General features: G+C 37.1%; 2 protein-coding genes and 1 long non-coding RNA gene across 4 annotated transcripts in view; 1 reads left to right on the plus strand and 2 right to left on the minus strand.

Annotated features, from left to right (window-relative positions):
• Positions 1-23,556: 23,556 nt before the first annotated feature.
• On the minus strand, positions 23,557-160,063 carry TTC27 (tetratricopeptide repeat domain 27). Its single transcript, XM_014950399.1, has 20 exons — positions 159,644-160,063; positions 156,557-156,734; positions 150,813-150,942; positions 143,039-143,179; positions 140,265-140,367; positions 135,102-135,266; positions 126,141-126,277; positions 121,656-121,768; positions 105,036-105,102; positions 78,183-78,296; positions 57,181-57,276; positions 54,887-55,009; positions 48,546-48,773; positions 43,637-43,735; positions 42,293-42,345; positions 37,653-37,818; positions 31,296-31,493; positions 27,792-27,903; positions 27,099-27,199; positions 23,557-23,801 (listed from the first exon to the last, which is right to left on the minus strand). The coding sequence occupies exons 1-20, from the start codon at positions 159,729-159,731 to the stop codon at positions 23,679-23,681; spliced, it is 2,535 nt and encodes an 844-aa protein (XP_014805885.1). The 5' UTR covers positions 159,732-160,063; the 3' UTR covers positions 23,557-23,678.
• A 20,291-nt stretch (positions 160,064-180,354) lies between these two features.
• Positions 180,355-288,358, minus strand: part of BIRC6 (baculoviral IAP repeat containing 6) — a 157,512-nt gene continuing 49,508 nt past the window's right edge. For both annotated transcript variants that reach the window (XM_014950697.1, XM_014950698.1), the window contains 43 exons: positions 287,771-287,908; positions 286,897-287,024; positions 286,163-286,294; positions 284,613-284,828; positions 284,052-284,235; positions 283,498-283,653; positions 283,035-283,168; positions 281,294-281,447; positions 280,451-280,567; positions 279,355-279,509; positions 278,053-278,179; positions 277,252-277,362; positions 271,423-271,556; positions 270,296-270,423; positions 268,018-268,580; positions 264,861-265,036; positions 264,214-264,310; positions 263,830-264,024; positions 261,833-262,033; positions 260,912-261,191; positions 259,310-259,566; positions 258,066-258,174; positions 257,335-257,556; positions 253,658-254,438; positions 252,955-253,098; positions 251,028-251,157; positions 247,000-247,131; positions 244,418-244,585; positions 242,340-242,513; positions 238,650-238,846; positions 236,853-237,153; positions 233,938-234,155; positions 231,444-231,608; positions 229,420-229,588; positions 200,630-200,840; positions 193,600-193,745; positions 192,611-192,721; positions 191,273-191,490; positions 190,455-190,616; positions 188,883-188,960; positions 184,278-184,466; positions 182,759-182,893; positions 180,355-181,739 (listed from right to left, as the gene is read on the minus strand). In XM_014950697.1, coding sequence (XP_014806183.1) covers positions 181,560-181,739; positions 182,759-182,893; positions 184,278-184,466; positions 188,883-188,960; positions 190,455-190,616; positions 191,273-191,490; positions 192,611-192,721; positions 193,600-193,745; positions 200,630-200,840; positions 229,420-229,588; positions 231,444-231,608; positions 233,938-234,155; positions 236,853-237,153; positions 238,650-238,846; positions 242,340-242,513; positions 244,418-244,585; positions 247,000-247,131; positions 251,028-251,157; positions 252,955-253,098; positions 253,658-254,438; positions 257,335-257,556; positions 258,066-258,174; positions 259,310-259,566; positions 260,912-261,191; positions 261,833-262,033; positions 263,830-264,024; positions 264,214-264,310; positions 264,861-265,036; positions 268,018-268,580; positions 270,296-270,423; positions 271,423-271,556; positions 277,252-277,362; positions 278,053-278,179; positions 279,355-279,509; positions 280,451-280,567; positions 281,294-281,447; positions 283,035-283,168; positions 283,498-283,653; positions 284,052-284,235; positions 284,613-284,828; positions 286,163-286,294; positions 286,897-287,024; positions 287,771-287,908 — 8,123 coding nt within the window. In that variant the 3' untranslated portion in view covers positions 180,355-181,559. The remainder of the gene's footprint in view (positions 181,740-182,758; positions 182,894-184,277; positions 184,467-188,882; positions 188,961-190,454; positions 190,617-191,272; positions 191,491-192,610; positions 192,722-193,599; positions 193,746-200,629; positions 200,841-229,419; positions 229,589-231,443; positions 231,609-233,937; positions 234,156-236,852; positions 237,154-238,649; positions 238,847-242,339; positions 242,514-244,417; positions 244,586-246,999; positions 247,132-251,027; positions 251,158-252,954; positions 253,099-253,657; positions 254,439-257,334; positions 257,557-258,065; positions 258,175-259,309; positions 259,567-260,911; positions 261,192-261,832; positions 262,034-263,829; positions 264,025-264,213; positions 264,311-264,860; positions 265,037-268,017; positions 268,581-270,295; positions 270,424-271,422; positions 271,557-277,251; positions 277,363-278,052; positions 278,180-279,354; positions 279,510-280,450; positions 280,568-281,293; positions 281,448-283,034; positions 283,169-283,497; positions 283,654-284,051; positions 284,236-284,612; positions 284,829-286,162; positions 286,295-286,896; positions 287,025-287,770; positions 287,909-288,358) is intronic.
• LOC106893087 lies at positions 219,508-224,234 on the plus strand. The gene is made up of 2 exons (XR_001412992.1): positions 219,508-220,370; positions 221,506-224,234. It is a non-coding gene; the product is annotated as an uncharacterized LOC106893087 (long non-coding RNA).

The following is a 288,358-nucleotide window of genomic DNA, read 5'->3' on the forward strand; positions in this document are numbered from 1 at the left end:
CATTTCACGACACTGTTATGGCTTTGGTTTTCTGTTGGAATTCTGTGTTTCTGTATTCTTTTTTGTAAGTGAAGTTCTCATCTGTAAGCTAAACAGTATAGAATTATGCCATATCTATAAGGAGAAAAAAGCGACTAAAAAAACACTGAATTGAAAAATGACCAAGCCTCTATTGTCAATATTTTTCCTGGAACTGATAAATACTAGATAGACTGCAAGAAAAATTGAAAATAAACTTTAAAATATGGCTGTAATAGCTAACCAATTTGGACAGTCCTATGGAAAATTAGAAAATCAAGTTCAAGCCACAAAGGCAGAAAGATCAGATTCTTTGACTCCCTCAACACATACGACAAAATACTTGTTTTGACTGAAAGATCTCCCAATATATTTTTTTACATGTTTACTTACATAATGCAAATTTGTATGTATAAAGAATAATGTACTCTTTATACCCTGACATCATCCATCCCATCTCGCTGATGAAAACCAATTGCAATATAGGCCTTAAATATTTTGTCACTGGAAGTTCAGCTAGAAAAACAAATGCCTAACAATTTTATTGTTCCGTTCCTGAAAGAATTCTGGTTTTCATTAAAGCTAAGACTAGTTACAAAAGCTGCTTTTCAAAGGCTGTGTACGGTATCACAGACTGACATTAGGTACCTAAATAAAGCCTATGATGAGAGTAAATCATGGCACATTTGTATCATCAGTCACTAGATATTTGCAACCAATTGCTATGGAATTAAAGCTTCTGATAGCATCCACAGCATGGACAGCAAAAAGCATGATGAAATCTCTTTGCCTGTGTTTTTAATTAGTTAGGATGACATAGGTGTGGCTACCTCTGGCATTGTAAAGCACCATGTATTGCCAAGCCACAGTTTTTCCAATTCTGAGCAGGACTGGGGCTTTTTGCTGAAACACTTTAAAGATAATCTTCTACAGCAAATAAACGTGATACTTCAGATGTAAAGATTTTTATCTTTTTTAAAAATAATTTAAAGAGCCTGGCCCTATGATAAATCAGTTTGTTACTTCAGGAGTTTTGCCATTGACTTAATTGGACACAGAGTCAGGACATGACAAATGATTCAAGGTAATAGCCGAGCACGTGCTTATGCTGGGCAAAAGTGTGCTGCTACTGTTTCTCTAGTCTTTGCTTTCGTGCTCTGTCTGAACTAATCTCTTTGTTCTACACATTATACCTTTCTTTTATCCTCCCTTTGCATGGAGACAATCCTGACAAGATAACATAGATCTCTTGCAACGCAGAGCATTAATTGTTCTGAATGATGTCCTCAAGTGTCTTTATCTTATTTTTGGAAAGCACAACCTACCAAGAGTAGTCAGGGTTGAGAACCCCAATATTTCCCCTGTCTGCTGCCTGAAAATTCTCTTTAAATTTTTCACGCTTATTCTCACCTGAAAGGTAGATTTTATTGAAAAGTTTGAAAGTAAATATATCCAGCTGTTCTTTTAGTTATGCAAGACTGGAAAAAAGTACACTTTTCCTACTGTATAAAGAAGAAAAAAACATCTTGCCTTTCTCTTCACAGTTAGCAAGTCCTGCTCTGTTAAATTTGGCATGTATGTTACTCTTATTCTGCAACGTATACACAATTGTGCTAGATGATAAAAAACCTCCACCACGAGTAACAGAGAAAAAATAACTTCTGATTGTATTCACTCTCCCCAAGCCCACATCCAAGTGTAACGAAACTTCTCCCACACACACTCTTCAGATTAAATTCTGAGTTTTCTTCTACTCTCTGGGTCAGTTTCATACAACTGGTTTTAATACAAGCAGGCAACCATGCCAGTCACTTACTGATTTCAGTTGGTTCTTGTCCTACTGGGTGGTAAGAACCTCCTATGAAATGTTTAGTGACTTTTAACTTCTGTTGACCTCCAGGCAGCTGAGTGCTCTCAGCATCTCAAAAGACCGAGCCCCTACATTCACAGCTTCAGACGTGATCACAATATAACTATGAGGTGCTTTTAAAGTAGTTTTCAGGACTGCCTGTTCCCTACTTCTGCCAGGGACATCAGTGAAGTAAAGCATCAACTTTCCGTTAAATAAAAAAAAGCAACAAAGCAGGGCTTAAGCTTCGTGTCAGTAAAGGGATGTGCCACACAGTTCTTCTGAACTTAAGGGGCATGTCTATTATTACCTGAGAGTGAAATAAGCACAGCCAACCCAGAAGATTTTATCTCCCTAAAATGCTAGAAAAAAGTCCAACATACTAAGGGAAGTGGGCCCCAGCCACACAGCATGAAACATACTGTAGGTCTGACCCTGCAGAATCCCTGCCTGCCTCAAGAAAAAAAAAGGAAAGTGGGCATGAGAAGAGACAGGAATTGTACCCTGCAAGCCTATGTGCCTCCCTGCACGTGCAGGCAGCTGAGCAGGATACTTCAGCTAGAAAGGGCAAAGCAGAGCCAGGGAAAGGGTGTGGTGGGGACCAGGCATGCTCAATAGTTCTTTATTTCTACAGCTGTATAGGAAATTTTAGCTGTTGGCAGTCTGCCTTGGCAAGCCACACCTTGTCACCCTTTCTGAGCAGAGAGGAAAGAAAGAAGACGGGGCGTTAAATAAGAGCCCTCTGTGGATTCAGCCACCAGCCCAGGGGTGTACCGAAACGGGGTGTTTGAGTACCTGCTTTGCTTTGGCTATAGGCTAGACATTTCTGCTTTACCCTTAAATTGAGGAATAGTCGTTTGCCTAAGTGCTGGAATAGCAAATGCTGGTAGGACTGTGAAACATATACAAAGGCTAGATGCTTTCCCCTTCTCAGCATGGGAAAGAGCTCAGCCGAAGTACTCTGCCCCATTTGGACTCTGCACTTCATGGATGCAGCCAAATGGAGATAGCCCTGAGGAGAGCAATGGAAACTAATCTGAGGTCCAGAAAACCTGACGTAGAAGGAAAGATTGAATAAACTGGAGTTGTTTAGAGAAAAGGATTGAGAGGAGACTTGATAACAATCTTCAGTGTGTAAAGCTGCAAAAAGAAAGAAAAAAAGGAACAAACTGTTTTCCAGGTCCAGTGTGGGCAGCATGAGGAGTAATATGCTTGATTTGCAGTACAAAAAATTTGGGCAAAAGAGTCCCCTAGCAAAGAAGAAAATAAAACACTGGATAGTTTGTCTGGAGAGGTGGTATTTAAGAACAGATCAGACAAATCTCTATGACAAGTGATGTTGGTTTAGCTGATCATTCCTTGGGACAGGGAGTGGACTTCATAACCTTCCTGAGATCATAGTTTGAGAAAATTGTAAATGAGATAAACTGTGTGTCATGGTCACATTTCAGACCCCTAGACAGCACATGCAAACGAAGGTCAGCAAGGACTCTGGAATAGTGACAGGCCAAATGGATTCCTTGGAACATCAGAGGAGGATCTTGAGTACGTATTTCAGGCCATATTGCGTGCGAAACATTACCTACTGACACTCACTCCCCTTTGCCATTTCCAAGTAATTGCTGCCTATCCAGGAGCTGATTCAGAGAAGACAGTCTTCCAGTCACTCACAGGGCCTCACTTGGCCTCCTTTCACACAAGGGAGGAAGGAGTCTGGGAAAAGAAGTCGTATCCTCACACCAGTTGTTAGAAATCACATCTTTTTTTTCAGGTCAACAGAATTCTCTTATATCTGCTTCCAAATTTGGATTAACAAGGAACTGAAGCATCTCTACAGCAACCAGAGCCCTGGGGTGGGAAAGAGCCTGCTTCTTGGATAAGTTAAAAAAGAGGACTAAGGCGAGCCACATCCTACATACCTCCAAATGTACAAAGGGGCCAAGAGCCTTTTGGCCACTGCCAGCTCAGGTGAATTCTCTCCTCCAACCAGCCCAAAACTAGCAGAAATCCTTCCAGGAAGGGTCACTATCTTATCTTCCTGCTGGCCAGACAGTACCCTCGACCTCATTCAGCTCTGCAGGAAGCACATTCTGGTGAGTGCTGCAGTTTAAAGAATGCAGGCATGTTAATTATTAGAGCTTCAAAAGATACAAGTTCCAGTGGGCTAGATTCCAGAGCTCTGAACGAAATGAAAACCTCATCTTGATCTCCCTTGGCCCACATTGTGGGTTGTTAGTGGGGAGGGAAAAAAAAAAAAAAGTACATACAGAAGATGGGTTACCAGTACAAAACAATAGTACACTGCTTCAGGAATATGGGCTCATTTTAAAGCAAAAGCTGTTGTTGTTGGGCAGCATTCCTTACACAACCTTACTCTTCACTGCTGTTAGGAAAATTCAACGGGAAAATTTACACTGCTCTCCTTTAAAACAGATGTAAGCACATCTTCTTCTCTACTGTTTGTTTGGAGTTCACAGGACCATGCTATGTAATGGGTGCCACTGAGATTCTGAAGACCATAAGCAAAAAGGATAATTTCAAAATATTTCAGAACTGAGTTCCTGTATCTGTACTTTCCCATCTTTCCTCACCATAGTTTCCTGCTGTTTCGGCACTTCTGCAGGATAGTATGTAAAGCTACTATTCTGCTGCTTGCCTCCCCCTCTGCCTGAGGAAGCCTATGAGAGAAGCAAGAAAAATATCAGATGTTTTCATCCTGTGGCTGCTGAAAAGCTGCAATTCTAGGCATTGGAGGTAAGAAGAGTAGGTAGCACAAGTATTTCTCCACCTCTAACTACTCAGGTAAGACAGCACAATGCAGGACAAAAGTTCAAAATTTGATCTGTCCTGCTCAGGTTCCTGCTGTGACACACATGGACAAAATAAGCTTGTTTAGATTACCATTAAGTATCAGATGGCTTATCTAGTAAAACATTAGATCAGATGGTATCTGAAGAAATATGAGGTGTCTGCACAGAAGGAAGGATATCTCTCATGAGAGCTTGAGAGCCCAGATACCATCACAGTTGAATACTCTAGTAAGTAGTAGAATCTCATTTTGTACCCAAAAAGTGTTTTTCCATTGAGTGAGAGAGGAAATCACGCGAAGATTGACTAAGCCATGAAGGCATACCTCCTCTCTGGTCCAGACAGAGGCACAAGCTACTCATGGCTAGCCCACTGGTGCAACCTATCTGAATGTCAGAAGGTGCAAATCTTCAGCTCTTTCTGCTCCTTAGATGCTCAGTTTGTTTTGTGAACCACGGAGGTTAAATGATTGCTATTTCTAAAAGTTAAAATCTCTACTATTCACTGCTAGCATGTGACATGGCTTCTCCTGTCATGATGGCTGCAGCATGTGTCCAAATGGATTTGGCACAACTTAGAAGTCAGAGCTCCTAAGTCTACTTGTTTCTTACTTGCTGGATGGTCTGGGGCAAGTCACTTCAAGCCTCTGTGCCTCAGTTTCCCTGCACGTGAAATGGAGCTAACGATACCTCTCTAAAGCCTCTGGAAATGGATGACTGAAAAGTTCTAGATACTATTATTAGCTTATTTCCACAGCAGTTCTTAAAATTACACAGGATCCTCTCATAAAAATACAGGTCATTTAAAAAAATGTCAGGAAATTTCCCACAGTTCAGACTCTAAGCAGAAGAAATAAGGTCCAAACCTAAGAATCCAGAGTTCTCATTTAATTAAAATATAGACAGCTTACTCAAACTCCACTTTTTACCTCACTGATGATGATTAATTCACAAGAGTTCCCCAGCACCCAAACAAGGCAGTGTCTGCTGAGAGCGAGCAAAAGAAAACGATCTATGGCATCTATGAAAGACATGGATATTATGCTCTCAACATGTTCCAAGAACATCAAGGATGAAAAATTGCATTTCAATATAGCCAAGAGTTCAACTACTATAAAAGCACCATTAAAATGTGCATTTGTATTGCATCACTGAGGCAGAACATCAAAGGATACACACTAGAGTTTTACTTCACTGACTCTGATATAGGCATTGCTATATCCTGGCTGTGCTAAGACTGTCTCTTTCTGACTTCACCTTTACTATCCAAACATATACATGAAATGCTAGAAGTTGTGCTACAAGGGCTGCACTGAAGAATAGCATTCTTATAAAAATAGCAGTGAATACTCTGTATTTGACAGAATAATTACCTACATAATTATGAATGAACGTGCAATTGTGAAAACTAAAAAATCAGGATTAACATTTACCAGTGCAGGCTTTTATAGTAGGGCCAAAATGGAAATCTTATGTTCCAAAGTGCAAATCTATGCAGTTTGGATTAAACAGCATAGTTAACCAACAGCTGATGGTGGTAGTTGTGTGAAGTCACCAAAAGAAAAGGACAAAAACACCATTTTGGAAACATACTACACATCTGCTGTTGTGCACATAACATTGAAAATCAGGAAATAAACCACCAAATCTGCCTTCTGTTTTGGGCAAAGGCTTGAACCAAGGTTTTCAAGCACTCAAATACCTCTGATATTCACTGCAGTACTCCATCCTGAAATGCCCAAGTTATTTTCAGTAAAATTTCCGACAAAATTAAATTCTTTTTGTGTTCACCTGTGTAGTCATTCCAACGATTTCTTAATGATATTTCCAATCAGCTTCCAGCTCTGGTAGAATTGTGAAAGATAGCTGAATTCCTCCTCCTTTTTTTCCTGAAAATAGACAGATGGGTAGAGATGCTATCAGAGACTTGGCTATGAGAAAACTTGCAGTTGTGAGTTCAAGATATGAGAGAAGCCTCATGGGAGAAAGTCCTTATATAAACACCCCAATGATGGGAAAAGCTTTGCCTGGGGCTCACATCCTCTTAGATAGTGAAAGTCAATCACCCATGAGACAAAAAACCATAGGAAACCAGGCTTCATTAGTCTGCTGACACAAAATTACTTGTTTAACAAAATGGCTATTCCAGGATTTTTGAAGAAAAACAGTGTACTGTGGGCATGTGCAAGTGTGGATTTTTTTTCCTTTTTCACTAAGTGCTCCTTTTCATTAAACTAGAAGTTGTGTACCTAACTCACCAAAAAACAGTCTCAATGCCATAAATCAGAGGACAAATGAAATAGCGACCCATGAAGCACATGAGAGTTGAGTGAATGTTTGCACAACCAAACCATGACACAAGTCTAGTCACTGAGAACAACAAAGAATGAACAATTTAAACTACTCGCCTGCTTTGCCAACAAATGGTGCCTGATTTTTAGCAACTAAGTCTTTAGCAGAACCTGGAGGAAAAAAAAAAAAAGCCCCAAATCAAGCTATTCAGAATTTTATTTTCAGCAGTTTATCGTGTCCTAAATTTTGAACAGTAGTTTTGCAGGCCAAAACATCTGAAACAAGATTATCAGAGAGTAAATTTTGAAAATACAGCTAAAGAACCCAAATCTATTTTGATGTCTCATAGCTAGTCAACTCAGAAATGTGGCATACAAAATCTTTACAAAATTTTATTTTTAATCATGTGTCGTGTGTATACTTTTTTGCTTCTTGGAGTTCTCACTCTCTTTGGGAGAGGGGGAAATTTAGTCACAGAAGCTCCTCTGTATTCTTGATAGGCACTTTTCAAACACTAAAGCAAGTTACAAAACTGTAATCCATCAAATTTTGGATTTCACACATACACAAAATACCCTCAACATCCTGGAAATCTTCTGCTATTGCGACTGCACCAGCATTCATAAAAACAACGTAGAGACTTTGGACAGGGTCAAGGAATTGAATCTTTTGGGTTCCCCAGTATCACCAGGCTGAAAAAGTTAGGTGCAGCAGCTTTCTTCCCTGGTGGTCTCTTAGTGTGGATTTATACTGGTTTACATTTTTCAGGTCTGCTTCAGGAAGCAGGCTACAGACTTTAAAAAAAGCCCCAAAAACCAAAGTTCACCTCAAACCAAGTGGCCAACAACCGAAAGCCTCACCGGGCTCTGGCTCAAAAGCCTCAGAAAACAGGGAGGGTGAAGGTGGCAGCAGTTCCATATGTGAAATATGCACATTAGTATGGACAGAGATCCATCCACTGTTCCAGACAGCAATTGCTTAAAGGACTTATTCATTCTCTCATGCCTCTCATTATTGCACTTTATCCTTTCTTACTTTTCCATCCCACCTTTGCAAAGAATGTATAGTTTGTAAAGGTTTGCAGTCACATAGGGCAAAACAAATTCCTTAGTTTAGTCCCTTGTCCGTATTGTTCCCAGTTAGTAGGAAGACAGGAAAACTCTTCTTAGATGCAGCCAGACCAAGACTTCTGTAAAATAAACTTTCCTTTATCCTTTTAAGTCTCATTTAAATGAACTTTTCCCCTTTACTGTTTTAATACTCCTTTTTTCCCCATCTTTTTCTTAAGTCCCCATAATCTTTCTCTTTGCACCTTAAAAGTTGATTCAGTTTGTTACACCCTTCCTTGACTTTCTGTGACATTGGAACCATTTCCAGTTTATCCCCCTACCATGGGACCCACTTCATATATTGTCACAACTTCTTCATATCTAATTTTCAGTTCTCTCCACTCAGGTTTTACATGACTGGAGCAAAACCAGAATGTAGCAGGTAACTGAGCATCAGACTGGGGCTAGGAGAAATAATGATATTGGGAAGACCATGAAAGAAAGAAAAGAAATGCCCGCTTATTTTTTCCAGCTTGGCATGCTATAACCATTATGTCTCACATAATGCTCTGCCCCTGGGGGCAAGTTTCCATGTCCTGGGCAGAACTGACTGGTGTCACTCCCATTAAATGCAATTTTGTATTTAATGGATGTGTTTAGATAGGGGATTTTAACCTGGGTCTCTTGAATCCCAGACAATTACTGATTCTTAGATGATATATACATACCTCTCTTCAGTGTTTATGGATCATTCATCAAACCATTTTGCAATTATTTGACTTTTTTTTTTTTATTATTTCAGTATCTTTGGTGAATTTCACTGATATGTTCCTTAATCAATCTTTGTAACTCAGTGGATGAGTCACCATCCCCGGAGGCACTTCAAACACATGCAGATGTGGTGCTTAGGGACATGGTTTAGAGGTGGACTTGGTAGTGTTAGGTTAACAGCTGGATTTTGTAAGGGTCTTTTCCAATCTAAATGATTCTTTGATCCTATGATTCTAATTAACACCAGAACCCCATACCAGAACCCCACACCAAACTCTGTGGCACCTAAGCATCATTACTCTAAGTCCCTCCGCTATTTTTTTAACCATGTTCATACGTTTAAGCTGATTCCAAAATTTGTATACTGCATACTCCATGGTTCTCCACTGATTTAGTCATTACGTAAAAATAACACAGTCAAATATGACGAGGCCTGTTAGTGACATCAACAAGGGCTGTGACTGGAATGGAAGTAGCTATATGTAGGCACATGTTCATTGAGAAGAGAAATGATCTGTAAGAGTCAGGCATCCTGGGAAACACAAATGAAGGGAATAAGTGCTCCAATGCAGATATCTGATCCTGCACATTCCAGGCTATCTGGGACCTTGATCCTCTGATTCCTGCTGCCACCCCCACCCCAGTCTTGTATCTCTGTAAATAACATTTCTGAACCACCCTGCTTGTGGCACTGGACTGCTTATGCCAAGCTGGCTACACCCTTCCCCTGGGCTGGCAGGTCATGAATCACGATAAACACAGCAGTATAGGAATTTCACACCTTATAAAATAATTGTTTACAAGTAATAGCAGTGATTACTCCAAAAACATTTCAGAAAAATAAAAGGGGAAAAAAGTTAATTAGATATGCAGACAGAGTAATTAGGCTGTAGCCACTACCAGTTATCTCTTTACCGCGCAGTCTGTCTTCCTTTATTCTTCTGCTTTTTCTCTTAGGAAGCTTAACCCCCTGCAATCTCACCGAGAGGAGAAACATATTTAAACACCCTGCCCCTCCAGCACAAACCCCTAATTCAGCTCCTTTCCTTACTCCCCAGAAAGAAACAAGCCAACAGGGTGCCTTGTGGGGTATATTCATTTTGCTTACTAGCTTGAGACTAGTCAGACTTGGAGACTATCCAAACTATTCAGTCTTGTAACCTTCCCTTATGCAATTGCTTCAAGCATAATCCCACTGGGAGCGGGCTGTCGGAAGACATCCAGCACTGATGAGCCTGTGTCCTTTCCATGTGTGGCACGGAGGGCCAGCCCCACAGAAACACCAGAGACACTATCTGGGAAGAGGTGAAGAGCAGCTTGCCCAGCCTCCCTGTTCCAGCTGAGTAGAGGTCAAGGGCAGATGACCTGCCGTGCACACAGCTAAGGCAGGGAAGCGGCTGCTCAGTCTCACTTCTAGCCTGGAGCTGTCACTTCTCAGCTGAGATGCAGGGACCCTGGTCTAACCAAAAACCTGCTTTAGCATGCCCAGGCTACAGTTTGTATTTCTTTCCACTCCAGTTTAGTTGCAAGTACCACCATACTTAAAATGGGAAGCCAACAGTTTTCTATCTATCTCCCCATGAAGCTGTTCACCCCCAGTATGTGGTCACAAATAACATGTGCAAATTCCTTGTAGCCCTGCAAGGTGGTGCCCCACACGCTGAAGTACAGCAATTCTCCCCATTGTCTCACCCCTCTGTGCAATCAGCCGTACACCATTGGACAGGCCAGGTTCTACATGCCACAAACAAATCTCTTTCCCTCACTCAGTCTTTTGGCAACAAGGATTACTTGCAGGCTCAGGCTTTCTACATTTAGAAAACTCTCTTTAAAGCTGAAAATTCCACACAGGGACTTTCCAGACCCTTCAGAGCTATTGGAAACAGCAACAACATGTGTCCTCCTCCACTCTCACCAGTGAGGTATTTAGGAGTTCCTCTGGGCTCATCTTAAAAATACCCAGAGCACAAAAATAAGTCATGCCTGAAGGTCAGTTAAAATGAAATCTTCCAAATGCTGTTGAAAGTGCCCCACTAGACGCAGCTGAGAGTAGGGGCTGGGATTTATTTCCCAACACCTTTCATACAGCTCAGTCAGTACTTATGTCGATGGCAAGGGGGAGCCAGGGAAAAATTCAGAGGGTCAAATATTGCAGATCTCTTCCTTTCTGTGTAGGGACGTGGACAGATGGACTGAAATGGTGGGAGTGTGCCTGGCACAACAAGGCCCTGCTCCATGACCAGGGACCCATAAAACAAGATTATAAAAACCATCAGCTACACCTTCCCTTGCCATTCAGCCATAGGAGAGATCCAGCTGCTGTTGAATGTAAAGGTTCCCTGTAAGGAAGACTGCTATGTGCTGGCTGCCCTACCAGTGCTGTCGTCTGTAGCTGGAATACAGCACATGGGGGACTGCAGGCATGCATGAATTTCAGATTTCTATTTCTTCCTACAAATTAAACCCTTTTACAGTTATATTTCTCCAAAGATATTCTGGGCACTAGTATTTGTTCTGCACAGCTGTGAGAGGCTTCTTTGACTTCATATAGAAGTTACATCTGCTATATTCACCATCTGCTATATTCACAGGAAAGTGCAATATATAAAAATAACATTAAGGTGGAGATAGGAGTTGACTAAATGAAAGCAGAAGATTAAAATCCTTGTTCTGGGGCAGAAGAAAGTCATTAATTTTAGGGGCTGCTGCTCACTAGCAGGTTTGATTATTTTATGGTTCCCATCTCTTTACCCTTTCCTGTTTAATTATTCTCCCTTATCAGTCATTGAGAGACTAAGGACCTTCTAGACTGGCTTAATTCCATTTTGTCCTCTTTTATGTTTTCTTGTCAAGACCACTGTTATCTACTACTTCTTCCATCTGTGGCTTATTTGTTCTGCCAAGGCAACAAGCTTCTATTTGTCAGCTCCCCAAGGTCACCCCTGGGACATAAGGTCACCTACAAAGCCCTTTGCCTTTTATAAGGCCTTACCTCATATCTTCTCTACCCCATGACAGAAAATCACAGTAACTCATACATAAACTCAATGTGCTAAAAACTGATGTTCTTATTCCTCTGACTATTTGGCAGTCCTTGGGCTGTGGTTTTCCTGGAGGAGGAACTGTATTCTGCAGCTATGTCTAGACTGGTCAAACTAATAGTGTCTGAGCACAGGCCCACCACAGTCACCCATCTTGCTGAATTGGTAGCACGGCCTCTGACATGGTTTTATCTTAGGCCAGTTGAGTCTCTTCCAAGTATTACATGGGCACAGTTGAAGTTTGGACATTAGGATGGGCCAGGGACCGTTTCCAATAGGCAGTCCAATGTTGTTTGGGAGAGAAAAGCATTTAGCTATATGGACGTGAGCTCTGTCGTGTCAGCATGGAGCACGCTGACATCCTACCAGACGCTACTGTAAATCACAGTCCTCGCAACAGGCACTGCGTAGGATGTGCGTGGTGCCCACTCCTCTGGGGATCTCAGCCATGACAGATTTCATCTTGGTGCCTGAACCTCGATAATTAAAAATGGCTGTATTTTGCCATTTCTAAGATTTTATGAATGCACAAGTGCGTAAGAAAATTCTTGCCTTCTTTTTGCTCATATTACTTGAAAGGTGTCCCTTTCTTTCACTACAGGGAGAAAAACCAATTCCAATGTCCCTTTTATTTGAGAGAAGCCAAAAGGAAGGATCAGAAGTCTCTGCACTCCCATTCCTCTCCTTGAGCCATCTGAATTACCTTTGCTGACTCGGGTGATAACAGAGAGTAGCCAAGTCTGCCAGGGGTTTTCTCTCCAAACCCTGCCTGTGAACCCTGTGGGTTCCTCTTAAGGGACCATGCGGGAGTAGCGGGAGCTGCTCCAGTCAGAGCCTGGCTCCAGAAGAACTGTGCTGCATGGGAAATGGGCGTCCTGGGGAGGCACAGAACTTCTCAAAGAGCATCCTGAAGACAAGGCAGTTGTAAACAAGATGCAGTAGGGAAATTTAATATGTGAGGTGGTGAATTAAGGCAAGAAAGAGGCAACAGAACCGGTGGCTGTGGAGCCTGCAGTGCTCATGGGCCTCATGGTTCCGGAGGAAGCAGGGTACCAAAGACAACCTTGGTGTGATTGCAGATAAAGCTGTTATTCCCTCCTATGAAGGCCCCTCTCTGAGTCCAGGGAGGAGAAGGAAAGATCAACAGGAACCTGGGACGTCATCATATGTCTCCTATGGGGGCTTAGAAAGGAGAATTTTGTGGCAAAAGCCACAAGTAAGAAAGGAGCAAATGAAAGCAAGAACACTTGTGCATGTCCTCTGCTGTCAACAACACACACAGCTTGATGCCATTCTCAGGAAATCATCAGGTGCTGGAAAGCAAAGGAAAAGCCTGGTAGAGTGGTCATCTTGTTTCTTGCATGACTCTGACAATACCACATGGAGGTTCTGCTGCTACTTTGTTTTAGGGGCAACAAAACCAAATAGGGACAAGGAGAGTGTGTGTATATTCTTATCTAGATTTTGGTTTTAAATGAGGAAAAAATAGAAGAGTAATTCAGATCTCTTTTAACTGGAACTCCTAGTCAAAGCGTTGCTACATCATCCTTCCCAATCCCTGGCACAGAGCTAAACTCTGAGATCTTCCAAACACCGTCTCTTAAACCCCCCCATCCCATGGCTGCAATACAGTCAATATTTTGGAGGAAGATTTACAAAACAATATTTATACCCATGCCCTCATTCTGCCACAATTAAACACCATTTCTAGAGTTGTGCTGAGATCACTGATGGTATCAAGTGCAAACAGGACAGTAAATTATAAAGCCCTATTAGCATCATTCGCCTTTAAAAGGCACGAAACTGCACACATACATGCACCCCCACACACGCAATTTTACCAAGCATTAAAGACAAAACTATTTTTAAACTTCTGTCAAATAGATGCATGACTGCTGTGAGGATATTTATATATTTTAAATGTTATTTCAGATATCTTCCTCTTAAACCTCTGCTTTTTATTTTTAATTATTTTTTCCAATAGATTTTGAAATATTCACAATGGTTAAACACATTCAGCTTGCAGAAAGGCAAATTAGGGTCTGATAACATTATACTCAGGTAAGTTTGAAGAGTCACTACTTTTTCAGGGACTTACTACTGTGCTGGGATCCACCCTGATAAATCAACACACACACGAGTACTTTCCTCCACTTCATCCAAGAAGAATATGCAAATAAGTCAGGTCTGCATGCAGAGTAAGTTGTGAGGGCTACTGTAGGGGCTCCAGTTTAGGAAGTATTCTTTATACTACCAGTACTGGAGTGAGTAGAAAGGCTGTTTCACTGGGTTTCTCAGGGGAAGTTCACGGCCTCTGCATTTGACAGATCAGAATAACACTGCTGCTCCATTCCTGAAGTGCTGATGCAATATTTTCACTAGAACTCTCACCGAGAAAGTCCAAAGGAAAAAAACTCCTGGATTAAATTTCAGTGACGATAAATCAAAACATGAATGCTTAAAACAACTCAAATGCAATTGCTTTTCTGCATAGATATTACCTTGCCATCCCATAATACAAAATCCATTTGTTTTCACTGATGCAGAACCTTGTAGAAATGTAAAGAAGCAGCATCAGGGAGGATGTCAGGTTTTCCTTTGGACTTATGCCTTGGAAAGTGGACATCTCTGCAGCGATCCAAAACACGCACAGGCAGTGTGTGACAACATATCCCAGTTGTGTTCACTGTTGTCACAGCCAGCTGCCTTCACTGCCTTGCCGGTGCTTTCACAAGGATAACAAGCCTGGTATGAAAAAACCCACATTTGCAATGCGCAAATAATTTCTAGTATGAATGTATGGGAAAATTTTCGGAATAGATTTGAACTCATGAAGGAATTATATATATATTTATGGTTTTAAGAAACTAATTTGTCATCTCCTTCCAAGGTTCCTTGGCCCAGCTCTCCAAGCCTTCACATGCAGCATCAAACTGACCACTCAGCTGAAGGCATTGCCAGCAAAACAACATAGGGTTCAACTGCCTTTAGAAAAAAAAAATGCAAACCTTTCCTCTTAAAAACCAACCAACCAGCCAACCTACCCACCCACCCCACTGTGATAAGAGTGACATTCACAAAACTGATATCTTTTTCACTCAGATAAACCTCAAGGAAACAATAAAACCTTAACCAGAAACTCAGAAATTTTACCTCAAGCAGAATGCTTGAAAGGGCAGAAATCCAAAGATCCCATGATATCCACAAGGGACTTGATTACAGTCAACGACGTTATGCTGCAGGCGCCTAAACACTGAAGTAATGGGTGAGAGCATTCACATGCAGGATGGATAAAACACTGAGAAACAAGAGTCCCAGACACATCACTGTGCACCAAAACATCCTATATTACTTTACTTTGCCTTGAGGTCGAGAGAGGGCCTCTACAAGCAAGAGAAGCGTGGTGTGTATTTGTGTATCCCTGCACACGTACACCAAAGAGTGGTCAGTGCCATCTGCAGTAAGTTAGGTAGTTGGTGTCACCCAATCAAAGCGCAAAACTCTTGGTATTATCCAAGACAGGGAGGCACTTTATAAGATGCCAAGGGAAGAGGACAAGCAAAGGCTTAACCTCAGTAGATTGAATCCTTCTCCAAGATGTTCAGGAAACTTGGAAAAATCCTACTGACCTCAGTGTCAATCCTCCTTAATTAATCATTTGCCTAAAGTTTGCTATAGTTCTGACTGGGAACATCTCAGAAACTGAATCATATTTGACAACTGCAGCAAAACATGTGCAGACGAAAGTGAGTATCTTGCTGTCTGTGCCATCTCTGAATGGTGACACAACACTGTGCCTTCTCACTGCTATCACTGTTTCATTTCATTTTATGGACCTTCTAAAATTGTTTCCACAGGTCATTTCCTTTTCTTTTCTCCCCCTATTAATTTATACAGGACTCAATTTGAAGTTCTATTTGAAATTGCATTAAGTTATTCTGCATCAATTCTTTTGAACTTGATTTGCTCACCTACCAGCTTTTTAAGAGATTACTATAGCAATAAAATCCCTTGCAGAGTACAGACCAAATGCAAGACATAGTTCAGCCACAAAAACCTTTCTGCTTAGCATGACAGTACGTTAGTTTTGCAGTTCCAGATTACAAAAATTACGTGGTTCCAGTAGCTTGCCAAGCTTAGGAACTACTTGCCTGTTTTTCACCTGCAAACAGAAAACGTCGACTGGCTGTGTTTACTGTACCTGGTTTCAGGACTGCACAGAATTTACACTCAAATTGGAAGCCTCGAAAAATAGCAGTGATAGCGTGGACAATAGCAAAACCTGAGCAGTGCAAGATGGACTGCCAGAACAAAACAAATCAAAAAATTGTAGGTATGGCTGGAGTGTTCCCAGACAGACACAATCCCTCAAGACTGTATGAGCTGCTAAAAGCCCTGTAGTACACTGGCATTTGTGCCTACAGTTTGGTTCCTTTAATTTTGCACTATTAAAAAAGCTGTGGCTTCCCTTTGCTCTCCAGCTGCATCTGTTACTTCTGGTTGGTCTATTATCTCCCTCTGGTAGTTTTGTCTGGTTATTTACTGCTCAATTCTCTGCCTAAGGAAAGACTTGCACCTTCCTGCCCAATGAATAGTGCTAATCTTTTTTCCCTTGTTTCAGCAGTTCCACAAGGACCATCATCACCGTTTCTGGGCTGCTGTTCCCCCTCCACAGTCTGTTTTCTGGCAAAGGCTCTTTACCTTTCCCTTAAAAATAAAGGTACCTGCTCTCTGTCTCATCCCCAAGGGGCTCAGCCAAGGCAGAGGAAAAATGTCCTTTTTCCACTCCTTGACAAAATACATTTTTGAGATTGCCGTTAGCTACTCTCTCCACTAATTGCAATCTTAAGGTCCCTCCTAGCATCTTTCCTACCAAGACCTCACAGAGAAACCTTAAAGAAGTGGGGAAGAGAGATTACAGGGAGGGGAGGAAGGGGCAATACTACTGAAAAAGGAAAAAATGAAATTGCTGTGGGGCAGAAGCACAGAAAGAACTATAAAAATCAGGGGTGCTTTTGCAGGGAACAAGGGTCATAAAACTGGCAGAGAGCTGAGAGAAAATCACATAAGATGTGCAAGCCAACTCTGTGCCAGAGAAGCTGGAGAGAGAAACACAAAGGCGGTTTCCACAATTGCAGGATTACAGCTCCAGCAAGGAGAAAGCCCTGTGGGGTTGCAGAAATTGAAAATTAAGCAGGAGAAGGGCCTTGGAGGTGGATGGAAAGATTGCACTGAACACAGAAAGAATACGATGCTCATTTAGACATGACAGCGGAAAAGAGCTGAATTGTAGGGGTTAACTTCTAAATGTGACTCGCACAATGCAGCTGCTTCACTTCAGCGGTGATGTCATTCCTAGTCTAACTTGTAGTTTTGAAGATTTTCATGCTGTTAATCCTGGTTTTCCATTGCATGGCTCTTGGCTGGTATTTCTTTGCCTGGTTCATTACACTGATTTTTGGCCAAGAACTGTTGTGGTTGACTCACAGGTCACTGAGGTTTAAAATAAATAGGAAAAAAAAAAAAAGAAGAAGAAAGGATATGTGACATCACTCGTGATTAAAAGGTTTTTGGTGCGTTCTGAGAAAATATTCAGGTCAGAGTAAACTGGAAACAGAATAATGGACTTTCATACTTAGGTCACCTTGGAAAACAGTTCTATACAGAGTTTAATAATCACAGATTTTTGATCCCAAAGCACCCTGTTTTGGAGAGACCAAATTCAGGTTTAGATCAGTATTAGCAGATCACATTTGTCATAGGTTTTTTATCTACCCCAGAACAGAACGGCAGTGACTCGCCTACTTGTCTTGCCGTACCCAGCATCCTTGTCTTGCTCAGTAAAGCCAGCCTGATTCGACAAACTTACTTTTCTTGCCTTAACAATGAAATCAAAAGTGTGAAAGAAGCGAGCAAAAGGGCAAATGCTATAAAAATAGTAAATCAAAACAAAAAAAAAAGCCAACAACAAAACTGCTGTTGATCTCTGGGTTCTGTTTGTTTAAAGAGCAGAGACAAATCTACTTAGGACACAGATATATTAAGGGCTGCTCCTAAGAGTAAGGGTGTCTCCATTTTCAGTAAGGAATTATAATTTAACATGCTTCCAGGGTTATCAATTTTCAACTCATTTGCTGAAAACCAAATACAGTCACTAATAATGATTAGATCTTGGTCTTTGAAGGATGTTAGTAGCTAAAAAAAGAACCCTCTGCTACTACATTCAGCCTATAAAGGATTACTCTTTTATTAGTGTAGCTGAGGGATTAGTAGAAATGTTTGTCTAATGAATGCAGCTACTATATTTGAGCACGTCTGAATAAGCTACTTGTCGATTGAAACCTATCTATTTATAAGTACTTCTGAACGGCGCAAAACCTATCTGTATTGCAGGATTGCAATGGCTTTTGCATAAGAGTAAATATTTTATTGCCATTCACATTGTGAAATTTACCTCATCTGTCAGTTTTATTTATAAAATCTATCATGTAAAATGCACAGGATGGACTTTCCTATATCTGGCCTGATCTGCTTACGACTTTTTAGATCAAAAGTGTTACTGGTTTGGCAGTTCACAACAGGGGATAGGCACATCTTTTATATGCACTTGTGTACATAAAATATCTGCAGAAATGCAAATTAAAGTACTTCTTAAAGCAAGTGCTATCCATGCCTGTCTTAATTCTAAGTAACCATCAAAATTGCCATAAAATGGCAAATATGTATCTAAAATTCCATTGTCCATACTTCAGCTCTAATACAAAGTCAATTCTATTGCTATTTTAACTTAAAATGCTTCATAATAGCAGATATCAAAGGAAATCTCTTAAGTGAATAAAGAAATGAAAACAACATACGTTAAAATATATCTGTTCACACCTTTTAAACCTAACCAGTAGATCAGCAGTAAAAAGCTTTCTGGAAAACAGAGTTGAAACAAAGAAAGGAGGAAGTTCAGTGTTAAGGCAGACAGTGTTTAAAGGTATTTAATTATGAAAATAAAGCTTTTTATTTCCTGAACTGCAGTGAACATTCACAAAATCTCTAGTTATTGCCTGAACTACACTGAACATTCACAAAATCTCTAGTTATTGCCTTTTAATAACAAATTTATATGATCTATGTTCAGGCTGATATTTAGGCCTAACTTTGTCAAATCTGAATAGGACTTTCAAAAATGGGGACTTTGAATGAGTAATGTGGGAGAGACGGAAAGGCTCTGGTTTTACAAGAGCACTTACCACATTCACTTCTAAAGTCAGGTGCCTTAAAAGATTTCTTCAACAGTACACCCAAAATAATTAGTCGTTTTTGAAAAGGAACACTATCAGTCCGATAGTCTGGACTTAGATTAGTGGCAAGCACACTAGAAACGCACAGATAAGAGGCTGACAATATATTCCAGTCTCTGTAATGCATGCTTCCTCTAAATGTACCTCTTACACCTTCAGAATTAACCTCTTTCTGTAACACAGACAATTATATACGCCTGTTTATACATGTATACATATAGCTATACATATGAGCTTACTTATACATACACCCACAACATAATAAAAAAATAATCAAATTCTTGAAATATTTCTTGAAATAATTTTTGAAATAGAAAGCACTTAGTTTGAATAATCACATCGAAAACAACTCCATACAGTTGATGGTAATTTTTTCTTCTTTAGAACAAGATTTTCCTATCAAATCCCAGTTTAAGTTCAGAGAACCCAAGTTGTACACTATCAGCTGTTACCTCGTACTTATTTTGTACACACTTCTGGTACAGAGATCTGCGTGAATGCAGATAAAGAGAAGTTAAATACTTATATATTATTTTAAATTGTATTACTCTTCAAATAGCATGACACTTTTAAGCTTCCTTTAGCTTCCTGAAATACATTATGTCCATCTGTACTGTCATTCATACAGTCACTGCTACTGAGACAGAAATACTGAACAGCTAAGTCAAAATAATTTCCAAGTGACTTTATGCCTTCTTGGGCAGCACTGCTCCAAAGTAGGATAAAATTAATACCTGTTTTTTTCTGCTTTATTTATTTTGAAAATAATTAGAGGTGTAGTTTTAGCCAATGTACATACATATCTGAAAGCTAAACTTGTAAATGTATCCTCTGTATTTGCATATAAGCCTTACATCATTTTTAGATCTGAAAAATTATTCCAAGCTTTATGGCTTCCCAAGGCACTTCCAGTACAGAGCTCTGCATGAATGGTGGGCTGAGAGCTGCCTGCATTTCTGAACGTACCAGTCAGTGTGGTGGAGGGAACATTGAGGACGATGTGATGTAGAACACAACATTTACTGGGATCTATTTGGGATGACCTGCCTGAGTCAGTGTGGCCTCTCCGCCCTAAGAACATTCACTTCTGCTCATGAGTAATGTCCCAACCCAAGAAAACCTTTTAGCACCACACCCGGCTGTGTACCCTTCCTCTGTGTAGACACAGCCCTCTGGGTGAATCAGGAGACCTTCCCTAGGTTCTAACCACCAGTGGCAGAAAATACATCATAGGTTGAACCATGCTGGGTCAAAGACATATAAACAAACCCTCTTAGGCCACAGAAATAAATTCTTTTTCATACATCATACTTTCTTTAAGGTTTACTGGCTTTATACTCATCTTCAAAAGCTTGAGAGAGTTGCAGAAGTTGAAAAATTCTATGCTCATCCTTTTTGCCTCCACACAAAATTAGCTCTAATTAAAGATAGATGACAAAAATGGGTAATCCCTAACATTTCTCAAGTCAAAAAGCAAAAAAGATTGGAAGTACCTAAGTTCTACTATGAACTGTAAGCCATTCCTGCAAAATATTGCTTAATCAAGTCCCTCCTACACTAAGTAATCATTATCATAGAGCTGCAGATAGAGCACTTGAAAATAATACAGATGTTATAGAGGTATTTGTAGGTGTGACAACCACAGCAGGAAAGGAGTGCCCAGTTTTGCTATGCCCTCAAGGATTCTGCAGTTGTCACGGGATCCATCTGAGCAGAAAACATCCCCTTGTTAGATGCTCCCCATAAGACGGAAAACTGGAAAGTCTGCAGCCTGTTTAGAAAAGTTTCTTCCTCTTTCCATACCAGCACACTAACAAGTTTTTTTGACAGCCAGAGCTTTTATAGGAACATTGTCTTCATGACAATGGTCTCCTAGAGCTATTCTGAACCAAATGCTGCTGGCACGACTAGAGAAAATGAGTACCATACAAAATCGAGGTGGCATTTGTGTCTGCAAAGTTTTAAGAGGCCCCTGTGATGAAGTCCAAAGAAACGGTATAGGCTCATCTTGTATCTGAGGAAGATGAAAATGCCATGAATACAAAGAAAGAGAAAGCAAGAACATACCTGGTATGAGATCTACATCAGGCGTTCAGTCTCATGGATGAAGTGGCTTCTCGGGTGGTTATCTGTTTTGAAAAGCCAGTGTCTCCTGAACAATAAGATAGCTCCTGCCTCTCCATCCTCCACACCGCGTATATCGTCTATACGTATTTAAATTGTGTATTTTTAAGTCTCTGCAGACATTTCCCCTCTGTTACATTAATCCTGACAGGAAGATTGGAGTGCTGTCGTAACACTAGCCATCCCACTCTTCAGGAACATGCTGTCTATGGATAGTAGGTTTTCCCTGTATTAGGTAAAAGTCAAAGGTGTTTATATTCCACACATCTGCTAAGAGAGGGAAGCTCTCTCAAACCAGGAAACCAAAAAAAAATCTTTTCCTCAAACAAGGAAAAAATATGTGCAGAGAAAAATATGGGAAGTACTGCAGGGGAGAAACATCGGAAGAGCAGAATGACATTTTCATGTGACCACCCTAGGCAAAGAAACAAAAATTATTTTCAAAAGAAAAAAAATCTAAAGAGAAAGGAAATAAAGGCCTTCTCACAGACCTCTCCACTATTCTGTATAAAATATTAACTTCCCACTTAGCTTTATTAAATGCTAGGCAGAAGCCATTTAAAAACAAATAAATGCAGCTTCATGTTCTGCACCTCCAAACTTCAGTTATAAAAGCATCTCAGGTAGATTAAATGGAAATTATTTATTTTTAAATCAAGACAACTGAATTCAAGTTTCATGTTTTCAAGTTGATAGTGGGGTATAATTCTGGTTTAAAATTTGCCTTAAGATCACAAGAAAAACGGAAGATTTTTCTGCCACCAAACAATTCCACAGTTAAACCTTTTATTCCCAAGAAAATTTAGTGCTGGGAACAAAATAATAGTTTTAAAGATTTATTTTCTTTTCCTTTGTGAATAAGGTAAATCATATCAAAATATAATTCTAAAAAGATAGTAGTGGTGGGAGCCTGTCACAAAACTCACAGCCTGTTCTCAATGCAGTGGGCCCCTCACTATACGTAGGAGCAAAATGGGAGCACCTACAGCAAGTTCACTTTGTACAATCTTTGATGCCTTTTCCCTTCCTGGACCATTTCCATGAAGAAGTATTTTGGAGACAGCTCACCTTCACTAGAAGGTAAACTCTTTGTTAAGGTAATAATTTTTGTGGGAACCTCATCTTAAAATACTGTCAGCAAACAATGTATTCTCCTTTCTCAGAAGCTTTACAAGGATAAGAAGCTTTACAAAGGTAGCAAGATGGTTTCCCCTTCTGCACACCAAAATAACATGCTTTTACTGCTGCTTCAAATCCAATTAATTGTTTTGTTTCCTTTTTCCTTTTGACTTTCCCTTCAGGGACAGTAATGCCATTTAGTAATAGTATAGTTTTAATGACCACACCACAGATGGTGTGTACCCAAAATACAGATAACCACATTTTTGGAAGCTGCATCATTCACATGTGGAAAAGCTAGCCAAAATCATGATCAGTGAGGTAACCATTTTGCTTAAGTTTCCGGAAAACCCTGAAAAAATCCTATGTTAAGAAGAGCTGCAGCTTAAAATGAAACAATGCAAAATAGTCCAGATGAAAATAACTTATTCAGGGCTTGTCAGCTATACGTATTTCAGATTAAATTGCAGTTTCATTGCTGCCTCAGTGGGGTAAATCCCCAAGCCTGTAAAAGACCCAGATTAAGTGCTAGTCTGTTGCCCGTGGGACACAGGTTATGCATTTTTGAATAAAAGAACACAGCTTTAAGTAATATCTGTTTGTAAATCCCAATGCAGCAACCATCCTGCTACTTTGATTGTATTACAAGAATAACAAAAAAGACTAAGTTCTTACTCTTGGGACCCCACTTCTACTCCCCTACAAGCAATTAGCACTGAATTAAAATTGGAAATTGCCTGATGCCGTAGTGAGCCCCCTCAGGCCTGCCGGCAGCTTCCAGGTGCCCACGGTGCTCCCCACCATGACAGCCTGCCCTCGCCTCAGCTCCCCAGCACTGACAGGCCAGCCGTACAGCTCCTCTGATTGGCCAGCGGTGGACAGACGCACCCTCCCATTGGCTGTGGGCCTGGCTGGTAGAGTGCGATAGGCTGGGCCCAGCCTTGCCTCTGGTGAGTACCCGCCCATCTCCTCCTGACATGGCGCCTCTCCTGTGCCCCGGCCTGCGAGAGGGCTGGGGCATCCCGCCCAGACCAGAACTAGTCCTCAGTAATCACCTTATAAATACAACTAGCTTTGTTCCAGAAAACCCGTGCCTGAAGAACCAAAACATGCAACTTCATAAGGCAATGAGAGCAGATACGATGCCTAAAAAGCAGCCTGAACTCTGAAGAAAGCTGACCACAGGAACAGCACTGTACAGAAAAATGTTTATTGAGAGTGTTGTTGCATTAGAATTGTTACCATCTCATCAGCAAAAGCTGTGGCAAAAGAAACATGTTATTATTGTCTTCCTGTCACGAAATCCAGTCCATATGTCAGCACTGGTCTCTCAGTTGGTTGCTCAGTTCCTGAAGTTCAGCAATCATGTTGTCCATAGTTGTCACCTCATCAGCTATCTCACTGTGAACCTCATTACTTGTTACATCTACAAAAAGTTGCTGCATGACAAAAAGAAATACGTTATTTTAAAATAGACATACAGTTTTAAAATAGACATACAGTTTAGACAGAAACCAGAAAGCAGAAAGCTCATCATCACTGTGCTGCCTTTCCTGTTTTTTGTACTTAAAATGGAAACTCTCTTTTAAAAAAGTCCATTTTGTAGCTAATAAACAAAAGGTGCATATACCTATATATACGTATATACACGCACATATATATATAGACATGTTGTCTGTGCCACACACTTGATATTTTGCCAAAGGGGCCGAATCTTCCTGTTGGGTTTCTGCTCTGACTTGACTGAGTACGCCAACTCCTGATCACATCAAAAGTGAAGGACTCTTCCATGAAATGAAAATTAGAAGAGGATATCACTGCCACTGCAGCTTGCAAACCCACCTGCTGATAAATTAGTAGCTGTGAATTTTTCCAATGTCATATTCTGTTGTCATTTTCTCCAAAACCCCAAATAAACATATTTTAACATGTGGTGTCAAGACATGTGTGGGTAGAGACATTAATCTGTGTGTAATTAAGTTATACAAGAGAAAACAAAACACTACAGAGTAATAAAAATAGTTTGTTCTTAAAGTACTTAAGACATTAACAAAACCACCAAGCAGCTAACTTATGAGCAATCATAATCTTCACGTATTTACAGGGAAACCAAGGGAGAGGAATGCTAAAAGACTTGTCTAAAGCCTTGAGATACACAAGCTCTGACTGGAGCTATGTACCTGCTGCACCAGAGCATGTTGCTATTGCAAGACCTGTCATTTGACTCAAGTAATATGAAGGCTGTGTGAGGTACCACTCCACAGAAATATGGTGGTGATGGTGGACCTAAACATATGCTTTTCCTTTATTATGTAAAGGAAGAGTGATTCACACTTCATTTTAAACAAACGAAAACCCTACATTTAGAGACAAAAACAAACCAAGAAAACAAAAGTTCCTCTGGAGTACATCTGTACATCATTATATCATCAAAACATAATGGGACAATACAGATACGTATACAAACAAAAATGTACTTAGACGGCCTGAACCAAGGTCTTCAATGTGCTTCAGAACAGTGCTGTCACTGAACAAAAGAACATCTTACACAAAAATAGGAACATGTTCCTGCTACAAGTACAGAAACTTTTCTGACTTTCCGCCCAAAAACCTCACACTAGGAATATGACAGAAAAGTTTGGTTCTTTCTGGCTAAGACAGCTAAATAAATCAGGATGATATAATTATTTGTTAATTTTTTTATTTTTTTTTTCACACAGTTAAAGAGGTCTTTTCAACTGGATGCAGCCTGGGGAAGTCTCACACACCATCATTCTTTGGGCTTTGTTCCCCATGTTGCCCCACAACAGTACAGACATTTCAAGCATTTACGATACAGCTCCATGACCTTTCTCCTTTTTGGAGACCCCACCTGTCAGATCCGAATGATGCATGGGGGCAAGGAGCAAAAGAGAGCCCACTATGCTATTTGCCAGAGCATACCACTGTAACATGGCTCTGTACAGAAAGGAGCCCATTAACAACACATGTTTGAGTTGCAGCCACCAGTAGAGTGTGGGTGCATCATGAGTCCAGCACAATGCAGGAGCTGGAATGTCAGAGATGGAGATTCCAGGAAAGGCAAGAAGTCTGAGAAGCGACGTTGTTTCACCTGTACAAAAACTACTGATTTGTTCCAATTGCATGTCCTGACTAGAACATTTTGGAATTTTATCTTTTAAAAGTTACTTTCACTGCTCCTTTTTTTCCTTCTGAAATCTTAACTACTGAGTCTGCTCTTAGTCCATTGTTTTAACTGCTTTTCTCTGTTAAAAGGAAAAAAATACCCCACACTAATACTTACTCACTAGGCAGCAAAAAGAGATCCTGCAGTCAAGCTTGGACAGGCATAAACAGTGCTAAACTGTTTGTGCATAGGATCTTACAGAAGATGGCTGAGTTTTTAAACCACTGGAAATTCAAAATGACTTCAAATTAAAAATAAGATGGTATCTTACTGGAAAGTATGCAAAAAGAGTTGAGGTCACACCAATAGCTTTATTTCTAACATGTCAGTCTTCTCAGAAGTTCCATAAGACTTAGAGGCACCATTATCTGCCAATAATAGTGATGTTCATTTAATTAGTGCCTTCAGGAATTAAGAATACAATTTACTAGACTCACCTATTCTTAATATTTCAGATACTGCATGATCTTGCATAATACAAACCACCTGTACTTGTATTTATATAATTTCTTTCAAGTACTTTTGCTTTCTCTTTACAGTCATGCTCAGTCTACACACTTTTTTTTTCAAAACCATTTTGTGAATCGCATCAAAACATACATGCTGTGTTTTTTTTCCACCCCGTTCCAAAGACTTATGTATGCCAGTATCTAAGAGCAGAGTTATACAGCTAGCTTGCGTCTGCTTATACAGCTTTCCTAGGCTTTTATCCTTAAAATTATAGGATTTAAAAGAGAGTGAGCCAATTTTAGCACACTGATGATGGATCAACACTTCGTAACACAAGCACGTGTTATAAAACTTAGGCTGTTTAATTCACATTTACTACACCCCACACACAGCCAACAAGAATACTTCTTTAAGACATTAAGTGTGTTTTGAATGAAAGCATATTCCAGATCAGTCCTCAGTTAAACAATGGCTGTCTCTCCTGTTGTAAGATGAAGGGTAAAATTAGGATAATAATGGTGCAGAAATAGACTTGGTTCTTTGGGTGCCTAGCTATGGAGGCACAACTCCAAAACCCAAACACGATGATATTTCCCAAAGAATTAACATCTGAATTGGTAGGGTATCCATGAAAACCTTATTAAAAATTGGTTCTCTCTTTTAATAAATAACTCTGTTTTTAAAACATTTCAAGTGATGCCTGACAAGTTTTGGTCCTTTCTGCAAGTTTACATCCATTCATTCTGAGACTGCCCTGCTTCCCCCCTGACTACTGACATAAGGAAGAGGTCTTTGAAATGACTGATTTCTTCCAAACATTCAAGTCTGTTTGCCCAACATTTTAAGTAAAATTCTAACCCAGTCTAAGAAATAGCATTGACATTTTAGAGTAGTAAGTTTATTTCGGTCAAAGTCTAGCAGGAAGAAGGGAAATAAAAGTCTACCTAAAACTCAAATCCTTAACTGTGTACAGGTGAATATCCAATCTGATGATGTACTGGGACAGGTAGGTATTATTTGATCTATAAATGACTTCAAACAGAGAAATGGTTTCTGGCAACAGAACAAATATTCCTAGCTGCCAAACAAACATTCCTACCTTTGCTTTGGATGACAAGCCACGTAAGTTGAGCCGAGCTGAAGAAAGTATCTGCAAAGCTTCCTGATGGTTAGATTTGTTCTTGCTGCATTTTATAGCCACTAGAATCCAAACATAGAAGAAAAGGACCCCAAAACACAAAAGTGTTACCTCTATAGCAATAATCTTTAAAAATCAACATTTAATTAAAAATCTTGATACCTTGCACAGACAATTTTTCAATGTAATATCCCCCAAGAGAAACACAAAGAAAAAGAATGCCAAGTAATTTTGAGATGATAACTCCAAACGCACCAGGTATATGTATCTTTCTAAAACTTAAATATCACAGCACAGTGAACAGCCTTATGGAGTCTAAGTTTTGTCCATCTCCTGAGCAGTCTATCCAACTTATGTGATGATTTGAAGACTGAGATGAACTATAGATGCATTTACACTTGCATTATGAAATTGCTAGACCATGAAATGAATTCATTCCATGTTTACCAGTCATATGTTTACTGACTCACACAACACAATTTCTGCCTCATTCCAATGATATTTTTGTATGCACTATCAGGATGATGCTCTCTGCTAGAGGACTCCCAATAGTAGGAATAAATCTAATGGGTAGATATTATTTTGTTACTAAGCTTAATAAATATTTTGTACACTCTTCATGAATAATAGAAGCTCTTTTCAGGTAGAACATACCGTGTGCAATCTCTATGGCTCCTTTCACCACTTCCTTAAAAGATGAAACATCTTTCTCCCAATCACTTGATTGAATTTCACATTTATGTGCCTTAGTGAGACACTGCAGTGACTGCAAGGAGGAAAAAATAAAGATCAGTATGTGAGAAAACAAACTTGGAGACTAATTTAATTTTAAGTGTCTATGAAATGAATGCTAATCCAGAAAATCAATGTATCTTTACTATGCTTGATTTCCTGTGAGTTGGAGTAGCGTCCTTCTCTGCAACGGTAAGCACCAGCTGTTACACAGATGTTCTTTACCAATATTGCTTCTCAAGTATGAGAGGCATATAAAGTAACATGTGTCTAATTTTTATCTTTTAAAAATCTGTCTAGACTGATGGATGTGACGCATGTTTGCCAAGTCATCATAATTAAATGCACATGAAAAAGGGAAAAATACTTGTACTCACACTTTGAACAGCAATTTTGTATCTAAAAAATTTGTAACTGAATACATCAAAGCTTTCTTTCTGTATATGTATTCTTGGTGAATAATGTATTTTACAGATGCAGCTATCAGCTGCTATACGGCTCTGGTTCACAGTGTGAACAGGAAAAATAAATGTAAACAATATGGAAGGAGGGTCCCATTAAGGAAAAAAAAACATGGAAAATTTAAGCAGACAAAATTAAGTTTTGCTTTTGAATTTTGTTTTATGTCTACAGGATCAGAAATATGAAAGAAATACGTGCCAGAAGTTACATGGCTTGGTTCAATGACAGCTCTTCAATTATCTTTTTGACAATTTAGATATCATATAAAGTTATAAAAAACTTTCAGTGCGGTACATGTATATGAGCACAATAAAGACTTCTAACTGCTGAACAAATACAGATTAAATTTGAGGGTCATCACCCCAGAAGCTTCTATGTTCTCTCTCTCACTGGATTTATGGCACAGGTGATTGAACTGCTCACGCTGGTGTAAGTTGTAGTAAAAGTGTATTAAGTCAAACCAGAGCAAATTATTTTTTTTTCATAATAACCTAGGTTATAATTGATAGTAGTTCTAGCCAGCAGATGGAAGAACTTCCAAGAGAAAGAAAACAGTTTTTACAGAGGTCTGATTTCAGTCTGCACGTGTCTGAGTTGGAGCAGCAAATTAGGGGGGTTTTGCTGACAGATGTCGGGGAAAGGAAAGAATTGTAAGTTTTGTGAGCTGTTTGTTTGCACTTCTGGAACCTGGATTTATCCTGGAAGGAAACAGTTATGAGCTCAGTAAAGTTCAAGGAACAGAAGGGTTTCATAGCCTGGGTATGAATCAGCAGGAAACTTGAAGGCTGGAAAGATCCCTCGGTGGGGAAGGGAAGGACTGTACTGTTCAGCAAAGAATGAAGTACTGAATGAGGTGGCAGGTTAGACATATAAAAGTATAAGAGTAAGTATATGCTAAGCTAAGGACAAAAAAAAGCACAAGCCCAACACTTGGATAGTTTTACCCTCCTAACTTGTAAACCCCGCCTGACTTTGATTCAATTTACAAAGCACTGTTGTGAATTGTAACTGTAGACTCTAGTGATTCATGGCATCAGAGAGAGCAGCAGAAGCAGAAAGGTAAAAAAAAACAAAAACAACCACCAATGCACTCTTTAAAACAGCCAGATATACAAGGTCATTCTTTCAAATGCAATGTTAGGAACAAAATTGGTTAAACATAATTAAATCTGCACTAAATAAGGCATTACATTATGGAACAAAGATCCAGCCCTTCCTATGTAAGGAGGTACATGACACTATGCTAGATCTGTTCCAATCTCTCTGTCCTACGATGCCACAACACGGTAAATAATGCCCTTTCAGAATTCATTGATCTGCATAATAAATGTGGATGGAAAACTGCAATGATACATCTGGAATTTTTCTACAGATACTTCACTCAATATCTGACTGACACATGACGGTAGTTGTGGCAGTGAAGCCAATAAATACTGTTTTTAACATTTTTAATTTATAATATGATATCAGTAAAGCTACCAGTGATTATCTAGTGTATTGTAAATTAATTTTTACACTGTAAATTAATATATATTGTGGCTGTAGGCAATTTTGCTCTTTCATGATCTATATCTACGGTACTGTCATACCAGGATACTTGGATACATACATAAGCACACCTTAAGTATTTATAAACATCATTCCATTTTGCAGGGCAAGCCAGACCCTAAGCATGTTCCATAACCAGCCTGATTAGGAAATGTAGTTAAAGTCCTGTCTACTCTCCAAATTGAAACCACGTTTTTAACTGGGTTAGTGAAAAAACCTGTGATGTAACCAGATTCTGAAATGATTACATTTATAGTATAGACAGGGCCTCTGCTACTTTGCATGTCTGAGTAAGAATTTGAGGATATATTACAGGAAATTGCAGTGTCTGTATTTCTGAATTCTAAATAGGCCAAATCCCTTTTATTGTTCAGCTGTAAAGAAAAACAGGGAAGGAAAAAAGGGAGAAATTTGAGGTATAACGGACACCAGCAATGAATAAACAAGGCATTTCACAGGGCAAAACGTAAAGAGGAAGACAGTGAGCAAGGCCCAAATAATTATAAGCTTAACCCCACAGGCATACAATTTGTAGGCTCAACCATCTGCATAATATGCTTGACACCAAGTGACAAGCAATCCTCCAGACTGACGTTTTTGCCCAGGCCAAAGGCATACTCCTGTTAGGAAATACATACTGAATGCTGACCTTGTGTATTTTCAGCTTCAGTGAAGATGTGATAAAACATAAATATTTTTGGAGTGTGCAAGGATATTTGAATTTTGGAAAGTCAATACCAAACGCAAAGCACACTTCAGCATACAACAAAGTAAACACTTCTAGCAGCACAGAGTGGTTATTTTGGAAATGCAATCAACTTGATTACCTGGGAAGTGACAGGAACAAGAGATGGAAGAATTAAATAGCATTTTTTAATTCCATTTTAAGCTAAGTAAGGACAAAGTGCTTTTAGTCTGGGAACTCTAATTGTGGTATCTTAAATGCATTTTCTCTGAGTGATTGCGAAAAAGAATATAGACGGCTTATGACGCCACTGGATCATACTATTAAGATCTACTTTCTTCCAGAAGCTGCAATATCCAGTCTTCAGAATCAAAGATTTCGATTTAAAAAAACAAAACACCACTACCATTAAATTATACCCATTAGATTGCTGCCAAGAGAAGTTTCAGAATATAAATCCAAGACAATGCACATATGCTGCAATAGAATGTTTTAAAATGAAATACCGATAAAAGATTTTTAAAAAAAAAAATCCACAAAAAGTCATGTACAACATATCGCTCCTGTTAGATAATAAAACGTGTGCTGTAGGAACATCAAAAGCACAAAATAAGCTTACAGAAATACATCTGTAATAATAGCATATCTTACTATAGCACTGTAGTTGAAGAACAGAAGATTTGTACCAGAACTGTGTATCCATAAACATGTATACTTCACAACACACTTACCTTTTCAATATCTTCACCGCTATCATTCTGTCCATTTCCATAAAGTTGTGCGTAAAGTCTCCAGATCTGCCCATCGTTTGTCACTCGTGAAGTCACTCTGCCCAAGAGCTCTTGCAATTTCCCCTTCAATCCACTGGCTACCTCTCCAGTGCGATCTGCCATACCATCCACGACCGCTCTGACCAGAATAGCCAGCACCTTAAAAAAGCAGCAGGCCAGGAGTTTTATTTCAGCTCAAATCAACATCCATATGGTATCTATAACTTACAGCCTCTATTAATGATTCGGTAAAATACAAATATAATAGCACAGAACAACTATAGAATTTACTAAAAATTACACTATTAAGGAAGTAATTAAACTAATTTAAACCTCATCTGTAAGATTCTATGGTTGGTGAAGATAAAGATGCCAATGAGCTAAGACAGCAATTTACTGGGACAGGCTAGCATGAAAGAGACTGGTACGGAAATTGTGACGGTATCCTAAAGATATTTTCACCTTATGCTATTGTTATAAAAAGATCAGTAAAGAGGCTGACAGTAAGTCAGGTAACGGAAGACACGATTGTTTACAAGACCTATATTTAACTACCTGCAGAAACTGGGAGATGTAGAGTGGATGAGATGGAACTGGAAGGCCACTGAACGCTACCTTGGGAAACTGTTTAATGCACTTCAGGTGAATGACTAGTCAAGTCAGTTCAATCAAACCTTTTACAAGTATTCATGTACTTTCTGAGTCACTGGCTTGAGAATGTGGGATCTGACCTGCAGAAAAGCTGAGCACATGCAGCTGCTGGTGAGCTCAATGGGAGCTGGCGTTTGCATGTAGGAAATGCTACACAATACCAAGTGTCCCAGAAAAAAACCCATGAGCCTTTGTGACCCAAACTGGATGCTGAAAATTAGAAAACAGTTTTGCTGTGCCTCAGTTCCTCCTCAATAAAATGAGAAACAGCAAATGTAAACTAAGAAATGGGATCATATGGTGAATTAGAAGAAAATAAAACCCCAAAACCTGTGGCTTATTAAGTGAGAACTACCTGTTCTGTGTAGTGCATGGGACACACAGTCTGGGGAAGAAATAATGGAAGTCTTCACAAGACTTTGCTTGCATTCAAGATAGGACAGTAAAGGGTATACACATTCATTCTGGTACTTCCTAACTTGTGAGGCCATCATTTGGCAACTTTAATGCTTCAACATTTTTGTCCATGTGATATTAATACTTACAATGAAATCATATTAATAGCCATATTAGTATCAAGACAGTAATAAATAATACTCTAGTAAAAGTAGGACAGAGATGCATCCTCACAAACCAAGAGGTAGTTCACTGGCAGAAAGTAATGCAAAAATTAAGTAAAGCTAAAATTAAAAAAATATGCAGTTTAGTATTTGTGATATGAGATTTTCCTAAAGCAACTTTGCTTCTATAGAATGACTCTATTGACATGCATCCCAAGAATTAATTACTGAGTCTTATCAGATATAAGAAATCTTTGGCAAAAACCCCCAAATTAATCAAAATGGCTGGTGATGGTATGAAATAAATATATGAAACAGAAAAAGTGACAAAAAAAATCATATATCTCCCTGGTACCTTTTCAGAATAAACATAAAATCATAATAGAATCTGAACATCAGCTAAACAGCTCCCCTCTCCCCCTCCCCAAACCGTAACAGTATAGCCTTTAAAAAATGACAAACTGGCCTTTCTTTTATTTTTCATCGAAGAGCTTAGATTTTCACTTAAAATAATAGAAAATATGACCAACTATTAGTATTCAAAAAGTTCTGAAATTCATATTGCATTCATGATTTGGAATCTAAGGGACTAAAACCCAGCATTAAATGATCCAGGTCTTCTATAATGATTAGCTAGAAAAATACCAGCAAGTATAGATATTTCCATTAATACAGCTTTGCAATAAAAACATAAAAGAGTTGTAACAAGAGAGGTTAAACTAAGTTCTCTTTTGAATCCTAAGGATTCATACATATGTGTATGACTTCACAATAAATTTCTCAGTTTAACGAAATTGCTACTCAAGTCCAAAAATTTAGTTGACAGGAAGATTATGTATAGTTATCAAGAGTTTTAAAGCCAATGATATTTTGCTTGCATATGAAAAAACCCAACAGTTTCCTCAGTCAGTAGGATTTAGTAACTGAAAAATTACCCACATTCCCATAGAGTTCAGGCTTTGCTTATACTTTCATCATAATAATCTATCTATTTTTTTGTAATTCATCATGTAAGCATCAGCACTACAGCAGTTAAAATAAAACTAGTGTGAAAGACCAGATTAAAGGGTCCATTAAACAGTAATGAATCATTAATGCTACTTGGCTGTGCCCAGTTGTTAAATAAAACTATTTCAAATTGCAAGTGAATTGTGCTAATCATCAAAAAGTATTAGCAGCGTAACAGAGTTTTCCATTTTAGATGGTTCTTTTAAGTGTTAAATTTTAATTTATATCTTTGAGAGATTTTAAACTGCCATACATACTATACTAAAGCAATGCTCTGTTGCCCAGGATCCCACACAAGCAGTAGAGCTATTATTTTTCCTTTTTTTTTTTTTTTTTTTAAATCAAACTGGGCTCCATATGACTGCTGTGCAGAGAGTTTGTGTTTAGTATGACATCGTACCGTCTGCATTCCTCCTCCTCCTTTGCTTCTGTGAATTATCTGTGTTTGCTACAAACTGAACAACAAACCACCATTGGATAACATTGGAAAAATCTTTAGAAACAAACCAAATCATTTTTAAATGCTGTGATTGCTATCACTTAATCTCATTCTACAATTGTTCTACAAACAGCTCCTTTCATATAAAAATTCACTTGGTCAAACCTTTTTTAGAAGCTTCTCTAATACTAATCAAACTTGACAGTGCTCAAGCAAGAAGAGAACCCTTAGATACCAGATCCAAAATGACAAATCTTCAGCCTGTGAACTCTCCCTATGCCCCTCCCAAATTAAAGTTTTATTATAAAGACAATTCTCATTAGCGAGCTACTTAAAAGAAACAGAGCTCCAGAAGTTATTCATTCCTACCCGTGGTCCTCAAAATCCCCTTGGAACATTCTCTTGCAGCCTTTTATTAGAAACAGTCCAGCAATATGAACCGCTGAAACCAGGGTGATATTTGATGGAAAGGGTAACAGAAAAACTTTGCTAAATTTTCAAGAACACAGAATTGCAGAGAGGAAGCATTTGTCCATACCTCAGAATTCAAATTCTTTGACAGCACAGGATAAAGATCTGGTTTCTGAAAGCAATGTAGCAGAACAGCTTTTCCACCCACAAAATAACTTTGTTAGTCACAGAACTGCAACTTTCCAAGTAAAAAAGACTACTTGCCTCCACAAACACGCGTGTGGTGCAAAGTAGCGTGATTAGCAGTTGCAGAAATCCTTCAGGTACAATTACCACCTCGGAGTAGTAATTCAGAGGCTAACTTGATGATTACAACAGGTAAGGCTGTATCCTCCAGTCCTTTTTATTGACTGATCTACTCTCCGAAATTAAGGATAATTCAGTGACCCTTTATCTTTTATTACATAACATCTATATTGAAATTTTGCAAGGTGTATTCCTCAGTAGGTTGATGAACATTAAAAGGAATATGGAAATTTGAAAAATTTTAAGAACCAGGAAGGAAGGAAGGAAAGCAAGCATGCTTATAACATTTAAGGGGACTACTAGAAAACTGAGACTTTTGAAAGTATGTCCTTTGCTGTAAACTTTTATTGCATTATTGCTCATTTTTAAAGACGCCTTCAGCTCTTCCTTGTTCAATTCTGTCTGCAGAATCTGTAGATGCGTATCTTCAAGCCTCATGATATCCTGATCTCAGAACCTTTGCCACAAGGATGACATCGTTAAATAACTAGAATAGCTTAGAAGCAAAATTTCCCAAAGCTACATTCCGTACTCGGAAGTCTGGCACAAAAAGACAGCAATGGCCTAACAGAAATCACAGATGGAGACATGAATGCCTTACTGTTACTAGAAGAAACCGGCAATTTACAAATATGACTTCATAATATGCTGAAATAAAAGAATCTGATGTAACTACACAAACCACGGACATTTCAAGTTATATATTCTATTGCACACTCTAAATTGATGCATTCAATGTCACAAGGGATACTCTGCAACAGCGACTATGCTAAAAGTGATTAGTGATTGACTTTCTGTTCTCACAAAGAACTGGAATCAATGACTCGACTTGTTTCTTCCAGTCCCATGCATATTTATATTTCTGGATTTTCAAATTCCTACCTTCTTTCTCACCACTATATCATCTAACTTAGTAGTTTATCAATTAAAATCTACGATGACTACAAATAGTAACTGTAACCTGAGAGAAGGCCGTACCATGCTGCATGGAACAGAGGTGTACGCTTCCATTTACTCATGTTCATGACTTGACTTTGTTAAAATACAATTGCACAAGAGGGTTATAGAGCATCTCTATTTAAAAGAGGCCAGCTGGCAAATGGGAGAGGCACAGAAATTAATGGTGAGCTTTGTAAACAATCTCAGCAGAAGCTTTTAGTTTTACGTGCCTATTTTTTGTTTTGCTGTGGGAATGCTCTTCTCTTCCTTGTCAGATTATTGACTAAAGCCTTTCTGAAATTCCTTAATCAGGCTCTAAGGTTTTTCTTGGCGAACTAGTAAAATCCTTCTAATTGAGGAAACTGTATTAGAGATTATGATGAAACCTATAAAGTGCTTTACATATCAGAAGCCAAAGTTAAAATTAGGATGCCAAAAAAAACCAACAACAAACCTTAGGATACATAGCATATATGCACTTCTGTAAAAATGATAATAGTTGTATGAGAACAAGATGAAAAAAGTTATACAATAAAAATAGAAATGTAGTGCAAGCAATAGTCTAAAATAGTTTTATAAAATAACCTACATAAAATTTAACAAAACACCATAATTGGAGTGTGTATAATCTCAAAATATCTAAAATGGACAAATACATGTAGAAAGTTCTATTCCTGGCCAGCTCAATCTGACTAAAAAAATACCGTAGCTTACCCCTAAAAATGTTATTTAAATTAACAATTGAGAAAAAAATTCATGAAAAAATCCAACCATCTATAAGATGTTCCATGAATAACCACACAAGCCCCACCAGTATCATAATATTGTACCTGCCAAACTCACTAATTTTTACCATAGACTATTTTCCATAGATATTTGCTAGTGCATAGAGAGTTTGAGACCCTTTAATGCTCAGCCATATCAACCCCAAAAGATTTTATTAATGTAGATGTTATCGTGTGGATGGCTGGCTTTATAGTAGTGAGCATTATAGTAATATAAAATTTGTTATTAAAAAGTAAACTGAAAAAAGTTTTTAACATCCCTGCCCCCATGAACAAATGAGATGTTTGCACAACCATAACTATTCTATCTGTTCTCTCTCGTCATCACTGGACTCAAACTCCCAAGATTCAGGAAAGGTACTTTTAATCATTTTATGGGATAAAAAAAGAAACATACTCCTGGAATCGATGACCAGCAGCATCTGGGTCCTTTTACCCTGGTACGACACATTAACTCCCTTAGAGTTCATGGACTGTTCAACCAGATCCATTAATTTTGCAAAGGCTTTTGAAGGTGTTTCACTACTCTGCTTAAGGGATTCCTTGGCTTGCCTTTCGGATTCACCTTGCTATTTTCACTGAGTGTACAGAACATTGCTTGGGTGAGGACCTGGTTTTACGCAAGGCAACATCCCAAGCTGAAGCTATTGAAATAAGCTCTCTGGATTTTATCCAGAGTGTACATTTACAAACACAGAAGGTAACTGAACTACAGTGGAAGATGACCAAAATACCTCATTTATTTTTCTTTGTTCTGATTATTAAGAATCAATGTTCCAACAGTAATGCATTCAATCTATGAAACATAATTCACTTTGCACGCTCATTTGTGGAATTTTCAAATGCATGTGAAAAACTTACTTTTCTTTAAACTAAATAATTTATATTCTTTCTGATACTAAGATAGGCAGGAACAATATAGAAAGATAGGGTCATGCATTGTGTTTTATTTAAGAACAGACCTTAATACTGCAAGGCTCATATTTCTCCTTCCACAATGTCTGAGGCAATCTGGATGCCGAAGTTTTCCTTTTGGTCCATTTTTACTTTAAATACTTAGTCTTACAGTCCAGATCTCAAAAAATTAAATGACTTGCCTACATAATTTCACTGGTATGTGTACTATCAATACTGATACCATTATCAGCAGAAATCTCTCTCTGTCTCAGAAGAAAAATTAATGAATGTATAGGATGACTTAACACGAAAACTTCCCCACCTGTGTATCCTTGTACTTTTCTCTTAAGTCCATGAGCCGGTGATAAGCTTTAATTGCTTCTGAAAACTCTCCAACATCTGTACTGGTGAGAAGATAGTTTTCCCATATTTGCCAGTGCTCATAGTTGCACTTGAGAGCTTCTTGGAGGGTTCGAAATGCTTTGATTCTAATCAATAATAAAATATAATAGAAAAGAAGATTCTATATTAAAGATTTAATATAGAAGATTTCTATATTAAAATCATCTGGCACTGTATCAACTAAAAAACTGCTTATTTAAAAAATCAGGTTTAGAAAAAAGTGCAATGTAAAAGTTACTGTTCATAATTTACAATACTGATAATTCCTTAATCTGTCTTGCCAATTACTTTCTATCAGCTGACTCCACAGTACCCTTCTAGAGTCTGAACTAGGCAGTTTCTATGTCAGCTCTCATAATTACAGTTTGACCAAAATTCATTATAATTATGCCATCTATGTCAATATTTTCTTTCCTGAATTTTTAACTGGAATCATGAGAAAACAATCTTACTCATGGTGCAGTTGTAACATACACTAAAAAATTAAAAAGCATTGATTTTTAATGGCAAATGCAGAATGATATTGACACATTTCATCATACAACAGAAGGTTACTTAACAATAACAGCTGTTTTGTGATTTATTTTGAACATTTGCTCTTAGCAAATGTGTATAATCATTGCACAGAAGCCCAGCATTTTCAACCATTTTTTTCTTATCTCAGCTGTAAACTTTATTATACTCTCTGTTCCCTGACACTAAACTGCTCAATACAATTGTGTCAGAGTGGCCCCAAACACTATTAGGGTCTTTCACCAAAGGTGCTGCCCAGTGAACCCTCTCATAGTGGCAGAAGGAAGTGTTGTGGAATAAAGGTGGACAGAATAATTCCTATAAAGTCACTGTCAAGTCAGGAAGCATCTTTATTTTTTCATATGGATCCACTGCAGGTAACTCTACCATTCCCTTACTCAACGAGAGAATTAATGGCATTCTCTGGTAAGGAACATAGAATCATCATAGAATCAGAGAATGGTTTAAGTTGAAAGGGACTTCAAAGATCATTCAGTTCCAACTCGCCTTCCGTGGGCAGGGACACCTCCCACTAGAGCAGGTTGCTCAAAGCCCCATCCAGCCTGGCCTTGAACACCTCCAGGGATGGGGCATCTGCACCTTCTCTGGGCAACCTGTTCCAGTGTCTCACCACCCTCACAGTAAAGAATTTATTCCTAATATCTAATCTAAATCTCCCCTCTTTTAGTTTAAAACTGTTACCTATTGTCCTATTGCTACACTCCCTGATAAAGAGTCCCTCTCTGCCTTTTCTGTAGACAGTTTGGCCAAATCAAGAATATGGGCTGAAAGCAGCTGACCAAAAGTTTACAAAGAGGTATGACCTCCTGCACCACATGCAATCAATGCTGCCAGGGAGGTAGAAGGATTAAGAAGTCTTAATGCAATCTGAAGCATGTGTTGGTAAGGTCTGGGTGCCTCTTGTTTAAAGCTTTAAAAGTACTGTCAAAAGTTTCAATAAATTTGAAACTTTAAAAAAAAGCTTTGCTAGAGAATCAGAAAGATACGGTTCTTAGGACTTTAAGAAACTGAAGCTTACTCTCAGCTGGACGCTCATGATATCCAGAAAAACACACTTTAAATGAAAGCTTGAAACAGAGTTTTCCCAGGCTGGTAAAAAGCTTCTTTGAGGAGGTATGACAATAAATCTTTTCATAATAAAGATCATATAAAGATGGCTTGTTATCAAAATTTGCAGTTCACTTGCTCTATTGCTTAAGTTGCTGAAAGTGCTGTCTCTAAAGAAAGACAGCTCAAAGAAATTGTTGGTTGAGTTTCAAAAAGAGGGTCCAGGAGAGTGTAAACATCCCAGCCAGGAAAAGGGAATATCTATCTAGTGGATCAGGCCATTAAAAGTTTGGAATGGCTGGGTCAGGGAAAAATGTCAGTTACTGCCAATCTAAGCCACAGTATTAAAGGAGTTACCAAATACACACAAAGAGAGCTGACTGATAGAGCAAAATTATTGAAGGAAACCAGGTCATTTGGCATAGCTACAGCAGAATAGTCCACTGGCAGGATTTTCCCATGTTCACTCCCCTTTTTCTCTCTCTTGATATTTGTAATGCTGCCGAGTAAATGTATTAACAGTTGGGTCTCCTCCACTGTTAACAATCCTAGTAAGGGATTTCAGACCTCGATTTTGATAGATTATATTAGAAAAGAATAGAGGCCTGCTCCTTCCACTGTGGATTTTGCCACTATGGAAGCTGGGATCTGCCACAGCTCTCTGACAGGTGCTCTTGGTGACTGAAGTACCCCTATCACCTTGAAAATCTGTTTTTGAAACTGGTCTTCAACATCTGCAGAATTAGCCCGTATGATCCCCCCATCTTCCCAGAAAAGAGTAAGTTATCAGGCGGGCAGATGCCAGTCAGGTGGAACTGTGAAATGGAGACAAGACACCAGAGGGATGGGATGGAAATCATATTCCTCAAATCATCATTCCTGCTACGCTAATAAAGCCCTCTTAATAAATCATATAATGATAGAGTATACTTAACCAGGGCAACAGTTAAACCAATGCATATCCAAACAGGAAATTAGTGCATCATCCTGTCTTGGAAACCAGGAATCTTTCACCCAAAGGACAGAGGGCCAGTCCCAGTTTGTTCTGAGAAATACGAGATCTAGATTTCAAAGGCCTCCTGGCACCCAGAGAAGTTTTTCTGGTAAACTGAAGAGCAGAGTCTGTTTTCATCACAATTAATTTTTCTGGAGGAAATTCAGAATACACAAAACTCGTGGACTCTTAAAAACAAACAACCCCCAAAACCAACAAAACTCCTTTCATTTGGGTGTCAGCAAGTTGTCTGCATACACTTTTCAAAAGGACTTACACATTTTATATTTGTCTCTTGTACGAGATTCCGCTAAGTCTTACCCAAATGCAAAATCCTTGGGTGGGACTGATTTAAAAGCCTAGTTGGAGTAAAGCTTGATTTTGATGAGAGAGCAAAAGAAAACAATTAACTTAAATATCTTATTATTGTTTTCTTTTTTTTAATCCTCCCCCATTTTACTTTTTTTCTAGACTGCTTGGCCTCCCAAAATAAATTACATGAAGTGTACTACTACAGATATCCTTCCTGTTTTGAGAGTTGGTTAAACTAACTCACACACCGTCTTGATCTATAAGTGACTACACAAATAATCCAAGAGGTTGCTATTGCACAGCAAATACAGTCCACACTCAGTAATCAGCATGTAATACAGACTTAAGATTTCCTGTACACAAATCCCTCTCCCACGTGATTCCTGTGGAAAAAAAAGCTGAGAAACATGCACGCCCCCCCCTTTACTGCTTTTCTTACAATATTCAATAGGTCACAAGTTTTGTATGTATTTAACGTGTTAAATCACAAAAGTAGATTGAAAATAATAAAATTAAATAAAATTTAACCCATGAAGTGAAACTAATCACTCAGTGATTAAAGCTACTCAGCCTTGTAGTAGATGAACAGACAGAAAATTCACTTTGATTAAAGATTCTTTTATGAAACAAGCATAAGTCAGGACACTGAGAATCTGGCACACTCTTCTGAACTTTATGCTAAAGAAGGAGCAACTATCACCCACAGCCTAAAACAATAAATTGGGGCATTCTGAAGGCACTGCTGTAGTTTAAATGAAGTACTGAAAAGTTAAAAGAAGCTCTTGATTTCTACTACTTTTTGGTCTTGACTAGTTATTCTAACCTTCATTTTCTCTTCCCTCCTGCTCCCATTAGAATATCAAACCACCTCTTGAATTCTTTTATGTTATAATTTCTCACATTTTCTTAATATGTTTATCAATTTACCCTTTTATGTAACTTTACTATTCTTTTCCTCTTTTTTAGTTTGACTGCATAACTGTATAAATTGATGTCAGATTTTGAGTAAGGTTTTTAAAAAATTATCTTATTCTTTTGTTTCATTCTTTGGGGACAAGTTATAATGTGAAAATTCTTCTTAAATATTAAGTTCTTTGTGGTATTCTTTGTCTGCAAGTAACTTTTATTACATTGAGTTGAAATACAGAACAAGGAAGGCAGTCCATTTAGGTCAAAGCTTCTTGTACTAAGGGCTAATTTGGAGGGAAAAGAACAAGTGAACTCTTATGTGTGTAGATCTCTATCTGCTTTCATAATATAAAAAATAAACTGCCTGGTTTTCCCTCAAATCTACTGAGATTAATGTACTATGAATTGACATAGGTCTGAACATATAGTTTGCTTGAAATGGACATATCTTTTTAACTTCAAATTCAATTTAGCCTCCAACTTTAATACGAATGTTTTGCACTGGTTCTACTTACTACATCATAAATACTTTTATCAAGAAAAAAACTTAGGGTGGGAGGTTACTACTTTTATAAAGCCTATGAAACTATTTCTGGCAAAGTGAAATAAGTTATCCATGGTCAAACTGGGAGAGAGAACTACAGTGATAAGACTTACCAAACATAAGGTAACCACTATAAGAATAAAAAACTCAATGTCAAAAAAAAGACATCCCAATTATTTATTTTGGAAGCAGTATCATCTAATCCTTTTGAAGCACTTACTTCTGTTTTAATCTGATATAAGCAGTTGATAAATTGTTCCAGGCCTCAGCGTTCTGTAATGATAAATGGAGAAATACCAAAAAATTATTAACTTATGTTGTGCTTAATTCATAAAAATATGTGAAATACCATCGATTTTGCTAATCATGCATATTAACACATATTTTCTACAAGGCAGTCAAAATATTACACTGAAATAGAAAATATTATATTCAAATAAAAACACATAAATAAATATTGCTGATTACAGCAACAATCAGGGATATAAATAACAATTAAGTGCTTTCTGGTTGGAATACACTGTCAGCTCTTGCCTTCAGTTTAAACTGTGAATAGGCATCCTCTTCTGGAACCAGCTGGGGTAGCTGGAGCCGTCAGTGCTCTCAGCAGCTCATCACTTCTCACTTGCTGGAAGCTACTTACCTGCACTGCACTGCTCGTGGTAAAAATTATCTGAATGTCCCCTAATGCACATCAGGCAGAACTAATAGGGTTAGTTCCAACAGTGCTTATCAACTGTTTTAGCTGAAAAGAATTACAGAGCGCTCAGAAAACCTTTCCTCTGGTAAAACCCGCAGAGCTGTGTACAGAGAGCCTTGCCCATCACCTTACACTGCTGTAGATTTGAAGCTGCACCACTGAATCAGCAAAGTGTCAAGAAAAAAGAATACTCTGTCACCTTTCATTGCTTTCTCATTCTTTTCCTCAAGAGAAAAGAATGAATGATAGTTTCTATCAAGTTGGTGGCATTAACTGTAAGCGAGCAACATGCTTTTTGACAAAAGTATTGCCGGTATGTTCCCGAGAGGTAATCCAGCTGATGCCTCTGCTGTCTCAATGCACAGTCACACTCAAACTGCAATATTGGACACATGCTTGCCCTGTGCATCCAGAAAAACTGCCTAAATTCTCCGTGTGCTTATGAAATATATAGTTACAAATTTACCTGTCATACAACCACTTATTTGACTTTTTCTTCAGTAGAATTTGATTACTTAGAAGACTAAGTATTTTAATTTAGTTTTCTTGTTTTATCTCTATCTTTAGCACTCCTCACAGTCTACTCATTCCCTTTTCTCTGTTTTAGCAATGTATGCAAGCATAAAGGAATTTCTGCTCATACATATTTTAGCATTCACACACACATACTTGGATGAAGCAAAGTATTGGGCCAGTGTTTTTACAATGTCTCATTACAAAAATATATCCTTCATGCACAAGTTTAATTTATTCAAAGGGCTAAGGCTTAAGCAAATTTTTCATTACTGCTTTGCTTGTTTATAATGAAAACATCCTTGTTGCTTTTTGATAAGCCATCTGAATCGCTCGTTGAAAAGTACATACATCTGGTTCCAAGGTCACACAGCGCTGAAAGGCTTTGGCAGCACCTTCGTAGCCTTCTAAAGCAATGTATGCGCAGCCCAAGGAAAACCATACACCTAGCTGGAGAGAAAAAAATGGGTGATTACATATATATGTACATACATATTTCTGCACAAAAGAAATAATTTTGCCTGGATGCTCAAAGACACACTACTCTTGTTGATTTTACCTGATTTTCGGTTATCATAATAGTATTACGTTGGAATAAATAATATCCTGTATGCAGAATACAGGAAAACTTTATGTTCAAAGCTTCAATAAATATGGATATAGAAAGATGTTCACTATATAAAGACCACTTAACCATACGTGAAGCCCTTTTTCTACTTGTCAGGATATCAATCTTCTCTAGTTTATAACGCAATGTTACGCAATGTTACCCATGCTATGATATGGAGGCAAGAAGCATACAGAAAATTGAACAGTTCATGCAGATGGAAGAATATCGCTATATGTTAAAGCAAACTTCAGCATCAGTCATATAGAAAATAACTGTGTAAACAAACAACAGAACTGCTATGGATTAAAATTTCAGCAGCATGAAGACTGTATCTCGGAATACTTGACTAAAATAGAGAAGTTAACATGGTGGGAGATATCAGAAGGCTGTGAAAATAGAAATCTCAGAAAATACAGAGAGATTTAAATCATTCAACATAGTTTAGTAAATACCATAGTGGACGCAATTCCAAGGCTAAATCTTTTAGATACAAAGAAGCTGGTCAGAAGACAGTACAGCCTTAATCCTGACCAGTATGAATGATCGGGTTAAAAATGTTACCACACAAAAGATACCCTGTAACGCATCTGGAGTCATTAGTCCTTCAAGAACAAAAGCTACCCATTTAATACAGAGAATGGGGAGGGACTCTTCATCAGGGAGTGTAGCAACAAGGCGAGGGGTCACAGTTTTAAACTGAAAGATATAGTAGATTTAGATTAGATACGAGGAAGAAATTCTTTACTGTGAGGGTGATGAGGCACTGGAACAGGTTGCCCAGAGAAGTTGTGGATGCCCCATCCCTGGAAGTGTTCAAGGCCAGGCTGGATGGGGCTCCCTGGTCTAGTGGGAGGTGTCCCTGCCCATGGCAGGGGGGTTGGAACTGGATGATTTTTAAGGTCCCTTCCAACTCTTAACCATTCTCTAATTCCATGATTCCATGTTAAATTTAAGAGCTACTTAAAATGGAAAAGCTGTGTTAAAAACTAAAAAGGGCAGCAAAAGAGTAAAGATCTGCAAAAGTCCTGAAACATTTAAAGACAGGATATTTCAAAGCTTGGAGAAACTGCGTATCATCTTTCAAAAATGCTCTAAAAAGATGAGAGAGTTTTAACAATTAACAAAAATATAAAGGGGATTATTAAAAATAAGAGGACATGGTTTAAAAACTGGTGTGCTACACAAATGAGAAAGCTGCAAAAGAACATGTCTGACAAGTTAACTGGAAAAACATGGTAGCTGTGTAAAAAAACACACAGAATCAAAAACCAAACAAGCAAAAAACCAAGGTTCATTGTCTTTGACCTACTACAGCAATGAAATGTTATTTTATCATCCCTTAGATATCTGGAAAGGAAGCATGAATTTCTTCCACAATATAAGAACGGCAGTGACTCTTTAATAATTTATTTAGGATACAGTTTAAGAATGGACTTGAGCTTTTTTTGTGGAAAGAATGGTAAGAATTCCCCTTTTATTGGGGAGGGCACAAAATCTGCTGATTCCACTGGCTGATGTAACAATTGCTCTGAGGAAAATGACGGACTGAAAGGTAATGTAAGGAAAACTTTGTCCAAAGTTAAAAAAAAAAACACTTTTGTCAAGGCTTGTGAAACTAGGTTCAAGTTATTTTTTGGAAATACAAAAAATGTGTTGCCTAGAGGTTCGAATGTCGCTACTGATTGGAAAAACACATGAGAATGAGCTGTAAATTTTATACTTTTCAAAACTGAAGACAGTGACCAGCAAAGGAAGATAATTTAAGCTTTGACTCTTTGTTAAAACTTGCCATCAGGAATTTCCAGGCAAGTCTTTAATAAGTCTCAATGATTATTAAATGCTTTAAAAAAAGTCTAAACAATTCTCTCATATTAATGGGAATACGGTTCCAAAATAACCTAGTTACAGAATAGCTGAATATTTAAAAAGAACAAAAGCCGAAATCATATACCTGGAGAAACTTCTTTACTGTTTTTTGTTTGTTTTGTGTTTTTTTTTTCCAGAATCTAGTAAACTCTTCGGTACAATATTCTTAGGAATACAGCAGTGTTCATTTAGAACCAATCTATACCTTGCAGAGCAAAATTAGTCTTTGAAGCTAGTAATTACTACAACATTTTAAGAGCTCTAGTTGAGTGAAATCCTAGCTGAGTACCTTTTTAATTACTCACTTTGGCATAATTTTTCTCCCTTATAATTCAGTTTCTTCTGAACACAACACACTGACAGAACATACTACAGTTTTAAGTAGGCAGAGAGACTTCTATTGTCATCTCCAGTGGGAAAGACTAGCTGAACTCTTAAATTACCTTTACTATTACAAAATGAATGAGGATTGTTGAGAATAAGGCCCTCATTGCATTGTCCAAAACTTTAAATTCCAGATGTAGTTGATGGCAAGCTGACTTCTAAAGCGTGACTGTTTTTCCAAATTAGAGAGAGATCACTTGTCTTGCTTCACACGAAGGAAAATTAGCCTGAGAAGTTATGAGCCAAATAACCAAGCACAAAAGAGGATTATTATTTTTTTGCAGACTGTGACATGTTGGAGACTGGTGTGGGCACAAAAAAGGTGCTATGAACACTCTGTTAAATTCAATTGTGAAGCAATTGGATATAGAGAACCATACACTGTTCAGTACAAGAAGTAACAAATCTGCTATTTAACTGTAAGTTTTGTAACACAGACTTCTTACCATGGGAGAACTGACTGCATGAGCTCTTTGATCTCTGGAATTGTCCCAGTCTACCCCTTGTAAGCTGTTTGCAGTGAAAGTGCAAGAGAAATGCATGTCTCCCACTAGGCGTGTACTAGAACAAGTAATTTCATAAGCAGCAGTGCTTATAGAAGACAAGTTTCAGATATACTTGAACTGTAAGACTTCCATTCCTCTGTGGATTCTCCAAAGTCTAATATGATGTTGGCTCATACTGCAAAGACCTACCCTCAGAGACCTGAACCAAACTTGACCAGTTGGCCAAAGAGTACGTAAGATTGAAGGATGGTTGACAGAGAATGGTTTTATCCATTAGATATTTTGGGGAATCACTTGCTGCAGCCTAAAAATCCCTTCTGTCAAGAAGGTTTCTGATAACCACAAAAAAAGGTAATTTCTTTGTAATAATGAGTCTTTCTTTACCTGATAAATTATTCACAATTCTGGGAACAGTTTCTCAATGAATATTTTCCTTGTATTAAAGCCCTTGCATCTAGAATCACCTTACTCTCTGCTCTTAGTCCACACAACATCCTGGCATAGGAAACAATTCATTTCTGTAGTGACAGAATACAGATAGACTTTAGAAGACAGAGATGTGTCAATCCACAGTATCCATCTTCTCAATCTATTTGCTTGAAACAATTAGTTTGAATCTTAAATAGAGCTTCCTGAACAACAAGAGGAGGAAATGTTCACTTTCCTATATGGACTGGCCTATTTTTCTTGGATTGCCTTTCATTTTAAGCTTCCTTTGGATAGATAGGACACAAAATAAAACAGCATCTCAACAGAATGTTTCTCAGCTTTGAGCCCTGTAGACCATTTTCTGCAGCCCTCTATTATCCAGGAGTCCTCTTGATTTCAATAAGGTTCCTATCTGAGTAAATATATATTTTGTTGGCATTTTGTAAGTCAGTAGGAGAACTGAAACACAAGGGAAGCATTTTTGTTCATTTTGCTTTCCATTCTAAAGGTTAAGTTAGCTGGTTAAGTTACCTGGAGTTCACTTGAATAAGAACAGGACTCTGATTCACTGGAATAAAATATATCATTGAAATACAAAGAATTTTTAGGATATTAGATTTGAAACATTGGAGGTCTTTAAAATTTTTCACAGCAGAAGTCCAGCTAGTTATGTGGAACTCAAACCAGCATCTTTAGTGGTATTCTTTGGAGGGCAAGAAGGAATATGCTAATTTCACATGGACTTTAAAATGGCTCAATTTATATACATAAACACTCCAAAAGCTGTTTTAAATTCTCAAGACCTTTCCACAGGGTGGACCTTATTGGGATGGGATATATAGTGGCTAAGAAACTGAAACAAGATTACAAAAACTGTCTGGAGAACAGCTTGCAAAGATTCTGTCAAAATACTCAGCTTCAACAAGAGAACTCTTTTAACTATGGTTTCAGTTTTGATGCATTATTGTACTAAAAGCTACTGTCAACACAAGTGTAACACAATGCTTCTCAGTGACTCCAGAACAGGACAGACTACAACACTTGAAAAAGACTCCTGTGAAATACAGAGATCAGAGTTCATAATTCAAAGCCAACAGACAAGGCAAAATAATTATTTCATTAAAATCTGTAGAGCATTCTGCTTATGATTATTTTGCTTGACACTTGTTCACAAATTAGTTGATGATAATTATTAATTTTCATTGGCTTGATCTCTTTGAAGTAGAAAAGCTGTACAGGTAAAGAGTCAGCTGCATGCAAGGGCCTGAATGAAAAAAGATGTTTTAATTTCAGCATGCTACCATTTTTAGCTAGGCTTCCAAGTTCCCGGTGGAAAAGTTGCTAAGAAGAGTAAGAACCTGTTACGTTGACAACTTTGCACAGAATTGCCTTTTAAAAAAGCATGTCACCATTCAAAACTGAACACATCAACTAAAACAAACCCGTATGTGTCTCATTTCCCAACCTGCATAGGGTTGATCTGCACTGAACGTTCAAAGCACTCCACACATTCCCTGAATTCCCGGTTGCGGAGATGGAGGAGGCCTTTGGAGCGTTGGGCACGGGCGCTGCGGTGCCTGGAGAGCTCCCAGGCTTTGTCATAGTACTGGTGGTCTTTAAGAACATCACCAAGCAAACAATATAATCCGGGTGTTTCCTTTTTCTCTAGCTCCCGCCTGAGTATTTCTTCTGCCTGTTAAAGAACAAAGAGAAATCAATACATAATGGGACAATTTATTTTCAGTGAATCGCCTACCAGAACAAATACCTCTTTAGAACATAGCAATCATCAGTTGAAGACTAAGAAGTAAAGATAGTAAGGAAACAGTATTTTGATCCAACACAGCATCAAAGATAAAGTCTAGAGAAAATCTGGTTCCAAACATTTCTTAAAAATGCCCACTTCAGCACCAACATAATAAGGTGTTTTTTGGTTTAATGCACCAAGGGAAACCTACCCATTAAAACAAGCAGCAGCTTGCTCCTCCTTTTATTTCTTAGGTGTGTATTCTGTCCAAGAACAAATATCAGTCCTGGACATCACACCTACACCTACGTGTATCAGCAATGCAGTATCAGCACCATTAAGGTATGTGCAATCCTAATAGTTTATAATTTGTGTTTTTTATAAATCCTAATAAGTACTCTTGCAATGACTGTCATTCCTTTTTCTCTAATTGTTCTTTTCTGAAAACATTTATTTCCATTCTGTTATGTCTGAAGAGACATCCACTTTCATACTGTTGGTTTTGGAAATGCTAGTCTTTTACATAAAATGCACAAGTTATAAATTTATCTAAATGTTTGAGATAAAATATACTCAGAATATACACAGCATTATGGAAAAGAAGACACGAGCTGGTGCTCCCAGATATGTTTTCTGAGCTGTAACCAGCTTTCAAAAGCTCTTTATCCCAGGGTCACTATCTTGTTCTAACAATAAAATTATTGTTTCTCTTTTAAACAAGAGATAGTGTGTTTTCTGTGGCATTTTGAAAAGATAAATACACTGGACAGATGATCTGTTGTTAAGACCGACCTCTTACCTCAGTCCCCTGCTGCAAAAAATGTAACAGACATAATTCAGCTTGTTATCATTTTTCAATTAGGTAAGATCTGTTTGAAGCATCTCAACCAAGAAAGATTCAATACAGCCTGAAAGATTCAATACAGAACTGAAGTTTGACATTGTAACAGTAGTCTTTCTTCTATCTTTATTGAAAAGGAAAGCTGACTTCATCTCTGCATTTAAATTATTGCTGCTTTTCTTGTTTCTATAAGAAATATTTTCTTTGCCCTTCAGATGTTCTCTAGAGAATCAGTCACTTACTCCTCTTCCTCCAATCAGTAAAATTCACTGGTCCTGTCTGAAAATCATCTTTAGAAAAATGACTTTGTTTTACTTTGTTTTGAAATATTTAATGTATTGTAATTTTAACAATTCTTACTATCATTTTTGTTAAATAAAGTAGCAGTAAAATTCTACAAATATTCGAAGTGCACAAATGTGAAAAAGGGACGCATTGTTTAGATTTCTAAAGGGATCTTAAACTAGCAAAAATGGTATCCCATTAAGAAGAAAATTAGCAGCAGAATATTAGGAAAATAACTTAATGGCAATTGTTTTTAATTGTGTATAGAACAGCTCTCCAAAGAAACTATTACTTAAAATCTAGAATTAGCCTAGTCAAAGCACTAGAAAACCTCACCTAACAAGAAGAACTGCACTTGCAGAGGGTTTGGTTAAAGGGCAGTTTAATTCCTCTTCCCGGCTCCATTAGTTGCTATGACAAGACTAAAGGAGCACATATTATTAATAGATCTTTAAGACGATTTTTTTTCTAGAGCAGAGAGATCTCGGTGCTTTTTTTGTTGCAGTAATCACATTAGGCACCAAAAGGTAAGGTGGTTTTTTTTCCCTTCAGATAAAGAAAAAAGACTGAAGTGTTGCTGTATGAACAGCAGCTCTGAGGTGAAAAGTGCATTGCAGGCTGCTGCTTTACCTCTTCCTCTGCAGGGCACTCCCACGTTCAGATTGCTTTTCTGTGGCAGTGCTTACTACTAATCCTACACTAGACCAGAAAGTCAACCGTTCACTAATTGCATCTCACATTTAAGAGCATAAAAACATCATGTTCTGGTCTAACCTTACAAGAATTCATTGCCAACATAAATATTTCAACGCACAGATAAAACAGAGAATTAAATAAGTCTGACTTTTTCTTCATCTGGTTAGCTATCTGATCACATTTCTGGCATGTCACAAACCTTTTTATTACTTAAATCTTTAAGCACTAATACAAAGGGGATCTTAAAAAAAATAATGGTATTCTCAAAGCATTTGCCATTTGTCTTCTACAAAACCAGATAATGTTTTAAAACAGGATTTCTAATTTTGCCTATGTTTTTGTCAAGAAAAATATTCCTGTCTCCTAACTTTGTACTAAACTATTTTCAAAAATGCATATTTAATCTTTGATAAGAAGCCTGCTTCTGCAAAAAGAAAATCTTCCTCTTAACAAAAAATATTATCAACGAACATTTTTTAGGCAGCTCAGGCAACGTATATAAAAGAAATACATCCACTAGAGGTTTATTCTTACTCATTAAACAGATATTAATGATTAACTCCCATGCTTTATAACTAAAAAATATATCTAAATTAAATAAGCTTTGATAATAAAATTATCAATCAAAAGTTACCTAAAAAGAAAAAAATGAAGCTGTATATGCTGAGTGAAACAAATTTAATTATAACAACACTGATTTTCACAGAACGGTCTGCACCAGCATGGATGGCATTCAATACTCAGTTCAAAAGCCAGTTGAACTAAATACGAGAAAGATTTAGGCTGTTATCAGCTTTCTGGGCTACTACAGTTGGTATGGGAATTAAACAGGCAATGCTTCACAAAAATCCACAACAAGTAAAAGGGGTTTGTTTTAAATAAAAGGTGGTGTCTTTTTATTATTCACTACAGAGACTTCTGGACACCAAGTTCAAGATTTGTCCTGCATTTGCCTTCCCAACCCTAAAATTCCGCTTGCCGACCCACCCACATGTGCCCATGCTTTTATTTATTTGTTTCCTAAAAGGCCCTATTAGCCCCAGTCCTCACAGATCTACCAGTTCTATTATTTGACAATTCATCCCCTTGCTAGTTCAAAGTATTTCCTAAAATGCTTTAATCTTCTCTGTTTGCCTGTTATTTGCCAGGCTACCAGAGAAGTTGCAGGAAGCAGCAGAACAGATGAGCGTGGAGCGAAGTAGTGAGAGAAAAAGAGAGCTCTGCAGTTTTCATTTCTCCTTCCCTGTAACTTCATGCATGACCTTGGCAAAGCATTTACTCCTCTTTCTCAATTTTGTAGCTACACATAGGAGTGCTTACCTGCCTTCTACGTCTCTTATGATACGTACTGGAACCTAATCAAGTTCTTGAACGGTCTCATGCACTAATCAGTATAGTACTACTTGACCTTGCATCTGGGAAGCATTTCCTGAATTTAAATAGGAGCTTCTGAGATCTTATCATAATTGTGTTTCCTTGCTCAACTGTTTTAGAGATACCTGTGCCATGTCATGACAAAAAATACAACTCTGTAGAACGTGGATTGCTGGGTGTGTTGGTCTAAAACCAGTGTGTTTTAGACCAACATACCCATGTGTACCATGCTGTTTACTCTGAGGAGATGATGAAATAGGGAGAGGGTTGACAACTTGGTTGTAAGACAGAATACCTGGCTAAAAGGTAGAGCTCATGAATTTATCAAAGGTCAGCAGCTACCATGCTCTAGAGCTCCTGCAAGCGAGAAAGGCCCCACTTCAATTGGAAGAATTGAAAATTCACATCTGTGGTTTAGCCTTCCTTTTTTTTTTTAGCAGAGAACTATAACCATTTTTAGTGTATTATCCATTTCCAGTGAGGTTGAAGAAGGCCTCGTAGACCTTAACCAAAAAAAAGTCTGATGCAAATAATACTCTCGAGATCTCTGGGTCCTCCTCACAGTTAAAAGAGAGGACAAGGACACTTTCAACACCAGTTCTCACTACACACATGGGGACTAGAGTCTGCTTTTGCAACAAGTCTGTTAAAGCAATATGAGTAGAAGACTGGAATGAGAAGACAGCAAAGTAAAAGACAGCAACTATCAACATACTGTGCAGATTTTGTAAGGTTTTTTTTGTTGTTCTGTGCCCTGTTTTGCTCATCGCTTGGCACTCTGTTACTCTTCTCTTCTTATGATACCACTTTCTACTAATTTTGTTCAGATTATGAAACAAGTGAGTATAGAGCCCTATCCAGCAACAATAAAAGACCCACCAAAAAAGTTTGCTAAATGTTACTCCGCAAAATTTGTACTGCTCTGTGGCCCTGTTATAACTGAGTATTTCCCAAGTGCATAATGTGGACCCGCACATAGCCTTATCTACATGTACTGTTGCTTTGTCAGTGCGTAATTCAAAAGTAGGAGGACGCAACATATTCCTCTGATGTGTAAGGACTCATCAAATACATTTATATTGCTGATATCTGGCTGTTTTACTAGATTTTCTCAGTATTTAAATTCAGGTCTTCTATATAAAAGCATTTGTGAGTGAAAAACATGCAGAAGTTTATTTAATAGTTAACTATTAATTTAATAATTAATATTTAATTATTTTGGGGCACATATATGCTAAGTTCTTTAATGACATGAATATCCACTGAACAACACACTGCTCTGGTAGATTCTCGTGCACTTCTAAAAGAATAACTACCATATGTGAAAACATACAAACATCTTTGACAAATACAGACAGTTCACACACTGAAAGCTTTTTGGAGTGAAGCACAAATAGTCACTCCCCTTGGCGTACAGCTAAATGTTTCTAATTTTCTGGCTTTTCTGATCTGAATCTAGCTTTTTTCCCAGCACTACTGTTACTTACTACTTATACAGCATTTTCTGTTTTTCAAAGCACAGCACAAACTCTCATTCTGAAAGCATTTCTGAGCAGCTTCCTGTGTCAGATATCCTGTCCTACTCTCCGAGTGCCATTTTCATAACTCCCTAAGGGCAGTTTGTGAATATAAGTAGGATAGAATGCATTTCCAGGAAATGGAAAATATTGACCTCTACTTCTCCACTGTACTGAAAAGATTGGGGTATTTGCATACTATCCCTGAGGCATGCATAATGTGACACAGAATTTGCCAGCAAAACTTATCTGTCAGTTTTAAAAGACCAAAACCTGGGCATTGGTGCAAAATAATTAGAAAAAATATGCAACTATGAGAAAATCTGCATTTTTTCTATTAATTGAAGTTTTAACTCTCTATTCTGTAAGTTTAAATTAGTGTAAGCACAGTCTTTGTAATTTTGTCTTTGTAAAGGCACACATACATTCATATATTTAATGCTATCACATACCAAACAGAGGGAGAGAACAGGGAAGAAAAGAAAACCCATTTTTATATGAAAGTGAGTATTTCTGGAAACTATATAAATTCTGAAAGCAATGCCTGACAGCATAAGTTCCTGTTATTGTCTTTATGTGTGAGATTGCACCAGAGAGAGAGCACAGCTGAAGTTACACCCAAGTAGGCATTGCTTCCAGATATCATTCTCTAAAATCTTCCTACCATTGCTCTTACTATTAACCACATAATCAACAATAGCAGGGCTGCTACAGCCTGCTAGCAGAATTTTCAAATAATTCTGTCACTGATACTTAGAGTTAGCTGATGGCTTTAAATTGTCTTTGTCTGGAGCTGATCACATGTAGCTGCAGCAGTGTTAAAGAAATCACGGGAGAAGTTCAGGAAAATATCAACACAGACTTAACAAAGTAAAGCCTTTTAATCTTATGCAGAATCTTGTCTGATTCTGCAACTACAGTTAATAGGTTGAAATCAAGTGGGAAAGAAAACTAATATCCCCTCCAGACAAAGCTCCAAGACCCCATCATGAATGGCTGCTACAGCCTTCTTGAAATCCCCACATTACACCTTGCTGTGCATCCATAGTTGTAAATTTTCTTTGAATATATTCAAGAACAACTGTCACAAGTGTCTTGCTTCCCAAGTTATTTCTCATTAACCAACTTCTATTTCATGTGGTCATTACCCTAAATTTTTTATTTTTTTTTTTAGCATTCACAGGTTATGACAGACTCATATGTCATGTGGCCATTTTCCCCAGGCTGACCTCATGATACGTCTGTAGAAGTGTTATTAGTGAATTGACAGCTCAAGGCAGATGGTCTTTCATACTTCAGATCCTATTTCAAGACAGGATCTCAATTGTAAAAAACATTTTTCTTACCTTCCCATGCTGTCCTGCTCTTTCATAGCAGATCACTGCATCTTCCCACATTTCCAGCTCCTCAAATATCTGTAAGGCAGAGCTGGTGCATCCCAGCTCAAAGAGCAAGCTCGCAAGCTGACGCTGGGAAGACAAGAAATTGCAGTTAACTGAAAATAGGTAAGTAAATACAATTTACATTTTTAAAAGATGTTAGAGGCATATTTGACATCACCAAGAAGCAGACAGAGAATAAGGAATTATCTTGAAATTTCAAGCTGGAGCCTCAAACAATGTATATACCTCAAAAAGCCCACCAAAAGAACAATAATTGTTTTGATTTGACTTTTGTTCATGTCAGGAGCTTAATTACTTTCAACTAGTAAATAATATAATGCAAAAATGGAAACAGACATGGCAAGGAAGAATTGACAGAGCTGAACTTCCAACCCTTAAAGAGGTACATGGCCCATACAGTTGGAGAGCAGCTGCAGCAGGACATGGGGAATGCTGAGAGTAGAAAAGAGAGGCTGAAGGAGGACATTAAAGCCTCTTTTCGCAATGCTTTGCCATAGTAATCTGTACATGTGCAAACACAGATGGAGAGAAAGGCTCTGATGCAATTTCGTTAGGTACTCATGAGAAATCACTGTCCCAAACAGCCACTGCCAAAGGCTGTTAGTTTTTAGTCACATCAATATTGCATTTGAGTTCAACTCCCTAGTTGAGTTTTCCTCACAGATAAGTCAGCCTCTTTGTTATTTCAAATTTAGCTATTATTTCAGTGTACTTATGAAAATAAATGAGTAATCTTTTTAATATAAACAAGGTATGTTTTCATGATTTTGAAAAGTTTACTTTGGTCTTTTGTTTATTTTTTTTTAAGAGGAGATTAAAATCGCATATAGGTTTTTATCTTTGAAGAAAGGATAACTTATTTACTATGTGTGACATATACTACTTGCTTTGCGAAAACAAATGGGAAATTTCTGTATAAGGACACCTAATTATGCTATGAGCTCCCATGCAGGGAACTTCTCCAGTGCTTTTGGTGGATTTCCTGAACGGATTCCCTTAAGTTCTCTGTAGATGTCATGGATCTCTCCATGGGTCCAGTGTAGGCTTGGGTTCAGTACATGTTACAAATCCAAGGAGTGGCCATATAGGAATTAAGAACTGGATACAGTTTTTTAACATAAATATGTAGCAAACTGAAAATCTGTAACAAAGTAGTTACTTGGTAGCTTGATATTAATTGCTATGGGAAAACCCTACGCTTTCCAGTATCTGGAATTATATCTTATTTATGTTTTATTAAATCTACTCAGAGTCAAATTTGGTAAAATCTATATATGCAATGCCTCTTTCATTACTATAACTAGAAGACAGCAGCCATCTTCCATTATAAATCCCTATTTTAGCATTTCTATCTTTGGCTTGGAAAATTGGCTTGGATTGAAAAGTGCCACTCTGACAACTGGAAATGAAAACTACATTTGCTAGTTTTATTGCAAGTACCTGTTGAAAGGTTGTGTGGAATAATTTGAGAATGCTAGAGGATATGATAGATGCATATTGCTTGGTTAAAGCAATATGCATTGAGGTTAGAAATCAAAAAGGAATAAACACCATTAAAAGTAAACAACATGAACGCTTTTGGAGCTAAGCAATGCAAAAAGTTTTCTTAAGCTTGTTAAATCAGATCAGTTTGTTAAATCATCTAATGTTTAGATTTCTGTTCTAGAAAGAGTGAAGATGAACACTGTATTTAAAAAAAAAAAAAAAAAATCCTGTCAGAAATAGTAAAAAGGAGCATGTCCTGAAAATAAACACTTTCTCAGCTCAAGGAGTTCTCCAGTGTACTTTTGACTCCAAATTTGGCTGCTTTGGCCATGATCTACTTCCTGAAAACAACTCAGAGCGATCACTAAAAGATGAGAAAGACACAACTAACTAGCATAAGTAAAACAGTAATAAATAGCAAGACAGTAGCAAGATTATTTTTACAGGACATATGTTGGAAGCTTGAAAGTTTTGGTCCATTTTTTACTGAATGAAAAGTGAAGGTAAAAAAGAATTGCACTACAAGCAATTACTTCTGCGCATTACAGAACATGAGATCTGAAAACAAAAGACTGTAGAACTTGATTTCTTTCCAGAAAAAAAACCTGCTGTCTTGTTAGGTTATGCCTTTATTTCTACAGTGTTACAACTCAAGATCATATCATACTCTCTTGACCTTGGAGTCACGCAGTATCAAAAATAATAAGAACCACAGACTTTTAAGTAAAGCTTTAGATGGAATTGCTTCACACCTGTATGGCCCAATGTGGAGGCACCTGACAACAGTAGAAAATCTTCATGCGTTCAGATACCGACGTATTTGCATCTTCAAATTGGTCTGCAAGTGCCTGTAAATGCAAAGTATACTCTGATTTATATTTAATTAGAATTAATCAATTAAAAAAAAAAATTCAAAGCATTCAGGATTTTAGGCATGCTTGACACAATGGAGAAATTATATTAAATATAACACTAAATGCCAGAAAGCCCCCATAATATGCTACAAGTCTTTTTACTATCCCATATAAGAAAATGTAATAAACATTTATGTAAAAGCTCTTTATTACAGCTAATAATAAATAAAAAGCTTTGAAGAAATTTAAATTTCGACGTGCATTTAAGAGGAATAAGAAGCACGTCTACAACACCCAAAAAAATGCTTGCAGAGTAAAACTATATCAAATATTAAAGTCACCTTGCCTAATGCATTTCAATCCTTTAGCTAGTTTTTCCCTGTCTAGGATAGTATTGATGGGCTTTAGGCATGAAATTTCTTATTAAAAAGAGAGAGAAAGACAAACATCTTTGTCCACAAAGTGGACAATCCTTTTGGAAGCAAAATTCTATTAATAAAGAATAATAATAAAAAATTGTTGTGACTTGAAATACAAATCTATTCAGGCATTTTTTTTTTCTTTTGATGGAGCTTTGAATTGTTGAAATGTTTTCTTCTGAAACTCTTTGAAAGGAAATGGTAACTTTCACATAGCAAAAGTGCAGCAGCTTCAGCATTAACTTCTTCTCTGAAAATCCACTATGAAGTTAATTCAATCAAAATTCAATAGCAATAAAAAGAAAATATTAAACATCACTATAGTCATAAAGTTGGTTAGAATTTTTAAGATAAGGGAGAAACTCTCTTCAAATGCCAGTCATCACTAAACTAGCAAATTTAAGGCCAGATGTATAAATAAGGGTACATTAAATTACTTGCCTTCACGTAATTCATCTATCCAAGTCTCACATACAACTCAGTCAAAAATTTATAGGAGGAGTTAGACAGGCTCTCAGACCTAATTTTAAATACTAATATTTAAAATATTCAATCTTATTCATGTTCTCTCTCATAAAATTATTGCCAGAGACCTGTTCCTATAGATTATCCAAAAACCTCCCCCAAGAAAACGGCTGAGGTATATTTGTAGTAAGGAAAGGGACAGACTAATAAAATTACATTCCTTTACACAGTTCCAAGCAATCCAAAAGGAGTCAGATTCAAATAAAACCTTTAAAGTAATGTGATTTAATTACAGAGTTTACTTGACTACAAACTATATAACAAATCATATTTCGCAGTTTTAGTTTTGCTCAGATCTTCTAACGCTACGCAGAATTACATTTTTCTATACTCTGTTGCAACAAAATTAAACTGAAAAATTGTTCAATTCCTTGGGTAATCATTTTACAAGACCAGACAAAGCAGTAACCTACAGTTGGAAAATTTAAAAATAATAATTGCTCTAAGCCTGAGCAAAGCCAGAAAATCCTGCAAAATAATTTTTTGAGAACAGGAGATGGATAGCAGAAAAAGTTTTAAGTCAATCAAAGTATTTTGTTCTTGTTTTAGCTTTTTTTTTTTTAATTATTTCTATAGTTCCAAAAGAAAAACTGGAATTCAAAGAAAAACAGTTTTTCAAAAGCAACAGATTTTATTGGAAAATTTGTGGCCATATTTTCTACACTTCCTAAGCAGAAAAGCCTAATGTAAATTACATGTTGTAGGAGAATATAACTATTAGAAAGTAGAATTCTCTCCCTTCCCAAAACAAACACTACTCTGTATGTAGATCCAAAACCTGAAAATGTAGGTAGACCTTACAAATATTACAGAGTTGCTAAAAAGTATAAATACTAATGAACTTAAAAGCTATTAAAACCCATAGTTTATGCACTCTCATATATTGAAAAAATAAGCTGTGATAGTTCTGCCTATTTGTGAGCAATAGAAAATAAGTTACTAAATAATTGCTGAATTCTATGTTTCTGAATTATGCTTGAAGAAATAAAATTTTGGTTGTATAATGGTGAGAAAATGAGAATCCTAATCATATTGCACAGCTATTATCTAATCATAGAACAATAAATCAATAAGATGAGCAAGATGATACCAAGAGAGCATTCTTTCTCATTAATAATCTTCAGGATAAATATTATGTATAAAAAAAAAAAAATCTATGCAAATTTAGAATATTTGCAACATAATCAAAGGACATATGACTTGGTGTCTTAGTTTAACCCAAACCTCAAATTCCTGCCTTGAAACTAGTTAAATAAAACTAGAGCAGAAACCAACGAAAATTCACAACTCTAAATGATACATGAGTTCTTCCTATGCAACATTTAAAAACAATAAGCTTAACAGATCATCTCTCCCATCATGTAACACACCCTCGCCCCCAAGGCTTGATCTGCCATAGATAACGAGTTCTGAAGTCAAAAAACACAGTACAGAGAGATACACTAATCTAGTCTGGAAACAACAAAAACACAGATGGTTTGGATGGACTTCTATATCATGAGCAAAGACTACTTTATTGCCACTTGAAAGCAGGAAAAGGCAGCTCTAGAAATCACAATTCATTCTCCCATTCTCCCCATCTCATCCTTAAATCTTTGGTAAGAGATTATGAAGTACAGTAAGTAGCCTGTGTTTGGGATAAGTACACCATGTCTATTTGAAATGATCACATTGGAGTTTTTCTCACTTTACTAATCAACCTCAGTCTAATCACTTTACTAATCAAACTCAGCTAGTAATTATCCATCACTTGAGTACATGAAGTTTGCAAAGGATTTCTTCCACCTTGGATATAATTTCCATACATTCATTCCCCTTACATATCCTTGCTTTGCCTCTATGTTCACCATACGTATAACATCACTAAGATCCTGATTATAAAGTATCAGCTTTGATATGGAGCCTAGCTAAATTTCAATCTCTTTATCCTCTCCACATTTTTAATGTCCTTTTCTTCTATGGCTGACACAGTCAATAGTTGCAGTCACAATTAATCCACCATATCTCTTTCATTTGCACAAAAGCTTTTTTCACAGGCTGTGTCAACATCCTGGTACACTTGATGTTCCTTTTTATTTATGATTTTGTGGTGACCATACACCCAGGAGTCCTTTCCACAAGAATGCACCCTACAGCCATAAACCACAATGTTCCTCTATCACCTAATCCAGATTTATGTGTTCACTGTGGCATTATCTTACCTTGCTTTTGCCTCCTTCTCTAACAACTCTAAGATGTCCCACTTCTTACAGGCTTTTAGCATATGTTTATCTTGATTTACGCCAAAGGAAACTGATACTGTCATATGTTCTGCTTTCTCACTATCGCCATGGTCCAGCATGTATCACCCAATTGGTAACCTTAGCTCTGGAGACAGAGGAGGATGAAAGACTTTCAGTCTTTTCTAACATGGAAACTCCAGACACACAACATTTTTGTGATGTTCTTGTGATTCTCGGGTCCTTTTTCTTCAATTTCTCCCAAGACTGAAGATTCCTTCTGAAAATCCCACACATCAGCCTGACCTCTCCACACTGTGCCTGACTACCTATTTCCATTTTCCTTGCCCCGCTTCTATTTCTTCCATTACCTCTGTATGATTTAGGATCAGCAAGTTGATATCACAACTCTACTGCTCTTGTATTATAGATGCTCCCATATGTCTGTAGTTCTTCCATTAATTCTCCTGCCAGCCGTGTGCTCTATGGGTAGGTTTATTTAGTGATATTGAAATACTTGTCTAACAGAAAACCTCCATAATTCTTGAAGCTTTAAAACTTTAAGTGAGTTGTTTATTTTTAAAACTACCCTCTGCCAAATTACATTTTCTAACAATAAAGCCTGAAAAATGCTGCCCAATAAAGAACTATAGTCCAAGTTAATTCAGGATATATTAGGACAGCAATTGCTGCAGCCTTGCTCTGCAACAGTGTACTTGGTAATACATAAATACAGAATTAATAAAAAAACCTGCACTCCCCCTGAAGAAAATATCTATTGCATAATCAATGCCTAAATTTCAGAAACACTATACACATTAGAAAACGGGTGACAAATACAGAAAATGAAATATACAGAATAATTTGAGTTTTCCAAATTTTCTTTCCCGTGAATTAGATAAGATATTCCAAGCTTTTCTAATGTACTGTAAGTATGTTAGTACCTTATGGATAGGCAATTAGATCTTGAGTTACACTCATTTGGTAAACTTACTTTAAAAAAAAAACAAACCAAAATTATATTTACAATCCAAACAACAAACTTTTTTCAACAGTTCTTTGTCAACCCAAGACCTCCTGTAACCAAGACCACTGGGAGAAACTTAGACATACCCAGACTTCTAAAATCCAATGGTCAAAATACTTAATCTTCCAGTGAAGCAATGCCAGAAACTATGAAGCAATAACACCAGTTTTCATATAACAATGCAGTAAAGTTTTGCTTAATGTGAGAGAATAACTTCTGGTTGATATATATGGATATACTGTGGAAAAAATGAAAACAGCTGAGATTAGCCTACACGTCATCAGGGAGACTATGTCAAAATAGTGATTACTTCATTGATTGTCAATTTTATCACTAGATAAAAAGACATAAACCCAGTACATTTGGACTTATTACATTCAACCATTATTCAGAACAGTATTTTGACATTAAACACAAGATTTTGTTGCTTGGAAACTAAAACAACTTAAAGGAAATAATGAGTTATCCTTTTAAAAAGCTCACAGATTATATAGTTCTGTTAAATGATGAAAATCTCTGAATAGTGAAGAACTAAAGCATCCAAACACAAAACAAAAGGTATTAAGCAAGGATGTATTTCAACATCAAGAAAGAAACACACACACACCCATTTATCTAATTTTCAAAGGGGAATTATGACATTAAATACTTGAGGAAAATGTACTACAGCGATAACTATTATAAATTGTGATTTGTGATTCATGGAAACTCAAAAAGACCACTTCTAACATTGTGCAAAGATGCCAGTATGAAGAGCACAACTTACTGGAGATTTTACATTATTCACATTCTCTGGAAGACGAAAATGTTCTGTGAGAACTCTATGGAAGCTCAATGATTAAAAGGGCAAAAATTTTACCCTCTTTTTATCTTTCATTCAAATGTAAGTCTTGTTTTCATTAAAATCTTGTAGCCTTGAAGACTTCCATTTTTGCTGACTTTGCAAACTCACCTTTTCAGTCATTCTTTCAATGAAATTCTTACTTGATAGGCCTGACCTCAAATGGTGTGTTTTTTTAAACCAACTAGAGGACTATGTATCCCACTGCTCCCTAGGAAATAACAGCTGGTTTAAAATTTGCTAAAGCTAACTTTAAAATCCCGTATAGCGCTGACTGCCTAATTTGTAGTGCAAACAAATAGTTACAGGAAACCTGGAACCTGGGAGTTGCAAAGATGTCTGGATGCTTCACAGAGAGAAATACAACTCTAGAACTATAAAAACAAGTAATGCTTGAAACAGAATTAACTGAAACACTCAAGGAGAAGGCTTCAGGCTGCAAGTTTTCAAAGCTACCCCTGTTTGCACTGAAAGTGGTTTTAACTGCTTTACCCAATGTTTTGTTAACAACTTCTTGATTGTACGTAATCACCACATTGACAGAAATCACCATGTTCAGTCTCCAAGGTTATTTGCCTTTTTTAAAAAGCCACAAGAAAACAGCCCCAGTTTCCAGCAGCTTTACACACAGAAGCAAAAAGGTTGATTTCCCTTAACTGAAATCAAAACAAAATTTTTCTATGCATATTCTTTCAAATTAGTGTAATCCCTTATTAAACAGCAGACTAATTCCCCAACTCCTACTTTGCTTTTTTTTCCTCCCACCCTAGACTGGACACAGAAGTCTCCTTGACCTGTAAAGAAAAGAGGCCTTCTTGTACTGGATTCAGCACTACTCACCCCACAGTGTTTTTCTAGTAGCTTATTTTGATGGATTCTTCAGTTATGGTGCTCCATCTCTCAAGAGCACAAGTACTCATAGTATTGAGCATGCAATGTTTGTTTTATGGCTTCTCCTCTGCTATCTCCTATTTCCTTCTCCCCCTAAAACAGTTAAAGAAACTTGGCATTAGCCATCTCTCAGCAAAAACTTTAACGTTTCTGCACTGAGAAGAAGCCAGAAGAGGCTATTTTAGGACAGTCACCTCTGTGGCATTTGCACATAGGTTGAATTTCATTGTCTGCGCCCGACATCAACCTGAGAATCTCTCTCTAAGATAGATTATGCCTGGAAAGTTTTCTAAAGTGTTTGAAGCTGATGCATGTAAGGCTTCTGCTGTTGGTCCCTTTAAAAGCATAAGCAAATAAACTTTTTTTTTTTTTGAACACAGCTTGTTGCCATATTTTGGCAAAGGAGGAACTTGCTTGTAACCTGTAATAAAGATCTCACTGATCTCGTGCCAGAAACTGTACTGTTCTGCTGTACTGTGATCTTTTCCCCTGACCCTGTCAGTCATTGCAATAAAGTGCTACACAGAATAAATTATGTCAAACATTTATGTTTTGTAATACATAGCAGGTATATTCTTTGAGAGATGTAGTTCTGTCTCAGAAAAGCCACAAACGCAAGGGGATAGTCAAGCTGAACCCTGTAGTTTAATAAAGTCTATATGAAGTATTTCATTGTTAATTTAGGTATGATACTCATAACATACATGATTCTTTATGACTCATTTAATCCAATCTATATTCCAACTGGAATTCCAATCTATTGGAAATATCCTGTACTTTTTCTATTGCTGGAAGACCCGAGTTTACCTCCCATATACCACACATTCGCGTTTTGCTTACTGTAAATTATACAACAGTATGCATATATATAAGCACAATTTAAAAAAAGACAAGTTTTCTGTAAATAGCAGAAACTGCCTTATTCAAGCTTTATCACAAAACATATTATAAATATACTATAAATAAATATTAAAAATAGAAGTTTATATATGGCAAGAAAAATATAGTTAGAACTTAGGAATTAGATAGACATTTCTCATAAATATAATCAACAAATACTGAAAGTAAAACAAAGAATTTCAGAGGAAAAGTTCCTAAGACTGTGTTATTAATTGCAAGCATGTAAACATTTTCAGCTTCCTCACCTGAGGTAAGACAAATAGAAATCTTGAGGAAAAAACACAACACAACCCAAAATGTAATGTATTACTGTAACTCAGTGCAGTTTTTTACTGGCAATCATACCAAGCATAATTCTTTCATGTTACTTAAATGTCCTTAGATGCCCGTAAGGGGGAAAAAATATTGTCGAGTCTTATCTAGATACCTGGAACCTGGAACCACTGATACTCGGCTCTAATCACTAACAGCTCTTTTGGCAGTATTAAAAATAGCCAACTTTTTTGGCAATATTAAAAATAGCCAACTTTTTTTTTTTTTTTTTTTTTTACACCAGAGTGCTCTTTTGCTGAAATCTGCTTTTCAACTAGTTATTCTTACTCTGTTGCAAAACAAAGAACACCATTAGTTATGTGGTGAAGGGAACAGGAGTCTGAAGAGTAAAGGCAGACAGGTTCAGGCTCTTTTGTCCTGAATTTGATCAGAATGTCTCACATAACATCCTGGGACACCCACTGTTTTCTCTTCTTACAAAAAAAGAAAAAAAAAAAAAAAAAAAATTTCCTAAGAATAGCTTCCCTATAGAGTGAAACCTTGACTGATACCCAGTAGTTTCTGTTGAAAAATTACTTGGCAGGAAATCTACATTCTTCCAGTAGCTGAGCCTGACCCAGCAACCATAGAGTATATGATGGTAAGTACATTAGAAATATGACACACAGGCGAAGTGTTTAAACTTTAGCTATCCCAAAGAAAGGCAATCACATATAAAGAAGTCTGTTTTCAATATATGTATTTTCTTGAAAGACATCCAATCCAGTTCTTCACATGTTCCTGGAAAGCTCTCTATACATCAGGGAAAAACAAACAAACCCCCTATCATTCTCTGTTAATGATTGATCTACTCACCAGAGGAAAATAAGCATCTTCAGCAAACATTGGCTTGAGATCAGTTCAATTTCCAGTAAAAAATGAAAACACACTAAATGCATTAAATACTCCACGCCTGCTAGTAAGACACATTCAAATAGAAGCACATCAAACTCCCCTGAAGACTCAGTTCTTTTTTATCAAAATAGGAGGGATCCACAAAAATACAGTTCTTTTCACAATCATGTAGCATTATTGGGCAAAGCTTGTCTGATACGCAACCAACTAGGAAACCAAACCAAAATAAAATTTTGATTCAGCTGGACTGTGCTGGTCACTTGCACCAAACAGGCTGAGGGACAGAGATTAGACAACAACAAATCTGTTACTTCACAGAGGAGCAACTAGAACTAAACGTGGACTCAGGATACTAAAAAACCTTGCCCAATAAAGCCATGGACCATAGAAACAAAATGACAGGCAGTGTAACACGTACACCCATGTACGTTAATAGCCTTCAATTACTTAAATCAAGGACAATCAGTTGCAAGTTCTAATGGCACCAGTCTTGCACTGGCAGCAGTTTTCTTGCTGATCCTCAAGAGGAGGTAGCACACTGCTGCCAAAGGAACAGATGCACTTTGCTTTCAGCTGCCCCCTTTTCACTTGAGATACCCTAACCTGGGCCTGAGGGACAGGACTGAAGGACAAATTAACTCCTCCACCAGCAGCTGCCAACACCTACTTCCTGCTTTTTTCCGGGGAGAGAGGAACATGAGCCCAGGAGTCAGCTGGACCTCTGGTTGTTCATCCAGCCCTCAGCCTGCACTTTTAATGAAGAAGCAGAGGGAGGAAGGCAGGTATCAGACCAGAGGAATTGTCCCGGCAAGGTGCAGCTTGAGAGCTCCTGAAATAGCTTAAGATTGCACTATAATTTGGCATTTTATAACATTTAAGTGTCTGAACTTGCAATATGATTGATGACTTTTTTTTTTGCATGCATTTTGCACAAGGGAAAATGGAATAAAGCAGGAGATGAAGCGTTCTGTGGTAGAATCATTTGCTGCATGTTTCTATTTCTAGGCAACTTCAGTGTTTGCACAGATCTGCAGCTGGAAAAATGGGCAGGTATAGCACAGCAACGTGCGTAATAGCTCCAAACAATATTATTTATGCCATTTAAAACCTAGTTCAGGCATGGCAGGTCGTATCGCTTGCAAAAACATCTCCACATCTGTCAAAACGCCCAAGTCTTATCACAAAACCACAGTGCTATAATTTACAATATTCAGACAGTCAGCAATACTGTGAAGAAACGGGGTAACTGCAAAAGCAAATGGAAATGCTGAAAAGAGCCAATATCATATCATCATAGAACTCTCCATACACCAATCCAAATGATTATTTGAATCAATGGTCCTTAAATCAGTTTGGAAAGTTCAGAAGCCAAATATACTCCTCAATTTATAGTTATAACTGGAACAGGTACCAAATGAGTTGAGTTAGGCCAGCAAACAGTTCATCCAGCCCACACTATTGCAAAGTTTGTCTCCAGCACAATAGTTTCCAATCAACTGATTCTTTACATAATAGATTCCCAAAATTTCCTACTTCTGAATACTTAGAAACCACATACAGTTACCATATTAAATACTGTTTTTAATAACCCAACTCTCCCTGTAACTTACGGGAGAGCTAGGCCCTTGGCCTGTTCAAAACTATTTTGGTAGAAACATCTATCAGAAAAAGCAGATCTCACTCCCTACTACAGCATCACTATTACAAACTAATTTCAAAGCATGAGCATTTTCAGTTTTGGAATTAGTTCTTGTTTTTGTAAATTATACAATCGTTTAATCTAAAAAAAGAAAAATAACACTTTCCCTCATTAATTATACAATAGTCCATTCTTTTCTATCTTTTCAACAAACATTACTTCTCTTCCCTATTTCTAAATTTATCTCACAACGATTTGTCACCAGTTTAATGACCTTTTTTGCAAATCCCTTCACCCCACCTTCTGCAAATCCATGCTCCCTAGGTCAATGATCACCAATCTCTACGGCTTATACTTCATCATATTTGTTGCAGAAGCTGATCTGTTGAAAACTTACTCTTAACTGCTGCTCAAGAAATGAATTGGCCAAAGCATTCTCCTTGATTATCCCTGGTGTTGACCTACATAATAAAAGCAAAGTGCTTCCAATGTAATGTTCTCAGACTCCGCTCTCTTTGGCTATACAACCACTTTCTTGCCCCTGCTTTAAAATTTGGAAGTAATTATTTTCAGATTTTATCGGATTTCCCACTGAAAGTCTCCTTTGACATCAAATGCATTGGCTTCTCTTAAAATCTCAGCTCATACGCTGACTTGAGGAAGTAAAATATTTTTTTCATATCAGGAGAAAAGAAAAGCCTTGCTGTCAGACTGTTTATTCTCTCTTCATTGAGTGAGTACACAAGGACAAATACAAGGATCACTAATTGTTGGCATTTACTAAGTTGGCTTTGACTTATTACCTATTCCAACTTTTGCAAGTATTAAAGCACCACTAATTCCATATTCTTTCACTTTAAATACTTTTAAAACTAAAACCAGTCTTCAGTCTTTCATTTCCTGCAATGGTTAAAGCAGCACTAAAATACCTTCTAATGGAAGAATTTTTCAGAACAATGCTGGATCACTTTCAAAATCTTAAAAAACACACAGACACAAACACTTCTATCATTAACATTTGTCTCATTGTTATTCTACTTATTTCCCAGCAATTGTATGTCTTAGCTTCATTTCAGTAAATAAGAAGGCCCTATCTATAAATTAGTCTTTCAAGACTGAATTCAACCTCTGTGTTTTGAGGGACAGTTCACTGTGGCACTGGAACTTTTTGAACTACAATAACCTAAGCGCTTAGTGCCTTCTCGTCATGCTAAAAAACTCACTTATTTGGGTGGCTGGCAGGGGAAGATTGGGGGTATATTCCTCAGAGAAAACTGGGGGAGGACAGAGAGAACTGTTTTATTTTATTTAACTGATTTAATTTCTTACCTGTAATAAAGTGATCGCCACTACTGAACTATAACTGCAAAACTATCATAATGAGGGCATTTAAAAATTGCTCCACATATAATGTTATTGTTCTTGAAAGCTATTAAAATCTGAAAAGAATGCAAAATTCATTCTGTTTGTCTTAATTTGGCTCTTAGAAAGTCATTTTATGGAGTAAATAGTTTCCATATTTCTAACAGACTACTGTCCTAATCAACCAAAATATGAATATAGTACTGTGTCATTGAAAATAAAGCATGTTTGAGCCAGAGAGAACTGATATAAATTTATGCAATTTGAATTAATAATCTTCAATATTATTTCAGTCAGCAAATAATTTTGGTGGAGATTTTTTGGTTTTGTTTGGTTTGTGTTGGTTTTCTTTTTTTTTTTTTACATTTGTGACTTCTTTTCCTTTAAGATATTTTCATCAGCAATAAGAATCAGACTGTCCTTCAATTGTACATAGCCTTATTTCTCTTTTTTTTAAATCAGAAGAATCCAATGTGAATGTGTTTAAGACAACTGTATCTTTAACATAAAATTCCTTTTGTTTTTAAATGTAAATGTTAGAGAATGATGAATGGCATTTCTCATGTCCTAAATAAAGAAGTTAATTTGCCATTGTCTTAAGACTTTTCTAGATGGAAATGGAAGTGCCATTAGCAAAGAAATCAAATGTACATTATTATATCAATTAAGAAAACTATTGACCTTGTAATCAGAAAGATAAATGTGTTTTGCATCTACAACCTGCTCCTTTCTTTAGATATCTTGGAAATACACGGGTTCCAATTACACTGTTTTAGAAGACACTAAAATTAGTAGAACTCAGTGTTTCAAGCCTAATTTTACAGAGCAAACAGGAAAAACATGCCTTCTTGTCTTATCAGCTCCTAAGGAGTTTCTCAACTCTGAATAAACTAGGTATAGAGCTCTGAAAAAACCCATGCCATTGCACCTGCATCACAGCTGTTGAAGGCTGGTTCACCGCTTCAACATACTCTCATTCCAGGTACTTCGCCAATGATTTTCACCAGATCATGCATCCAATTTTTTAACCTCAGCATCAAAACATGTTCTACTGGTAAATTAATTTAGATTACTGATTATAAGTGTTAGGTGTATTAAATTTTGAATAAAATATCTAAATATTAATTGGATATACCAGTATTTCTCTACCATAGCTTACACCATAACTGTGTTATCACTTGGACTTTTAAACTTTGTTGTTCTACAGGTAGTGACTGCATCACCAGCAGAGATATTGAATGTATAAAGATATTAACATTTTTAAGTATTCAGCATTAAACAATTCAGCTAAATTACCATTTTTAAACAATTATTCTACACTTCCTACTCTATAGAAAATATGTTTATAACTTTTTGTTAACATTATTGTAGAAAGCAAACATTTAGAAAAAATACATGTGTTTTACTGCCTACCTTAAGTAGGCCTTTTATCTCTGAGGTTTTTCAGTTTAATTTTCTGGTGTACCAGTTAAAGCTGTTCCTTTTTCCTACTTCACATGGTAGAAAACTGGAAAGCTACTGTTTATACATTTCCCAGACCTTTTTCTTTGTGTTATTCTGGCAATTCATTCTTCTTCACTCGATTACTATGTTACCGTAAGGCAAACTAATGAATTCTTCACTTTAAACTTATTCCCTAAGTATGCCCATCATGTTTAAGCAAGACCATCATCCACAATTATCCACATTGTAATTAATTCAAATTCAAAAATTATCCAGGAAGACACTATCTCTGAATATAAGGTTCTGGTTTCAGCTATACAATTACTTGAAAGCAGGAAAGAGGGGATGGCAAAAAATTTGTAGGTATCTGTGCAAAAGAACTTGAAGTTCTGGACTACTAATAAGAGTTTTTGCATAACCCTAAGTGAACTTTTAAGATGCAAGAAGATGTTGATAGTTGTAAGGGGAAGTATGCTGGGGCAGAAGTTATTGATTAGAGTGCTGGAACTGTGCATGCCTATAGTTCTTCTAAAATGAGTCATGTAGTAGATTCTTAAGGTGAATGTTTTTGTTTGTTATATCAGGCCCTGCAGATGTGTATTTTGCTTTGAAGACAATACTAGCCAACTAAGAAACAAATATTCACTTTTGTTGTTAGCGTCATTTTACTAAAAAAAGCTGCAATTTCTTTATAATAGGGCTTTGGCAGCTGGGTGGGGAAGGAAAGCACACAAGAGGAAATCAGCCCAACAATCCCAAATGAAATATAAAGCATTCTGATATCAAAATTAGCACAAAAGAGGTCAAGGTCATGAGCAGAAGATAACCGGATTCATGAATGTCTGACGTAGTATTTCCTTTTCATTTGAAACTGAGAGCCAAGCAGTATACCAGGCAATTTAGAGCATCTCCTATGCAATTGCCATTTGGAATGTTTTGCTGTAGTCAAACACTACCACCTAAAGAAGCATGATAAAAAAAAGGAGGCCTCTATTAGCACAGCAGCATTACTGACTTGAAAAATGATTAGCTGACTCTCCTGGACAAACATTGAGCCCAAACTTATTAAGTGCCAGTGCTTAGGGATATGGGTTTCTAGGTGAAAGCCTATTAATGACTTAAGCCTCAGGACAAATCCACTTAGAGAGGCCACAAAATCTTCAGAAAAGTACTATGCATATTTTTTTATGCCATTTACATTTATTTTTTACTTAGTTAATGTTACTTATTGGACAAATAATCTTACAGTTATTACATAATCCTTATCAAACAAGTGCACCTTCTTTAAGGCTTTTGTTTTCAAGGAAAAATCTGTTTCACTTGCCAATTATGTTATTCATTTATGATGTATCAAAAGGTGGAAGCAGAACTTCCCCTAAAGTCTCTAGAAGGAACTAGATTTATAAGCTTACTTGTGAAGGATGGATTTAAAACTAGACCATTCATTTTCCGTTGCAGAAGCAGGAATACCGATATCATCCACCAATTCACCACGACAATGCTACATTTAAAATTAGTCCAAGTACAGGCGAGATCATTTTGCATTTGGGGAAATAACACCTTCGTTTCCATACATGCATCTTGCCCCCATTTTGGTATGCTTGCAGCTTATTTGTTTGCAGTGCAGCATCGTGGTCTCTCTCTTACTCTGCAGTCTCAAATGCCAAATATATCCGGCTGCCCTTAGCTTTAATCTGTGTCTTTATATGAGCCAGGAACAGGAGAGGCAGTTGTAGTCCCTCACCCAAAGAGATCTGCGCTGAAGGTTCCCCCTTTCCTATCAGATGTGACATTTTTGTCACAGCTCAATATAGCTGCATATGTCTGCCCTAAATCAGTAGAGATGTCTCATGCAATTATATGTGTGGAGGCTCACCCAAGGAGGACAAAGAATTTCAACTGCCTCTTACATAGATGCAAGTCCCCTGTTTGTAGCTCGTTAACTAGCTGTGAAAGTGCCATTGGTGAACAGTAGTTATAAAACACTTTGCACAGGATGCAGAACCTGCAGAGGAGCTGCATACACTTCAAAATAGTAAGCCTGCATGAAGTTCCAAGCTGTTGCGGTTACGCTGCTTTTATAGTTCCCAAATCAGCCCGCTCTGGGGGAAGGTACAACTGCAGTCAATGCTGAAAAACAGATCCAAAGGCTTCTTGCATCAACTTTGCTTCTGTTTTTCAGTAAAGGGGGAAGTAAGGACAAGGATAGAGAAAGAAATCAAAAGCAGAAAAGCTATCTCTATTAAGTTAGAGTTTAATTACAATATAGGAGGCACAGACAACTGCCTTAACAGATAAGGGAAAGTCGGGTTTGTAGTACCTGGCATATGCATTGGACAATGCAACTCAAAAAAATCTGTCTATCAGTCCTGGGCTATTTCAGAACATGGCTTGTTAGCTCACCTCAGGATATCTATCTCCAAATTTCCAATGATATTTATGACATACAGCTATGAAGATTCATCTAGTCAAATTTAGCAACAGCTGTAAAGCTTCATTGATTCAATTTAGCAATAGGGGGGAATAATGTGTCTTCCCTGCCTTGTATTTGGTCCGATTACATGTGGAACTTAATTATTTTAATTGTTTGGATCGTTGAAGTTGAGCTTATAATGTTTATGTCTTTCAGTGCAAAGCTTAGGCAGAAAGATGTGAATGTTGTGTCCTGGAATCTGTTGGTATTCACATTTTTTGCAACCTACTGTTACCACTTTGTCTATAATAAAAAAGTGTAATATTACTGTTTAATATGGTTTAAGGATTCTCCGATCTGACATTATGACTCCTAATACCATCATTCAAACTGTCAGGACGCTGAGTGAAGAGACTTTAAAAGGAGAAAGCTAAATGCCTTTAGAGCTAAGATTCAGTGGGAAACGTGGAAAAATGGGAGGCTTAGAATTTTTGGCTGCTTTTAGTAAGTGTATTGACACTAGAAGTGGAACAGCTCAGGTATTGAACATAATTCTCAAATGAGTAAAAAGGTTTGTACTTTCAAAGTACTAGCGGAGAAAATATGAGGAAACTTTAGTACAGAAAGAATGGTTTCATTCTTTTCCCCACACCAGCGAATAGTGCTGATCCAAACTGGCAAATACAACAGTGCAGTAGAAAACTTCTAGGCAGAAATCATTACCTGGAAAATTATACTATTCAATATTCTCTTTCTTGCCAGTGGTACAAAACCACTTCAGTTATTCCTGAATAACTCTTGGCAGACTGAATCTCAGATTTTTTTTCCTCCCAACAAAAACCATAATTGCATAGCAGAAGAATAACAGAGGGAGTCAAGCACCCCCATGTTAATTATTTTGAAGCGTACTAATGAGTTCAGTGTATTCCCAGAATCACTTGTGTCATGTAACATCTTCTGTCAAATCTATCATTTGCTTAAGCAAAATAAAACATATTCTGGAAATGTGTGTCTTGAGACTGAAAACCTATCACCAAGGGGTCACTCTCTCTTGTGATTGCTTTGTGAAGTAATAAGTTTTATTTCTAGGGTTCTGGAGACCTTCTGATCTTGCGTAGAATTCATTAAGGAAAGGATTTATAAGACATCTGCCTTTCCTCCCCTTTTTAGACACTTTTTGGAACATGTGTTCCAATAATAAATACAATCCATAATAGTTGCGAACTATTGGGATATGAATGCAGGATCTCTATAGGATAGAAGAGGTGCGTCTTCCACTTATTAACCTCCTGAAGGAACTAAGTGAAATCTCTCTCAGTTCATCAGTGCATCTCACAGATCCCAGTAACTTTCTGGTAAAACTTTCAACTTTTAATGTGAAACAAATTTATTAGCAATTAATTTTTCTCCTCCTTACCCTTCCTCTTCCATTCCATAAACCACTGAAAGCAACTATTAAAATCCTATTTAACGTACTCCTAAGAGTACAAGAGGGGGTTAAAGAATAGGATAGGAACTCCTAGTGATCTAATAGTTTAGCTGAACAGACAAGTGCTGTCATTCCCTTGGTCATACTAAAAATCTCTCTATATTGCTCCAACCATGGTCTTGAGAGGCCTGATCAGAAAGATATATGATTTGAGAAGCAAAAGAACTGGGAAAAATCTGTTAGCCTCAAACCTCTCTAGACCAGCCGAGAGGGAGGAAGAGAGCTCCCCTCTTCTTTTTGAACTCTTCTCTGAAATGTTGAATTTGTCCAATGTAGAACAACTGCCAAACAAAGCAAAGCACAGGGAGAAAGCTGGCAAGGAGATGACAGTTTAGTTTTGAAAAATAAAAAGGATATATTTTCTATGATAAATGACATAACTTTCTTGAATAACCATTTAAAGAACATCAATGTGAAAATAATGAAACAGCAAAGTTACATTCAGGCTCATAGAGCTCAAGATGTTGTTCTGTTAGATTTGTATCAGCCTTTTCTTTTGATAGATGTACATAAACTCTTTTCAGATTTGAAAGAACACGAACTAGCGTGTTTCTATAGTAAGAACAATTGAAACAAAAAGAACCCCAAATCATTATTTCCCTTTTTCAGAGACACAGAAAGACATTAGTTGCTGGAGAAAATGACACTCTGAAGTATTATTTAAGTGAAAATTACAGGGCAGTTGACACAGAATTCCCAACCACATACATCTGTGTATGACTAAGGATATAAAACAAGATCTCATGTGACCTTTCAATCTTAGGCATAATGATTAGCCTATAATATTGCTAGTCTGCTCCCAGCTCACCTGAAGTCTTATTAAAAACACCCTTTCAAGACATGTTTCTCTCCCCTTAACAGGCAAATTCCTTTGCTGCCAAGAAAAGCAAGCGAGAGAGAACCATATGAAATGCTGCATATGTTGGACTGCGTGTCAGGAAAGCCAAGCGATTAGCGTACAGGCGTGCTATCACCAGGTGCAGCCAGCAGCAGAAAATACAATCACAAAAGTGGCACAGAACAAGCTGATAAAAGCTACAAGTGTAGAGGTAGCCAGTGTAACCACCCAGATCAAGCGGCGGGAAGCAGCTGTAACGAGTCGCTGTGGGTCAAGCCTGAGCAGGCTACTGCTGTACCAGGCACACGGCAGCGTCACCGCTTTTGCTGCCTGTGTAACCCAGCAGTGAGGATGCTCTCATCTCTACCCCACCGTCCTTTATACAAAGCATGGCATTTTAATTCTTTTTGCTTCATTCTTAAAAATATTTAAAAATGCACCGAAAGGGAAAAGTACACTTATTTCACGCATCAAGAAACTCCAGTGGGATGCTATCCTTTATGCACTTTAAACTGGTTGGTTTGTTTTGTTGTTTTTTAAAACCACCCTTCCCTTTTCTCTTTTTTTTTGTAGCTCCTAGACCGCTCAAAATTCCTTTTTTCTTCCCCATCCTATTACTTGAGCTCTGGCTGCTCTTTCAGCAGTAATTTGTGGTTTGACAGCTTATTCCAACCTATTTTCCACTATTAATAGTTTCTGAATTACTTTATTACAATAGAAAGTAGTTAAAGATCCCAAAACTGATGTAGAAATGGCAGGTTTCTGATTACGTGGAGAGTCATTTATCAAAAACTATCCCTTTTTCTTCCTGTTTTCTCCCTCCCTGTCCTTGCACTTCTCCCCCTCCCTCACCTACATCCATACGGAAAAAAAACAAACACCCAACCTTAAAAAAATCATACTTTATCCAGAAGCACATTTTGGTTGGCAGTACCTTGATCCAGACTTCAATATATGTTATACTGGTCATGATTAAATATTCTAGTGGAATGTAAAATAACTGTTTTAGCTCTCAAATACTGTTTCCTTTTCTTAGAAAAATCGTTGAAAAAAGTACTGGCTTTAGAAATCTTTAACCTTATTTTTCTGGATCCAAACCTCGTTTAGGCAAAAGCTGGACAGAGACAACCAGCAGCATCCAGAAAAACTTAAGAAAAAAATCTCTCCTCCTCACTTCCAGTTAGCTACTAGCTGAAGTACGTTCCAGAGTACCCAGAATGAGCATTTTAAAACCTCTTCCAAAGATTAAATTATCTATAGTTCAGATTTTTAAAGTAATCAGGAAAAGGTTTTGAAAATGACCATTCCCAATTCCTTTTGAAACTTTCCAATTAGAAAAAAATAATCACAAAATAATTTCACAAAAACTGTTTAATGTAGAGATATATTTAATAATTGGAGCATGGCAGTTAAAAGCAACTATTATACCCTCATTTCAAAAATAGCTGCAACTATTTTCAAATAATTAAGACAAGATAAATGAACATAGCCAGGCCCACAAAAAAACGTAGCTGAAAAACACTTTCTTTGGCAAAACAACAATGCAGCCTGGCTTGCTTCAGGGTTGAAAAGCAGCATATACCTGCACAGTGATATTAATCTAAAAAGATGCTCATCAGCTGGTTAGAAGGATTTGCAGACCCAGTGTGGTAGCAGGCAAGAGTGGAAATGGGTAAAGGAAGGAGGGTTACAGTAGAAGAGGACAGAGGAGTCCCAGCATCAGTAAGTCAGAGCTCATGCACTCTTCAGACAACCCTAAAGTAAATAACTTAGAGGATTTAGTTTACCACTTCTTATTCAAGCCATCTTACAAGAATTTTTATAATTACTTAAAAAAATTGATATTGTAAACAATAAGGGGAATATAATCATATTTACACCCACCTCCTCCCTTAATCTGCAATACCTAATCTTTCTACATCAATCTCAACTAGTAAACATGAAATTGTAAAACAAACAAACAAAACCAACCAAAATAAAAAAAAATCCAACCCCAAACCCCAATTTGTATGAAAATTCTATGGTTTTGAAATCCATTTCCTACTGGATAGCTGCAGAACTTGCTAGCTCTTTGGCATCTTCATGAAGATGCTGTATCAAGAAACCTTGTGTTATGTATGAAAATAACATCATTCACCCCATGTTTTCTGATTCCTTCTTAGAACTGTTAGAAACCATGATACTAAAAAATTCTGATCTGATGGAACTAAGGAATGAAAACCTTAAATGGAAAGTTATTCAAGTTATTTGATTAATTTAGCATATATCAATCCTTAAACTTCTTCTAACTATTTTTGGAAACTGAGCTTGATACTGTATCAAATCAACATAAATATGTCATTATATTCAAATGTCTAGAAAACTTAATGAAAGAAAATATTAACACAGGAAGATTAAAGATAATATTTAAAACCACAGATTGTGTGTCTACTGTGAGGTCACCTCCCAAAATATCACAGTGCATGCTAACCAAATCCTTCGCATTACTGCAGTTCCAGCATGCGATGAAGCCAGATAAATGGACTTGCAACGATAACCCCTTCATGAAGATTTCTGTCATGAGACTGTCAAACTGTGTAGTACAACAATTTCCAGTACTCAGGTTTAATCAAACTAGACAAAAATGTTGGAGACACTCCAACTGTTTTACGGCTTAGGGCATGAAGGACCCTGAGATTACTTCCCAAATGCTGTCAGATGCTATGTCTCCCAGACTTGGAATCCTGGCTTCCTTGACACTCTCTTACTGACCCCAGGAAATTCCAATATAGCAACTCTACGCCTCTCTCAGCAGAAGAAAAATGCACATCCAAGCTGCACTCCTTCAAAGAGTGTCTGTGCATCAATAATTATTTTAAATGAAACATCAGCTTTTCAGGATTTAATTACACAGCACCACAACTATAAGTTTTATACATTCCTAGCTGGTTTAGTCAGCAGGACTGTTGCCTGATGGACATGTAGAAACACCTGCTGTTCATTTGTGGCAACAACAAGACTTAACAGCATAAAGTTGAAAATGGCTAACCAAACTCTGTAATAAGAAGGAAAAAAAGTATCTTTATGTTGCCTACAGACCTTTCCTTTGAAAAATTTATTTTTTAAATAAATGTTCTTAGCTGACATATTTCAGGCCTTTGAAACTTCTATTTTGTATTTGAAAATTGGTCTCTTTGTTTGAAACAAGATTATTTATTATCACTGCCTCAAACTTGCAATAAACACACTAATCATTAAGTATCACATCAAAACAGTAAATCAAAAGTGCTGCTTTATTCACAACTATGTTTTCTTGTTCTCACAATCCCAATGACTATTTAAAAATTTCAGCGTTTTCTACAGATGATTTACTTGAGTAAAAACTATTCAAAAATATGATAGCATCTTTAGCTATTGTAGCAGCTTCACATTCATGAACTTCTACATAACCCCTCAGATCTGAAGTCAGAAGCTAGAGGTAAGAAAACAGATTTTAATTTCCAACTTCCAAAACTTGTCACGTTTTTGAAAGAAAATGACCATGTATTACTTGTACATACAAGAATTTATCTCAAGACTGGCAGACATAAAAGGATTTGTGATTTATGTATCTAATTTAGAGACGTAACTAGAAAATTATCTCACTGTACAGTTCACAGAGAGGAACTGCAGAAGTCCTAATTTCTGCCTGTTTCCATTTGACATGCAAAGAACCCCTATTTATAACAGGGCAGTTCAGAAGTCTCACCTGAGTCTGCTTCATTGCCCGTTCCATTCTGCGAGTACTTCCTTTCTCAAGCTTGGTCCGAAGGAGTAAGGCTGACGTCTGAATGGCCCAGAACTTCGGCTGAGAGAGCAAGCACTGCAGAGGCAAATAACATTTTTTTTTACTATTTCATTTTAAAAGACACCGAAGACAGTAAAGTTTTTAACAGTGTTCTCAAGCAAGAACACTCTTTCCTATTCTGCAAGTCAAACATGTGGCTGTAGTTCTTATTTGACGAATCAAAGGCTGTACAGATTACCTTAAAGCTATTTTCAGTACAAAAAGGTGGCCAACTATCTTCTCCTCAGCTGCCACGCTGTGTCTATATGTACCCATATGGTGCATACATCAAACCACACCAATGGCTACTCAGAATGAAAGGAAAACAAAGAATTTGATGCTGAGCAGTCTGGCTTAGCTTTCTCCACACCTGCGCACTGGGATAGCTGTAGACAGCAGCAGGGATCCCACCTCTTGAGGCTGAACAAACTCAGTTCTCTTTTAGCCCCTCCTCATATGTGAGATGCTGCATTAACAGCACCTCCACATTAAATAGGCTGAAACTGCTAAGAAACTGAGGAATATTAATTAATTTAGAATTTACCATGACTTGAGAAAAACAGGACAAATTTTTGATGTATAGTAGATGTACAGGGGATATGGAATAATCTATTTAAAAGCTTTTCTAAAGTCATGGTAGGTTTTCACTTGAATGCCCTGCCCTGATGCCAGGAACTTGGTGCCAGTCTAGAATCACTGATTTTTAGGAAAGCCTAATAGAAGATCTGTAGCCAATACAACTTTGATATCCCTTAATAATATACAGACCATCTGGATTCTTTCCAGTATGGTTTCAGACACAGTATACCGTTTTTGTTAGATATTCAATTTGAAAAGGGAGACAGCAGGAAAGCTTCCTTGCTAATTTTATTGACAGTACAGATATGATCCAGCTTCTCTGATAAAATAAATTTGTCTATAGATATTTGAAGACTGGAGACAAAGCCCCAATGGTTTTATTCCTTCCTCTGAAAGATCTCCCAAAGCATTAAAAAGTATACTTTGCCGGTGGTTTGTGTGAAATGCCTGACAAATTTCTGTCATATTGTAATCTATCTGTTTTTCTTTTCCCTAGTGTTTTCACAGGAAAGGAAGCAGAAAGAAACGAGATAAACCAAATTCTCTCCAAGCAAAACTATAACAGGAAGAGAGGTGACAGCAAATGCAAGCAGTACAAACACATGTACAGCCGCCAAACACTTCCAACATCAACTGTTCCTCTGTTTTGTGACCAACAATCTCTGCACTGATTCTTTCATGACTTCTACTCAGTATTACATTGAGAAGTACCCAAAGGCTTCTATACCATTCTCCATGTGCTGAGGACCTGGAAGTACTAAGGGAATGCAATCACAACATTCTATATTCTGTATACTTTCGATCAATTGATTACGAGCAGTAAATCTGTTAACCAGTTCTGAGAGCTCATCTGTCTCCTGTTTCATCATGGAAAGTTCAGTCTACTACCTATTTTTAGTGTTAAGACAAACCCTCTGCTTCAAGGCACAAGCAAGGCATTCCTAGTACAGGATCATTATTTCCGAATTTATTCTTTGGTGGCCGTTCCAATTGTCTGCTAAAAAAACCCTTAAGGGCCTGTTAGGGTAAACACTTGAACAACATTTACTTTAACTTAAAAACTTCTTTTGTGAGAAAGGGTACCCTTTCCCCATTTTCTCCCCTATTCGTATTCTGTCATATTATTTTGTTTTTTACTTAAAAGGAATTTTTTCTCTGCTACATGGCGGTGGACACTAGTAGTTATATTCTTCAAACGAACAAAATATCTGTCAAAAGAATAATGAAAGCTAAAGGGCTTGACTAATAATGCTCCTAAAGATATTTTCAGGTCCAATTACAGGCCTTGTCCAGGAGCGGGGTATGTGTCCCCTCATTCCAGTTCAACTTAGCAACTGGCACAAGCAGGGCATAGCACAAAGCCTCTGTGTCCATGCCATCCAGCTCTGCAAAAGCTCAAGAAAGTCTCTCTGCAAACCTCCTACACCACTGTCAAGGCAGCGATTTAAGCAATCGTGCTGTATGGAGTGTGAATAAAATCATATCGGGAGGGAGGGGAAGCAAAGAGAAGTAGGGTGGAAGAGAGGCAGAGAGAATTACGTCTCACTGCTCTGCAGGAGCAATGACAGTCTTATCCTGAAGAACAATCCTGCTTTCTAAACATATTCATAAAACAAACGTAAGGTATATCTACTATACAATTACAGAAGAAAAAATAAATTCTCCAGAAGAAAAATTAAAATTCTCTAACAGTTTTGATACAAAAACCCACTGAAACTGCACAGGGCAATGAGAAGCAGGCCTATTTTTCAGTTAAGAAATACTTGTAATTTTATACCTGTACTGAGCTCAGTCCTGTGCCAAAACTCAAATGCTCACCTCTCCATTGCCTAACTGTAATGTTTAAAGCACCACAGATACAAAATAATACATGTATAAAGGGCACAAATGTTTATATTCAAGGGCTGTAAAGAATAATATCAGAACATGTAGCCATAACTATTAAGCAAGCTTTAATCTCCTACCCAAAATCTCCACATATTCCAGACAAGAAATATTTTCTTGTAAGTCTCAAAGCTTTATATTTTCACCTGAAGCTAAATCTAGACTCTGTTAATGAGACTATAGGTTAAAATATAACATCTGGCAAAAAGAAAACCTAAATCAAGATTATGCAAGTTTTGTCAACATATCTGAAAGTTTGTTTTACTGTTGCAAAGGCAACTATGAAAATTAACAAAATAATTCTAAACCAGAAACACTACTGAGCCTCTTCAAAAGTCATCTTTGTTCTTACTTTAGGGAAAGAACAATAAAATAAAGAAAAAGAAAACCAGGAAAATTAGGTGGGGTGAGAAAAGAGGAAAGAGAATAAGGTTGTGCAACATTTTCTGCACTGAATGGAATGTTTTCACATGGGAAAACTCATTTCTCCAATCCTTCACCACAATTTTTCCTACAAACAAGAACTTGTTATATCATCCTCTCCCATCATATCAAAGTGTAAAAGGAGATTACCGAAAAATTACACCAAAAAGAACATTTCATTCAATATATCATCCCTATATGACGTTGGAATGAAACAATATGATCCTCAAGGTCTTACTAACAAAGTAGTCCATTATTGTACAATAGATTTATAATACCCCCATTCCTATGTAAGAACAAAATGGCAAGTAATACCAGATTTGTGAGATAGGTGCTCATTACTAATGACAACCAGATCAAACCCAAGCTAAATCTCAGGTATCGTTAATGAATGATTCAGCCTCATCATTATTCAGAATTAAACCTAGGCGTGATGCACTCCCTGATTACTCTAATGACTTTCTATTAGAGAAACTGAGAAAGAACGGTTGCACAATTTGCAATGTCTATACAAAATTCAGAACAAACTAGCAAGAATCTTCAAAGAAGCTTTTGCCATTGGTATTTCATACCTATACATACATACAAACATACCTGTATATTATGAAGGTACAATATTTAGTTTTAAGGAAACTACACACAGAGAAAGCAGCCTGCAGCTTAAAAATCAAGAATGTAACATATTCAAGATAAAACGAAAATTTAACCAAAGAACCCTGGGAAAGCTGGGACATGCAGAGGAGTGTTACACAATACAAATATAAGATATCCAACTTACAACCCAAACCAAAACAAGGTCTTCTGAAGGGCAGATGATTAAGACTGTATCAGTCAGCCATGACTCATAAAAGGTATAGGTTGTTCAGAGCAACTCTTCTGCAATACTCCATCTGCTATGGAGGTAGGAGTTCCTATAGGAATTTTTTCTGACATCAAAGTCAGGAAGAGCTTATTTGGTCTTATTAGACATGCTAGGCAAGCTGAAATAGGTAAAGGTCAGCTTTGTGGTTCTAAATAATCTGAATACTTTCCAATTTTCCCTTATTATAAATTTATGCTTTAAGTAATCCTACTCTTTTACTCCTGTAATTTGCTCACTGATAAACTATCAGCAGCCTAGCAAACTACGATTGCTACGATGAAGCTATCATTTGAAAGAGGACTTTCAAACTCTGAACACTTTTAATTGCAACCAGCTGTTGAATTCCCAAGAGTTTGCACATTAGTCCATCACTGAACCAAAAATATTCTGCTTATTGGCCAAATTGCCAGGATGTGGTGAAATGACATGCTTGAAGGCACAGGCATGAGGCACCCTGAGGATTGCTCTGTTCCTCTGTCCTCCCCTCCGAAGAAATGACCTTTAGTTTAGATTCACTCAGGTATTTGCTAACATATTTCAAGTTACAAACAAAAAGAAACCATAAAACACTGGGAGGGATTTAGAAAAACTAAAAAAAAAATAAAAATACAATCTTTCTAATTTCTTTTCACTACCAATTTCAGTTAACATACTGCAGCAGCTTTGTTGTTTGGTTTTCCAGAAAGCCACACATAATTAAGATATCCACACTACTTATTTGGATTAATTCCTGTATATTTGTCATTAGTCTTGCTTCATATAACCAAGTATATAATTATATGATGATTTTCATGAATTCATTCAGATAATTAACTTTAAAACCTTATTTCTTCAACGTACCCAAGGCAAAATGACAACTCTGTAACTCATTCTATGCTTCTCTGTAAAATGAGAAAATACTGTGGCTTCTTTTCAACATCCCATCCTGTGCTGTGCACAGTGGTCAGGTGAGTACATTAAAAAAACTAGTTGGAGGGATATAACTGAGGCACGAACAGGCAAAATTCTTGCTTCCTGCAGCTGCTTTGCAGATATATCTGTTAATCTCCGGTGAAGGACTCCATCAGTGAAAGCTACCTTACAAGTGCTTGATTTGTTTTTAAGCATACAGCACAGGATTCTTTGACATAAAAAGTTCCACAGAATTCAATTCCAAGAAACAAGAGAAGAAAATTAGTATAAGACTAGGTAGAATTTGATTTTGTTTTCCACAGTCTTGTCCAAATAGTGTGATGCTTAAATTTCTGTGCAACTAAAGGAAGTTTATATTAAAAAAAAGTCATGTTCAAATGACACTTGTTAAATTTGAAAATTTTTTTGAAGTTTCTCTTAGCACAGTTCTGGTGACAAAAAAGTAAAATGAAATACAATTAAAAATCATTGATTTATGGAAAAACCTGAAAGATGCCACATTATTGTGGAAAAAATTCTTTAAATTTTATCTACATATTTTCCACAGAATAGTATTTTATAAAACATACTCCTTGCAATTCTGAAAAAAGTATGTACAGGAAGCTTTGCCATGGGAAACGATGAACTTTACAAAACTAATTCTAATCACTTAAGAAAGATTAAGGCAAGGTAAGGTCCAGAGAAAAGCAAAAAGAATATAAGTTTTGAGAAATGTTCTTAGAATATCAACTCTTCTGTTAATTAAGCTTGAAAGCAGATGATTTCCAGTGGTACTGGCAGCTCCTGGTTGAAATGTGATTTCAGCTTTAAACAGTAATTCTGTTAGAACTCTATAAGGTAAAGTACATTACTGACTAAGTGGTTTCCAATACCATTGCAATTTGTACTGAAAAGCATACCTATCAAGAGTATAAGAAAAATACTAGATTTCTAGTTACAATTAAGCAGTAGAATCATGGCTTGGCAACAAAACAAGCCAGTCAAAATAAACACTTTTTGGTTTTCTCCTTGATGTATTAGCATGTAAAAATTTCCTGTTTGCTGAAACAGAGCAAGTAGCTTCTCTGTTCAAATCCAGCACACATACCAATTCTGCTGTACGTGCCCATCCCAGAGATTTAAAACTAAATAAGAATCAAAAGAAGATCTGATTATCTATCATCACCAGTAAACACATGGCACTGAGATTTTGCAGACCTTAAATTCCTCCTGGTAGCATTTTTATTCTTATCATAACACTTAACGGTTTACTAATCCTTCAGTATTGAGGAAACCACAATAATTATGCACATTCACTAAGCCTCAAAATATTGTAAATACACAACTAAAATACATTACCATTTTCTAAACAGGCAAAAGGTATTATTTAACTGGAGAAGTAGCTGATTTAAAAACATACATCAAAGGATTGTTTTTAGGCACTGAATGTTATTCTTCTGGTGAATATAAATATTTTAATGCAAAAAAGTTGCTTAGCAGCAACCTAAAGGAACTACTACCTCCTTTTATCTATATTCAAATTATAAGTTTGTATTTCATAATTATCACAGGACACAAGCTTTGTATTCTCAGAAATGAAATTGCCAATAAACTTTAAAATGCACTTAGAATTACAAAACATTCAATAACGACTGGAATACAGTTTTTTGTCTTTGATCCACCATTGTCCTCAGTTCAATGCTGCTCCAAGATTTTTCTTCTTTTTATTTCCCATCATTGTATTATACACAAAACCTCTCTGCCTCTGCATATAATTTGTATTGTTAAATATTATGATATATAATTACTGTATGTAAATCTGCATTGGTATTATTATGTAACTGTGTTAAAATTGAACCCTTAAACTAAAATGTGTATCTATAAATCCCCATCTAATTCACCTCAGAAAAAGACTAAACACAATCATTTTGGAGAGGTTAGGGTTTTTTTCATACTAACAGGGGAGTTCCTCCAGTCTCTTCATAAACCATCAGTTTATTGAAATTGAATAATCTGAAGTTCATACGGAAACAACTCCCATTCCGATATAGTTTTTTATATTTATTTATACACATATATATATAAAACAGAAGACTTTCTAGTTCTCTGAGAGTATAACCTTAATGTATGACGACTTCACTTTAGGTTCAAAATTCAAACATAACCTGATATAAAAAATAAAAATTCCTCTGGACAGTGAATTGGAAAAGGTGGCAACAAAACACAATAAGCCAAATTCAAGCCTACTGACTTCATTGATTGTATATGAGAATTTATACTACCGGACCCTGCAGTACAATCCTCGATTTATATAAAACATCATGACTACATGATAGTTCTGGACAAACAACTTGGGAACGAACAAATAGGATGCCAAGGCAAATTATTTCAAACCATCTTCTCATTGCAGCTTCTGCATCTATAACCACTGGCACTGCAGATAACATGCCCAAATAATAATTTTGGAATTTATACCGCTAATCAGGGTGGTAATTTGAGCACCTCTAATTTCCTCACCTTCCTAAGTATTACCAACAAGAAACATTTGATTGCATGTGTCAACAGTTGGATAAGACTTCCTAATCTGAAAAAGCAAATTTTGGGCATCTGTTCAAGACAGCAAACCTTCAGATAACTAAACTGTTAATCTCTAGAAATATTAGGACTGCTTTACAAACAAGCAATTAGAAGATGCAAGGCTGTATATTCTCCAGTCACATTTTATTAAATATTAACACCTTCATATTTTCTAAGGCCCAATGAGAAAAGAAGTACATTAGGATTTCACTCCAGGTGATTTTTCTTACAACTTGACAAATTCTAATCCTTTTTGGCATAATTATGTCCTTAGAGAGCAACACACACAAGATAATGTTCACAAACAAGGAAAAGAGTATTTTCATACCTTGAGAACACAAGGCTTCCATAAACCTTTTAAGAGTGGATATATTTAGTGATTAGCAGGTAGAAAGGCAGAGAAGACAGTCTGTAATTCATCCAGTAAATCTAGTTCCCAGCATGAGCTAGCCAACGGATTTAGTAGATTGCTCTTTTTTTTTTTTTCTTTTTTTTTCTTCTTTTTTTTTAAGATCTAAACAGAGGGAACACTTGCATTACTGTGTATTCTACTCCATGTACGTCTCCTCCTCAAGACCAAAAGAATTGCTCAGATACCAAACAAACATCAAAGGCCCTGTTGATATCTTTTAACAGTTATCAAAACCTGCGCTGTATATGGCTTGATGCATCTCTTTAATTTCCCACTTTCACTAAACACTGAAATCTATCCTACAGTTAAAGTCGCTCTAAGGGTGATTTGGACTAGAAAATCAAAATATTATACCAACTTATCCTACAAATTAAAAGTGTATATACATCAACACAAAAGCAACTGGTTTAAAAATTTCTGTGTTTTTTTTTTATTAAATATGCAGAAATTTTAGCTGGCAACTCACCACATCCTTTTTTCATATGGCTTTGACAACTATAATTAATTTCTTTTAAAAAACCCAACAATGTTTGAAGTCTTTGGAGTTACAGATTACTAACTGATCAAACAGTCTTATGGAAAAACTATAAAGACAAGTATAATTTACATTTTCTTTGCAAACACCACAACTACACTTAAAATGAGTTATATTTCAGGCATTATTCCAAGTCCTGTGTTAGTGTTTCTTTTTCAATGTTGCATGGGGAAAATGTATTATTATCTGGTTAGGTCTTAAATATTTTCAGACATCTAATATAAATTCTACATGGCACCTTTACAGTATTAAGCCTTTGTACTATAACAAGAAAACAAGAAAACAAAAAATTATGCAATGCTTAAGCCTGTACAACATGCATTAACAGAAGTTCTCTATTTTCGATTACTAGGTCTTTCACTGATTTTTAAGGAGTTGTTACATCAAGATAACATCGCAGAGTCAATCACATGATCACCTACGATTTTTTTTTTAGGTCTCTTCAAATTATCATGATTTAAAATCTATCTTCTTTTTAAACAAATTGTGTCTGACTGTCAGTTAGGTAAACCAGGGAGACAGGCAGAAATCTTGAAAGTATTAAAGTGACAGAGGAGATGATTTACTTTCCTGCACTGGCTGAGACATCAGCATGTGCACAGTGCTGTCTTCCAGTACTGCTTCAATATTCCATATATATTTCAGTAGGTTTAGACCACACATTCAGCATATTTTTTCCAATCTCTAAAGTTATTTGCTCAACTGTATGACAAGGGTTTATTTTGGTCTATAAAAGTAATCCTGGGACTGTACAACTAAAATAGCTTTTCACCGCAACAGGTGTTAGCTGATCATGAGCAGAGCTGGGCTTAAAACTCTCAGCCGCAGCCATTAGAAATATCTCTCAGTGTTAAAAAGTCAAGAGCAAGGCCAAAAAACAATCTGTGATCCGCATCAAGGGACTAGTTTAATTAGAATGGTATTTTTAAAATTCTCTTTGTCTAGTCTTGTCTGGTAGCCTGGTACTCAAGTTGTAACATTACATCATGGTAAATACAGAGCACCTTCTGTTGAATTTGACTGCTAAAACAAGAAGACACTATCTGATTTTTTTGCATTTTTATATACTTCAATGTGTTCGAATGAGATTCTTTAACATACATCATTTCAGTGTCTTGGATAACTGAATGCATTCAGAAAAAAATTTAATTCTGAGAGTTTTAAAGGGAAGTATAGGTACACACACACACACTGGACAGTTCCTTTTTTCCCCATCTGCAGCTATGAAGAGTTGTTACAAGTTTCCCTTTTTGGTTGTCCATACTTTATAAAGAAAAACGTATGCAAAGATGTTAAAAAACTCTCAGTTAAACAGTTAATTATTTAGACTATATTAGACTGATTCAGAAATGAATGCTAGACTCAATATAGCAGCAATTACATTGCAGTTACCTAAATGCAATTTAAAGATCTCAAGTACCTCATTTAAACTGACTCTCCGGAATTTATCACGTCTGGTATTTATCACATCTGAAGGTACATTAAATACAATATAAGAGTTACTCAGTAGCTGGCTTAATCAATTCAAAAGTTAGGAGGGAATACTGGAATAAATTTTCTTCTCACAAGACTTACAAAATACACCACTAGTGCATACCTGAAGGCTAGCATCATTTCATTTTAACTATTTTCCATAGTTTTTTTTTACCCCACTCAAATAACGTTCTCCAGCAAAGCGGTAGCTCATGATAACTTCCACTCAAAGGCATCCTAATAGTCCATCCTGCTTATCACTCTAATATATTATATTAGTGTAAATTAATATTTTTATATTAATATATTTAATATGTTATATTAATATAAATATATTTCCCCCCCATGGCACTCACTGGTTTTAAGCACTAACTCCTGCTATTTACCTTGCGAATAACAGCTTCTGGGTAATTCTTTATGCTAGGTCAGTTGGAAATTCTGCTGGGTTTTGTGCCATTTCTGTAGCACATAGGACTTCAAGGAATAAAAAAATCAGGCAGAAAAGCTTAGAAGTTACTCCCCCTGGGTCTTTTTACACAAGCAGTGATGACAGGAAGGTTCCCTAAAAAGACCATTTTGAACAAGCATCAAACTTAGCGGCTCCCTGAGAAAGCCTGTTACTCTCCATTGACTTTATGAAGGAAACTAGGTTCCTAGTTTATGCACATCGGTTAGATGCCCAACTGAGGTGCTTATTGCCAATGAATCCTTTAGACAGGTTCTCAACAGTTTTACTGTATCTTCCAGTCTAAAATCTCATTTGATTTTCTTGAGTTTGCCATGGGGCTGCAGACACCTCCGGAATGACTGTTTTATCTGGGTGGGGGAAAAGATACGCTCCAAACCAGACTTTATAGACCACAGATGTAAGGGAATATGAATGAGTAGTCCCCTTACTAAAGGGAACTGTCTCTTTAAAAACAACAAAACACCCCATTGTTTACAACTCTTCTTAATTTCCTCTAAAGTAAGACAATGAATCATATTTCTGTAGATTGCACTATAAAAGCCAACCAAAGAAAGCCAAGAATAATTTGCATTAAAAGGACTACACATTGTCTCTTTTTACTGAAGATATTGGAAAGGAATATTGGAAATAGAATCATAAGTGAATTTTTTTCAAAATAAATGCATTTGCTACTTTCAGAAGTTCAACTCTGCCAAAACATTGCAAAGACTGTAGTTTGTTTCTGCTCAAAGATAGTGTTATTATCCTCTTTAGAAATATCAAGACACTTCAGCATCTTTCTTCAGCTATCTCTTCCACCTACCCTTAAAAGAAAGTATTATTTGTTGAAAAAAAAAAACCAAAAACCCAACACAGCTGCTTCTCAGCAACAGAGTAACATTACTCCATAGTCACCAGAATCCTCTTCCTCTGTTCAGTCAATACTCAGACTCAGCTGACAATATGTTTAGAAGTCCTGATGGGGAAAAAGGATGACTTCCTAAAAGAAAACATCCTCAGGCTTCACAGCTTGTTTGTTCATCTTGTTTTCTCTAGCAAAGGCAACACAGGTAACATTCAGATAAAATGAGGCTGCCTTACCTCTGATCTTGGTTCTTGTAGGTATTATTAGTTAGAAGAACATCCAACTTCCCTTTCCATTCTCCATCACCATCTCATTTGAAACCTGAAGTTATCCCTAGGCCAGCTCTCCTCTGAATTTTATTTTATTTTTGAAGGACAGGGAGCCTTCATAGAAAAGAAACATAAAAAAGGTCTACATCTGCTGCTTTTACTAACAGATATAAAAATATTATTCTGTAAAAGGCTGCATCTTTTTCTCTCCTGCTTCCATGTACACTTCCTCACATGCAGAAAGAATACCGACCAAAACGACTCCCTCTCCCTGCACCTAAGTAAACTTTTCAGTAGTGTACAGAGAAATGGTTAAGCACTTGTTAGAACAATGCTCATGTCCAAAGCTCAGTCCCTATCTGTTTCTTCTTCTTCCTGCTATAGTCTTTACGTCTTCTGAATACACATCAAGAATTTCCTGAGCTTTCTCTTAAATTGGATGTTTCTATGGTTGTTCTTGGAAAATCTCCTGTCTCACTCCATAACTCTGCAACTCAGAAACACGCAAATATTGTCTGCGTTAAGAAAATGAAATCAAAGGGGGCCATTTGATGCAGACATAGGTATACTGGAATCTGATCTCTAGTCAGAAGTAGAAGAAACAAGCAGGCAATGATTGTCCTTCCAGCTAGCTCTGAATGTAGCTCTGCAGGTAAAACTGAAATGGCAGCTCAGTGTCCCCTGCAGTGTACACTTCACAGAGAAAAAGGTCAAAGAATACAAGCACTAGAGAAACATCCTCTTGCAAGGGAAGTCTCATATGATCCACCGAAAGGATGTGAAAGGAGTACAAAGATATACGCTTACTGAAGAACTTTCAGTGGAAACAAAAGACTCAAAGAAAGCTTTGTATGGATTTAAATAGAACAGAAACACAGAAAAGCAAGCTCACATTAGTTTGCATGGAACAAAAATAAAACAAAAGGTAGAGAAACACTTTCAGTGAGCCATAAACATGATTCTTTGATTCTGCATAACACAGTCTTTTATTTAACTTCCATGCATGCAGGTACGTAACTTTCAGAGACACCTATGGAGGGAACAAAAAATTCATAATTCAAAGTAATTTCAGACACATTGGAAAAATCAACTCAAAGCAGGTTCTGCTAGGAAAATCTTTTAATATTTTTTTCCCTTTCAGATTTTCTGCTTTCTAATAATAGTACAATGGTATTTTCTGAGTGTCAAATTATTTGTTCAGTTCTACTTAAGCATCCAAACTGCAGATCTCTCCTGGATGTCCAAAATTATTTTTTTTTTCCACATCAAGAGGCATCAATGGGCTGACATTTAGGAAGTTTCTAAGAGCTTAATGCTCTGCGATGATATTAAGTGGTATTCATATTGTATCCTCTTTTAAGTGTTAAAAAGAGAATAATTTTTCATGCTGTTGCTTAGACTGTTGTTTTGGGTTGTATTTTGGTTTGGGTTTTTTTTTTCATTTTGAGAGACTATTTAAGTTCAGAAGTAAGTTTTCCTTGGAAGGTCTCAACCAATTTTTTTTAGGAGAAGGAAGAAATGAGAGAAGAAAAGGAAATGTCATGAAGAAAGAAGATACTGTTTTATTTAAAGGAATCTGTTTTCAATGACTAGCGAAGGGTAAACCACATAAGATATGGCTCCTATTTTCACTTAGAATGGAGTCCAGCCATATTACTGACACTCGCTCCACTGCGCCAAACATATCACTTATTCTGTGCTATGCTGAAAACAACTTCAGCCAGATTTGACTGTAGTAGCATTGTCTTTCTCAGGTCTGTGGTTTGGACTTACTCCTGAAACAGCATAAGTACAGACTTCCACACCACATCACAGTACTGCATTTATTTCCTAAGGCCCAATCTCAACAGTAATAAATTAAGTTTTTGGATTCAAAAGACTAGATTTTAACTCTTTGGTACCAATGATAAGGATTTCCCTAGGTATTGAAAAACAGTGAATTTCTCATTTTAACTGCTCAGCCTCAAGAATTTCACCATCTATGCCAAGGTTCTGAACACATCACGTGTTCTTTTGATAACATCCTGAAAACCAGAAAAGCACATTAAAGGAATTGCTCTCTGCACAGGTAGTAAAACAGTGAATTTGTTATAAGAATGGGTAGAAAGCATATTTTAAAGACACATAGTTTCAGGACTACATACGGTACATACTGTCTGAGAGCTTGCTGTCTGATTAGCCTCAAGACAAACAAAGCAAATGATTGAAAAAAGGGTGAAAGATAGAAAATCAGTGCCAACGGAGAATCTTTTCTAACATGTTCCACTCATATTGGCCATGTGGGAAAAGCCACCAGGTCTTCCCTTGGAAACTACCACAGTAGGGTCTTAAATCTTCTGCTGTACCTGCTCCATCCTACCCTCAGCCTTGCCTCTCCTCTGACAAGGAGCATTTTTGGATCAGGGAGTATAGGTTAACATCCTCTGCTGATACATATTTATTCCTCAGGGTGACAGTTATGACTTTCCATCTTTCCAATTCTGGTACTGCTGCCTGTGGCTACAGGCAAGAACCATGATTTCACAATACTTTCCTTCAGTTGGCCAACTCTTTCTAAGCATATTTGTTTGGGTTTTTTTTTGGGGGGGGGGGGGTTTTTTGAGTTTGTTTTTTTGTTGTTGTTGTTGGTTTTGTTTGTTTGTTTTAAATAGTACTTCTTACTCAGCAAAATCAGCAAAATCAAGGTACGACTACATATTAAGGTTCCTGTCTCTTTTTTTCTGTTTCTTTGCTTGTTTGAACTGTTCAGGGAAAACTCAATATCTGCAGCAATTCCAGGCCACTGGAAAAATCCCTTAGGTCTGACATCTGCAAATCCTGCATCCTTATGCAACTGCTCCAGGGTGGTGGGTTGTCTGTTCTGCCTGCCTACTCGCATTTATGAGCTCACCACTATGTTTTTTCCATCACTATGTTTTTTCCATAGACTGCCATTAATGCTTCCTGTTTATGTGGTCTATCAACAGCCTCTGGGAGAATATTGCTTTATATACTGCTGCTATCTGATGCACTCTAACATAAACTTTTATCTTTACTTTTGCACTGATAACATTAGGACAAATGTTCACTTACAATAATTATCCTTGAAATACCTTATCTGAGTATCTTTTGCAGGAAGAGAACACAGGGTAGCAAGAATACTGTTTCTCAGACAGATCTGGAGCACAACCATAAAAATTATACAACACAGTGGAGCCTTAAAAGCTCCCTTCACATTCTCAGTAAAAGGTACAAAATTGTCTTCTTGAAAAGAACCAATTTAAATGTTTTCATCATTTCAAAACTTTAAGATTAGTCAATGGCACAACAAGAATGTTTAACAGTTGCATACAGTTTTTACATTATAAAAATAGCATTTGTGAACTCATCCTATTATGATGTTAACTAGTCAAAATCAGCTATCACATTTTTTTCTGTAACAGGAACAGCCAAAAAAATATCAGGAAGAATTACATGCCTAAACCAGTGATTTATAGTAAGGCTTCCACTGACTTTACTATTAAGCCATGTCAGTACAGAATTTATGTAAAACATCTTCACAACCTTCAGTGTGTAAGAACAGCTGTCTGTAGAAGAACTGAGCCACAGCAGAGGAAAATCCACATAATGCCAGACAGGACTCTAAAGGGAGTGTGTCATACCTGGTTTTCCCCCATTTTGAATGCCAGCATCCACCACAGGAATTCTGCCTACAAAAGTCTCTACTATTCAGCAGTCCACATATTGCAATACTTGGTGTGCACAAATACACGCAACATGATGAATGCAAGAGGCGTGCCTCAATTACTGTTTGGTGGCCTAAGTGGCTAGGGTCACAGTCTGGAGATGACAATCTCAGTGAGAGTTCTAGGATGGTCTCAGCAGTTTCCCAGGAAATAGCATATTAACAAGTCTGTGTGTCCATTAAAAAATACTTGATTTCTCATTTCTTCCAATTCCTGACTTCACCAGTAGAAGTATTCCACTTCTTTAATGAGCCACTGTTCCTATCCCATGCAATAAGATCAAGCCGCTGGCCTGGCTTTAAATCTTATGTGCAAAAGTTTAGTTTCCAGGAGCAAAACAAAGCTGTAGCCACCTTCCTTTGAGAGACTGAGGACACAATGGTCCTGAAAGACTAACTCCTTACGCAGCAACCAAAACCAAGAAAGAAAAGGCATAAAAATAGTCAGAACTATGTGACAAAGAAAGTAATTAGGGAAGACAAGAGCAAGAGTGAAAGTCAGATAAACAGGAGGTGAGAGCTGACAAAGGAGTGCTGAGGGGAATATGGCATAGATGAGTAAACAGAAAGGGAAGCTGACATAGGCACAAGTGACTAATACTGAAAAAAATGAGTGAGAGACTGCTGGGGAGCATGAAAGAAAATCCTGCCTTGGCGGGCAAAAGTAAGTAATGTTCCTAAATTTGACAGAGTTGTGCAGAGTGAAGCTATATTCTGAATATATTTATTAGAGACCCAAGGCAATATTTGGGATGTGCTTGGACTTGAAAGAACTTGAAATCATGAGCTGTAATGGATTAAGATTCAAACACAACAGTCTAGCACCTGTCCAGTTGTATTATGCACACAAACAACAGCAGTTATTGAGGTAACCGTGAAAATTGGATGAAGAATCATGGAACAGTCTGGGTTGGAAGGGACCTTTAAAGGTCACCTAGTCCAATCCCCTGCAATGAACAGGGACATCTTCAACTAGATCAGGTTGCTCAGGGCCCTGTCCACCCTGGCCTTGAATGATACGAGGTATGGGGCATCTACTACCTCTCTGGGCAGCCTGTTTCAGAGTTTCACCATCCTCTTCATAAAAATTTTCTTCCTTTTATCTAGTCTGAAGAAGCTACAAGACTTTTTCCCCAGACAAACAAAAAAGGCAATCTTTTTAGTTATGCACCTCCAAGCTTCACATTTTCCCAGCTCCGCTAGAGATTCAACATACACATAAATAAACGTTTGCCTAACAGATAAGGGAAAGCTACAGAATATACAGACAAAAAAATACACACACTGCAGTTCTTACACAACAAGATGTAGGATGAGAAATACGGCCTTAATCCAGCCACTAAATGATCGGCTTGCTTTCTGAATCTTACTACTAAGCTATTACACAGCTTCAAACCATGCAGACGTCCAAAACAAAATAAAAACAATTTTCTAAACATATTTCCTTCCTTTATTCTAGAACTGAAAGTTTTAGAATATTTGGATATATGTTCACCAACGTATCTAAACTAAAAAGCAAATAAAACATGCTCAGTTTCAGGCAATGATAAAGAACAAAACAGCTATGGTACTAATTTGGGGGAACGCAAATGCATATGTTCTTCCTCTTCGAGTGTTTTAATTTTAAAATCAAGCATCTCATGCAACATACAAAAATCTTTCACAGTCTATTTATAGAAATCTGTAAAAGTTCTTTTCTCCCTCATCTTTTGTTTAGACTAGATAGAATTCATCGTAGAATGTGTTGGCCAACATATTCTGACAAATGTACTAAAGAAAAATCTAGCTGACTCAAGACATGAAGTTTTTCAAGACAAAAAGCCCAAGCTCCAATTTAATTAATGCAAGACATGCTTAAGGATAATATAGGCAGTAAAATTTTCTCAAATACCTCAAAATACACCAACTAATATCTAGTATAATGATTTTTATTTCAGTTTAGAAAAGACCTCAAATCTCAGCTTCAAAGACAGAAAAACATTAAATAGTTTAAATATTTCTAAAACATTTTTGCAAATTGAAACAAATAGAACATGATGCTTTAAAGCATTTTATTGGCATTTATTTGAATAGTCTTCATAACTAACAGCTTTACTTGCCATGATTAACGCAGCCAATTCAAACATGTCAAGAGTATTTCTGCCATACTGCATTATCATATATGCAAACCATATAAATTATATGCAGAAAAAAAAAATATCTGAATTTTCTCACACTAATCATGAGACTCCCTTTACGATATACATCGCATAAACAATCCACTAAATGAGCTGGCATTATTTCTATTTCCTGATGCAATGAGCTAACCTTCATAAACAGAATATGAACCCTTCCTATTCACACAACTGGAAATTAGTTTTCTTAAGGGTCACAAACACCTCATGTACATTACCTTATAAAATTTTCTTGTATTTTTGATGTTTCAAATAATTATTAAAAATAACACTTTGCTTATCAGTACATAAGTTATCCCAGTAAAAACATATTTCTGGAAGACAAAAAAAAAGTTGAGTGATGGGGTCTGCTGGCAACAAGAAATGCTTTTTTCCCCCCCCTTTAGTCATAATGTACTGTTTAGTTAACGACCAGTACTAGAATTCAAGCATGCTGTAGATACAAGTAAAAGAAATGTGTATATAACCTCCATGCAGATGTATTTAAATGTTTCACAAATTAATTTAATCTTAACATCTTAATTTCTGATCAACAGCACTTGAAAATTCCACTTTACTGTTTAAACTCACTGCTTTTAATACAAGACAAGAAAGGAAATACTGTAGAAATACCAGAATCGGAGCTGCCTAACCTTTGTCCTTCTATAACCTAGATGGCACCATGCATTTCCACAACATACTGTAGCCAACTAACTACGTACACAAGGGCAGCACACGGCAAAAACATACCCAAGATCACGGCTGAACAGAATGGGCTTTACTCAAATGAGGCCAGCTAAGCATGTAAACCGATATTTTGCTGAATCCAAGTTACGAGTGTTTGCTCTGGAAAATTTTTCAAAAATAGGTAAAAAAATCCCAAATCTTTCCCTTTTACATATGCTTTCAATGTTTTATAGATTTAGAACTTGATTAACCATAATTTTCCCCACAAAAATCTTAAATTGATCATAAGTAAATCCTTAGAAGAATACCACCTTCCTCAAAAGAAATCCCTTCTGGTAGCTTGGCTACCCAAAACTTCAGGATTAAAAAGATCAAAGGAATAAGAAAACCTGAAATCATTGGAGACATTTCATTTTTTCATCCCTAGATTTGGGGGAATAGAAAAAGAAGTTCACGGAGAAGCAGGGTAAGATAGATTTATTTCTTCTTGAGTTCATCTTATATTTTTCCCAAAGCAGCTGAAACAGAAGAATAGCTAGAATTGACTGCAACTGCTTTTCTTTTTTAAAAACCCACCAACAAAACATTGTCATTTTAGTGATGATAAATGAATCAGAGTATCAGATTTGCACACTTCAGATACCTTGTGGGAGGAAGAAAACATACATAGTTCATGACTGCAATCAAGGACTATGGCTTTCTAACCAAACCTGTCCTAAATTGCGTAGTAAGTCAAAAAACTTTATTAATATTTCATCTTTCATATAGACCAGAAAAAGTGTTTTGCATGTTGATATATGTTCTACTTCCAGTCTAAAATACAAATATAATACAATCAAATTAAACTCAGTTGCTTAGAGACAGTAGCAAGTTGACCAGAAACAAGAACTGAATAACCTTCATTTTTTCAGATGCTATGGAACAAGCAAGATTACAGTAATATTTGAAATGTTGGGTTAGCAAAGAAAACAAATGAAGGGACAACACTCAAACCAGGCAGAGGAGATGAGGGCAAGACATTGGGACAGCTAAATAAACTTTAAGAATAATTCTCTCTCACATATGGTAAAACAAATGTAAGTTTACTTTGAAAAAAGGGATACTTCAATTTACCCCTTGTCTAGTTCATCTGCCCCTTCCCAGCAAAACAGGCAGATCAGTAGAATATAAATCACTTTAAAAAAATTTTCTGCTAGTACTGATAATATATGAATTGAACTGATCATCTGAATATTGTCAAAAAGGGAATATTAAGCACTACACAGAGTAGTGAAAATGTCTTATTTCCTGCAAATGATACCTCAGACAGCATTTTCTTGAATAAGGGGTTTAAATTAATCTTCTTGCTGCAATGAAATCTTTCTTGCTGAAGTAAATTATAATAGTTATAACTGGTGAAGGACACAAGAGGGGGAAGGGAAGCCTGCAACATGTCAACTGGCTGTCAGAGAGGTTGCTAGAAAAAATGAGTGAGCTGCTGATAGATAAAGAGGAAGGAGGAGGGGGAGAAGAAAGGCTGCTGTGGGAAAAATGTTACTAACTGTCATCGAATTTGCCTGCTTAACTTCTCAAACCTTTAGACAAGCAAATAACCTATTAATATTTAAACATGATTTTCATGTTCTCCTACCACTGCGGTTTCAGTGAGACCACTAAAATCTAATGCTTGAGTAATTCTGTACAGATTATACGATAGAGCAGATTATTCTAGAAAGGAAAGGCTCTCCCAAATTTCTTCCTGTTCAGAAAGGCACACAATAAATCAGGCATCATCTCCTGTAAGATATGATGCAAGCAGAGCTGTGGATCCCATGGACTCAGAGAAGAATGTAGACCACAGAGAAGAACAAAGTTGAAAGGGATAAAAGTGTCAATTATGTTGAAATCTGATATTTTGTAAAATAAAACAACTTCAAACAGACTGTTACTTAATCCCAGTTTTGGAATGGAATGCAAGCTTTCCCCCTGCCCTGCAACACATGTACTACAGCAGCCAGTTACTTTACCCTGAAACATCTAAATGCCTACAACAGCAGCAAAAATAACTGACAACACGAGGTTAATTTCCTATCCACAATAGATTGTAAACATAAGTACCAGACGCTTTGTGAATAAGCTTCTAAGAAATCCAGTTGAGTCTTTGCGCATGATACTCCAGCAGAAAGAGGTAGCTTCTCTTTTGCTATACTCAATCCAATTTCCCAGTAATGTTTGATGGGCCACAAAGCATACATGCATTAAATTAGCAGCAAGTGTTTAGATCCTGACATTCCTGGAAAATGATTCAGACTTTTGAATAAAAGCGCTTAGGAAAAAAAAAAAAAGGAAGAAAGAAAAAAAAAGCATAGAACAGCTTTGAATTCATTTTCTTAAAAAAAAAAAAAAAAAAAGTCTTACTAGTATTCGTAGGGCTTTGCTGAGAGAAAGTCTTAGCAGCGTTATAATCTTGTAACCAACAGAGGCTATTCAAAATGGGCAACACAGCTTAGAAAAGAAGTGAAAGAGACTTTTTATAAAGCCACGAAAGTTACAGCAGTGGAGACACATGGCACTCTTAATGAGCTTTTCAATACTCTTGCTGGTTATAAAACATAAAGAAAACTGCAGCCATTTTCTCAGCAGAGAAAAATGCACTGCTTTTATTTAAGCTATATAAACAACTTCTCTTTAGAAACCAAATTGGCATGTTGGTTTTATAGAGATTTTGATAGGAAGGCTTAACATTAAAAATATCATACGCCATGATTTGATTGCTCCCCACTTCCTCATTAATATCACAAATACCATACAAAAGATGAGAAAAACAAAGCATTCCCATTTCCACCCTCCACTCTCTGTTCCCAAAGCCCCCTTCCTACAGTGAAAAGAAGAAAAAGTATTCATATATGCATATACACACACACTCTCAATAAAATGTGCACTAAAATTCTTTGCTGCAATTTTCAAAGGTACCATAAAACATCAGTTTCTATTACACTCAATAAATGCCCACCTCCGAAAAAAAATAAAATCTGTCCAACCACTCTCAAATTCCTCTTATGGAGTCAGTAGCTCAAAACAATGGAAAAACAAAAGACATGAAACATTCCCATCTGGTCCATTTCTGGAATACAGGGTATTCCTTGGATTTTGACAGACTCTCCCCATGTTTTCTCCAAGTCCTTGATCACACCTTAGTATCCTTCATGGCACTACTGGAACAATTTCAGAATGACCAGGTATGTTTTCACTGAATTTCACTGAATTTTTAGAGTTGGAAGGGACCATAGAGATCATTTAGTCCAACTCCCTGCTGAAGCATTAGAAGATGGTGAATAATTTTTAAGTTTTGTTTTCTGAGCAAAAAAGCTATTACACTTTTTTTTTTTCTCTTTAAGAAAGATACCCTCACCTGTTCAAAGTATTGATAGACAGAAGAGCTGCCAGAGCTTCCTTTTTCCATTTTTCACCACTTAATAAAGAAACCAACTGCTCTACTCTTCACAAATGACAGAAGCCTCAGAAGTATAACAAAACAATGTAACTAAATTTTCCCTTTTCATTTTCTATGGATTCCAAAGGATTCAAATATGGGGCTAATACGTGGGAAGCACAAAGCAAGAGGCTTCTCTTCCACAGGTTCTGGTTGCTTTTTCTCCTCAGTCCCCTACAGGTTAATTCTGTCGCTACCACTCGAAGACCCTTGATCATAACGCACTAATAAGAGAAAAAAGTAATATTCTCCCATGCTGGGATAAGCAAGAAAAGCTCACCACATTTTCCACACAGGCCATTTTCCCTGGACAAAGTGAGGGCTAGGACAGATGGAAGCAGTAATGTTAAGGTCCAGCTGCAGCTCTTTAATCCTGCATGTTCTATTGGAGTGTCATATCAGGCTATGAAATACTGAACTGCCTCCCCAGGATGTAATCTATAAACTATAGCATAAGCTTTCTACAAAGCTGTAAAAACTTGTATTGCAAAGTCTGATCTTATTCATGTTTTTTTTTAAAAAAACCATTTTTCTCTTTTGTAAGAGAATAATGCAACATCATCCAGTATTTATTTTATTTAATCCTTCTCCTATTTCCCCACAAGAACTGCATAATCTTACAATTAAAACATAAAGATTTACCAGTTCTTACATAGAGCTTTCATATGTTCCTGGAACTCTTTTACATTTCAGAAATACTTTTTAGCTTCCTGTTCTAAAGTTTACATTCACATGATGGACATCTTATAAAGTTTTAAATGTAACTTTAAAAAAAATAATTAAAAAATATACTGAAATATCATGTACATTTATGTAACAGTGTTGTTAATTTAATCTCCTCTTTGGTATACTGTCTTAACTGCATTACCTGTATGAAATAATTCAAACAGCAAATATTTAATAGATGTGATTTTAAGATCTTACTTTTGCTTATTTACAAAAAAGGATTATTTTTTCTAAAAAATAATACACTGATACACAGAGATCAGTAATGTACTTGTGAATTTCTAGGGAAAAACTGCCGCCACTAGAAAACCCAGCAGCCTTTAGATTTGTATTTTCACATTAAAAAACAATCAATTGAAATTAAAGATGTGATAAGGAAGCACATTTAGGCATTGTAACACTAACTTGGGGAGCTGGAGTAAACTAAGCTACAAAACCTCAATGCGAAAGCAGTACTGAGTTAGTTCTTTGGTTTATTGCATTTTATATTTCCTATTTTCTATATATAAAGCTCTGGGGAAAAAAGTTTATCATAAGGAAGAAACTAGTAATCCTAACAGAGAAGCACTGGGTTTCACTGCTGGTTTACTGCCCCTCTTTTCCTCTCTTAAAAATGGCTTTTCAATGCAATATTCAGTTAGCTAAAGCAGAAAATTTGTGAAATATTATACGCATAACCATGTCTCTGAAGCAGCTTGTGTGATATTTGATTTCTAAACAAAATCTTAGCTGTCTTAGGAGTCCAAGTGCTTACTATAATAGAATTAATTAAAATCATTATAACCATTTCTCTAAATCACTATGCATGAGAAAAAAGAATATTTAATTCCTCTTAAAATCAAATGTTTAATTTTATGTTTATTCTTAACTGCGTGATCTTTACTTCTCATGTAAAGATATCAAATCAACAGTTTAACTATAAGCAGGAAAAAAAAGAAAATCAAATGTATCTAATTTCAGCTATTGATTAACATTTTAAAAGTTGAAATATTATGCTGATGATAGGTGAACAGATTTGACGAGTACACCTCAAACACAGAAATTCAAGTTAGTGTACCAAGAAGAGCTACCCCTGCCAATGAGATTACATACACAACTCCAAAGGATTTGATACACCCCCACATCTTGCTTAAAAAACTAGCAGTACTAAAAGTAATTCTTAGTTACAAAAGTTAGTGCCTTTAGGACAATGGCAACAATTCCCAAGCGACTTCAGTAAATCAAAAGCAGCAATTCTTTTGTATTTGACTGCAGTCACCAAGCAGTGACTAATACTATTTAGTACTGTTATTTTTAGGACTGTAAGCTGCATTGTTTAATATGCATCTAACTATGTTAAAGATCTAGCGATTTTCAACTTCTACAGGGAGTTCAGAATGCCTGTTTGCCAAACTACGCCTAGTATGAGGCAGGACCACGTTATCTATGTGAGTTCAGTTTGATCATCCTTCCCCTCTCGTACTACCTGGACCTTGATTTTCTCTGCTTAAGAGAAATTGCGGGTCACAGGCATTTGTTTTGCAATATCTCAAGGGAAAGGGTCTCTTGACGACTCACTGACCTATTGAAGCTGCTTTACAATTTCTCAAGTTTCCTAAGATATTTTGAAATGCCCTCCTTTCTTCAGGAAACAAATTTCAGCAGATAGCAGATGAATGCATGACAACCATCTAACCAGCCTGCAGATTTAGGAATCCACATGTAGGCTGAGAAGATGCCTGCTCACACACACACACACACACAGAGCAGTTTAAATGATGCTAAAGAAAATACTAGAGCGGCATTGGTACAGCGCTCCTTTGCCTGTTTCACTAGGTAGTACCAAAGCTTGGTAAATACCTTAAATACCAGTGAAAACATCTGCAGTGCTGCTTATTCACTCAGCTGGCAGACCCCCTAAGAACCAAAGGCTGTGGTAGTGTTCACACAGAACATCCCTACTGCCAGGGAGCACAGCGATGGATTCGATGGCCTCCGTGACTCAGAGGTGAGAGGCAGAAGAGCTCAGAGATTTTATCATGAAATTCTGCAGTGACTATCCACAATTTTATGCTCAGGTGCAAACTCCACAAAAGATGCCTATATTGAAAAGAAATCACATAACCTAATATCTGATTCCTGTTTTCAATTTCCAGGAAAGATTTGGGATGGTAACGCTACAATTCATACTTGTTCTTGTTTGTATCTTGGGAGCACAGGTCAAGAGAAAGAAGAAAATAATGGTAAGAATTAATCATGTCCCAGCATGATCAACTTGTAAACATTATGCATAAGTTTAAAAGAATACTATTCTGATAATGAAATGTATTTCCCCTAATTTTTAGGCTACCATCTATTTCTTTAATCACTACTGGCCACTGAATTCCACGCTATCAGAGATCTACATTCCTGCTCATTTATCCCTATAAACCCTTCCTTTTTTGCTACTCAGAGCACAAAATGATAAGGAAGGCTCCACATTTTTCAGCTGAGTTTCTCTGGAGATCTATCCTGATAGTGGCTGCTGATCTTACAAGGGTGAACCAGCTCTAGCTGAATTACAGGCTGAATTAAATAAATAAATAATGAACAAACAAATAAATAAATGAATGAAAACAATCTCCTCACAGTCACTGCAATAAATATTTAAGGAGCAAGTCCATCAGCTCTCCTTTGATTTTCGAGGAATCAGCCACTAGATGGCAGAAAAACGTAGCTTAATTTTCTCATCATTATGAAGAATTCACCCAACAGATCCCTTGTATCTCAGGCAACAGATAATATGATCTCTCAAGCAACATCAGACAAAAGTTAACAGTAAAGCTGAAATTTTTTCTTGCGTAGTATATGTGCTACCTTGACTTTCTCTCCTTTGCTATAAAACCTGGAGTGTTTAAATGTTTGAAAATTCAAGTGTTAAAACAAGTAGACCCCACTCCTAATTTCATTATTCTGGAAAATACACAATTACAGGAGCAGGGCCAATCTTGTTAAAGATTTTCTGTTATCACAATATCACTCCATTTAATATTCAAAGGATAGAATATGTGGAGAAGTTATTTCAAAATTCAGGTATACAACATCTGCTTTTCCACCCAAGAACTATGCAAACAATAGTGGGTAGTGGGAAGACTGAAGCAGGCAGTACACAAAAAACATCCAGGGAGTTTGACAGGAAAAAAATATGAGAAGTGAAATTCTGAGTTTTCACAGAAAACCCTCAATTTAAGATATATTTTTTAACAACAAAAATGGCAGGGTTTGTTTTAATGAAATCATACGCATGTCTTGAAATTTCATACATTTGCATTAACATTATTTCTGCATAAAAATTATACTGTATAGTTTCACCATTTTTTTAAAAAGTTTGCAGTACTCAGTTCATCATTTTTTTTCATTCCTATGGCCTTTTCTACATGTTCATTTCCTTTCTTTGTCATATTCATTCTTTCTGTCAGGTTTTTTCTCTCCTTTAATGATCATCATTCTTTAATATCCTTATTAAATTACTAAAATATGAAGCGAGAGCGGACAGTATCATTTTCTCTACGTTTACATTTTTTCTTATTCTCTATTCCCACCTTAAAAAAATCCAAACCAATAAAACTGCAGTTCAAATCAGAATATTTCAGAAACCATGAATATGAGAAAGCACTACAATCAATGTTGCAACAAACAGAAAACTACATAAACTAAACTGTTTTACAGTGATTCACTCAGCTCCCTCAGGCATATCTTACATGTACTGTATTAGCATTGGGACCTAAACAAACACTACTTTAAACCCAGCCTATTTTGCATTTATTTATCTAATAAAAAGACTAGGATTTTCTTTTTTACAGATTGAACTTCCTTTCATCATCACAAAAAATCCTGAACAAGTATTACCTGTACCTTAGAGTACTGTCCACAGTACTTGCACATAACTACAAGTGTCTGTGGTAAAATTCTAGCTCAACTGAAATCAAAGGGATTTTTGCTGAGATCCTATCTGCAAACTTGGAACAAGAATTTACTTTTTCAGATGGCTACGGCTATGGCTAGAGAGTCTCAAACTAGAAGGCCTGGTAGGAGAGCAAGCCCTCTTTATTGCACCAAAGCTGAAGGCTAACATCATGGAACGTAAGCAGAAATGGCAACGTAATCACTGGCCTTTCTTCCTCTTTCCCCCACCCCACGCTATATAGCCTAATGTTGAAAAAGACACCAAATCAGAAAAGATTGAAGAAGAAAGCAAATCGTATTATGTCTTAATAAAACAAACAAACAGGCAAATATTTAAAAAATACTGAGTTAGAATTTTCACGGCTTCTTTGGAAGTTATAGAATTGTTCTGCAGCAAACAAGCCACTGAACCAGGAAGAAACATATCTAAGCAGAACAGTTGATACATAGGCTGAATAAATCTGACAGAATAAGCCTGAAAATCCTTTTGAACTCCATTTAAACAATATTCAAAGAAGAACGCTTTCAACACTGGTACCATAGGAAGAGTTTGCTGTAAAAATGCATAGTTTACTATTACATTATAATCACCATAGTTCATAAAAGCTAAAACAAATAAAAATGTTTTGCACATGTTTTCAGGGGAAATTAAAATTTGAGATGTCAAGTTTATCCTGCATGAGGATGGCTCAAACCTGGGTTGAACTTCAGCATCACTTTAACTTCTTGAAAGAAGAAAAAGTTAATAAAATAAGTACTATAACAGATTTGGTTTACAAACAGTTTCACGATTACTATGATTGACAGGTTACTGCTTGGTATTTAACTTAAATATTAAGTATTTACTAAGAAGTCCAGCTAAGTTACTTACTGAAGTAAAAGCCAGAAGTTCCTCTTCAGTTAATTTGTGTATTGGATTGTTCTTTTGGAAGTCTATACTGCAAAGTAAAAAAAAAGAAAAAAACCCAATGCTGATTTAATCTTTAGAAAACCACTATGCAGAACACGTTTTTCAAACTTACAGACATCCTGGAAAACTGCTACAGTGACAAATGAGAGTATGGCATGTGCAGAAGGCTAGACCTAGGAGCAGTCACAGAAAAAAGAAGAACCATTCAGGGGACCAAGATATTTTAGCATTGCCCTTCCAAGCCCATTTTAAATTGAAACACCTTGCTCAGCTTAAGCTTATGGGAACAATAATTTTACAAATCCCAAACAGTTTTTAAATCCATTCCCTGTTTTATAGAGGTCTGTTTTCAGTTAAAATTCTATAACTAATTGAACACAGATTCTGCAAAGCAAAAAAACCACAAACGCTCAAGAAGTGCTGAAGGGTAATCTCAAACACATACCCTCTTTCTAGTTGCTCAAGGAACATGACCACAGGGGTCCACCTCTCACTAACCAGCATTATCACCAGCTTGTGGTACACAAAGGGGGAAAAACAGAAGGATACACAGAGATAAGAATTAAAATTACTTAATTCATGATTGGACATGTTTACAGAGATGATAAATTTGGCTTACAACTCTACATGAGTGGATGGGTGTATGTTCTCCTTAGACAACAGCCCATGAACATGTACCAGTATACTACAAGAGATACCTACAAGTGGCACAAAGAGCAATAAGGTTACAAGTCAAGCTCCCAGTGAAAACAAAAGATATCTAATGAAAATCTATCCTAAATAATACTACAGAGTAGGAATCATCACTAAACCTATATAATGGCTATATACACAAGCTTAAATTCATCACACCATTTGTTAAACTTTGTGGCAGGCTTCATGCTACAGGTTGGGGGCAGACCATCTGGTAACAAGCTTAGCAGAAAAGCTTTCATGGTGAAAAGCAAGCCGGACATGAGCCAGCAATGTGCCCTTGTGGCAAAGTCAAGATCTGGGCCACATTAAGAAGAGTGCTGCCAGCAAGTCGAGGGAGGTGATTTTTCCCCTCTACTCAACACTGGTGAGACCACACCTGGAGTGCAGTCACCAGCTCTGTGCTCCTCAGTTCAAGAGAGATGTGGACATACTGGAGGAAGCCCAGCAAAGGGCCACAAAAATGGAGAAGAGAAGGCTTAGAGGGATCTTATCAATGTGTATAAATACCTGATGGCAAGGAGTAAACAAGACAGAACAAGACTCCTCAGTGATGCCCAATGAAAGGACAAGAAACAATGGGCAAAAACTGAAATCCAGAAAATTACATTAAGAAATAGTAAGCAAAATCTTCATTAATGTGAGGGAAGTAAAGCACAGGAAAGGGTTATCCAGTGAGGTTCTGGTATCTCCATCCTCAGAGATATTCAAGGCCCAATTGGACATGGCCTGCTCTAGTTGACTGTTTCCAGCAGAGAAGTTTGACTAGATGGTATCTAGAGGTCCACTTCCAACCTCAACAATTTCATTAAGTGTTCATTTAATGATACTTACCGTTTATATTTTTCAGCCTTATGTTTTGTTAACAAAAGGAAGAACGGAGTATATTTCTTACTGAAAGCTAAAAATAAGCTTTTTTTTTTTTTTTTTTTACACTGTACTTAAAAATTTCTTCCTATGTTGTACATGTTACCAGGTATCACAGCACTGATCTCTCTTGCCATCCTTTTCCAACTACCTCATGTAGAATACGGAAAGACTCGTTTTACCTTTTTTTGGTAAGGTTTTTTCCCCCTTAATTTTAGTAGAAAAAAAATTAATCTAGTTTCATTTTTCTTCCTGAAGAATAACCAATGTAATATTTATGCTCTGCCCAGGACATACTGTAGGCTCAGAGGAACAAAGGAACTGTCTAATAAGTTTACACTGTCTTTGTACCCAAGTATACTTAACGAGACTATACATAAGCTCTGAGAGTTGAGAGGAGACTGCATAATGAAAACAGTTTGAGAAATGCAGTCAATTGCCATTTATTTATAGAGTGACTGAATATCCCAAATGAAGTATGAATCTGCTTTTCAGTAGAGAACATTCCTCTGCCTTCTAGTGCTTCTAGTCTAACATGGTCAATATAGAAAAGGTAAAACACATTTTTTTTCTTTCGGTAAATTCTACCAAGGTGTATGAAAAACTCATTTTGAAACTTTTTTTATTATATTGCTTTTTACTTTTAAGTTATCTCCCCCACCACTTGCTTATCTGTCAGCCATGAAAGAAAGGCGAGAGTGCCTGATGTGTTTTTTTTTCCTTTAAAGAAAAGACACAATAAAGCATTAAGATATAACAGAAGAATTCTAAGAGTAAGCAGCAAAGCACTCAAGATAGGAAATAGAAAAATCAATACCATTAAAGCACTCCTATCCCTTTGTTTTTGCATACCCACGAAAAGATATAGATATGTGCAGCAGAATGACAAGCCTCCTTCCGGATGGCATAAGTCTCTCCCATGTTCCACCTCCACTCCATGGAGGAACAGGGCTGGGAGTAGGGGGAGGTGGAACCAACAACCCACAGGAAGGGAAAGTTCTTTCTGGAGAGCACTGCTTCAGCATTTCTAAAATGGCTATTCTTTAGGAACCACCAATATTCATCAAACTCGAGCAGCCTAGGAATGAATACAGATGAAGCACTCAGGAAATTAAAGGATGAGTTTAAAACAAATTCTGCCAATGCAAACGGCATTTATTTAGAGAACTGCAGCCAAATACAGGTAGGCTGAGAGACAAAGCAAAAGGATAATTACACCCCCTTCTGAGATTCAATTTCCTACTTCTATTAGGAAGTAGGATTCCTTTCCCCCTCTTCATTTGTAACTTCGGAGATCTAGTCTTAAATAATGCTTTCTTGATGCTTTCTTATCAAACTTTCCCCAAATTTCTGGCAATGATGACGATGACATACAACTACAAAACCCCAAAGCAACCAAAATTGTCAGTGTGCAAAGTGAATTTTTTTAAGTGTATTTAAAAAAAAAAAAAAGAAAAAAGAAAAGAGTTATCACAGAAAGTAAGTGGCATACAGGAGCTGCTCTCTCAATTTATGAAAGTGGTGGTGTGGGGCTGACCCTGTCTGGATGCCAGGCACCCACCAAAGCTGCTCTATCACTGCCCTCCTCAGCTGGACAGGGGAGAGAATATAGAATAAAAGGCTCATGAGTCAAGAACCGGGAGATCACTTACCCATTACTGTCATGGGCAAAACAGGCTCAACTTGGGGAAAATTAATTTATTACCAATCAAATCAGAGTAGGATGATAAGAAAATAAAAACTAATCTCAAAATGCCTTCTCTCCACCCCTCCCTTCTTCCCGGACTTAACTTTACTCCCAGTTTTCTCTACCTCCTTCTCCCCAGCAGTGCAGGAGGGATGGGGAACGGGGGCTGTTGTCAGTTCATCACATATTGTGTCTGTCACTCCTTCCTCCTCAGAGGAAGGACACCTCACACTTTTCTTGTGCTCCAGCTGGGGTCATGTCTATGGGAGACAGTTCTCCGTGAACTTCTGCAACATTAGTCCTTCCCACGGGCTACAGTTCTTTGTGAACTACTCCAGTGTGGGTCCGTTCCACAGGGTGCAGTTCTTCAGGAGCAGACTGCTCCACCTTGGGTCCCCCACAGGTCACAAGTCCTGCCAGCAAACCTGCTCCAACATGGACTGCCCTCTCCACGAGTCCACAGGTCCTGACAGGAGCTTGCTCCAGCACAGGTCCCCATGGGGTCACGGACTCTTTCAGATGCACCCATGTACTCTGGCATGGGGTCCTCCAGGTGGCTATATCTGCTCTACTGTAAATGTCCATAGACTGCAGGGGCACAGCCTGCCTCACGATGGTCTTCACCACAGGCTGCAGGGGAATCTGCTCTGGTGCCTGGAGCACCTCCACCCCCTCCTTCACTAACCTTGGTGTCTACAGAATTCTCTCATATATTCTCATTCCTCTCTCTGGCTGAAATTGCTGTTGCACAGCAACTTTCCCCCCTTCCTAAATATGCTATCCTTGAGGCACTACCACTGTCGCTCATGGGCTCGGACTTGGCCAGTGGGAGGTATGTCTTGGAGATTGGCATTAGCTCTACTGGACACAGGGGAAGCTTCTAGTAGCTCCTCACAGAAGCCACCCCTGTAGGCCCCCCGCTACCAAAACCCTGCCTTGCAAACACAATACAAATGGTAACATCTAAAGTTGTTATAAGTTATATAATAAAGAATCTAAAAGCATACCAGGTTTAGAGTTGATGATTATTCACAGCAACAACAAGTCAAGAGAATAAAATGTACCTATTTTTTAAAACTACTGAGAGATTTATGTGCAAGTGCAAACATCTGTCTAAGCTGACATAAAATAAGTAGGTTGCTCAACCCTGAACCGAAATTATATAACTGCAGTTCTTGAAGGTTTGGGATTTCACGAAAAGGGTTTTTTCCCTTGTTTGATAATAATAATCCTCTGATTAATCAACCAATTAGTTTTCATCCTGTAACAATAAAGGTACAATACAACAAATTGGGTGGGTGGGTGAGAGGAAGAACATTACTGACCAGAATTTTTTTTTAGAAAAAGATTTGCACATTATTGTAGGGAGAAGACCTAAAAGACAACAATTTCTACAGAGGAAAGCTTGAGAGATATTCTAAATCTTCTTCCTTCTCTACAAACCTCTAACTTCAGACAACAATTTATCCAGTCTATTCCTAAAGAATTCCCATGATGGAGGTTCCACACATGCTTCATACCATTTATGCTGATGTTTCATAGTATCATCATTTTGAGCAAGCTGTATGAGCATGGCCACAACAAATAACAATGATGCTTTTGATTGAGTACTGATGAGAAAGGGCTTCTTCCCACAGAAAAGACACAATGTTATTGGTGGGCTTTTTTGAAAGTTTTAGACAACACTGCTAGGAAACAATTCTGTCATATGTGTCACTGTCTTTTTCCTTCCTTGAGATATTTTTTCATGAAAATCAGAAAGTAATAAAGAATTTATCTGCTTCAGTTACTTCTTTCCTTGTCCAATGTCAGCTGCTAGCAGAAATACTTAAGAGTCAGGTTGAGGTAGTCAACAGAAGTCACTTAACACCAGTCACTAATACAAACGTGACTTCAGGTGAAAAGTAACACATTTCTCTATCCATGAGGGAAGAAGAGGGAAATAAAAAAGGTGACAAGAAAACTTCAAATATTACAAGGCCACCACCAGAATAAAAGGCTCATGAGTCAAGAACCGGGAGATCACTTACCCATTACTGTCATGGGCAAAACAGGCTCAACTTGGGGAAAATTAATTTATTACCAATCAAATCAGAGTAGGATGATAAGAAAATAAAAACTAATCTCAAAATGCCTTCTCTCCACCCCTCCCTTCTTCCCGGACTTAACTTTACTCCCAGTTTTCTCTACCTCCTTCTCCCCAGCAGTGCAGGAGGGATGGGGAACGGGGGCTGTTGTCAGTTCATCACATATTGTGTCTGTCACTCCTTCCTCCTCAGAGGAAGGACACCTCACACTTTTCTTGTGCTCCAGCTGGGGTCATGTCTATGGGAGACAGTTCTCCGTGAACTTCTGCAACATTAGTCCTTCCCACGGGCTACAGTTCTTTGTGAACTACTCCAGTGTGGGTCCGTTCCACAGGGTGCAGTTCTTCAGGAGCAGACTGCTCCACCTTGGGTCCCCCACAGGTCACAAGTCCTGCCAGCAAACCTGCTCCAACATGGACTGCCCTCTCCACGAGTCCACAGGTCCTGACAGGAGCTTGCTCCAGCACAGGTCCCCATGGGGTCACGGACTCTTTCAGATGCACCCATGTACTCTGGCATGGGGTCCTCCAGGTGGCTATATCTGCTCTACTGTAAATGTCCATAGACTGCAGGGGCACAGCCTGCCTCACGATGGTCTTCACCACAGGCTGCAGGGGAATCTACTGCCCTCTCCACGAGTCCACAGGTCCTGACAGGAGCTTGCTCCAGCACAGGTCCCCATGGGGTCACGGACTCTTTCAGATGCACCCATGTACTCTGGCATGGGGTCCTCCAGGTGGCTATATCTGCTCTACTGTAAATGTCCATAGACTGCAGGGGCACAGCCTGCCTCACGATGGTCTTCACCACAGGCTGCAGGGGAATCTGCTCTGGTGCCTGGAGCACCTCCACCCCCTCCTTCACTAACCTTGGTGTCTACAGAATTCTCTCATATATTCTCATTCCTCTCTCTGGCTGAAATTGCTGTTGCACAGCAACTTTCCCCCCTTCCTAAATATGCTATCCTTGAGGCACTACCACTGTCGCTCATGGGCTCGGACTTGGCCAGTGGGAGGTATGTCTTGGAGATTGGCATTAGCTCTACTGGACACAGGGGAAGCTTCTAGTAGCTCCTCACAGAAGCCACCCCTGTAGGCCCCCCGCTACCAAAACCCTGCCTTGCAAACACAATACAAATGGTAACATCTAAAGTTGTTATAAGTTATATAATAAAGAATCTAAAAGCATACCAGGTTTAGAGTTGATGATTATTCACAGCAACAACAAGTCAAGAGAATAAAATGTACCTATTTTTTAAAACTACTGAGAGATTTATGTGCAAGTGCAAACATCTGTCTAAGCTGACATAAAATAAGTAGGTTGCTCAACCCTGAACCGAAATTATATAACTGCAGTTCTTGAAGGTTTGGGATTTCACGAAAAGGGTTTTTTCCCTTGTTTGATAATAATAATCCTCTGATTAATCAACCAATTAGTTTTCATCCTGTAACAATAAAGGTACAATACAACAAATTGGGTGGGTGGGTGAGAGGAAGAACATTACTGACCAGAATTTTTTTTTAGAAAAAGATTTGCACATTATTGTAGGGAGAAGACCTAAAAGACAACAATTTCTACAGAGGAAAGCTTGAGAGATATTCTAAATCTTCTTCCTTCTCTACAAACCTCTAACTTCAGACAACAATTTATCCAGTCTATTCCTAAAGAATTCCCATGATGGAGGTTCCACACATGCTTCATACCATTTATGCTGATGTTTCATAGTATCATCATTTTGAGCAAGCTGTATGAGCATGGCCACAACAAATAACAATGATGCTTTTGATTGAGTACTGATGAGAAAGGGCTTCTTCCCACAGAAAAGACACAATGTTATTGGTGGGCTTTTTTGAAAGTTTTAGACAACACTGCTAGGAAACAATTCTGTCATATGTGTCACTGTCTTTTTCCTTCCTTGAGATATTTTTTCATGAAAATCAGAAAGTAATAAAGAATTTATCTGCTTCAGTTACTTCTTTCCTTGTCCAATGTCAGCTGCTAGCAGAAATACTTAAGAGTCAGGTTGAGGTAGTCAACAGAAGTCACTTAACACCAGTCACTAATACAAACGTGACTTCAGGTGAAAAGTAACACATTTCTCTATCCATGAGGGAAGAAGAGGGAAATAAAAAAGGTGACAAGAAAACTTCAAATATTACAAGGCCACCACCACAGCAGCTAGGCAACCAGAATGTTAAGTGACATGACCGTAGCTTTTGAAAAGCATGGATAAACCAAGCAAAAGTTAAATTTTGACAAAATTAGGACTTATTTTTCAGCATCCTGAAGACATTTTGATCCAAGCAGAAAGGATTAATCCTCTCCTTATTCTAGACAGATTTTTGTCACAGCATTTTGAAGCATATAGATGCCATTCTTTCAGGTCAAAGCAGTGATAAAATAGGTTTAATAGTGATAAAATCTACTTTACATTTCTGCCAGATCCATGTACAATGCTTTAAGATATGCAAGTACAAGTAATGCAAACGTTGAAAGATAAGAGAAAAATGAAATTGTTTTAATTATTTTCCATACAGAATCAAATCAAACTGAAAGCTATATTTTAAATCTGCATCTGAACCTAGAGTTCAATTGTAGCTTGGTTTTAAGTATTTTCAATGACTGTGTTAACTTTTGTCAGAGTACTTTATGAACATTTCATTTCTATGCCATGTGTTAGTTCTGATTTCAAGGACAGATTAAGCAGTTCACCCCAGAGAATTCCAGGAGTGGAATTTAGGATCTGCTGCTATAGGATCTATTATCAGGCATCTTTTCATAACAACATGAGGACAAGTCACTAATCACCACATCATTCAGCTTTGCAAGGTCCACTCTTGAATCCTGTCTTAAGGAGTTGAATGGAATAGAAGAGGGGAAGAAAACAAAAAGAAATAGACATTCTTTAGACAGATAAAACAGAACCTTAGAGTAAGATGTACTCTGCAGCAGAAGAAAGTATTTTCTAGTAAATCAGTAAAAGCTAATTGCCAATAGTTTACAATTTACAACCAGATTACAACCAATTACAACAGAACTTCATTGGCAGCCTAATGGGTAAAGTATGCAGTTTAACTAACTAGTTATATAGTTTGGGATTTAATTAGCTATAATCTTTGTAACAGTGGAATTAATAGCAACCATTCCAAAGTATCTCTTTTTGGATTATTACTGAATATTTCTGTTCCAAGAACTGTTTTAGAAAGTTGACAAACATTAAAGAACATGGTTAAAAGCTATTAAAAATAAAAGTGTTCTTCAGATAGCTGAAGTTGTATTAAAATGCAGACTAATGAAATATCTCTAAAAATATAATTACAGAGTCCAAAAGGTGTTTAAGGAGCAAATAACTAAAGAGTCAAAATGAATGCTAAATCCTGCTTCCAATACAGCAGGAATGAAGAACTGTGAGAGTCCATAGGACCAAAGTGACAGCCCTGGTATAAAAGCCATTGCAGAGAAATGATACGAATTCACTGCATTAGCATTTACTGTAGAAGAACATAGTAAAATTCCCACCAGAGAGCCTTTTTGGATAAGGGAGAGAATTACATGAGAGAAGAATCTTTCTCAAATTAAAAAGCTGCAAAAGAGGTTACATGCTAAGAGCTGGCTGCTAAGAAGTTAACAGGACCAAACAATTTTCAGAAAAAAAAAAAAGTTTAAAATTAGTTTTGGGATGAAATAGCTGAGACGCTAAAAGCTGTGTCTAAGTCCTCATTTAAAACTACCTCAGAGCCTGAATACAAGACCAACAAAAATGATGCCAGCCTTCAAAACTGGTGTCAGGGGATCAGTGTAACTACTGGCTTGTAAACATATAATCCGTTGCAGGTTACTAAGGAGAGACTATATAATGAACAGAAGGACTAGAGGTACCTGAACAAATACAGTCAGCCAGGCTTTTTAAAAAACACAACAAAACTCCTGCATTACAAAGCTGTCGGGGGCTTTTAGAAGGTTTAACCACTGTGAGAATATACATAAATTGGTTGATGAAATCAACTTGGATCTCTGTAAGGTTTTTTGAGAAGTCCCTCACCAAGAAGAGCTTTCAAAGAAACTGAGCAATCACATGCTATAATCAGAGATTTGGGCTGTGATCTGTGTGCTATAATATTAATAAATAAACTGGAACAGGAGAGGAAGGTGAGAAAACTTGCAAATGATATGACACTCCAATTTGAAGTAAGGATGTGAATAGACAATAAGGAGTTGCAAAAGACCTTACAGGATAGAGCAAAAGGGTAATAAAATAAAAATGCCAAGTAATGAACAACAGAAAATAGTCCTAGCTTCACAATAAATGATGGGCTCTGATGCGACCATTTCTATTCACGAGCAACTCTCGCACTGCAGCTGCATGAAAATATTAACTCAGTACTAGGCAGCTGTTAAGAAGGCAAATCAAAAAGTGAGTAATTAATTAGGAAAGTAATAGAGAATAATGTACTAGGACATACGACATGAAGTATACAAATCAATAACATAAAGCCTACATAAAATATGACACAAAGCCCTTCTTTGTGCACCCACGTTCTGTTCCAAACCTTTCATTTCAAAAGCAGTAATTCAGTATTGGAAAAATTTCAGAAACAGACAGCTAAATTGTTGTTTTATGATGTTTTATGCCTTATAAACATGTAACAACTTCTACAAAAGGAATGTCTGATTAGGCTAGAACTAACCAAAGAAGGACATCGAAGAAGTTTTCAAAACGGTTATGAAATAAGAGAGTTAAGTCAGTAAAGGAAGCTACAGGCAACCAGAACTACCTGGAGGAGGTCTTTTTGAACAGCAGACACAAAATATACAGACAGATACTTTTGCCAAAGGATACCACCAATGCAAGAAATTTACATGAGCTCAATGGAAGACAAATATTTGAGAGATCCATTGAGGGCTGCCATGCAAACGGGCCAGATTAGACTCAGGAAATCACCATTGAGAGGCTGGGATTGGGGGCAACACATGTTTACTTTTATTATTCACCCTTACGTAGCTTCTCACACTTGAGTCACTCCTGAAGACAGAGTATAAAGTTAGATGGATGAAGCAAACTGCTGAGTTTTCCTTTGCTTATGTTTCCTGGCATGTTAGCTCTCTCCAAGTGCAGACATTCCAAATTCAAGTTCCTCAGGTAACTGCTTAAAACTACAGTTAATACAGCATGAGACAGACAATGAAGAATAGATAGGTCAGACTTTCCAAATATCTATGAGTACTTGCACTTTTACCAGCTGTGTTAATTTTGTGAATGAAAAAGAGCCAAACCCAACAAATTGATCACTTTACAAGCGCTTTCAAAGTTTCACAAAGGTTTTTCGAGTGACTAATGTTTTTTATGTGAGTATTCTGAATAGCAAGACAGGAAGCTCATCTCCCCAGTGGAATCTCTTCACACAGCCATATGTACTGGTGCACAGAAATACATTTTGTAGCAATGGTTTTAAATAGCCATAAATGGACCATGGTGAGATCACTATACTGTCTGGCACCTGTAATTGGTTTGTTTTTTTAAAAAAAAAAGATTACATTTACATGATATGTTTGTAAAGATGCGTCAGAGTGCCAAAAAATATTTAACAGAAAAACCTTTATCGCCTTTAATGCTGTCCAAGATTTTGTGTCCAAGCTTTCACAAAATCACAGAATGATTCAGGGTTGGAAGGGACCTCTGGAGACCATCTAGTCCAACCCCTCTGCCAAAGCAGGTCCACCTAGAGAGGTTGCACAAGACCACATCCAGGCGGATTCTGAATGTCTTCAGAGATGGAAACTCTACCACCTCTCTGGGCAGCCTGTTCCAGTGCTCTGCCACCCTCAAAGTACAGAAGTTCCTCCTCATGTTTAGCTGGAACTTCTTATGTTCAAGCTTGTGCCCCTTTCCTCTTGTCACTGGGCACTACCTGAAAAAGACTGGCCCCTTCCTCTTGACACTCACCCTTTAAGTATTTAAAGGCATTGATCAGATCCCCCCTCAGTCTTCTCCAGACTTAAAAGGCCCAAGTCCCACAGCCTTTCCTCTCATAAGAGAGATGTTCCTGTCCCCCAATCATCTTTGTAGCCCTATGCTTTCATCGGACAACATGTCTAAGATCTGACTTTCCATAGTCAGTTTAACATCACCTTTTCCATCTCAAGCTTGGAAGAGAGAATGCTCTCTCTCATTAAAACAGATGAAAACAGTTGTTTACCTGCCATTGCCTTGTACCTCTGATACAAGCTATATAGTACTACCTTGCCATAAAGCGCAAAGGCACCTGCAATCATGTATTTATATTAAAAAATCTTAATAAGAACACAATCCATCTTGCTTAGCTTTAACCATATAAAATTTAGGCCTTTAATCTAGCTAACTGCCTATTCTTCCTTTTGAGTCCATGCAAAAACACAGATAAATGTAGGGAGTGATTCTAATCCATTTAAAATAAGTGCCTGAAATGAAATGAATCACAATCTGCAGGTGCTGATTTCTCCATTGACTAGACAACAAACAGCCAGATTCCTAAATTTCACATAGCTAAATGTTTTCCTGTTTCACCTACCCAAGCTTCCCGTTATGTTTCCACTGCCAACACATATATCAGGATATTTTTTTTCCTAATTATTCAATTGATTCAAAAGCTCAGATTTGGTAATTTTTTTAAAAAATCCTTTAGTCCTAATGCTGTTTAGTGTTTTTGCAGCTGTATCAAATATGCTTCTACAGCTCATTGTAGAAATCATATAATGTATCATTATGCAATGTGTTACTGTATAATAAATGTTAGGTTTCCTGACACCTTCCTTACCTGCTGAAGACTGGTCTATCTTTGACTGAGCTGAGGTACCTCCAGTATAGGTCACTATTTTGACCTGATTTGATCTTTGAGAGACAGTAAAGGTTAAAAAATAACCAGTCACTGGACATTTCTCTTTGCTTTCTTATAATTTTCTACAGCCATATCTAAGTTAAAAAATGGTGAATCAAGTGATGAGAAGGGATTTTCTTCCCAAGCTACTGACACACAGCTGGTGTTGTCTATTCTAACAGTGATCTAATTTGGGCTATTTCCAAGTGACAAGGGAAATATATTCCCCTCTCAGTTTCTCAGCATTTTGGCATCTATACTACATTAACACATTATTTAAATCATACATTGGCCCGTTCTTGGGTTTGTTTGGTTTTTTATATATTTTTATTTTATTTTTAAATTGAAACTTTAATATCTTTTTCCAACAGAATCTGAAAGTTTGGACTGAATCTCTATACAAAGTTTTGGCCACAGTCTTAAGGCTTAAGTATAAAATAGGTTTTTTTACCATCATGACTGGTTATTTTCATGTAAAATATCAAAAAATGTCCTAGCCAAGTGATGCTTCTGCATTCCTAGGAGTTTCTTACAATATTTACTTTAGGTTGCATTATTTCTGCAGTGAGATGATCTGGAAACACCTCTAGACACTTTCTTCCTACATAGATACTACAAAATCTGGATACAATGGAACAGGAGTGTAAGCAAGGCAGGCTGAGGTGATTTTTCCCCTCTTCTACAGTTTGTTTTAGCTACAGTTTCATTAGAGGCAAATGTCTTCTTCTAGACTCAGTTCCACAGATTGTTCAGTATTTGGGAGAAAAGGAATTTGCAGAGAAGACATAGCCAAACACTTTAAAGTAACCTGCCTCAAATTACCGATGTCAGAGAGAATTGGCTGAGTACAGCTTACATTGCTATTTTCTTATATAAATGGTTTACTGATAAACAAGTTGTTCTTTCCTTACATTAGTGAACAGGTTTAAAATAAATATCTAATTGATTCAGGCTCATGCATGTTATTTACAAGCTGGCTTAAGCACGCTGCATGAGATGTTGCTTGGATTTTTGTAAAGACTGTAAAGAAATGTTTCAACACTTCAAAAAAGATTTTATATCCTTTTAAAATGTTTTTGTGGAGGAGGAGACGAAAACGTTTGTATTGATACTGTAATTGCACTTTGTTTGGCCAGTTATTCATTGTAACCTTCTTAAAATGAAATTTACTTCACAGCAGGAAACGTTAAGTGTATTCAGGTAATTCTATAGGATCCCACGTAATTGTCATGACGTATTTTCTGAAAGCTGTAACAATTTTCAGTTCATTCTCCCATCCACAAACATTTCTGCCTCCTGCCGATTTTGAATTAACATAATTTAGCTACAAAAAACTCAGCTGAATTAAGGGGCATTTCTGTGACATTTGCTGTAAATACTAGCAAGCACAGTGAAATGTATAGGAAACAATCTGCTCAGTTTCATTCATTTTCTTTACCTGCAGGCTGCTTTTCTTCAAGAAATCAGGTCAGTCTCTAAAACTTTATTTGCATTAGAAAAAACTTCCACTGCTGACAATGCCAGTCAACAACAGATACCTCCAGGGTTAGGGTGGTTCTACCCATAAAAAAAGGTCTAGTTAGAACTCCTTTGGAAACTTAAAGGAATTCTAAAGGCAGGCATTTACCCTACAGAACTGCATCCTCAAGCATGAAAGAAAAGCAAGAAATTTGCTATAGCTAAGGTTTGAGAAGTATGTTTTGCTTCAAAGCCAACACTAAATAATCTATCTATGCTTCCTTGCAAATTGATGCGCCAATAGCTAGTATAGATACCACGGGCAGAGCCAGCAATCCAAGCCTTAACTTAGTCACAAGGGTTGTCTCCCGTATCCCCACAGAAGAACAGCTCTCAAAGCTGGCATTCTACTAACATTTCTGCAATACGACTGGATATAAACTCTTGTCTCCATCTATGACTGAAACAGTTGCAGTCACTTAACATTATCCCACCCACGGAATGGAATTTACCATTCCTATGGTGAAGCAACACTGAATCTATACCTATTTTGTTGGTTGCTTTTTGTTTCCTAAACGAGCTTCTTGCAGAGCCAGCTTCCTGTTCCGTGAGCGGCTCCTGCCGGTACTTGTTGCCGTGGCAACGAGGGTCAGCTGACACGGGGCCTACCCTGTGGGGAGGCGTGGATAGGTCAGGTGACCCAAACTGCCCAATGGGATGGCACACCCTGTGCCACGCTGGGTACAAAAGCTGAGGGATGGAAGGGGTCAGATTGGCTCCTCTTCAAGGGCTCCTCCTCAAGGAGGACCCTGTCAGCTTGTCTGCTCTCGATCCCCATCAACGTGTTCTAGAATCTAGTTCCCACCACTGACTCCAGTCTGGAAGTTTCCCAGTGCCTGCCAGCAACATCTCCCTGGGGGCTTGATAGGGTTTTGTATACATTTATAGATATTGTCTCTATTTAATTATTTTCTTTTTTGTTTTATTATTAATATTTCATTAAGGTAGTTTAGTTTTTTCCTGAACTCATAAATCTCTTTATCTCTCTTCTTCCTCTCCCTGGAGTGAGAGGTGAAGGAGAGCATCTGTTGCCGTGTCATTGGCCAGCCCAGCCCAAACCACCACACAAACTCACCTAACACTTGGATTCTGACACACACACACAGCTGGCAGTCAAGATGGTGTCTAGTCCCCACTCAGAGCATTGACAGTGGCGGTTTCCAAGTGACATGCTGCGGTCAAGAAACTACTGTGCAGTCAGCCAATGTAAAATTCAAATTCTACAGGTTTTTTTTAAAAACAAACAAGAGAAACAAGAGAAAGACCAATAGGCAAATTATAATTTCTTTCAGAAGGGTGGAGGCGGGAGGGATGAAATAATCTGAGTGTACACAATATTGTGTTAAAAAATGAAGTGCACTTTGAAAATGCTTGTCAGGAAGGGGAAGGCTTTGCCTTGCTTTGATTCAGTATGAAAGGCTAAAAGTGACTGGGTCAAGAATATATGTCAACCCACTGATCACTCCATTCCTTTGTCCTCAAACCGGATCTAGATGTGGCCTTGAAAAGAAAAGTTTAAGACTAGGGGAATAAAGAACATATGAAGCCACAGTACATATTCCACTCATTCATTCCCAATTACAGCAAATGGGCTGAATGGTTAAAGGGCATAGCTGAAACCACCAACATTAAACTTCACATTTGACTTCAACTATATAGCCAAGTGTCTGGCCCTTCAAAAAGCTGCACTCTGAGAAATGGGCATATGCAAGGAAACAATCTTCTCTCCACTAATGACTTCCACTGAACTTTATTGGACAAGACGGGGAAAAGGAACTGGAAACTTTGGTGATGGAGAGGTGGGGGGGAGAAATACTGTAACGTGCTAGAAAACAAGCAATAAGCCCCACACCAAAAAGGAACTACTACAAAATGCTGGGTTGTTAGCTTATGCCATTGAATTGTCTGACTAACCTTTCTCTGCCCTGTTACTGAGTCACCCTATCACAAAGATAGATCTTGTAACATCCGTGTGCCCCCACAGAGAAAACACCAGACTTGGGCACTAGGGCTCACTCATTGTTTGGCTCCTGGCCTTTTGGCCTGGGTAAGACATCTCAGCAGCACTGCAGATTCCATCATTTTGCAACTCACAGATTAGAAAAGTGCTTTGAGAGATATGGATGATGAACACTGCATCAAAGCCACCATTATTGACATATTAATACTTCTGAAATAAATTGCACACAAAAAATTGCGTGATAACTGTCATCAGCTAAATGACTACATCATAGAAAAAAGTATTAGAAAATGAGGATATTCATGAGCAGCCAGCTTCTGGTCCTCAAATCTCAGGCTGCTTTTTGCTCTTCTGTGCCATTTCTAAAACCCATGTAGCTTATAATTTCTGAAAGCCAGGAAAAGAAAAAAACTTAGGTATTTAACCATGAGGACTTTGTACTACAGCTTGAACTAGCAATGGACACCATGAATTTATACAAGTATCTCAATTGCACTGAAAAGCAGGGCAGTGTTTTGCTTGAAAGACACAGCTGATCGTCATACAGAGCTGACCACTGCATACTCTGAAATAGGTTTTCAAAATTTACTAAAGCGCCATCACCATATGGTAGGTAATGCCACCTTATACTTGAAACATGATTAATCTGAGGCAAAGAACAAGAAGCTTTATCCACATAAAAGAACAATACAGTAATTAATGAAACACTGGTCAGTTTCTGAACTGGACACTAATGCTCACTCTGAGAGAACTGAAAATGCTACCCATGTATAGAGCAAGTCTTTTAGCGTTTTAGCCAGACTATATGACAAGGAAGGAAAAAAAGCCCCACCAACTCACCATTTCATTATTTGATTATCACAATCATGCAGATTTTGGTGGTTTTTTTTTTAAAGTAATTATGAACTAACTTACCATATCCCAAGTATTACAGCAAGCTCCTCTGCACACAAATCAGGTAGCTGGTACTGGTCAGCATCTGCTAACTTTATCTCATTGAGCACTGTATCATCATTTAAATCATAATTCTGTTAAAGGAGAAAAATTTATTTTAAAATATAAACAGTTGCAGAGAAATGTATGCCTTCAAAACACAAAAAAATATAGACTTTCTTAAAAAAGGTTAATACAAACATCAGAAAATGTTACAATGGAAAGTAATTTACTATAATTATGACAGAATAACTGATTAAGCCAGTAGCATGAAGTACCATCCAAACCACTTGTGCTACAAGCATACGGGTTGCAATTCAGGAGGAACAGCATTCAGAGCAACTTTAAGGTTACCTGAATAATAAGGCTTTAATAAGGGCTGAAGAGGATTTTCCTTTTCAAACTTTAGCTCATGGTATTATCAACAATTTCTTCCTCTATTTTATATTTATATATATTTAGATAAACACACACATACTGACAAACTGAAACAGATTAATGTTAAATTATTTCTTAACATGCAGGTTTTCAGGCTAGTGACTATGGACCTCTGGGAATGTACAGATTTCTTTTTAAGTATCAGCAAAATGCAACTAAATAGAACATGCCTTTTGCCAGTACAGTTAAATTCCTTACACAGGGAAGTGGTGGTGGCGTTTTTTGTTTCATTTTGTTTTAAAGGAGTTCTGCAAATTAAAGAAACACTGATTGAAAAAACCCCACTGAGCCAGCACCTCCAGATGCTTTGTCGCTGGTAAAGGCAAGAAAGGGTATTATGAAAAGGTTTTCTCCTGGACAGGTACTTGTGACTTTCCTTCAGATTTCCTCTGGAACAAATTATTTTTGTTCAGGTGTATTCAGTTTAACTTTTACAAACAAGTATGCTACCTGAAGTTCATTGTCTGTCATTTAACTTAAAGAAGAAAGTAATAACCTGTGGCTGAAAAGTATAAATTACTATGTTTGTAGAATTTGTGTTTGTTCAGAAAGAACAAAGATTCCTTTGACTGTGAGCAAGCGGGAGGTAGTTGTAACACTATTTCTCCTTCACTTGAAAAAAAACCCCAAACAAAACCAAAAACTCAGTCCTTAAACCAATTATTGCACTACTGGTTTTTAGTAACCAGTAGTAATTTGTATAATCTATTAAAATCATAAAATAGATTTATATTAACAGTTTTTAGAACTTCCTATTTATTTCCCTTCTTGTAGCTGTTTCCAATTAATATCTTCCATTGACAATGTCAAAATGAGGGTCCACAGAAGAACAAAAAGCAAACAGGAATGCTTCCAAGTGGGTTATCTGTATTCATCACCAGTATTTTATCACTATATAAATGAAACTAACTTGTCATTTGACAGAGAATGTGAAGAAAGTAAGTTTATTTTATTTTAATGGGATAAGGAAGATATTCCCACTCTTAAAGGCACATTTAATACCATTTATTCTCTTGCTACATTAGCATATATAAGGATAGCGGATATAAGGATTATCTACCACAATTAAAATTATTTTAGAACCGAACCCTATGCTAGTATAATGATACCACTTCATAATTTACAATTTAATTTATAAGGCAATTAGTTAAAAGCTTCCAGATTCTGGTCTACATAATCTTTAAAATCTAGCTTGTCTAAACAGTACTAATTGCTTTAACTTCACTATAAATATTGATCAACTGAACTGTACTGCAACTGTATGCTAGAGTTTTAAATTATGACTTTCATTCCAAGATTTAAAATTAAATTCTTCATCTCCCCAAAACATAAAAGCACTTCTGAATTTTTTTTAAACTAATCAAACTATTTTAACATACCACTTCATATCAAGAGTCCTTATGCATCACCTCAAGCCTGAGGTTTTCATTTCACACAAACTGGTCTGTGAGCAAAGCTTTGAATTTACCATCTCAAATGCATATTTTGAAATGCAAATAGTTTTCCTCCTAGTGCTATCTGAGATAACATAATTGCTCAGCACCAGAGGGAAGCAGGAAGCACTTGACCAGAAATAGCCCAGCTACAGTCCAACAATCAATCACATTCCTATATTGGTTGTATATTTAGTGAAAACAAATTACTGAACCCTTAATTGCAAAATAACCTATTCAGTCATCTTATTGAACAATAATAGAGGGAGAACTTCAAGACCATAGAAATAAGCACTCCAAAACAGGAGATGAAAATTAGGTGTGACGAGTCTCAACTTGGCCTTTATACATATTGGCAAAGTTTAAAATTCTCTTAGGAAATTTTCCACTCATCCAGGACAATTCCTGTCTTTTCCTTTATCTGCAAGTGGCAGATGTAAAATAAGAACACTGGAGAGGGGAAGAAAATTTCCCTGTAATAATTCTGCAGCATGATCTTTTAGCTTTCCATTTGCATATGTTAGGTCTGTGGAGATTTTCAGCACCCCTCAAGACGTAGCTTCTATACATTTGCCATGAATAGTCTTTAAAAATACACACGATACATCAAGCATCTGCCCTAAACTTAGAGAGAGATGCAATGATGTTGTTGGCAGTTTTTGGAAGATGGAGAATATGATTAACTCCAATTTTACCTAAAGAGCTTCAAGATACACCCAAGGCTGGCAAATTTGATACAAGATCTGGCAAAAGAAACACTAGGACTCATTGTTAAAGCTAACATTGACAAATTACATTAATAAGTTGTACTTTGATACTACGTTATCAATAAAGACATGATAGAAAAAGGTGAAAAAACCCAAAACCTTTAATTGGTAATTAAACACACACACGAACTGGAGAGTCTGCTTAGTCAAGCCTGGTCTAATATCTGTGGCAGAACACTCAGACACGATGTTCATGAAAGGCTGAACTTGAAATATCTCAGGTTTTCCTCCAAGCAGCACATGGTTTACTAATATTATATTCTAGAGTTTCTGACACACACAAAATGTAGAAATAACGGGTTCTGATTTTTTTATGTCTTTTCAGAAGTGGACTGTGGGAACAGAAAGCCTAGCTTTCCTTGATAGGCAGCCCAAGTAACTTATGACAGAATTATGTGACACAGTTGCTCAGACTTGCACAAAATTCACTTCTCTCCCTGTAGCAAAAACCTCTCAAGGCCTTTCTAGCATCACATTTTTACTTTTCAGAAAGAGCAGATATGCTTACTTTCTCTAGCATTATTTTCATGATATATTCAGTAAATTTTTAATAGGAAAGTGTGGATGACATAAGCATGACTAATTTTTAAAGGTTTCAAATACCCTGATTTTCTTTATCAAACTCTCTGCTAGACTTACTTCAGCAGCTTTGAGTCTGTTCACTAAAAGGACATATTAGTATTTTATTAGCAAGGATAATACATTTCATTCCAGGTTATACCTACAGTTTAAAACAGTGCTGCTATTTTTATTGAAAAGATATAATTACTTTATGCCAAACCAAAGTCATTATCAGATAAAGACTACAAAGGCAAATTCTGCAGAAAGCTGTGAATAACTGGAAGAAAGTTATACAATATCCCATTATGGAGTGAGAACAATGCATCCTATCACTTAGTTCTCGGTAAGTCTATAACTATAACTAAGTCTGACGCTCATGAAGTGGCCTTCCCCAAGCTCTCACTACCCTTATATGGGTTGCTATACATAGTTCTATCATAAGCACAAGTTGTGACATACATACAGTCAATCTCTTTTCATCAAATCAAATACAACCCTAAGGACATACTAATGGACAAACAACAAAAGCTAGGATAGTCTCCCACGATATTTTTGCAATCAGTTTAGAAATAGAGAAGTATTGTCAATTTTTTTGCTTTAGATTCCTGCTTGACTTGGAAATCTGCAAGGTATAACCTTTGATTACAAAAGCTTTCCAACCTGAAGAATAAATCTTGGACCATAAAGCCTCAATTTTTCCTCTGACTTTTTTAGCAAGTTCAAATAACTTTAAATCCTAAGCAGAACTTCTCCACATGAAGGAAAAAGGCCATCCCAAAACAATTCAGTGATTGTTTAGCAATTTATAATTGAAGTCATCATGCACAGCCTTAAGATCTGTAGGGACAAGTCATATAATTCATGCCCGTAGGAATACCTAGACTAATTTCCTATCTTCACAGTGTTACTAAACATGTCTGTCAGTCCTTAGTTATCTGCATTTCTGTGATGCCTTGCAGGCTACTTTGAAAATTTGTCTCCCACCTGTTTTCCTAACTCCATCATTTTTAGTCACCAGAAATTAATACATGAACTGTAGAAGATCATATTTGCAAACATGCTTTTATTGGAGTAGCCACATCTGTCTTTCATGGTTTACCCCATGTCCTTTAATATTAAGGAAAGGACTGTCCCACATATTTTACAAAGACTTTCAGAAATCCTAAGTTTCTCCTAGGCACTACAAATTTTTCCCTTGCAGACACCCAAGAAAAGCTTCAGAAGACTTTCATTTTAAGAAATTAAAGCCATTCTTCTCAAATACATACCATTGTTAAGTTTTCTAAAGGTGTTGGAGCCGGACTTAGTTCACTGTGAGGAAGGAGGAATTCATCTGGTCTTTGGACATCCAAAATAAGCTGAGCAACATATTTTTCCTGATATCGTGTTCTCTTTCCCAAAGCACCTACAGAGAATTAATGTTTATATTAATGAACGCTAAAACCCAGTAATCCTGTCACATACTAGAAAATTGGTCACAAAAATGTAAAATAAAGAGAGAAACACATTGAGAATTAACCTATGAAATTTAGCTTGGTTTAACTCTGCTTGATCTCTTTGCAATGAACTATACGTGCTCTCACTGCTAGCTATGACCAAAAAAAAAAACCATATTACAAATATACAAACACAGGTAGATAGGTCTTGCAAAGCCACTTAGAAGTAAATTCCCCATAACACATCATATTGTCTCTTAAAAACTCACAGGCATCAAGTTTAATCAGTTCCCTACTTATTCCCTAATAATAAATCACACACAATTGTTCAATTTGCCTGCTAAAAGTTAATGACAACATGGAGACATTCAGGCACATGAAAACCCTATAATATCTTAGAAGGCCATAATTTTAAGTATTTCAAATCTTCATTTGAAGACTTAGCTCTATGAAGAAGCATCACAGACATGACATTACCATAACACCTCATATAAGATGCTGTAAAAGTAACATGGGAGATGGTGAAACAGCAAACCAATGAAGGCTGTCTACTGCATTAATCAATATTCAGAATGCACAATGTGAAATTCCTCTCAGTGCTCTTTCTTCAGTTTCAGGGTGAAAAGAAAATCACATCTATTCTTCCTCTGTCAGCAACCTATTTGAAAGCTGCAATCAGAGAGATCATGGAGCAATTTCAGGATAGTAACTTAAAATAACAGAATCCTAACTAGAACTAAAATGTCCCTAAAAATTACTCTATAAAATTTGAAGGTTTGCTTGCTTATTATTACTATGATACAACACTCAGATAATGTGAACTGTGAAAGTCAAATAACAGAAATGGAGAACTGAATGTTGATCCACTGTTACTTTTGCAGGGCCAATCAAGATCAAGTTCTAAATTTCATTATAATTTTGAAAATTTTGCAGGACAAAATCCTCGAGGTAAAGACGATTGACTGTTCATGTGACAAAGGCCTGAGGATGGGGCCATTGTCAGTAAGAATCACCTGGCACAGGCACTGAAACAGTAGTCACTGCTTTTTCTTCCTGGAGGCGGAAGGAGAACAGTAGGGAAGCCAGAAATTAAACTGATTTCTCCTTTTCTGCCACTTACCCCTTTTTAATGGAAAGAGTTTATGAAGAAGTGAAAAAAGTTCTAAAAATATCCCCTTAAAATTGCAAGGCACACTGCGGAGAAGAGGGCGACACATGGAGAGAAATAGTGGGTAATGATTCATACTATTTTTATGTGGTAGCACTCAGTTCTCGATTTTATTAATGCTTGAAAATCATTATGCTGCAATTCACTTACTATTATGTCTTGCTGCTTAAACAACTGAATAAAACACTTGCAAAATTATGCTGGTTACCAATAACTTTATCTGCTACCACCCAGAAACTATGATTTGTTTATGCTCTGAGATGGACACATCCCCCATCCCATTTTCTAAGCAAAGAATTCCGTGTTATTACAAACATAATCATTTTTGTTTGGAAAACATATATCCCGCGTTTAAGCTGGGGGAAAAATTTGCTTGCTTTAATACCACCATATGTCTCACAGAAGAGAGGGAGTCCACACAGAGACTTTACTTTCTGTTCCATATTAAAAATTCCCAGGGATGCATTACTGGGCATGAAAACAACAAGCAGACAATATGCAGATCTGAGAGTTCAGCATTATTAATCCTCCAGATCTGTTGATGTTAAATTTATTTTGGATTACCACCCTTCATTTTAGTAAATTTGTATGCAAGAAGAACCACAGTTATCTTTTTTACTGGAAATTGTTCTATGGAGTTATTGATGGTTGTGACTCATTGTGAGGGACATAAGGATGCTTTTTAATAAGTGATGAATATAGCACAGACCTGGATTAATGGACTTAAAGCAGACAAGCCAAAAAAAAGTATAATTTATTCACACATTTCTAAAATAACTTTGGAAAGTACTGGTTCTAAATTCTCTCTTTAAGAACAGCATACATTTCCATGCCACAATAAAATGTTCAACTAGTAAGGATTACAAACATTACAGAATAAAAGCCTCTTGAAATCCTTCCCTAAAAAGGAAATACCTTCCAAAAGCCTTAAAAATGTCTTTGCTAGAGGTTGAATTTTTACATTAAAGCAAAGTCTTTTTTGATGATGTAACATTCTTTTCTTTTAGCTCAAACATGCATGTCAAATGACTATGTCTAGAATGCCAACAATTCCCACATGTTCAGTTCATTTGCCTTTAGGTTAGACATCCTTCATAACTTTTCTAGTAGATTTATGGAGATAAACCACAGAACTTTTAGGAGTTTCACAACATTTTTCCAAGAGACTGTATCACCACAGCCTCTCTCTGGGACTAGCATAACCTCTTAGTAAAGTAATCAAAAATACAAATAATTCTATTGCATCCAAACTTTTCTTTTTTCCTTTCCAAACAAGAGGGTTTTTCCTTTGTTAGATTTAAGGAAATCATTCATTGAAAATCTAAAGATCTCCTTTAAAGGAAAAAAAATCCAACATGCAGCTGTAAGTTGAGGAATATCAGTGAATAGCCACTTGCTACTTTGATTTTACTTGTTCTTAGTTAAATTTTTATAGCTTGAGTATCACCACAGGCACTGATATTTTTAATAAAAGAAAAAATTAGGATAATTTTAAACAAAACTACCTTGTAATATTGAGTTTGCGGTCCATGCCACACATGGAACACATCACACATACAGTACATGTTGCGTGTAGGAAAAAAGCATAGGATCAACTTAAGTGGATGGAATTCCTTCCAGTAAATATAGGGAAATTACTCCTACACTTTAAGCAGATACCATTGAATATAATCAACTCACAGCTACACAAAAACATTATGCCACAAGACTTTCACTACAGATTTTTCAAAGTAAACCCTTAAAGCCTTTGAAGAAATGAGCACTGAGTTCCACAAAAGTTGTTTGCTTTTGTGGTTCTTGGGTGGGGCTTTTTTTTTGTGGGGGGTGGGGTTTTTTTGTTCATTTGGGGTTTTTTTTTAATTAAAATATGGTTATGGTTTGAGGAACCTACAACAATTTCTTGTCATTGAGACAATTATTCTCTCACTCAATGACCCCCCCTCACCCGGGAAGGGGAACGGGGGAAAAACAAGGAAACCTGAGGGCTGAAATGTAAACAGATTTAATAGAATGAGACTGCATAATTAACATTAATAACACTAAAGAACCAATTTTGATCCCAATACCAATATAAAATATGCAGCGATTAAACTCAGCCAGTAGGAAGCTGTGCACTCCCAGCAGTGGACAGCAACATGAGTCCTATGGCTTCGGGAGGAAGGGAAGGGCTCAGGGTTTTGGCACCAGGGCAAGGAGTTCTCAGGATTGTTGTCATCAAGGAAGAGAGAGAACTCAACAGTAAACTTTCTAATTTATATTGAATGTGCCGTTCGTAGTATGAAATAATTCTGTTGACCAGCTGGGGTCAAGTGTCCAGGTCTCGCTCCTCCTCATGCCAGGACCTGACTAACTGGTAAACACCGAGACCTTGAAAGCCACACACCATGGTTGGTTATACAGAAAATATTTTCACAAATTCAGACACTAGAGTCTTCTAAAAGTACAGTTTTCCCAAGCATTAGAAGAGACTTTACTGCAAAGTAAAAATACTGAAAGAGAAATCAGTCTTGTGTCACTCAAACTAAGACAAATATTAAACTGACTCAGGAGATAAGTAGCTCCAATCTGAATATAAAGGAACAGTTAGCCTTGGGACATATAGTGGGGTAACAGGTAAGGAGGCTGCAAGTTTCAGTTCCTTAGTGCTTTCCACTAAGTCTATAGGGAAAAAACCCTATATAAATGTTTTTGCATTTCAACTCAGGCACAATCGAAAGTTCTCCCACAGAAAAGGTGGGCATTTTATGTCATTTTGACTACCTAGCAGAACCTGGACCAAACAGGCCCATATCAATGCATGTAATTTTAACTGAAGTTGCAAGTGCAGCAATCTGATCTGCCTGACTCCAAATGACAGGTTCTGAAATGATAATTATAAAGCCTCCATAGTGATTGAATCCTTGATAGTTCCGTTCATCAGAAATTTGACTTTTCTACTTATTTCTTGTGATAACAACAGTCCCAGAAGTGACTTTTAAATGCTACTTACATGGAGTAGGTCTAGGCTAGTGGCATAAAAGGTGAAAGACTGCATCAAATCATGAAGCAGACTTCTTTAATGCTGTCTCCAAATATACATACAAAAACTTGCTCATTATGACACCAACTAACTAGTTTCAGGGGTCCCATAACAGACAACTAGACCTGAAATTTGATATGAAACATGAGAAGGAAGAATTGTAATAGCAAAGCCACTCGGAAACCCACATTAGGGATGATATTGTAACTGGATGGAATATTTGGCTTCCCTTTTCCAAGCAATGCTAATTCTTAGAAGACAAGTAAGTTCTACTTGTTAAAAGTCATGATTTTTTGCTTTGGATGTGTAAAAAAAACCCCAACAAGCTGCAGGTTAGTTTGGTCCAATCAACCATCCTCATACGCTGTACAAGTAAGACTTACCTGTAAGATTAATCTGGAGCTTTGTTATGTCTTTAGCTGTATTGAAACATTGTTTAGCTTTTTTATACTCGTAGTAATACAAAAAAGTATAGGCACACTCAAGATGGAACTGAACTGCTAAGTGCCAGCTTTCACCACCTGCAAACAACGTTTCTGCTTCTGTCACTGCAAATTAAGAAAAAGAAAAGGTATCAGGATGCAGTCCAGGAGAACGGTACTTTACAAACACATAATGTGAAATTCCTCTCAGTGCTCTTTCTTCAGTTTCAGGGTGAAAAGAAAATCACATCTATTCTTCCTCTGTCAGCAACCTATTTGAAAGCTGCAATCAGAGAGATCATGGAGCAATTTCAGGATAGTAACTTAAAATAACAGAATCCTAACTAGAACTAAAATGTCCCTAAAAATTACTCTATAAAATTTGAAGGTTTGCTTGCTTATTATTACTATGATACAACACTCAGATAATGTGAACTGTGAAAGTCAAATAACAGAAATGGAGAACTGAATGTTGATCCACTGTTACTTTTGCAGGGCCAATCAAGATCAAGTTCTAAATTTCATTATAATTTTGAAAATTTTGCAGGACAAAATCCTCGAGGTAAAGACGATTGACTGTTCATGTGACAAAGGCCTGAGGATGGGGCCATTGTCAGTAAGAATCACCTGGCACAGGCACTGAAACAGTAGTCACTGCTTTTTCTTCCTGGAGGCGGAAGGAGAACAGTAGGGAAGCCAGAAATTAAACTGATTTCTCCTTTTCTGCCACTTACCCCTTTTTAATGGAAAGAGTTTATGAAGAAGTGAAAAAAGTTCTAAAAATATCCCCTTAAAATTGCAAGGCACACTGCGGAGAAGAGGGCGACACATGGAGAGAAATAGTGGGTAATGATTCATACTATTTTTATGTGGTAGCACTCAGTTCTCGATTTTATTAATGCTTGAAAATCATTATGCTGCAATTCACTTACTATTATGTCTTGCTGCTTAAACAACTGAATAAAACACTTGCAAAATTATGCTGGTTACCAATAACTTTATCTGCTACCACCCAGAAACTATGATTTGTTTATGCTCTGAGATGGACACATCCCCCATCCCATTTTCTAAGCAAAGAATTCCGTGTTATTACAAACATAATCATTTTTGTTTGGAAAACATATATCCCGCGTTTAAGCTGGGGGAAAAATTTGCTTGCTTTAATACCACCATATGTCTCACAGAAGAGAGGGAGTCCACACAGAGACTTTACTTTCTGTTCCATATTAAAAATTCCCAGGGATGCATTACTGGGCATGAAAACAACAAGCAGACAATATGCAGATCTGAGAGTTCAGCATTATTAATCCTCCAGATCTGTTGATGTTAAATTTATTTTGGATTACCACCCTTCATTTTAGTAAATTTGTATGCAAGAAGAACCACAGTTATCTTTTTTACTGGAAATTGTTCTATGGAGTTATTGATGGTTGTGACTCATTGTGAGGGACATAAGGATGCTTTTTAATAAGTGATGAATATAGCACAGACCTGGATTAATGGACTTAAAGCAGACAAGCCAAAAAAAAGTATAATTTATTCACACATTTCTAAAATAACTTTGGAAAGTACTGGTTCTAAATTCTCTCTTTAAGAACAGCATACATTTCCATGCCACAATAAAATGTTCAACTAGTAAGGATTACAAACATTACAGAATAAAAGCCTCTTGAAATCCTTCCCTAAAAAGGAAATACCTTCCAAAAGCCTTAAAAATGTCTTTGCTAGAGGTTGAATTTTTACATTAAAGCAAAGTCTTTTTTGATGATGTAACATTCTTTTCTTTTAGCTCAAACATGCATGTCAAATGACTATGTCTAGAATGCCAACAATTCCCACATGTTCAGTTCATTTGCCTTTAGGTTAGACATCCTTCATAACTTTTCTAGTAGATTTATGGAGATAAACCACAGAACTTTTAGGAGTTTCACAACATTTTTCCAAGAGACTGTATCACCACAGCCTCTCTCTGGGACTAGCATAACCTCTTAGTAAAGTAATCAAAAATACAAATAATTCTATTGCATCCAAACTTTTCTTTTTTCCTTTCCAAACAAGAGGGTTTTTCCTTTGTTAGATTTAAGGAAATCATTCATTGAAAATCTAAAGATCTCCTTTAAAGGAAAAAAAATCCAACATGCAGCTGTAAGTTGAGGAATATCAGTGAATAGCCACTTGCTACTTTGATTTTACTTGTTCTTAGTTAAATTTTTATAGCTTGAGTATCACCACAGGCACTGATATTTTTAATAAAAGAAAAAATTAGGATAATTTTAAACAAAACTACCTTGTAATATTGAGTTTGCGGTCCATGCCACACATGGAACACATCACACATACAGTACATGTTGCGTGTAGGAAAAAAGCATAGGATCAACTTAAGTGGATGGAATTCCTTCCAGTAAATATAGGGAAATTACTCCTACACTTTAAGCAGATACCATTGAATATAATCAACTCACAGCTACACAAAAACATTATGCCACAAGACTTTCACTACAGATTTTTCAAAGTAAACCCTTAAAGCCTTTGAAGAAATGAGCACTGAGTTCCACAAAAGTTGTTTGCTTTTGTGGTTCTTGGGTGGGGCTTTTTTTTTGTGGGGGGTGGGGTTTTTTTGTTCATTTGGGGTTTTTTTTTAATTAAAATATGGTTATGGTTTGAGGAACCTACAACAATTTCTTGTCATTGAGACAATTATTCTCTCACTCAATGACCCCCCCTCACCCGGGAAGGGGAACGGGGGAAAAACAAGGAAACCTGAGGGCTGAAATGTAAACAGATTTAATAGAATGAGACTGCATAATTAACATTAATAACACTAAAGAACCAATTTTGATCCCAATACCAATATAAAATATGCAGCGATTAAACTCAGCCAGTAGGAAGCTGTGCACTCCCAGCAGTGGACAGCAACATGAGTCCTATGGCTTCGGGAGGAAGGGAAGGGCTCAGGGTTTTGGCACCAGGGCAAGGAGTTCTCAGGATTGTTGTCATCAAGGAAGAGAGAGAACTCAACAGTAAACTTTCTAATTTATATTGAATGTGCCGTTCGTAGTATGAAATAATTCTGTTGACCAGCTGGGGTCAAGTGTCCAGGTCTCGCTCCTCCTCATGCCAGGACCTGACTAACTGGTAAACACCGAGACCTTGAAAGCCACACACCATGGTTGGTTATACAGAAAATATTTTCACAAATTCAGACACTAGAGTCTTCTAAAAGTACAGTTTTCCCAAGCATTAGAAGAGACTTTACTGCAAAGTAAAAATACTGAAAGAGAAATCAGTCTTGTGTCACTCAAACTAAGACAAATATTAAACTGACTCAGGAGATAAGTAGCTCCAATCTGAATATAAAGGAACAGTTAGCCTTGGGACATATAGTGGGGTAACAGGTAAGGAGGCTGCAAGTTTCAGTTCCTTAGTGCTTTCCACTAAGTCTATAGGGAAAAAACCCTATATAAATGTTTTTGCATTTCAACTCAGGCACAATCGAAAGTTCTCCCACAGAAAAGGTGGGCATTTTATGTCATTTTGACTACCTAGCAGAACCTGGACCAAACAGGCCCATATCAATGCATGTAATTTTAACTGAAGTTGCAAGTGCAGCAATCTGATCTGCCTGACTCCAAATGACAGGTTCTGAAATGATAATTATAAAGCCTCCATAGTGATTGAATCCTTGATAGTTCCGTTCATCAGAAATTTGACTTTTCTACTTATTTCTTGTGATAACAACAGTCCCAGAAGTGACTTTTAAATGCTACTTACATGGAGTAGGTCTAGGCTAGTGGCATAAAAGGTGAAAGACTGCATCAAATCATGAAGCAGACTTCTTTAATGCTGTCTCCAAATATACATACAAAAACTTGCTCATTATGACACCAACTAACTAGTTTCAGGGGTCCCATAACAGACAACTAGACCTGAAATTTGATATGAAACATGAGAAGGAAGAATTGTAATAGCAAAGCCACTCGGAAACCCACATTAGGGATGATATTGTAACTGGATGGAATATTTGGCTTCCCTTTTCCAAGCAATGCTAATTCTTAGAAGACAAGTAAGTTCTACTTGTTAAAAGTCATGATTTTTTGCTTTGGATGTGTAAAAAAAACCCCAACAAGCTGCAGGTTAGTTTGGTCCAATCAACCATCCTCATACGCTGTACAAGTAAGACTTACCTGTAAGATTAATCTGGAGCTTTGTTATGTCTTTAGCTGTATTGAAACATTGTTTAGCTTTTTTATACTCGTAGTAATACAAAAAAGTATAGGCACACTCAAGATGGAACTGAACTGCTAAGTGCCAGCTTTCACCACCTGCAAACAACGTTTCTGCTTCTGTCACTGCAAATTAAGAAAAAGAAAAGGTATCAGGATGCAGTCCAGGAGAACGGTACTTTACAAACACATTTAAAATACCAAGAGAAACAGTTTGTTATGCTTAAAGCAAACCTGCTGTTCTTTACACCTCTACACATTTAAAAATCCACAGTCAGCGTACAAAAGACATGCACTATCTGAAGCATTTTTCAAGTTTTATATCTAAGGATTACAATAAGAACAAACAAGTTTGTTCACTTATATTTTACAGCAAAGCTGAATTGGCATATATTATTTTTGCAGAAAATAAACAACTCTAATTGTCTTGGACCTGCTAAAGAATATAGGAACTCGGAATACTGAGGTAATATACCCCCCTAAAGCTGTGGGCTTAAAATGAGAACATTTCACCAGCAGACTGAGCCTTGAATGAGGACTTAGGACTCTTTAGTGAGTTTTTGTTTGTTTGGGTTTTGTTTGTATTGGGGGTGGTTTTTTGTTGTTTTGTGGTGGGTTTTTTTGGTGTTGTGAGTTTCTTTATAACTACTGATTTGCTGAGTGATAAAAATCACATTCTCCATCTGAACAGGAGAAAATACCTTCGTAAATAAATCTGAAATCTTTAGGGAAGAAGACATGATATTTTTTTCATCCAGCACAAAAGCATTTGTATTTCTTACATATCTGAATTCTATCAAAATACAGTAAATGACGAAAGAATATTCTTGCATAGTAAAATACAGACAATTAAGTTGAAAACAATTCATGTGAATTAGTCTTAAACAGAATTTTTTTTAAAATTTTTTTTTGCTTTGGGCTTTATGTCTTTATTTTGCCAGAAAATATTTACACAGAGTTCTTTAAAAGCTCACAGCATCACAGTACCTAAAAAGACTGGTACCCAAGATTAACACAGATGTATTAGTAATGGTTGCCTAAGTTTTCAAATACGCTTTATTAAGATTAGTAAAAGGTCTTACTATATGAAAAACTAATATTATCAAGGATTTTCTAAACATTTCTCTCTGACTTCTGAATTTAGAAATTGGCTCTAGCCAGAACAGATTCTATTGTTTTAAATTTAGACCTTTTTTTTTTTTGAGTACTTGTTAATCCTCAAAATTTTTCCATTAATATAAAAAGCTGCTAAGTCTGAACATATTTATACACAGCTTTTTTAATTCAGTAAATAAGAATTTGCATGGATAAATCCTGCCTAGTAACAACTTATTTCAAAGTCTAAATTTAGATATTTTGTTTAATGAAAGCAAATTAGTAATTTAAAAATAGAACTTCAATGGTTTTCAATTATAGTAGGATAGAGAATGCAGCGGGTTACAACTTAATCCCTAAAAAAAACCCTAAAGAGAATACAACTTTTAAGAACAAAGTATGTGTGATTTCATCCCCTCTTGTAACACAAAACCTATTTCAAATACATTACTTCAAAATTAAGAAAATTAGCTGAATTTTAACCTCACGTTTACCTTAAGTACACTCTTGATCAAGAAAAAATCTGAGCTTTTAAGGCTTTTGTCTATATTTATCATTAAGCATGATCTCTTTTTAAAGAAGAGAATAAAGCCCACAGCCCATAAAACATCTGCCTTTCTAACAAAAGCCATCTTTTTTGTAAAAAGAGTGGAAAAAAGAAATTTCAGTAAATGATTTGGGACATCTGCCATCTTTACCTGCTTTTCAAACTCTATACATATACAATGCCACTTTGATGGTTTCCCAAAGGACAGAAATCCTATTTACATGAGGAAAAAATAAAATTATCTATAAGTTATTATTAAAAACACTCAAAAACACAGTGAGGGTTTTATACAAATGCAAAAATACATTTGCATTGAGGCTTCAGCATAGTTTCAGCCACTAAATCCTGAAGGCTCTTCAAGATACTGAATGCTCATGTACACACATGGAAACTGCACAACAATGCAAGCTTCCAAAGGAATGATTTTGGTTCAATTTCAAAGAACAAAAAACCAACAGATTTTAGTCTATAATCATACACGACTTCGTGATTTTCCATAGCTAACAAGTTTCAATGATCTGAATGTAAAATTACTTGTACTAGAGCCATATATACTGCTATAACAAACTAAAGTGATACATTGAGCAGCTTTCTAACTAGTCTCTACCTAAATACCATTTACTTAGTGCTAATCCTCAAACTTGGTAAGTTCAGGCATTTGAGACTTTGAGGACCTTTGTGAGAAGCTTCACATCATTACTAGTACTGGTGTAGCTGCGCGGAAGCACTGATGTCCCAAACTGAAGACATCCCTCTGGCATCCCGTGCTGTGGTTGTCACCGGGCCAAATGGATGGGAAACCACACTGAGCCCTCTTGGTTTTGCACAACATTTGCTTCGGAACAGCAGGGAATCACTGCAGCTCTCTTCTCGTCAGGTGGTGATGTTGACCTTACTCTTGAAAACAATGTATTTTAAATAGAAAAGATAATTTCTCCTGAGTTTGAAAGTCTTTTTCTCTAGCAATTAAGACAAAGTTTTCCGGTCAGGTTTTTGATACAGAACAAGCAAGGGGGGCGGGTTTCAAGCCCTAATCAAAGACTATTTAAAAGTTCTATTAGGTAATTATTTTATGGAACATGAAGGTACTAGTTTGAAATACCAGATGGCTTTAATTAGAAAGTAAATAAACCGTTAGAGGCAGCATGCAGCAACAACTGTCTGAAAGACTCACTAAAGATTCAAGTGTACTTTACATCATCTTCTCCAAAAACCATATCCAGGAGTTTCAAAACAGGACACTGAAAATACACATTTTAGTACTTAGTATCTGTGCATATGCAGCACCATCCTCTACACAGGTCAGGGCTGCACAAACTACTCTAACTAGTATAATCTAATTAATTTTATGATTACTTCTCTTTCAGTTTTGTCCCAAGCTTTTAGGTATTTCCAAGAGGAAAAAGTAACAGTCACATAAACGTGCTACAGATTTTATCTACTTAAGGGAACCCAAAAGTGCTTTCATATGCTCTACATTCTCCAAAGTTAATAAGATAAAACAATTCTGTCAAACAAGAATTGTAATACTTTAATAGAACTGCAAGACCACTGGCATCTAAATATCTTTGATGCTGGGCATCTATGGAACACATACTCAGAACAACAACAACAAAAAATTACTTAGACACGAGCAGAAGACTATTAACAGATTCTAAGCTTTAAAACAAACATAATTACAATCCTATCTCCCTAACCTTCCCTACCTGAATGAAGCACACCAGCACCACTTACTTCATAATATAAAATGTCAAAATATAAAACATTTTTAGGTAAATATTTAGAAAATATACATTCTAGAAGTACTGTACAACCTGACACACAAATATCCATGCCTTACTACATTAAAACTAAGCAACAACAACTTTGCCTCAAAAAGTTTACCCTTAACTGTCAAACTAAACAAAATAACCCTCTCTGAAACAGTTAACCACCACTATGCAACTCTGGTTTTAAAATGGCTATGATAAGTTAGTCCAAGATTAACTTTTACAATGTATCTTGGAAGTCACATTTAAGGAATTTTTTATTTTCAGTACAAGCATTTAAACAGGCTAAACTTGTAAGATTAACCCACTACAATGACAAAATCCATTTTTGAAGTAAAACTCAATTTAATTTAATTTGGAAATTAAAAATGCAACTTAGATTTCATTGTTTGCACCTGGTAAGTCCAACCCTCATCCCCAGTCCTTAGCCTATAAATTAATACGTCAACAGATTTATCATGACGTGCTTAAATTACACCTGTCAATTACTTTCTAATATATGCATCAAATCGGCAACAATTCAAGCTAAGAACTAGAATTTTTAAAGTTACAGGCTAAAGAATAAGTAGAATTTAATCTTGAGATTCCCATACATGTGCAAGATAATTTTAGAAGCTAGTTCAAAATTCTCTAATCAAGTATAAAAAAGAAGAAATACAGAATTCATAGTTTACATCAGTTGCAACAAACCTCTTCCACTTCAGTCATTTTACCATCCAGTAAGAGCATAAAGTCAGATGTTTCTTCACTGCAGAGGACCCAATAAAATCCTCTGCTCAATTTCATTATTGCACTAACATTTTTGTTAAGTGCATTTTTTGAAGTTCTTCAAGGACCAAAACCCACTTCATATTTTGCACGTTCTGATTCCAGTGGTTCAGATCAAAAATGTTCCATTAAGGTGTGGTAGGAGAAAGGAGATTTGAAACTTTGGCAGTTAAGGTTGCCTTCTTTGTCAAAATAAAACATACATGACAACTCATCTCTAAATGCAATAGAAAAATTTTTATATGTAATTGGTTGGAAATTTCAGGTTTGTGAAATTAAATGAAGAATCCTTAGCTAACTGGTGAGGGGCTTCCCTCCTTTTTCCAGCTTTATCAGTCATTGTAGCGAGTAATATAAACAGTCTATATAAGAGTTTATTCCTCCTAGAAAAAAACTCAAGTTATATAATTACGTTTGACATTTTAACTTTTACATTACGCTTCTGTAAACATAAATATATATATATTACATCATTTAGTTCCAATGTCATCTATTTTGCCTACATAAAATGCAGAGAGGTAACAAATCTCAAAACTTAAGTGGGGATAGAGAAAAAAAAGGAAAAAAGAAGTTCATCCCCCATGAAGACACAGAAGAACAAGGACATTCCCTTTTCAAACCCAGATGAGCTCAGTTAAATAAGGAATGATAGCTTTACGGAATGGCTTCAAGTGAGCTTGTTATAAGCTAACAGTGCTAAGCATGGGGAAAGAAAAATTTTGTTTACAATCACATATTTTCTTCTTCATCTTAGATGTCAGAAAATAGCATGTGCCACACAAGTCCATGTCAATTTCAGTGAATTCTGTTCCCTCTCTACTCTCTGTAGTTACATAAGCATCTGCTAAACATCATGCTGTGAGAGTTGTGTCTATAAATTCCGGTCCCCCATGATGTCTTAAAACTGATGTTGCAGGCCAATAAACCAAGTAATTAGAAACGTACCTTGTTTTATACAGGTCTGGGCAAGAGCAAATAGCTCAGGTGATCTCTCCTCTAATAATTGCTGGTGAATATTCACACATCTTAGAGTCCACCAAGATAAAGTCTGAAAGAAAATATGGATACTTCAAATTAATAACAAGTATAGATCCTTTTTAAAAAAAGAAAAAAGATAAACGGCTTTAAAAAATATATTTTGTAACTGATTCTAAATTCTAAAAGATGTAAGCCACCCAAAGTAGCTGTTTTATATAAAAAGTGAGCACTAACCTAGCATAAAGACTAACATATTCAACAGCTCTACAGTGCTCTAAGAGTTTGATGGGCTTTTTCTCTGTCAATTTAACTAGCTACTCTTTGAACCCTGCAAATCTTTAGGACCCCAGTCTGTTAAGAAACTCTGTAAAGAGAAGATAAAATAAATACTTGTTGTGTGAGCTTATTTCTGAGCAGCCACTTGCTACTTTGTTTTCATATCTCCTAATTCTTGTAACAGACAAAGACCAAAAAAAAAAAAGCACCATTTCTTACTTATCTTCATGTCACATTTATGATTTTAATAGACAGCCATGATCTCACTCTTCAGTAATCTTTTCAGCCTGAAAAGTATGGAAGCCATTCAGTATTTCTGGTCATCCAGTGTTGCCCTTTTATGCATTTTTTTCCTGTTCTGTTTAACCCTTTTTTTATTTCCTCAGGTGGTGGTAGAAAGGAGATTGAGAGATGTGGAAGAGGACCAGAACTACTCATGAGTACACCTTGCAATCACAATTGAAGTACTAATGTTTGTAGGTGGAATTTCAGAAGGGCAAATGCTAAGTAATCGTTCTTTAGTAGAGCCGAATCACAGCTCAGGAAATAGAGAAGCTGTGTGCACAAAACCTAAGTTCTCAGCATATCTCGTCCCTCTCTAGCTGCGCTAGGTAGAAATGCATGGAAAAGCTAACTGATAAGTATAATTTTAAGAATAGAATATTATGTTAAGATTATCATCTGTGAATGTAGGCCATACCTTTACACAGGCTGAGATGATTACCAGTTATTCTGCTACTGTTACCACGCCAGTCATTGATTGCTTCTGAGAGGCACCTATCTTCTGAACCTTTTATACAGGTGTGCTCACATCAGACTGACCTAAGGGCTGTACAGTATTCAAGCACAAACATCTAAACCTATCAGCTGTAGTTGACTCTAATGTCCCTAGAAAGGAACCATCAAAAAGAATAATAGCATCTATTTCAAAAAGCAAAGAGAGATGACTTTTGATATCAAGCTGAACAGAGTGAAAGCACACAAACAGACATTGTGAAGAAGGTCAAATCCCAACATTTTGTCATTTATTTAGAAACCTAAAGGCAATTTAAATAAAAGTTTCAAATTAATTCAGTTTAGCTTTACATAATGAATGATTGATTTTCCCACAGAACTGAGGAACCAGCTTAACAATACAATTTCCTGAGGCCTGATGCTTGCCACTCAGAAAAATCAGAGAAATCATAGTTATAAAGTTTCAGGTACAGCAGCTGAGCTCTGTAGAATATCTTATCAGCAATGTTAGCTTTTTGGGAGCCAAATTAGGAATTTTTGGACAATATTTAAGTATTTAATTATCCACGTACAATAGCATCTTTTAATAAAACAGGGCTTTATTAATGCTTTAGATATTATATTTTGGAATATTTTACTCTGTTTTAGATTTATTTGCACTAATCTTAAAGAAGCAAAAGTATTGAGTGACTTCCTTTGAATCAAGCTGAAACAAGACAGAATACCAAGCTTTAATTGCTATATTGATCTGTTGATGAAAGTAGTTTTTTCATTTCCCTTTGAACTACTATCCAAACCTGATGTAGGCACAAGTAACTGAACCTCCACTGGGTAGGAGGCGGCACCCAATTATGTCAGTATGAGGGGAGGCAGCAAGGGAATTCTCTGTATCAGGTACATTTTCTGCTTCCCTGACTGACCCAATTGCTGAAATTCAACAGCACTCATGTGTGCATAACAGGGAAAATGATGGAAGAGCTTGGCTTCCAGAAATGCAGAACAGCCAACATCTCCCACAAAGTTTAATTCATCACTCATACAAAGACCCAGCTGGGAATGGATGTTGTCAGCCAAGCATAAAGAGGGACCATGTGGCATTTTGATCTCCAGCCAAATTCTGTTCAACTGGAATGCAATAAAGAGAAGTTGCTGCTCTTAAAATTCCCCCAGTTCTAGTGAGTCCTCCTACCAGCCAGCCTGCTGCTAAACTACAAAGGAGGCAGAGACAAAAACCCTCTCAAGAAGAGTTTCCTCATATATTCTTGCTTTTAATGTACAAGCCTCCACACGAATGCCTGCAGAAGAGGCAGATGACAGTGACAAACAAAAGAGAGGACTGGTGGTTAACGGTATTCCAAAGCTTGTTAAAAAGGACACAGTATATGTATGCTGCATTATAGGGCATTTCTCCTCACCCCCCTCAAATAACGTCACGAAGTATATGTCTTTTTAAAATGTTCCTTCCTAGCAAATTTTCTATTTTTTTCCAGGTAACAAAGGCATCTTTCTTCTTTTTGAGGAAGACAGTGAGAAAACAGCTTATCTTTAAGAAAAAGATACTTGTGTTTAATTGTAATCACTTTGTCTGAACAGTCTATTAGAGGGAAAAACCTCAGAGCCACAGAAAAAGGAATGGAAGTAATTCTGATTCAATGAGATATTAAGAAAAGAATGAGAGCACCAACTAATGAGTAGCTGGAAGTCATAATCATTAGTCACATGTTTCTCACCTGAAGGGATGCAAGTTTGTGTCTTGAATTCACAAGGATTATCCTGGCTATAAGCAGCAAAATAGGATGAGAAGTCAGGGTATAGACTGATTCACCGTCTAGAACCAGCGTCTTCAACATAGCTGCATGCAGGTTTTTTGGCTGAAAGAAGAATGGAAAAAAAAAAAAAAGACAACTTTCAGGAAACTTACACAAGTTTATAAACAAATCATGTAACACAGAATTAGGAAAATAACTACTCATGTATTTAAGGAAAAAATCTTCTGAAAACATTAAAAAAAAATAAATAAACATCTCTTGGAAAAAAAAAAAAAAGACAACTTTCAGGAAACTTACACAAGTTTATAAACAAATCATGTAACACAGAATTAGGAAAATAACTACTCATGTATTTAAGGAAAAAATCTTCTGAAAACATTAAAAAAAAATAAATAAACATCTCTTGGACTCTCAACATTTTACCAAATCATGGTGAATTCTGCCTTGTTTCTTCCTGTCCTGATACACTGTATCAACATGATCTGAAAGATACTGACTTCCTCCCACCTGAAATACCTCTGTCCCATCAACACTATCCCCAAACACATTCCAGTAATATACTTCTTCCCATGATCTAAGGGTAAAAGCTTCTGGTAAGTCCACGTCATTCAATTTGTAATCATAGCAATAAAATAATTTGTCAATGAAATTAATCCTACAACACTCAAATACACTCGATATTCCTCCAGTGATGTAAAGTGTGTTTTCTTCTTTCCCCAAAGGGACCTTTCTTTTGGAATGGCATCAGGGCAGCAGTATTGGAGCTATTCTTCCCTTTGCCCAATAAATAAAAACCTCTCCCTGGTTTAGATGCTTTCCTGTATGACGTTCCCTATGGTAATTCTTTCCTTAATGGGCTTGAGGTAGCTCTCCAGGGAATCTGTCTCTCAGTGGTGACTGTCATCTGACAGTCACCTATTCTTCTCTCCCTTTCAATGCAATGAAAGCATTCAAGCAGTTTATCTTCAGGCTCAGGGAGATGTCAGTTCATCAGTTTATTCCTGGTTCTCATATGGCAGGTTTCCTTCGCAAACTAAAAGAAGTTGGTACGAAAAGAGCAAGAAAAGGGAACGGAAAAGAAAGAGGAGAAGGTTAAATGACAGCCTGCACTGAAGTAATTTGCCTTAAAAAGATTCTTATTCTGTCTACACAACCAGGATAGAAGTTACTTGAATCACATTTCAGCTTTTTAGAATAAACGAATAATTTAATTCCAAGTTATTTGAAACTCTTTTCAATACCTTTACCAGCGGGTTACATTGAAGACAAAAGCTGTTAAACCACATTATTGCCCAAACTTCAGGCTTTTTTCTGATTTGCTTAGGTTTGTCAGTTATTTATCTCGCATTAACATTGAAAATACTTTTACTTTATAGACTCTGACTCAGGACTTTAAATTATTTACTCAAAGTGGAATTCTTGCATGACATCACTGCAGTTGTTTCAATCCCACCATGGAAAACAAAGTTTATAGTAGCCTGACAAACCACTTGAGAATAAAGGAAAGAAATTGCCAAGAGGAAGTATATCAAATCCCTCCCACCTCTAGAGATTCAGAAAGGAACAGCTTTACCAACATCTCTATTTCGAGATGAATCTTCATTTTTAAAATACACACACACACACAGTAGGGCACAATGCAATTTTCAGTTTAACATAAACTTTTAACATAAACTGCAGTTTTTTGATTCTTTCCATAATCAAAGTAGAGCACACTTAAAATACTCAGTGGCAAAGTAAAGAACTATAAGCTTTGTTACAGAACCATTTTCTAAACCAGCCTCGCTATGCTATAGCAAACTACCCTTGTTCAAGCACTGTAGAAGCCAATTAATCTCAAATTTATGACACATGAACTTGAAAGTCCTTTCACTGGAGCCCTCAGTCCAGCTAATGTAACATTACAAGGAAATGTAACAAGGGAGGGATGGTATCTCACAGCCGTGACAATAAGCCAACAAGTCTCAGAGCCAAGAACTGCTATATTCTATTTTAACAAACCCATACTCTTTTCCTTGAAGCAAATCCCATACAGGAAAGCAGACATCCTTTTCTTTTAGCTGAGAAAGCCGAAACCAACATTCATTCTTCTAGCTTCTGCTCCAAGATCACATTATCACTGCAGATTCTAGCAACAGAATTTACTGCCCTAAGGTAGTCCCTAAGAACAGCTACATATAAGAGGTAGACATCTAAGCTTTTACAGCTTTAAGGGCTGAAAAGAGGAATCAAGTCCACAATGTTATGATTTGAGAAAACCCGTAACAATTTATTGTTGTTTACACAATTACTCTATCACCCGATGACCCCTCCCCACCTGGAAAGGGGAATCAGGGAACACAAAGAAACATGAAGGCTGAAATAAAAATAGATTTAATAGGATAAGACAAAATAATTAACAATAATGCTAAAGAACCAGTATTAATCCCAATACTGATATAAGATATAGAATAATTATACTCAGCCAATTCTATCAGCAGGAAGCACTCCCAGCAGGGCACAGCAAATGTGGGACACTGAGAACGCTGCAGCTTTGGGAGGAAGGGAAGGGCTCAGGGGTCCAGCACTGGGACAAGAAGTTCTTTGGATCACCGCCATCAAGGGAGAGAGAACTACGCAGCAAAAATTTCTAATTTATATTGAATGTGACGTTCATGGTGTGAAATAATCCTGTTGGCCAGCCCGAGTCAAATACCCAGGCCTTGCTTCTCCTTGTCCCTGCACCTGGCAAGGCTCGAAAACACTAAGACCTTGAATCCCACGTAGCCTGGCTGGCTATAAAGTAAATATTTTCCCAAATTCAGACATTAAAGTCTTCTAAAAGTGCAGTTTTCCCCAGCATTAGAATAAAAGTTAGTCCTGTGTCACTCAACCCAGAACACACAAAAATCCCTAAAACATTAGGTAAAGGTAAAAAGAAATTTTGAGCTTGTCTTCTTGTGTTTAAACACTGAAATATTGAAAGTGTCGAACCTATCTCGTGAAGTTTTTGAGCTATATATCTCAAAATGGCCACAAGCCAAGACTTGCTAACACAATGTTCCTGATCTGGGTTAGACAGTGGAGTCTTTCTGTTCTTCACCAGCCTTGCCAGGAAGAATCTTCTTAAAGATTACTTTATGATTATGTGCTGAGAAATCCCTGAGGGAATCATCCAGTTTCTGCTGGGCACGTAGGTGGTTTCGTTCAACCACCTCTGGGCTAAATACAGACAAATGAAGCTCAGTTCACTCTAAATACATTTTTTTTAATCTCTGAAACACAGCTAACTATGTATTCAACTTCCAAACAGTAACTTAATGGCTACTGTTAAGTAACTACTACTAAAGCCCTAAATCAACTGCAAGCTGGACAGTACTCTATTTCAGTTTTCACAGTATTTCCAAAGTATCTCCCAGCACAACTGTTACCACCTGAGTAATGATGATGATAACCAGAAAAAAAGCTTCTGCCGTTCATGTTCAATTGCTACGAGAACAGAGAGTATGAGAATTTTAGTTTAGGAGCTTCATGTTCTTTTCTTCCTAATGACAGTGACTAAAGGCAAAGCGAGCATTTGTTATGCTTTTAATTTTGTGTCAGGAATTGTTCTGAGCTGGTCTTCCTAACATGTCATCAGCTCTTTCTCAGTCTTAGGGATCCTTCCCCTAAATCTTAAAAATCTAAATGCAGACATACAGAGAGGTAGAAAAAGCCAGACTAAAGGCTTGGGAAGACTTGATTAAAAAAATGGATGGGGGAGAAACAAACAAACTATCAAGCAGGGAATCTGTCCATATGTGGCTACTAAGCCTTATATACTGGGGCTTCCCAGATTTTAGCAACTGAACAACACTTTCTTATTTACCAAAGCTAAGGTGGTGTATCTTCCAGAATAATGGAGGATGTAGAGAGCTTGCCAGCCAAAGATTTGGTCCTTTGGAACAGAATTCATTCTTTATTCTAGACTTTAAGGCATGGAAAAACAGGTTTTGTTTGTAATTGCTTCTCTCCTCAACTTTCTGCAAAGGAGATAAATTACAGTGGAGGCTGTCTCCAGTTTCACAATCCAAACCAGCAACAGGTAAGCCATGCAGAGCTGAGTTGCGGACTGAAGATGATAAAGGTGAGGTAGCATAAGCAAGTCTCCCCTGAGCGTGCTACATGTAGAAGTACTTAGTTATGAATGCTCTTGTTCACACTCCCTATGAGGGTGACTTTGCTCCATTTTTAAGGGTTTATTTTCCAAGTACCTGCATGGCAAGACTGCAGGCTATGTTAGCAGATTATCTCTGCTTACAAGACTCTGCCTCCATATTCAGCCTTTATCATCCATCCTTATATTTCCCACAAGAGGGAGAAAGTTGCAAAATCTTCAAAGCCTATATGTTGCTGATCACTGGTATTCAAACAGCATATTAGTCAGACCAAAATTCAATTATTTCCTCTCTCTGGCTAGTTTCTGCTAATGGGTCTGGAAAAAGAAATTCCTAATAGATTGAATTAATGAGGCTAAGGAATCATGTTGGATTTGTGACAGTAGTACTACATAGGATATTGGTGGTTTTCATATGAATTAGGAAAATAACTATTGATATCAATATAAGTGTGGCAATATTTTAGTCTCTTCCAGCAAAAGGATCAAATAATGCATAAAAGAAGCAGTAATACAAGTATAAGGAAAAAGAAATATTCAAATGCCTTCCAAAACTCATTATTTGATATCAGCCTGGTAGTTAGAAAAAGGCCTGCAGAAGCTGTTGATATATGTATTTGGAGGATTCCTACAAGTTATTTGCATGAATTATCAATTAACACATTGGGATCTTCTTCCAGATGGAGCTTCTCACTGTTACCAAACATATCCTACTTGCAAATATGAAATCAGACAACAAACAATTAAAGCAGGTTGTCCTCACAACATTCTTACGAGTCATCAGTGGTCTTAACTAGTCCCAGTTTTGTCCAGTTCATCTACCGAAAATACTAAACTCAATTGTTTGAGATAATATGCAGAAGCTCTGAAACTCAAGGCAGAGTATGTTCCAACTTCAACAGTTCTATACCTTTTATTCCCTTACAGGCAAAGAGACAGTGACATATGCAAGGAGCCCGTTACTACATCCTACTATAATAAGCACTTTGCTCATTAAAAATGTTTTAGTCTAATCCCAGTAAATTCAGAGGCAGAACTGCTAATCCATTTATTAGTTCATAATCCATAATTCCAACTGAAATGCAGTACTCTTTAACACAATACACTAATTAAAAAACTCAAGATAGTAGCAGACTATTAACTGGTGTGGTAAAGTCTCAAAGTTATTTTAGAAAACCAAAAGACACCTTATAACTAAAACACTGGCTGTTTTTGCTGTTTAGAAATTACTGAACTACTTTTATGTGTGGACTCATAAGAGAAAGGAACAAGCCAGTTCTGCAGGACATAAAAAGAAATCCTAATAGAGTACATGAATGTAACTGTAATTTACAGAGAAGGCTGGAATCAATTTGGGGGATGGGAAATAATGTACACATACTCATGAATATTGTTCGTGGAAAACATCCAAGAGGCCCCTACCAGCAACTCATCTAAAAGAGGCTATTTTATTTGTTATTCACTGAAATTAATTGTAGTCTCATGCAGTCTTAATGCACTCGTAAGAAATTAATGATGCATTCAGAACTTATCTGGGAGCAGAAATGAAACTATGCCACTGACCCAGAGGTGAAACTTTCAAAGGATAGAAATGGCAGCAGTTACATAGCCTGAAAACATAAAGTTAAAACTAATCCAATAAAGTGTTCTGAAAATAAGAATAACAGTTTTGAAAATATTCCTGAAATAAATAAGACATCACAAGGCTGAAAGTTAGTGATATTAGTTAGAACAGGCTACAAGAAACATGAAGACATTTTTTTTAACCTTGACATGGGAAAAGATCATTTTGGTCTGAAAACCTGAAAAATGGAAGGTCTATTTAAGGAGGGATTGTATCAGTCTTGATGACAGAATATGAAAGATTACAACAATGGAGAAAGTTAGAGCTATATTTTTAACCCACTTTTTCTGAATATCTGTGTATGCTAGAGAGGAAAACTGGATTAATGGAAGCACAAAAATGTCAGTTTATCGAGATGTTCATTTTTATGGAGTGTTTATATGATAAGAATCCTTGGAAAGAAAAGTAAGTACATAAAGATAATTCAAAACATGCAAAAGCTTTTAAATTAAGACTGGATATTATATTTTAGCACATAAGTGTTTAGTGCTCTTGGAAAGAAACCCACTAACATTTCAGAAGAAGATAATATAGATAGCAGTTATATAAATAAAGGTAAACTTCTGCCTGAATGCATAAATAGCTAAAACTTGCAGCAATATCAAAGTCTGATGCAGTACTCATTAGAAATCAAGTATGCTCATGTCTGTTTTCCTTGCCAATTTAGTTTCTGGAATACCACCTCTGGGTAAGCAAACATCTCTCAATGCATTACATTCACAGACACAGCAGAAATGTAACAGAAACAAAACGGAGACGTATTCCCTTATTCAACAGGCAGTTAGTATCTCTTTCTTCCATTAAGACAGACAATAAATAGGATGGTTAATAGAAATTATGAATGCTGTGTTTTACAGGTCTGGGAACTCTGTCAATGACAGCAGTTCTGTGACCATCACCTTGGGCTGCAGCCTCTACGTTAGACTGCAGCCTGTGCATACACACTAACAGAATATTAAGAGTTCTTCAGTAAAAAGAACCCACAGATTTTTAAGAATATTTAAGTACTACCATCTTAAAGATTATAAGCAAATAAGGAGAATGGAAGAAATTAGTTTGCTTTTTTTAAAAAATATATATTATTATATATTTAAATATATATTTTCCCTCAGAAGTAGCACACTTTAAAATTTCTGCTAACTCACAGCATTAGCAGAGTTTAGTGATATGCTCTTCCCTGACACGCTGCAGTAATCAGTATGTTACCACAGCTTTAATTCCAAGAGAAAAAATAATGCTCAAGAGGCTGTACTGAGCCACAGGTGCAGGAGAGTCACAAGAGGGGAGTGTGATACTGCCATGAGAAACAATACATGCGGCTCACTAAAAGGAAGTTATGGTGTTGATTAGTTATTTACACTAAAAGATGCTAAGGTAAATAGAATTGACAGTCCTCAGTTTCACCTCTTACATTCCCCTCTTCTTCCAAAAGCTCTATTTGAGTTAGCATTTTTGTACTAAAACTACTACAATTCACTTGGCATCACCCATGAGCCTAACAGGATACTGAGCAGCCAAAACTTCTGTTCTCTTACTATCTGCCAGATATTCTGCCATGTGCAATACGTGCAGCTTCTGCCTTAGCCTAAGGAGGGAAAATTTCTAAGCCGTTTAGAAATATCTTTCCTTGATCCAGCTAAAAACACATCCCAAAATAAATAAATAAAAGGTTTATTGACTGCAAATGCCCTTTGAGTAAATGCTCCCATACAATACATGTATCTTCCCCACCCAAAACCAACATCTCCAGCAGGAAATCCCTTAGTAGAAAAACAGACTAACTACTTTTGGGGCACTGTTTATAAAACCAACAGAGCTGAAGATGCTTGCAGTATCAGCCAGCAGGATCAACAATCAAGGCAATTCATATTAGCACTGCACCTCACAGATGTGCCTTCTCTGACACATCTCTATATTATGGTTATTTGTGAAAAGCAGTGACAATAAAAGGACAGCTTATTGAAACCCAAGTATACCTCACAGAATTTCTGTAACAACGCAGGTGGCAAAAAGTCCTGAAGCTTTAAGTGAACAGGTGGCCCAGTCCAGTTGCTTTGAACGAAGAGCTGCAAACTACCCACACCAAGTAGAAATATCAGCCTCTGCCTGCAAAACAGATAAGAAAAGCAATTAGCAACAAATTACATTTTTAATTAAGGCTATAAGATCTGATTAATTCGTGTACTAGTTCAAAACCCTCAGCCTTAAAAAAATTATTTTAAAAAATCACTCTTGTGTTAGGAAAATACAATGAATGTAGTATTCAAGAATGCACACAGAGAATCAAAAGGCTTGGGAATACGTTTGTTTATAATGGCTGCAATTAACAACAAACATTTTGGAAGCAGAGTTAGTTCATATGCTTCAAAATTTAAAGCTGTGTCTAACTACCAGAGAGCAGAAGTAGATTAGCATAGGATGCAGATTACCCCATATTTGCCTCTTGCAGGGTTGTTATATTTTCTTATGATACATCTAATCCTCATCATTTTCAGAGAAAATATATTGTATTATCATATGTCCCAAACCATCATATTTATTTTTGTTTTGACATAGCTATTTATTTTCACTCTAATAATAAACCAATGAAACGAACATAAAAAAAGTTCAAATCTATGATCTCCAAGTTAGTTTAGATATTTTGGCAGCAAATAATATCTCATTTGATCATGCTTTTTAATTTGAATCATAATAATTTCTTTGAAGATGGAATTATGAAACTTTGTTTCATTCCTGAAACTAAGTACAGTAAAATTTTCCTTATTTACAAGACTAAGCTCATCTAACATCATTATGACTTATTTCTTTATGTACCAACAGTAACAAATAATCTACGTCATCTGCAGAAGGCAGGGCACGATCCCTCAAAATTTAATGGTCAACTTAACAGGTGTAGACTTTTAGGAGATCTACACTTCTAGTTTGTTTTATGATTCTTTAATGACTTAAAGCCTTACTGCGTTATAATTAATCATGCGCCAACAAGGGCCCTGTCACAGGTATAACATGCAACCTGTGTAGAGAAAGTTAACATTTTAAGCGTGCCAATTTGGTATAAAAATTGGTATGCTAAGGAACATAACTGAACTGGAATCCCCTCCCTTTTTTTTTTTTTTAATGTAGACCAGGGACTTGAGGATACAAGAGTCCTCCAAATGGAAACAAAAGGATAAAGTGTTATACAACCCCTAAAAAAACAAAGTCAAATAGAAAAGCCACACACAAACAAGCAGCTGGTGGGCAAGAATGTGACAAAAGATGTAGAATGAGAAAGCAGGGGTGGAGAATGCTTGATTAAAAAAACCAAAAAACTGAACAAAGCCTTCAGGAGGGTTAAGGAACAAGGGTTGGTATAAAGAGTTCTTGTCAAACAAGACAAGATAACATTTACCAGCTGTCATTATTCAGCCAGTAACCATGTGTCAGCAAATATCATTTGAATACATATCTAAGGTTGCCATTAAACCTCCAAATAACTCAAAAACCTTATGCACTAACAATCACTGTACACTAAATTATTGCCATTACACACAAAACAATCACACAGACATACATGTTCTAATTATTCTCCCATGATAAACAATGCTTCAAAGCTTCTGAAAGATATCATACATACAGAACACACAGAATAATCAACCATCTCTGCACTGTGATTTGACAGATGCGCTTGTCTTTTGAAGACTCATTTTCATTACTTTATCATTTACACTATTATTTCTACTAATATTTATGTATTTATTTATTTTAACATTACTGACATCTACCTATCAGACAGCCAAACTTGCTGGAAGTCTTGACACAGTTATATCAGTGCAGAAGACCTCTGGAACAACTGATAACCAATTCCATTACTTTGGCTGGGATACGGTCTTTCCACTGGTTAACCTGTCATCACCAATTGATTTTTGCCCCCCCTTGTCAGATCCATGACCATCTTCCATTTTCCTTATCACTTATTCTGTATCAGAAAGTCAATTCCAAGCTCTAATCCCTGCAAATGCTAGACTCCCTTGCCTATCCCCTATTTTTTTTCCATGAAAAAATTAATTCTGTCTCCCTGACTGCCCCTCACACTTACAGTGCAGACCTGCAACGCTCACCTCCCAAAGGCTGCCTGAAAACAGCTCTTCTGTGCTGCCTGAGAAGCAACAGAGGGACTTCTGCTAGTGTCCCACTTACCACGGTGACCTACATAGTTTAATTTATTTCTTAAGATTTCCTTAGACATAAGTCCGTATCCATCCATCCTGTACTTCCTTTACGTGAATGCAGTGGGGGGGGAGTTTTGTGGAGAAGTGTGTGCTTTTTTCTTTAAAAAAACACTGTTTAGACCAAGTCCAGGAGGATTGTGATCCATGATGTAAAATCAGATGCTTGTATACACCCACTGTAATACCTAATCTTAATCTTGTCAAATTCAAAATAAATAATAATAAAGCATAACAAGTTTAATTGTATGAATTTGTTTTGGAAAGTTTGACATTCATTTATATGTTGAATAAGGTAAAAGTAGTAAATACACAGACAATAAAAACAAGTGTTAGTGTTCATTTCCTTGTTCCGATTTGGAATAAAACATACTAAGAGACCTTCAAGCTCTTTTGAAACAAGTTCTCTGAAAATATTCTATCTTTTTGTTGTGTTCTGCATACTATTTCCTTCCAGTCTTTAGAATCAACCTGTATGTCAGGCAATGAATGCACCTCCTTCACGGGCAGCTCCGGAAAAAATAAAGAGGCATTCCCCCTCTACATGGTTAACACATATACTATTGCTTCAGCCTCTACAATTTGCTGATTTAAAATACAGCTATGAAGATATGTTTTCTGTAGAAAAAAAACTGTTAACCACTGAAGTGAGTAGCACTAGCAGGAAAAAAAGTAAGAAAAATAAATCTCCTATTCAATATTTCTTGTAAGGAATGCTTTGAGGCTTCAGTTTTAAGCCATAAAGGTTAAAAGTGCCATATTGAAAAAAAAAAATTGGGATGGGGGAAGGAGGGAAGCAGTTAAAATGATAGAAAAAGTTGCAGGAAATTTTAAAATGCTGTTAAATATTTTCCTTACAGAACAAACCATGGATATGAAAGTGGAAAAAGTTAGAGGCTACGTCCAAAGAAATTACAATCTACATCCAAATTTTAAGCTGTTTTGCCCTCAAGCTGCTCATCTTTAGCTTCAGAAGAAGAACTCCTTAAGAGTTCTTTTAACACTATTATAAAACTGTACTTTGTGCTGTGTTTAAATTGTGCTAAAAGAATAAGATTAACATTATCCAACTTTCTGTTTCCGATTGAATTCAACTCCCACTGAGTTTTTTAATATCCAGAATTAAAACTTTCAGTTCAGGATAAAAAAAAGCATATATTTGAACTTATCCCATCTACTAAAAGTCACAAGAAAACCAGTGTCTTACTGAATTTTCTGAGCTAGAACTTAGAAGTTTGCTGCTCTTCCTTTGAATCACTCAGCAGAAAAAGAAAATGACATTTTACCCACAAAAAAAATTAGACAAAAACATTTTCACCATAGGCAACAGACGGTCACCGTGCAAAAGTTGTATTAATTCCTTCCATAAGGCAGTCACAGGGCATAGGGCCTTGAGGTAGGAAAAATAATGATGTAACACATCTTAACTCAGAAAGTCAGTGGAGACAAACCAACATGGTACAGATTTAAATACTATAAGCATTTCCTAAAATAGGAAGCAATCTGTCTTTCAGTAGAAGTTGATCTATCAAGAGAAAGTCACAACTTACTTCCTTCAGCACTAATATAATTCATATATTACTATTAACGGAGCTTGAAAAATTCACTTGACTGCTACAAACAAAAGTTTCTGGAAGACACTGATACATTTTGAAGTCTCCCTCCTTTCATTTTAAATAAAACTCCAGGCTGTAATTTTGGGCAGAAAACCCTCTAGCAGCTTCTGAAAGGCTAAATATTGCAGATCTGGCTCCATAGCTTCTGGCAAGGGCCAAAGGGCTTCTAATGCTGCCCAGAGTTGCAGAGTCTGCAGTAGGACAGCAGTAGTAGAAACTTCTTATATTACTATTAACGGAGCTTGAAAAATTCACTTGACTGCTACAAACAAAAGTTTCTGGAAGACACTGATACATTTTGAAGTCTCCCTCCTTTCATTTTAAATAAAACTCCAGGCTGTAATTTTGGGCAGAAAACCCTCTAGCAGCTTCTGAAAGGCTAAATATTGCAGATCTGGCTCCATAGCTTCTGGCAAGGGCCAAAGGGCTTCTAATACTGCCCAGAGTTGCAGAGTCTGCAGTAGGACAGCAGTAGTAGAGTCCTGTAAATGGCAGACAGGCCAACAAAAGTTCACAGGGGGAGCAGGAGAAGACAACACATCACCACAATAGGATATGTATAAATTATTACTGAGTGCATGATATAGATCATGATTATTTTTAAGAAGCTGAATGGTTCATAAAGGCAGAAACACATATTTAAAGCAACGATTAAGACCAGGATTGGGTCTGTTTCAAGCCCTGACTGACCTTTCTTTCCTTGCTGCATTATTCAGAATAAACTATTGCAAGATGACAGAACACAGCAATACTGAAAAATTTCTCTGGACTATGTTATCATCTAAACTCCAGCTAATATTTAAGAGGAACAGCACAAAGAAAGAAAGAAACAAGACAAAACAAAAAGAAAAAGAAAAAGAAAAAAGAAAAAACAGTTGGAGACAGAATGCACAAGAACAACCTCTGCACATTCCAACTCAGAAAACAGGAGCGCGTCATACTGTGTATCACACCATAAGATAAGCTTTTGACACACTGTGATCATTAAGAAATCTCAGGTCAATATTTTAGAGGTACCAACTATTTGTTTCTCTCTGATTTTTTAGTTAAAACTCTTGTTTTTACATCTGTCATACCAAACCACAGGCATTTGTACTCAGCCACATTTATTGGCAATATATTACCTGCCTCTTACTTTTTACCTTTGTCTTACCTTTTGTTCTTCTTTCAGCAAAAATTTTCCCCACCCTCACCTTTTAAATATAGACAAACATATACATATATATATATATATATATACTTTTCTGCTTCTACTATCCCTAGTGTGATAGATTTCAGTCTGTTCATTATTTACATAGCAAACTGTAAACACTGAAGTCAGACTCATAAACAGCCAGAATTAGCATATGTGGTACAATTAGGGAGAATCTATGAGAGAAAAAGTCTCGTGAAGAAAATAACTGATCGATGAACATCATCCATGAGTAGTACCTTATTCCTTTCACATTAAGAGTAGAATAAGCTTACTATGAATCAGATTTCAAAATACAGGAATTGCTTGGACAGTAACATTACATAGTACTTCAAGTAGGCACATAAACATAATGCAACTTTTCAGAGAGAAAACTGTTTATATATTGTTTGATGACACATGGCAACATGAATTTACATTTGTTGGCTTCTTTATACCACCAGCTTCAGAGGTAATGACTGTAAATAAAGCTAGTGTTTTCAACAAACCCTTGTATCACAATACTATCCAGTGAAAGAAACAATGATAACGAAGAGATCCCCCAAGGGAGCAGGGGGAACAACTGACAAATCTCTTTTCTGGTTTTCTGTCAGAACAAGAATTTTGGAGGTCCTATGTCACATATTATAAAATTTTTAAAATGCCTTTTATAAAAACTAAACATGGCCTCTAATAATCTTCCATAGAATAAAGAATAATTCCACCTTTCCACGTTATCAGCCCCTGTAGAACAGTCCAGGTATGCCAGAATCTGTTTCTCCAAGTAACTGTCAATGTTCTCCTCCGTCATAGAAGATGCCCTGAAAACATTCTGGATGGCTGACTTTGAAAATATTGCCTCGTATTTCCCATCAAAAATAAACTGCAATAATGATCCACTTTCTGAAAAAAAAAAAAGAAACAAACAACAAATCAGTGTCAACTTTGAAACAACTTTGTCTTACAAGACCTATTCAAATCAAAATACATACCACTCCCCTTTCAAGGAATGAATCTTCGTTTACATTACAGGAAATGTGCAGTTGCACTGAAACTAAAGAACAACAGCAGCAGGTGTCACTTTATTAACAATCAATTTTACAGGATTTGTATTAATGTTACAGTGAAATACAAACTGCCAGATGAATGTAAGACAAAAGCATGCACTGAAGTTTCAGGGGAAACACACAGATGACCTTTCAAACATGTACACTACAGTTATTGAAGATTACTTCAACTATCACAAGAGGGTTTTCTTCCTCCAAAACATTTCATACTAGTGTGTTACAGTTAAATCCTACAGATAAGACAATAATCTCACAGACTAGAGAACCCTTTTAGGGGAAACCAACAAATAAAAATGGTTCAATATTTGCAGAGTTCAGTGAATAAATTTTCATGTAAAACTGCAGAAGCTACTCAGTTCTTCCTTTAAACACTTAAATATTCACAAAGAATGGGCACTGTGATTTTATCTTTATAAAATAGTTATTTTGCTATGATAAGTTTACTATGTCAATGAGAAGTCCACATATGGAGTCAGATTCTTACAAGTAACTACTAACGGGGATTTAGATCCATGAATGTTGCTCCACTGAAGTCTTTCAAGACAAACAGAAGTCATGAAATGGTATACATTTAATGCCTAAGAATATTCAAACCCATAATGTTCTTGACCCAGGCTACAACTTCGTTCACAGAAGATATCTTCCCTTCTTTTTTCAGATATGCTACACTGCAATCAATCCAGCAGTTGTCAGAACAATTTCACCACATTAAAACCTTGAGCAAAATTAGTATCTGCCTACGCTGCAGCTATGGCTACAACTCATGTAAGATGTACTCGGTTTTAAACTAGCTGATGCAGATGCTGGTAACGGCGTAGCTGAGGAAATGCAGAGATCTGCATAGGATAGGTGCCGTAATATAAATCTATGATTCCAACTGGGACTGCAGCTCCCGTGCACTCCGTTTTACCACAGCTACACTAGTACTAGTAGTGAGCTAGCCAGTTTACCACTAGCACAGGTACAGATCCACACAAGCAGCAGCTGTGCAAGGAAGTGAACCGAATACCAACCCCAAGCTCATCCAGCTAAAACACGTATTCTAAATTTCAGACATTCGGGAAGACTGAGCGTGGAACCAGCTGCAATAGCAGTGATGGATGACTTGGTAGGAGTGGGTGATAGAGAGACATTCATTCTAATCTTTCTGTACCAGGCTGTTTATCACAATTTACTTTTGTTCTTTACAACAATGATCAGCTGAATAATGCAAGAGACCATTTGTGCTAGATGATTTAAAAAAAAATAACAACCAAACTATAAGCTGTACCTGGAAGGGCATACACAAAAGAACAGTAATGGTTCTGCAGCCCTGCTGACATCGTACTCTCACTGAAAGCAGAAATAATGAGAAACTTTCTCCAATCTATGCTTCTGGGAGACTTGCCTTCACCACATGACAACTTCTTTATATTGGACTATAGTTGGTCAGACATGTGATGCTGTAGTTTGTAGAATAACTATTGGCTGTGAGGACACTATTGAAGAATATTGAGGTTTTCTCTTTCCGGTAACACTGTAACACAACTGTAAGCATGTTAAATCTGCTTTTGATTCTGTTTCTAGCTTCTTATAAGACACCATACAAATTCAAGGTCAGAGTCTTTAAATTTAGTTTCAGGATCATCAATAGGAAGGGTTCACCGAAGTGACAACTATGAATCACCAAAACCCCCACCATTTTTTATCTGCCATGCAAGACACTTTTCTTCAACACCAGCCTTCCCCATGTCTAATAGCAACACACTGATAAAAATCAATTAAAGAAACCAATCCTAGAAAAAAAAACCAACCAAAATCACACACAACAAACAGTATACGTGACTTTCAGTGATAAGATAAAGCAGATCTGACAGATGTTGGTCACATCACCTAACATTACTGGACAGTACAATGATTAAGATATAATAAGAAGTAACATTAGGAACTAAGAGTTGAGTAGCTCTGTACAGTTCTTGTCCAAAATTCAGTAAGTGCTTGGATGAGGGTAAATAAGTCTTTCAACATGCTTCAAACCTTAAATGTTCTAAACAGCAGGGCACATGAATGAGCACAACTGTATTTCTAGCCTGTCTGAAATAATGAAGTGTCTTTTCATGACAAACATTACATTTTAAAAGCTGCTGCGTTCCTCTGCAGGAAAGCTGGGTCAGTAACAAACTCATCAAGCCCCCTCGGGAGACTGCTTTCCATCGTTCCCCCAAGCAACTATGACTAAATAACTAACAAAATATAGAACAGGTGGCTCACGCCAGACTTTTTCTCCTCACGTTTTGCTGGAGGAGCCAGATTCAGACAGACAGGTCGCCCTTCGCTCCTGGGCCCTGAGGCAGTGGAAGGACTCGCCCTGACTAAAAGCCTCCAGAGCGCCCATACCAAGGGGGCGGCGGGGCCTGTGCCGGCCCCCGGGCAGGGACTGCTGCAGCCCCCGCCTCCCCACCCCAAGGAAGCCCGGCCGGACCGGCAGGTAGTGGCCGAGAAACTCCGAGGAGCGTCCCGGGCCGGACCTCCCGCCTCAGCCCCGCCGGCACCGCCGCTCCCGCCCCTCACAGCTGAGGAGCCCGACGGGCCTCTCCCGCCCCCCAGACCCCGGCAAAGGGCAGACAGGGCAGGAGAAGGGGAGACAGACAGAGCCGCCAGCCGCGGTCCCGGCTCAGCCTGGGGCCGGCAGAGACATTGCTGGTTCCGGACACCCACAGCAACGACCGGGCACCTTCTCCCCGCCGGGCCGAGCCCTCCCCTCACCTGCCGCCGCGACTTCGCCCTGCTTCCACTCCAGGGACTCCGCCGCGCTGAGGAAGCCCCTCAGCAGGGAACGCTCCAGAGCCAGCATGGTCCCGCCGCCCCGCTCTCCGCCCGGCTGGCGTCTCTCTCCACCCCTGGGCTGACAGGCGCTGCCGGGCTCCCCTCAGCCCATGTGCAGGAACCGGCCGCAGGGAGCCGCCATGACACTGTCGCCGGGCACGCCGGGAGGACGGGGCGTCGCGCAGGCGCGGTAGCGGCCGGACCGCGCACCCCCCCCGGCTCCTGTCAGGGCCGGGGCGGCCGAGAGCGATAGTGCGTGAGGGCAGCGCGGGCAGGGGCCGGTACACGCGCACATGGCGTCTGACCGTGCGTTTCCCTGCAGGGAATCCTCCGTGGGGTCCCCGGGGAGAGCGGCCGGTGCTGGCGAAGGCGCCCCAGGGCAGGGCCCGGGGGCGGGGGCGGTGCCGGGAGCAGCTGGGCCGGAGAGTCCGCGGGGGAGCGTCTCCGCGGGTGTCCGTGGGCGCCCGGCTCTGCGGCTCACCCGGGGGTGCCTCCATCGCGCTTTCTCTCAGGCCGCCCTGGCACAGGATCGGGAATTTAAAACGTGAAAAAACAATTTTTCATCCCTGTAGGCGAGAAGAACGATAGTGTTTCACATCCAAAGCAGTTTAAGAGAGAAAACCTGAAGTAACCGCTCACCAGGCAGGATTCCTTTGAACAGGAATGGGCTAGGTACCTGCGTGCCCAAAGGTGGTTCGGACACAGCACCCGAATTGGCTTAATAAAAGGAGGCAAGGACTCTACTTTGGACTGTTCCTGTACTTATTTCAGCCCCTGTCCAGGAACCCATAGGAACCTAATTCTGTCCCATCTTCTCTGAGCTCTTCACTTTTGTCATGGAGGTGTTCAAGGCCAGGTTGGACCTGGCTTTGAGAAACCTGGACTAGCAGATGTCACTGCCCATGGCAGGGGAATTTGGGACGAGATGATCTTTAAGGTTCCTTCCAACCAAACCATTCTATGATGGTTGTATGTGCATGTGTATCAGAAGAAGAGGGGGGGGGGGAAGAAAGGCCATGTCTTCCAGCCCTTCTCTCAGAGCTATTTAATAAAATAAACTTTAGGAATTTCATGATTTTTCTAACACAGTACATGGAAACTGAATTATTTACTATGTTTTAAGAATTTCTGTAACACATTACTTCCAGGATGAACATTCATACTGATGAAACTTGAAGGCAATCAAGTCAGAAACAGAAGGCCATCACAACACGTGACAAATTCTTGATAAGAAAAGATGAATGTTCTCAAGCCGCCTGTATTGTAAAGGTTGTAGTTCGTCTTGCTATTAGGTGCAGTGTGTAGTATCACGAAATAGAGTATTTGTCAACCTTAGTTTGCTAATTATTCAAAAATCATGCTTCCATACCTAACATAATAGTTAAAATTTTAGGAAGATTTAATGCAGCTTTTTATTTAGATGGCTGTAATAGGTTATTGCCTGTTTGGGCTTTAATATACAGGCTGTTAATTTCAAATTTAATTTTAATCTGATGTATAAGATCGAAATGCTGTTCAATAAAAACATTGCCTTTCATCTTATTTTCTGACCCAAACTAATCCAATCTATTTATATCAGTTTTGACAAGAAAATTGATAGAAATTTATATAGTTAATAGATAGCCATCAAGAAGCTGTCAGTCCCCAGAACTGCAAACCAAAAATGAATGTTCATCCTGGAAGTAATGTGTTACAGAAATTCTTAAAACATAGTAAATAATTCAGTTTCCATGTACTGTGTTAGAAAAATAATGAAATTCCTAAAGTTTATTTTATTAAATTCACCATTAAAAAGTAGAATATCTGAAATCAAAACACTTCTAGTTGCTTACTCTGTGTGTGTTTAGCAATAGAATTGTGATTCTGGATGAAAAGTAGGAATTAGGCTAATTCTTTGTGTTTAAATGTAGCTTGCACAGTAACAAATTTATTTACCTTCTAAGTAATAGTTCTGCATTAAATATACGTAGATTTTTTTTCCAAAATTAAATGGATAAATGCTTAAGTCTAACTAAAATGTAAAATAACACATTTTTCATGATGCCACTCCCTCCCCTTTTTTTGGCAGGGAATTCAGAGTATCTGTCAAAATACAACTAAGAATTTAGGAAATAAGTGAAAAATACATTTGCATGGTCTGTTGATAATACTAAAAAATTCCGGTTGTGAGGTTTTTCTGGTTTTTATTTTCAGGGGAAATTGGTAAAGTAAAAATTTCTGGGGATTAATAGTTGGTAAATATAATTACTTAATAAAAATTAGGGATATTTTGCTGTCTTTCTCACCTCACCTCTCTGCCAGTTCCCCAGCTGTGTGGGGTTTTTTCCCCACTACAGTTCAGTTCTGTAGGCATCTAGAAACTACAGCAGGTATGTGGGCAGGAGTGACACTAGCAGGAATTAGTGGACTTCTGACTGACAGTGGACTGATTGTTACTGCTGAGGTAAAAGATGTGTGTGTTTTTTATCAGTTGCCATTTGCCATGGACTTACTGAAATCTGCTGCTTAAGCTTGCTTCCCTAAATGGTTTAAGAATATACATGTATTTCTCAAAGAACAGTCAACAGGTTTTGTTTGCACTTAAGGATTGCTTCTGCCAGTTGGCTTGAAGGAAAGCAAGACTTTTGCAATTCTATGTAGTGCAGATTGAAGATTTTAGCGTAGTGCTGATTATTACTGCTAAGCAGGAAGTAGATAATCAAACCTGCTGAGTTTTCAGAGAATAATTTTCTTTAATTTTTTTTCCAAGAGTGTAAGAATATTATCCATATGAAGTGGTGTGCTGCTGTGGTATCTGAACTAGCACATTTAATGTCACCTTGCAAGATATCTGTGCTGCTGTTTTGATGCAGTATTTATCTTCTGTTGTAGGTTATTTTCCCTAAAGACTTTTGAAACACATGATCTCATTGTGGACCATTAAAAAAAAAGCTACATGTAGTAAGATATTTGGTAAGTTTAAAGTCATTATTATTAGCATAGACATTTATTATGACTTTTTTAACAGTAAGCTGCTGCTACAGGAATCTTAAATTCATACTCAAGTCCCTGTGCCTAGGGCAGACCTACTGATATAAACTGTGAATATTCTCTCCATCCACTTCCCTACCACTATAATATAGTTATTTATTTTGCTAGAACCTTCTTTGCAACTTCTAACATTTGCAGTCAGTTTTGCTTACCTCGAACTTTGGAGGACCAACAGCATCTTCAGTGATTGTTATTCAGAATCACATTTGAAAATACTGTAAAACATTAACTTCTCATAAATATTGCACAAGTGATTATCTAGGTTAAACTTAATAGAGCAATTGAACTCCTGTCATTTCCAGACACTTCCACGATTTGAGGCCTCCTGCCTTGACACGTGGTTATCATCTTCTATAACCTCAATGACACAGTGGGTGATCTGTCCTTCCTCAAAGTCGTTAGAATCGTTACTCGCTGCATTGTTCACAAGGACTTCTCAGGTGTGTGTCAGTATTACCGCCAAATCCTTGTCAGCACACTCAAGCTAAAAGCATATGACTCTTGATGTCTGGCAAAAGTCCTACAGGGTTTGCTTCTAAAAATTGATAAGCCTGCACAAGATGAGGAGAGATCAGGTCAAAGAGGCACAGTGATAGTGCCCTCCTCAATAAATCATCTTTTCATAGAACTTCCAAGGAGTAGGTTTTGGGTCTCTGCTCTGCTGCTACCTGTGCCTTGACAATATTCTCAGACCTTCTTGTCCAGATTTTCTTTTTTTTTTTATAAAGAAAAAACTTTATGAACCCATGTCTTGCCTTTTCTTATCCAGGAAATTGAAGCTTAGGTTATTTGAATCAAGTTTTCCTTTGGAGTTGGCAGTAATTCTAAGGCTGAGGGCCAATTTATCGTTCCCACGCTGGGTGCTCACATGCCATTTCAACCTTTAATGCAGTTAAACTTTATAAAACTGTTTAGCTAGGGTTTTCCCTTATTGTCAAATAATCCTTCTTGAACCCATTTACAAATTCTTTTTTTCTGCAGGAGCTTTTTGGAGTGGTGAAAATGCATTAATACATTTATCCTTACATTTTAATTATTATTTTTTAAAATACAGAAATAAAACACAATAATGTAAAATTTCCTCAACGAAATTAAGTAAATTTGTCATCACAAGGGCTCTGAATGCACAAAGACAAATTCATTATGATTTCTTGAACCTTAGGGACAGGTGGTTTTGGTTGTGGGTTTTTTTGTTTTCTTTTGGGTTTTTTTGACAGCGGCTAAAGAGAACCAGAAAGTTTCGCTTAAATTTCTTAGATTTTTTTTCTGTTAATCATTAATTCTGAACTTTTCTCTGGTTTCTTTCTCAGATTTTGTTCTTTTCTTTATGAACTAGCCTATGAGAAAAGATTTAGGATTATATTTAGTCAAAAAAGGAGAAGCCTTATAAGAGTTCATGATAGTCTTCCTATTTGCAATAGTTGCAAAAGAGGATGTCCAGGATGTTCAGCACACACATTCTGACTTCTGTGGTTTCCCAAATGATGTCCTGGCCTCCCTGATGAAGCTTTTTCCTTGTGATTTTTGTCTCTTTTTAAGTTTTTCTCTGAACCTTGAATCACCTGATGGGAGAAGGTTGTGTTCACATTTGGTGGCTACAGAATACACTTTGCAGCTCTTCTGGCACAGAAACGACTATTACCAGCATAGAGCTTGACTGCTCTGCTCTCTTGAAAGTGTAGTCAGGAAAAGGGAGAAGAGATCTTTCTATAGATGGTTCTGATCTGATAAATAAGCATGTGTGTTGTCTAAAACTATGTATCCCATTTGCAGTGCTGTTTTATCAGACTTTAATACTTTTTAGGCTAATAATTTTAGACAAATGATTCAAAGCATTTAGTCAAATGCTTTGCAAAAAAACCTCAACCAACTAACAACAAGCCCCCCAAAAACCCCACCAAAATTTTTTTCCTTCTTTTTTAGCTCATTATCTCAGTCCTTACTCTACACTCAGGTAGAGCCCCAAACAAATAAGTCTCATTGTGAGAATGATACTTGGCATGACCTTAGAAAGACTAGGGAGAATTACAGCTTTGATTGGAAATTGCTGCTACTTTTTTATTGCTGTTTTTTAAAGTTACATATTATTCAGTCTGAATGGCATTAGGTGTTTCAGCTTCTAAAAGAATACTTTATCACTTTTCTGTAAACTTAGAAAGGTTATCAACAATTGTGTGTGTTGCTTTCCTTTTTTTTCTATAGATGAGTATATTTTTTAATAGCCAAATTTAGATTGCAGAGGCGACATTGAGACTAACTGGCACGGAGCCAGATTTTGATAGCATCACAGTGTGCTATAGGTCAAGACTTAATTTAGTCTGGCTTCTAGTGTGAACAGATTCTCCTCTAATGTCATCTCTTTGCTCCTGACATAGAATAATAGCTATTTCTATTTACATCTCATTTTCAAGCCATAAAATTTCTATGCTAGCACTAAAAAGGGAAGAAAGGTACAGGATAAAGATGGTGTCCTTGCTGTAGTTGAATTGTTGGGGACTTGATTTTTGTCCTGCTCTCTTAAAAATGAATAAATAAAGGTAAGATGAGGCTTGTATCTTTAAGTCGCCTAGTTAGTGTAGCAATGTATGTTAGTTTACGTTGTGAAGCCCTCCAGTTTCTAACTTAAATGAATCTGCTGCAGGAATTTACTATGTGAAACCTGAGTTTTGCAGAGACTATACGTCCGTGTTAGAGAAGTCACACTTAGCTTATGCTTCTAAGTAATATTGTGTCTTGATTATTTTTTTTAAACATGTAGTAGAATCACAGACGCATTTTCCTACCTTCTAGTTCCGTATCTCTCCTTACAGTGATTTTCTCATTAAAGTGTTTCTTGAAAAAGTCACAAAATCTATTCTGTCTCTCTCCCTCTTTTTTTTTTAATAAGCCATACTGTCCTCCATTTCTGGCAGTCAAGTTTCTGGTCTTTCCAGGTTTTCAATCGGTTCCTTGGGAACTCCACTGCTGGTTTTGTTTAGTAGTATTTGTATCATCTTCTCCTTACTGCTTATTGGGATTTGAGTTTTATACACGTGGGATCTTTAATCACCGTTTTTTGGCATCTTAACATCTTGAATTAATTTAAGCAGATGAAAGAGATCAATAGGTAGGCTCTTAAATATTCCTGATAGCCAGATGCTCGTATATTTTGCATGCAGAAATCTTCCAGCTGCTGTCAGGTTGACAAATGAACTGAGTTTTGAATGTGTCCCATGTTTACTTTAATGGCCAAGTGTTCAGGTGTTCCAAACCTCGTCTTCTGTCTCTGCATTGAAGTGTGTAGGCCTAATAGCAGGGAAGCTTCATATTTATTAGTTTAGTATATAGTACATTTCTGGTTTACTGCCATTGGAAATAGTTAATTTTCAATGTTTGTATCTTCAGACTTAACAAATACAGAATCATTAACTGCTTCAGACTTGCACAGGGGCACGTGGGATAGAAGGAGCTTATTTCAGTAGCTGGCTTTTGAACCCTTAAATTGAAAATGTAATTCTGTGTCACCTGTGTTACCTAGAAATATTTTTTGAATTTGCTATAAAGTTGCTATAAATCAAAACTCTTTTGCCTTAGCATGTCTATGTCTATTTCAGTTAGTCTTAGATATTATTGCATTATTCCAATCTTTGCAAACAAGCTTAAAAAACCCCATAGCAGTTACTATACTCTCTGATATTATTTATGATAAGGACTAATATCAAAATACACTTCCTACTGCTGTAGAATGGTCCCACACGGAGAATAGTGCCTGTTATCACAATGTAAAGCCTTGAGACTGTTGACACAGAAGTTGTAAGGTAATGCAGCATGTGGGAGTAAAATTTAAAAGACATTATAAACTATGTTATCATCATACTACTAGAATAATTGTTGTAAAGTTCAAGCCATTAGATATCATAAAGATTTTATTGCTGCTTAATGACTTAGAAATACAAAAATAGCAAAATCCCATGGGTCTAAGCACAGCCAAAATCTCTGCCAAGGTGCAATTTGGAAAGATGCCATTTAACCTCCAGGAAAAGATCCTGCCAGAAGCTTGGCCTAATAACAGAGCGTTCAGACTCATTGCCTAAATAAATAGACTTTACAGTCTATTGGATGATGATGATACATAAAAATGTATTAACAAATCCCAATAATGGGATAATACCAACATCTTAGTCCTACATCTGATTGAAAATAAACAGAAGACTTAATGTAAGGGAGCAGAAAGGAACTATCCCACCCCTCTATTACTGTTCTTTCTAGCCTGATTTCGTAGGGAAAACAGATCTGCACAGTCTGGTCTTGCTGACTGTCCTCATTTAGCACATTCAGAACCCACTGGCCACATTCAGCCACACTTAAACAGAGGCATAACTTTTCTCTAAGATCATTCAGTTTTTTCTAGGTTTGTGAAAAAGCTGGATAGTAAAGGAGAAGAGAAATATGACGGCTTCAGTTTGTGTTGTGAAAACTTTTGTACTATTACATAATGGAAACCTCAACTTTGAGGGGTGGGGGGTGGTGGGGGGCAGAGGGGAACCATTAAATGCCCTGAGAGCAGAAAAAGCTTCAATTGCAGCTTGCAGTTGCAAGATGGAAGAATAGTCTGAGACACAGAAAAACAATCAGTTCCCAAAAATAATGATCTCCTAGTAATTGTACAGTCTTCATAATTTCCCTAGGCATGAGTGAATTCACAGCTTCTGTAGTGTGTGACTTGTTGAAGAAGATGAGGCAAAATATAATTGAAACTTGAATAAAGTCAGTGCTAAAGCTTACTGCTTTGTGTGCTAATGCAGCAGCAGCCTGTGTTTCTTTTGCAGTACACACTTCAGTGCTAGGGTAGTCAGATACCTCTCCTTGGAATATTTTACAGATTGCTCAGGTGGAATACCTTTAAATTTTCTTACAGCTTTTGTATTCAAATGACTAGTTGAAAAGTGAAAGAGATGTCTTGTTGATAAATATCACTGTATGCTGCAAGGTGTTGGTTTTATGTATAATTTTGGCAGCCTGTAGATTTCAAACATGAGAAACTTGGCAAGTTCAGCACAGAATAAATCTTCAAGCAGCTTGGATGAAGCCACAGGATGAAATAAAAACAAGAATGACTTCTCTTAAAAGCGATTCATCTGCATTCACCAAATGTACAAAAACAGTGACGGTTTTCCCCCCAATGTTGCCAGGGCAGTTCAACTGCCACCAGTCAGAGCTTTGCTTACACAGAGTGTCCACATAATAGAGCACTTGCAGATTTTCCTATTTGTAGATACACTTCAGTCATGGCTTTCAAGCTCACATAAATAAGGGATGAGGCCCTTTCTTTTTGAATTTCCAAAGTTGTGTTGTTATTTATTTGTACTAGGGTAGCACCTCTCCCAGGCCCTGCTGTGCCAGTCACTAGACAAACTCGGTATGAAGTAGTTTGCCCATTTCCAGAGAAACAGTAGTCTAAATTAAGTACTGCATTGGAATTGCTTTGATTACTCATTGCCTGGGTTAATTTTCTTATTTTTAATGAACTGTATTAAAATAGGGCCTAAAATTCTTAATCAGAGCAGAAGGTAGATTCAGCCGAGCCCAGATGAGCATGCAAACTCACAGTGAGGAGGCAGGGCCGAGGTCAAGCCAGCCCAGAGGCTGGGATCTGCAGGGTCCATGGCTGGGACAGAGCTGGAGACCCACGCTGTGACAGCCTAGCTCAGGCAGGGACTGGTGGCCCTGGGATGGGCTTAAATAGAGCTCCTGGGCCCGTGGGCAGAGGTGTGTGTGGAGGCCCCAGGTGAGACTGGCCAGGGCTGTTAAGGCCTATTAGTGCACTGGGGACCCCAAGAAGAATTCTTCCAGGGTTTAAGATGGGGAGGTAAGAGTAGTTGGAAGATGTGCTTGGAGATGCTGTGGAGAGCTTATGTAGTAAAAGGCAGAGAAAATAAAGTTTTCATAAGCCAGCTGTGTGAACAGCTGCATCTTGTCTGATTTTATCTTTTTAATAAAAAGATCTGAATGCTACATAAATAAGGGAAATTGCTGCAAACCCTCGATGCGTATGCAGTCAGGACATTGCGGGAGCTGTCAGGGTAGATATTGAAAAAGGATGAGAAAAAGAGTGTTGAGAAGTGGCATCGCAGACAAGCCTGGGAGGTTTTTTTTCGTTATTTTGTTTATAATGCAGTGTGAAAGCATGAATGTGTTTGTGGAGCAAAGGGTAAATGGGCAGTGGAAATGGATGTTTCTAGCTGAGGGAGGGATCAGGCTGTACCAATTTACATACATACATATTAAGAGCACCAGTATCTTATTGAGGAGGTGATGGAAATTTAAGAAGTCTGATACATTAATTGTCACTGGCAAGGAAAATAATTATTAATAGTAGTATTTTATGCTGAGAGGTACATTCTGGAATAACCACCTGGTAAATTGTGGCAGCATTGCTGGTAGAGGTTAAGCATCTGGACAAGATGTGGTTCAGTGCTTGATTGAGACTATTTTAAAGTTTGCTTTGTTTCTTTAGAGTGCAATAGAATTTTTCAAGCAAATGAAACCTAGTCCATGTTTTTTCCTCCCACACACAATTAACATCCTTTTCTCCAAAAGACCTCTTGGTTGTCTTGGAATAAAGAGCATTTCAGGCTTATAGCTCAAATACAGGGCAGATGGTGCCCTTGCAGAATTTAAATAAGGTATCAGTATGTTGTCACCTGTAAGTGCAGTGATTTGAGCAGCTCCGCAGTGCAGTCACTGGTGTGTCAAAAACAGAGGAAAGAGAAGTTTTACTTTAGCAAATGCTGTGTACAACAGTTTTGCAAATTGGTTAATGCTGTTCTTTGGCTTGCTGCAGTGCACCTGGCAGAAAACAATTAGAGAGAGACATGAGCACACCAAAGTACTGTGAGTTTCCAAAAAAAATTATGTAGTCGGTTTCAGCATGTAGTAGGAGGGAATTAGAGGGAATTTAATATATCCATAGCTGGCAGGTTTTAATTTGTCAGCTTTTAGCATGGCTTTAGATGATATTGGGCCTCAGTATGAACTTAAAAAATATACTACATTTATCTACATCAAGGACTATAAAAATATGAATACTCTGTTTTCTTGAAGTAAATCCAAGATTGTCAGCTGCAGGCTGTTCCTAAGTTGAATGCAATATGGAGAATGTGTACATACATTTCCCTTTTCATTTGTATTACTATTGTCATTATCATTTAAACATTACATTAACATATTGCTCAAGTAAATCATTGTTTCAATTACTGAATTCCATTTAATATTTTTTCTTCTTAAAAGGGGCAGAGAGGTGGAGAGCTTGAAAAATAACTTAGATGGAACAGGTTTATTTATGCTGCCATTTCAGGAAAAAATGGTGACGTTTTTACTGTTAACCTAGGAAATACTGTAGGAGTTAAGAGAATTTAGCATCCAAGTATGAGGTAAGTACTAAACACTACTTAAATAGTCTGGAGAGAAGGACCTCACATTACCAGAAGAAACCATTTTTTAAAGAAAGAAGTCAAGCTTTGCATAAGAAAGGAGAATATAGAAGGGAAAGAACAATACAAACATTGGAAAAGTTTTAATAGTTTTTGCAGTGAGAACAAGATAAGTGCATGGAAAAACCTATGAATCGATAAAGGGAGTCAGACAGGGAAACAGCACTTGTGAACAGTGTTTGTGTTTAAAATGTTCTAGTGAGAGGAATTCTTACTTGTTTTAGTCAATGTTTTTCAGATCTGATTCTGTGTTGCATCTCTTGAGAGTCAGCAGTAAAGATTCCGTTTTGGGAGTTACACTATCCCAGATCCTGACTGATTGCTACCAAGGGTTGTTCTCATTTAAGGTGGCATCCCCCAAGATGCCACTGGACCAATATGCATCTATAGATAATCCAAAGCACTTGATATTGCAGATCAATCTGTTTCCTTTCCCTTCCTCCATGTCAGATAGATGGACTGCTGAAGCTTACCGAAGCACATCGGAAGAAAAAGGACCATGACATCCCTGTCAGATGCAGAATTATTTGATTTGGGTTTTCTGTCATGATCAGTGGGCTCACACACAGGTACAACTACAGAAATACAATCTCTTTCTTTATGAAGGGTAAGAACAGGAGGAGGGGAAAAAAAATAAAGCTTTATTGTCCCTGAGGTGGTTGGTTTTTATTTTGAAGTGTCCTGTGAGGGGCAGAAGGATTCCTGGACAGTATGCAGACGTATGGAAAAAGAAAGGTTTCTGTTTGGGTTTTTTGTGTGTATTCATGAGGGTTCTTTACTGGTGATGTATTGTTTGGATTCTTGTGTGGGTTGTTTTTTTTTTCCTGTATGTATTAAGGTTTTCCTGGTGCAAGGTCATGTTAATGATATGTCTTACCCTAAAAATATATTTCAGAGCACATCTAGAAGACTTTAAAACTGATGAGCTAATTAAGCTGAATAAAAATGAACAAACATTACTGGTGAAAAGATTAGGTTGAATTCACTAAGAAACTGCCTTGTGGTAATGAATCAAATTACTTTTAGAATCTATTAAGATCTATAATTTTTTAATATTTTTTATTTTTATTTTTAAGAAAAGGAAACTGACAGTTATAGGGTAAGTTTAAAAATTAGCAAGGTAGAAGAGCTGAAGCTGTATTAGCATGAGCAGCTCAGCTGGCCAAACAGCTCACTGCCTCTGAAAATGAGAGGTCTCACCACCCTGCTCTCCTGCCTTACTTCCATCTGCACTGCCTGCCCCTTCCTTGGGAGGTTGCTCTGATACCCAGGAGACCTTTCCTTTGGCAGGACCCAGTTCCTGACAGGTTCTTTGCACAGGCAGCTTTTTGTCAAGTTGAGGATGACACTGTCACGGTGATGGCAGTGGTCAGCTGAGCACTGGAGCTCATCTGGCAGCTGAGCTGTAGGAGCACAGCTCTGAAGTGAGGAAAAGGGGACCATCCTTATTCCCACAGTTCATTCCCATCGTTCCCATCCTCATTCCCACTGTCTCACACAGCTGTACTGTCCTTCAGGATGAAATGGATAAATAAAACACTTGTGTTCAGTATCAAACCTGCTTAACTGTTTTACAGAAATAAACTGTCCTGACGAAATTGCCTCTCCTTTGGAGTCAGGTAATTTGAACACAAAACGAAAAAAATAATGAACCAATCCATATTTTTAAGTATTGGTTCTCTTTTGCCCAGACTAGGTGTTCTGCAAAATGGTATTTGTTTCTTTGGGGTGTCTAATTTGTAAGTGAAGATCTAAAAGTCTTATGTTCAAAAAGCTGGCTTTAAATGAGCTGATCGTGAAGCTGATAGAGCTGCAACCCTGGTGCTCATTACAGGCTGAGAAACCCATTTTAAGAGCTGGATAAATGCCGAGGGGATATCCAGCTTTGTGTTTTATCTGGATATGAAATAGCTGTTCTAAAAAATCGCTTCTTTCATGGCAGCTGATGTGTGTGGGCACAGCTCTGATCAGATCAACTGTGTGGAAAGAGGAATGCCATGCCTTACCCAGCAGGGCCTTGGTTACCCAGTGTACACACCCACTGCTGCGTTAAGGGCTATGGGTTAAAGCTGTGTGAAACTCACTTTTTGGTCTATGTCCCCCAAAAGAAAAAAAGAGCAAATAGAAAAAAAAACAAAACAAAATAAAAACTTTGAATCAAACCAAAGTTAGTAATTTCTTCCAAGGCTTGACTGTGAGAGATCTTACACAAAGAAACAGGGAGTAACAGCTTTGACTTCTAGGTTTTGTTGCAGTCCTTCCATTTTCCATGATGCCATATGTCTATTTGTTCTACCATGCTGCTGAAGGACTTCCGTAAATAGTTGGATTTTGGTTAATGCATAGACTGCAATCAGGCAAGGTTGGTTACTTTTAGGGGGAAGAAAGAAAATTTTGTTTCTCTCCTGTACTACTGTTTAATTGTTTGTGAATTCTTATAGAATTCATGTAGCCAAATTAGATGCAAAGCTAATTTGAGTTAAAAGAATCTGTGTATTCAACTATATGTACATGTACAAATGGTGAACATGAAAGGCTGAATGATTGCTCAAAACTTGTCCTTGAAATGAGGAATGATATTATACAACTTGCAAAGTTAATTTTTACTTTAAGGGTCTTTGACAAAATTCAGAAAATTGCACTATTAGCTGGAGTTGGATTTTTAGTCTAGAAAGGTCTTGGGTTCTTACTGCTCCAGTATTAAGTTATGGGTATATTTTCCTCAGTCTGTAAAAGCGTGTCTGTGTCAATATAGTATTTAGGTCTATTTTATGAAAATGAAAGCCAAATTTTTCTTACCAGCAGCTGACATCAATCATGCTCTGCCCCCCCAGTAACCTTTAATGCTAAACAATGTTCCAAAAGGCAAATTTATTAGATCACCTATTTAGATTGTCTGACATCATTCTGTCATGGCAATGAAATGATTTACATGGAAAAATGTATTACTTCTGCTTTTAGACAAAATGAGTTTACGATGATTAATGGTTTTACTGCAAGTATGAGATAAACTGGAAACGGCTGGCCTTTTCAAAGTGAAACAGGACCTGTGCTCATTTTTCCTCCTTATTTTCTTCACCTATTGTAAAATGGTTTTGGTTTTGAGTAAATTAAAATGCACAAATTATGTCGTGTAACTGAAGTGAGCTATAAATGCAGGGTATCCATGGTAACATCACTGCATAACTGGGACTAGAGACAAGCGGCAGAAAGCAAGTACTTTGAAGCACAGAGTCTGAACTCTCGTGAGGGGAGGGGACCTGCACCACGTATCCCATGAGCAGTCGTAGCTGGTGAGGGAGCAAGATGTTTTGTCTGGGGAAGAGCAAGCTAAAGGGCCATCATCTCCCACTGTCCCTTCTGGTCAGCATTTCTATGATTCTATGATAAAACTGACTTTGGGCAGAGGACTTAGTATGCAGAATGGTCATACAAATGGCAAAATAGTATTTTAACAAGAAAGGAAAGAGCAAGTCATCTTTTCTGATACATACCTTAAAATGGCACTTGTAACATTGCCTTTAGCTTCGTAAGAGCTGTCTTTTTCCTTGGATGTCATATAAATAACAAGTCATATGCAAAGGCCTAAATGAGGATGAGAAGATGATGCTGAGTAAAACTCTGAAATATTTTCTTTACATATGCTAACTGAACTAAAACCCAAAGGCCATTAAGACAAGCTCTTCAACTACGGAAATACTTAAATTCAGGAAAAATGCATATAGTGGCATTTTTTCCAGAGGGCTTATGGAACAAATTCAGTCTGGTAGAAAGAAGGCAAAGGTTGAGGTGAGCACTGCTGGCAATTTAATCTGCATGGAAACTTTGCATTAGTCACAGGATATAGTATTTGGGAATAAATAGAGAATAATTTCTTTACGCCAGCTCAAGCCCGCTTTGCTGTGGCACCCCAGATTCTGACCAGAAGGGCACATAATGGCAGCCCGTGATGAATGCCAGGGCACAGAGCGCTCTTCTGTTGCCTCGGTGGAGCTTTGATGCATAGAAGGTCAGGGTGTTGAAATGTGGAAAATGAACTATCATGGGAAAATGAAAAGTGGATGAATTTACAGTCATGGTTTGTCCTTAGTGACATTGACTGGACAACTGTCTGTGAGGGCACACTTCAATGGAAAATCACTTGCTGTTGGATTCTGTGCCTGAAAACACATTTGCAAGTAAAAGCAAAAGTGTATTTAAAGTAGTAATTAAAAATATACTTACGCAAGTCATACTAACCTTTCCAAGAAGACAGCAGTATCACAACAAGCATTTTAACTGTGTTATTTTTATTCAGATGATTAATCCATGTCTTGCATTAGGCATACATTGGATTTAGCATTCCACTGCAGTTCTCTGTATGCAGTCTTGAAATTTCAGCACTATCCTTTATTGATTTCTGCCTGCAGTCCAGACTCTTGAGAGCTCTTCAAGACAGAACCATCTTTTCTGAATTACACAGCTGTCTATCAGGAGCCATGTACCGTTGTTCTCCTATTCTTTGTTCAAATGGCTTGGCTTCTCCTCTGATACAGGTTATTGATGTTCAGTTCCCTGCTGTGTGTCATTTGTTCATCTGGCTGTTTGTTTTCTAACATGAATGATTTCCTTGGAGGAACAGCTAGAAAAGAGCTGAAGGAGGTTTAACACATCAGTAGGCAGCACAGATACAAAAGGATATTATGTTCTCTGGAGTACCTCCGCTTCGGTCTCCATTTGCTGTCATCAACAGCAATTGTTTGTGACTGAGCATTTATTTGTTGTGTTGTTGGTTTGGGTTTTGTTTTGTTGTTGTTTGTTTTGTGCTTTAAACTAGAGTGAAATCTGTGTTGAGCTAAATGATCATTTGGATATAATTTCCACCCTTGCCTCCCCTGTTCTGTCCCATAGATCAGGTGGTCTCTATTACATCCCTCACCTTGCTGAAGTTGAGAGCCTCCCAGGCAGCTGCACGGCAGCAGGTGTTTCAGTGTTGGTGTGACCTGCCTGCACGCTCTGTCGCCTTTACTGACCAGGAGGCAGACGGAAAATTTGTCGAATCGAATCTGGAAGAAATTTTTTTCCCCTCGTTTAGGGCTTTTGTAATGCCCTGAGACTTATCCAGAATCCCACATGCTATGGCAAAATTCACTCAGCCAGATGGTCGCATGATTTCTCTTGTGACTGCTGCTGAGCTGGAGGCAGCCTCTGGGAATTTCATACATCACACCAACTTCCACTGGTTGAAACTGCCTCAAAATCCGGCTGAGATTTGCCCAGTGAAAACGTGGTAGTTGAGAGGACGGGTCCTGTTGGCAGACATATCATTTCCTTTCCAGAAATCCTGCTGTTGGCTATTAGTTTTTGATCTGCCATGTCACCTCCGGTTCCTCTTGAATCATTGCCCCGTTTTGCTGCCAGCAAACACTTGCAAGGTTTTGAGGAGAGCCTGACCCGTAGCTGTAGCCAGGCTGGAGGCTGGGACTCACATCCCGCAGGACCTTTCCCTGCCAGCGCGCGCAGGGATCTGGCACCCTGGCTTCCCTAACATGGGAATGCTGGTGCTTGGCTAGGCTGGTTGCGCATATGTAACGGTAATGGCCTTGTTACATCCTAAATTAACCACGCTGGTACCCCTCGTGCAGTGCTAATGAGCTGCTGACGTACTCCAGGCGTAGAATTGTGCTGCGCTGGGCTTCAGCTAAGATGGCTGTGCAGCTGCGTGGCATCCCACTCACTGCCACCTTCTTACAAGCTGCTTAAAATAACTGTAGAAATAAGCTTATTGTTATTACCAGAGGTTTCAATCAAAGGCATTTTGACTGACAAAGTCCCGGAAGTTTGCACTGATGTGGTTATTGCTAGTTTAGGTACCAGCAAAGGTTTTCTGCGACTGAAAGCTTGCAGTTTCCAAGTGAGAGAACAGGGCTTCTGGAGACATCCAAACCATTGTTTAGGAGTAGGCTGAAAGATTTTTTCTCTTGGTGTTCCTTTTCTGAATTACATACTTGTTTGAAAGAAAATAGAAAAGATGGAAACACACGTTTTGCTTTTTCCATTTGCTCTCCTGATAAATGAGAAAATGCTTAATGAGAGGAGGAGGCCTTTAATGATGCCAAATTGAATTTTTATGATGAGATTTTAGTGTGCTTTAATTTTCTGGTGTGTGTGGGGGAGGGGAGTTGCTGCTTTTTTTTTTTTCCTTAAGATGTATTGATGTTTGCTACTGGGGGACTGGGTTGTGGTTGCTTTCTACCCATAGAGCTTTATGCAAACAGTTTATAAACTACTGAAGGCTTTGTGCATGTCTGTGGATGTGAGTCCATAGGTGAGGAAGAGGACAATGAATGGAGGGACAGGACAAATAAATTTTAAAATATGCAGTAAGTGGTTAAGCTGGAAGTACGGAGAGCAAGTGGCAACAGGAAAATGACTGCAGGTTTTTAAATGCAGTGACATGATGTGTTTGAGAAGCACGTTCCTCATGTAAAACCATGTCTGACTCGTTGCTCTGGCAACGTTAGCAGGTCAACCTGCTCATTATTTTTGCAAATAATGATTTATATTTGGTTTAAGTAAAATTTTGAGCATTACTCTCAAGGTTTAACAACTTCTGATGAGTGCAAGTCTCACCAGTTACCTCATTTCTAAATGTCTTTGGGGGGCACAGTAACACGCCTTTTCTTACTCCCAGGAGATTTTCTCGGGGCTCTTCTTGCACTGGTTCCTAAAATTAACTGAGGTGTCCTCCCATGAGAAGCAGGGCTGCTGAACACCCTGCATGGTCTCTGGCTGATAAAGAACCTGCCTCTTCCCTTTCTGGAGGGAAACCAAACAACCTTAAATACAGAATTTTGCTATCTGAAGTGTAGAAATGTTATTGAATCTAGTATTAATATTATCTAGACATTTGAGGATGATACTGTATTATTAAATGATGCAGATATTACAGGCACTCTTAATGTAAAGGATAAGTAGCATTAATGCAGCTGGAGAATAAGTGGTCCAGGTTATCACTTTTCAAGAGCCAAAAAGCTGCTTATGAGGCACGAAGCACAGAAGAGATTGCAGCCTGCAGACATGACAGGTCACAATATGCAGAACTCTCTCAATCAAGATGGAGCATTCTGCTTTGGGATTTGTTTTGTCTCAATCTTTATGAGATTATTTTAAAGCTACACTATAGTAATTCACTGGGTAAATATTGTATTTTCTACACTTGTGTTCTAGGAGAATAAAACAACGGCAACAACAAAATCTCTACAGAATGAAATGGTTTTACCTGTGATTTGTTACAGTAATTGTGGAGCTTATGTTTACCCCCATTCAGCTGACTGTATTTCAGAAAGCTCCTGTTCTGATGCAAACGCCTGCACGTTCTGCCTAATGTTGTCACTATCTATGGAAAAGGAGAGAGAACAGAAAGCTCAGAAAACTGTTTTTTGAAAACAGTAACTGCCGGACCTAACACACATACATATATAGGTAGGTGTATGTGTATATACTAGGTAAAAGAAAATAAATTGAGAACACATATCTGAAATACCTTCTGTACCTTATACTTGTTCCTTATGGTAAGATGATAAGTGTAAATCTGTCTCTCCTCTCCATTGAAAAATACTTCTAATTTCTGTTTTCTAACTACAGGGGGTTGACAGTCCAGGGAGGTGAGTCCAAGTGATGGTGACTGCCTTCTGGAGAAACAAATAAGAGAACAGAAAAGGCAGCGTGTGGAGGTAAAAAATGAAGATGACATATCTGAGAAACTCCAACTGAAAACCTAAGCCCAAGTGATTCTCCTTCACAGGGATGAGAGTAACATAGTAGAGTCCTGGCTTAAAGGTAGGTCAGCTGGATTTGTATTCAGATATTTATGGGTAAACAAGGTAAATTAATAATAGGGCTGTTTGCTCATCAGGTTGTTTGCCTCAGGGTGTAAAACAGAATATTTGCTTATATAACGCTAGAAACAGTTTGGGGCAGAAAAGCCCACCTAATTAACATCCTATGCATAGCATTACAGAGTTGCATGGAAAAAAAAATATTGTTTTGTACTAATGTTTTCTTAACAATGTGATTCTTGCTAGAATCTGAATGTCCTATTTGCTATAGCAAACAGAGGCTAAAGCCTCTAAACATAGAAGCTAAACATAAATAGTTTAGTACTTATTTCCTGCATGGTATGGGAGCTTGCTTTATTTTTTTTTTCTAAATAGTAAAGAATTCAAACTCCCCTGCTGCTGAATACATGACCATCCAGCCACAGGACTGCCAACATACACAGTGAAGCTCCCTAGAAGCTATCAGTGGTCCAGCACCTTGCCTGAGTTGGCATGATTTTACCTGCTGGAAAGGAGTCTCCTCGACAGGCGAGTGGGCATGGACAATCTCTACCTTGAATTTACGTCAAAGAAAAACCCAACCAACAATGCCTGACAGGCTGCTGCAGACCCTGTCACTCTATAGTCACACATACTTCACTGTGACAGTACCTAAATATTTAACGTAATTACTGGAGTGAAACTAGAGATTGTTTACAGGGTTCTTACGTTTCAAATTGTCTTGTTTTTTGAGATTGTCATCTTTGGTTTTTCCTGTATACCAGCAGCAGGGTTGCAGAGAAGCATTAATCCATACCTTTATGCACATCTTTCATCCAAAGGTAACTCCAGAGGAAAGCACTAAATCTTGCAGTGATACCATTCATGTCTCTAGATGAAGAGTACTCTGTCTACAACTGCAAAATGGCAGTTGTTTATGGATAACAATCAGTATAATGAGCAGTTGGCTCTTATCGAGCACAAGGTCTCAGATTCCTGATCTCTTCCCTCTGGTAGACAGGGTAGACAGTCTGGGCATTGTTGTTTGTGCCTATTGAGGACTTACTGTGGTGTGCTCGTCCTCCAGCAGAGCAGCTCCAGCGATTCCAAGGGCTGGTCACATCCCGCGGTACACGGCAGCGTGTCTGCAGTGAGTCCTGGCCCAAAGGCAGTACCACAAACCACGGGGTAAAATTCCATAATGAGCTGACTGGCAGTTTGCTGCCCTTTGCGCTTTTGAAAATAATTTCCGTTGATTTTTAAAACATTTTCTACAAAAACAGCAAACAGTTAAAACACAGTACTTTTATGTGGCGGCTAGAAACTATGATCTAGCTATACAGGTATCTAAGAAATGGTAAAAGATGAGGGGAACTGTTTAAAAAAATATTGTTGTCTACATACCTCATAGGATTTACTGTGATTTTACTGCAAAGTACCATAACTACCTTGTGTGTTATACCTAAAAACCTGAAAATATGTATTTTGTATCTGTTGCCGAGTTCACAATGCAGTTACTAGACAGGACCATTGGTGCAAGTTATTAAGGATCGAATCTCTGCATGAATTTGGTGCAATACCATTCTAGTTTAGGTAAGAGCAAAAAAATGCTAATTGGTACGTGGATACAAATTAAGAGTTTAATATCCCATGCAGCTGTTTACATCTGCTTAATTAAGCAGTAGTGACTTCACATCAGCATTGCTATGATACCATAAATACACACAAGAGAAAAAGGTACAATCATGTTAGCCACCCTCTTAATGTCAAATCAACACAAGTTAGGTACTTTTTATTTCAGTGTTGTTTTTTAATGGTAAAAAAGAACTCTTCATGTTTAAGGAGGATCTTCAGGTCTGATACATTTGGTTTTGGTACAAGTGCCAGGATTTTATAAACAGACTATGCTCCTGTAGGCAGACAGTTTAAGCACTAAATGAAGAGCTCTAATGGAAACCACTAACTTAAATATAGTTGGAAGTCAGTGGGTAATTTTGCTTTTTGAGCCTTTACAAGAGCATGACAGTCATTTTGTACAGTCATAGCAGGTAAGTAAATACCCATCTAGAAAAACGCAGTGCTCTTTTAACACTGATGAAGGTCCAACACTTTGACTATGCGGCATAAACTCTTTGTTTCATGTATTTACCAGCAGCTCTGGCCCCAAGCTGCTTATTTTGCTTTTTGATTAAGGATCCCCTGAAGTAGCGCAGATGTGCCTGTTGGTATTTTGAGAGGTATGTACAATCAGGACAGGCCTTGGATTAATACAACATATCCATATAACAGAAAAATTGTACTTTGGTCGGAACTATCAAAGTCTGGTAACTATCAGCATAAGAACACAACCTCAGTTGGTGCCATTTTTAATGATTAGAAATAATACATTGTAAAACAAAAAGTGTAAAAATTCCAGCGTGATACTTATAAACAAAGAACAAAGAGAAAACAAAAAAGCTTCGGTTTTGCCTGATTTATAGTATTTATAATACAACAGATCATTAGTCCGAGGTAATAGCAGTAATAACTTTTTAGTCCTTCAAGGACTGCTCAAAAATTAGGAACAGTGTAATAGTAATGCATGTCATGTTAAAAGCGAGACTTGATTGTTAAACGGATCCCTTACCTTTTTTAATTAGGGATCGGTGGTTGCAAGTATAAAATTTGAAATAAGTCTATACAGTAGGAACTAGGGCAGGTTAGAGTCCTGCGTGGCGCGTCGTTAGCCCTGTCAGTGCTCAGGAGTACAGCCGCTTATGGAAAAATCAGACATTTCAACAGCGGAAAGACTTTGTTCTGGAATAGCCCTTAAGAAATTTAGAATACTGTTAGTTTGCACAAAATAGCCAAACAAAAGATGAATTCAGAAGTGCGAATTTTGGCATGAGGTAAAACCATGTGCATTTATTTCATCTGCATTTTAGAATTAGTAAGCATAAAATTAAATATGTTGACTGTAATGAATTCAGTCATACAAGTGCAAGTCTTCAGCTAGAATGTATTTTATGGCAGTTTATTTAAAAAATGTACCAGTAAATCATAAAAGAGGGATCATGTCCATTTAACGTTTATTGAAGTATACAGGAGGTTTTCTTTAGAATCAAATATGAGCATGAATATATGGCCAAACGTAAAATCTATCAAATTCAGTGAAAATTTTCTGACTTTAAATAGTAGCTGTAAGAATGACCAATATATATTCTTTGTTACAACCGCCCTCACTCTACAAGTAAAAAAAAATAATAAACATTCAGTAAACATTCTTTCCTAAGGTAGTTTCCCTTATATATCAGTGATTTATCCATTTCTTGTATACATAACTTTTTAAACATACCAATCAGTGGTTCTCACAATTGAAAAATAAAAGCACAAAAAAGTTTACACTCTTGTACAGGTAAATAAAAGATCATCTTGAATTAAACTGTATATCCTTAAGGGCATAGTATAGTTTCAATTTCATTACCTGTTACATAATTAGCTTCTTACATACAAATATTGACATATTTGGCTTGTGCTTCAAAGCCTTTGTGTCTAGAAAGTCCATGTCAACGCAACTCATAACTTGAAATCAGTGGGGAGATCTTTACTGCTGCTGGGTTTAACCTGTTCGTGCAACATCGTCTCTTCGGAACTAGTTGTGGCACCGCATTTTTCTGTGGAGTCCTCAGTGTCTGGATCCAACCCTTCAGGACAGGGAAGTTTGAGAAGCTCTTCCCGCAGCTGAGCTGTGTGACGCTGAATGTACAAAAAGAAGTCAGCGTTGAAGAGACCACGGTTAAAATGTTACTTTTCACAACGTTGGAGAACGTAAGGCAAAAAAAGGAGTAAGTAGAAAAGGTGTAAATGTGCAGTTTCAATGACTGGATAAGCTCTTGCCCTCTATTTAAGGATTGGTACTTGCCTTGTGCTGACAGAGTAATTAGCAAGTGCTGCTCTTAAAGGCAGTAAAGAGAACTGCAGCAAACAAGTGCATCAATATAAATGCTACGCTGTTTGTCTTGAAGTTGAGTCATATCTGTGTCCTGTGATCACAGCAGAAACAGGCTGGGACTGGGGGGGGTCATAAAGTCAAAACATGAATTTATAAAGAGCTCCTGGTCTTGAAGAGGTCTGTTCCAGAGACAGCTGCACAGAGACTTGTATTCTCATCAGAGTAACTAACAGTAACTTCACTTTGACCACCTGCCACACTGAAGGAACACAAGTCTAGCAATAGAAAAAAGATGGCTTTTTTTTTTTTCTCCTCAGGGGAAGGGAAAAAAAAAGGCCTGTTGTCTTTGTGGACACAAACTACACAAATGAAAGTACTTGGCTAGGAAGGAAGAAAACTCTTTATCAGTTGTAACTGTCGGTAAAAATTTAACATGGAGTAAAACTAATTGTACTGGAGTTTAATAACTCTGCTTGTCTATTCAAAAAGCTTGTTTTCTGGCAAGGAATGGGTAGTAGCGCAACTTCATCGTAAACCCCCACCCAGCCTTAGAGCGAACAAAATAAACTGTCTCTATCTTACATAAGTATTTATAGAAAAATAGGCAGGAGAGGCCCTGAAGGAAAAATCCGACTTGGAGAAAAAAATACTGAAGAAGTGGAGTGCACATACACGTTATCTCTTGACAGCTGGGAAACTTAGGTTTGTTTAAAGTTGCTGAGGTTTTCTATTACTGTTATTATAAAACTCAGCTGCTGAGCAATTTCTTTGTCCTTTGTAATTTTTGGATTAAAGAACATAAAATTATAAAAGCAAGTCTCACCTTTAGAGCGGCTGCATGATGGGACATAGTCCTGCCAACGCGTTTGTCACTGCTGTACTGCTGTATGTCTGCTATCCACTCCTCACACTGAGCCATGATCTCCACTCTTTTCAAGTAAAAATGTTTGTGGATGACCTGCAAGGAAATATTCCAAATGAAACATGCTCTAACATGCTCTAGGCAATCCTGCTTCAGCAGGGGAGTTAGACTAGGTGATCTCTATGGCCCCTTCCAACTCTAAAAATTCAGTGAAAGAACAGTGTGTTCATTGTTTTCTAAGAACCATAGACTTTAAGAGTACAAAACTGGCAAGACCCCTGTGAGCCTAACTGGATATAAAGGGGAGGAAGCGGGAAATGAGGATATGAGGATTATGAGGATAATTCAGCATTGAACCAGGCTGCAGATACATTGGGGACTTTTTGTCCTTGGAGGTTTGGGGCAGGGTTACACGGATACAGTATTAAGGCTTTTATTGTTGGTTTCACAATCCTGTTGGGTTAAAGCAGCACAGGTGAGGAGTGTATGCACCGAGTCTTCCCCTCTCACTAACTACTTGCTGCCTGAACAGAAAACAGAGGAGCAGAAACACTGTCAACATGATGAGCAGGGAACAGAACATGCCTCTGCACAGAGAAGATAACACCAGCTGCGATGGAAGAGGTACAGCCACAGCCCCATGCCCTCGGCAGAGGCCTGGGGACAACTGCAGCTCCCCGGCAACAGTAGTTGAGCCACCCCCAGTTTGGGTGGGAACCAGCATTTGGTTGCGTCCTAATTGTGATCTTTCCGTACAGATTGGAGCTTAAAAAACCCCAATCAATCAATCCTCAGACAAAGTTGTAAAACTGCTTAGTGTTGGCTTTGTCTTAAATGGTTTTCTAAAATCTGCCTGGTGAAGGAAACAATAAAATCAAAGAAATTTTATTGAGCACAGAGAGTTCTTGGCAATATTGCAACATAATTGACAAAATCATCTTTCCCTCTAGACGTTACAGAATATAGCTATCTGTCTAAAGAAAAGCTACATATTGAAAGCATAATTGACTTTAATTCTGGATGCATTCCTTATATCCATTATGGAGCTTGGAAGAACTCCCAAAGACCAGCCATTTAGATCTCCTGAGCCTACCTGTCATTCAAGACACTGAAGACAGCTCAGACATATGGAGACAAAAGATCTTAGGAGCTGATCTTTCATAGACCTCTGTTTTCAGGATGCCTTTGCATTTATGTTACTGAATGATTGTTGTTAAGGTTCCTAACACAACGGTACAAAAAGCCTAGAGGTCTCAACAAGAAGCTCCCCTCTCAGAGCAGGGCTCAGGTCACCTATAGAGAATACGCATTTTCATTTGGATGGGGCTGCATCTCTGACTCTGTGGAGTCAGTTGCCCCAGGGAATAAAGTGGAGGCTAAAAAGGGCATCTCGTGCATGATGTTTCCAAAATATTTGCATTATTCTTAACACTCAAACAAATAAATCCAGAAGGTATTTACTGTGTTTCACAAAACCTACCTCCTTAAAACATGGCGATGGGTTTCTGATTTGTTCAAGCATTGCCCACTTGACTGTTGCCTGTCGTATATTTCCATCGTATTCTCTGGAGCTCTGGGTACCGCTCGGGGTACCTCGGGATCGTTCGTAACCGGGTTCGTTAAAATACGGTTCTGCTACCAGTATTAGGGATTGGACAGACACTAACACCTGTTAAGAGAAGAAAATAGGTATTAAAATTGTGCCACCCACTTGTTTTTAGAAATGCACATAGTTTTGCTCACCTTATACGCAAAACCACTTCTCTGGCAAAGTACTGCCATTTGTAATACAGGCTACTTGCAAGTAGGAAACGTCCATGCTTTTAAACCAAAACCTCTACTTCACATAAACAAATGTCCTATAACTATGTCTTTAGCTTAAACACTAAGCAAATGACAAACGTAAGTTAAAAAAATAACAAAACCCCCAAATATAAGTAAAAGAAAATGTTTAGAGGAAGAGATGTCTGATCACAGCCTTTTGTGAAAAGAAGCGTATTTGTCAAGTTGTCAGTCAACAATTCTTGAACTTTGCCTTTACTAATTCTTCGGTTTCCGAAACCAGAGGGCAAAGGAAAAAGGGAGGTGATACCTGAACCACTGGAATTAAATCTTGGTATACGCACTCTCCCATTTTTTCTTTCAAATGCATTCAATTGATTTAGGTATGTTTTTAGCCCTTTAGTTTCCGATTTTACACAAAACCCCCTGTGTCATATGCCATTAAAACAAAACCTCAGTATTTCTCTTGAGATTGGAAAATAAAAGTTTTCAGTATTGTATCAACAAAGCAGAAACTATTCAGTGATAAGGAAATGGCAATTTTCCCGCTTTCAATTTTATTATCAACTACACGTGGGAATAGATGACTACATACATATGAGGCATGTAACTATACACCCAAGTATTTGTAATATAAAACAAAGAATTAAATAGATAAACAGGGCACTTAGGAATCCAAATGTATATGTATTGCATATTCATGATTTGATGGCTTGCTAATTTTTCCAATATTAGTGTCTGGCCCTGTCAACCTGTTGTTGTACTTAAACAAAACTATGTTACACGCAAAAACATTGTTATATAGGTAGAAAAACATCACTGACTTTTTAAAAAAATGTATTTTAAATGAAGGACAGTTTTTTCTTATGTACTTAGGACCAAGTCCAGCAAGAATTTTAGGGATTACAATTCTGTGACAGAAACACAGTGCCAGAACTGTAAAGAATTCAAAAAAGGTGATTTGAACACTTATGTTTCCTCAAATATCGAAGAACCGATGATGTGCTGGTGATACGTTACATGCCTAAGAAGGGCATTTCCAGCACCTGGCACACTTAGGTGCAAGACCTCTCCTACACTAGATTAAAGATGTCGGGGTAGCCATTTCTGGAACTGACTCTCCTCCCACCCTAGATACAATTTATAGCCACAGACACAAACCAGTGACTCATGTCAAAGCAACAGCCCCAGAGTCAGTGGAGCGACCCAGGTTAATCTCATCCCACCGTCACCACTCGGAAACACACCCTTATTGCCACGGCAGTGTGGTTGTGGTTGTGTAGTTGCTGTGCTTTAACAGCAGCAGAGAAGGGCTGCTGTTACACGGGATGGTGTGCACTGTCACCTTGTCTCCTGTGACTGCTGGGCATTCAACTAGAAGCAGCCATGGCTGTTTTAAGTTATACTTAAAAATTAAAATATAGATAAATGCATTAAAATGTACAGAATGTCCTCGTAAATCAGGTTCCAGCAAGAAAATGGCCACTCGTGATACTAAAAAAGGTAGAATATTAATGCAAATGTGCTAAGCCACAGTAGAGTACCTCAGCTCCAACGCTTCAGGTACCTAAGGTGTTTTGGTGATCTGTGGCCTTTACATGTGTCTGGAAGTAGTTGGGTTTTGCTTTTTTGAATTTTTTATTTTAGAGATTTTTAAAGAGCTATGGCAGAGAAATTTGACACTATGCAGCATTGTACTTTCTTGGCCTTAATAACAAGCTGTTACTTTGAATTATAATTGTAATGAATTAGAAACTCTAAACTGATCTTCCAGTTTCATTTGGGTTGTAAAAGTTAATTTCCAAAATATTTTGGGTGGTCTGACAATAGTTTCATCTTTAAGCCAGAAAAAACATGTAGAACTTAATTCTTTCCAAGCAATTTAGTTAGTCCTACAGCTGTTTTCCATTGAAAAGCTATGAAGTGTTTTTCTCCCAGAATGGGGGGAACTTTTTCCAACAGCTTTCTTACTATTTTCAAAATAATACCATAAAAAACTTCAAAATTTGAAACGTAATGCTGCATATGATATCTAACAATCAAATCTAACATTTTAATCTAAGGACTTTAGTGAAAATAAGACTTCATAACACTTGCACTTTTCTACACTCGTTTTATAGTTATAGTAAAAAATTTCGGTTCATCTCTTGATCAAGAAGTTGTATCTCGGGAAAGTGACACTATGCAAGGATCTCCAAATCCCTTGAAGGGAGAGGGAACATTAATATCTCCAAGGATGGAAATTCCACAATTTCTCTTGGACACCTGTCCTAGATTTTGATCACCCTCAAACTGAAAAAGTTTTTCCTAATAGTTAATCAAAATTTCCTATGTCCCATCTTTTGTCAACTGGTTCTTGTCCTAGTCCTCTGCATCTTTAAGAGGTGTCTGGCTCCATCTTCTCTCTATCTTCCTCACTTAGGTACTGAAGACAGCAGTAAGATCTTTTTGCTCCAGCCACTTTTTCACTGATGTATAATGCGCATCCCACCTATTTGGCTACAGGCTACTAAGGGAGGCTGCATCAGAGGTCCCTTTGGCTGAAGCCAAAGTAAGCTACATCCACTGCTCTCCCTTTGCACAGAGCCAGTCGCCTCGCTGTAGAAGGCAGGCAGGCTAAGTGTGCTGTCTGTCCCCAGTAAAACCACACAGGCTGTACTTTCTTGTCTTCCATGTAAGTGAAAATAGGTTCAAGGAGTCAGGTGGTGCTGACCAGCCTGCAGCTCCCCAGATCCTCCTTCTTGCCTGATTTGGAGCTGAGGGTGAGATTTGCCAGGAATGGGATTGTTCTGACCTTTCAAAGATGAAAGCTAGTGGCTCTGCAATGACATTGGCTGGCTCCCTCAGCACCACCTTATGCATGAGAGTTGGTTCCATGAACCTGTGGGTCCCATCAGCTCGAACACTGTTTACTGTGGGTAATTCCTCAGTCTCACAGACCTTCCTAGTGAGGGCACAGGAACATGGGAAAGCAAACCTTGCCCCTAAAGAGTGAGGGGCACTGCCTTTTCTATGTCCTTGTCAGTAGGTTCCCTGCCCCAATAAGTGGCAGGAAAGCGGAAAGAAAATGTGTTCTTTTGCTGCCAACATACAAGAGCCCTTCTTGTTGCTTTTTATGTCCCTTGCCATGTTCAACATCAGCTGAGCTTTCTCTGCTGAATAGCCAATGTCTTTATTTCTAAATGAGCACTCCATCCCCTCCTCCCACCTCCTGTGTACCTTCTTTTTGCAGTTGAGTTTGGGCAGGAGTTCCTTGTTTACCCGTGCTGGCTTTCTCCCACTCTTGCCTGATTTCCACACACTGGAGTAGACCATTCTTGAACTTTTAGGAGACTGGTCAACCAGCTCTCCAAGGTAAATTCCCCAACAAGCTGAAATCTGTTCTGCTGAAGGCCAGGGTTAATTCTACTATGCTGAAACAGAAACCTTCCTAAAAGACTTCTAGGATTTTGTGAGGAAAATGTACCGTATACTATGTAATATCTCCTCCAAGGAAGGAATAAATTGAGAAAGCACCATAAGGAAAAAAGCCATTGCAAGCTTTACTTTTATTCAATGTATGGGCTTATTAGTCAGTGCATTTCTATGACATAAAGCTGAAAATTTTAAGGACTGTATGTCCTAATAAATTCAAGTCTAATTTAACACTAATTGTTATTGAACAAAGTGTATGCACACTTTAACTCCCTTCAGCTTTATTCTTCTATTCAGCTTACTTGTAGACTTTGAAGGATTATATTTACAGTTCTCACTATTATATTTCACTTTCTCATCTCTCACCATGTGGAGCCTGCTCTGTCTTCACCATAAATAGCTTGTGATAGAGTTCCAGAAGGTGATGCCATCTTCCATTCTTTTTTTTTTTTTTTTTTTTTAAAGAAAATATTTGAAATCATCCAAGCAAAGTCCAGGCAGTGCAGGAACGAGCTGCACACGTGAACAGCTACTCTTCAAGACAAGATCAATAGAAATATTGGTTGGAAAGAGCATTTTGAAGAACTTGTCTAATTCTACAGTGTTTCTCTTCTAGTGAAGAGTCTTTCTCCTCAGGGCTGCTCTCTAGCCATTCTCTGCCCAACATGTATTTGTGCCTGGGGTTGTCACGCCCCAGGTGCAGGACCCTGCACTTGGTTTAGTTAAACTTCATGCGATTTGCACGAGCCCACCTCTCAAGCCTGTCCAGGAATTTATGCATATTTAAGAAAACTTTGGTTTAAAAGCACTAGAAAAAGAATCCTTAGGACTGACAGACCACTTACTACTCCTAAATGACATCTATTGAAGAGAAAGAAGAAATGCTCACCTGCAAAAAACTTGATGTTTGGGGATTCCACTTCTCTTCTGGCCTCCCATGCCATGTGTTAAGTATGCTTAAACACACCTGAAAAGTTGACATTATTAATACCACAGACAAATATTATTATTAAATTGTTCTGCTTGGGCAAAACAAAATGTTAGCATTACATTTAATTATTTTATTTTATTATTTTACAAACTTTTGTATAACTTGCATTCTAAAGATAAATTTGTTTCTATGAAACTAATTTGAAATGAAAGAAGATAAAAATAATGTGGATAAGCAAGAACAGCATTTTAATAAAAAAGTAAGGTAGATTACTTTTCTTCAAGGAAAGCCTATGGATTCTAGTGGCTTCAAAAATAAGTCATGAATACTATCTGATTCTTTGCTTTTTTCTTTAAATACTGTTCTAACACTTATTGTTGGAGGTTTTAAAGACAATAGTTCTGCGTAAGCAAGTGAAAGGTGGTTTCTGTTACACAGACTATCAAAGAATTGAAAATATTTGTCAACTTTTATGACTAATCTGGACTTTAGGGACATCTGTGGAGTTCTTGAACCTTATCAAAAAGTGGAACAATCAAAGAACACATGCAAAATAAATAGAAAAAATTTACAAGTGAGTAGTTGCCAGGACTTAATGTATGTTGGGCAAAGGAAAAAGGAGATAAAAGTCTCCAATATGAATTACATTCTGTGTCAAGAGAAAACTCCATGTCTAGTACTGGAAAGGAGTATTAATAGCTTGTGAACCCATGAACGACAGTGGAATAAGGGAAAAATGTTAACCTATGGATTCAATGTTTACAGTCATGAAAAAAGGCTGAAGGGGTGCCACAGTGCTACAGCTCTTCTGTGGGTGACATACACATCACTACCTCTATAGTTCTGCAGAGAATTTAATGTGGGCTTATTTTTAATAGAAGTTACATCTCCCTGATAAACACTTGTTAGCTTTTTGGAGCCTTTACAATGAGCCACAACGTACCAAGGAGATGTGGAAGGGTAAGGGAAAAGCTTGTTTAATTTTTAATATGACTTCAAAGAATGCTACTAATTTTTGAGAAAACTGTCATTAAGTCTATACTTTAAGGTTACATTTTTTAAAATAAAGGATACTGAGGTTAAGGGAAGTCTTTATCTTCCCTCAAGAAGAAACACTTCTGCATGGAAAAAGAGAGACAGGGCACTTGGCAAACGCATTCAGTTGTAGCTGATATGAAGCTTGCTTTGTTCATGGAAAGGAACCTGGGTATTTCAGCTATGCAAAATATATTTCTGCCTGGTTAATTTAGCAAGCAAGATGGAAGAGATCGTTTTTCTAGGTCAAAATTACTTGCTTTTTGGTCCAATCCAGCTCATAAAGGCCACCAAAAATCTCCAAGACTATTTACAGAGGAGATCATTGCCATTTGAAACTGTTAAATTCCTCTTCATTTCAGTTTGAAGATCAGTTTTAACAAAAGAGCTTCCTGCAGTATGTCAGGAGCCGCCGATCATTTGATTGTAAAAGGAAAAAAGTTTCATCTGTTTCACTTTTTATTACATCTATACACAAGAAGAAAGTTGACCTACCTTGCCATCATTGTAGAGGTTTGGATTAAATCTCACACTGTGGCCTCCAGTTGTTTCCAGATTCACAAGTGGAGGGGAATTAGGATAGTCTTGTGGAAAATATACATCAAATTCAAAGCAACCATTTGCGTAAGGGGTGTCTGCAGGACCAGTAATGAGAACCTACCATTTAAAAAAAAAAAAAGATGACAGTTGTCAAAAAAACCAAAGCCACACAGTTGAGATTTTTTATAAGTAATATGAAGCACTTTATTTTCACATGCTACTTATCAGAAAATACCATTAGACAGCATCATATGCAGGCTGTCAGTCTGTTCATTTTGATATTCTGGGTAAGTGAAGCCCTCTGCTAATCTTCACTTCTCCAGATTACAAATGGAAAATAAAACAGAATGAGCTAAAACTCTATCCGCTACTGGAAGCTATTAACAGAATTCTTCTTCAGACTTCAGGTCCAGAGATATTCAGTGTATTATCCATGGCTAATGCTTTTAATTGACTTAAATGGTCATATGCAAATATACACTTTGGCCATAATGGAGTGACAAAATTAAACTTTTCCCTTCGGAGCAGGTGAAGAAGAATAAACCTTGTTCCGTGAAGTCTCCACAGCTACTCCTGTGGTAGGTGGACTCTCCCTGCCCCCTGCCAAGTTATTGAGAAATCAGGATGAGACTAAAATACTATTACGTTAAAGTTTGGACAGCAATTAAAGTACACACGAAATACTTCTCATTTTTCTTAAGATTTAAAGCACCTTCTTAAACATTTATATGCCAAGCCGAAAGAGGAAAGTAAAAATAACTTTGTTTCTTTACCTTCATAATGTCAAGCCGCTCCTCATCACAACGCACAAAGACGCTGGATGAAGAGGAGAGAGGCAGCGACGTTGAAAGAGTCACAGCTTCTTGAGCGAGGCGTCGGGCTCTGGCAGCGCTGTTGGCATCACTTGCATTTTTTACCTGAGACATGTAGTGGTAATTTACTTTAAAAACCAATTTTCCGTCATCATCTTCAGAAACCATTTCAAATGTATCTACAAGAGAAGGAAATTTTAATGCGTTAGGAAAACAGTGAAGTTAATAATGGATTAGTCTTGGATAAAGATTCTAAGTATTTTTATCAGGAAGGTTTAATTTGCATTATGCTAATACAAAAAATACATATTTTGTGGGTTAGTTTTGTGAGAAAATAAAGCATTAACAATCCTTGATCAGATTAATTACTGCAACTTGTCAAACGTACACCATTTCTGAGTTGGAAAGCTACCAGCCTCTCCAGACCAGGAAACTAATGATACTTTAGAATACGTAATAATGCTAATAAGGGAATCGGTGTGAAGCAGAATGCCAACAGTATTTACTTGTGTGGTGGTTGCAATGTTATTGAAGAATCATAAAAAATTACTGAAGCTAGTTTTCTTTAATCACTTCCTACGCCAAATCTGCAACTTGGCTGCCAGGGTGAAAAGCCACCGTTAAAAACTTTCCTACTTCCTATTCTTGGCATATGCTCCAAACATTTGTGAGGAAAATCCCTTACAAACACAACAGCAAAGAAACGCGATTGCAAATGCTGTCACTGCAACTCAAAAAACACTCATAGAACATGTTTTTGCAATAATTTTATAGATCTGCTTGGATGAGATACTATTTATTCTTTATGAATTTTTTTTGTACGTGCTCCCTTTATGGCCAAAATAAGCACCAACTCCCATCACATTTTCCAAATGCAACATATTGCATTGCATGAAAGGACACAATGAAATTATGCTGCAGTTTCATTTTAAAAAACACATTTTAATCTGAATTCTATTCCACTTAAAAAATAAAGCTACATTAACGAACTTATATAGAGAGTCAAACATGACTAACATTTCAATATAATTTGAAGACTGAAAGACTCACAAATCATTAGTGGAATGAAAACATGAACATCTAGTGTATGCTTAAAACATTTCTTATTAGTTCAAACAGTGCATTAGTCAGTAACCTGAAAATACTGACTTCTATCACTTTCCATATGTGAAAAGTGTCAGTGGTCACATATGTAAAAAAGTTGGTAACTTTCTAAAATAATTAGGGATTCAGGGCAACAGCTTGCATTTCTTAGGTACGTGCTATTTAAGAGAGAAATATTCACACTTCTCAACCTACCAAACTGGAGTTTTTTCATGACAGCCACATATTTTTCTTCAAGAGACCGTAAAACAGACAAAGGCTTGGGCTTCACAGCAGCCTTTTTGGAGTATTCAGCCATCTTCTTTTCTGTTACAGAAAATATGATGATTATTTGTAGTTAACCATGTAATTCTGAGACAAGTAAGCAAGCACTTGGGGATTACTTAACTTGAAATGACATTTTATGGTGACATTGTTTGCAGAGAAGTCTGAAAACTGGGGATCACTCAAAACATACAAATCCTTTTTTCCTCACTACTACATAATTCATTATCTGAACAGCTCAAGGTAAATAAAGATTGTTATCTCAGACACAATTCATGACTACTGCTGCTATTAATATACTTTTATTGTTTCTTCTCATGTTTTTTAAAGTAGGACATACACTTGTGTGAAAAAGAAAAGGTGCCACATAATTTTGCTGAAAGTCGTGAGATGTATTCTCACCTACCTGAATTATCCTGTTCCCAACTGAAACATTTAAGACTACCACAAGGTTCCACCAACTGCCTTTGAAAATGTAATCAGTGGTAGGGAAAGCATTTTTTTCCTTGCTTTTAAGCTATAAGTTACCTGTTAAGGAATTTATTAAAAATAAACACTATACAATATCTCATAGATTGATAGAATGGTTAGAGTTGGAAGGGACCTTAAAGATCATTAAGTTCCAACCCCCCTGCCATGGGCAGGGACACCTCCCACTAGACCAGGGAGCCCCATCTGGCCTGGCCTTGAACACTTCCAGGGATGGGGCATCCACAGCTTCTCTGGGCAACCTGTTCCAGTGCCTCACCACCCTCACAGTACAGAATTTCTTCCCAATATCTAATCTAAATCTCCCCTCTTTGAATTTAAAACCATTATGCTTGTCCTATCGCTACTTTCCCTGATAAATAGCCCCTCCCCATCTCTCCTGTAAGCTCCCTTCAGGTACTGGAATACTTATAAAAGTATTTCTATTTTACCTTGGTTTGCTTGGCGCAAACTGGTGGTAGCAGCATAAACTATCTCCGCAGTCTTTTGGATGTCTGGTACCAAAAGGGTCAGTCCCTCTGGTTCTTGATCAGAAGCATCTGGTTTTACTCCTGCTTTAGCTTTGTCTTTTTTAGACCTGTTTTTAGCAAAGAAATATCATATAGCATGAGAGAATATTTTTCAACCAGTCATAAAGTATTCAGCGCATTTGTCAACTCGGAAAAAATATGGGAGATTAAAGATTGAGATTAAAACAACTCTTCTGAAACGGGGTGTCTCTGTGTATCTCTGGCTTAATCACCGAATGAAGCAATCAGCTGTGACAGCACTGAACATACAGTCTTGATTCGACAAACACAAGTGCATCTGATACGAAGAATAAAAATACAAACACAAAGCCAGTGAGACCAGTATATTAGTTTCTGCATCAACCATTTACTACTTTTGATCATTTTTTATTATGCCTGTCTGCTGACCTTATGTTTGCACATTTTCAAAAAATTTTAGAAAAGCTTACAAAATCAGCATAAGAAAGATCATGTTGTAAATGTGCACTTCTTCCCCCCCAGTGTAGATGCTCGTGCAAAAATCACATCCTAAACAGGCAATACAGAACTCTTTCCTGTTCCATAATGCACTAGCAATTCTCTAAAATACACTAAGGGTAAAATACTAGGAAACCTCTAGTGAAAATTCACAGTGTGTCTCTGAACTACAACCTCGGCATCAGAACAGAGTGGGTCAAAAAGGAAGTTTGTGTCTCTCTGCAGTTCTCTTCTGGGCTATAATTTAAGACTTTTTATTTCAATAAACAGCTTAATGTAACATAGTTTTAAAAGTCTTACAAATATAGAAGACCCCTATATTATATTGGATGTTTATAATCAATGCGTGGCAAATTAAAATGTAAATTTAAATACCTCAATTTTTTATAATGAAATAATTTGAAAATACAGTATGTTTTAACACTATTGGTTTGATAGAAGCTGGTTGCCTGGTAATTTAAATATTTTGATTGTGATAACTCAGTCTTTACTAGCATATATATTCAATTGTTGAAATTAAGACATGGCACTTCATAACAACGTAACCTAAATGTGTATCTTTGAAAGCTATGGTGTTTTAAGAGCTAGCATAAAATTACAGTGTTATCCTGCTTAAGAGATCTTAATGCTAAGAGCTCCCAAATTATTTTACTGCAATTTCTGTATGGTTTTTGTATTAATAGCATTTGTTCATTTTAAGATCCAAACAAGTTCAATAGCCAAGAAGCCCTAATTTTTTCTTTTCCGCTACCATATCTAGAAGCAAATGAGAAAGCTACAGAGGAAAAACAGCAATTTAATGCTTTGATGTCCTAAATGTATTTTAGCAACTACCAAATACTATAGCCTTTCTGTATTTTAATCTAGACAGAAATAATGCATAAAGAATAAGTCTCTAACCTATTCAATAGAGGTGATTACAGTAATACTGATGGTCTTTGTACTGTACCTAATCAAATGAGAATATCCCTAGAGTGCATTAATAACAAAATTCATTACACCATCATGGTATATCTTCTCTGTTCCAGATTTACTCCAAAGGACGTTAGCCCATTGTTGGCTTCAAGCAATTCTGAGCTTTCAGGTGCTCAAAATTCGGAGGAAAACATCAGAGCCAGACAGTGTCATCCAGCGTTTGAGGAACAGCTTCAGACAAAGCAGCAGCAGCTGCCTCTCCCATTCAGTTTCCAAAATCAGTGTCTTTTAAATGAGGAAATCTAAGCCAATATTTTTAAAATAACCTAAAAATGTATGTTTAAGCACACTAAACCCCAGTGATACCTGTACTTTCATGAGCTACTACACTTGATTTTATATTTGTCTACATTAGAAGATCACAGTAACCCTTTCTAAAATCGTATTCTTACAATCATATCATGACTATTAAATAAATGCAATGTAAAGAAAATTAGATTAGGTACACTGTAAGATTAAAGTCTCACGTGAAACAGCTCTGGAACTGCAGAGAGAGATGTGCTGTTGGTTCATATACTCATCTCCCTGATGTAACAGCATACCCTGGTCTAGAAAATCTAAAAGTCTATACAGTTTCCTAAACTATACGGTTATAAAAGGGGAGAGACACAAATATAATTCAAAGCTCTGTGAAAAAGCTGAATGGGTTTTACATGTAATTGATGCACAGATGAATCCGACTACACTTGGAGAAGTAAAGGGCAAAGACTCTTGTGGCCTCTGTATGCCCATGGTGGCCCATTGGCCTGCTGTATGGATCCTAAATAATAAATAATTTAGCAGGCGTTGTTAGGTTTGGTCTTGGAGGTGGGAAGCAGAACTTTCAGGGCAGTGCAAATGTTACTTTATGGACAAAATCAGAGCAATACAAAAGATATTTTACTCCCCAAACCCGTTTCTTAGTGTAATCTGAAACACATGGTATTACTTTGTGTGCACATGAAAAAGGAGCCTGGTGACTGTTCTACCGATTGTTAGCACGTGTAAAATGTGCAAACCAAATTCTTAGTTGAGAAGACATCATCTTCCCTTTTTGGTATCATCTCCATTTCTATACTGCTGCTGCTTTCCTGCTGGGATTCAGAGCCACAGCGAGCTCTCTCCAAGCTGTGCATGACACACATGTGTTTCAGAGGGACAAGCTGAGTCCTAGCTCCAGAGAGGCAGTTGCTGGGAATTACAAGGCTCTCCCCCCAGAAATATGAATGAGAAGTTGAAATACCAAAATTGAAATGATAAAACCAGTAAGATCCTTCCCTGCGCTCTAGCAGCCTGCATATAAATTTAGGTATGCAGATAAACTAACAGTGCTAATCAAGCTCCTGACTTCTAACTATATGGTATTCCAAAGAAACATGAGAACCAGTAATACTCATAAATAACAAACTAAGGTTAAATATATAACCATATAAATATTTTTCTGTACATTTTCTCTATTTTTAGAAATGTTTAAATCTCTGTGTTATACTGTACATTTCTTTCTGCCAAGATTCTGTGCGTGAAGCAAAATCTAATGCAGTTATTTAATAAAGGCCAAACCTTTAACTAAATGTTACAATTTTCAAATGTTTAATTTAGACTTAGAAACTTCCCTATAAAGTTTTTCAACTAGTGAAGAAAGAGCAGACAAAATCATGTCAACTCATATTTAAAGGGATGACAGTCACTAATATATTTGCTAGAAGAGACAGCAGTGTACATGCTAATAATTTAAGCCATTAATTTAGCTTGTGCTAGAAGATGACAGCCTTCTCTTCATGCTGTGCTAAATGAATAATGAATGATACACTCCCAAGGCAACTTTAATTTTTAAAGCCAATACTGATACTTACTCACCCATGCCTGACACTTAGAGGTAAACATGCTGATACAGAATGATACCTTTATCAAAGTATTCACAACAGAAAGCCAATGAACCATTCAGCCCCTCTGGACTACAGAGATGGTGCTTAGAGCAGAATTCTGCTCAGTTTTATATTGACGCTCACTGTGTTGCGACAGAACTGCCACGGGTTTGCAACCATGGTGTCACTTGGCTCATGGCTCCCCACCTTCCGTAGGTTTCCACAGGTACCAACTAGAAGTCTGTTCCTTTCAGTAAGATTTTTAAACCGATTTCCTGAAATCGGGCAAAAGCAGCAAGGGACTGTGCCTTTGGAAATAACCACTGCTGAAAGCTAGTAACTTCCTCTGAGCTGGCTCCACACACTCCTCCTTGGGGCTTCGAGTGCTGGAGGTACAGACAGGAAGCTGAAGCATCCCAAACCAGCAAAGGCTGCAGGACTGCCCCCTGCAGCCAACCATCAGCTCCCAAGACAAGCTTGAGAGTGCAGCGAGAGAAACCAACAGTTGTGTCATCTTTTAAAGAAAAACACATTAAAACAAATCAGGCCTCAATTCTCGGGAAAAAATTATAAAGAAAAAATTTTTGTTTGCAAAATGCACCATTTCACATAGATTTTCTGCAAAATAACAGTGAAGACAATGAAAAGCCATAGCAGGGAAAATGCCTCAGGCCTACCAGGTTATATTCCAGCATCCCTGTGCAACGGAATCACAGAATGGTAGGGGTTGGAAGGGACCTTCAGAGATGATCTAGTCCAACCCTCCGCCAAAGCAGGGTCACCTGGAGTAGGCTGGACAGGAACTCATCCAGGTGGGTTTTGAATATCTCCAGAGAAGGAGACTCCACACCCTCTCTGGGCAGCCTGTTCCAGTGCTCTGCCACCCTCACAGTAAAAAAGTTTTTCCTCATGTTCAGACAGAACTTCCTGTGTTCCAGCCTGTGTCCATTGCTCCTTGTCCTGTCAAAAGGCACCACTGAGAAAAGCCTGGCCCCATCCTCTTGACACCTGCCCTTTAGATATTTATAAGCATTGATGAGGTCCCCTCTCAGTCTTCTCTTCTCCAGGCTAAACAGACCCAGGTCTCTCAGCCTTTCAAACAGAATAACATCCTTGGAACCAGCAGGATTAACCCTTAGTAGCAGCGCTGACAAGCGACAGAAGTGTGAAGATGAGAGAATGCAGATGTCCTTCAAGCAGTTATCATGGGGGTGGCTGGGGTGATATGGAAAGGAACAGCAGAGTTAGGAATTTCAGCCGTAGGCTTGCTGTACTCCATATCACACAAATAAGCCATCCGCTTATTTTGCCAAGTGTAGCAATTTGCCATGAAGCAGATGGTGGTTCAGATGAGCCTGCTCTGCTCCACAGCAGCAGCTCTCTGCAGCAGAGAGCTTGGTCACCACAGTAAACAAATGTCTCAGACTCAGCCCTTGTGGCAACCCATTGCACAAACATGACCACACTCAAATTAGGGCTGGCTTTTGACTCCCCAGCACTCCAACAGTCACGAGAAAGTACCTCATACCTAAATGCCCTCTCCATTATCCAGAATTTTCCCAATTTTTCAATAGACTATTATGGCCATTGAAAGTAAATGAAATCAAATGCTAACTGGAATCCAAACCCAAAAATGTTCCCCTTCAAATTCTGGATCCAAGTGGACAATCTTGCTCCAACATGGAGATGACATATGGTAGACATGCAAGTAGAACTGCTGTTCGGATAAAGGAAAGTTTTGTCTTTGAAAGCAGATGCCATAATTATGTTGTTGTTCTGGCATTTGACCGAAAAGGGGCAGCAGACTGTCCTATTTAAGAAATTCATGCCAACACTTGCTTATATTGCTGGCAAACCTTCAACTAAAATGCTGAGAATTAAAACCTTCCACCCCAACGATTCCAGGCGTTGGTGTTTTCATCCTTGTCTATACACTGCTTTAAAGACAAACAGTATTATGCTTAAACCAACCAGTGAAAGACAAGATTTCTTTCTGTGCTGACATATCAAAGTAATAGAAGAAAATTGTACGGCTAATGTAACTGAACTAACCATGGAATTCTTATCAAATTCATCAACTATTAAAACAATACCGACTGGGCTTCTGGAATTGTTCTTAGTTTTCAGATCCTAAACTGACACTGAAGAACTAGTCACACTGTATTTTATTTTTTCAAATTAAAAAGAGCTTAGACTAGCAGTCATATGCCATTCTCACAAAGAGACTTTTTAGACTTCAACCTGGGTGACATGAGAAGATACAGGTTTCCATGCCCATTAAATCTGAGATAATCGGACTAGCAAAAATAAGTAATTGTGGTGGAGAATGTTATACATACATCTATACTGGAAATGGATTACACAGAAGCAAAATATATCTTCTTTTCTATTTTAAGAAGATTACATACACTATGATCTACATAATATAGCCAGGAAGCACAAGCTGACGTTTTTAGATGGGTACCCAACACAAAGAACTGTTATTTGTCCGTCCTAATTCTGGGGGTTTTTTTGCATTTAGTCAGCAAAAAAATCCAACCAGATACATGACATGCTTGATATGCATGACTAGCAATCACAGTCAAGAAGGATTAGTGAAATTCATGGGTGAAGTCAACTCCATCAGGAGTTACTAGAAAGATTTCCCAATAATGGGATTCCTGCTCAGAAAATATCTCAGGTATTGGCTGGTAAATATTGTCAGTTTATAGTGTGAGGAAACACATCATACACACGCCTTTTCCTGACATTTTATTTACCTTCTTTTCATGATGTTTCAGCATACGCTTAGGGACAGTACTAAATTTTGCAGGGAAGGATGGGTTTTATTTCTTAACAAGCCATCTTAAAATTGGAAGCAAGTAAACAGAATTGAGAAACCAATTAATTGCTGGAAGCAGAAAATTATCAAGATGAAGAAAGGAAAATCACTGATGCATGGAAACATGCTTTTCATCTGTAGCACCAACGGATACCACTAGTCAAAAATTTGCAACCATCTCTACAGTTAGGGTATTTGCCACAAATAAGAACTCCCAAATCTTTTGCCTCCTGAACCTTTTTCTTCCTTCCAAAGGCTTCTATCCTAAGCAGTTAGCCTCCAATGGAGAGTCCATTGAGGAACCTGGTCCTTACTCAATGAGTAAAGCAGCACAAATGCATACAGAAGAGAGCTGGGACATTTCTTGTAAAAACTACCATTTGGTCTGGCCATCCCCAGTCCCATTCTTTACAAAATGGGCTTCTTCAACAGCTCCCAAGGAATGCTCCTGCCTTCAAGCTGACAGCAGGAAATGTACAGTCCTGCAAACAAAAGATTCACCTCACTGAAAAGGGAAAGAAATTCAAGAGATTTGAAGCCCCTGGATTCTTCAGAAGCAATCCTCTTTCTGATCAGTGGCCATCTACTGATGAAGAGAGAAGAATATGCAAACCTACCAGCTTCTTTGTGTCATTAAAAAAAATAAATCCTTCTAAATAATACAGTAAAACAGAATATATGCATATAAACAGAAATTTGGATCAAATAGATGGTACGTTCTCAAGTACCTGTTTAGATAAATATACAGAACTGAATGTTTTTCCACTTCTCTATTCCTAATACATAAGTGCAAAATACAGTTTAAATGAAGATTAGAGACAATAGAAGTGATTACCTCAGTCGGTTGGTATAGGTATCTACACAGGTCTTCATTTTAGCCAACAAAGTCCCAACAGAAGCTTGTGACTCCAACTGTTCTTCCTCCTCTTCACTGTTTTCCCCTGACAGAGGAAGCAGTAACGGTACCATCGATGTGCAGGACGCAATAGCACGGAGTAATTCCAGCAGGGCTCGGTAAAGGGGAACATGCCGGGCCATATCCAAAACTAAGAGAGAAAAACAGTTTCCAAAAATTACTCAACTGAAGAAGGCCCTTCCACTCTTAGTACAGACGTTTTATAGAAAAGCTAGATTTTAACAAGTATTAAAATATTAACAACATTTAATGATAAAATGCAGTATTTTATAATACCAATTTCTAAGTTATATTTTAATGGACTTGTCCAGAGAAATCTGCATAAGATACCTGTAAAACAAAGGTTAGCAAAAGACACAAGAGGACAAAAGTGCTAACAAGGAAGGGAACAGGATTACCACATACTAGAATTAATTTCTAGTAGCTTAATATACAGTCCTGGCTCAAGTTGTATATCAACAGTAATCGCAAACAAATAGCTATGTAGGAAAAATTGTAACCTACGGTGCAGCAGGGTAGCTTTTGCTAATTCTAACAGCATAAGCATTAATAAAGACAAACTTTCTTATCACCTGCTATTTATAGTTATCTTCTCCTTTGGGAAAATTTGTCTGCATTACCGCAGGAATATTTATGGTCATGAAATAAGTTATTACTAAGAAGCCTAGCTTGCTGCTTTTCATGGAGAAAGTATCATTTTAAAAATCAGTACGCATTCTTCAGAGTATGCAAAGGCTCTAAAGAAGATACAATTTTTTTCTACATATATATGAACCACAAAACAGTAAAGATGATTAAGAATATACATCAGATAGGCAAAGCTCACTGTCTTAGTGTTGCTCAGTGTGACGTATATGTATTACAGAAGTAACTGTGGGTAGAATATAGCTATCAGCTCCTCTGACTAGGAAAGACAGGCAGAGACACACAATTCTAATGGATTCTCTACCACCACATTGTTTATTTTTCTTTTCCACTTGCTTGGACAAATATGTAATGGATGTCATTTCAACTGACTTTGTATCATTAATAGAAATCCTGAAAATGTAGCTATAACGCAGATACTTTAACACAGCTGCTTCCTCTGTCCCTAGGACATGCTATTTTTAACCCAACTGCAGTATTTACAAATGACTGAGTTTATGATAAAATAAATTTATGCTTTTTCCAGCAAAAAAACCCCAACAAACAAAAAGCCCCTGACAACTCACATTAGGACAGAATAAAGCTCAGAACTCTAATCTTTCATTTACCACATCTCACCCTCTAAGCTAAAGCATAGCACAAACTTTTGTCTCCCTTCACCAAACCCTTAGCTCTAAAAACAGCATGATGGGACAGTATAAATAGCCAAGCAAAATTCAACAAGCAGGTTCATCCAGATTTAAAGCTGGAGTTATCTCTACCAAGAGTTCTTTGATGAACAGCTTGCTATTCATATTTCGAAACTATTGCAATGGCACAAGCTCTTACGTTTGTGAAGTTCTGTTGTGTTAAACAGGAAGAAATTTTACTGAAACAAAGCACTAGTCTGTCAGGTCTAGTATCATGGCTCTAAAAAACTCCTGTGTCAAAATATTCCATATATTTAAAGCAACTTTTTTGAATTTTAACATTGGCATTAAGAAAACCAGTTTAAATTATCTGTTGATTCTTACGTTTTGTATATAATTCTATATACATTTATATATATATTTATACATATATCTCTCTAGATATATATACCTGCATCCCTTATTCTCATTCTCTAGTCAAAATTGATTGCCCACAGAAGAATCCCCACAATGTGCAAATTGGCCTTAAAATAAACATGAATGATCTGATGATTTGTGAATTAAAAAATAAGAAAGAAAAAAGAAAGGAGGAGTGTGGGGGGAGAGCAGGGCAAAGGAAAGGGAGAAACAGGGACCATAAAACCCCATAGTGTAGCTCTTGCCAGAAACCACCTCCCACCTGTAGTGCTAAAGATCAAGCAGCTCCTCAATTTAATCAATACCTGTTTATTATGAAGATAGTGAGCAAAGAAGAAATATGACCTCTTAGATAACCACAGCATTTCATTTCTGGAAAGCTTTTATTTATTTATTTAAACCATGAAATATTCATGAGGCCAGAATATATAATTTCAAATCCTTCAGTGCTTGCTTGCCCTCTCCTTTGCTAAATGGATAGTTAAATTCAAAATTACTGTCAGGAGGGAAACTGAACTGACATAACTTTAAAATGGGAATGTTTTCCAGAAAGATAGGAGAGAATATCTGGTTTTAGCAGATTCAACTCACTTGCACTCCTTTGCAATTGTTCCCATGTGAAACAAATGAAAAGCATTCACTTTTACCTTAATCTTGATACCTTTATACACTATTTTTGTACAAGGCCTTTATTATACTTACTAAGGATTATAATGCATGCAAGAGCGTCTTTCTGTCCAAAATGTCAGAATTTTCCCTCATTCCCAATCTAAATCCTAAAGATGTTCATCAGGACTGGATATCTGGGTAAATATCAGAAAAATTCACTCTAAAGAACTCAAAATTGACAAATTACTGTTTAATACCTTTATTTGGCAGTTCACTTACTTGTGCCTACTTTGCTTTCAACTGAAAGAGAATGCTGTACTGACTACAGTATATGTTTTCTGCAGATACAGTTCTGCTTGCTGAAATAGATTTAGAAGACTTGAGTCTTTTTTTAATCTCTGTATTTACATGTACTTAGATGTTCCAAATTGAGTAACACTCAATTTTTAAGATACCATGTTTAAGCCACTAGACACTCCTTTGTAAAATAACCCCCTGGCCCAGATCTACTGTTTGCTGACCTGCCCATCTCCTCCTGGGGTGGCTGGCTGCATCTACAGATGTCCTAACAGCACCCTTCCGGACTGACAGAGGCTTAGTGAGTCCAGCAGTGTTCAAATCAGAGCCTCAATGTTCAGGCTGTACCACTCAGACTCCATCATCATCTTTACTGCTTCTGGTGTTGGCAGCTTATGTTGGGATTTACAATAGATTTCTTCCCTTTACATATCATTATATCTATATATATTTCAGGAGAGTATTTCAGAAATAGAAATGATACAGCTTTGCAAAAACATTTAGATCCTGTAACAAAATCATTTATAGGAACTGAATTAAGGTAATAAAAACATGAAGAACAAGATAAAATACAAATCTGCAAATTAACAAATCCTATTTCCATCAAATGGAAGCAATGAAACATCCAGTGTATCTTACACACACACAGGTATTTTACCAACTAAGATGCCAGTAATTTGAATTTTAAGCAAATATAAACTTCAATGAAGAACAAGTGTTAAAAGTAATCCACTGCTTTCTTCAAAGTATGCTTTTCCTTGGGAACATACTCAGCCTTTTTCTACCTGACCAAATCAGGCAACACAGGTGTAGCATAACATTCTACTCGAATTAAATAAGGTAGCTTCTTGTATAGGAAAGAAAATCCAACACATCACAAAATAGAAACAAATACTTCTGCTTATAGCACAGCTATAATTTAAAAAGCATTAGCACATCTTAAATATGTCAGATCTTTTTTATATGGGTACTTCAGTTGTATAAGGTGGCACTAACAACATTTGATTTATATGGACATGCACATAAGCACACCAAACTGCAAATATACAGCATTCCTAAGAAAATGAAAACAGGAGATTAAGATTCTTGGCTTTGTAAAAATGACAGATGGATATATTATCCAGGATTCTCTGTTATCCCAAAGTCAAAAACGTTGTCAAAAACATTATTAATAATGACAAATACCTTTTCCAAACAACTCCATTTGGTGCTCTCAGACTCCCACACTGAGTACACCTGGACCATCCCAGCTGTTAGGCACACACAAACTTTAGGATCTTTCACATCTGTCCATTTTTGTGCTCTTAGTGCTCCCTGATTCCGCAGGGCAGTGAATTGCTGAGGAAGGTCCAACCTGCAGTAGCAGGGACCAGTTCAGACACTCCCCCTTGTTGACTCTCAAACAGAACTGCTGCCCAAGAGAGCCCGTCTGGGCTTTTGCTAGGATTCCTGAGCATTTCTTCAAATGAATACTATATACTACATACTCACATCAAAAGAGAGGGAAAGATTAAATTATTTTATTAATAAACTTAGAGTAGCGATTTGTACTCAAGTTTTTATCCTGCTTCCTTGTCTGCCTTAAACAGGGCCAGCAGGACAGGGCTGCCTGGTGACAAGTGTTATCTCAGAGAAGGCTCCAAAACCAGTGCCCTGGAGTGTGGTTTTTGCACCACCTGACCCAGTCTGCTTCCCCTGCCAGCTTGCTATGTGCTTCTCACCTTGCAGCCACCAAATACACATCAAGGTCTTACCTTTTGGCTATACCAGCAGTCAACCAGTTCAAACAGTGGAACATGAAGCACAGCACAAGCTAAAAACTGCTCCTGGACCTGGAGCATAAGCAGCCCACTTCAGGAGACCTGTAGAACAGTCCCTCCCTCACTGGTGGCCAGGAGGCAGCTGTGACAGCCCAGGGCAGGGGAGCAGGGCCAGGAGGTGACAGAGAGCAGCAGAGCAACACCACCACAGGGTGGGTGGCAGGGCAATGACAGAAGCGCTCTTGGAGGTTGGAATCCCAGTGCATCTTTATTACCACCTTTGTTTTATAAATTGTAGGAATGATGAGTTCTAGAAGGATGAGTGGACGCAATCCAAAAGAGAGACTGATGTCTTGTTGTCCTTGTTAATTAGCAAGGAAGTTCACCATAGCCTTTCCAGACAATAGGCAGCATGTGTATATACTCACAATTCATGTCAAAAATGTGTCTTGGGTCTAAATTTATTCTGCTGCATTTATGAAAAGCAGAAGTCTCCAGCGAGGCCACTGCCATTTACTGAGATAGGTAGGGATGGAAAACATTTGGAAAACATAGTTTAGTGGGATAAAGTCTCATCCCTCCCTCCCATTCCTTAGGGTAATAAAGGTCAAGTTTTACTGGAATCACTACAATTCAGTTAGTCTCTTGACACTCTTTGCGATTTAGAAAGATGCTGAAGGCTAAATAGATAAAAAAAATAGACATTTCATAAAACCAGATCTCCCTTATGCGCTAATAACATGCAGTTCTGATTTGGGGTGGTGGTGGAGGGAAGAAGAGTCTGACTGAAGTTATTGTAAGAGGTCTTGACTTTCAGAAACTGCTGAGCATCCTGTCTTTTGAAAACTGCAGTCTTTTACAAATGCCTAAAGGTCACAAGATATTAAGGTGCTGATCAGAGTTTTGAAAACTTCTAGACACAGCCTACTTATTTCTGGGAAACAACTGATTACCATTCAAAGATTGGCTGTGTGATTTAAAAACATTTCAATTGCTTTCCACACATCTATTTATCACCAATATAGATCTATTTCTTACAGAGATCTAAGGCTACCCATATGCAATTACAATCTTAATATAATGAAAAAGCATATGAGGGCAGGTAGTTTCATAGGATCAAGGTATCACCTTAAATTGCGTATCTATCTGTAGCACTATAATGGCCCAACTGAGCCTAATACTCCTTTGCTTTCTTTTAATATTATACAATGTTCAAACAAAGAATAGCCAGACCTAATGGCCCATTAAATAGATAGTACTGAAGAGCAATAAATTTTTTTTTTCAATTCATTTAACATCCTCAGTACAACTTTACTGGCTATGAATAAGATTATAAAACGTATTTCCATTGCAAAGGATATTTAAAATGTATCGCAAGGAATATGCACATTTATTTTAAAATAAAGGCAATTATTCATGTACCATATCCATTATATCAAAAAAAATCTTCAGACTTTACAGCAGATTAAAGAAACAAATAGAGAAGAATAATTCGTAAGAAAAAGATGAAAAGTTTATCTAATGTGAAGGCCTTCCCACGGTGTTTCTCAATGTGACCAACCTAGAAACTCCTACTCCAACCAGCTTACAAACTTGATGTAAAATAAACCAAGAGACACTTGAGGACAAAACCATGCATACCATCCCTGCTGCTGGGATGGTAGAAAAGCTGCATATAGATGCTTTCAATCTATCTCTTGTACATTATTTCTCATTTACTAGACTCACTTCATTCCAGAACTTCTTCAATTTCAGTTATTTTAGAGGCTCACAAAAGCATGACTTTTTCAAACTATTTTTTCTTACGTGCAATTTCTTTTTTACTTCTGACCAATGCATGACTAACTTTCTACCTTTGTTGAAAGAAAGAAGGGTGTCCTGGCAGCCACAGCAGAAGGCAACACTGAAAACTCTTTCCAAACTACAGACATTTCATTTGTTTTCTCAAAGAGATCTGCCACTGCAAACATAAGAGGGATGGTCATGAATAGACAATTAAAAGGAAATAACTGAAAAGAAAAAGGCATTCTGCAGGGAATGCATATCTAAAACCAAGAAATTCTTGCAAATGGCTACAAGTATGGCTTACATTTAACAGATTAGAAGAGGGGGAAAAAACAGATCAAAACTTGAAATTAACAGATTAACCTGTATAATCAAAGATGAAGCTGAATTCTAATTTTATAATTATGCTCTCATCTACCATTCCAAGAGGCCTCCTCCTTGCATGAGGTAGAGTTTCCAGTGACCCAAGAGACTCCTTCAAGTCTCACCTCTTATTTTGTTTTGGGTCTATTTTTCTCTTATTTCAATGAGAATTTATATCTTCCTGGAAAGATGACTGGTTGTATTTTATTAAATATTCATCCAAAAATAGCCATCTAATCCTGCCTCTGTTTTAAGTAACGTGAAAGAAAATCACTGACAGTTCTGTGGAGCAGCTATAGTATAAACTGTTCTATTCACATCATGCACGGATGCTCAAAATTTGTACTACAGTGTATCCAAACCACCCCTGCAAAAACCCCAAGAAAATACCTTTGTTTTCAAAGACACCTATTTTTTCTTTTATAGTAATAAAGTTTAATGGACGTTGTCTTAAATTGATGACACCATTCTCATTACCATGCTACTTACAAAATAGTTCAAGTCCAACATTAAGCTCACCACTGGAGTACCATACACACCTGGCACTACATTTTTCTTTTAATTTTTTCTCCCTCCAAATAATTTAAAAATAAAACTTAAAGTCCTGTCAATTTTACACCATTTCTAAAACATGCTTAGTAATTACTGTGGACATATTTTTGATGCCTCAGTATGTTATTCACAAACCTAAACCCCATAGCCATGATTAAATTAAAGACTTCAGGATCTCATTACCATATTAAAGACTCTCAGTAGCTACAAACGCCGCTATTCAAAAAAGCCACACAAAGGAAACACTCATTTTGTATTTTTAATTAAAACCTTCAGACACAGTCTTGTGGCCACAGATACTGCCAAGCATGAGTGAGAGATACTGTCTTCCCAATAGGGCCACACAACCATTTTCTAAATATTTTAAATCCGGAGCCGTTCCTCAGTCCCCCTTTACTGCATCTCTGCAAACATATGATCTATGAATGCAGTCCACGCTGCAGGCAATAGTGTCAGTTCCAAATACGTCATGCTCTACTGCCTCTTGATTTTCTGTTTCAGAATCAACCCAGGGCAAGCCTCTTTTATAATAGGCCTAATTAACACCCTGTGTTCTGCTCCGGATTGATAGGAAAAAAAGACTGCCTACAGAGTATTTCAAAATCAGATCTTTTTAAGAAAACATTAGCCTTCGGGTAAAAGAAAAACAAATGCTTTCTAAACATTGTCATCTTGTAATAATTTAATTAGCTTGACTTTTTCTTCACTTTTCTTTATAGGAATAACACAAGCATTTTCACAGTACCATTTTGAGTCTCAGAAAAGACTAGTCCCCACGCACAATGAAGCAGGAGGAGGAGGGATTAAGCCCCCTTACAGGTCATGAGTTACAAATCCTGTGTCAAAGCAGTAAAACAATGCAAGAAGGGTGGGCCTCTGAATTCAACATGTACAGTGTCAGGCTCCAAGCTGATGAATGTTATTGTTCAGATATAGCCTTAAAATTTTGCTCTTCTGATGTCAGCACTGAGCCCATTAGCAGTCAAAAAAAAAAAAATCAGATCAAATGTTAGAAAAGGTGAAGAGAAATTAGAAATCACTTAACAAGACTGCATTCAATCGTTAGTACCACTTCAACAACTTGTGCATTTTTCCCCTTTCTCAAAGAGACAGAACAGAAGTGGAAAAGGGATGAAAGGTGACTAAACAACCCAAGGTATGAAATAAGCTGCTGTACTATCTAAAATGAAATAAACTAAGACTTTGCAGCCTTAATGACTAATGAAGTGTATGATAAAGTTTTTTGGTTTTTTTTTTTTTTTAGATTATGAGCGGTAAAAAAAGTGAATAGAATTGGACTGATCAATACATTCAAAGGACTAGGTGCACCATTGGAAGAAATATTGCCACCTATAAAACAACTGACACTACGAAACATATCACTGTTAAGCTTTGGAAAAGCTTAGCATTAAATGCCAGGACAGTAAATATTGTTACATGTTCAAAGGTAATTGGGTAAATTCATATAAGAACAGGCCATCAAGGGCTAATAAATGAGATGACATCACGGCTGGCCATATACCAGCAATACCAGGGCAGCATCCGTATGTCAGCCCCACTCCTATATTCTCCAATCTGTTATTGTCCACTATTGGTGGCAAAGTAATGGGTAAAAACCTTTGTTTGTCTTGGCTTTACTATTCATGTAAACATCTTCTAGGAAACTTGGGAAAAACCAGTTTAACTGCAATATGAAAGGAAAATAATGTATTTTAATTATAGAAGCAAAATGCCTTGCTCAAGGTCAGTTATCTGGACTTAGTGTAGTGATGTGGCTCAAGGGAGACCACGACTCTTAACTACTTCTAGTTTTTTAAAAAAATATTTTATTTTGGTGAAGTTGAGTAATTTACAAGTAAAGTTGAACAACACTTAAAAATTTGTCACAAATGTATACATGAATCCAGATAAAACCTTTGCCAGAAAAAGCATAAGGCATTCTTTCATTAGGCTGGTGTGTACAGTTGAGTAAACAGACACAATTTCCTGAATTTTGAAAAGACACAAAAAAGAAATCCAAACAATATAAAAGACAGAAAAAACAAACTGAGTTTTTAAAGCATAAGAGACTACTGAAACCATGCGTGGTCCCCAGTGTTGGAGAGATACTACTATTGTCATGCCACACTATAGTCTCTGATAACAGAATCATTAGAGAAATTACTCTGCCATTAAACAGTGCTCCAAATAATCTTGGGAAGGTGGTCAGATAATGAAGGGATGCTCCTTGGAGACTACACAGTTATCTAACACGGGGGGCAGTGGGAAATACATCATCAAGTAGGAACAACCAATGAAAACTAAAAATGCAAAATTCTATATTCATTGGTTTTGTTTGTTTGTAGGCACCGGTATAGAAAGTCCATGAGCAGAGTACTGACTGCAGAGGAAGTTCCCACTGCCACCAGATCCAACCCCACCACAACTTTTAAGAACCTCTTCTCTGAAAGACTGCAGGATTTACCCAACATTAGTTTATTAAAATAAATAAAATATGAAGAAACAGAATTAAAGCATAAATCACGCTTGTATCCAGATCTAGAAAACAAGTGTAAGGAAACTTCAATATAAAGCTACAGAATTGTTCTGTGTTATCCAATAAATACAAAACAATATAAAGACAGGCATAGATAAAAGAAAGATATTAAAAAAGATTTGGAGAAAGACATGTATAAAGGCATTTAGAGACTGCATGAGAACGAAGTTTTTTTGTCAGGGGATGAAAACAACTTCATGGTTAATACAGCTCTTTACTATGGCATTTAATAAGATGAAAGGACCAATAATTTCTATTTGAGATAGATGCAATTAAATAAATGTAATATTAAAGGTAAGATAAAAGTGTCAAATTAATCTTTCACTTAGCCAAGAAAATAAGAAAAATATTTTCTGTAGAGAAAAAAAAGTAAGATTTAAATACTCTGGAGACAAAACCTTTCTTGAAAAAGTAAAAATAAAACCAAAACAAATGCCTACCACCTCATGTTAAATGTCTCAAGTGCAGGCACTCCACAGAGATGAAAGGAAAGGTATCACTGCTCTAAAAACATGAAGCAGGATTTTTAAGGAAGTTAATCTGGCTTTCATCATCCCTGCACTGAAGGAGGTAATAGTGATTTCACTATTTTTGGCAGAGGAGTGGGCAAGCAGCCATCTTGAAATAGTCCTCAGTCTGAGCGTTACCCCTTCCAGCCCATAAAACAGTCACCAGTATTTTAGAATAAGAAGGGAATTGAAAATAAGATGGAAACCTGCCATTTCATTGCACATGCTGCAGAAATCAACGTGGAAATTCAAAATTAGGGATTTTTTTTAAACCATTACTTCAGCAGATGGAAAAAACAGAGGACTTGGGTCCTCTATTCTTATTGTCAGACTGTCAGCACAGGATACCAACATCGTTACTGGAATGAAAAGATGTGCAGTTCCTGTGCTTTATGACAAACTTTCTATATGTGTAAGCACACCTACAAGATCACGTCCTCAGGGGACAGAAAGGAGAATATCAATGAATCACATTCTGCCTTAAATATCTGGTTATTTTGCTTGGCCAAGATGGCAGAGCTCCACTGCAGATGCAAAATGGAACTTTTATCACTTTAGTTTATTTTCTAGAAAATAGATGGTTGTTTAAATACCAGCTTTTGGTAAGTGCAGGCTGGGGAGAAAAATTCAAGCCTAACAGCCTCCTTGAGTTTAAGTTAAATGAAAGGTAACCCCTAGCACTCACTGCATACTGGAAGTGCCATAGAATGGCAATAGCTATGTGGAAAATTTATCAACCAGTTTAACTGAGCACCACATATTGGGAAGATGGAGTGATGGGGAGAATCATCCCCATGCCCCAGACTTGTGGAACAGGAGAATTTGCACCTTCTGTGCAATCTCATGCAGATTCCTCCATCATTTCTTAAAATGGATCATCCTCCATTATATTAGAGCGTAACAACAATGTCAAAAGACAAGAAAATACTCTAATCAGCAGTACTATCTTGAAGTTGTCTACTAGAGAGGACAAGACGATATAAACAGTAGTAAGAAAGCTAGAGTTCATGTGTTGGAATAATCTACCATAAATTAACTCTTTCTAGACTAACTCAGCCACAGAAATCTGTTTTCTTTGACTTGTACTCAATACTACCCTTAGAGTACAATAAAAGAAAGGAAACACTATGAATGGAAAGTGTCTGCATAAAAGTATAGGAAAAGCCAGGTAAGTTACAGTATTTTGTTTTCAAAAACAGAAGAGAAAACAAGAATTAAAAAAAAAATATTAGAAGACAAGTGAGACTGTTACTGACCAGAATAATGAAAAGGTACCACTTGACCAGACAAACGAGACTTTCAACTTCTGAAAACAAAAGCTGGCCCTCGCCTAAGTGTTCCAGTAAGTTCCTCTTCAAATGCATGCTGAGCTACACTTCTCAGCTGACAAAACTCTTCTCTAAAAGTTGAGTGAGCTCTTTCTTACATGAAGTAAAAATATCTAAAACTAACCCAGGCAATCTGCTCTGTACATGAACAGGAATAAAGAGTTTGCTATTTCGTTTGGGCAAGAAATTTTTAGCAGCTTATCCAATTGTGCTGTCACTAATTGTCAAAGCCACTAATACAGAAAAAGACAAAAAAATTGAAAATGCATTACTTGCAGTCCTTTCAGGAGGCTCTTGTGTGCACCAACAAAACACTTGTGCCCCATTGGCAGTTACTGCATCTTCAGCAAAAGGACCAGGAAGCATGAGAGTTAAAAAAACCGCAAAGAAGTGGACTGGACACTTCTGCAATATAATGTGGAACCACAGGACATCTAGTATGGTGTCACATTCTCCTCTGATGTCATACTCTCTTCTCAAAAAAGAGACTCAATCTGTTGGTAATGAGAGGCATAATTTTAAAAATTAATTCTTAATGCCTCCAGTAAAATCTGTGAATGTTTGTAGCATGTGTGCTGCACAGCAATCTATTCCAGACACCCAGCACTCATATTCCCATACATGATTAGCAAGTCTAAATGAAGCCATTTGAGATGTACTGACTAAAGTAAAACAAGAAAAAAATGGGAGGCTCAGTAACATTTACTCTGGAAATTTTGAAAGATACAATGTGCTCTTTCAAATTTTAAAGGGCCTGCTGAATGTCTTTACCAATTACCTTCAGAGGCAAAACCAGTCTACTGCTTGTCCTACAAGCAGGGATATAGCTACCAGTTTTGGCTTCCAAATAATGAAGGGAAAAAAGGAATTCCTGGATGAAATGCTCATGGGCCTTCACAATGAGACAAAAGGACCAGGAAAGCTTAAGGATAGGCTCCCTCCATATAAATAAGGCAGAAGCTTTATTGCGATGTGCCTTGAACAGTCACGTTAGTGACCAGTACTGTTTTCTGTAAATTAAACAGATATTCCGAGATGGTGACAGTCTATTGGCAGAGAGAATTTCATGGACCACTAGGCCAAAACTAAACACTTTTGAAGGCAACAACCCCTAACTTTTATTTCTCAAGTGAATAATTCAAAATAAACATACAGAAACTAACTTCAGGAATGAAATGAACACCAGCTGCCTCTCACGTATGATTTCTTAGCTTTTACACACACTTGTATCAAGGATCAGCATATAACTGCATTTCTCCTGAAAACTTAGTAAAAAAGATAACTCAGCTGTGGGAGGCAGGAAGGCAAACACCACAGTTTAGTTTCTTTTTACATTAAACATATTACAGAGCAGAGCGCAAGGCATCAAGGTCTGATGTTAGTACCAGAAGAGCGGTGCCTAAGCAGATCCAAAGGGGAACAGTAAACAGATTACAGGTCCTTGGCAGGCAGACACAGATAACATAAGCAGTCTGTTGCTCATGCTTTCAAGACAGGCACACTATCCTGTAGCCACAGAGGTCTAGAACTTCATAGTGGTCTCCAGATGAGAAAGAAACCTTGTTTACTTATGTTTTCAGGATGGTTCTGTAAATTATCTTCAGTGGCTCACTCATCATTTGGAAAAATTGCTGTGATTTAAGGCTTACAAAAACAAACAGATAAAAAAAACCCTACTCCACTCTTGATTCCAGAGTACTGTTTTTCTGAAAAGTACTCTTTATTATTTAGCAGGGGGACAAAGAATACATGGTTGAGAAACAGGAGAAGGAAGAACAAGGTGAGATGCGAGAAGCTACGTGGAAATCTAGCCTTTACCCCTCCTCTTTCTCACCTGGTAATTTCTTGACTCTCTTTCCAACAAAACTCCCTTCCTTCTGGAAAATCTAACATGTGCTTTAATTCACCGTGAACAAGTGAATAGGGCCAGAGTTGAAAGCTAGACTGAAGTACGCTCTGTACACAGAGCTGCAAAATCCACCACCGGCTGTGTGAATCAATGAAGAGCTCTCCAGTTAACAGATTTATGTTTAAAAGCCATATAAAACAAGGTTGCAATACGGAAACAGATAAAGATTGAAGTAGAAGTTAGTCTCTCAGTGATCTTGCCTAAATAATAATTTGCTGAAAAAAGTATTTTCATTAACTCTTTGAATTAAGTAACCATCAGTCTTAAAAGGATTAAGTGCTTCACCGCCATGCAATCCAATACCCAATTACAACCCAAATCTAAGCTGCTTCGTTCCTTGTAACAACTAGGTATTTAATTCTCAAAGATCTCAATGCCATGATGTTTCAATACATACTTCATAATTACTCCCTATAAATTACAACAGATTTCTGCAACACAGTAGAGGTAGAAGTACAAATTCACAATTTGTTCTTTAATGCATTTTTTATATTATTAACCATTCAAACAGATAGTCAGTTTTGACATAAAAAAAAAAAATCTGTTATTTAAGTTATACTCCAAAAGCACTATCTACTAGGAAATAGTATTTTCAAATGCTTTGAAAATGTAACAAGCATATATTCATATTCTTTTGCAATTGAAAATAAGAGATTTCATAAGATAATAATTTCACCCCTCTACTTCCAACTAAAAATGATAAATCAGAGGAAAGAGATGTGGCAAAAGGTGCTGGAATAGTGGCATCTTCTACATTTGTTTTGCTTTTTAAGATCAGTCATCTGGAAACTCATATGGACAAGATCTGTTCTTTCTCACAAGGTAAGATACTTCAAGGGCTTTGGAGAAAGAGGAGCTTGTTTTAGTCTGTTCTTCTCCAAGAGCCACCTCCAGGACTAGGATCAGTTCTCACTACTCTGCTTCCCGAGTGAGGACCCAATATTCACATAATGGACTTCTCTAACACAACAAAATTTACGAACATGAAAGCTCAAAAACCTGATGCTTTACTTGAAAGCTCTAATACTCCTGCAGAACCATGCAGCCTACACTCAAAACAATGTAAAGAAATAGTCCTGGAGACCTGCTGTCTTTGACAAAAACCCTCTGAGCTACAGAGAACAGCACTGAATCATGACTGCAGTGTTTTAAATGATGACTGCCTGATGTCCCACATTAGACTAGAGACTTAAGAAGAGGAAAAAAACCCAAACTCTTGCCTTTTTCAGTCATTCCCTTCTGCCATATCCAGAAGGTCACCGCACACAGCTGGGTCTGAAACCCTCACCTCTAACTCTGGAACATTCATCAGTCACGAACTTCAGAGTTACTTCAATTCATCAAGAGAGTGATTAACATAGTTCTCTCAAAACCAGTGTGTGACATGTCACTTGACACCCTTCAAAGGCAGAATGGCTCAGTTTTTCCTAAACTATTACTCAACTGGCAAATTTACCTCTTTTCCTGACAAAATACTGGTGTGCATTCTGACCATGTTGACAGACAATAAAGCAGTGGTTGATCCTGGTTGGTGCTATGAGATGCTGGTGTCAAAAGGAGTGTGGCAGAAGAACCCGTACTACTCTGTGTCCATTTAATTGATTTCTTAACACAGAACTATTTTAAAGCAAGTGTCAGAGATTGGAACAAGTAAATTTCTGGTAAGTGAAGACTGACAGGTGGGAACAACCTTGAGGAACTTCTAGTTATGAGATAATTCTGGATTTTTGCAAGGATACTCTGTGTGAGTAACTAAGAAAATCAGGAAAAAACATCCCAGGCAATAGCCAAGAAGCACTGAAGTTCTTCAATCAGAAGGAAACCAAGACATAGACAGTTAAAATGTCAAAATCTCAAAATAATCAAGTCAATGCTGAGATGAAAAACATAAAAGAAGTGTGAGAATAATAAGAAACCTAAAAGTAACTTGTGTTGCTACAGACGAAGAATCCGAGTTCTTCCTCTTTTTTTCAACAGAAGAGCAAAAAAAGCAAAAAAAATTAATAAAATAAATCAAACATCAAACTTTGAAACCTGGCTCAAAATTTGCCATGCCCATCACTGCTGACTCAAGGGCACCACACATCAATCTATATCATAAAAAATAGGCTAACAGTTCCCACAAAGTAAACAGTAGCTGTGTTTAGTTCTCGGGAGGCGGGGAGAAGGGAGGAAGGCAAAAAGACAAAAACAACTAAGGAAGAAAGAAGGAGCATGGCTATCTACTCCTCGCTTATGCTAAGCCAACCAGTTCATCTTAATTTGTGCATACTATTGCATCTCCCAACAGACACAGCTTTGCTCTGTTGTTCTGCAATTTAACTGAAAAACTGTCAGATCTCATAAAAAGAAGGTTGTGGAGGTTGTCAGAAGAAAACTAGAATGCATCACCTACACGATGCATGTGCTACTACATTTCAAGTATTTTCCTACATCTTCGGGAAAATGCAGAACAACTACAAGGAAAAACAGTCTTCATGGACAACTGATGTATGAATGATCTTTTGTATTTCATTACCTAGATTGTTAAATCCAGACAGCTCTTTACATTTTTCTTTCCATTTTCTCCTTCAAATCTTCCTTTACATTCTACTTTAACTTGCAGTCTCAGAACATTTGCTCTCTAGAAGAGCAAACAACATCTGACTCAAAACATGCTATTTTAATGAAAAAATACAGCATATAGAATAATCTTAGAGTACATGGAAATCAAAATTATATAAATCCATAAAAATACATATGGGAAAAGAAAACTTACACTTTGGTTAAGAGTACTTGTTCCTTTTGTAAATGTGATGTTATGGATCTACCCCGTTACTCATAGCGGTAGCATTTACCAGAGTAATGATCATCTAAGGATCAAGACTATAAATTGTTTAATTTATACCACTGAGTTTTTACAAGATAGTGTCGCACCTCCCTCTTGAAGTATGAATATCTTTAAAATCTGACATACCTTTGTATTGCCTAAAGTCTATTCCCATGCTCAAACATCAGTGGTAATAAACAGAATGACCTCTAATCAACAGAATTTGTTCTGCTCTTGGGATGCTACATAAATCAGTTACCAAAGACTTGCCAAAGTCTTACTAAGAGCTTGAAAGCTCTGCCTAGACAGAAGTAACAGATTAAATTTAGGACATTTTTAGATACCAGTGCCAAACCCAAATACTGCATAACCATGTAACGTTCACCCAAAACAGGTGTTTTTATTTCTGACATATAAAATTTGCTCCCAGACTCGAATCTTATTTTACACACAAGGTAAAATATCTCCCCATTTTTCCAATTATCATCAAATATTATGGATAAATCAAGGCCTTTCCAAATCAACTTGTATTACTTGCCCCACTCATCTGAGAAAATATCACATAATTTTTTCTCTCTGTACTGAAGATGCATTGTACCTGTTAGGAAGCTATTTGATAAATACCAGCTTCCAACCAACATGGATAAATGCCTCAAGTTTTCTCTTTTTTTTTTTCCCCCCTCTTTCTTTTTTCTTTTCCCTGCCCCCAACCAGCAACCCTTTGCCAATATTGACAGCTTACACAGCTACAGCCCCGTTCCTCTTATTGTGCTGTGCTACAGATCTATTTTTGGCTGTGTCTGTTTTCCAAACCAGTTTATGGCATGTCCGCATAGACATGCATATCAATGCAATGGGAGGACAAGAGGGGAGAAATGTCACCTAACTAAGGTCCGTGGAAAATGTTGGATCTGCATCCTGGTGTGCAAGAGGTGTCGCTCCCCCTTGACTGGGTGCAGAGGGAGCCCAGAGAGATTTGTTTCCCTGGGTTCACCTGAGCCAGAAGTGCCAGTTGCATCACGACTATGTAAACGGCAGAGCACTATGAGACCTCAACCACGGGAATAACCAGCCCAAGAATTATTTTGTGAATCTTTTGCCGCTTCCTGTGGATCCATTTTCATTAGCCGGTTATTTGCAGGGGAGCTGCTGAATTTACTTTCTTGTTGCTATTTACACCTGACAATATTGCAAGAAATTCTTCTGCTGACCTTGTATCTTTATATCTGGTATTGTTGACAACGTGACAGATTCCTTCTCTCCAAATACATCAATAATCTTTAAATAAGAGATGCACATTGCACAATTTTACCCCTTCACAAAGGAAAGGGTTTCGTTTTTAACATGCGAGGGTTAATATGGTACAATGATTTGAAAACTTGGTTATTGCTAGGTGTTCTCAGCAACATGAACAGTCAGAATACGCAGGTGAAAATTTCCCCATCTTTATATCTCTGAATGAATGTAAATGAATACAGAAACACGTTCAAGATACATAGAAAGCAGTTCCAGGAACAAGTGAAGTTGCAGCAGCCTTTTCAGAATAAGGGAAAGGCATAAAAGTAAAGACCATATATAAATATTAGAATATCTTTTAAGGAAGCTACGCTGGAGAAATTTAACCCAGTTGCTTAATTCTTCTAGAGTCAAACAATTTCACCCTGGCAACAGCACTTTCAGGATAAAGGGCAAATAATGTATAAGTACCATACAACTCATAGTACTTTAAACATGGTATTTACCACTAAAATAAAATATGCGGGTTTGTTCATTACTGAGAAACTAACATGTAAGTAAATTAATTTGAAAATGGAAGTATTTCAAATAGTAAAGAAAGGATTTTACTCTTTTGCTTTCTTACAAAAAGACTACTTAAAACTGAGTTTCAAACATTGCCTTGCAATTTCTAAAATATACTATTTTGGAAAGTGATCCAGCTACATTCCTACTGTTTGAATTCAATGTAATTAATTATCTTTTGAATTTTCATATGCATAAGCTTTTGGTACTTTTAAATTCTGAATTGCTTGATATTTTAAGTATTTTTAAAAAAATAAGTTTTCCAATATACACAAAATACCGTTGCCTTCGTACCAAGAAGCTATGCTATACCAACAAAAACAGATTACATTGGCAGCCTTCATAGAACAAAGTGACTGAAAAAAAATTATTTGAAACAGAGCTACTTGCAGAGGTTATTAAAATGGTGGGTTTTTTGTCTGAAGAGGTTGGGAAGAAAAGAAGACTTCACAGACACACACACACCCACACACCACCCCCTCTCCCCCTGATTTCAAATAGGGCAGGCAAAAAATACCTCTCTGATTTACCTAGGAAATAAATGAGTTACAGCTTCCTATGAAATCAGAACAGGAATATTTTTCTTGCAGTCTGTGTTTTCATTAATTCCACACTAACCTGCATTCTTTGGGTGGCAAATAAATAGAGGAAAAGCATTAGAAGTAGTATTTCCCATAGAAACAATTGCCTGTCAAACAAAGCATAAAAAGACAAAAGGCAGAAACACTGTTTCGGCTTGAATGCCTTAATGTCACCATTTGTCATGCAGCACTTCCTCAGAAACCCCCCCAAGTACAGTTAACTCTACTCCTCTTTACACCCCGCACTTTCTCCTCCCTCAGTAGAGGATTAAAATGTGCGGGGCCTGACAATGAAACAGCAGAGCCATCGCACATTGTTATGCAACTCACTGTCTGCAAGGGTGGCTCGTAGCTCCTTCTTTATTCAGCAAGTGCCAAGTGCATGTTTAATCAATGTCACAGCTCACCACAGTGTGCAACTAAAGCCACTGTCATTCCTCGCTTCAGATTTGCCTGGCTAAGTTATGCAATGCTCCGAAGAATACCTTGGAATTCTTTCCAGAGGCTCTGAATGCAGGTGTGTGACAGCGTTCACACTACTGCCAGTAAAGCAGACTTCTTTTCATCCTTTTTCAGGCTGGACTAAAATTACATAGCGTGACTGCACGCAGTTCGCTGCATTTGGAATTACAGCATGTCAACGTGAGAAAGTCTCCTCAGACGGCTGCCACAAAGAGTAAATCAAAGGCTGGGCTTTTCTGAAGTCTTAATAAATAACTAAGTGCAACTGAATAAAACCAGGAGCCGTTGGTATTTTTTTCTTTTTCTAGGGGCAAAACCAAACAGCGTGCATTTTGTTGCTCTGCATCATCTAAGGAAAAAAAAATCCTCAATTTTAATGAGAATTAGTCAACAGTGAGGATCATTACCAGAAAAGGTTTTACTGGTTTTCGACTGCACTTGCTTTAGTGGATTACCGAGAGAGAAGGCCAGTCATTTGGAAGATTCTGTAACATTATTATCCTCACTGATAAACTTCTTCATCAAGGAACTGTTCATGCTCCTATCTCTCCCGTCTGGTCTGTCTGAGTGAGGACAGCAGCCCCTCCATGAAGAAAAAAGCCTGGTTTGCCACCGAATCGACGAGTAAGAAGCATGTCTGATGACATTTTATTCCTGATGCAATGTAGGGTAAGAAACATCGTATTTTTTTTACCTTTCTGTGAGAGATGCTCTGAGCTGATGGCTTTAATTAGATTCACAGCAGAAATACGTTTATCTCCAATGATTAAAGATGTTTGCCAGGAGAGAAAAAGGCTATTGCACTATAAAATGTGACTGCAAATTTTCAGTAAATGGCGTTATCTGAACTAGTAGGCATCTAAATCAAATTTTGCTTTAAGGTTGGAAATTTCTGATTAATAAGTCTAAAACAGCATAGCAGAATACATATAAGCTCAACATCTCAGCCACCAATGAACATAATTTTACAGGGAATATGTTTCTAGAGGATATTTGACAGCAAATTAAGAGTGCAAGAGCAGCTAAGTAATAGAGGTGAGCTGTCAACCTTGCTTTTGCCACAAAAAAGGTAATAAATCATACACACATCTGTAAAAATCTCAAGTCCTTATATTGCATAGAATTTTGTTACTATAAAAAGTACTAATGTCCTTTGTCATAGTGCACTAATAGGCATATATAATAATAACAACAACCTTTATGTTTGAAGAGACAGACATCTTCTGTTAAACGTTTACTGTTGCATGCATGTCCAAAAGCTGATCTATTAAACACGTAAAAGGATAAGATCTCACCTGCAATCGCCTGCTTAGGGCTCACTGGTGAAGAGACTGCGCTACTGTATTAAAGGGGCATATTTTTCACGTTCGAGAACAGCAGACATGAATATTTTCAACTGTTTTAGTGCTGTAACAGTTAAATATTTAACAACAGCTGAAAATTCATATAATCTCCTGAGGCATTTCAGAGTATTTGACAATGCTCACATACCTGCTTTCATCAATTTGAGGTTTTGTAAGGAAACAAATTAGCTGACTGAAGACAAATTTTAAATTTCCTGTATAATAAAGTATGTTAATTGGCTTGAAGCATCAAGCTATTTTTCACTCCTACCAAATCTCTATCTACAGAACAATTACTTTTAACGTGGACATGCTCATACAAAAAGAAAACAAAAGATGAATATAACTCAATAAACAGAGCATTAAGAAATATTGTATAAAGAAGTACAGAATTGTTTTTAAAAATATGAAAGCTTGCATGTTTGTCAGACCAGGTTTACCATTTGCTTTCTTTCTTCTAGCTAGCTGCCAGAATACTGGTGAAGGTATTTGCAGGAAAAATGGGGACCTCTGCCATCACAACACTGGAAGATGTAAAAAGGCAAGAGGAGAAAGAGGAAAAGGAAGAATCTATTTTAGCACTGCTTGGGATTATTGGAACTGTACTCAATTTATTTGTTATTGTTTTTGTGTACATCTATACTACACTTTGATGACATTTTTGAACATCAATTGCATAGCACACAGTGCAAAGAACAGTGATAGTAAGAATGATTTCTAAATTTAAAGCAAAACCCCTCACTGTTGAAAGGATTATCAAAAATATTCCAGAGCAAAGTGTCTAGCTAAGGGTGCTGCATCAATGACTGCTAAATGTATGTGCGAGCCCAGCTAGTGTGCTGAATTACGTAAATGAAGGCAGACGATGCTCAACTTCTCATTGATAACAGATGAAATCCCAATAGCAGAAACAGAGATGGCACTGTTTTACTGCCAGCAAACATGCAAGGCACAAGAAATGTAAGGAAACGCTGAAAACAATCAGATCATAGAAAGAGATTAATTAAATATATAAATACATATAAGCAAGCCCCATGATGCTTTCTATGGTTTTGTGCAATGTCTCTTCATAGACGAGACCAGAAAACAGACAAAAGGGTTTTATTTTTAGATCACCATAATTTAGGCTTATAACTTACACTAATGTATAAGTGTGGAAACAGGAACACTGTTATACCAAAAATTGTAATATTATAAATAAAATTTTAACTATTGACTATATTCTGCAGCATTTTTGTTAGTCTTGTGGAAAGCTGAAAAAGGTTAGATTTTCTTGCCTTTACCGAATCTGTACTTGAAATCATCATGCTATACTGACAATGTGCTTTTCTAATTAAAAATCCTTTAAAATGGTGTGAAAAAGTAAACAATAGTTTCAGTACTTCTTTTAATAAATATTAATAACTAAAATGACAAACTAATACATATTCTCCAAATGAAAAAAATCTTAAAAAAAATTTTCTAGATCACCTTTTTTAAAGAGTGTTTAACATAAGTCAAATAAAACTTTCATGTTTTCATCCTGATGCTTATTTTCAAGTAAAATAAAATATATCATACAAGGATTCACGGTGTTGCATGGAAAACAGGTTTAATATCTTTGCCCAGAAGAGTGTACTCTCTCCTTCTGAAGACATTTTCCCTTTTTGTATCATTTATGATTGAGGCCCAGAATTGCAACTGTTAGGAATACTTCATGGACTATACAATTAGACTACTGAACTTGATTAAACTATTTCCATGTTTTAAATTAATCCTACGTATGTCCTTGAATTAAATCCAAAGCTGCAGACAGTCTGAGATCATAGAAACTTTTATATACATGAAGATATCTCACATATATCTTCTAATAGAAAAGCTACTTTTGAGATCTTAGGATTTAAAACAAAGTAGAAAAATAACACTAAAAAAAAAAACCCCACACTGATTTAAATAAAAACCAGTCTTAGTATTACGTGTGCCACAGAGGAACAATGGAGGAGTTGCATTTCTGAAAATCAGCTCAGTCCTTTCTCTGAGGCAGCAAAGCTACATGCAGTCCTTCCATAAAATGACAAGCAAAGAAATACATGTCATATATAGGTGATAGCTTATTGCTGTATAGAACTTCATAACTGCTACACCAACAAAGCCTTTGGAAATCACTTTGAAACAAGCACATGCATAAAATAAAGTCAAAGATCTCGAACAGAATGAATTTGGCAACGATATTTCAGTCAGTTGCAGAAACTACGCTGTAACACACTGATTTATGGATGAATGAGGTGGAAGATGGTATATTCTGGTTTTGCCACTCTGAGTCAATACTGGCTCATCCAGAGAAATGATAAACAGAGCTGAGGCTGCACTGGAAGGAAACGTGCAGACAAGAAAATTCATTCACTCTCTACAGTCTACAGCAAATCCCTATTATTGTATACTCATTTTCAGCATATGAAGCACCAAAGCATTCTGTAAAACTAAGCTACGTTCTAGAGAAATTATGCAAGTTATTGATGTATATTTAAGACTATAGAACAGAGTCAATACATTATTAAATTTTTCAATGTACTTCTTATATTACATACTTATGGATATTATTACATTAATCTCATAATACGAGGCTATTTGCAATGGTTCTTAAAAATTAGAGGTTACAAGAACCTCTGAACAAAAATATGAAATTCAGGTCAAAATTAATGCTGAAATTATTTAAAATTTGTCAATTCTGTGAAATAAATAAACAGTTTTATTTTATGTCATTTCAGTGCACAGCTGTGTTCTCAACTAGTACTCCAGCACTGGAGTGAGATACTGCACTATTTTTTGGTAAACATTTCAACATCAAAAGCGATAAAAAACAATCCCAAAGTTACAACAAAATATGGCAAAGGTTCAATATAATTCTGTTACCAATGAATGAATTCATTAACATTAATGAAAACTAGTGGAATTTGTAATTTGTTAATTATATACTGTTTATCTAAACTACTGTTGTACTTCTAATTTCGCTTACAGCAAACAGCTTTGACCCTTCAAAGGAAGTCACAGGGTAATATTATTATTAGACATTGCCCCAGCATGAGCCAGATTTTGTTTTAAAACAGAAGTCTGATATCTTCTCTTAACATGTAATACTTATGTGCTATACTCATGTGGACCTAAGTCTAACTTTAGTTAAATGAGCTCCAATATTCAGCTCTGGTGCTTATATGTTTAATCCAATATATGCGTAAGAATCTCAACAATAAAAAATATCTTAACAGCAAGTACCTCTTACTTGATACGGTAAAAAGTCAATAGTCTAGGGAAAAGCAGAATTTAATGGTGAATCAACATTTACACTGCAGTAGCACCTTCACATCTTCAGCAATGGATGAATGAAGATGCAGTACTCTCAGCTGAATGGCCCCGGTGTACCAACTTCAGAGACCCATAATGGACCACAAGCTTCCTGCTCAGCCTACTCAGTCCAGTGGAACGGGACCGCTTTGCAAAAACTAAAGCAACAGCATATAATGCCTCGAGAGCAAGTACAATTAACAGAAAAGAAATACTCTAACGTCAGCAGGCAATCTACCCCAGTTCAAGCTCTGAGGTAAAGTGACGAGGCCCAAAAAGTATGACTTTAATAGACTCAACTAACAAAATGAAGTAGAAAAAAGTAATTCCGTATGTTTACCTTCAACAGATTTGTCCATACAACTTACTAAATAAATTTCACAATAAGGTATTTGGCAGCCGGATAAAGCAGCACAACTGTTAATGAATCTAGAAGTCCCGGGTGCAACGGAACTTGGTAAACTATGAAAGGTGTATAAAAAGCAAATATCGAATTCTTACCAAGTGGAACGTGTGGGTCAGTAAACACAATCCTTTTAGGAAAGCCCTCACATAGAAATGCATCATCTCTTCTCAGCAGTCAAGCCCAAAGAAGACTGAGCTAATGTACCACCATGAGCTATGCTGACCAGATCACATGGAGACTTTGCCCACCAAAGAAGGAAGGGCGGCTAAGAGGGGAGCATGTGGAGAAAGTGCTGCAAGAAAACCCCAGCTAAAAATCACACCACCACCTGCTTCCTGTAAGCTTGAGAACTGAAGCAAAGAGAGTTCAGGTCAGGCAGAATTCTCCAACTCGCTATGAGGTCTGGCTTCCAAGGAAAAGGTGGTAGCACACCTCTGTCTCTCTTCAGCTTTAAACAAGATTAAGTCATCTTAAGGTTTTCTAGATACTAGTTTAGGGACAAACTAGTACAACTACATTTAAAAGCAAGAAGAGTCTACCTAATATTGTGGTATCACTGACAAATCCCAGTTTCACCAAGCTTTTTACTGTCCAAGCCCGTAACAAAATATACAGTCCTTGTCCGAGAAGTCACTTGATTTTCCTTCTATTTCATGATTCCTTTCCGCTGCCTTCTCTCTATAAACCTTGCTAGCTACAAAGACTACTATTACTACTGCTTGCTTCTCTCCTGCTGTAAATACTAGCTTGCATTAGTTTTGATAAACCTAGGTCCATCAGTCAAGTCACACTTACTTTTATCAGCAAAATCTAGACCTTCAAGCTACCCACGTGCTTTAGTTAGAACCTGACGGACACATGTTTGCTAGGAACCTCCTGTGGTGTGGCACAAATGTTACTGTTGAGCATTTTGTTCAAGGAGAGAAAAATTCACATATTTGAAAGAGTTCCTATAGTGGTAATTCTTTCAAACGAAACGCGCTGTATACAAGACAACAATGACAAGGTTTTACATGACAGATTTTGGTGTGAAAATTAATACACACTAGATGTTCCATGATACAGAAGTTAAGAATGACATGAATTCTATCAATGTAAACATGAATTAAGTACTTAAGAATAAACACAAGTGTTTTAAAAAAATAAATCTCACCATGTTACAAGACAAACTTTTTTTCATTTATAGATCATAAAAGATTATAGATTATAAAAGCCACAGTAATGCCACACCAAGATAAGAAACAGACACAGGAAAGAATGATCAAGAAACCAGGTGAGGATTATAGCAGCTATTGCTCCTTGTGACTACAGCTATCTATCTTGCATAATAAGGAAAGTCCTTCATAGACAGATAAACCTTCTTGCTTTACAAGAAAAAAGGCAATTATGGAAATTAATGAAAGTGGTCAGTTCACAATTTTCAAGGACTTCACACAATCATCTTGTTCTGATGCAGATGAAGCTGCAGAATGTGTCAGAGTAATCTATTTTGTAAAGATCTGCTTTAAGGTGAGGTTTCTAAAAGATTAAATGATACGTGAACACTCCTTATCTGATCAATATTCCATTTATGTAGAAAATCTAGATAACAATCTAGTCCGTGTATGTTTTGGGCAAAGTGAGCAGGGACGGCGAAACATATTTAAGCAACAAAATACCAAGGTAATTGTCTAACTGTGACAAAGGCCAATTTTATATTCCAACACTGGAACTGTTTGAGAATTTTGCCAAAACAACTTTGCAAACAGGATGTATCAATACCTGTAGCTAACTGAACATGTTTAAGCCAAATACAAAATTCTCAGCGATATCAAAAGATTCCATCTTGTAGCACCATAGTGGTATCAGCCTACTGTGCAATAAAGGCAAACAGCACACCCAGCAGCTTTGTTGCATATTATATTTCTTTATAGAACTTTCTTCCCCACATAATTTTATGCATATGGCAGATATGTAATATGCGAGGACCACTGTTGTTGCAACTGTTCACAGAAAAACCAAAAATGTAGTAGAGGAACACCTCCAGCATAAGGGCAGCCTCTAACTGGTACCACTAGCATCCATTCAAATCTGAGAAAGTTACAAGTTGCTGAAAATTGCTGTTTTCTGTCAGCGTTGTGCTGGGCACAGCTTGTACCTGCTGGAGAGCCCGAGCCCAGGAACGCTCTATTAGCATCCTGTATGCAGTGTCCTAATTTCTCAGTCTGGCATGTTACAGGAAGAATACAGTTACCTGCTTCTTCCACATGAAAGTACATTTTGATAGCAGAAGGTACACTGGCCTGAAAACTAAAAGACCATGTACATGAGTGCTACTAATAACGCTGTTCCCTTTCCTGCTTCCCCTGAGCAGGCATTCAGCCCTATGGGAGAAAGGAATTTTTCAGTCTTACAAGTATTGCAGCAGAGCTGAACACAGCTCCAGAGCTTCTCAAGCCCTTTCTCTCTTGTTACAGCTGGGCTCTGCCAGCTCTGTCTCCTGACACTCTGTTAGTGACACCTAGAGCCCAGCATCACCTGCAACTCAGACTCATTAATGTGAGAATTATCTGTCTGCTTTTGAACTAAAGAGTAATTACTGCATTGGAATTATGCCTGACTATCACTAAGGACAAACTATTTTCAGGGACTCCTGTCAAACTAAATGCAGCTGACTCAAATATTCATGAAGAGATGACATTCTTTCCAGAAGTCATGCCATTTTTCACATTTCCCTCTCATACTGATATACTGTTATGTTTTCAAAGACAACCTTGACTGACATAAGCCTGCAAATCCTTTTTTTTTTAATCCAGAAGAACATTGTTACTTATAGTTTTATGCATAGAATTTTGAAAAAATACAGCAGGAAGCATTAAAGACTATCTCTTGGATCAACATATTAACCTAACAACACTGCTATGTTCACAGCTACAGATCAATTTATGAAAAAGCAGGAAGCATCTGTTTTGTTCACTCTTTACGAATTTTTATTCACAAGCATAACACACGAACATCCCCTGCCAAGCAGTGGAAAACATACCTAAAATGAACGTTTCCCACTGAAACGTTGCCTTTTCTTTGTACTTTGGGAAAACAAATGGTCCCACTAGTTGCAACTTCCCTCCACCAGCCATATACGTCATCTCTTCTATCAGTATCTGACTGTTCTTCCCCAGTTAAAGGTGACTTATACAGATACGTTTTTCTACTGAAAACAGCAAAAAGCAATTTCAACAGCTGCAATTCATCTATAACTCTGAACCAACAGCTTCATCCTTTAGATGATATAGCATTTTTGCCAGATCTTTTAGTGACTTTTCCTTTCTACCTCAACAAAGAAGAATTTATGAGTATCTGTTAGAAAGATTACTTTATTGTTTTACTTTATCATTCACATTATTGTTTTATATTAGATTTTCATTTGCAATAATGAGCCTGGTGCATAAGCTACAGAGTTCATTTTCCTCACTGTAATATGAGCAAAACAGAACCCACAAATTCATTGCAAAATTAAGGGAGAGATGTCAAACTGTGGACTGGAAAGTTAAACACCTTCATATTTTTATTTTTATTCTAAGGCCCCAGCAGACTTTTTGAACTACTTTCATTTCATCATGCAAGATTATGTAATGCCCTAGTTACCACAGATTAAAAGAGTCACATTCTTGTTTTAGTCCTATGTAACTTTGTAAATACTTAAGACACACATGATTTCTCTTTTACCCCAGAGATAAAACATACTGTGTAATTCAACCAGAAGCTACGACATTGTTTCAAGAAACTCACATCACCACACCCTACAACTGGCATTCAAAAGAACTACAGTACAAGACAAGACGTTTAGCAGTTACTCCAAAAACAGGGCAAGCAAAATAAGGGTTGTCTGAAGAAAAAATGCTTATCAATAACTTCATACTTAAGCCTGTCATCTAATGAAGCTGAACGTAAATCACAAACTCCGTCTGATGGATTTGCCATTAGTTCCACACAGGCATTTGCTTAACTCATACTGCTTGACACAACCTTGTACAACTGAAATGGTTTTCACAGCAAGGTTTTAAAATTATGAGTAGAAATGTGATGACAACATATAACAAACTTGGTTTTCCTTTAAAAAAAACCCCACAGCTATTTCACTGTCCCCATATATTTGAGAAATTTTGCAATTTTGTAACAGGCTTGTTTCTATATTTCCTAAATAAAGCTGAAAAAGCTCTGCTCAAAGTAAAAGAGAACTGCCCTAGTACATGCAACATTTACCAATTTCATGCATATACCTGCTCAATTTTCTCACAAAAATAACGTTTCTCTTCACAGTAAGATTCATGGTCTTGTATAAAGTACTCTCTCTGTCCACATATCTTCTACAGAACAAGTAAAATATCAACTATACAGATGGAAAGACTATTGTCCTTTTAATTTCAACAGTTTAAGAATTAAATTTCAAATTTAAAACAAACATTAAAACAACAAAGTTTAAACTCTTACAACAAATGGGTATTTCAATGAACACTATCATTTTGTTTTCTAAGGCTCAAGTAAATGTTGTATTAGTTCAACTCTAAATTGGCAAACATACTGAAACTAGCCAGAACTACCTATTGTTTAGACAAAAACTTATTTGACAGAAGTAACTTTCGTTTAGAACGAGACAATGGCACATTACCTGAATCATTGCGGAGGTATGATGACATTGCTGGGATGAGGCAAGATTGACTAAGTAGCTCTAGGAGAACAGATGGAAGAGCGCTGCTGTTTTGTCCTCTCCCCTCATGGCTAGTCTGGGTCTCTCCACTTGATGTACTCCCTGCAGGATTTATGTAACTGGCAAGAACCTGAAATGTACAAAAATATTTAATCAAGCCTGAAACTTTGGCTTTCCTTCCTTAAGGAAGACACCACTACTCCACTTGCTACTTTGGTAATTCAGTACTGGTATTTATTTTAGCAGTTTCAGAGATCTCTTAGAAGAAATTCTATACAGTTGTTAGATTATGATTCCAACTTTGGCTAATGCTAAAATTAAGCAGCTATTATAATTCTGAATTACATTAAGAGATCAATTAATGTGAATTTTGACAAAACTGCTGGAGTTACTCAAAGCAGGAGTTTGCCAGCTCACACCACCAAGACGTGCGGCTGACTAGGCCCGTTTACTTCAGAACACCCACTAGCAACAAAAGGTTTTTTTTCTTTTAACTGCGAATGTTTTAAAAACACTTGTAGCTTCCTTTTGGATGGGACTTCAGGGTTTACAGATGAAGTAGCAACTTACAGTGAGCCTGACAGCTTCTTAGAACCAGCACTTGTGAGCACAGCTCTTGCTTTAGTAACCAAAGAGCAGCCTTCCCCTCAGTGACGGGAGGGCAGTCACCTCATGGCGGCACACCTGCTTGTCCCAAGGGTAGTTCCTGCTGAGTTCACAGGCCCGCACCACGTGTTCTTCTCCTTTCATTCTCCGCTCTAACCCTTCCCCATGGCATGTTGCTGCAGTGCTCCGTACAACAGAACAACAGGATTTTTTCTAAACAATCTTTCTAGAGAGGGGACCAGGCAAAGTCTGCTGTACAGCTGATTGACATTTTCAGCAAAACACTGAAGGATTTTCTACTTCTTCCTACAATTGCTGACTGCTCAAAGCAAATGCCTCCTTACCTCATGACTTCTGACAGTTATAGCTAAACCTCTGCATGGCATAATATAGAATACTGCCTAGAAGCTTCGCCAAGGGTAATTCAGGTGATTTTCCTCTTTCTTGCTTAGAAAAATTGTTTCAGATTTTATTTGTTTTGCTTTTGCAATGGACCTAATACTTGTGCCTTGTAATCTACAGTGACTGCAATAACTAATAACATCAAAATGATATCTTCACTAGTCAGGGCATGGGTGTTTTCAGAATTTCATCTCCTTTTTGCTCTACCCCAGCACTGAGGTTAGCTAATGCATTTGAGCTGACAGTTCTGTGAATGAAAATTTTGATGATTAGATAGAATCTCATTTTCCCTCAGTGACCCAGGATAACAGGGGTTGGTTGCATTTCCCAATGGACTGAAAAGCCTAATTATGCAGGATTTTCTACCTAGCACAAGGCATTTGGAAGGCATTAGCGTTTTACTAAGATGTGTATGTTTACTGATGATTTACTATTGTCATTTAATTTGACATATTCATCATTTTATAGTATGCCTGTGTGAGATTTTGTTATATTGGCATAACACATTGGACACCAGTAACAACTATGGGCATTTTCTTAAAGCAGAGCAAAACTATGCAAGAAAACAAATAGGTAAGACTATTTGGCACACAAAACAATAAAGGTCTGTTCCTGCACCCTCCTCCTTTAATGGACAGTCTTTACTTTTGATTGAATTCAGTTACGTTCAGAGAGATATAGGATAGCTCCAGGGAAATACTGGAATGTTTCTTAGCTCATTATCTATTCAGAACTGTCACGCAGGCTTACCCACTCAGGTATTTTTTTATGCAGCAGCCTACTGACGTTTGAACACAGCCTCACTCACAATATGATCTATACCATTTTTCACATAGACAGGTGGCTGTAAACTAATCTTCTCCCAAAATACCATAATTACTATGCTATATGACTGAAAAAATACAAGCCTGATTTTTATTATCCAGGTTCTAACATTTCAAATGCTTATCATTAATCAAAATTTCATTATTACACACCTGTAGAAGGCAGGTCACGTGCTCTTCTTCTAGCCTTTGCTTAGTCAAAGCTTGTTCAACATCCCATCCTGAAGCTGTTGAGCCTGTTCCAAAGCCTGTACCCTTTGCCCAGTACAATTGCTGTTCTTCTGTGGATGCACTGTTGTGTGTACTTGACACCTGTGGCTAAGTTAAAAACAAAACAAAAAACAAAAAAAAAGAGAAAACCCCAAAATAATTTCACTTTTTTCATCTTAGGAACTGATTCTTTAGAAAGCCTTTGCTGTGCAAAAGGAGGTAATACCGATTTATTAACTTAATAAAGACATCACTGGGATTCAAGGGATTTCAAAGCTTTAAGCAGGAAAGACTCTGCCACTATAGGTCAATGCTAAATTGTTACAAGTTATTCTCCTGTAAGCCCATTTTTGTTTTCTTTGAAGATACCATCACTGCTTAAATGATTAAAGGTATTAAAATGCTACTTAATCCATATCACACTAAACATCACAGCTCTGCAATTATTACTGTTTAACACCTAGTCGAGTTTAATAGCATAAGAAGATGAATGGAAAGAAAAATGTCATCGAAAGTACACAACCTCAAGCATGTGCCCATTTTTAATAAATACTCCAAAATGGCAAGAGGTATAAATTACATGTATAACTCTAACATGTGATCTCTGGGTCACTGAAACACACACTATTTCCTCTTCAAATAACAGGGGGAAAATGTCCTTAAAATGTTTTGAGAGACATTTTAACAAAATGTTTTGATTTTTCCAAAGGTGTTTGTACAGCTTTTTCCAATGGTCTGCATCACTGCATTTTGCTAACTTAACTCCAATATGACATTGCTTAGCTCTTATGAAACTATTTAAGTACTTATGCTAATTTTGAAAGATTACCAGATTAAAAAAAAGACTGTGGTAAGCATTTTTTAACTAATGCTTTCCTAATTATACATTTAGCAGCCCAAACAAGTGACTTCATTTTCCAAAGTGATGAACACTTGCTGCTTTCATTAGAGTTACTCAGTGACAAGTAGCCTTACTGGAAACCAGGTTACGTGAGTACATGCCAAGCTTTAATTTGCAGTATTTGATTTACAGCTTTCAGTTTCATTCTCTGTTCAGGTCTTACTCAGAAATATTTTTTCAGGATCATACTTGAAGGAAAATAATTATGTATGAACAGACTGCAATGGTAAAAAAGGTTATGACCTATGAAGAACTGTACTGACGGTAGTCTGGAATCACCATTTTAACTTTTACATTGGGAATGTAAAGCATCTCGGTGATGAAATAGCTGTGTGGTTATTCTCATGTAGACATTACTCATTACATCACTCGTGAACATGCTGCCTTTAACACTCAAAAGGACTGTCATGAGCACTGACTTAAAGCACTTAAAGGAAAGCCTGGCCCCAGAAATACAAGCCTCGGTGCAGGCCTGATTGATCTCCAGATTCTAGTTACCATCTATCACCTGATAGATATGAAGTATGAGAAAGCAAGCTGTTCAAGGGGTCATGGTAGAACTGAAGCAGAGATAAGAATTAATGGTTGCCCTTTCCCTCCAAAAGCGCAATAATGCTAAGGCATTAATGTGTCAGCAGCCTGATACCCCATTAGGAGCAGAATACCTCAGCTTCCCCTAAAAATTGACTAGCCATTAAAGTGAATTATTCTCATGCACAGCTTCATCTCTTTCTTGCTCAACCCTCATCAGTATCAGGGCTGCTAAAATATGGACAGCCCTATATTTTGCACCTACTTAGCCATATTTAGCCACCAGAAACTTTTTCACGCAAGTCTCTGTCACAGAGATGCTAAAGAGGGCAAGTCATGAATGTTTTTTAAACTCTTTTATAGACAATTGGTATGTTATGCAGAAATGGCAACTCATAATACTAAAAAAAAAATCAGGGTATACATGTTCAGAATAAAGGGTAGTAAAATACAGTAAGTACTCTGAAAAAGTTTAATTTTGGAGATTCACTTGCGATCTTGAATGCTATGGAAAATTTTTGTCTTTGGACCTTATTTCCCCATCAGTAAAAAGGGGATAAAAAAATCACTGCATTAATTCATTAATTTTTACAACTCATTTACGATTGTGAAGCATTTAAGAGGAAATAATTTGCAGCCAGTAGAGTTTAGATGATGCATGCTAAATAAGGTAATGAGGTCATGCTATCTAATGAGGATTAAAGAGCCACCATCCATTGAGCATTATGCCTCTCACACACTGAAAAAGAAGGTCCTGTGAAAGAAACTGATTACACCTTAATGCCTCATGACAAGCCTTCTTTGTTCATTAAATTTCATGATTATTACGTCTATTTGCAACATGCAAGGACAAGTACTTAATCAAGTACTTTCGAATTATTTTTGCTCTTTATTCAAATGCCAACTCTGCAGAAGTTAAGACTGTAAGCATGGAGATTATTTTCTTTTTTTATAGTGAAAACTCTTACTGATTCTCAGTGGTGATTACTCTGCTGCTAAACTTACCTCTGCCTGGTTGGGACTAGAGTTGGGGACTCTTGGTGCGTGGTGGCTCAGAGCAGAGAGACAAGCAAGGATGAGGTGTATCGCTCCGATCTCCAGGGCCATGCGCCGCAGCAGCACTCCATCGTCAGTCGTCAGCGGTGTAGTGCTGAACAAGCTCCGCAACACATGGAAGGGCAGAGTTGGAAGCACGTTTGCTGAAGGCGACTGCAGGATGTGACCTAGATTGAAGAAGAAAAATATCAAATCCTTGCAATAGGTTCAATACAGCCTGTTAATCTCTGCAGTGGTTTATAAACAAAACATACAGAAATACACTAAGGACTTAAGTATTCGCATATAGTAAACTATCTAATATTAGGTCTTTTTACAAAAAAATTTCAGCAGGAGAAGAGTGTAGAAGAAAGAATGTTTCTTTATTTTCTTCATGGATTTGGCTAAGAACCAAAGTTATAAAACCTGATTCGCTATTTCCAGGGAGAAAACTTTGTGAATAGTAGTGAGTATACCTTTGTATTTGACTACATTCAGTTCACATTTCTGAACAAAGAAAACAAAGGTGGTTTGGAATATTTTTTTTTTAATTCAATTTTTAAAACATTCCAACTACAGCAAGTTAAAGAATGCACACGATCAGCTAATAGCAGCCCAGTGGACAAGGAGCTGTAGTTCATTGTGATGTAGGAATTTTTTTTTCATATTCATGTGCCCAAAGTGGGAATTAAGTTACTGATACAATCCAAGCTGTGATGCAATGCAAGTTGAATACATGGTGAAATACTAACATAATTTTAATTAGATGAGTTGAATGTTTGAATTTTGTAGTACAATTATTTTAAATTTTTAACCCTTTTGCAGTATGAGGAAAAAAATACTTATTTTAAAAGCTGATTTCAAACAAAAGAGTGACCTATTAATGCAATGTACTCAGATTTGGGAAACCATCTCAATTTTTTCTGTATTTAACACCACATTTCACATTCCTTCCTCAGTGCATATCTAAATAGAGATATCTGACAACTGAAAATACTTCAAAATAGCCAACTCTGTTCAGAAGTTTGCTTCTTATTTAAAATATATTTATATTATTTTCTCCCTCTTTATCAGCTATAGAATAATCCAGAGGTCTAGGTCTAAACTGAAATACATTACAAATATGTATGTCTATATGTGTATGTAAATGTATCTACACACATACATGCATACACACACAAGTTCTCTGATACTCTTTGTAAAGCCAATAAAAAGAAGGAAGCAAAAAGTCCTCTGACTGGGATCTTCATAAATAAAACTGAACACCTCTGGAAAAAAAGCCCATATGATAGACTTCCAGAACTGCAGCTGTAGCCAAATGACAAGGACACCAAAAAAAAGCAAATCTAAACATTTGCCCATAATTTATTTTCACAGACAACTGAATCCATATTTAATCTATAAGCCATGGATTTATAATTGCAGCCCTTCATATTATGCAAGAAAGTAAAGAGCTGTATGAAAAGATGCACAATGCACCTTTTCCAACAGAAAAGGAAAATACTAATGCTTTATACAGAGAACTAATGTGAACTACTGTGTACAATTAATCCCACATTTGGTAAAGAGTTGGATTCAGACAGTTGGCTTGGGGAATGGAGAAACTGACTGCTTAGTCCAGCAAAAACAAAGGCGAGGAGGGAATGTAATTCCTGTCAACAAATGCATCGGAGAATGAAGAGCTATTTATGATGAGGAACAATGCTGGCACAAAGATAAATGGGCACAAACTGAATATGAATAAATTTAGGCTGAAAATTAAAGCAGCCACCACCTATCAGGAAACTGTATTCCAATAGCAATAGTGGACGCACACACACAAGAAAGCAAGCAACCCAAATTTCAAGGGTTTGAGTTGGTCTCTTTTTTTCAATTTTTTTTTTTTTTTTAATAAAGAGATATAGAATTGTTTCCATTAGCAAAAATCTGTGGGAGCGCACGTCCTTCCGATAATTACTACTCTAATTTGGTGGGACTAAGCAGCCAGACTGAATTTTTGGTACCCAGTTTATTCTTGTCTACTGTCCTACACTTAAATACAAGAGAAATAAAAGCATAAACAGAAGGGAGGGTAAACAAGACTTTTCATTTCTGAGTTGTTCTTATAAGCTCCATGTTGTCCTCCACTCTACAGGCTGCTGAACAGAGACTAACTTCAGCTGATTGCTGCATAGAAAAATCAGCATTCTTTTCCAAGTCAGAATAAAAGAAAATATCTTAAAAGTTCTAAAACATCTTTCATGTACACTCTTCCAGTTTTTCAAAACACTAAAAGATACAAATACTAGAACTATATGCAGAATTTCAGGTTTGCTTGCAAAGACTGACTACAAATTGTCTTTCAGTTCATCTGTTCTTTCATTGCAGAATACCCCATTTCTCCCACCGACGTCACACTGTGCCATTAAAGTAGAGCTCCTGCGCAGCTAATTTGATCCCTATGATCTTCAGATCTTTCCCTTCTTTTCTAAAACACTATTATTCAACAGTTTATTCTACAACTGCTGTAGCTATGCACCTAACCATATTATTCTGCATTTGGTTGCAGGATTATATGGGTTTTTTTCTCAATGAGTTGAGCATCCCCAGCTACTCAGATTGCTCTGTCTGAGCACACTGTCATCTTGAATGTCACTGGAAGTTTTATCAGCAGTTAGTTTACAATTACTCTGACATCTAGATGAGAACACTTGAATACTGATGATTGTGACAAAACTTTGCCAGATAATTTAATATTTAGGGACAACAGACTATCAAAGATGCTAGCAACACAGTTCTGCATAAATCAATTCTAACTTCCTGCTAAAAGCATTAGAGTGTAAATAAATTTAAATAAAACGATCTAGCCGTGGTCTACAAAGAAACATAGTAATTGCAGCACATACTTCCTTCACCATCATCTGTAACTCCCAACACCAATCTCAACAGACACTGAGCATGTTTCCGTTCTTTTAGCAGCACCTCAGCATAGCCCGGGAGACGAAGAAATAAACCAAAGGCAGCCAAAGAATGGGCGGGTATGGGAGACATAGTCTGAACTGTTGACTTGATCGGCGGAGGTTCTGCAGCAATTGTTTCTGGTGCTTCATACACCAATTCCCCCGACTGTTCAATGGTAACCCACTCAAACTGATCACTGTCCTTCTGCTTTTCCTGTGTGGTCGATGTAACCACCGGAGTGCTCACCTTAACCAACAAAAACAAAACATTTGGCAGTCATTCAGTTACTCACCTAGGCACAAATTTTATTAAAGTTAGGATCTAAAGGACATACAATCAATATAGGTCACCACTTAAAAGTCACATGAAATACACTACCATTTACAGATACAGCGACCAGGCTAAATGGCTCAAAAGGGCATACTTCTTTATACAAATAAATAGGATATGTATTAATTTTATTTTAGACAGGTTATTTGTTATTATAAAGCTAATTAAGATTATACAGTTATTTATAATAATAAAAAATCTAAAATAAAATTATCTGCTTTGAGAACTGAATTGCACTTAACCATAAAAAATTCCTCAGAATACACTCCCACTCCTACCAATATGATGCCAATACCAGTAAGAGATCCCCAGAGCCTGGAGAACAGTCGAAGGTCAACAGGAGAGTGCTGGAGTGCAGCACAAAGGAATTCCAGCCACTCCAGCCAGTAAGTCAGCTTCATTGGGGCTCAACTTAAAAGCTTCTATGCAAATGCATGTAGATAAACACAAGGAGCTGGAGACGTGCGCACGTCTGCAGGACTATGATCTTATCGGCATCATGGAGATGTGGTGGGGTGCCTACTATGACTGGATTGTTGGAATGGAAGGATACAGGCTCCTCAGGAAGGACAGGCAGGAGAGACAAGGAGGGGGTGTTGCCCTCTATGTCAATGATCAGCTGGAGTGCAGCTGATCAGAGGGTTGGAGCCCCTTTCCTGTGAGGAGAGGCTGAAAGACTTGGGGCTGTTCAGCCTGAAGAAGAGAAAGCTCTGGGGAGACTTTACAGCAGCCTTTCAGTACCTAAAAGGGGCCTACAGGAAAGACCGGGAAGGACTCTATCATAGAGTGCAGAGACAGGACAAGGGGTAATGTTTTTTAACTGAAAGAGGGGAGATTTAGATTAGATATTAGGAAGGAATTCTTTACTGTGAGGGTGGTGAGGCACCGGGACAGGTTGCCCAGAGCTGTGGATGGTCCATCCTTTGAAGTGTTCAAGGCCAGGCCGGATGGGGCTTTGAGCAACCTGGTCTAGTGGGAGGTGTCCCTGCCCATGGCGGGGGGGGTGAAACACGATGATCCTCAAGGCCCCTTCCAACTCTAACCATTCTATTATTCTATGATTTACATGAGCTATTAAATGATAAGTATGGCTTTATAGTACATCAGCAACTTTATGTTACTCCACCCTCCAAGATATTTTATGAATGGACAGAAGTAAGGTAAGCAGCAACACTGAATTCAAGCATTTGTTCCACAAAGACATAGATGCTGAGGCAGCCTATAACATGTGTGGGGAAGCAGCGTGTGTAGCTGGACTGGGCCAGAATTATGCACTCGCCTGTTTTAAAGCAGCTTCCCCACATAACTGGGATACCAAACTGAGCCATGGAGAAACACAAGGAAAATACTGTCCTCAAACAAATAAACAAAACACTCTCAGCATGTTTTCCTACACTGATTTTTTCACTCACTTGCTGAATTACGTCAGGATAAAGCATAGGGAGTCTCTCTGCAATGAGGGCCAATCCACCCATTCCTGCAAAAACTTGCAGTGGAGACTGTATGGGACAGGTTTCAAGAAGCGATTCATCTAGGACTGCATCCATACACTCATCCCCAGGACTGATGGCTTCATCTTCAGGGCAAGGTCCCAGTAAATCTGCATGTTCTACAACAACACAGGGGTAAAAGAAATCAATAAATCATCATCAATATTGTGTTTATTTCTTCATCCTCACTTAAAAGTGTACTTCAAAAGTAGCAGTTCCTGCTTAAGCAAAAGCTGACTCAAAAACCTGAAATGAATGAGTACAAAAGAATCAAAAGAAAAGTATTTGTGGTACCTTTTGCCAATGATAGCAGATCTGTGTCATAATTTGGGATTATTTATACGTGGTTACATGTTAAGTATTAGAATTTAAGTTTTATTAGAATATGATCTATGCCTTCAAAATTTTGTTAACTTCAGAAGTACGGTATTTTTTAACACTGCATTTCATCTAGGAGATAAGAGTAGGCTTGTTACTCTCCAATAAATAGCTCACAGTTGAAGAAAGGAAAGATAACCTTACTTAAATTAGTCTTGCTTTTTCCTCAAAAATGCCGAACAAGAATTTTTTTTGTTTGCCCTTTCCCATCATTTAAGTCACCATCCATGAAGTCCTATAACCTCTCACTCACCAACCTACCAATCTCACATCTCCCCTCTGTCAGCTGTCAAAATGACCCTCTGCCAAAAGCTGTGAAATTTAATTCTGTTCTTCCCCATAAAAAAGATCAAGATCTCTATTTTTAACTTTCTACTAGCCTCCATCCTCCCAGTTTATGACTAAGCACTGTAGTATCTTGTACAATGGACAAAACCCTGATCACTTTATACAATGATGCACACAAACTGTATATACAGAACCCTAGCACAATTCATTTTGCTGAAAATTAATTCTCTTCTTGCTACCACAGGCAAACTTCACAATGAATATTCAATTTATTTCATCTAAAGAACCTGTACTGCAGATTATGTTGTTGAATACTATAATGTAGTAGGCCTCAAAACCTTTGCAGTATAACCACATCAAAACGCAGCATAGATCCAGTGGCTTCAGTATCTCTTTGCTGTGAGCAGTCTGACACTCAGCTGAAAACGCACGATTACATGTCAAATGTTTGTACGCACACATGCCATCATTTAATATACATTTATAAAAACACAGAAGCACATTAAAGCATAATTCATGCAGCTACCCAAACTAACTTTTTTAAAAAGAGTTTTAACCACAGATACGTTATCTTTTAAAATCTTTTCTTCCCGAATTTGAAAAGGAACAGGGAACAGCAGGCCTTTCCCCATCTTCATTCTCAACTTTTAAATGTGCAAGAAGCCCCAGGTTATAAGGACATCATGGATATCTTGTGGGAGGAGCACATTGCTTTGGAGCTATGTGATCAAAGTATCAGATTTGGATGCGTAGAAGTAGGTACATCAATTCTCCTTAATTCAATCTGAAGTACTGAGAAATAGAAAAGATCAATATACTTCCAAAACAGGATAATCCTTGTAAGAAAGAGCTCAAACATAACACTTTAAGTACATAGAGCTTTAATGTCTACTGTTCACAAGAATACAAACAGAAACCACCTCTGTGGAAGTTTTCTCTATCACCACAGTGAGCGAGGATGTCTGCAAGCAGGCTGGTCTCAGCAAGGACCACCTTCCATCAGACGTGTGGATAATGTCACCACTCTAGGATGAACATGATTTTTTGATTTCTTGCAATGGCATGAATTGATCACACCATGAGAAAGGTTTCATTTCCTTTATAAGAAAAATTGCAAAACAAAGATTTTGAAGGAAGACTAGCCCCTCTGTTTCCCAGTGCAAAAAGCTGTAAGTCTTCCCAAAGAAAGAAAACACAGGGCACACACAGATATTCAGAATGCACAGAAAAGTCACTACGGCCAAATGCTTCTCTGCAAAAGACACTTGAAAAATCAGGTTATCAGAGTATAGGCAGAGCTTTTCTTATGAGTGCAAATATAATGCTACTCCTTTCACATCTTAAGTATTGTTGCAAGGAGTTACACTTCAGTATGCTTCTGCAGTACTTGCTTTCTTTCATTAGTCTTACAACCCAAATTAAACCATTTCACCTTCATGAATGGTTCTGCAAGTTTTTAGTGAAGTAATGCACCTCAGCTACGGAGAACTGCTGATCTCAAACAAAGGCATTGAAAAACTCAGGAAAAAATATAAATAAACGATACTTTTCCTCAAGTATAGTAGTAGTAAATGCAGCTCTGGAGACACCATGTGAAGCTATAAAATAGCTATAAAATATAGTCACCACAGATAAAAAAAAATCTACCTTAAGTAGCAAGTAAGGGAATACTGACATATAAGAATGATTTCTACAGGTATTAAAAACAAGTCATGAAAGAGCAGTAGCACTAAGCTTTGTAATTGATGACTGGTGGTTGTGAGATGTCTGAATGTAACTAATATTGTGCTCTATAGTAGCACAGATAAGGGATTTCTAATGACAAATTCAAATTTTCTGAAGTATTAGTCCCAAGTTTAGAAAAAAAAAAAAAGCCTTGGAACTTAATGAAAGTTCAAAGAGGACCTTCATGTTTTCATATGGAACTCTACTACTAAATTGAATCTCCTCTAATGAAATTTGTTTCATTCAAATAGAGGAATATTTATTATACGTAAGACAACAAACCAAAAATATTATTTGAAAGAGAAAGGCCTCTCAATAGTGTGTAAGATTTGTATATCCAGTCATTATATGGAGTCATGAAATACATAGAACCAGACAGCAAGAAAACAGACTTTTTTTTCCCAACTCTTCTTTCTGTTCCTTATCTTTTCTAGAAGGAGATTGATCTATCAAGTGAACGGTTTTTACAAGAAGCTCTTGTCTTAAAATAGCTGAATTTTTAACTTTGTAATTCCATGCTGTGTCAGCAGACCACCTAAGCTTAATTTCAAGGTCCCATCCCTCTAAGTCCTTCCCTAAAGGAATGATATAAAAAATATGAACAGATTCCTGGGATACAGCTCCTCCATCCTTTTTCCCCAGCGCTATAAGTAGATAGCAAGCAATTAGGAAAAACCTTAGCAAGAAACAGACCATATTAGAAAATGTTAAAAATAATGTCTTTAAAAGCTAAAGTTAAAAGACTTGTTTAGGTGGACCTGAGAATAATTCCCATTTTCAACAAAGCATGTAAATACTCAAGTTGCTGCAATGAAAAATTTCACAGGCTTCTACAGTTCACGTGGTTTCAGACAGTCCCTGCATCACTTAATCTGCCCTGGTTATCAGCACAAACACTTACTACAGAGAACTGGTATACACATCAAGAAATAAAATACATGGTATCTATAGAATCATAATCATATCATATACAACACTATAATGAAAGAAGAAAAGTGAAACCAGAACAACCATATTGGTGCATCTTACAGAAACAATCTAAAGACAGGCAATGAAATTTGTCCTTTATCATGTTTAGCAGCTGTCTGGTAAAGAACAGCTCAGGAACATCACCCAAGTAAACACAGAAAACTGCTCTTCTTACTAATAAAATCTAAAACATTTTTGTCCAAAATAATAGCATTTTAAAAAGGAAGGTACCAAAAAAGTAAGAACACTCACCTTTTTCTGTATGAAGTCGTTTAAATGAGTCTGTTTTTGATAAGCTTGGATCCGAGATGATTTTGGAACCAAGCTTAACTGTCAAATCTATTGATCGGTATCCTTGAGGGAGTTTGCGGTCGTACAGCAGAGTCAGAAGCTGGGCAAGTGTCATTTCAGCTGGTAACGGTTGGCCTAAACAACAATAGCATTGAGTCAGAGAGGAACGTTATGATCAGATTATTTTAACATACATGTCCAGGTGCTGTTCATTACTTGTACCACAGATGCCAAGTAGACTAAATATTATCTGGCTCCAAACCAGAGCCTTAATTTTAACATTTGTTCTCTTGGGAAAAGGGGCCCATCAGTTTAGAAACAACTATCAAAGAACTATGTCAATATTCCCTAAGGCAGCTCCGTGCCGAGAGCCCAAACGCTTGGCATATTTAACAAATGGCTAAGGGTGTAATTTCATGTGCATTTTAAGCCTGTTCCCTACTTTCAAACCCCACCCCTGCATCAAACTTTAACTGTGGTGGCAATAAAGGTGTGTGACCATAAAGTGGAAAAAAGTGGAAACCAAAGAAACTTGCAATTTTTTCAGTTATGTTAGTCACAAGCGTAGTCACTAGCCTGATGCTGGGACTCAGCAAGAAGAAAGGAATGTCGTTGCCAGGAATATCCTTCTCAGCAGCAACACAGACTTGAAATGCACATGCAACACAGCCCAAACTGATTACCGAAATGAAGATTTTGGCCACTGTTGTTTGCCAAGAATACGTTCTATCCTGAAATTACAAGTAACTTTTAAGGCAAAATAATATTTCCCTGATAATAGACTTACATATAAAGTGAATTGTTTCAGATTTGGATCATATAATACACTTAGTATGCTCATTTCATCTTGACTGTGCTTAATCAAGTAACACAACTTCCAAGAAAGACTTTAGTAGCAACCTGTTTCTTCAATGGAAAATAGTGTCTTAAGAAATGAAAATTAAAAATGTCTTCCCATTGTGCAAGTGAAGAAGTTTTCCGCACTTTATCTTCCATCACTGACTCTGCTTTCCATGGCTTCTTTTTTGTTAACAACTGGCTGTTGCGCAAGATGTGTGATCAACCAGTCACAAATACAGAATAGTCTACATTACCATTAGTAGACAGTCAATGTTTACCAGCTGATACTCAAACAGACACTGAGTTTTCATCTCCTTTCCAAAATAGTAGCATTAACTGTATCAATTTTAGATATTTTAATTCAAGTATAACGACCCCTCTAATGATTGCTAGAGGACAGTCTCAAAGAGGACAGTAATTCTGTAGTGAGTTCTAAAATTAATTTTCTATTGGGTGAAAATGGTGAGAAGTTTACCACTTAATTCCATTAACTAGTTTCTTGTTTTTATACTATAAAACAGATAAGAATAATATTAAATAATAATATTAAAGTCTTTCACCCATGTTCCTGTTATTTATCTCTGATATAAGGTTAAGAATTCCAGTCACATCAATCTCTCTCTACAGAAGAGAGACCTCTCTCTATGCCCCAACTACAACATTGCCACCAGCTTTTTCCTGGTAAAGTGTATCTGCTATATGTAAAACACGGCTAACTTCAGATATGCTAACTTAAGAAAACACAAGTATTATGGAATTCAAGAATATTCCTGAACTGGCAAATTAACCTTCCAGAGAGTAATGCAAGCTGGCTGCCCACTCAGAACATAAAATAACAGGACTCAAATACTAATTTAGGTATGCCTTGCTGGTTAAAGAAAATGTGAGTCACCTTACAAACCCACCCTCCCACCTCCTTTTATTTCTGAGTGAAAGTGGAAACGTTTTTGAGATTTTGTTTAAGAACAAAGAATTAAACTTCGAGGAATATCAGCATAATTCGTATTTTTGTCAAGCTACTATGATGTTATAATGCTCCACTTCCAGTTGAAAGGTATTACCCAACCCAGAAGGGCTCTACATTCAAGATGCTCCATAAAAGGATAAAAGACATCCATTGGCATTACATCTACTTTCTGATGATATATCAGCCACTGAAAAAGATGATTTTGAAGTTTAAAAACAGTTATTAAAGTTACCTGGTAAAAGTTTATGGTACAGATGAAAGACTGGAACACTAATGGTCTTGCTGGAAGCTTCTCCTCCTGAGGAAGAGGTACCTACTTTATCTGCCATCACTCTTCCTCGTCTTGATGGTGGACGCGGAGGTGTGGATGAAACAGCTCTTTTTGACTGAGATTTCAAACCTAGTACAGAAGCAAAAAAAAAAAAAAAAAAAAAAAAAAAAAAAAAAAAAAAAAAAAAAAAAAAAAAAAAAAAAAAAAAAAAAAAAAAAAAAAAAAAAAAAAAAAAAAAAAATCAAAGTCATTCTGGTACTTAGTAACTTCAGTTAGCCAAGATGCAGTGTAACTCATTACCTTCAACAACAGCAAAGAAGGTCAAACTTTTCAGCACTGGCAAATTAAATATCAGAATAGCATTCATGTATAAAATATATGTGGATATAATCCCGGCCTTTTTACAGTTACAAGGCTGCACATCCTCCTGAGCCCCAAACATAAACCAAACTGTAACTGTCCTAGATTATATCATCCATTAAAAAAAAAAATACTCTTATTCAGCTCAAACTTAGTTAAAGAGCATGTCTACCAATGGGCCCTACAGTAAAACTTTTTAGGTTGTTTTTTCAATTGAAAGCAAGAAAGACAAAGACAAACTAACAGACATTTCAGCAGCCAAACAATAGATAACAACCACTCGTCTGGCCTACAAATGAGACTTCAGCTGGAGTACTAACAATAGCACATGTGATGAAAGGTGTCTTTAAACATGCTTAAAGTTGCCTAGGTCAAAACCTTTAACGTAAGCACTACATGAAAATTAAAAGGCAAAATAGGAATGTAAAAACTTACTGATCTTATACAGCAAGACTGCATTTTTTGGGACAGCTTAAGTTGATTTAAGGTACAGTGAAATTATACTACTATCATGTACCCTTGCATGCAGGTGACAGACCAAGTAAAATGTCAGCAGGTCTAGATATAAAGACTCTTAAACTACTGCCTCATAATCAGCCAAGAACAGCTGGAAAACTAGCAACATTCATACCTGAAATGCTACGATATGCTCTGGTTTCAGCTGATTAAGTAGGAGAAGTTAAAATACGCAACACATTCTCCAATAATCTCTGTATACTCAACTAGCTTGTCTCAGCAATATCAGGCTCCAAATGCCATCTATACTCTCTATTAATTTTACCAATAAGGAACAAGTTAAACACTGGCTGCATGAGTCTGAGGACAATAATCCAGAATACATAAAAAGATAAAGACAAAAGAAGAAAAGATTTCAGAAACAGGTCGTAAAAACAAATGCAAATTAATTAAGTTTACAATTAAACTGTTCTAATCAACTGGAAAAAATACAAGCAAAACCAAGGGAAAACTTAAATCTGCTTTCTAAATAGGGAATGGGCTACATCAGGCAGCATGATCAGAGATGGAACTGGGATGAGATGTGCTATGCCCTATCGTCAAGCCTGGTATATTACTTTTTTTCTTCCCAGATTCTTTATTCATGTTTTAACCCCTCACTTGGACCTATTCATATTTTAGATCTTCCAAAACATGTTTACCCTGTTGGAAGTGGCACCTACTGCAAATATCTTTCCAGATGAAGATGCTGTAATTAAAAATCAGCTGTGTTGCATTAAACATATACCAAGATCTATGAAGCTGCTGCCTTATTCGACACTTGAGTTTAGAGTTATATCTACATCTAAAAAACTGAAATAAAAAGCTTAAGAAATATTGGTGCCAGAAGTCAAAGGAAATCAGCATCTCTTCTTCATGCTTCATGAAGTGTAAATGAAATTGAGGTAGCTCAATGAAGGCAGAAAGCTAGATAGGAAAAGGGTAGTTTGAAGTTCACTAATCTCTCTCCCACAAACACACCAGAACTTCAAACCGAAAGACTAATGACCTCCACAGCCATCATCTGAACTGTAATCTTCTTCTACCACTGCAAATTTACTATGTTCAGTCTATAACCTCTTTTTCCTGTAAACAGGAAAAGGGTTTACATGAATGATTTCAGAAGGATCTTCACATTAGCTTTTAGAAGGCAAATGCGTTGGAAGAAAATCCTGCATGCGTGGTTTCCAAGTGGAATAATATGGTTTTATGCTTAGATCTCCATCTGACAGGTTTTAGCAGAGTAGCACCAGTTATGTGAAATATATGAATCCTTTTATTTCCAAAGCTTATTGTGGGAGGAGGTGATCAAACTCTGATGCACCAACCACTGCAAAAAGGTAGAGGTAGTACCACAGTAACAGCACACAAATACTAATATATTGTCATAATCAAAGCTCCAGGTATGTCTCTACAAAATCCTGTAAAATGCACTAGCAACAGCACCCAAAACATATCACTGATACACACATTTAGGTACAAATCTATCAAAGTATATAATCTGCTAGAGTCAGCGGCTCTACCGGGAACCAATCTTTGCTGCCTAACAGCAAGTTAGATTAACTGGGCACTACAATTTTTCTAACTATTACTTGTAATAAAAAGAATTGTTGGTAGATATGATTTCCTTCCCTCCTCCCGCCAGTGTCTGAAAGATCCTTTTCAGAAGGCAGAAGAAAAAAACATACCAGAAGCAACAACAACACTATAATTGTCCTGAAATCCATTTTCTGCTTTAACTTTTTCTTTCTCTTCATAATTCTTTTTTTCTTTATCTTCCTTCTGTTCGTTAATTAGCTTAGCTGTGATACTGGGGGTATCTATACACAGAGAAAAAAAGAAGAGAGAAAGGGATTTCAAGATATCAAGTTGATTTTGTTACAGTTTCTAGGCTATTAACAAGACTATTCTCAACTACTTTAGTGTCTTAGAATGCCATCCCAGATAGTAATATAGTCTTATAAGTATCCATGAATTAAGGCATCTTGATAATTCTGGTCTCCTATTGCCCCCAAAATCTGTTGTCTGAAAATGTAAAACTGTAACAACTTAAAACCATTACCTGATGAGTCAAACATATTCATGTTGAAACACCACTGCAACCAATCAAAAATGAGATTAACAAAATAAACAAAAAGAAAAAAACCAACACACCAAACAAAACAAAACACCAAGAAATCCCACCAAAAAATCCCACCAAAATGACAAAACACAACCAAAAAAAAAAATCAAAAACTTTTTTTTAAGGACACTTGCAGACTTGCTTAAATAAATTGTTGTGTTTAGGTCTGGGTGTCTAGTGTTATATACTGACTCAATTTCAGAACTGGCAAGTACGATTGTTCCTTTGAAACTTGAATATGTCTGAAATACATTACACATCCAAACCTTGTGCTGTTTGCTTCAGTGAACACCAGATTACTGCAGTTCAACCGTTTTGGTTCAGCCACTAGTGTTGATCACAAATACCAGCAAGCAACTCTTAAATCATTGATTACTGGTGACCATGGACTATTTCAAACCTTGTAAGGTAGAACACTGGCACCAAAATGGCCAAATAATTCTCTAATTGCTTCTGAGTAGTAATTTGTTTCCACATAGTCATAGCAGCCTTAAGCTACAAACACCAGTTACCAGTACCATCCAGTTACCTTTAACTGTACACCACCAGTGGGTGAAGTGCTGAAACAGATATGGTTTGATCTGCTTGGAAATATATTATGATGTGTAACTGAGGACGTTGGTTATGTCTCTGTTAGAAAGTAGTGCAGACCAAAAGAAGATAGTGTGAAACTGCTGCTACTCACGACCCAGTATCCATACACACACTACATATATTTATTTTAGACTGGGTGTTTGTTTTTTTAAAATTTGTCATTATTGTTATTGAACTTCAGAGTTGCTCTAGTTTGGTTCTGTGGACTGAATGCCCATATATTTTGCTGAAGAAGTTAGAAGTCATTAATAAAATTATTAAGGAAGCTTAAGCAACGGTATTTTTAGACTCGGGTAACATCCACATTTGGTTTGCAATTTTCCTGATCAGCCAAGACCAGTAACTTAAAACTATGGGGAATGAAATACAAACCAATCGGTACTCATCCTAGACAATCTATCTGCAGAGATACAGCACATTTTCTTCCTACGGTTAAGGGATGTGAGCAGCAGGCTTTGCAATCATTTTAGACACCCACCCACCCCACATCCTCCTTACACTTTAAAGACTGGGAGAAAAAGCATGAAATGGACATGCTTATTGTGATTTCCTTTTGCAGAAAGTATGACAGGATCGATTTGAGACATTAACACCATAGTTAAGAAAAAAAAGAAGTTAAGCCAAGGGACAGCCTACGACACAGGATCTTCGTGATTTCCTACTGCTGCAGCGGTGGCAATCTTTTCTTCCTTTCCACCCCCAGTCCATCCCTTCTCTGTCCCTGTCATTCCCAAAACACAGCTTACTCCTCATATATTCAAGTCTTCTTTACTATGTCCTAACCACGGAATGGTATACAAGTACCACCAAGCTTTTAATACAATCAGAGAAATCACATTAGATAAGGAATGGAAACAGAAAAGAGAACCTGAACTTTTCCAGAATTAATTCTTCCAATTTAAAATGCGAGTTAAGCTGAGGAATAACAATTCCATAGCAAAACCCCAAGTTATGGCGCCCTACAAAGTCAGCATTCGATCAATTTCAATTACAGGCATCATATCATCACATTCCCCTCCCCAGTGGCTATTAGCACTGGCTATCAAGTTGACCGCAATACACCACTAAGGCAGCTGCTCAGGACAGTTTATGTCACTGCTCAACAACTGATCCTTGTCTCATACGCAGCGACTACCTCACCCCTTGCAGTATTCTGACCATAAATTACACAAGGATCTAAAAGATCTTGGTCGCATTCCACACATGACTGTGTCCGGACAGCCAATAAACACAGAATTCTATCAGAAATAGTGAATTATTCCCTGATAAGTAAGCATCAAATATTTTTCTAGGCTTTACTATTTTTTAATTAAAATCCCAAAGCACATCACATTCTGTCTAGTGTTCTGACAAATATCTTTCTAGTACTTCTGTCTGTCATCTTGTTAGGTAATATACTTATTGCCCTACTGACTTTATTAACAATTTTGATATAAAGATCTTCAGTAGATAAAAAAGCAATAGTTCCTCTGAACTCCATGAATATGTGCTTCAGAAATTAAAGATGATCTACACCGAGTTAAAAAAATTACACATACAAATATATCTACACATAAGAACATATGTACCTAGTCAGGTATGTGTGCAGCTATTGCACACCTGCAAAATTGCAAAATCATAATTGCTGGGATGATCTTTGACTTTGCTATTACTGAGTACTACATCTTGAGAGTAAAGATGAAGTACTGGGGGTTTCCCCCCCCCACACTTTTTTTTTTTTTTTAATTAGACTTGCTTAAAAGTGATTTTTGACATACATGACCTAGCAAATTTTGCTCTATTTCTTACCCAAGGAGAATAAACTTGTATCTGTGACTGGTTTTACCTAGTGAGCTCTAGCATGGACACAGCATCTTTCGTATTAATTCTACACTTTAACTACATTTAAAAAAAGATCACTAACTTCAATCTTTAATATATATCTCTATTTTCTAAAGTATTGAATAAACACTAAAGTTCAAGGTATGATTAATTTTAAGATTAAGACACCTACTATTCACGTGTCAAAATCTGTATTATGGTCTATAGACACCTGGTCAACAAAACTCCCTACAGAGGGGTTCATCTCTCCATATATACTCAAATAGTATAACAAAGTATTGAACTTTAAAAAAACCTAACAAATAAATGCATGCCATAACATTATCCTCTCATTCAATCTCTAAAAGTAAATTACAGTTTTCAATTTCTATTTAGTATGCCAACTCAAGTGTTTAGGCAAATGCATAACCACAGAAATTAGATGGAGCCCTCATTAATGCCCTTTTCATAGCAACCCAATTTCACCTCCATCTTGAGATAAATGTTCCAGGACATTTAACTGGTATAATTTGGGAATATTTAAGTCACTGGATGAAAGACAGGGCATTTTAAAGACTAATATTTGCAGTGTCTTTTGTATGGTCTTGCAAATATCCTATGAGAGATTTGAAAACACATTAATACTAAAAAGCAAACAAACTTCCCCAAAACAAGCAACCAATCAAAAAAAACTCCAACCAAACAAAAAATGAATGAAACAAAAATCCCACCCTCCCCACCTGAGTTTTAGAGAAGTATTTGACCAGTAAAAATGCATAGAATCATAGAATCATAGAGGTTGGAAGAGACCCTTGGGATCATCGAGTCCAACCGTCTACCCTACTTTACAAAGTCCTCCCCTACACCATATCCCTCAGTACCGCATCTAAACGTCCCTTAAACACAGCCAGGGACGGTGACTCAACCACCTCCCTGGGCAGCCTGTTCCAATGCCCGACCACTCTCTCTGTGAAGAATTCCTTCCTAATGTTCAATCTAAACCTACCCTTTACATGGAACACAAGGCATACGCAAAAGCTTACAACTTAAACCACTGTTTCATATTTAGCAATTGCTGAACACTGCAAATATACATCTTAGGCATACTTGGTTTATGTAGGTTATTTGGTGTTGGTTTTGGATGTTATTTTGAAACTGCATCTTAAAAAAATCCCAAAACATGAACTCTTGCAAACTTGCCTGACACTCGATCAAGAACCTCTGCTAGAGTTGTTGAGACAGGCAAATGAAGAGTACGAAATTTGTGTCCAGCTCCGTACATTGGATGTTGAATTACATGACTGGTAGCATTGATTCTACCTTTGTACAACTGAAAGAAAAGAAAAATAAAAATTAACATTTAACATCACTTTAACATTCAGAAATAATTTAACACACTAAGTTCTGATAAACACACCTCAGCAAAAAGTTACAGTTCTTGTGTGCTAAAAAGAAAACTGACATACCCTTCAAATTTGGAGGTATAAATACAACACATAAAAAATTAAACTTGTCAAAGAATTCACTTCAAAAGCATTGAGTATTTTTAGGATCAGAAGCAGTATGACATTGTATTTGTTAAAAAAAACCTAACCATTTCATATAGCTGTATCTGAGAGAAAAATTTAGTGTCTGAGACTTGCAATTATGTATGAAAACAATTAATTCTGAAATTAAATTAGGAAAATTAAAATTACTCTGAGTAGAGAAAGATGTCATTTCCCTATTGCTCTGACTTAAGGATGAAGTTTATTCTAGATTTAATATCTACTTTTTGCTATTATGACAGATAACTAAGTCACTAATAGTTAATTTCAAATATCTTAACGTAACATATTTTAGCCTGAGCTCTGTTGACATTCTGTGTCATTCTTTACGTCTTACAGACTTTTCTGCAATGAGAGTGCTACTGGTCCCCTTCTTCCTATTATCAGTAGAACTGTTTACTAATACTCACATACAGAACCAATTTATCATTGTGCAATATTATAAAACAAATTTACTACCTGATGACAATCAGAATTTAGTTTATAAAAATAGACCTTTTGTAAGAACTTAGAGAGATAAAAACGGGGATCCAATCTTCAGAAGGTTATATTGTTGGATATACCAGAAGTATATTCTGCACATTCATGCTATTTTTAAGGTTTCTCTCTGGATGTTAAAATCATCTTTTCCTCAGTAATAAGGGATAGACTGTTTTCTGGTGTTTTTAACAGAAGAACCTGAATTATCTGACAACTTCTTTTCAAGACATTTTTTCCTGTAAAAATCTGTTCTGTGTAAAACAAATTATTAGGAAATTGATGTTATCTTCACATTACCAATGGTCATGTTAACAAATTATCTCAGCCAGGTTAAAACAAAACATTTAAATGTTTGTGCTAAAACTGTATTCCTCCTTTTCTATTTTATACCATCCGAGCCAGTTTTCTTGTCATATAACTCATGTAGTATTTTACTTCGAGATACAGTATGAACAGCAGAAACCAAAGCAGAAAATTCCTCCTTGTATGGGAGTATCAGATATTTTAATAACTTCTGGTTTGCCTATATTTCTTTGTTCCCAGCTTTCAATTGAGAGCATAGCACTGCAGTCATTAATTATAATTCTGTTTCATGGTGAAGCATCTGGAAGTATAAAAGCATACATCTGCTTTATCAATTAATTCAAGTATTTGTCACTCAAGAATTTTTCATGGTGTTTTGGCTAATGCTGAAGGATCTCCGCCAATTCTAAAGCACCAAAACAACAATGAAACTGATTCCTCAATGAAACTGATAATGAAGAACTGCTGGAAGGACTAGAACTTGTACCTGTATTTGCTGCTAATGGGTAAGGATACTATTAAAAAGTCTTACATAAGTTAAATTTCAGTTGTCAATTCTTTCAGAAACAGTATATTTTCAACAAGATGGCTTTGTCTCACAATGGTGCCTTCAATTTTCTTTTAAAATACTGAGTTACAATTCACCAACACACTCCTTTCCAAAATTCTGCAATGTGTACTGTAGGAAAAGCTGCCATCTGACATTTCAAAGTTGAAGACACTAGGATTTTTTATTTATTTATTTTTTAGGGCTAAATTTATTCCATGTTCACCACACAGTTGTCAAAAATTCTTACTGGACATGGGGACTGAAGAAACAAAGTCACTTTCTCATCCTCTAGCATCAGTTGCAAAAAGAGCCTTCTAATAAATCCTGAAATGTTTCCAGAGGTTGGGAGGTTCCCACGCTGAGGAGATGACTGGAACAATTCACAGAGAACCTGGGAATGCAAAATGACATCAGATTTAAAATATTTCTATATTTAGGTCTATAAAATACAGCTCTACACAGCCATAATAGGCAGTGCCTAAGATCTACCTTCCAGTTATCATTCAAACCAGATCAGAAATGAGCACCGCTGAAGAAAATACGAGCAGTAAATTAAGTCTGGCTTTTTTTTAAAAAGTTCAAAACATTGACTACAGCATCTAAGTAATTGTAAACATATAGACTACTCAAAAAGATTAAAAAATGAAGTATTTAGAAAAATAGCTTTCAAATTCCTAAAGCAAAAATTTCCCACTGCTTAATGCAGTATTACTACCAGAGAACCATTACTAATTACCATTATTAACAGAGAACTGCATTGATATTTTTACTGAAGTCTGCCTGTTATCAGGGCATTTCCATTCTTAAATTTTTTTTTGTTTAAATTATACTGTTATTCAACTCTGTCTGCAAAGTTAAGAAATGTGATGAAAGGTAAAAAAAAAAAGTTTTAAAAGTTGGTTGTAGATATTAATAAAGAAATGAAAACTTTTTTTTTTTTTCTCTCTCACCTGTGCCATAAGTCTCTGGTTATTAGGATGGCAAGAAATGCACTGTAAGAAGAAAGCAACTGTTGCATTTTCAATTGCTGTCCGCTGCTGAGTGGTCAACCCTGTTGTTACAGCTGAAGAAAGTGAGCTAGATCTTGCACTGGTCTGTTGTGCTGTCACATTGTGTCCTCCAGAAGTAGCACCAGAATGGCACAACAGAAATAAAAGTGCTGTCCACAATGGATTGACTTCAGAGCCACCCAACCAATCCTTCATCATGTGGCTGTTGCCAACTTCTGTCAAAAACCTGAGAACAGGAGCAACCAGGTCTGCCGTGATGGGCATTTTATTAAAGTGCTGTGGAACGTGATGCCTCCTGAGCCTGTCCTGGGTGATATCCATTGATTGTGCAGTGCAGTCAGAGCTAGAAGTATGGTTAAAGCAAAAACTAGCAAGACTTCTTACAAGCAGTGAAGGCAAACCTGAGTCCAATAATTGCTTGATAGCTTCAGGAGACTGAGATGAGGCAGCAAGAGTAGCCAGGTGAGACTCCGTTAGTGCAAGAGGGGCTTGTGCGTTTTTAGAGTCATCTGTTAGAGATGAACTAAGGTCCTGCTTTTTGCTGTCATCAGTCATGGACAGTCTGTGTTGACACTGCATTGGAGGAGGAGTGATACCCATCCATCCCATGAGTAAGGAAAAATAATTTGGGTGGATGTGGCACATTGAGCAAAGCAAACTATCGACAGCCTTCTTCAACACCATGTTGCAGGGAAGAGACATGGACCAGTTAAACAGTGACCTGTAGAAGACAAAAAAACATGTCAATGCATAGTTTGCCACTATCTTTACAATTAACTGTTGTAGAAGCTGTTGTAAACCACACTGAGCTGAGTTTGAAAGCCCCTAAACCGTATTTAAAATAGAAATAAGCCGACTTTTCTGGCATGCTGCACATGAAAGACAGGATCTTTTGACACTTGTCACAATTTCTGCATTTTTTGAGCCAAGTGCAACCTCTTCATGCTTTCAGCTCTTTAAGCTGCAGCTACTAGGATCGTACATACACACGCATTTACATAAGGCTCTCTTAATCCTTTGAAGGAATCGAAAGTATTTTAATGTTTCCAATTTTTTAAAAAATTTGATTTTTTAGGGTTCTACACAAAGATATTGCAAAAAAAATGAAAGCAGCAACAATCTTGTTGGTTGAATGATGTTACTCTTGCTATCTTTACCAGACCTGTACTTAGGACACAAGTTAACAGAAATATTCCCCAGAGATACTGAAATCCCATCTACTTTTGAACTCACTTCCATCCAAATACCATGTACTTGAATGCTAATCCAAGGCACATGAACGCAAAAGCTAATTTAGCTCCTATTATTCAGCTTAAATTTCAGAAGTGGCACTTACAAAATACTGAAATCATCATTTCTTCTTATAGGCTTGCTCAAAGGAGGTGAAGTATTTAAAAAAAAAACAACCCAGTTTTCTCAACTGCATTCACAGTACCGTGACACCATACATAAATTACATTATCTCAAACTTTACATACATAGGTGTATGCACACTTTGTGCCACTTGAACGTTAGATTTTTAAATAAGTTTGGATGTATCATCATATATCACATTCCCATTTGAAGACAAGAATTGTTTTTTCCTCTTCTGGATGGAAGTGTTATTCTACATTTAGTCTAAGGGACACAAGGAGTCTAAAACAGAACACTGATCTAACAAAGAGTTAGCTTTATCATCAGTCTAGTGAATGGCTGATAAAAAACCCTCTCCAAGATAAAACATTAAAAAGTCACCTCAGTGACCAAATGACCTGTAACTTTCAGAAGACAGTCAAAATTTCCCAAAGCCCACATGTAATAAAGGTACACTTTAACTCCTCTCCAACTATATATTGACACAGTCCTTCTGCCAAAATTTTCTTTGAAAGTTTAAGCTTGTGAAAAATAAGATTACTTTCCAACTAGATATTAAAAAATAACTAAGGAATAGATTAGTATCCATTGGCCAAAGCAGAACTATTGTAATGGAAAATGGAGATGATGGGAAAACATATCCAAGACAAAAGTGAAATATCACATGAAGGAGAAATTAGGAGTTATAACTAGAGTCATTTAAAATATTTCAAAATTGAAAATACCACAGAGGATGAAGAATACATGAGAAGTTATTTTTATTAGAAGAATTATTTAGACTCATGTCTGACAACAATCCTCTATTTATTAAAAATGTATTTTATAATTTGCTCCAGATGGTGGATGCTATGAATTATAATTTTATTTGGCAGGACGTAGAGGAACAGGACTATATTGCAACACGCATATTCAAACTAGGTACAATAGCTTTATTAGTGTTCCTTCATTTCGTCCTGGGATGAAAACAACAGAGTCTCCTACAAAAGACAGGAATCGAGTTGTGAAACACACTTTTATATTAGTATAAACCTAAATGGGCTATCCATTTTAAGAAGTCTATTTTTATTAGAGTTCTTCCTTCTCCAATGTTAAAATTGTTAAAATCCATCCTGAAAATGCATTTCTGTTAAAACATATTCTTGAAAGGACTAATTGATGTGCAATTTAAAATCCTTAAACTGATTCCCAAAGTGAACTAGCTCATTTTGAATTAACAATTATTTGTATGACAGTAGCACTGAAGTGTCTTTGGAAAAGGTCTAACTTCTAGTCACATATCTAAAGACCATCATGATGCACGTACATAAGAGCTCCCCATGCTTGTACCAATAACCATAACTTGCACATTTCCCAGTGTCTGAACATTTTACTGTGCCTAAAGAAGACAGTGAGGTAGCAGAAGAACATGAATGTTTCCTAAGGGCAACAGAAAAATTATGTGCTATCAAAGTTTCCTTACATGAACTGGAATTGCATTCAATGGTACAAATGAAAGATGCTTTACTACTTGCAGGAATTTAACAGCTATATTTCTATAATACTCATGAAACAAAGCTATGTGGCTTCTCTTTTTTCTTTTGTTTAAACAGAAGAAATGATTAAGCAACATAAATTAGGAATGTTACCTCATACATTTTCAATCTGGAGTCCCTAAATGTATATATTTCCTTTAGAATCAAACAACAGCAAATCCATAGTTCAAGATTCACTCAAGATTTTATGCTTTGTTTCTTTCGAATCAGACTACGGCTGGAGAAAAGCAGCAAAAAAAAAAAATAAAGCAGGCTCCCTTCCCACCCCCCAAGCTCTCAGCTATCAGCTACAGATATTGGATACCATGAGTAATAAAATAATGCTTATATAACAGGATACTAATGAAGATCATGATTTACAGTTAATGTGAAAATTACTGCCAACAATCAATTTCAACAAGAACAGCCCAGAGTTATCCATTAAAAAACCGACAAACAAAACCAAACCCATGCAACAGTTTACCTTTCGCATATGTGCAAGTACACACATGGGTTTGCTGGATTGTTTTGTTTGGATTTTGTTTTGGAATTTTTTTTTAAATACAATTACACCTGGGAATACGTGAAGTGCAGTTTTCTGTTTAGAGCTACAAAACTGCCTGTTTACATATCCTTATGCATTCTCTTTAGCAATTACTGTTTCACAATGAGTGTGCTTCAAGTCATATCATTTCAGTGAACAAAATAATTCAGTTTTAAAAAGCATGTGGTGCAAAACTTTGGTTTACTTACTCAAAAAGCTCTCTGTCCAGCAACGCTGGTAAATCATATTCAACAAGCAATTCATAGCTATGCCACAAAATTGCTGCTACGCAATGCAAATGGGAAGGGGATGGCATCAAAAGACCATACTCTCTTGTTGAGCTATTTGGACAAATGTAGCTGACCCGGCCACTTTTTTTCATGGCTGCAACTCTTGCGGAATCGCTGACCCATTTCAGCAACGCTTGAATTCTGGAAGGCAAGATGATGTAGTACATTATAAAGGGTCAAAGAAACACCCAAAACTAAATTAGCTGTCTTTTAGTAATCTGAATTACACATTTATCTCTTCCTTTGAAGCAACGTTCAAGAGTGAGCTCAAACTCTGTCTTCTCAAGACTTAGATCACTAACACAGGGAAAATTAATTAAAAACACTTATCTTGGAAAGCCAAATGTAAGCTTTCTTTCTACAGAGAAAGAAAAGAGCAGATGTCGGAGTTCTCAGTATTTCAGAGAAAAGTCAGTTGAACACTAAAAGTTTTATCAGTTTTATAAAAGCAAAAAAAGAGGGATACCATTTGTTTCAAAGGATGCAAGGAGCTGCGATGGAAAGTTAGCCTAAAAGCGTAGTAATCTAAAGAAGTTTTCTATCTCATAACGATCAGTTTTTTAAAAGTCTGTTTTTTTGTAGTAACATCAAGCTGTTATTTAGCAGGTTATTTTCGTGTACACTTCCACATGAGAATCCAAATACATTACCTATCTTTTGTTCCAGGGTCTTGAGTTGTTCCAAGCTGATAAAGAATGTCTATTGTGGAGTCAGAAGAGAGACCATTTAATCTTCCGAACAGTAAAGGGCTATTCAGATCTTGCCGCATTAAAAGAAAAAAAGGGGGGGGGAGGGGAAATAATAGAAGTACTTATATATGTATTTTTAAAAAGTAGTAATGAAATTATTACAGAATTGAAATATTAACACTGAATTGAGTTTTGCCATTAACATAAGGATTCAATTCTTATACACGTCATTATTTCAAAACTGTGCATTTTGTATATTCAATGCAATGTTCAGCCTTGCTAGAGAATGAAAAATTATTGCAACTTTCATCAGATACAGGACTTAAAGGTTTAACTAGTAGGATTTTCCTCAACATGTTACAAAAAGGCATGACAAATTCCAACAGAGCTGTCCAACCTCATACTTCACAGATGTATTTCAAAATGGAAGCTTATTTAACTCCAATTTCCATCAACAGGACTAAGGCTGAGGATTTCCTCAGATTATTTCCTATTCATCTTCTCATCCTGACCTGGAGGAAACTACTCTCTTACCTAACAGCATTCCAGCAAAAGACAGTAGGCTACACTGAAACATTAACTCATGTCAAAATAAGTCATGGAAGCTATTTTGAAAAGAGTGTTCTCTGTTAGTATCAGCAACTTCAAAACAGGGAACAGTTGATTTCAGTTTTCTTTCACTGAAAAGCCACAAAACACTGAAACAAAGTGTGGAGCCATACGAGTCATAAATACAAAAATCCAGTGCATTAGCAGAAGAGCTACTGCAAAATTTTGCTGTGGGACACAGGTGAGTTGTTCAAGTGTCTTGATTATGTACCTCCACCTATAAACTGTTATTCAGACTTTATACTGTCCTACAGACTATTACTGCCCAAATTTTGCTGCATTTGTTTTTCTTAACACTACTCACGGATGCTCTGTGTTTTGAAACATCAAGACATAAAGAGTAAGACATGCTTACAGTATACTGCAGGTTCTGCTCTTGTGTCTTCAAAATGTTCACCTAATTACATGTTCTACACAAAAAATCGTTGTAGAACTACCCACAAAGACTGTGATAATTAGGAGCATAACAAAGCACAATGGCAAGTTCTGGCAACTCAAATTCAGAATCAGAAAGCAAGATGAAAATATACTATATTTGTACATTTATACGAGCAATGTTTTCAAGCAACAACTGAAAAGAAAAACTTTGCGCTCACCTGCAGGATCACTCCCTGATGCTGAGCAGTTTCTTAGAAGAATGTCAATCAATTTCAGGCCTATTCTGGTGGACTGAAGCCCAATTTTCACAAGCACAGCCTCAATATTTGGAGAATGCATACCACAATAAGGTGACATCAGTAAAGCTGCACATGTCTGCAACAGATTCGCAGTGGGTGCTGCAGCACTAGCCATCATTCCTTCTAAATCACTTATGTGAGTGAGGCAGTGGTGTAATAATCTTAACCATCCAATACTGAAAATGAAAACACAAAAATGAGCTAATGTATCATTTTCTTATTATTTTCTTTTTCATCTATAACGTAAGTACCTGTATTAGATTCTAGGACAAGTATTGCAGAAAACTGCTGTGACGTGCTCAGACATAATCTGAGAAAAGCAAATTAAAATGACTAAATTTAAGACCACAAATTCATTTTCATTAGCAATGCTGTTGTAATCACTGGCTTAACATTGTAAGAAAGGCAGAGTTTGTCAGTAGGAAGAGCTAAAATCCTGCAAGTTTTATTACTAAAATGTCTCAATTCACATACATATTTCTTCCAATAGGGCCAACCTCATTCTTTAGACACTGATTATTTTATGTGACTTAAAGATAACCTTTTATGAAGTACAAATATAACAATAATATAAATTTGGCTGTGAAAATTTGCTTCACTGATATTGAAGATCAAAGACCAATTTCAGTTATACAACTTTTATCAAATATACACTGGACAGTATTCACTTTCTCTAAATTTACTTACTCTCTCAAAATTTTTCCCAGCAAAGGGAAAGGTTTTTAAAACTTTCCCATGCTCTTTTTTCAAATTTATAAACATTAAAGTTCAAAAATTAAATATTTCAAAAGTAACAAATTTATACAATTTGGTAAACTAAATTTCAGAACCAGGAAATGTCAAAAATTCACCCAAAGAATTAAATTCAGAAGTCAGAAAATTTCAACACCTTTTTTCTAAAAAAAAAAATCCTTAAGGGTTTGTTTATATTTTAAAAATGAGTACAAAACTCAACATGCCACTTAAATAAAAGCTTTTGATAAGAAATCTTGCTGATATGCCAAAATCACAACAACATTCAGTTCCTATTTTGCAAATGTTTGCAAACAGTACTATTAGATACGACGTCCACAAAACGTCCCATTGTCCTAGTTCTATTCCTACTCCAATACTTATGTAACTCTGTTGACTTCAGTAGGGGCAAGAAATACATCGCTACTTCAGCTTTTCAGACAACTGCCTACCCATTAAAAACTCAGCCTGCAACGCTGAATGCCTTCTTTCACCATTGCAGAGATTAAACACACGCTTTTACATATGCAGATTAAGCATGCCACCAAAAAAAGTGAGAAGTACTGCTTATATTTGTCTTCTGAAAAAAGAAAAAAGCAAAAAAAGAAGCAAGTTTTCTGAGACATTTGAAACAGATTCTGCAAATGTTAAAATTCAACTCCAAAACCAGGTTCTCATGAACACAGTTTGCTTCTGAAAGATCTGTCTCAGAGCAGAAAACGTAATTAAAATAGTCAAAAGAATGAACTGGCACGAACGTGCCTCAGTCCATTGATAGCAGAGGCATACCTTGTTTTAGAGACCTGATCCTCAGAGGGCAGGAATGGATTATTGACGGTTGCAGACGAGGTGTTTCCGAAGGCTGTGAGGCCCAACAGTTTGATCTGCGAGAGGCCGAGAGTGCTGGCATCCCGAGGGCGATGGAGACGGAGGCAGACAGCTGAGGCAACTTCAGCTTTTACCAGCTGGATTTTTATATACGTGAGACCACTTGTGATAACAGGAGTTGACAAAGGTAACATATTGACACCATCTGCGCTTATTTCAACAGATACTGATGAAGGGCAAGCTATAGAGTAAGATAAGAAGGTTTAATACTATTTAAAAATCTGTACGGGTTTGAATTTTAAGTGTTAAACATGTATCCCTGTTAAAGATACAGAACGCCATGAATGAAATGCTCTTAGGCAAACACTACTACAGAACTGCAGCTGGAATATTTGACCTGCGCGACGGTATAGGTTAAGATGCATAAGCATTTTGATACATGGTGTATACTGTTCATTCCAAAGACTTAAGATGATCAGAAGTTCTGTCAGTGTGAATGCCACGTTTCCCTAGCAGGGCTACAAGAATAATAGCTGAAAATCTCATACTATATTCCAATCCCCATACAACACCATTTTGCCTGAAGATCTCTGACAAATATCATATTCTCACCAGGCAAAGTTTTGAGAAGTTGGGCAAGAATTTTTGCGTATTTAAATTTAACACCACGACCACAAAACATGTACTGAGCTAGAAGAAATCAACAGAGGCAGGGCCTTCCATTCTCAAGGAATGCAGAATTGGCAAGCTTTTCAACTCGTTTTACAGGCATACTTCAAGCAACCTGTCCGCTTTAGTTCCTCTGATTGTACTCTTTGTATTATTTCTAAATCCCACCCTTAACATTTTTGAACTGGCACCAACATCAGTGAAACTACTTACTCGCCAGAGAGGCCAGGTGGGGCTGAATGTGGATCTCCTTGAGCAGCACGGCTGCAGGAAGGTGGATGGTGAGGTCACACCAAGCTTCCTCGGGTAAAAATATATAGGACCAGGCGGCAGACCGAGCGCGTCTGTGGGGAGGAGTAGCCTGTAACAGCACTTCAGCAGGCTGGGCAGTGGGACTGCTGGAGGTGATGGAACCTTCAAAGCAAGCACCATTAACACTGATTATTAATGTTTATTAGCAAAACCCAGTTAATTTACAACCTGGACCATGGCAAACACATTTATTTTTTTTCTCTTTCTCACCTGTTTTGGTTTATTGATAACATCCCACTTGTAATAATGACAACTGCTTCTTTTACTCTTAAGGTTGTCTTACAATAGGCAGTTTATATATCCACATGCATGTGCTTGAAAACTTGCTAGGGGTCACTTGCTATCAAAATCCTAAACTTTCTATCAGAAGTTCATTACGAAAAGGTGCAGGTTGAACAGCATGCTTCAAACTTGAACTCAGTTAATTCATAGTGTACATAACGAAGGCTTTAAAGATTTAAATATTACAAAGATAACATAAACGACTTCATAACCAAAATCTGCAAACCTTTTTCTTTAAAAAGGTTTGTTTCACATGAAAACCTGTTTCTAAAAACACACTAGAAGCAAAACACCTGAGCACAGCAGATGCTTATCTTTCTAATCTTAGAACAAGTTAAGAATGAAGCGGGAATATTGAGGCTACGTCTTCTTTAGCAAGTAGAACAGCACAAAATCAGATTTATGCTTTTTAAACTACAGGTACTCGGGATGTTTTAAAGTAGCTCTAGCTTGGCTCCATGACTGAATGCCTGCCTAGAAGCAGCTGGAGGCAAATTCCTGGACACATTTTGATAGAAATTCAGCTCAAATGAACTGAGATGGTCTCCCAGCAAACACTACATGATAAGAATCAGAGTGTAGTAAGTGAGGACAGCCAGGTTAACTTCAAAAGCACACTCCTGACTGAAAGTATAAAGGCATGGAAGAATCCACTACCATATATGCTTAGGATTTTTCTACTTAAAGTTATCAAGTACCAATATCTGCAGGATTCTTAATTTACCTTTTAGGAATTTGTGAAGAACAAGACAGAAGATTTCTAACAGACCCCTATTGTGCCAAATAAACATCTCTTCTTTTTTTGTTTTTGTTCTAATTTCATTCACTTAAATTTGAATGATCGGACTGAATGGATTTCTCTCTTATCCAACGATTTTTCTAGAAGTTTTAAAAACAATCCTTTATTTCTTCCCTCGTGACAGTGATACACACTGTACGAATACATTCATGTGCTACGCTAGGCTAGCAGGCAACAACAGAAACCATTAAGAGACTAGTAGTGAAAAGGAGCCTTTGTAAGATACTGAAGTATATCTATACCTTAAACCACACACATTTTAGTTAAGTGACAGGCATTGTATTGATACCAACAGAGTACTGCAATTCAAACAGACATTCACACAGGCAACATTGGAGCAATCAGGTACAGGTGTGAGAGCAGCAGCAGCAATATCAGCCCTGTGCCCCAGCTTCTGCCGCTGTTTGACCTAGCTGGGGCTCATGCTGTATCATCCAACTGTGCTATGCTTCTGTCACAGCTCCATCAAACCAGATATGCCTTAAGTGAAGTCAGCAAGTCTTAGTGTTTCTATGGCAGATGCTGGCTTGGAACTGGCCATTCCCTGACCTAGGGGAGAAGGAAGGGGCCCACCTCAATGCACGGCTACATCAGATACAGATCACTCCTTTCCTTCTTTCCCCTGTCCACACAAGGTGTTATTACCTGTGGATGAGGGGTTAACCTCCTCCCCCAACATCTCCTTGAAACGCCAGCAACCCCTCTGTTTAGAAGATTTAATAGTATTACAACATTTTACACTATCACAATATTTTTTGTTAAGAACTTGATAAAGATTCAAATGGATATTAATGTAAGAGAAAGAAGTATTACTTACCCAGAGGCGCAAAATTATGAATTCCTTCTGCATTATCAGGCTCAGAAGCTAGCACTCTAGCTTTCAAACTGCTATCTGTTGCTTTGGTGGGACCAGAATCAAGAAATTTCATAATAGTCGAAACCATACTTCTTGCTGTGTTAACAATAGCTCTTGTGCTTGTTACCATGTTGTTACAAATAAGCTGAACACCACCTGTGCATAATGTAGATGGAGGAGAAAAAAACCACAACTGTTCAGAAGCATGCAGCAGATTCTACTAAGCAAGCCTGTTTGGTAAATTTGCTCCTTCCGCCACATATCTGTATTCCTTCTTTAAGCGCCCAAAAAAATTATCTACAATAAGCCTTTTATTTGATACAGGTAAAGACAAGACATTCTTACCCATATCATGGAAAGCCTTCAGTGCTTCACTTGTATCCAACACTCGTAAAATGAACCAGAGCAGGGGCTCAGATAACTGACAAGTGGCAAGAGAACCCTAGAAGAAAAAGTTAAGAAATGTACAGTTTCATGCAAAATTAATATGACAGAAATGCACATTAGTCTCCCCTTTTAGTAGGCAAAAATCCCAGAGAGGAAATGCCACCATAGTCAACGTCTGTACCATGAAATCACGCAGTATCACGCTCCATATGGTTCACATCTACATAGGATAAGTCTTTGCAGTAAGGAAAACATCAAAATACCAGGGGGAAGCAGCTCAAGGGAAATAAGAACATTTAAAATACCCACTAATATGAACACAATAAATGTGTTTCCCACCTGAACACAATAAAACAATCCAGCTTCAAGCCTTTACACCCAAACATTTACAAGAACGTCAAAATGTCCTTACAGAAACTCTCTCTCCCCCTCTACCATGGGCAACAGAGGGAGGCTTCCTAACTCCAGCACCAAAGTGAAGTGAGGTTGGAAAAATGTTAACATTTCTTTTACATCGCACTAGTTCAGTTTTCTGAGCGTATTATAGGTTCCAGTACAAATTAACCTGTAATTCCCTTGAAGCAGACAGACCTAAGGGAACTTACCTGTCTTCCCATGTACCCACAGGCCATGTAGGTCAGAATTGGCTGGAGCATCACTTGCACTGTTGTTGCTTTTTTACTAAGCGTTGTCAGGATAGTGAACAACCCATCTCCAACTGATATTGCATCTAAACCACCATGGAAGTTTTCATGTTTAGTCAGATGTAAGCCACTTGCACCTTAGTAAAAACAGAAGCAGTTCAAAGGTGAGAAGTTGAGACCTAACAAACTATTACAGCAAATAAGAGAACTCACGGATATTTAAATTTCTTTTCAGTTAAACATTCACATGGGTTTTAAAAACTACAAATGGGCTAGTTTTCAGGATCATATAAGCTACTATTAGCGTTTCTAGATGGATGCTACCTTCTTTACAGTACACATAGGAAGACTAGACCCAGGAAGTCAGGGAATTTAAATCCAATTTTAGATAAGCCCATAAAAATGATGTAATTAGTGAAGGAAACAGAACAAGAACTAGCAGGATTGGAAACACTCCTAGCCAGAAGCAACTGTCAAGTATTTAAGATTTTTTTTCAGATAGTAACAGAAGTGCAGTTGTGCAACCAAAAAAAACCCAAACCATTTAACATACATATTTCTATCAGAAATACCTCTTCTGGAATTCTACTTCTCAGTGTTACAGCTCAGGATTTATTCATGAGGATTAACTGAATATCGATATTCAGCAATATTGATAACACATTGCTGAAATTGAGGATGGAAAGCAAAAGAATAGTCTACCCAAGGAAGAGATTATCTCCATAAATACAACTGTCTCACAAAACATATGACATCAATCTGGGAGAGCTTTTAAAAGTGGTTTTAGATTTGACTGTGGGGGTGGATGGAATAATCACTTTCTATTTAGAGAAACTGGAGTTATACTAACACATAATAATAAAAAATAAGGTGTTCAAATAAATGATGTTTGGAATATGCCTTAGAGAAATGTTCCAGCTAGAGAAATGACAGCTCTAGTACTTTGATTACCTTTAATCAAGAAAGAAAATATTGACAAGCACTGGATACACAGAAACAGGCAGAGAAAGAAGAGTCTTAAGACTGAAAAAGTTAAATGGGATGAAAGACAGCACTGAAGAAAACTAAGTTGGGTTTGCTGTGTAGCCTTTGAGGCAAGGAGAAAGAGGGGAAGACTGTGTATGATTTTCACAGTGTGTCAATGACAAATCATAAGAACCTAATAAAATAAATAGACAAAATGGTCATAAAAGAAAATCCAAGAAATGTTTTAACTTCATATGACCGGTGAATTATTCAAGGCCACCCTGGTTACTGACCAGCTGGCTCACCAGGTGCAGTAAATTAATATCATTAGCCTAAATTTTGACACGAGAGTCACTACTTATTAGAACACATGTGCAGACATCTTGTATATCTTTCCTGGGTAGCTAACACACTGCATTGGCTATTACATGTTTACTACTATATGCCGATAACTGATTTTTGGATCATATATAAAGTTGGCTGTAGTCTTGGAGAAATGTTTTGTTCATAGAAATTGTCTGGAGAGAGTTTAATACAGTTCTTCATGAAAGAAATAAAACCACAAATAGCTGTCGTTATATCTTCCCAAAATACACATACAAATTAGTTTCAATAACCTATATTAAAAGACCTTGGGAAGAATAATCCGCCGAAGGGATCAGCTGGCCTGAATTCAATGAAAACCATTTTGAAACAACACTCTTCCAAATTGCCTTTTTAAAAATGCAAAACAACTGGTGGGCAGAAAATGGTGGTTTAGAAAGACATCAAAGTTGAGGAGAAGAATTTTTGAATTTCACCCCAAAGAAACACATATTGAGCACAAACTATCATTCCCAGAACAAACTGCTTTCAGTATTCACAATGTATTTGCAATACAACACCAACTATCCAGAGTAAAGGAGCAGACATTCTGGAACTAATTTCGGGAAGGTTCCAACAGCGCAAGCCAGGCTTGTCAAATCCTGCCTGCTGTTTAATTTGACTACTGGAGGTTACTACTTTTTCCTCAATTGCTTTTATGCCAAAATGAACCACTGGTCTAATATTCACGTGCTCTCATCCAAGAAGTATACTGGGTTTTGATGATAGCACTGGTTAACAGTTTCACATCTGCTTAAAAGAGCCTTGCCAGAAAAAGGCCAGAGGTACTTTCTTCCAAACAAGAGAATCACTATAAAAAGAACAAAATTTTACAACTATTACACCTGAAATCTAGTGCAGGCTTTTTGCCTATCCTCCTACAAAGCATTTTTCCAGTTTTGGGCATGCAGTAACATTCACAGTATTTCAGTCAGTGGTTAAATTTGTGCAAATAAACTCTATTCTATCACACAGCTCACAAATAAGTCACAAAGACAATCTCTCTGAGAAAATGCACCTTAGGCACATGCCTGACAAACAGCAACTTTGCTATTCAAAGCATCACTGGCTTCCTCACTTGTTCATAGCAAGAAGATACCACCCACAATATATGACTGGATCTCTCAGAACATGCTGTTAATGAGATTTCTGGTAAAACAGAGGAACAGAAGAGTTTATGTATTCTGTGCAAGGGCCACAATTGTGATTTTTCTTTTTCAGAAATGATTTTTAAAAAAAAGGAAAATAATGCAATACATAAGAGACTAATTGAGGTAACACGTCTGTAGTATAAACTGAAGACTAATCCTAATCCATGCATAGAAGCATGCAATAGGCATAGACTGAAATACAGGAAATTCCATTTAGACATAATAAAAAGGCTTCTCCACTTTAAGAATGACTGAACATTGTTAATATGTTGCCCAGAGCAGCTGTGGAGTTTCCACCCTTGGGGAATTAAAAACCCAACCGGACAAGGTGCCGAGCAACCTGCTCTTTTGAGTTGACCCTCTGGACAATTTCCAACGACCTCTTTCAACATTAACCATTCTGAGATTCAGCAAATTCAAATGCCAAACACATTCCAGTTCAGTTTTAATTACTGTCTACCACCTCATGGTAGTTTTTTTTGACGTACCTTTTTCCTCTTTCACTTCTTATCAGTCTCTTATTTCCTGCCATTTCTGTGTCACAGTCTTTCATGTATACACATAATCTATGAGTTTGTAGAAGTTTTAAGTGTTTTACCACCCCAAAAGATGTTCCTTTTTATTTACAAAATACCTACCAATAATCATTGCCATAGCGCTGCTGTTACACTGGCCAAGTGCAGACAAAATCTGGCTCATAATTTGTTGGTTGGCTAACACCAAATCTGCCACATATGCAGTTGATCCTTGAGTATTAGGGTTGCCTCCATTGCCATCTTTGCCTCCTGAAACCTTTTCTTCATCAGACACACTGTCCGTAGTACTGCTTGCTACTGGAACACGGGCACTGTATTCTCGATTACTGGAAAGCGGCAGTTGAACTAAAATGTTGACCAGCTTTAATAAATCAAACATAAGTTGATCCCTTGTCATTTCTCCACAAACTGCTTTGGCATCACCTGGACGGATAATATTGGCAAAAAGCCCTCCAAAACACGCTCGAGCACCCACAGAGCTGTCTGAGCCGCTGCGAGACATCACTTTGTCCGAACATGTAATGTAATGATGCACAAGGAAGGTTATAGACTCAATTACTGCAGAAATAGTGCTAACTGATACAACTTCAAAATTCTGTTCCAGAGTAAATTCCAAGAGTTTCACTTGTGCATCCAAGGGTCCCTGGCCTGTCTGGAAAGCACCCCTGAAAAGAGGAAAGAAAAAAGATATTTCATTGTTCAATATTAACAAGTTAAACAGGTTTGGTTGTTGTTTGTTGGGTTTTTTTCTTTCTTTATTTTCAAGACTCAAAAAGCACACCAGACTTTCAGTATATAGTTTTCAGAAATGCATGTTGAAGCACAATCTGATCTGTCATGCGAGTCAACTATTCATCACTTTTTAACACACCTGTCATCACACAGACTATAGAACCTGCTCGTGCAATCACTTTCCTGATACCACTTAAGATTAAAATTTCCTTTGAAAAAGTCTAGGATCCATAATTTTTTTAATCATTCAGTTAATTTTTTAGGTATAGGCCTGGAATAGAGTCCTGTTGAGTCGTGGATGAAAGTTTCCTACCTTTGCAGGGAAATTTGATGGGAAGAAGTAATCTAATACTATACTATTATTAGGATTCTTTTTCTAACAGAAAATCATGATGGTAGTTTTTTGTTTTTTCTTTTTTTTTTTCCCCCCTGAGGTAGAAAGAAGAATCATCAGGTTTTAGCTATCTAACTAGTAACTATACATATGACCGTGAGAAGGTACTCGAACTATCACAGGTTGGTGCTTGCAGGTTGATTGCTTGAAGGATCTCCTTTAGGGATAAGTTTTTCTCAATTACTTTCACATGTATACCAGCGGACTACAAAAAGAACTTTTTGAATAATTTCATTTAAAATAAAACTGATGCTAATTCTTGAAGTATGGGAGTTAGTTACTGATTTTTGATACATTTCTCTGTCTTTTGATATTGATTAATCTTACGATATCTTTTAAATTTAAATGCAGAACAAAACACTTTATAGAAGCAGCCCTGAAGAAATAATTTGGCATTTAGTTAGTTCTAATAGTAAAATACTGCTTTTCTTCACAATCAATGTTATGATTTGATCAGACATGGTATACTTCAATAATTACCCGGGGTTTTAGAAATAACCATCTAAACCCTTTTCTGGTGCTTTGCTTCATTTTATGACATTTCAGTCCCACCTTTGGTTTGTCTCAAAAAAAAAAATATCTAACACATTTCAAAACCCCCCCTTTCAGTGGTCTCATCAGTTTATTTCAAATATTTCAAATGTAGACACACATTCCAAGATTCACTGTGAATTAATTATTTTACTGTATTATGACATTTCTTGTATAAGTGACTGATCATCAGTCTAAACCTGGCAAACACCACCCATTCAATTTAAATTACTATGGTAAATCTGTTAGAGAAGGACAAAACTGTTTTCTGTATGATTAAAGAATAGATAACACCAAAGTGCCACCTACTGGGAAGCCGGAAGCTTGTCCCTAATTATATTAAGCCTTTGTCTGGGAATGAGCAGAACTTCAATACCAGAAATAAGTGGTAATTCCTAATGTACTTCAGACCAAACAACTGACACATAACAGTCTTGTGCCCATTGACCTAGCCTCGAAGAAGCAGAGCTGTAAAAGACAAGTCATAAGCTCTTCTCTCTCCTCTGGCCAGTAGCCCTCCTTCTCTACACTAGTGGGGAGACAAGACGTCAATAGGCCCCAGAAGGAGAGCGAGGCAGAGGTTTTCCACCTTCAGGTGAGGAGAAAAGGTAAAAAAAAAAGACAAAGCAATAAACATGCATATTACACAAATAGGATTATGCAATCTCATAGATTTTAAAGACAACGAGGATGTGAAAGGAAAAAAAAATAGTTAACTTTTACCTTTCTGTTGAAAGTATATGTATTAATTTCAATAAAAATTCACTGAACATCTGAGGACAAGTGGAAGAAAGATGCACTTGCAATCGAGTAAGAAATTCTTGCATAGCTTGTGTTGCTGTTGGCCCAACCTAGATGGTAAGACATTTTAATAAGTGTTACATAAAACTGAAATATCTTCAAGAACACCAAGTGGTATCTAACAAGAACATTTTCAAAGAAAAGAAAATTATTATGTAGCTTAATTTGCTTTCTCAAAAATTTCACAGAGTTTTTACAGAACGATTCCGTATCAATTTGTATGTGTTTTTCTATTACTAACCATGAGTAAAAAGCAAACAATTCAGTTCTTTGCCTAAGACTCATTCTGCAACTTGAGACCTAATCTTTTCAGCAATGCAAACTACGCTTCACACAAAATACATTTCTGTGCTAATCTGAATGCTTTTGTACAAACTACACATTTACACAAAGTGCTTTAAACTAATGGCACAATGTTTAAGGTCTAGAAAAGACTATGCATTTTCTGGAAAATACTGGAAATACCAGGTGTTTTCTGCCTCCTAAACTAAGAGTTTCGGAGATTCCTGTCAAATATTACATATAATTAATTTAACTTGGCTTTTTTTAAAATCACTATTCACAGATGTTTCAAGGACTGCAAAATGCGAAAAAAAAATTAGCTGAAATTAGGAGAAATAGTAGGCCCTGCATGAATTCAGAAAACAGGCAGAAAATAAAAGCTTAATTTTAAATTCTAGAATTTCTAGTTATTTAAACTTCATCAGCATTTTTATCCTGATTTCAGGAAACTAACTCAACCCTATCCCTTTTTTCATACATACAACTAAGGAACCCTAACGTGCAACACATTCACTGACACGACACGACATTCTCTCCCTGGGGCAAGTCTTCAGACAGTTGTAAAAATGTATGATCACTACTCAGTGTATCACCAACATGAACTTCCCTACGGCTGTTCATCAAAACCAACTAAGACTACAATCAAAAAAAAGAAACAAGCCAAGAACATATTGCACGAATAATACAGAACATGAAGAACTCATATTCACATCAAGTGTGCTGAAATTCTTTTACAAAGAGCTTTTCTTATTTTAGTTGCTAGTTACCTGTGGACTGTGTTGATTCGTTCCATGAGGATTCGTGCCGGAAAGAAATTTCACTAACACATGAATGAGGTTTGGATCTGACACCAACAATTGGGCAGTACTTTCCTGAGCTCCAATGGCACTGCTTGGACCAGCTTAAAGACATAAAAATTAAATCTGTAATCTTACGCATGAAATGTAAATCCAACATTTACACTGCATATCCCTTATACATATTTAATGATGCGTAAATATTCTCAGCAAAATCAGCTACCCAAAGCTGCTTACTCAGGACTACAATTCTGAGTATAGAGTTTTCCATTAAGTATAGATACAAACCCCCACAACTGCTCCATCAGTGTTTCAAGCTTGCTAAGGCAGTATTCCTGAAACCAGAGCTTCATGTTGTAGAAGCAATACATACAGACATTTTTATTTGTTTCTCTTTGCTAGTCCAACACTTTAATAAGGCTTAAGCACATTTGTTAGTTTGTCAGATAGAGACCACATGTTCTGTTATCCCGCAAACTATAAGGATATTTTTATCCTTGGCACATTCAGAGACTTCTCATCATTCACTAAAACTGTAGAGAGCTTAACAGATTAAGAACTTTGAGGACCAGAATTAAAATACACCCTTCAATGATCAAAAAAATGAGCTTTATCAAATGTGAAGTCTTACTAATTCAGTAGTTGTATATTGAACCAATTCAAAACACAACTTGAGAAAAGTTTAGCTACCTACTGGATAAAAATACATGTTCTTATAATATTGCACATATCTAAATGAAGTTCCATGTTGAATTTCATGCTGAAGAAATGAACTCTTTCAGACTATCTCATATCACTGAATATTTCAGAACAACAGAGAAGCCTCCTCTGCACATTGCAGAATGTGCCTTGGAAACATCAGTCTGGGTGATCAAGTTTATTTTCCCCTGCTGAATCTGCACCCCTGAACATTTACTCAAGTAAAACATGCAATAATACACTGATTTTCCCTATAAGAAAACTAGCTACTTGGTTGTTGGTGGGTGAGATTTTTGGTTGATCATTTTTGTGGGATGTTTCTGAGCATATCATAACAAAAGTCAAATATGAAAATGACACTGAGGTCACTAGAACACTTGCTAAGCTCACAGCTCTTGCATGCGTACTTTGACCTGTTATGTTACTTCATTTTGGTGCTTTTTTGAAAAAAAAATCTACTTATAAACTATTTTGAAATTTAAGGCAAACCACTATCATTAAAATTACATTCAGCTGTAACTGGCATAAGTAATCAAAATGAGAAGTTCATCTGAATTTGGTTATTCTGTTTTTCATAGTTTTCTGTAAATTTTCATTGTTTCAATGTAACTGCATCATTTAAACTATTTGTATGACTTCAGTTTTGAGCTAGACGTCACTTGAGTTTGTCAAGAAGTACTGAGTATTCAAATTAATTTCAAAATAAGTGTATGAAGTGCCTAAAAAGTTTATATTTTTATTTGAAAAAGGGACATACTTTAGTGCTTTCCTGCATTCCTGAATGGAACCTTCATAGACAGAAAAGTATTTAATTTTCTTCAGAGACTTTCAATCCCCTATGATGTTTATAATGATCAGTGTGACAAAAAACCCACTGCTATTCAATGTTGTTCTTTTTTCAAAAAGAAAAGAAAACAATACTTCAATTGAAACAACAGCTTTTAGAATATGTATGCTCGCATTTTTCTGAACAGGGCACATTTGGGGCGTACCTTCAAGTAATTTAATTAGTTCACTTGGTGTTTCTTTGAAGTTTACATTATTTTAAGAACTCCAGCTTTTTCCTGCTGTGTTCACTTTCACTTGTTAGATTTGTACTGTAACTACTTAATTAAATCTGGCTATTTATGAAGACTTTACATCTTAATACAAGTAGATGTTACATTAGAACTTCCCTGGAATTGACAGTCCCAGCCCATCTCCTCTTGACAAGCAGTAGTCAAGTCCACACACCACCCCTTCAACTCATTTCCTTCCAGGATTAGAAGGTTTCATAGGTTTTCTACTGTTTCATGACAGGGTTGATACCATAACTGAATATATACATCTTCATAACCTCCTATGTTATTTTATTTTTCTATTTAATAGCAGAAAGTATTTCTACAATATAAAAACCCATTTTGCCTGCACTATATTTGTAGTTTGAGGTTTTGTTTGACATTCTAACTCGGATTTCATGATGCATGTACATCTTCTGCTCAAAACAGTGCTCTCTAACAGTATTTCTGGTGACAACAATAACGTAAGCAAAAGGGCATGTAGGGAGAGCACAAATAGCTCTTGCTGAAGTAAGAGAGTAAATGCATTATGAGAACTATTCGACAGATGACAGCCGTTTACTCCAGAGCAATTGTAGCTCTAAGGAATTTTTCTTAGCCAGGTGTCACTGCAGATTTGCTTCTACCCACCTTCCTTTACATGGCATTAAATTGTTCTAGATGTCACACATCAAATGCTGATTTTAAACACCATCCCTGCAAAATTTGTCATGAATCTTGTAACTAATGAATGCCCTTGTTCTGAAAAGAACAGGGGTATTGGGTTTATCCCTAAAAAATATCTTGCACTCCACCAATAAGAGTTTCTGAGGCACGGAAGTTACACAGCCTCAGCTTTCATTCTGAAGACATGTATCAGCACATAATGGCATAATTAAATCAGACTTTTCCGACCATGAACTGACCTGCCCTAGATGGCAGTTGCTCATAAAATCCCAACATAGGACAGTTCTGAAAAAGAATCTATGAATCTCTACTCCCCACCTATACTCAAGTGGGGAAAAAAAACCAATCAACAACTAAAAAAACTTGTTTATTATCAGAGAGATCTGGGGTTTTGGAAAAATAACTAAGAAATAGCTTTGAAAGTAACATCTGGATGAGATCTCTAGAACCACCTCACTTCTCATGACAAGATCTTCTAATTCGTTGACATCTTGAAGAAATGGTGACCAAAACTGTAATCTTCAGAGTACAATAGTTCAGAAGTCAGAAATATGTTCAAAGAGACTACCCATAAAATGCAAATAAGGCAAGACCCTTATCTAGAATGTATGGGAAAAAAAAGCACCACTTTCCACCCCCCCCCTCCCCTTTCACTTCGTTTCCTTTCCTTTCTTCTTTGTGAATGAAAGACTGGGGAAAACAGAATGGTTGAGTGCAAAGGTATGTATCAAATGGCAAAAATGAATAAAGCAAATAAAGCTAAATAAAGCAAACTTAAGAAGAAGGTTCTCTAAGAGGCTTTGAGATCCAATGGTTTAGAAATATAGCAATAGGGGGATTTTCTCAGCACTAAAATGCCCATCTGCAAAAAGAGTTCAGTGAATCATCTATGAGCAGCTACACCTCTGAGTTGTTTTTCAGCTTCTGAAACAGTAAATACAATTATCTAATGAGGATTGTGTCAAGATGAGGTGTCTTCTTGCTTATTTAAAAGGTTTATTACATCTGAAGAGGTTTATTAAACCTGAAATCATCTGAATAAAATATTTTTGATGGTGGTAGTGTTTTTTTCATCAGTGAAGTTACTCTGCAAATGAACACATTTGAGAGCTTGGTGTATTTTGGGTATTAAAAGGGAAAAGAACCTCATTTTATAACCACACACCTCTAGCAAGAATAATCAAATTATTCTGAAATGAACTGCTGATTGACATCTTGGTGGTTTTAAAAAAAAAAAAAAAAACATACCAAAAGAACCTAACCATAACCTGTCAATACAGTGAAGAATAATGAACAATTTGTACTTCCCAGCTTAAAACATTACAGGATTAAAAAGGATACAAGAGAAACTTGAATCTAAAGAAAGCTGACATGTCACTTACATTTCACCACTCTAGGGAACAATTTGTCTTACAGTGGCAGTACATATTTAAAAAAAACCAAAAACCTATCTCTTCTGGAAAGCATGATCTTCAAAATTATAAGTTGATGAGAACTCCTGTGAGACACTGTCTGTAATGGCTTAAGAGACTATTATTAGTCCCAGGTCTGAACTAAAGCACATAGAAACCAAAATTATTGATTGTAGAAGTGCTCCAATGGATGGATTCCTCCTTCAATTGTCAAGAACTGAAGAGATTATTTCACTTCTTAAATGTGACAACTCAGTGCCACTGAGACAGAATATTATCTTGAATTATTAGCTGCTGAAGAATCCTGGCAATGAAGTTATCTGATAGGCGCTTAAATTTATTTAGCTCCTGGTTCTGTCAGTGAATATGGGAAAAGGCGCACTTAAGGGACCTGCATTAATCCACACACATGTATAAAAAAAAGGAGACGCCTTCAATCCTTTTCTTTACCCTCCAGCAAGCTTTCATCTCCAACCCTTTCCAACTTAACCCCAACCCTGTGCTCACAATACACAAAAATTCACAACCACATTCATATGCTGAACTGCGCTTTCCGTGTTTGCTTCTGAGCAAATTTTCATTCACATGGTCACTTACTGATCTCAGGCAGTTGCCTAAGAAACTCCTGCAAACACACAGCTGCCTGTCTGTCAGTGTCAGAGCACTAACACACCACTTGCAAGAGATACACGTATGGTCTCAGTGGTACACACAGCATAATTTTTGGAAACTGCTAGTATACAGTTAGAAATTGGAGTGTTGAAAATACACATGGGTGTTAACTGGGGGTGCTGTGATCGTATAAATCAGCTATGTTCTATTCTCAAATGCCAAGAAGATGATGAAGGTCTCAGTTTGACAAAATCAATTAAGTCTCTTCCCTTAATTTATTCACATCTCTACTGTTTCACCTAATAACATAAATTTCAGCAGATTTTTGTGATACTGATCTCTAAACAACAACACAGAAAAGGGACAGAAAGTGAAAATCTGAAAAAAAACCCCCACCCATGCATCCCAAGGACAATGATTTGAAATGGCATATATGAAAAAAGGATTCATAAGCATCTTTGAGGAAAACCATGGAGAATAGCTGTGTCATCACAGAATGGCAAATTGCTTCATAGAAGTGTGATCTTCAGGGGCTCTGGCTCTCTTTCTTCTGTAATTACTATCTTTAGTCATACGCTTGGAGTGAAAACAGAATTTAAAAGAGCTTTGACTCAATCTAACATGTAGGTTTTAAGAGATTCCAGTCTCCAAGTTCTTACTATTTGATATCTTCTTTAGCCTTGAGGACAAGGCCACAAAAGCATTCCCTGTGACAGCTTCCCTATGATTCATCTAGAAGCTTAATTTCTTCATTTAAAAATTACATCCTTTAATTTCTTGTGGTAGAAGAATCTCATTCACAAAGGGAGATTGTTTCTAGTGTGTTATGGAGCAATATAAAGAAATGAGATAATTTGGTGTGCACAGGGAAATGAAATTAAATGAAAACAAAGGGCTGGATTTCTTTTTTAATAGATTGGGCTTCTAGGGACTTATTTTCAGATAGCTTAACAGAAGCAATGGCTAGTGCCTGCACATTTACAAAAATACTCCTACTCATCAGAAAAACATGAAACTCTCTCACAGCACCTTAAGCCTTCCTCCCTGCTACCTCTTCCCATCCCACAAAGTTAACTCCCAAGGATCATTAGCTAGTCCTAAAATGCATTTTTAGAAGATACTGCCAATCTATTTATAATGATATTTTCTTTTACCACTAGGGTTTCTGTTTCCATGGTACAAGCAATTCAAGGAACTCACTCTTGAAAAGCCTTAAGTTACAGAGAACCAACAAAAGTACTTTATGACAAAGGGAAAGTTCTGGCTGTCTTTTGGATGGGAATTAACACTCATCTGTTCGTCATTGCAACAGGCAATATAAAAACACCCAAACCAAAGCACCCACAACTTACCATTAAGCTGCATATTTGTCATGAGGGTTAGGCTATGAAGCACAAGGCACCATGTCCGGAGTAAGGTATTAGGATACCACGCCAGAACTGACAGGAAGCTAGTTACTGAAGCTGTCAAGAAAAACATGTTTTTCCAAGTTTTAACCTTCAGTGTATCACTATAACTGCCTTATTTTTACTGTAAGGTGTTACATTTATTATTGTTATCACTATCATTATTAATACTGTTTTTTGTATTTACTTTGTTTTGACTATTGTTCCGAGAAATTAGGAAAACACTTCAAACACTTCACAGGAACTGGCCCACAGAACTTTCTGCACTGCCCAGACCCTGTCATCTCAGAGAAAACAATGCAAAGAAACTGCTGGTTTCAAAATGCTCTCATGGAAGTTAGCGTTAACAGGTTCATTGTGGCAAGCATTAATGTTCTGGACTACCTCCCACACCAGCTCCTTTGATAATAAAGAGATCACAGGATGATATACAAAGAGCAGAAATTTGTCAGAGAAGTACATACAGGTGCATAGATCACAAAGAAGTGCCTTTTAAAAAGTCCTCTTGTGATTAATGATGACTTAAGAACCACAAATTGTACAATTTAATTTCTGAGATTATGCAAATTCAATGAATAAGCTTTCAATTACATAATGGTTACACACTTCTCATGTTAAGAAGATAATGAGCCCAAGAGTTCTAAAATAAGACTATTTGCTTACTAACAAAACTTGAGTACTTAAAAAAAGAAAATATCTTATTTTACACCTCATGAAAATTAATTTCACATATTTAATGTATTTTACCTTGATTCAAGGAAATGACAGGTATTCGGTTAGCGTTATAAAGGAAGATATCAGCGCCAGCGTCTTTACTTCCAGAGGAGCTGGAATTTAGGCTTAATGTGAGCCATAACTGTAAAAGGGATTCAAGCTGGAAAAAAGGAAAAAAACCACTATCAGACCAAACTCAAGTGTTTTTCCAGAACTCCAGAGCACAAAAGGTTATCTGTTTTGATTTAAAAGCCTTATCTAAATTGTCAGGTGCTACTGTTACACTGATAACACACACACACACTCTCCTTTACTGGATTTGAAGATTCTGATAAACATATTATTCAAAGCAAATTCAGCATAACCAGTAAATGCTTCTACTATGTTTTTGTAATTGATTTCTTCTAAATACAGTTAAGTTTCTCTTAAGAAATTTCTTTAAACTTATATTCAAAAGAAACAGTTTTACACACTGCTCAGAAATGCCTGTATCATAACCTTACATCTGTAATGCTGATTTGCATGTAAGCTTTTGGAATGTCTCAATACAGTCAAGAGATGTTTACCAGTCAAAGTTATTAAAAAGGCCAATTTAATTACTGGGAAATCTTCTTTATTATCAGAGAGACACTGATGCTCACTCTGAATAACTTCTTTGATGAAAATAACTGTTTAGATTTTTGGGAGAAGCAGTGAGGTCCTTAACCCCACAAACTGTACTTTGGATGAGATACTGAAAGAACCACTGAGGGATGGAGTCAGACACCCAATTAAAATATGTATAGGTAGGCAAGCACCTAGCACACATGGTATTCCTTTGTATGTATAAAGAAAAGCATTGCTAAAACAACAATTTTTTTAAATAGCTTATTCCTAGTTTTAACATATGGGATCACTGGATAATTCAGGTTGGAAGGGACCTCTGGAGGTTATCCAGTCCAATCTCCCACTCAAGGAAGCTCCAGCTACCATGTCAGACTGGGTTGCTCAGGGATTTATCCAGCTGGGTTTTGAAAACCTCCACAGATGGAGACTGCACACTTGGTGAGACTCTTCACTGAAGAGCTAACAATTATCTTTCAATGAACCTAATAACTTGTTTTTAAATATGAAAATGTATACCCACTTTTTCACTGTAACAAGAAATATCTTATTTGATAAAAGCTTTCAGCAGCTTGTCTATTACATTATCAGTACTGTTGTCCACAAAAACTTCATAAGCAATAAAGCACATAACACATAACGTGCATCCTAAGTAGTATGAAATATGGGAAAACAACTTTCAAATTTAGAGAGAAATACTATCAAAACATTTCAAAGTTCATCTTTATATACCTGAACATGGTGGACTTGTAGCATGGAAAAAAGTTTGTTGAAGCACGCGCTGAGCATAGGTATAGATGACAACTGTACAATCAACTGGGCATTTTGGTTCGCAGCATGTAACCCTCTCAGCAATGAATCGTCTGTTCCACTAGGAGACTGGGTTACTGAAAAACAAAACAAGAAGTACCAGCCCCCCATGAATTGTTTTGTAAAAGTTGCTACAAATAATTTCAAATTTATTTCCTTGTATTTTATACTTAAGGCAAAGACACTTATTTTAAATTTACAAGGACATCTTCAATGCAGTGTTCAGCTAAGTTGGACTGTTGACTACTGTACTGTGAAAGGTATACTTGAATTTCAGACATCTCCATCTTCACAAAAAAACTGGAAAGTGAGCCCAGAAATACATTTTCACGTTTCTTGCCAAAAGTATTATAGGCGTGTTCTGGTTAACACTACGGTGAGACAAACAATTGGAACATCTCTTCATACATTATGGTATAACTGGTGTAGTCAATAATAAACTTTCAGAAAATAAAGTCTGAGGATGTCACTTATTCAACTAATGACTGCATACATACTAAGGTACCCAGAGAGCTACAAAGAAGCACACTTTAACAATATGAGCAGTACAACTCACTGAAAATAATAATTGGCAAAAATAAACTGGCATGATGCTTTTAGATCATAAAGCTTACTGAACAAGTGAGTTCAAAATTGTATTTAAATATTTTCATCCCTGAATAGGTGAAACTGTGAAGTGCACAGCAGCTTTCAAACAGATGAAATTTCACACTGAATGCATGAATGAAGCTTCACAAAAATAGGAAACTTAATGTTCAATTTCACCTAGATCCAAAAATGAAAACAATTCCTCCATTTTACTATTATGCACTGTAAAATGAATCCTGCATACTTGACAAATTACACAAAATTTCTTAAATATATCTGGACACAGAATTTAAAAATTTGAATAAAGAAATATCTCTAAAGCACAGCCTAACAAGAAAATTCATTTTTAAGCTGCTAAGTGACTTCAGAAAAAATAAGTACAAATTTCAAAGCATCACATGAAGCGAATGATTTGAAAACATGTAGTTACATGTAGGAGACGTGTTTGTTAATGCTTGTAGGATGGAATCAGCCTCCAGGGTGGACATCATTTTCAGCATCAGCTCAGCCTGCTGTTCAAGTCCAACTTCTAGACGTGCATCTAAAGCTGCACAAGGCAACAAACAGGGTAAAAATGAATTATATCAAAGACATACAATTACCTACTCTAACTTCCTGTGCAAGCAATATGGATCTACAGTCCACATTAAACTGTAAAAAATCTCAGTATCACTAACAGGAAGATTCATTTTCATGTATGATGGAAGCAGAATGTAGCAACTTACACTCTGAACTGAACATGATTTTTATAGATGCAAAACATATAATTAATAAAATACTAAATTTCTGTGAAACACACACATATTTATTTTCACAGTGACTTTAATATCACACATGATTAAATCTGAGTAACTTTAAGCCTGGTTTTCCTATGGTAATAGGTCTCAAAAAAGCTGTTTCTCCTCAGTGTGGCAGGGGAAAGCTCAATCACCTCCAAACAAAACAAGCATGCCACCTCATTCCTTAGTGTAGAGCCAACTATCCAAAATATCAACAAACAGAGAAGAGCTTCCAAAATTTCCTGAAAAAAAACAGGAATGATTTAAAACTGCCTATAAGTGTGTGTTCAAAAATGTTAGAAATTCTGCAATGTTAGGCTGTTTTAAATATAAATCTCACATAAAATTCTCTCATTTACTACAGAAAAACTGTGGCATACAGAAAATTTAATTTTTTCCACTTAATGCACATACAGATTGTTAATATAATTTAATATGCAAAAGCATCAAATACAAAATACAGACCCTGACCAGAACCTTAGTTCATTGCTTACCTTGAGAAACTGATACGCTCACGGTTTGTGATCCATTTTTCTCTGTAGTTACCGGTGGTTTTGCAACTGGAATTCCAACTCCTCCAATGTAAGGATTGTAGTTGTAGGTGCCATAATCAGCACCCCAGTAATCATACCAGGTGCTGCTTATAGGCTTAAAAACAAACAAAATAAGAAAAAAAAAAATAAACAGCAACTCTAGACTGTCCAAGTACCAAAATTAAATTTGTAATGACTAACAACAAAGATTGCAGTTACAAAAAGCTAAACCCAGAAGATTGGATCCAATACTTAGGAAAATTATATTTCAATTTTTATAGCAGTATAAGCTATTGAATCCTTAGTGATTGTCAAAATCCAGCAATGTAGTTAACTATCTCAAAGATGTAAAAAGCCAATTTGAAAATGTTATTATCAGTTTTATTCACACATTTGTACCATTTTGTAAATTTGGAAGCTGAGTATCATACAGATATTTTGAGAAGTTACTTATCAAGACAGAATAACTATTAACTGTACTATCAAAGTACCCCAAAACCCCAGTGAGGCTCGGGCATTATTTGTATTGAGCTCTGCAAAAGAAAGAGTTGAATTATCTCTACTCAAGTGTCATAAATTAAGACACTTAGAAAGCACGTGAATCACAAGAAAAAAAAAAAGCAATGTAGGGCTGTACGGAGGAGATTTGTGTATGCCTGTCTTTTTAATTGCAAGATCCAATACCAACTGTCATTTTACAGACACAGAAGCAAATCTTAAGAAGGATTAAGAATGAAGAAGTGTTTTTCTGGCTGTATTTTAAAGGACATCCAATCAGGCAATAAGATCATGAAGATACGTGTGGATGAAGTGGCCTAAACACTACTGCCAAACGAAATGATGGCAGAATAGAGAAGGGAAACATCAGTTATGTGAAAACTAAGCATTAAGTGGAATATTTTGGTAGGGTGGAAGGATGTATGAGGGAATTAATATAAAAAAAAGAAAATTTAGTGTTGTCTGAACAAGTGGTAAAAAAAGTAATTTAGGTTAATTCAAATGACACTGAAGGTTTAAGTCAATAGTGAGAAGAGGGGGAAAACTTCAAATCAGAGTGCCATCCTTATGGACAGAGAAAAGACACTCAACATTTTATTATGAACAATTGTGTTTCTTTACAATCAAAATGTTTTAGATTTTTAATACACCTTGACACCACACTATTACATCTAAATGTAACTTTCTACCTCCGATATGTTTAGCTCCCATTTTAAGTACAAAAGCATTTAATAGTTTTCTTGTTCCAGAGTGAAATAAGTTTTCAAGTTTGTTACTTCTCTTTGTAATCTGAAGATGATTTGAGCAGTAGCTATTGCTCACTTTTTTTTTAAAACATCATATTCGCAGTATTAAGTCATAGGATCAATCACAGAAGCAAATTGCACTCTATTTTTAATCAAAAAAAGACAACACTGGATCTTATTTTTCTTTTATACTATGTTTTTGTTGTCTTTAATATTTGATATAAATATCTTGTTTATAAAGATATCTCGCAAAACCAAAATATTTTGTGTTCAACTGATATATGAATACATCTGAGATGCAAACACAGTATTTACATTCTTTCCTGTCATTCTACATTAAACCTTTATAAAAACTGAATATCTAAGACATCAAATACCACTAACAAAGAAGTGTAAGAAAGAAAGGATCTTACTATTTCACATGTAAAGGTTATTCTGAAAACTCAGGTATGTCATACCTTGAAGACTTTGGCTGCAAGGGGATCTTTCTCCAAATCAATATCCAAAGGGTCAATATCAACTTCCATCAGGTCTTGCAGTAATTCAAGGTCAATGTCCTTATCTTTTTCCAAAGATGACAGAGGTGGAGCACCTTTGAATGATTAAAAGAGTATTAATACTACCCAGTATGAATTATAAAATACAGACGTATCTTACACTTAATGGAAAATTTTAAAGCTTTTAATTATCTTGGTGGAAAAAGTTAATGAAAGCAATCAAGTTGCCTTTTTTAAGTAATCAGAAAAATAACCATTTACTGATCAGATGAAAAAGTTGAAGAATTGCTTGTATTTTTAGAAACTAATTCTCTTACTACCAGAAATCCTTTACTGATTTTTGAGAGATGAGTAACAGCAAAGGTTTGGGGTTTTTTACTTTTTTCAGTATACACATATACATCAAGATTATGAAATAATTTACCTGTGATGTCATGTGTCAAAGGCTCATCTATTGTTTCCACTAACTGAACTGTGGACTGCTGGAGAGAGTCATCAGAATCCCCAGCCGAAGCACCAGCATCTTCTCCCAAAGTACTTTCTTCCATAGCTTCTGCTGCTATAGGTGCCAACAATTCTCCTGTGGCATTAGATTAAGCAGACAACTCTATTTCAAGCTTCATTCCAGTTACAAATTAACATCCCAGCATCTAGGCCAACTGTCTGTTTTTGTTCATCTAACTCTAAATTCTCTAACGGCTACTTCTTCTCAAGGGGAGGAGTTTTGAATAATTTTCAAATAATCATGGTCACATAAGTCACTAATTCAGGATTGACTGCAATTGTCTTTTTTTTTTCACACTAATCCCAATTTTATGGTTTGGGGTTTTCTTTGTTTGGTTTTGTTTGTTTTTTTCTCCCATTGTCTTAATAGTGTCTGCAGATTCTAACATAATAATAAAAAAAACACCATAAAACATTAAAGGAAGAAAGTTTCAAGTGTAACATACGTTCTGAAAAATATGAACTTAAACAAACCTGCTAGAATATCCTGCAGCATGCAAGTCAGAGAATACTGAGCCCATGCTCCTCCCCAAGAGATATCTCCTCTGTTAAAGTCAGTTCCAACGAGAAGGAGCAATAATCTTTCCAACTGAGTCTCATTTACAATCTCACACAAATGAATTGTTGGTCGTGTAGCATTTGCAATTCTAGCAAGAACCTATTAAAAAAAAAAGAAATATATGCCTATTTTCATAGTGTTAAATATGAATATGTAATAGCTTTAACTTCTGTGATTATTAGATTTTGCTTACAAGGAAATCAGGTATTTTCACTGGCTTAAATTTTAGAATTTTACAAGTGTAGTTACATAAAAATATTCATTGAAAAGTTACTTTCTCTATGCATCTTTGAAGCCATCATATCATAAGTTACACAAAAGGTCACAGATGAAAAGAACTGCCTCATCAGAAATTACTAGAAATTTTAATGCTCCAGCTAATTTTTACCATCAAGCCAGCAAAAAAGCAGTAATAGAAAGTGATCTTAATGAGGTCTCCATTTCAACTGCAGAGTGATGTTTCATATGCTGTTTACCTTACAAACAAATAGAAGTAAATCTGCATGACAAGTGAAGTCCATGGACAAGAGAAAGAGTGCCAGCTTCTGCACTACAGAAATACAACGTTCATGTGCCAGTGTAAATGGAAGTGGTTCAATATCTGGAGTTTCCTTCGCTGTTGAAACTTCTGTATCTAAAGTAGAACGAGGCCATTCTGCAGTCCGACGTAATCGTATTAAGTCCTTGAAGTGCTGCAGAAATTAAATTTGAAATAACAGTTACATTTTAAAACTAACCTCTTTATCTTTTTCCAATGAAAATCTGAGGCAGCAATAACAGTAACTGTAAAACTTTTTAAGAAAAAAGAAGAGACTAAGAATATATGAGAATCTGGAATGGAATTAAGGCTTTACTGACAGAAATGCCTTTTGGCAGCGTGTTATCTCAGGTGACAGACTCATAACTGAATTATCCAGTTCTGCACAAGTGCCAATTAAGCCTTCATGTTTGCCATAAAACATATTGCAAATACGTATTTTAGAAGTTTCTTTCACATTTCCACACCTGCATATAAAGCTATGGTTATCATGAGGCAAACTACACATAAAAGTAGCTAATATGGAAATTTACCCTTACGAGAATGCTGACTTCTCAGTTCTTCACATTAGATAAATCATCAGAAATTTCTAACTTTCTTACTACTTCTAGGGTACAAAGTGTCCATTGGCCACCATAAATTGAACTATTCTGATACTTATCAGGACTCTAAAGTACAATCTTTTTGACAGAAGGTCTACAAATTCAATGGAGGAAGCAAGGTGCTTTTATTTATCCTCCCATCCACCAAGGGCACACTTTTAGCAGCTCAGTTCATTGCATCAGCTACACAAGCAGTTTAAAATTAGGTAACACAAACACCTCCCATAGTCTCACTGAAGTGGTAGCTACTGAGGTGCACCAGAGAAAGGACTATTTACTAACGCAAAGGTTTCAGCTTTGTCCTAAATGCAATCAATGTTTTAAGTTACTATCAGATTGTCAGACTTGAAAGTGATTAGTAGGCAAAGTAGTAAAAACTGCATTAAATGCAACTATCAGGTGTACAGTAATATTGTAACTAGATGTTAAGATACTGCAGAGGAAAACTATTTACACATGCATTTTTGATGCAACATGGCTGCTATAAAGTAAGACTTAGACAGCTGGACAGCATATTTCAGCCAGTGACTCATTTAAAGATGTCTTGAGGGGGCCACCAGTGGAGTAACCCCCCCAGTAGAACCTGCTGGAATAAAGCAGAAGATAGAGCAGGAAAGAACAGCTCATGACAAGCAGAGTTAGTGAAAATTTAGGGCATTATTTTTAACCTGGTGTTTTAAATTTTGGGGTGGGTTTGTTGAAGTATTTTTCACAGTGCAAGAAACTTCCAGATGGCTGCTGTTTTCAGCATCAGAATATACTTGATAGAAGCCATGATAAAACAACTTTTTAAAATAAGGTCAACGTAGGACAAAAAATGACTTTGCAGGAACAGGTCTTTCCACACAAAGGACAAGAATTCAGTTACATTTTCAGAGCATCATACCTTTGAAGTAGCCTGCTTTAGTTTTGCCTGTTCTACTAAAAGTTTGTATGATGATCCTTTGTTGCTTTGTATTTTCTCTTTTTCCATCTGTTCCACCAAAGCCTTCTGTTTTGCTTTTAATAAGTTAAGTTGCTAAAAGAAAATGTTAATAGGAAAAAATGAAAATTTAAGCAATAAGATGTTAAAAGGATCAGTTTGTTCACATGATAGCAATCTTCAGTTCAAATTGTAACTTGAGCTTTTAAGATACAGTTTATATACAATTTTAAGACACCATAGGGGCTACTATAGCAGACCCAGAACAGATGAAGCTTTAAGGATAAACTGTATCTTTGAAGAAGCTCAAGACATAGACGTCCTGGGTCATAAAACCTATATGGTTGCATTTAGAAATTAAAATTTTGTGTCTTAAGAATTATTAACTTTTAAATCACAGCTTAGGTGCCTGCACTCAGGTGTACCCAGGTTTGTCTAGAAAGTAAATTATATCTATTGTCCAATATGGGCCACAGAGTATAACAGCACACTCCAGCATCTGTTCTTCCAGCAGATCCCATGCCCCACAGTTTGAAACGAATGTCAAAGAAGTTAGGCAGCCTTTAGCTACAGAACCAGACCTATGCCAAAGCAAGGCTGAATGAGACCCAAGGCCAAAGCTGTTCTTTGAAGAAATAAGATATACTAGAAATTAGATATACTTCTGTGAAAATAGCCACTGCCGTGATGGAAGTCACCTGTTTATGATGCACAAGTTGTTTTCTGATCTTTCGGGAGTACAGTCTATCTAGGCTACTGTTGCCTTTAGTAGATCTGCTCAGATTCTGAGTGTGAAGGCTATTATTTATAAAACTCCACTGGTTTCCTAATGGGAATGAAAAAGAAAAAAAAAGGAGATCTTAATCCATCTCATTAGACCTCACTGAACTCCAGAGAAATGCATTTGGGTTGCAGCAATGGTTAACATCTCCACACACCAAATACTAAAGAAACAAGCAAAATTTAAATAACTCTGTGTTATGCAGTTATCACCACTGATGGTAATACTTCTGTATAATTTTAAACTGCAGCGGTACCATCTTGTTTTCATTATTTTTATAACATATAAGAAGGTAAGCAAGACTGTCCCAACTAAAAATACCTGAACAACTTCCATAACACAAAAGTTTTAGAGTTTTAATTTTTAGAAAAGATGTTCAAACAAACACTTAATTCACTTAATAATAAATAGACAAAAAATGCATTGAAAAAATACTGGATACAAATATCATGGCAAAACAGTTGTGGAGTCATAGTGTTGCCTTTTCTCACAATACAAACTGTCTCAACTTGGTGTACTCTCCATTGCCAGGTCCCAGAATCACTGGATAATATACAGACATTTTACAAACTAAAATCTATCCTGTATTTTTCACTTTAAAAAAATGAAAAAGGTTATATTTCTAAGGAGATGAGGATGTAAAAAAAGCAGACAACAGTGCAAATAAAATGTTCACAACATCTATTTTTAAAATATCATTTTTCAAGTGAGTTGAAAATACTTAAAATGTATTTGAAGAGCTCCCAAATGAATACCCATAGCAGCAAGGTTTGATGATAAATGTTACATACCTGTCAAAAATCGTTCCCTCTCTTTTCCATTCAGAGGTTTCTTAGCTGTGGCTGCTTCATCTTCAACAGTAGCTACATAATCCAGTAGTCTGGACACCAGCATTACAACCCAGCTGATCATGGGAATATCTAAAACTCCTTCAAAATAAATAGATTTGAGTGCTTTAATAAGTTTTGAAGATATAACAAACTAGTTTTAAAGAAATCATAAAAGGCATTAGATGGCACACATTTCACTAGGCCACAAAGATTCTACTCTTTTTTTTTTTTTTTTCAATGAGGAGAAGAGCCTGAGTATTCATAAATGAGGGAAGAAATCAAACATTCTGTATAGAACTCAGCTTCAAGAGAAAATACCAGTTCTCTTAGTCTGATGAAGTCAAAGTCAAAAGCTTCACCTCCACTGCTAAAGTTAAAAATTAAGCAACATTTTTTTAAAAAAATAGTCAAAAATTGTATGTCTAAATTTCCTAAATACCAAACGCAGATTGACAGCTGCTTATATTAAAGCACATAAGTTGGATGTCTTAATTCCATAGTGTGAAATTCCTATTATCAGCCAGGGATCCAAGACGACAGTTATAACTG

This window comes from Calidris pugnax, unplaced genomic scaffold (assembly GCF_001431845.1).
Source record: "Calidris pugnax isolate Ruff unplaced genomic scaffold, ASM143184v1 scaffold24, whole genome shotgun sequence".
NCBI lineage: Eukaryota > Metazoa > Chordata > Aves > Charadriiformes > Scolopacidae > Calidris > Calidris pugnax.

Bases quoted from the DNA above. Each gene is read 5' to 3' on its own strand.
- TTC27 (XM_014950399.1), bottom strand. From the start codon at position 159,731: ATGCTGGCTCTGGAGCGTTCCCTGCTGAGGGGCTTCCTCAGCGCGGCG. The intron at 57,277-78,182 runs GTGAGACTTCTG...TTGCATTTACAG, and splicing joins GGGCAATGAAGCAGACTCAG to GCACTTGCAGACCAATTTGA. The intron at 48,774-54,886 runs GTAAGAAAAATG...GTTCTTTAACAG, and splicing joins GAGCAGGACAGCATGGGAAG to GCAGAAGAAATACTCAGGCG.